The 281,936-nt window shown below is 42.7% G+C and overlaps 3 protein-coding genes, 1 long non-coding RNA gene and 1 other non-coding gene across 13 annotated transcripts; 2 read left to right on the top strand and 3 right to left on the bottom strand.

The window, feature by feature from the left end:
* The first annotated feature begins 60,101 nt into the window (after window positions 1–60,101).
* WIPF3 (WAS/WASL interacting protein family member 3) lies at window positions 60,102–169,602 on the top strand. 3 transcript variants are annotated; one of them, XM_045388959.3, is made up of 9 exons: window positions 60,102–60,284; window positions 88,710–88,851; window positions 130,357–130,489; window positions 133,535–133,666; window positions 138,461–139,213; window positions 142,671–142,820; window positions 143,889–143,990; window positions 156,481–156,557; window positions 167,033–169,602. In XM_045388959.3, the coding sequence occupies exons 2-9, from the start codon at window positions 88,762–88,764 to the stop codon at window positions 167,054–167,056; spliced, it is 1,461 nt and encodes a 486-aa protein (XP_045244894.2). In that variant the 5' UTR covers window positions 60,102–60,284; window positions 88,710–88,761; the 3' UTR covers window positions 167,057–169,602. The 3 variants fall into 3 exon arrangements, with proteins under 3 accessions (XP_045244894.2, XP_045244892.2, XP_073891399.1); XM_045388957.3 differs by having other exon boundaries at window positions 88,705–88,851; XM_074035298.1 differs by having other exon boundaries at window positions 60,102–60,602; window positions 88,705–88,851.
* Window positions 65,913–89,138, bottom strand: LOC102117574 (uncharacterized). 2 transcript variants are annotated; one of them, XR_012432568.1, is made up of 2 exons: window positions 88,950–89,138; window positions 65,913–66,112 (listed from the first exon to the last, which is right to left on the bottom strand). It is a non-coding gene; the product is annotated as an uncharacterized lncRNA (long non-coding RNA). The 2 variants fall into 2 exon arrangements; XR_012432567.1 differs by lacking the exon at window positions 88,950–89,138 and adding an exon at window positions 84,983–85,120.
* On the top strand, window positions 165,060–165,163 carry LOC123572665 (small nucleolar RNA U13). Its single transcript, XR_006697215.2, has one exon. It is a non-coding gene; the product is annotated as a small nucleolar RNA U13 (small nucleolar RNA).
* Window positions 169,603–172,805: 3,203 nt separating the features above from the next.
* On the bottom strand, window positions 172,806–245,026 carry SCRN1 (secernin 1). 4 transcript variants are annotated; one of them, XM_045388964.3, is made up of 10 exons: window positions 244,717–245,026; window positions 221,402–221,561; window positions 218,844–218,932; window positions 209,167–209,191; window positions 208,295–208,476; window positions 196,661–196,863; window positions 193,375–193,569; window positions 189,554–189,719; window positions 178,995–179,175; window positions 172,806–176,680 (listed from the first exon to the last, which is right to left on the bottom strand). In XM_045388964.3, exons 5-10 carry the CDS (start codon window positions 208,429–208,431, stop codon window positions 176,522–176,524), a joined length of 1,041 nt encoding a protein of 346 aa, XP_045244899.1. In that variant the 5' UTR covers window positions 208,432–208,476; window positions 209,167–209,191; window positions 218,844–218,932; window positions 221,402–221,561; window positions 244,717–245,026; the 3' UTR covers window positions 172,806–176,521. The 4 variants fall into 4 exon arrangements, with proteins under 4 accessions (XP_045244899.1, XP_073891400.1, XP_005549949.1 ...); XM_074035299.1 differs by lacking the exon at window positions 209,167–209,191; XM_005549892.5 differs by lacking the exons at window positions 209,167–209,191; window positions 218,844–218,932.
* A 23,023-nt stretch (window positions 245,027–268,049) lies between these two features.
* On the bottom strand, window positions 268,050–280,614 carry FKBP14 (FKBP prolyl isomerase 14). Of its 3 annotated transcripts, none has more exons than XR_012432565.1 (5): window positions 280,236–280,614; window positions 276,601–276,752; window positions 274,769–274,797; window positions 272,942–273,069; window positions 268,050–269,533 (listed from the first exon to the last, which is right to left on the bottom strand). XR_012432565.1 is itself a non-coding variant. In XM_005549894.5 (4 exons), exons 1-4 carry the CDS (start codon window positions 280,430–280,432, stop codon window positions 269,375–269,377), a joined length of 636 nt encoding a protein of 211 aa, XP_005549951.1. In that variant the 5' UTR covers window positions 280,433–280,614; the 3' UTR covers window positions 268,050–269,374. The 3 variants fall into 3 exon arrangements, 1 of the variants encoding a protein (XP_005549951.1); XR_012432566.1 differs by lacking the exon at window positions 274,769–274,797 and adding an exon at window positions 274,143–274,234; XM_005549894.5 differs by lacking the exon at window positions 274,769–274,797.
* Between the last annotated feature and the right edge of the window lie 1,322 nt (window positions 280,615–281,936).

The raw sequence follows: 281,936 nt of genomic DNA, 5'->3' as shown, positions 1-281,936 counted from the left end.
ACCAGAGTGTACCCACTCAAGCTCTTTGAACCACTTAGGGCAGAAGAATGCAAGTCCTGCCCAAGTGGACCCAGCGGCAAAGGTGAGGGACCCCAATTGCAGGAATATGTGTTGCTTGGGCTCCTGGGAGCCACAGTTGGAGCTGGCATCCCCGGGGACCAAATACACAGCATGCAGCAGAAGAGGCATCCCCAGAGCTGGGAAGGTCTGGATCGGGTGTATTCGTTTCTTAGGGCTACTGTAAGAAAGTACCACAAACTGGGTGGTTTAAAACAACAGAAACTTGTCTCACAGTTCTACAGACTCAAAGTTCAAAATCAAGGTATCAGCAGAGCCATGCTCCCTTTAAAGTCTCTAGGGAATAATCTTTCCTTGCTTCTAACTCCTTTGGTTGCCAACCTTGGCATTCCTTGGCTTATGCAAGCCCTGCCTCTGTCTTCACATGGCCTTATTTCACCTGTGTCTCCTCTGTGTTTTCAAATCTCTTTCCTTGTAAGGACACCAGTCATAGGATTTAGGGCCCATCGTAATCCAGTATGACCTCATTCGAGTGCAGTGGCACCATCTCGGCTCACTGCAACCTCCACCTCTCAGGTTGAAGCGATTCTCCTGCCTCAGCCTCCCGAGTAGCCGGGATTACAGGCTTGCACCATCACACCAGGTAATTTTTGAATTTTTAGTAGAGATGGAGTTTCACCATGTTTGTCTGGCTGGTCTCAAACTCCTGACCTCAAATGATCTGCCCACCTTGGCCTCCCAAAGTGATGAGATTACAGGTATGAGCCACAGCACCCAGTCTGACCTCATCTTAATTTGATTACATCTGCAAAGACCTCGTCTCTAAATAAAGGCACATTCACAGGTACTGGGGTTAGGAATTCAACATGTCTTTTGGGGCTGCGCACAGTGGCTCACGCCTATAATCCCAGCATTTGAGAGGCCAAGGCGGGTGGATCACCTGAGGTCAGGAGTTTCGAGACCAGCCTGGCCGACATGGTGAACCGCGTCTCTAATAAAAATACAAAAAATTATCCAGGCATGGTGGCGGGCGCCTGTAATTCCAGCTACTCAGGAGGCTGAGGCAGAACAATTGCTTGAACCTGGGAGACAGAAGCTGCAGTGAGCTGAGATCATGCTACTGCACTCCAGCCTGGGCGACAGAGCGAGACTCTCAAAAAAAAAAAAAAAAAAGTTTTTTGGGAGAACAAAACTGATCCATAACACAAGCAAAGTGACCAAACCCAGGAAAAGCCAGCTGTAAAACCAGCCAGGGTGGGAGCCCAAGACCACTCAGTAAATGAGAGCTGTCTAATGGTTTAATGCCCTCATGTCTACTCCGCCCTCTGGCCTTGGCCTTGGGAAGCAACGGTCAGCAAGAGAGAGGCGGTGGGGATGGGCCAGGAACAGGACAGATGGTCACACCTGTCTCCCCAAAAGAAGAACTGCACAGTGTAGTGGGAAAAAAAGAAGCCAAGAACTGCACGCTGTAATGGGAAAAAAATGTTCTATCCTTAAATAAGCACTAAATTGTTAATATCTTGGACTAAGCATTCTAAAAAAAACTTCTTATTTTGGAAATGTTTAAGCATACAAAAAGAGAGGAAACAGAATACCAAGTTCCCTGTGTACCCATTGCCCAGCTTCAACAATTATCAACTCATGGCCAATCATTTTTTTAATCTACACCCTCACCCACTCCTCCCTCTCATAGGCTTCTTTTCACGTAAATCTCAGATATATAATCTGGAGATACTTCATTCAGTTATTTCAACATGTCTCTGAAACATAGAAACTGTTTTAAAAATAAAACAACAGACACTGAGGCCTACCCAAAGCCTTTGGTAGGGAGGAGGGAGAGGAGCAGAAAAAAATAACTATTGAGTACTAGGTTAGTACCTGGGTGATAAAACAGTCTGTACAACAAACCTCCATAATATGAGTTTACCTGTGTAACAAACCTGCACATGTACCCATGAACCTAAAATAAAAGTTTAAAAAATAAAAATAAAAAAACCCCACGTTATTATAACCTCAAAATTAAAAACAATCCGTTAATATCAAATATCTACTGAATGTTCGAATATTCCTGTTTGATGTGTAAAACTTTTCATATGTTTTCTTCGTTCACCTGAAGATCCAAAAAGATCTCTTTACACATTGCAATTAGCAATTTAGTCGCTTTTAACCTGTAGGTTCCTCTCTCCTCCTCACCTTTTATTCTTACAACTTTTTGTAAAGAAACTGAGTGTTGCTAGGTGCGGTGGCTCAAACCTGTAATCCCAGCACTTTGGGAGGCAGAGGTGGGCGGATCACGAGGTCAGGAGATTGAGACCATGCTGGCTAACAAGGTGAAACCCAGTCTCTACTAAAAATGCAAAAAATTAGCCTGGCATGGTGGCGGGCACCTGTAGTCCCAGCTACTCTGGAGGCTGAGGCAGGAGAATGGCCTGAACCCAGGAGGCGGAGCTTGCAGTGAGCGAAGGTAGCGCCACTGCACTCCAGCCTGGGTGACAGAGCAGAGCGAGACTCTGTCTCAAAAAAAAAAAAAGAAAGGAAAGAAACTGCGTGTTTGTCCTATAGCGTGTTCCAGTGTGGCTATTGCTTATTGCACTCCATGCTGTTCTATCCTTTCCCCTGTATTTTCTATAAATTGGGTGTTAAATCCAGAGCAGTGATTCTCAAAGGTAGCTCACTACAATTATCTGGGGAGCTCTTAAAAACCCTGTAGCTGGCCAGGCACGGTGGCTCACACCTGTAATCCCAGCACTTCGGGAGGCCGAGGCTGGCGGATCACCTGAGGTCAGGAGTTTGAGACCAGCCTGGCCAACATGGTGAAACCCTGACTCTACTAAAAACACAAAAATTAGCCAGGTGTGTTGGTGGGTGCCTGTAGTCCCAGCTACTCAGGAGGATGAGTCAAGAGAATCATTTGAACTCGGAAGGCAGAGGTTGCAGTGAGCTGAGATCACGCCTCTGTACTCCAGCCTGGGCAACAGAGTGAGACTGGGTCTCAAAAAAATAAAATAAATAAATACATACATTAAAAATCCCTGAAGCCCAGGCAAATCCAAGAGCAATTACATCAGAGACTCGGGGGGGAAACTGAGACACAGGAATTTGTTAAACTACCTCAGATCATCCCAGTATGCAACCAACATTGAAAACCACTGATTGTTTTGATCATATTTAGGCTCAGTTTTTTCCCCTCTGGCACAGGACGGTTTGCTGTGTACCTTACACTGGATATTCAAAATTTCCAGATGGACCCTCTGTCTTACAAGGAAGAAAACGTGGAAGTGTCCATCACCTATGACTGGCCAGAGAGCCTCTAGAATGGCCCTATTGTTCATCTAGTGGCAAGAGATGATTACCCCCCACTCGACAAGTTCTGAAGAGATGATGGGAAGAAAAATAAAGCGTGTTTAATCATGCCGCAAATTGTCCTTGATCAATTAGCCAGTAACACATAAGTGGACAGAAAAATATGTAGAAGGGTCCGCACAAAATTAATATCATGACTACCTCTGGGAAGTGACTGCGTTTGGTGTGGCAGCGGTCATGTTTGTGTGTGTGTCCATGAGGGGTTTGAGCCTCACCTCTGGCTTGTAAGCTTTAGATTGAGAATACAATCGTGTATTAATTGTATAAGTTAGTGAAAAGAAAGAACAAATGATGGCTTTTTAACAACAAAATTTCATATTTTTTATTTAAAAACTATTTAAAAAGTACTCATTACAGAAAATTTGAAAAACAGGAAAAGAAAAAAAAGTAATCACCTATAAATTCCCCACTCAAAGATAACCATTGTCGTGGAATTGGAGTTTATTATGTTAAGTGAAATAAGCCAAGCACAGAAAGAAAAACTGTGTGTTCTCATTTTTTTGTGGGAGCTAAAAATTAAAACAACTGAACTCACAGAGACAGAGAGTAGAATGGTGGTTACCACAGGCTGGCAAGGGTAGTTGGGGATTGGGGGAAGTGGGTATGGTTAATGGGTACAAAAAATAGTGCCAGCTGCCGTGGCTCACACCTGTAATCCCAGCACTTTGGGAGGCCGAGGCAGGAGGATCACTTGAAGCCAGGAGTTCGAGACCAGCCTGACCAACGTGGTGAAACCCCGTCTCTACTAAAAATACAAAAATTAGCCGGGAATGCCGGCATGTGCCTGTAATCCCAGCTACTTGGGATACTAAGGCAGGATAATCATCTGAGCCCCAGAGGCGGAGGTTGCAGTGAACCGAGATCACACCATTGCACTCCAGCCTGGGTGAGAGAGTGAGGCTATCTCAAAAAAAAAAAAAAGTGATAATGAATAAGACCTAATATTTGATAGCACAACAGGGTGGCTATAGTAAAAAATAATTTAATTGTACATTTTAAAATAAAAGGGTATAATTGAACTGTTTGTAAGACAAAGGATAAACACTTTAGGTGATGGATGTCCTATTTACCTTGATGTGATTATTACACACTGCATGCCTGTATGAAAATATCTCATGTAGCCCATAAATATATTCACTTGTTATGTATCCACAAAAAATAAAAAGAAAAACTTAAAGCTGAAAATAAAACAAAAAAGCCAAAGATAACCATTGTTAGTATTTGATCTATTTATCTCCAGAGTTAACATTCTGTATTTTTAAACTTAACTTTAGGACAAAACTCCTTCCCTTGATTTTTTTAACCTTCCTTTCTCTGGCCTGGTGGCAGCCACTAGATATGTATATATTAATATTTGCCCTCTGTCCAGGGCCGGGCACAGTGGCTCACGCCTGTAACCCCAGCAATTTGGGAGGCCAAGGTGGGCAGATCACCTGAAGTCAGGAGCTCAAGACCAGCCTGGCCAACATGGTGAAACCCCATCCATACTAAAAATACAAAATCTCAGCTGGGTGTGGTGGCAGCCGCCTGTAATTCCAGCTACTTGGGAGGCCGAGGCAGGAGAATGGCTTGAACCTGGGAGGCGGAGGTTGCAGGGAGCTGAGATCACGCCATTGCACTATAGCCTGAGCAACAAGAGCGAAACTCTGTCTCAAAAAAATAAATAAATAAAATAAAATAAAACTTTAATAATATTCCATAATACCTATTTTATTACTATTTTATAACAATCGACATTTATTGCTATGTCATAATAACATTTATCATTTATCAGTTGCAATTCTCACAAAAGCTTGACGATGTGAGTTCTTTTATCATTCCCATTTTATAGATCAGGAAATAGGTTTGGAAACGATAAATATCTTGCCCAAAAATGTAGCATGTCCAATCTTCTTTCCCCAACTAGACGCTGGGATGAAGCTGGCCAAGGGAGTGTCTTCTCCCTGAAGTTGCAAGTATTTCAGAATCAAGAGCCCTGCAGAGTCCTGAGTTAAAAGAGAGCCAACAGTGATGTTTCAGAGAAAGGCAAGAGCTCAGAAGCTGATCCCAGAATCCACACAACAGACCCTGAGAATCTGTCAACTACGGAGATGAAAGCAGGGATGATGCATGGAAGGGAGGGAAGTTTCCAGGTTAACACCTGGGGTAGTGGTGTCACTCCTGTTTAGTATGCCCAGAGGGGCCAGGTGTGGGTGGGCAGTCCAGAGCTGGAACCAACCCATTTCAATGCACTGCTTAGTACAGAATGCCGAGTAAAGACTTCCCTTGTTTCTTTGAAACAGTGCTGCCAAGTAATTGTCATAGAACATTTATGGGTCTGTCCTTCCGCCCCTCCCTTCCTGCTTTCCCCTGGAATAGCAAGCAGAGCTGGTCGTAAAGGTCAGAACCTTTTCCTGGGTGCTCTGGAGTAAATAAAGCCATTTCCTCCTGCCTACAATGATGAGCTATTCCTGGTGGGGTAATCTTGACTCTGACCTATGGATTTGTGCACCTAGAAAGGATTGAGTTTATTTAGTTAAGAGTTTGGAAGAAATGCTTTCTGTGTACTGCATAAGTATCCAATTGTGTTTCTTAGTTATGTTTGCTTTACAGTTGCCATGGAGAGAATAAAACCAAATGGAAAAATGTAGCAACATGGCTGTCTACAAAACAGAAAAGAAATCTTAAAGATATTTTAAGAGGCAAAGATGCTACTTATTTATTTTTTGTTATGGACAGCAGCCAGAAGGCTAAGAACCTTTTAGGAGGTTTTCCTTGGTACGGCCAGGCAGAAGAGCTATTTTGAACAAGTGGCAGCAGAGGGCACTCTTCCTACAGGTTAGTTTCTATCCTCGCTTCTCCAAGGAAAACACTTGTTAAAATGCCTGTATATATATATGTTAACAAGTTTACGGCCGTTTCAAAAAATAGATGACAGATTAGATAGATGATTGATTGATTGATTGATAGATAGATGAGAGATGATACAGATAGATGATAGATATGATAGATGAGAGATGATAGATGATCGTTGACATAGATAGATAATTGATAGATAATAGATAATTAGATGATTGATATATGGATAGATATATAGATGACAGTTGATATAGATAGATAATTAATAGATGATAGATAATTAGATAATTAGATGGTTGATAGATGGATAGATGATAGTTGATATAGATAATTGATAGATGATAGATGATTGATAGATGGATAGATATATAGATGATAGTTGATACAGATAGATAATTGATAGATAATTGATGATTGATAGGTAGATATATTGATGATAGATAGTTGATATAGATAGGTAATTGATAGATGATAGAAGATTGATAGATGGATAGATACATAGATGATAGGCAGTTGATATAGATAGATAGATAGATAATTGATAGATGACAGGTTACTTTTATGGCTCCTCCCATGTCCATTAAAACTGAAATCGTGTGTGATTCTGTTTCCTTGAATCATTACCACTGTTTTCTCCTTAAGCATGTTAATGTCCTATTTCACCATAGAAACTTTCAACATTTTGCTCAGAAACTCAGGGCTTTTGGGTACTGCCCTCCCACTGTCTAGTTTTTGTGCTTTCTTTTGGGGTCCTCTCTGGAGGCCACAACCATCTTTGGAGCATGCCCAGGAGAGAAGGAGGTGGATCTAGTTCCTCCTGGAGTGACTTTGGTGATGTCCTTTGCTGCGGACAGATGACAATCAGCTCCAACATCCCTTCCTCCTTTCTTTTTCCTTTGCCTCCCCTCCTCTCCCACATCTCTATTCCTCCTAGCCTTTCTTCACTCCTCTGTACACCCATCATTTTCCTCCAACTCCAAGATCACAGGCATCACCATGTAAGCCTCCTATCCCAGATAACCAGCCTCCAAGATGACCTCATTATCCCCGCCTCCTTGTATGTACATCCTTGTGTAGGACCCTCCTGCATTGAGCAGGGCTGAACTGTGTTCGCACTGGGATATATGGGAATGACAAGGCGGCATGTGACTTCCAAAGTTAAGGTCACTTTGCTGTCTCGGATCATTAAGCCAGTTGTCATGTTGTGAGGAGGCTCAAGTTGTCCTGTGGTGGGTCCCTGTGGCAAGGAACTGAGCTCTCCTGCTGACAGCCAGCAGTGTCTTCCCAACCAGTAGAGTGAGTCACCTTAGAAGCACATTCTCCAGCTCCAGTGCATCCTTTAGATAACTGCCACTCTGGTCACCATCTTGTCTACAACCTCATGAGAAACCTCAGCCAGAACCACCCAGCCAAGTTGCCTCTGATTTCCTGAGCCACAGAAACTGGGAGATAATAAATGTTTACTATTTAAGACTCTAAATTTGGAGTAATTTGCTATTCAGCCATAGAAACAGACACTCATTTCATCGTGCCTGACACTGCTGTCTCCGTGGTTTCACGTCCCTGTGGTTAAAGCTCTCTAAGGGCTCATCACTAATTTCAGGATAAAATCCAAATCCCTTAACATAGCATAGGTCTTTTATGAAGTGCCTCCTGCGTGCCTCTCAGTCCCATCCGGCCCACTCTGCCTTTCCTCCTTGTGTCACTCCAGCTACTCTGAAACACACTGCACCTTCCTAAATGTGGACAGAGAAAATTGCCAGGCTTTTCATAGGATGCCCAGTGAAATTTGAATTTCAGATAAACAACGAATAATTTGTGTGGTTATATAATACTTGGGACATACTTATACTAAAAATATTGCATGACACATACTTATTCTTAAAAGTTATTCATTATTTTATCTGAAATTCACATTTAATAGGGCATCCTGTACTTTCCGTTGCTAAATCTGGCAGTCCTAGAGATGTGAGCTGCTCACTTTCAGCTCCTGCTCAGCCCCCAGCTGGATCGCTGCAGCTCCCCCTGATAGCTCCCTGCCCTGCAAGAGTCAGCCCAGACATCAGTGCCCCTAGAAAGCCTAAGCTAACTTCTCTGCACCATACACACCTAGGATGGGTCAGATGTGCCTGCTGCAGGCTCCTGCCCACCTATCACACCTCTCTTGCACCACACACTTTGCAAGTATTTGTTTACCTGTCTCCATTACTAGACTCTGAGCTTCTTGAGGTCAGGCACTGTCTTACTCACCACGACGTGGCTTCAGTGCCAAAAACATAGTATAATCATAGTTTACAATTACTGAAGATTTACTCTAAGCTAGTCACTGTTCTAAGATGTTCTGCATGTATCAACTCATTGAATTTTCATATCAAGCCAAAGGAGGTACTATTAATATCCAACTTTTACTGGGGAGGAATCTGAGACAGAAATAGGTTTTGCGACTTCTCCAGTGTCATTTGAAAATGGCAAGAAAGTTGGGGTTCAAAGCCAGGAGTCTGACTCCAGAGCCCATCCTCTAACCAGCTAGACACATTACGTCTTTACAGTGTATGTAAGTGCTTGCCAAATGCATGTAAGAATTGACTATCCAGCTAAGTTTCTCCAAACTAGATAACTGTCTTTAAGCAGGGACCTTGCTGCCTGTGCCCCTCCCAGCTCTCTCTCCAGTCACCACTACTGAGCACAATGCATGGTGCCTTCACAAGCAAATACTGAAGAATTATACTGGTCTGTTCTCCCCTCTTCAAATCCTGACTACAGATCCAGTGTAGTGCCATATACCACACCTCCCTAAAAAAGAATGGTTATAGGCAGAGCACGGTGGCTCACACCTGTAATTCCAGCACTTTGGGAGGCCAAGGCAGGCAGATCACCTAAGGTCAGGAGTTCCAGATCAGCCTGGGCAACATGGTGAAACCCCGTCTCTACTAAAAATACAAAAAATTATCCGGGCATGGTGGCATGTGTCTGTAATCCCAGCTACTCGGGAGGTTGAGGCAGAAGAATCCTTTGAATCTCTGAGGCAGAGGATGCAGTGAGCCAAGATCACCCCACTGCACTCCAGCCTGGGTGTCAGAGTGAGACCCCATCTCAAAAAAAAAAAAAAAAAAAATGGTTACAGCATGCACCTTAGAAATATAAGCCAAGAGAGGACTGTGGTTAATACTGTGAGTTCTAGAGTAAAATTCCCTCAGCTTAGATCCCAACTCTACTGCTTATCAGCTGTATGGTTTTGGATGAGGCCCTGAGACTTAGATTCTTCATCTGAGAAATGGAGACGTAGCATCTGGAACACAGCATCAGTAAATGTCAGCTGTCACCATTGTCATTGCCAATCCACTCAGCCCACAGGCAGGTATGTGTGGGCCTGGCACCCCCATGAATTTCTGTGACTTCCTCAGTTCCCTTCCCCTGTGCAAAATTTCCGACAGGGGTTAGAGAGGGCGACCTGCATCAGCTTTGGAGTTTCAAGGCTGAGCCTTAGAGACTGAAATTAAGAAAGTGAAACCAAGGGAGGAAGGCTGCCCTACAGCCCAGGGAGCAGCTAGAAAGAAACGTAAGTAGTCCCACTGGCCCTCGCTTCCTCAGCTCTACAGAGCTGCTTGGCTGGAACTGTGCCAGACTCCCAGGTCAGAAGCTACTGTGCTTTTGGGACTGCTACCCCAGGAAAAGCCTTCGTACCTATCAGGAAATGATGCACACTGACACTCAGGGTCTGCAGCCACAGAGTGCTGCACATCTCAGTGGTACCCGGTTAAACGAACACCCTTTACTTCGTAAGTGGCCAGAAACACATGAGAACCTCTGTGCCTTGTCAGGGAGTGGGTACCTAGCCTAACTTAATCCTGGGGTACCTGGGATGAAATTGAAGGCTAGCATTTTTTAACATGCTGGACACTGCACTAAGTGCTTCACACATGTCACTTCACTTAATCCCTACAACAATACTGTATGTTTTTGGGTTTTTTGTTCGTTTGTTTTTTGGGACAGCATCTCTGTAAGGTTTCTGGTTTTGGTTTTGTTTTGTTTAGTTTGTTGAGGCAGGGCCTCGCTCTGTCACTCAGGTTAGAATGGAGTGGCTCACTGCACCCTGTACCTTCGAAGCTCAAGTGATCCTCCCACATTAGCCTCCCAAGTAGCTGGGACTACAGACATGTGCCACCACACATGGCTAACTTTTTTATAGAGATGGGGTCTCACTATGTTTTCCAGGCAGTTCTCAAACTCATGGCCTCAAGCTGTCCTCCCACCTTGGCCTCCGAAAGTATTGGGATTATAGGCGTGATCCACCATGCCCAGCCAATACTGTTAGTTTTGGAAACATCATTATCCTTATTGTACAGAAAAGGAATCTAAGTAATTGGCTCAAGTCATACATCTAGTAAGAGAGGAATTAGATTTTTAATTCTATCCTATGATATGGAAGTAACTCTTCAGCTGCCCCGTCCCTATGGCTCCAGGCTTCTGCTATGGGCCTAGTTCAGAGCTTCCAGGGAATGTAGATGATGCAGTGTACTCACAGCACTGGTTCTCAACTCCATCTGGACATGAGATCATCACCTGGGGAGCTGATCCACCGGGTCCTCCCCAGATCACACGGATTCAATTTTCTGGAGGGTGGGACCAAAGCTTTGGATGTTTTGTAAGATTTCTTTGGATGACTCTACTGGGTGGCCAGAGTTGAGAACCACTCCCCTTAAAATAATTCTCAATAAATGTATGAAACTTTAAAAAGAAATTCCCAAGACCCTCATATCAAAAATCTCTTTGGAATAATGTCTGCTCCTCCCTCTCCAAGGGGCAATCTCTGAACAGGCAATGGAGGTAAGGATACTTCATGTACTTCATGGGGGATTTCCAAACCTTTTATTTGCTTATGACGCGTACATTGTAGGGTTGGCTCACTTTAATGCAGAGGTAAGTGCTTCTCTCGGGCCCTTAAGAAATAACTGCCCCTAAGTACCTCTTCCACTCTTGCAAGAATCCGAGAGTACCCACCTCCTTCAGTTTTGCACCCTAGACACCACCCTGACTCACCCTAATCCTGACCCTGGGAGAAGTTTTTCACATACTACCATTCTGCAAAATGTAGGACAATTAGGAAAAAATTCAGTGGTTCACACGAATGTATAATAATAATCATCTTCTACATTTGTATAGATATAACTTTAACCTGTTAGAGATCTTTGATTGCAAGCAACAGAAACAAACTCTGGCTGAGTTGAGGAAATAAAACTAATGAAAGCATATGGATTGGATCACAGAATTCAATGAAATGCAGTAGCCTCAGAAAAGATAAGAACCAAGGTGTCCATAAGAATCAAGGATGCAACAGCTTAAAGATGTTGCCTTACCCCACTTTGAGATCCTGCTCCCAAGATTCAAACCCATGGTAAGAGGCTCTACTTGGCTCCTATGACTGCCCCTCAGCACTATGATTGACCATTCCAACAACACTATATTCAAAAGGACAGCTCCCCAGAGCAAAACCGGGAGGTTTTAACAGAAGGAAGAAAAAACAAATGCTGGCCTGGCAAAACCAGTAGATATTTATTCTTCTCCTGTGCCACTTACATTTCTGTATGTTTTGCATACATAAATAACATCGTGTGAGGGACTGGGGGCAGGACATCTGCATTCCAGGTTAAGTCATGTCCCGATTGCCACTTTCCTAATGTTAGTGATAAGTACTTTGTAAATTTAAAAAGCACTACACATATATAGTTTAGTATTATAACCTTCTTCTTGAAAAATGTGGGCTTGCAAATCAGAGAGATTAGACCTATTTACCCTGCCTGCCACTAGACAGGCAGACACATAACTAGCTTACTGGTCCAGTTTTTTTCTTCTTTGTTTTTTCCCATGAAGATTCCTCTACTTTTGCTCAAGCACGTATATACAATTCTGTATTTTGTCCAGAGTTTCTGAGGTGTTTTGTGAAGATAATTTTCTTTTTAGGATGCTGGTTCACTGTGTTGCTGGAAAAAGGAGTCCCCAGACTACAATCCATATCTCACACTTAGATATTTGCATTGCATAGCAGCACATTGGGAGGTCCTGAAATCAACAAACCTGTAAAGTCATGTTTAAGACAGTATTTCTTGAACTTCTTTTACCTTGAAAGCGTTTCTTTAAATAATATCTATCTTTTTTGCGTGCGTGTGTGACAGAGTCTAGCTCTATTGCCCAGGCTGGAGTGCAGTGGCGCAATCTCAGCTTACTGCAACCTCTGCCTCCCAGGTTCAAGTGATTTTCCCGCCTCAGCCTCCCAAGTAGCTGGGACTACAGGCGCATGTGACCATGCCCAGCTACTTTTTGTAATTTTAGTAGAGACACGGTTTTGCCATATTAGTTCGGCTGCTCTCCATCTCCTGGCTTCAAATGATCTACCCGCTGTGACCTCCCAAAGTGTTGGGATTACAGGCGTGAGCCACTGTGCCTGGCCAGTAATACCTATCTTTAAGAGCTAGTAATTCCTGGAATGTCCTTTAGGAAACACCAGTCTAATGATTTAAATGGTGATAATAAGTAATAGAGTCTGGCTGCTAATAGAGGTCATTCTTGATAAATTTGGGGAAACGCCAAGGAAAACTTTGCAAACAAATTGTCTTTGCATTCCTGAGGGTTGTGGGGTTTTTTTGTTTTTGTTTTGGGGTTTTGTTGTTTATGGTGGTGGTGGTGGTGGTCCAATGTGGATTCCAGAAACACCCCATACATTTGCACACCTCTTGGCCAGCACACTGAGCTAATGTTATCTTTCTTCGCACAAGGAAGGAAATGAAGTACTTTCCATTCTTGCCCTTGTTTTCCAACCCCAAAGTTTCCATGGTTTTATTCTGGTTGCTGAGACTTTCCAAACCCAGTGTCATGCAGTAAATTTGGTGGAACAGTTGTATAAAATCTGTTCTGCCATTTTTGAAGAAGGAAACTTATTATATTTATTTTTAGACCATAAAACGTCTAATTTTCTGACAGCTCTGGAATAACCAGCATTGAAATAGAACTTAGAACTACTCCTGACTGAGGAACAGAAGTTAAGCCAGCTCTCTAAAAGTTGAACAAGTTTAAATGAGCTGCCTAAACAGAACATAATCCTACATGATATTCAATTGAGTCACAGTGAATTAATATGGACATGCCATAATTCTTTCACTCCGGGGCACAGATATTCCATGTGCTTTTGGAACAAGATTTTTCTGAATCGTAGAGTTGAATAGTTAGGGGAATTTATTATATGAATATTTTCAGGGACTGGGGAATACAGGGATTGGCACTAGAGGCTAAGGTGTTGCTGCTGCTATCAGGGCTTGGGTCATTGTCAAAGGTCATGTATAACTCCCAGGGAACAGGCAGTTTTAGGTCCAAGGAAAAAGCAAGGGAGGGCCTGCTTACCTCGCAGAAAAATCAGTCCTGGGGTCACATGGTGCCAGTCTGAGTCTGGTTTAAGGTGACTTTCTGTATCAAGTTGCCAGTGGCATCATCTGGGCAGAAGATAGGAATATGGTTGTATGGAACCAAGGGAAGTAGTTGTACCATTGCTAGACGACAGCTACTCCTGTACCATTGTCTAAGAGAGCAGAATATTAATAAAACCCCTCCAGTTTAAGTTAAGGGTGACTCTAAGTTCACATAACAGGCCATTGCCTGAGTCACCCAAAGAAAGCTGTTCTTTATTCTCTACCTATATCTGGAATGGAATGGAAGAAAGGTAATTCATACCTTCAGCTCCACCCACACCCAATACAACTCTGGGTTGATCCAGACCATCCCACCTTTTCCCTCAGCAAAAGCTATGTACAGAGAGGAAGTCATCATTCTACCACCAAAGGCCACCAGGCTACCTTCACAGATCAAGGAGGACCTACTATAGAGAAGAGGGAACCTGCTACATAGGCCTAATGCCACAACCACGTCCCCATCATAGAAGAACATGCAGGAAGCATAGAAAAGTCAACACACACACAAATGTCAGTCACCTACCTTGTGGCAATTACCATGAAATGACTTCACAGGGCAGAAATCATCCAAATTTATGTCCATGAAGTTGTTCCCAACCCAGGTTAACCTTCCCAGCCACCTACTGGAGTCAAGGTGGGGATGAAAAAAGAAGGAAAGTGGTTAGGGATAGAGACACAAGGGTCCTAACACACTCAATGGATTCTTCCTACAAGCCACCAGATGTGAACAGCCACTTGCTCATGAATTTTGCTCAGGACTTGAAAGCCAGATTTGGCCTGCAATTGGATGTACCATTTCCATTTCATAGGAGTTTTCTTGACATTTTCCCACCTCAAAGGTCTTTGGTTCAGAGAGAATGAGATGGGTTATCAGGTTAGAGTGTCACATTTTTTCTTTAGCGAGACAGTCTCTCCCTGTTAGAGCTCAGAAACAGGGTTGAAATATTTAGCAATGGAAGGAAGTCTCAAAGTGCAAAAACTTAAAGATAAAAAAATACTAGCAGAATCTCATTGCCAAAAATTTCAATAATCTATAAGATCAGTGCTATGGTTTAAATATGTTTTCCAAAAAGCATGTGTTGCAAACTTAACCCTTATGCAATATTTTTAGGAGTTGAAGCCTAATGAGGGGTTAGTAGGCCATGAGGGCTCTGCCCTCATGGATGGATTAATGCTGTTATCATGGAAGTGAGTTTGTTATTGAAGGACTAGGCTTGTTACAAAAGAAAGAGTTCAGTTCTCTTCTCTCTCTCGATCTCTTGACCCCTCTTGCCCTCTCACCTTCCTCTGTGTGATGATGCAGCAAGAAAGCCCTCACTAGATGTTAGCCCCTCAATCTTGGACTTTCCAACCTCCACAACTGTAAGCCAATACATTTCCTTTCTTTATAAATTACCCAGTCTTAAGTATTCTGTTGCAGCAGGACAGAATGAACCAAGGCAATCAGTCATGAACACATGTAACTTCTCAGGGTCTGAAGGGGATAAGGGTCTTAAGGCCAGAGATTGTGTTAATGCACCCTAGGCAGCTTTCAAGGCATTTTACTACAGGGTGGGGTGGAGGAGGTGTTTAAATCGGCCTGGTTGTCCAATGAAGTATCACAAGTGCTTTAATAAAATGTGTATGTGTGATTCACTGTATCCAAAGAGGCAAACTAGGCGTTAGGGCTCTTTCTTTGTAGCTTATAGCTATAAGGTTAGCAACGTGTCTTTGGCTGTTGTAAAGTAGCTCTTTGGACTGCTGCCCAAGTACCCTTCAAGAAAGACATTTGGGAAGTGGGGCTGTTGACTGTCTTCTGATTCAAGGTCCAGCTGACTGTGAATAGCATTTTCTGTATGCTATTCAGGACAGTAAAAGTCACTTTCTTAGTTGGAGCCATGATTAAGATGTCATAAATTTAATAAAATACTTGAATCTCAATGAGCTGTTCTCATTGTGCTAGGGATCAAGACCCTATTTCTAGTGAGCTCAAATATCCCTGCAACAGAATAATAGAGGTACTACATGTCATATTAAGTAAAAGCAAAGAGCTCTTTATCTACTTCTTAAAGAATAAGGAAGAAGAGGCAATAGCAGACCTAGAGTAACATACCAAGTGTAAATAGTAGCTTCAATCAGTACAGTAACTATTATACAACCACCTCTTTATTAGTCATTGTTATCCACAGTCAGGCATCAAGCCCAGTCCCTACCTCCAGCTTTTTTGACCAGCCAAACTGGACTGTTGAATTGGTAGATAATGGGCATTTAATCTCTGCCTACATTTAACCTCTCCTGGTATGTAATTCTACTTCAACAGAAAAATCTTTTCTAGCACAATAAAACCAGGTAACTCCTAGGAGTGTAACGTTATAGCTTTTGCAGTAGCAAAAAAAATCTGGGTGTTCATTTGGCATCTGTGCCCCTTCACTGGGCTGATATTTTACAATGTCCAGTCAGGCTCAGTGACTCACGCCTGTAATGTTGGCACTTTAGAAGGCTAAGGTGGGCAGATGGCTTGAGTTCAGGAGTTCAAGGCTAGCCTGGGCAACATGAAAAGATCCCATCTCTACAAAAAAATAATACAAAAATTAGCCAGACGTTATCGTATACACCTGTAGTCCCAGCTAATCTGGAGGCTGAGGTGGGCGCATCGCTTGAGTCCGGGAGGTTGAGGCTGTAGTGAGCCAAGACAGTGTTACTGCACTCCAGCCTGGGCAACAGAATGAGACCCTGTCTCAAAAAAAAAAAAAAAAAGTCCAATCCATGTAGTCTGACAAAGAAATCCACAATGTAGTCCAATCAAATAGGCAAACATCCGTACAAATTGTGACCCAGGGCTCTCAACTGAAAGTAATATTAGTCCTGAATCCTGACAGAGGGATTCATTTACCATGGCATAAGCCTAAAAAGCTTTTTGAGGCAGTTGGGAACCAGGCTCTAGCCCTAGTCCTCCTTAAGTTTGAATGAGACAAAATCTGTCTAGAGAGACACTTTGGAGCTTGAACTCGGCCCCAGAAGACAGCAACAAAGGCTGGTGCAGAATATATCTGGGATGGTTAATTGTGTGTGTTCATTTGACTGGGCTAGGGATGCCCAGATAGCTGGTAGAACATTTCTGGGCATATCTGTGAGGGTGTTTCCAGAAAAGACTGGCATTTGGATCTTTAGACTGAATAAAGAAGATCTCCCTTACCAACACAAGTGGGCATCATCCCATCCATTGAGGACCCAAGTATGACAGAAAGGTAACTTCGCTCTCTGCTCGAGCTGGGATATCCATCTTCTCCTGCTCTCGGACGTTGGTGCTCCTGGTTCTCAGGCCTTCAGACTTGAACCAAGATTTATACTATTTGCTCACCTGATCCTTATCCTTTCAGGTTTTGACTCAAACTACAAATGACACCACTGACTTTCTTGGGCCTCCAGTTTGTAGATGGCAGATTATTGGGCTTCATAGCCTCCATTATCTCAGGAGCCAATCTTTCATAACAATCGCGCGCTCTCTCTCTCTCTGAATAATGATATTTTGCATCTTCAAAACATACATTAAATGATCATAGAGTCCTTAAATTGGGAAAATTTAGTATACCATCCAGTGACAAATATTACTTTTCTCTAAATCTTTCTTCATAACATCAGGATCTGTTAATATTCTATATTTATAGTATATATATAGTATATAGTATATATATAGTGTATACTGTATATATAGTATATATATATAGCACACTATATATATAGTGTATATATATACTATATAGTGTGTGTGTGTGCGTGCGTGTGTGTGTGTGTGTATATATAGAGAGAGAGAGACAGAGAGAGAGAGGGGGGCTTCTGTTTCTCTGAAAAACCTTGACTAATACAAGCTCTTTATGTCTCTGTTTTTACTGTTATGGATTAAAAATAATATTAATAAAATAAAAAGATTGGGGCTGGGCACAGTGGCTCACGCCTATAATCTCAGCACTTTGGGAGGCCAAGGCGGGCAGATTGCTTGAGCCCAGGAGTTAGAAGTCAGTCTGGAGACCATGGCAAAATCTCATCTCTACAAAAAATACCAAAAAATTAGCTGGGCTTGGTGGCACATGCCTGTAGTTCCAGCTACTCAAAAGGCTGCGGTGGGAGGATCACCCAAGCCTGGGAGTTTGAGGCTGCAGTGAACCATGATTGTGCCACTGCACTCCAGCCTGGGTGACAGAGTGAGACCTTTCTCAAAAAGAAAAATAATTGGGTTATTTTGAGGCCTCTTGCTTCCACATTCCATGTTAAGTTGGAGCATATATTGCCTAAAAGTAGTATTGCACCCTTTAAGTATTCTCAGGTTGAAGGAGTAAAGATAAGGTCACCATACAGTGACTTCAATAAATATTTTGAATGAATGGATGCTCAACTACTCATAAGAGAAACCTCTACTGTAGATTTTTTGGGAAAAAAATTATTTGAAGATACTCTAACCAAATCAAAGATTAATGAAAGTTGGTATAGCAAGAAAGGGAAAATTGTAGTTCAAAATGATAAGATCTATTCTTACTCAGTTTGCACCCCAACTTCAGGAATCCCTTTTAATTATGTATTTCCAGATAGATCCTGAGGTCTCGGGACAAAGTTTGACCTTGTGTCATTTTAATTAACTAGTCATATTCCTTTCTCCCTTTCTCGGTATAAGGGTACATGTTTCTTGAACCAGTCTCCACCCAACAAATCAGATGGAATGTCTTGACTTGTTTGATGGCTGTTTAAAACAATAACTACTGTTGTTCTTCCAGGACTTGCTAACAATGGCTAAGTTTTCACTTGATTGGAACACTATGCCAGAAGAAATACTTAACAAAAAGTCTTTTTTTCCCTTTATAAAAGCAGAATTACACAGAACAACATAATGGACACTTTTATGGCTGAGCAATTTGAATAATGATATTTTGCATCTTCAAAACTTATTTTAAATCATCACAGAGTCTTTCAATTTGGAAAATTTAGTAAACTATCCAGGGACAAATATTACCTTTCACTAGATCTTTCTTCATAGCATCGGGATCTGTTAACACATGCAGTATGATCTCCACAATATGACCTTAAGTATGTAAAAATACATGAGAAAAAGACTACAAAGAAATATATCAAAATGTATGAAGCAATTATTTCTAGATATTGGAAATCTGGGAGATTTGAGGTTTTTTTCCCCCCACTTTTCTGTGTTTTCAAAAGACCATCTTTTATAATCATTAAAAATAAATGTTATTTATACAAAAACCAGAGAATACAATTTATATATGTCCATAATATTAACTAAGTGAAGAAGAAATGCATAAAGAGAAAAATAGATGGAAGGAAGAATACTAGAATTTAATGGTTCCTGAGTGATTTAATTTCTGCTTTCTGGCTTTTTGTATTTTCCAAATTTTCTGCGATTAGCAGAGCATATATTAATTTTTAATGTAAAAGAGCACTCTCTTTCGAAAAATAAATGTAAATGAGTAAGGCAGTAAATGACAAACAAAACAAAACAAAACAAAACAAAACAAAAAAACCACCCAGTTCCAATAAATAAGCAAGAATATTGGAAGGAAGTTCACTGTGGCCGAGCATTAGGAATGACTTTATGGGAGACAGAACTTTTGCTGGGCTTGAAGTAAGCAGGTGTAACTGGGCAAAGAGGAAGGAGTAGAGCACTCCTGCCCACAGGGTGGAGGTAGAACATTCTGACTGGAGCGGAAAGCTCATTCAGGGAAGTGAAGGAGGGAGGGTAAGCATAAAGTTTGGCTCCACTCAACTGGGGAGGGCTATGGGTCTCCAATGAGATACCTTGAGTTTATTCAGCAAACAAAGCATTGTCTGTTTATGCCATAAATGCTAAAGCATCCCAGGAGATTATTTGCAATTACGTTCAGGTAGTTTTTTCTATCCGCTATTGGCTTAGTTCCATAGTCAAGAAGACTTCAACTGGGACCATTCTGTTTCACTTTGTGACCTGTATCCCTCCTCCTGCTGCCTTCTCTTTAACATTCTTCCCCTCTGCATAAAGCCCTTTGACTTCTTGGCTCCATTCAGGACCCCCCACTCTCCCCCTAAGCGTGCAGTAAGTTCCTTACTCTACAAAATCATCCTGTTGTTCTTTCTGGCATCCACCCCCATCCAACATTATTGCTCTTCCCTTAATGTTGTTGATGGCAGATAGGAAATTACTTGGTTATAGTAATTCATAATAAAGGGTAACTTATTTCTAAGTTTAACAATTACCCTCGAGAGATATTCCCATTTTAAAAGAGGTGCTTGTCAACCCATTCTACTTAGTACAATGGAGGGAAGGAAGGAGGTAAATTTTTTGAGCTACATGCCTTATCCTCAAACTAATAAAGCCACCAGTTAAACCTCCCAGAGCCAACAACTTTGGAGAAGTTGTCAATCCCTTTAAATCCCCATAAATTCAAGAGTGAGAGCTGCGGGAGGTAGGATACAAGTGAGCCTCCAGGGCAGGTCAGTGCCAGGGAGGGCTGATGCCGACCCGTGATATTCTCCTCTACTGACACAGTTGGTCACAGCAGGTGAGTGAATTGCCTGCAGTCTCAGGGACCCAGGCAGAGCCAAGACTTCCTTTGACCCCTGGAGTAGGGACACATACTTTCCTGCTTACCCTACCACCCACCTGTTCAGTGTGTGCTTGACCTGACCCCATGCCTGGAGCAGGGAAAAAAGAGGAGGAAGACGAGATATGCGTGGGACAGCACTCTGTGAGCTGGAGGGGTGGCAGGGTGATATGCAGAACAGATGCAAGGGCTGGTTATTATTAGTGCCTTTGGTAAACAGGATAGCTGCTTACACAGGGATGAAATCAGCTGTTTTTGTACTGAGACGAGTTCCAACAATGACTGCCTCCACTCTCTTCCCAACTTAATCTGACTTCCTCTGAAACTTGGAAACTGTTAACCCTATTTCTACTTTCCCCACCTTCAGTCTACTTTCTGCAACCAGGTATACAATAATAATGATAATAACTGTTGGAATTAACCATTCCAGGAACAATTCTAAGACATCATATATGTAAACTTTATTTTCCTTACAATCAGCCTCCGATGGAGGTGCTATTGTTGTCACTGTTTCACAGATGAGGGCCCTAAAGTCCAAAGAGTTGAAATCACTTGCCTAAGATCAGCCAGCTGATAAGTGGCAGGACTGGGATTTAAACTTGTATACTATTCCTACACACTTTGATGTACACCTTAATTTTTAGACTCATTAAGCTTTGCTTTTATCATGTGTGTAAAGAATCCTGGATCCATAATTCACACTGAACAGGGTCCATACTTTTCAATCCAGAAGTAAAGTGCTTTTACACCCTGACCTCATTCTACCTATCTTACGTACACAAATTGATCTCGGATCCCTTTGACACAGGAAATCACACCCAGGCCAAATGATCTAGTCAATATCCTCTGAACTCCGAACTTGCATATACACTCAATATCCCTGCACATTCAGCCTTTGTCACCTACCCCTTTTCCTCCTCACCTCTGGCTCATTGGAATACCCGACTTTCCCATACTCTCTTCTGTCTGGGACAAAACTCAACAAAATACTTGCAAACTGAATCCAGCAGCACATCAAAAAGCCGATACACCACAATCAAGTAGGCTTTATCCCTGGGATGCAAGATTGGTTCATCATACTCAAATCAATAAATGTGATTCATCACGTAAACAGAACAAAAGACAAAAACCACATGATTATCTCAATAGATGCAGAAAAGACTTTTGATAACATTCAACATACCTTCATGCTAAAAACCCTCAATAAGCTAAGTATTGAAGGAATATACCTCAAAATAATATGAACTATCTATGACAGACCCACAGCCAACATCATACTGAACAGGCAAAAGCTGGAAGCCTTCTCCTTAAAACTGGTACAAGACAAGGATGCCCTCTTTCACCACTCCTATCCAACATAGTATTGGAAATCCTGACCAGAGCAATCAGGCAAGAGAAAGAAATAAAGGGCATCCAAATAGAGAGGAAGTCGAACTATCTCTGTGTTGCAGATGACATGATCCTGTATCTAGAAAACCTCATAATCTCAGCCAAAAAGCTCCTTCAGCTGACAAACAACTTCAGCAAAGTTTCAGGATACAAAATTAATGTACAAAATATTGCTAGCATTCCTATACACCAACAAAAGCCAAGCTGAGAGACAAATCAGGAATGGAATCTCATTCACAATTGCCACAAAAAGAATAAAATACCTAGGAATACAGCTAACCAGGGAGGTGAAATATCTCTACAATGAGAATTACAAAACACTCTTCAGAGAAATCAGACATGACACAAACAAATGGAAAAGCATTTCATGTTCATGGATAAGATGAATCAATATCATTAAAATGGCCATGCTGCCCAAAACAATTTACAGATTCATTGTGTTATTCCTATCAAACTACTAATAACATCCTTCATAGAACTAGAAAATACTATTTTAAAATTCATATGGAACCAAAGAAAAGCCCAAATGGCCAAGGCAATCCTCAGAACAAAAGCTGGAAGAACAAAAGAACAAAGCTGGAAGCATCACATTACCTGACTTCAAACTATACTACAGGGCTATAGTAACCAAAGCAGCATAATCCTGGTACAAAAATAGACACATAGACCAATGGAACAGAATAGAGAACTCAGAAATAAGGCCGCACACCTACAACCATCTGATCTTAGACAAAACTGACAAAAACAAGCAATGGGGAAAGGACTCCCTACTCAATAAATGGTACTGGGATAACTGGCTAGTCATATGCAGGAGATTGAAACTGGACCCCTTCCTTATACTATACACAAAAATCAACTCAAGATAGATTAAAGGCCGGGTTCGGTGGCTCACACCTGTAATCCCAGCACTTTGGTAGGCCCAGGCGGGCGGATCACCTGAGGTCAGGAGTTTGAGACCAGCCTGGCCAACATGGCGAAATCCCATCTCTATTAAAAATATGAAAAATTAGCTGAGAGTGTTGGCGGGCACCTATAATCCCAGCTACTTGGGAGGCTGAGACAGAAGAATTGCTTGATCCTGGGGGCAGAGGTTGCAGTGAGCTGAGATCACGCCATTGTACTCCAGCCTGTGCAAAAGACCAAGACTCTGTCTTTAAAAAAAAACAAAAAAAAAAAAAACAAAAAAAAACTATATTAAAGACTTAAATGTAAAACTCAAATTTATAAAAACCCTGGAAGATAACCTATGTAATATCATTCAAGACATAGGAACAGGCAAAAGTTTCAAGGTGAAGACTCAGCAATTGCAACAAAGTAAAAATTAACAAACTGGATCTAATTAAACTTAAGAGCTTCTGCACAGCAAAAGAAACTATCAACAGATTAAACAGATACCCTACAGAATGGGATCAAATATTTGCAAACCATGCATCTGACAAAGTTCTAATACCCAAAAGCTATAAGGAACTTAAACAAATTTACAAGAGACAAAAACAACTCCATTAAAAAGCGGGCAAAGGACATGAACAGTTTTCGAAAAAAGACATTCATGTGGTCAACAAACATGAAGAAAAAGCTCAACATCACCGATTACCAGAGAAATGTAAATCAAAACCATGATGAGATACCATTTACCACCAGTTAGGATGACTATTATTAAAAAGTCAAAAAATTACAGATGCTGGAGAGGTTGCAGAGAAAAGGGAATGCTTATACACTGTTGGTGGGAATGTAAATTAGCTCAGTCACTGTGGAAAGCAGTGTGGCGATTCCTCAAAGAGCTAAAAACAGAAGCACCATTCGACCCAGCAATCCCATTACTGTGTATTTACCCAAAGGAATATAAATAGTTCTACCATAAAGACACATGCACATGTATGTTCACTGCAGCAGGATTCATAGTAGCAAAGATATGGGCTTAACCTAAATTCCCATCAATGGTGGAATGGATAAAGAAAATGCGGTACTTGTCGGGGGCAGTGGCTCACACCTGTAATCCCAGCACTTTGGGAAGCCGAGGCAGGTGGATCACCTGAGGTCAGGAGTTCGAGACCAGCCTGGTCAACATGGTGAAACCTCGTCTCTACTAAAAATACAAAAAATTAGCCAGGCATGGTGGTGGGCGCCTGTAATTCCAGCTACTCGGGAGGCTGAGGCAAGAGAAGGAGAATTGCTTGAAACCAGGAGTCGGAGGTTGCAGTAAGCCAAGATCGCACCAATGCACTCCAGACTGGGCAACAAGAGTGAAATTCTATCTCAAAAAGAAAGAAAGAAAGAAGGAAAGAAAGAAAGAAAGAAAGAAAGAAAGAAAGAAAGAAAGAAAGAAAGAAAGAAAGAAAGAAAGAAAGAAAGAAAGAGAAAATGCGGCACATATACACCATTGATATGTATGGCACGGTCCCAAACCATGATCCTGGTACAAAAACAGACACATGAACCAATGGAATAGAATAGAGAGAGCTGAGAAATAAGGCTGCATGCCTGCAACCATCTGATCTTCCACAAAGCTGACAAAAACAAGCAATGGAGAAAGAACTCCTTGTTCAATAAATGATGCTGGGATAACCAGCTAGCCATAGGCAGAAGATTAAAATTAGACTCCTTCCTCACACCATACACAAAAATCAACTCAAGATAAAGACTTAAATATGAAACCCTTTACAGAGGTGAAATCTTTAAGATATTCTGGAAAATAGATTAATAAAACCTCCAGAGTTTGATGGAACCATTTCCACCCCCTACAAAAACCTTTATTTGCCTGTCAACAACATCTGTCCAATCATTTTGGTTTCTGGCTTCTTTCACTAATGTCTCACTGTAACCACCATTACCAGCCCCTCTGCCTGGGTGTCTGGGTGTCTCCTGGTTCAGTGAGTCTCAAACTTGAATATGCATGTGGATCACTTGGAGATTATGATTTAGGACTTCTGAGTTGGGCCCAAGTGTCTGCATTTCAAACAAGCGGCCAGGTGATGCCAATGCTGTTAGTTCATGGACCAAACTTTGAGCAAACTTAACATAATGTCTAACTTGGCATAACAGATGCCAGCTCTTTTTCCTTCTGCCAGGTGATACACAATTATGAGGCTTCCCCAAGACAGGTCCCCTCCTGATCACCCAATACACCTATGGAAACCCTCTCACTTGCAAAAAATCTATAATCCCAATTGCACTTCCTGCCTTCTCCTTCTGCTTGCTCACATCTTCCCCTCATGTCGTCTCCCTCCCTCCTTCTTCTCCCTCTCTCTCTGACCCATACCGGTTTCAGTGGAGTAATCTTCACTACAGTTCTTGTCATTGTGCTCCCTGTTAAATAACTGTAGCATGTGTTTCTTGCTACCCAGAGATTCTGTAATTACAATAATAATGTCTACACACAATTTCTAGCCAGTCTGAAGACTGCACACTGTTGTGGGATGTATATATCACAATAAGGGGAAACACGTGGGAACAGAATCAGAAAAAAGCTTGGAAGAACATTCTGTACTTTATGTTTTATTTACAAAGGCCCTTAATTATTTATTATGAGCATCATTATTCTTCCCTATAATCACAAGAGAAAAGAAAGCATATTACTGAAGTTGAGGGATGTTAGCAGAGCCCCAGGGAAGCCTCCAGGGGCCCCCACACAGCAGGAACAGGAGGAGTGTCTCACTGATGAAGACTGAGAGCTCAAGGCTGCATCCAATGTTCCCACCACCTTCAGGTGGGCTGCCCACGCCTGGCAGCCAGCAAGGCCACCTCAGGGTTTCTCCTTCATCACCATCCAGCTCTGTGACTCTGAAACTTTTCAATTTCATGGAATCTTTTGAAAATCTGAATCTGAGGAAAGGGAAGGTCCCTGTGCACACAATCACACAAGAAAACACAGACTCCTTAAAAGTTCAGGGTTCACAGTTTTCCCAAGGGCATGAAAAACGGATCCTAGACTTAAAACTATCCACACAATAGAAGCATGAAAGAGCCATGCTCAAGAAATTGTCTAGAAATGAGAGGTGCAGAGGACCTTTGGTGTAAAGTTAGAAGGTCTGGATTCACACCCCAGATCTGCCATTGCTAGGACATGAATTTGGGCACCTTGCTTAACCTCTCTGAAGTAGTGATACCTACCTTGTGGGCTTGCACCAAGGATTAAATGCAGTAAAGTACATGAAGGTACCTGCCAGGAAGCAGACATGCAATCGAGAGTAGGGGAATGTATCACTCTGATTTGGGATGCAGCAGGGACTTCTAAAAGTGGCAATTCTTACTGAGAATAAGAGATGTCTATGTGTTTTAATTCAAATTAAGAGGAGGCTTGTCCTCTTTGCCCATTTACTCAATGGCTACTGGCCACTTGACAGCAGGGTCACTGCCCCACTCAGCAAGGTCACTGCCTCCCTCAACAGGGTCTGGGTGAGCTGGGGCAGAGCAGTACACCTTCCACAATATGCCAGAAAAAAAAACACACTTGTGGTTACACTGGCCTCTGGAGCCTCAAAAAGCTGAAGAAGCCCAGAGAGATTTGCTTAAAAGCACTATTTGAAGTCCTTGGTAAAAAACGCAACCTAAGGACAATTGTATTTCTACATTGAAAGGCTTTTAAAAATACTTTAAATTGGAAGGTCAAAGCTTCAAAGAGCATAATGACTGGCTGTTTATCTCCATTACCCTCTGCTTCTGGTGCCGCTGTGAATATGTTCTGACCTCAAACTGTGAGTGGAAATGCAGGAAGGATGCTGTCTGTGCATTAGTGAGAGCCTTGAAACTTGCCTAGAGCACTTCTGAAACTCTGCCAAGATAAAAAAAATAGCATATAGCCTCCCTTCAAATCTCAACTTGAAAATTACACTGGCCAGGCGCAGTGGCTCACGCCTGTAATCCTAGCACTTTGGGAGGCCAAGGCAGGCGGATCTCGAGGTCAGGAGTTTCAGACCAGCCTGGTCAATATGGTGAAACCCTGTATCTACTAAAAATACAAAAAGTAGCCAGGCATGGTGATGCATGCCTGTAGTCCCAGCTACTCAGGAGGCTGAGGCAGGAGAATCGTTTGAATCCGGAAGGCAGAAGTTGCAGTGAGCCGAGATTGCGCCACTGCACTCCAGCCTGGCAACAGAGCGAGACTCCATCTCAAAAAAAAAAAAAAAAAAAAAGAAAGAAAGAAAAAAAAAAGTGACACTGTACATCTTTGAATTAAAAGATTTCAAAATATTTTAAAGCATTTGACAGGTTTTACTAGAAGGAGAAGTTGTGATGATTACATGAGAAAAAGTTATTTTCAGACATCATAGATCTAACTGTGAAAACAAAACTAATCAGGCTTCTGAAAGAATACAGAAGAGAGATTTTTATCACTATCTGAGTCTGTTTGTGCTGCTATAACAAAATGCCATGGACTGGGTAATTTGTAAGAACTGACATTTATTTCTCACAGTTTTAGAGGCTGAGAGTCCAAGATCAATGTACCAGTAGCTTTGATGTCAAGTAAGGGCCTAGTCTCTGCTCCCAAGTTGGGGCCCTGTTGCTGATCGAATGCAGGAGATAAATGCTGTATCCTCACATGGCAGAGGGACAGAAAGGCAAGAGGTGCAAACTCCCTCTGTCAAGTCCTTTTATAAGGACACCTAATCCCATTCATGAAGGCAGAGCCCTCATGACTCAATTGCCTCCAAAAGACCACACTTACTAATACTGTTGCATTAGGAATTAAGTTTCAACATGAATTTTGAAGGAACAAAAACCCTTCATTGCAATGGTCATTGCAAGGTCATAGCAATGACCTTGGGGTAAGCAAAATTTTCTTAACCAGACCATGAAAAAAGCTAACCGTAAAAGAAAAAAATTGATAAACATTTTTTTTTAGTATGAAGAACCTTCTGTCCATCAAAAGACACCATTAAGAGAGTTAAGGCTGGGTGCGGTGGTTCACGCCTCTAATCCCAGCACTCTGGGAGGCTGGGGCGGGTGGATCACTTGAGGTCAGGAGTTTGAGAACAGCCTGGCCAACATGGTGAAAACCCATCTCCACTAAAAATACGAAAATTTGCTGGACATGTTGGCATGCACCTGCAATCCCAGCTACCCGGGAGGCTGAGGCAGAAGAATCACTTGAACCCGGGAGGTGGAGTTTGCAGTGAGCCGAGATTGCATGACTGCACTCCAGCCTAGGTGACAGAGTGAGACTTTGTCTCAAAAAAGTAATTAATTAATTAATTTTAAAAAATAAATAAAGGCTAATCTCAATTTTTCCTAGATTTACTACATAGTACACTAAAGTTCATGTGGATTATTTTCCTGAGCAGAGCCTGACATTGAGACTCCTAAATACTTCCATGTATCTAATTCAAGCAATTGCAGGAAGGATAGATTTGTATGCAAGATCATTTCTAGGAAATATATCAGTAATTTTTAAATCTCCTAAACTCTGCTCATCTCCATCAACAGTTGGAACTTGCAGTGCCAAGTGGAAGTTTCCTGTTTTCCTTTGTTCTAACCAGAATTATATGGATGAGCTCTACCCTTGTGGCAGACACCATTTATCATTTTGGTATTCATTTCCCCCTACCACCACCCTATTCCGCCTCTGAATGCACCACCCTTTTTTTTTCTCCAGGGAATACCAGACAGTGCATCTCTGCCTGGCACAGCAATCTCACTCTCCCGGCCTGTGATGGGTCTAGGGATGGCATGTGCCCCAGTTCTGCCACTGAGATGTATGCAGAATCTGCCAGGTAGAGCCTCAGAGAAGTGGCTGCTTTCTTGATGGGAAGGGACAAGCCTGCTTGTCATGGCCCCTTGCTCTTTTACCTTTACTTTTCTCTTGTCCTCCTTCTTACTTTCTGGACCACAGATGTGATACTAGAGCTATAGTAATCACCATGTGCCCAAAAGGGAGCAATCAAGAGAAATGCAGAGACATCAGCCCTAATGTTGTTGAGCTGTTCAATCAGCAGGCAACATCCCATCTCTGGAGTTCTTAGGTGAGAAAAATTAACCTCTAATAGTTTAAGCCTCTCTACTTGGTTTTCTGTTACTTGCAGCAAAAAGCATTCCTAGCAGATGGCTCCATTATTATCATGAGGTCAAGGGAACCTAATATGTATTAAGCAGCTTCCATGTATCAAGGATTGAGCTGTTTTGCATATGCTAGCTCCTTGGCTCCTCAGACAGCCCTATGAAGTAGCTCTTAGCATCCCTGCTTATAGATTAGGGCACTGAGTTGAAAGAGATTAAGGAAAAGATAGACCAAGATGAAACTCAGGCCTATCTGACTCTACTACTCAAGTTCTTCCTATCCTACCATACTGTTGGGTAGGGCAGATGGCAGCTTGCCCTATTTTGGCTAAAATTTGAGCCTTTGGATAGTGAAGTAGGAGCATTTGGTTGTTTGCGGGTTTTTTATTATTATTATTTCAGACAATGATAAATACCATGAAAAAATTAAAAAGAATTACAGATAGTAACTAGAGAATGACCCTAGTGACTACGGATTGGAAGTCAGAAAAACTTCTTTGAGGAGGAAATAATTGAGCAAAGTCCTGAATAATAAGGATGAACCAACCACACAAAGATCTGACAGAGAGTGTTCCAGGCTGGGAACAGCATGTGCAAATGCCCTGAGATGCAAGCAAGTCTCAAGTACAGCAGTGAGTTGGGTATAATAAGCCAGGAAGTAAGACATAAAGTCAGAGAGGCAGGAATGTGTAGGGTCTTGTGAGCTGTGGAGGAAAGTTTGGAAGGCATTGGAGCGTTTTACTCAGGCAGGTGACTTGATCTGATTTACCTTTTAAAAAGATCACTTTGCATCTGTGTAAAGAATGGACTGTACAGAGGTTAAAAGTGGAGGCAGAGAGACCAGTTGGGAGGCTACTGCAGTAATCCAGGCAAAAGAAGATGGTGGCTCAGACCAGGGTGGTAAACAGCAGAAAAAGTGGTGAGATAGGGGTAAGTTGTGAAGACAGAACTAACAGGACTTGATTTTGATTCATTGTGGGGGTTAAGAGAAAGAGGAGTCAAAATCATTCCTGACCAGCTAGTGGGCTGGCAGCTCCATTTACTAGGATAGAGAGGACTAAAGTGGATCATTTGGGGGAGGGCCTGGTGGAAGGGGGTAGGACTTGGGAATTAAGAGTTCCCTTTAGAACCTGCTGTGTTTGAGATGCTTATGAAACATCTCATGGAGATGCTGAGTGGGCAGTTAAATGAGGTAACAACAATTCATTGGGCACCTGCTATACGCAAGGCTCCTCGTAAGTGTTACTGTGCTTCACACTCAGTTTTATGAAATAATTAGGTATTAGTACTGTCATCAACCCCAGAAATCCAGATAAGGAAAAAGTCAACTTACCCAATGGCTAAGTTACTTGCCTGAGATCCCATCTCAGGTAGATGGCAGCCAGGACATGGAACTCAGGGTTTGAGATTCCAAAACCTATGGTTTTCCCTAGTCCCACCCAGTAAAACAGTCCCCGGGAGAGCTTTCAAAATTCTTTCTGAGGATATTGTGGAAATTTGAGGCAGATGCAGAGCCTGTCTTGTGGGGATGGGGCTTCCTTAGGCCAGGACACTAAGCTTCTGTAGGGATCACTCCCTGGGCAACCTCAATCCCTTCTTAAAGAGAAGAGGAAGAGATTTTTTATGGACTAATGAGATTTTTACCTTCTGTTTAAGTTTATTAAATCTGAAAAGCTTTCAATTTTAGAGCAAAGATAGATTCTCTCTCATCACCTCTTCTAGGGATTTTTTTTTAAATTTGACATTTCCTGACCATATAGAAGATATTCTCAAATGCTCTTGTGAAGGGGAGAGAGAGAACTGTTCACTTTCTAGGCTGGAAAAAGAGCAGCTGCCAACACGAGTGCATTAAGGTGCCTGCCCATGGTTATTTAACCTGTGACAATTTCTTTAAAAACTCCTGGAAACGTGTGGTGAGAAATGGCGAAGGCTGTCATTACTCAAACTGAAAATGAACCATGATTCCATCTTCTGAGGGCTGCCAAACATCAATAGTAACAAAATAAAAATGGATGTCAGAGCTGGGAGCCTTGGCTAAGGTGTTCAGAGGGAGGAGAATAAGATACCAAGGAAGAAAGAGGAAAGTTAGACTTCTTGACTTACTGTTTCCTTACATATGATGGTGCCAGCAAGTACTTGTGATCTTAGGGACTCATAAAAGTATTCTAGAATACACTTTTTATTCCCAGATAGTGTAGTAGATGTCCCAGGAGAATTGGTAAATGTCAAATTGGGCAGCATTTGAAGCTCAGTCTCTAAGGAACATTTTCTTTTTCAAATTCATATGGGGACACAATGCAGATTTCCATCCTCTGCCTCTCTCTTTCTCCCAATTTTTCTCCCCAGTAATTCCAAGGAGAAAAATCCTTGATAGAATGCAATGAGTTAATGTTCTGAGCTTGAATAGTGCTTTGATTTGCTTTTCCCTCCCTCAGTCTTGTATTTAGAGTTATATAAAACCTGACATAATCATTTTTGTTCATCAAGCTTTAAATTAAGTGCAATTTATGGATAATTGCAATAATGTCTCTGATTCATTTGTGCTGACATCACCAGAGTGCTGCCCAGTGACCAATCCTGAAGACTTTGGATTGCTCCAAAGACCTTTTCTCCTGCCCTGTTTCCTTAAAAGGAGAGATAAAGAGAAATCCTGACTATTTACTGAATTCCATGCCATATCCTCTTACCCTCCTCAATGAATTCAAAACCCAGCAACAGTCTAGCAACTTTGCAAATTTTTACTTCCCACAGTTACCTCAACCAAGTAAAACTTGATACTGGAGGATGAGTGAGGAAGGAATAGAAAAGATCCTTGGATTAACTGAGTTCAACCTCCTAAAGCACCCAAGTTTACATGGTTTTTGAATTATTATTTGCAAATCTATACCCCACAAAGCAACCATAACTATATTATCAAGATGGAAGCCCAGCAGTTCCAATCCTAAGCAAGTACTTGTGTTTTTTTAAAAAAAGGAGAAGTGGATGATTTGTTTGGTTAATTAGCTGTGGCCTCCTCACCTGCTTAGAATTTTCTCATTGCACTAATTCAATTATCTAATTGACACTAAGATGATATGGTTCTGCAATGCATTTCCCTTATGTTTCACGCATATTCTCGCATTTCTTTATTGTAACTGTACAGAGGCTAGCTTTCTTATTATCCCTATTTTCTACATGAGAAAAACAAGGTTCATAGCAGTACCGCAAATTAAGACAGAGACCAAAGTTTAGGCTTTGACATTTAATTCTACATGTGACTCTCCATTGCATGGGCTCAGTCAGATAGGGTCTTCAGCTTGTTTGAAAATTCTTTAATGAGAGATGCTTTTAAGCCACTTTTAAAAATTTCAAGCTAGTATCTTGATAGTTGGCTTCATTCCTTAACAGGTAGAATGCGTGTCTGCAAACTACTAAATTTAAAGATGAAGAGAGAAGGAATACCGTGGGGTTTATCCCACCCAGAGACTAGCACAGTTCCCTGCACAAAGAGGGTGATCTATTGATATTTCACAAATGAATGAATTTCTGGGTAGTTATTATAAAGCATCGTTATTTTACTTTAAAACATAACTAAGATAAAATTATATCCCAATTTCAAAAATATAAATATTAGCATATGGATAACAAATCTAGAAAAACATACAATAGATTTTTAATATCTGACACGATTTAAAAAGAACAAAATGAATGAGAATAAAACACATTACAGAGTGCGCAGCGAGTGTAGACAAACATAATTTTCTTTTTTTTTTTTTTTTTTTTGAGACGGAGTCTCACGCTGTTGCCCAGGCTGGAGTGCAGTGGCGCGATCTCGGCTCACTGCAAGCTCCGCCTCCCGGGTTCCCGCCATTCTCCTGCCTCAGCCTCCTGAGTAGCTGGGACTACAGGCGCCCGCCACCTCACCCAGCTAATTTTTTTTTGTATTTTTAGTAGAGACGGGGTTTCACCGTGTTAGCCAGGATGGTCTCAATCTCCTGACCTCGTGATCCGCCCGCCTCGGCCTCCCAAAGCGCTGGGATTACAGGCGTGAGCCATCGCCACCGGCCCAGACTTTTTTTTAAATCCTGGATCTTCCACTGTCCACAGTATGGTTTTGAACAAGTTACTTAATCCCTTTGCACCTCATTTTTGTCACTTGACAAATGGGGATAATTATAATAGTGTGTACTTCATAGTATTGCTGTACTAATTAAATGAGTAATGGGTATACAGTATCAAGCAATTAGCTAGTCTTTTTTTTTTAGACAGAAGGTCTCTCTCTGTTGCCCAGACACAATCAGAGCTCACCGCATCCTTGAACTCCCAGGCTCAAGTAATCCTCCCGACCTAGCCTCCCAAGTAGCCAAGACTACAGGCACACAGCCACTACACCCAGCTAATTATTTTATTTTTTGTACAGACAGGTCTCACTAAGTTGCTCAGGCTGGTCTCGAACTCCTGGCCTCAAATGATCCTCTTGCCTTGGTCTCCCAAAGTGCTGAGATTACAGGCATGAACCACCATGCCTGGCCAGCTATTCTTACTATTGTCATCATGTCATTTCTCCCCAGTTTACATTTCTGTGACCTGAGTATCACTATACCATGACCTACTTTCATTGGCAAATATAATGGAAAGCTGACTACAATTGCAAACATCAGTAGCATTACACACATGAAATGTGAGAACTAGAACTTTGGTTTCTCCATCCTTCTCTCTTAACCCACAAAGGAAGCAGCAAGGGAATTGCTGAGCCTATAGTTATATGGAAGAAGAAAGAAGGCAACTGCCTGCAACCCATCTGGCATGTGCCAATGGCAGATGGAGAGATGGCACACATGCCTTTCGCTATGGGTCTTGGTCCCAATTTCTTTATTTCATGGCTTATTTATATCTTTGGGTGGGGAGAGAAAACCTGTCCACATTCTACCTACCAAGTGCACTCTAGAAATTTCATGTTAAATCATTGTTCACTTACTTCCAGAGCCAAGTCAAGAGAATGCAGTAAACAATATCCAATTTTGTTATTTTTTGCTTTTTAGTAACCAAGAAGTCAACCAGAGAAATTTTAGCATTGGGACAACAGGCCCCATGGAGGGGTGAGGAGAGAGTGAGGGACTGAAAATTGCAGGATTATAAATCTGCATACTGAACAGTAAGGCATCACTCTCCTAATCAGATCCCAGAATTTCCGTAATCAGGTTGACTATACTCCCATGGGAGGTTAGAAGATTCTTCTCTGGATAAACTCAATAGACTTAGAGAAAAACATCTTCAAATGTTGACATCAGGGGATTATGCAGTAAAGGACTGTCAACTTCCTGATCCCCGCTAGGAGCCTACCAATTAACAAGGCTCATCCAGGGACATGGAGCTTCCAACTGGAGAAGGGACTTTTTCAATCTAATTGGCAATGAAAGATTACCTGGTATTTGGGAAAAGCTTCTAACATGTAAAACACAGATAGAAGCAAATAACAAAAAGGCATTGGAGGCCAGAAACAATGCTGGAAATAGAAAACTTCTCCAAACGAAAAACAGTAGTAAGAGAAGATATTGCATCTATGAGATAAGAGCAATCACAAAACAAGAACGAACTCTGGAAAATTATAAAACTGAAAGCCAAACCAAAAAAGAAAATGTCGAGTAAGATTCCAAGAAAGTTCACCAAAAAGCAAATCAGAGAAAACAATATTAAAACTATTAATATTTTTATTTTTGAGACAAGGTCTCACTCTGTCACCTAAGCTGGAGTGCAGTAGCACAATCATGGCTCACTGCAGCCTCAACCTCCCAGGCTTTAGCAATCCTCTCACCTCAGCCTCCCAGGTAGCTGGGACTACAAGCATGTACCACCATGCCCAGCTAATTTTTTTTATTATTATTTGTAGAGATGAGGTCTCACTATGTTGCCCAGGCTGGTTTCAATCTCCTGGGCTCAAGTGATCCTCCCACCTCAAACTCCCAAAGTGCTGGGATTACAGGAATAAGCCACTGTGCTCAGCCAACAATATTAAAATTAGAGTACCAGTCTAGGAGGTCTGTGTCAGAAAGCTTAGGTTTGGGTACATATAACAGAAAACCAAAAGTAATAGTGGTTTAAATGCACAAGGATTTATTCTCTCTTAAATGGAGATAGGCAAGCTAAGGTTAATATGTCAGCTCCAGAGAGATTGCCTCTATCTTTTTATTCTGCCTTTTTCAGCATGTAGCTTCTATTCTCAAATTCACATCATAGTCTAAAGTATGCTGGAGCTCTGGCCATCGTGTCTGCATTCCAGTATCAGGAAAGAGGAAGCCAGGCAGGACAGAGGGACAACTGGCCAAGTCAGTGCCAAAAGCAATTTTCCAAGAAATCCTATACCAATACCTCCACTTATGTCCTATTAGCCAGAACAGTAATTTGGTTCCCTCTAGCTGCAAAGGAGTCTGGGAAATGTACTCTTTTATCTGGGTACTTTACCACAGCCAACTAATAAGTGTTTTCCTACTAAGGAAGAAAGGGGGGATATAAATATATTTAGGTAGGCAATAGAAGTCTTTATTATAGGGTCCCATTTCTGGTTAATAGGAAGTCTGTGGAGAGGGACTAGAGAAAAGGGATAGGAGGAAACTACTCAAAATTCATATAAGGAAAATATATTTCCAGATGGATGAACTGCCAAGGATCAAGCATAACGAATGAGAAAGGATCCCACCAAGGCCCATCCTTATAAGATTTCAGATTGTTGGACACAAAGAGAAGATCCAGGCTAAGTTCACAAACAGTGGATCAGGACTAAGGATGGCAAGGGATTCTCAACAGCACCCCTGGGAGCTAGAAGACAGTGGAACAGCACCGTTAAAGTTCTCAGGAACATGATTCTCATCCCAGAGTTCTACACCTGGAAAAATGAATAATCAAGTTTATAGAGAATCTCAACTGTTGAAAAACGTTCTCGGGAAGAAACTAAGAAAAAAAGAGAATGTGGAATTTAGGAAACAGGGGAGCCAACATGGGAGGAAGGATGAGGGAATTCCCAGTGATATGGGAGGGGGACAGGGAAGTGCTGGGTAGAGAAGGGTGGGGTCCCTAGCAAGGGCTCCACCCTTGGGCTTGTGCCCACGGACCTAAGTGAGAGCAGGCACTCCAGTTTTTGTGCCCAAATGTTGCATTTTCCAAGACCACTGTGACCCGCCATGCCCCCCCATCCTGTGTCTATAAAAACCCAAGACGATAACAGGCATAGACACAAGCACCTGGACATCCAGAGGAGCAGAGAAGCAGAAGAGCACACCAACAGGCACCAGCAGATACTTGGAGGCCATTGATGGCAGGCGACATGAAATTCAGTGGGGGGCAGTTGGAGAAGAGTGCGGCCGCTGGTCCACCCGATTCCAAGGAAGACCACCTTCCCACTCCATCCCCCTTTTGGCCTCCCCATCCACCTCACCAAGAGCTACTTCCACCAGTAAAGGACAATAAAACTCAATAAAACCTTGCACCCATTCTCCAAACCCATGTGTGATTCAATTTTTCCAGTACACTAGGACAAAAACCCAGGACACAGAAAGCCCTCTGTCCTTGCAATAAGGCAGAGGGTCTAATTGAGCTGATTAATACAAGCTGCCTATGGATGGCAAAACTGAAAGAGCACACAGTTAACACATGCCCACTGGGGCTTCGGAAGTTGTAAACACTCAACCCTAGACACTGCCGTGGAGTTGGAGCCCATGCTTCCCATTACCTCCTGTTTGCATGCTCCCCCTAGGGGTTTGAGCCGGGGGGCACCAAAGAAGAGAGCCACACCCTGTCATGTGTTCTGCCAGGGGGATTAGGAAATTTCCCATTCCACCAGGATAGCAGCTGTTTAGCAGGCCTACGGAGCACCCAGCCCAGTTTAGAGTAGGAAAAAATAATGGGTAGATTACTTGAAATTTACACTGTAAAACTAAGGGTTTAAGAAAATTTAACAATAGATCCAAATAAAACTAAGTCAATTTAAATAAATGAACCAATTACAAGCCAGGGAGCAGAGGCTCACACCTGTAATCCTAATGCTTTGAGGGGCCAGGGCAGGAGGCTCTCTTGAGCCCAGGAGTTTGAGACCAGCCTGGGCAAAATACTGAGACCCCATCTCTATAAAAAGTTAAAAAATTAGCCAGCTGGCCGGGCACAGTGGCTCACACCTGTAATCCCAGCACTTTGGGAGGCCAAGGTAGGCGGATCATGAGGTCAGGAGTTCAAGACCAGCCTGACCAATATGATGAAACCCATCTTACTAAAAATACAAAAATTAGCTGTGTGTGATCGTGTGCACCTGTAGTCCAAGCTACTCTGGAGGCTGAAGCAGGAGAATGGCTTGAACGCAGGAGATGGAGGTTGCAGTGAGCCAAGATCACACCACTGCACTCCAGCCTGGGCAACAGAGTGAGAATCCGTCTCAAAAAAAATAAATAAAAAAAAAAATAGCCAGCTGTCGTGGTGTGCACCCGTAGTCCTAACTACTTGGGAAGATGAAGTGGGAGGATCGCTTGAGCGCAGGAATTCAAGATTACGGTGAGGTATGATAACACCACTGCACTCCAACCTGGGTGACAGAGCAAGATCCTGTCTCAAAAAAAAAAAAAAAAAATTTTAAGCAATTACAAAAGCAAATCTTCATCTACCATGATACAAGTTAGATGATAACCTCTAAAACGTTTGAGAAATGATTGACAAATAGAAGTTTATGCATATTTATAAACACATAGATGCAGACAACAACAACAACAACAAAACAAAAATAGAGAGTGGTTGCCTCAGCAGAAGAGGAAGGGGGAAACCGAAGCAAGGAAATTCTGTTTTTCATATAAGAATTTTAGCACTATGGTTAAAATAGGTGCATTATCTTTGATATTTTAAAAATCAATTTTTAAATGGTGGCTCATGCCTTTAATCCCAATACTTTAGGAAGCCAAGGCTGGAGGATGGCTTGAGCCCAGGAGTTTTGAGACCAGACTGGGCTATGTAGTAAGACCTTGTCTCCACCAAAAAATTATTTTAAATTAGCCAGACATGGTGAGCATGTAGTCCCAGCTAACCGGAAAGCTGAAGTAGGAGGATTGCTTGAGCCCAGGAGGTCAAGGCTATAGTAAGCCATGATCTCACTACTGCACTCCAGCCCGGGTGACAGTGAGACTCTGTCTCAAAAATAAAAAATAAAAAATACATTTTTGAAACGTGAAAACAATCCTGTTGTTCCTTCACTAAATTATCCAAACTACTTGAGTGACATCTTCCATTGGAATTAGAGAAATAAAACAGTAGATGAAAAAAATTAATAGATTGATCTGGACTAATCTTATCTTTATCTATGATTCAATAAGTCTATCAACTAGTCCTGTGAATTCTAGAAATCAAGATTTCTGTGCTCAAGGTCTATCTTTCTCAATCTCAGCACCTACAAGAAATGACATTTTATCTTAGGAAGTCAGCAGGTACCACACACACACACACACACACACACACACACACAGTATTTCTGTCCATGTTTCACTGATTCAATTTGAAGCCTTTAGAACCAAAGATCCACTGGAACGGTTTACCAAGCACCAGACTGCTAAATTCCTGGGTCCTTAGAAATCCAGTTTAACTGTTGATTAAAAAAAAAAATTTTAACCCAAAATGCATTAATGAGATAAATTGTAGAGTGAAGGAATCTGTCAAACTGAATCAAGGAAGGAGACAGCTAACATAATATTTCTCCCAAGATAAGTATTATTTGAAAACTCCTTGTGTAAGTTTGTCACTAAGAAATCCAGCTACTCAAAAAAGCATTTTACTGGGCTGACAAAGACAGGACAGCATGTATGCACTGTTATTTTACATGTGTCAAAGTACCCAGGTGTTCCCTTTCATTCTTTCTCTGAAAGAGGAGTTGATTGAAGAGCCTCAATAAGCTTCCCTCTCCTTTAGATAGCAACTGAAAGGCAGTTAATGGGCCTTTAAAGTGTAGATAACAGAGGTGAGCAAAACAAGAGCTAAATCAAGCCTTCCTCCTACGTTCTGCTGCTCAGCTGCGTTCAGTGCTGTCCCTCAGTCAAGAGAAAGAGCAGGGCGAATTCAATTCTGCCATAACTGAGCTCCATGCCCATTCCCTCTTTGCTTCCTTGTGATTTGACCTCTAGTGAAATGTCATTTAATTTTACAGATGCAGACTTTCCATTCACAAGTGGGTGCTAGCCCTCAATCTCACAACAAATAAACACTAGATTTTGAAATCAAGGTGCCCTCAAAAGTAATGTCAGTCAAGAGAAAGAGCAGGGCAAATTCAATTCTGCCATAATTGAACTCCATGCCCCTCCCCACTTTGTCTGCTTGTGATTTGACGTCTAGTGAAATGTCATTTTATTTTACAGATGCAGACTTTCCATTCACAAATGGGTGCTAGTCCTCAATCTCACTAACAAATAAACGCTAGATTTTGAAATCAAGGTGCCCTCAAAAGTAATGTCACTCCCAGGTTGAACCATCAAAGGAGGAGTGAACCATACAACAAATCTTCAGCTTCCTGGGTCCCTTCACTCTTCCTGCTGAACTGTGTAATGACAAGGAAACTTACTCATGATATGATGTTAAGTGAAAAAAGCAGAACATGTGTGTATACATATGTCATATAGATGCGTCTGTGTTCATGTGTTTCAGAGAAATGCATTGAAGTATTATCTGTGGTTATTTGTGTTGTAGAAGAATTGTGAATGATTTGTACTTTTATTCTTGGTAATTTTCTGTATTTTCTAAATTATCTCGACAGGGAACCAAGGACCATATATTCCTTTAGCATTAAAAGCAAAATAAAAGAAACCTTGAATAAACCTTTTTTCTTTTTTCTATTTAAATCAAAAGGAAAGGGGGGTGTTAATGGAGTTGCCACAGTGCAATTGTTTGCCCACACCTGGAAGATCCCACCAAGTTCTGGTCTCAGAGATAGTGTGGGGTGGTAGCTGAGAGCAGAGGCCAGAAAGTAAGATTAATTGTTATTGTAAGAATGAAGTGAATTGACACAAGTAAAGTGCTTAGAGCAGTGCCTATGGGCACTGGTAAGCATAGGTAGAAAATGTTTAATAAATATTAGCTATTATTATTATTATTATTACTCTGAGATAGTAGCTTCCCCCTCTTACCAGAAAGAGGTCCCATCCAGACCCCAAGAGAGGGTTCTTGGATCTCAGGCAAGAAAGAAATTAGGGCAAGTCTACAGAGTAAAGTGAAATTGTTATGCCCAGACTGTTTGTTCCCCAAAGAAGACCACCAGAGTCCAGAGTCAAAGCCAAGCGGCAAGGATCTTTACTACAAGTTCGAACTTGGTCCCTCCTTTACACAGTATACAAGAGGGCCCCGAACAATGCGAGCGTTTGCTTTTTATAGCCCGAAAGTTGTAGGGGAACAAAGAAATTCCTGCGCTTTCAGTAACCTTGTACGGCTGTCTCCTTATCGGAGACTTTCCAGGTGGTGTTTGTACTGAGCTCAGGGAGTTTGAGAGATATATGGTGGTGGGATGGGAGGATGGGATGTGTTTGTGCTAGGCTCAGGGAGTTTTGAGCCCGGGGCTGAGGAATGTGCCCAGCTCCTTTCATTCCCCCCTTCTTTTCAGGTATCTTCAGAGCCAATCTTGGGTCTCATAAGTCTGATTCTGTTTCAGCGTTTACAGGTTGGTATTGGGCTCTGAGGACCATGAGTTGTATGGTGTCAAATCTCTCCCTAATAAATTGTAAAATTCTGTTAACAGCACAAGGTCCTACGGTAAGCAGAAATAGTAGACTTAGCAGGGGTCCAAGGAAGGGGGCTAACAGAGAAAACATAGAGGAATTCCACCATTGGTCTGCAGCTGAAGCAAACTGCCGTGTTTTTACTTCAGTGCTTAACTTGCGTAACTGTTGGACCCGGTCCTCTACAAGTCCTGATTCATTTATGTAGAAACAACAGTCTTCTTTTAGAAATATACATGTACCACCTTTTTCTGCAGTGAGTAGGTCTAGGGCCCTCCGGTTTTGCAAGGTTACCTGAGCTAGGGACGTGAGCTGCCGCTGAAGGGAGGCAAGGGACTCAGCCGACTCTTCCATAGCAACGGCAAATTGTTGGTATAACCTGTTACTTTCTATGAGGGTGTGACCTAGGGCTCCCCCCGCCAGTCCGGCCGCAATGAAGGATGCGGTGAGGGAGATTCCTGCAATGAGGGGGAGAAATATGGCTCGTGCAGGTCTTGGTCTAGGGTCTGGGTGAATAACAGCACTAGTCCAGTTACCGGTATACCCTAAGAACTCGCCAGCAGTTAGTAGAGTCAACCGGGGAACTAATGTGACAGGGAGACATAGTAGGTTATTAACAGAAGGACTAGGTAGGTTCTTAGATAAGGTTCCATTACACCAGAAGAATATGCCTGATGGAGCTCTTAAGGTAATATTAGGGGGCGTTGCAGTGATGCTGCAGAGGCTGGAATTGGTTCCTGAGAAACAGTAGGGAAACTTCTCCTGACTGGGGTTTAGGTATAGGGGCACGTTCAGGATAGGAGCATACGAGTGGTTTCGGAGGTTGTTAGCTTGGGCAAAGGTAGAGGGTCCCCATGGCAGAGGGACAGCTGTTAGCGGTGGACGCCCTAGAGTGGCGCACAGGAAGCAGCCAGACAGGCTATGAAGTCCTGTAAGGTTAGCAAGTTCTAGTCCTTCTTGTAATAACTTTAACCAGGAGAAAGGACGTAAGTCTTGTGTTAGTCTGTTTTCCTGTCGTTGGATATTCCCGTGGACCAGGGGCAGTACTTGCACTAGGCCTCGCCACAGATAGAGGTGACTGCTAGGCCATGTGGAGGAGGGGGAGTAGTATACAGCCCCATGTTGAGGTGTGGTCCAGCGGGAGTTCCAGGGGTCTCTAACTATCCATGTATATGGAAAGTCTTTATCCCGTCTACGATAGAAGGGCCATTTAGGGTCTAACTGTTTTCTCTCTCCCCAATAACGGGGCCTGTGGATGTTACAATAGTTATAAGGACAGCCAGCATTTTGGTGCCACCAATAGTGTTTACAATTGTATTTAGTCTGATCAAACTCAAAGCATATTATTGGTGTCATAGGTTTGGCTATTTGAAAACCGGTAAAATTTAGTAGAATTGGGCTGTTGCACCCTGAGGAAGGGCAATCAGCACTGGCCAATAATTTTCCGGGCTTATGAGGTTGCCCAGGGTGGGTTCGGTTTTCATAAAGCCAGAATCTCCAGACAAAGGGATTATGAGCTGGTTTTGTGATTTCTCCAGCGGCCACTAGGGCGACTAACATTAGGGTTAGACTATCTAACCGCATGTTTGCAGTGAGCTATGTTGTCGGCGCAGGGTGAGTTTTAAGGGGTTGTTCTTAGCTCTGTCCACAGTCCACGTGTCCGGTGCTTCAGCCGCCGCCGTGATTGGTCCCAGAAGATCAGAGGTTGGGTCCACTGGCTTGACGTGGGTGTAGTGGATCCACGATGCGATGCCTTCTATTTTCAGGGCGGTGGGTGTGGTTAGGAGTACCTGGAGTGGTCCTTTCCACCTGGGTTCTAGGGTCTCTTGTCGGTGTCGCTTGACCAGGACCCAGTCTCCCGGCTGGTACGGATGGGGTGTCGGCGGGGGACCGGTCTCATATAGTTCTTTCAGCTTGGGCCAGATTTCTTGATGAATTTTCTGCAAGGCTTGTAGGGAAAACAAGAGTTCAGAGACATTTTCTGTTTCGGACTTGAGCAGATCATCTTTTAGGCCGGGAACTAAGGGTGGGGGTCTGCCATACATAATTTCATAAGGAGTAAGGCCTAGTCTATAAGGGGTGTTACGGGCCCGGAACAGAGCGTAGGGGAGAAGGACCACCCAATTAGCGCCAGTCTCCATAGTCAATTTAGTTAAGGTCTCTTTTAAGGTCCGATTCATTCTCTCTACCTGTCCTGAACTCTGGGGCCTGTAAGCGCAATGTAGTTTCCAATTTGCCCCAAGGATGGAAGCCAAATCCTGACTTACCTTAGCGACGAAGGCCGGCCCATTATCTGACCCTATCTGGACGGGGAAGCCATACCTGGGGAGGATATCTTCCAGGATTTTCTTTGCTACAACCTGAGCAGTCTCTTTCTTGGTGGGGAATGCTTCAGTCCACCCTGAAAAAGTGTCTACAAAGACAAGTAAGTACCGATACCCGTATTTTCCTGGCTTTATCTCAGTAAAATCTACTTCCCAGTAGATACCGGGCCTGGTTCCCCTGAGCCTTGTTCCCGTTGCAGCCTGGGATTGGGGGTAGGCGTTGTTAAGCTGGCAGACTTTGCAACTTGTCACGATGTTGCTGGCCATCTCGGCTGTATGTCTGAATTTGAGCTTAGAGCGTCTGATCAGGTCTATCATCCGCCGAGCACCCAGGTGGGTGGTTCGGTGGATGTGTTCTAACACTTGTTGTCCTAATTTTTCTGGTAGGATGGTTTGGTCATTAGTATCAGTCCACCACCCATTCTGGATCTGTTTCAGGGGAAGCTTGTCAATCCACTGGAGATCTTGTTCTGAATAATCAGGGAAATATGGCAAGTCCCGGGGGCCCGGGTCAGGGAGCTGGAGTGCAAGGAGTTGGCTGGGAGCCTTCGCCACCTTTCTTGCAGTTTGGTCCGCTAGAAAGTTGCCTTGAGCAGTTGGAGTAGTTAGTTTCTGATGCCCTGGGCAATGCACAATGGCTAACTTTTCTGGCCTCCATAGGGCTGTTAGCAGGGCTAGGATTTCTTGCTTGTTTTTTATTTCTTTTCCTTCAGCCGTTAGTAACCCCCGCTCCCTGTAAATGGCCCCATGTATATGCGCTGTTGCAAAAGCATATCGGCTGTCTGTATATACCGTCAGCTTTTTCCCCGCCCCTAAGGTAAGAGCTTGGGTGAGCGCTATTAATTCGGCCTTCTGGGCCGATGTCCCCGGGGGCAGGGGTTCCGCCCAGATTACCTTAGTCTCTGAAGTCACTGCCGCTCCAGCGTACCTCTGGCCCTGATGCATGAAGCTGCTCCCATCAGTGAACCAGACGAGGTCGGCGTCAGGAAGTGGGCGATCCTGCAGGTCTTCTCGAACTCCGTGCACCTGAGCTAGTATCTCGGTGCAGTCATGGAGTGGGGCGTCCAGGTCCGGGTTGGGCAGCAGCGAGGCAGGGTTTAAGGTCGTTGGGGGCAGGAAAGTTATCCTGAGAGGATTTAGTAGTAATCCTTGGTAGTGGGTGAGTCGGGCGTTACTCATCCATCGATTGGGTGGCTGTTTGAGTACACCCTCGATGGCATGTGGGGTAACGACCCGCAATTCTTGCCCCATGACAAGCTTATCAGCATCCTGCACCATCAGAGCCGTGGCTGCAATCATTCGGAGACAAGGGGGCCACCCGGCAGCCACTGGGTCTAACTTCTTTGACAGGTAGGCAACTGGCCTCCGCCAGGGGCCTAAGTTTTGAGTTATTACTGCCTTAGCGATACCTTTATTTTCATCTATGTATAAGTGGAAGGGCTTGGTAACATCAGGTAGTCCCAGTGCAGGCGCGGAGAGTAGGGCAGTTTTAATCTGTTGGAAAGCCGACTCGGCTTCGTCTGTCCACTTAAATGGCTGCTGCCCCCGTGTTGCCTGATATAGGGGTTTAGCCAGTTCTGCGAACCCAAGTATCCATAGTCTGCAAAACCCCGCTGACCCCAGGAATTCCCTCACTTGTCGGGTGGATTGCGGCCTGGGGATCTGCAGAACAGTTTGTTTTCGGGCGTCTGTTAACCAGCGCTGCCCTTCTTTAAGCAGGTATCCTAGGTATGTTACCTCTGATTTACAGATTTGAGCTTTCTTTGCTGAGGCTCGGTATCCTAGATTTCCCAGAGCTTGTAAGAGACCTTTGGTCCCTTGGATGCAAGCTTCTTGGGTCTCAGCAGCAATCAGGAGGTCATCAACATACTGTAGTAAGGTTATTTCAGGGTGTTTGCGTCGGTACTCACCCAGGTCTTCATGGAGGGCCTCATCGAACAGGGTAGGAGAGTTTTTGAATCCTTGCGGCAGTCTGGTCCATGTCAGTTGGCCACTTATGCCTCTATCAGGGTCATTCCACTCGAAGGCGAAGAGCTTTTGGCTCTGAGGGGCTAAAGGCAAACTGAAGAAAGCATCTTTTAAATCTAAAACAGTGTACCATTGATGTTTAGGGTTTAGGGTGCTTAGGAGGGTATATGGGTTAGGCACAGTTGGATGTATGTCCACAACCCTCTTATTGATTTCTCTTAAGTCTTGTACAGGTCTGTATTCTCCACTATTAGGTTTTCGTACCGGCAACAATGGAGTATTCCAGGGTGAGTGACATGAGCAGAGGATTCCTTGGTCAAGGAGCCGGCGGATATGCGGGGCAATTCCTTTCTTGGCCTCTAGGGGCATCGGGTATTGGCGTACCCGCACGGGGTCTGCCCCAGGTTTAAGTTCAACAAATAAAGCAGGACGGTGTTTTGCTAGTCCTAAGCCCCCCGTTTCCGCCCAAGCTTCTGGATATTGCTGGAGCCAGGTTGCTATGTCCTGGTCAGGGGCCGGTTGCTCCTGGTGGAGCCGGTACTCATCTTCTAGGGTTATAGTTAGGACGGACACGGGTTGATTGTGGGAGTTGGTCACGATGGGCCCCTCAGGGAGGAAATGGATCTGTGCTCCCATTTTAGTTAGCAGGTCTCTCCCTAATAGGGGACAGGGGCTCTCAGGGATAACCAGGAAAGAATGGGTTACATTCTTGGCTCCGAGGTTTACTGTTCTTTGTGTTGTCCATGGGTATTTCTTAACTCCTGTGGCCCCTTGTACCCACGAGGACTTGGAGGATAATTTTCCATTAGTTTTAACTAAGACTGAGTGCTGTGCTCCCGTATCGACCAAGAACTGGACTGGGGACCCCTCCACTTGCAAAGTTACCCTAGGTTCGGGGAGGGGATCCGAACCCCGTCTTCCCTAGTCTTCATTTTGAGTGACTAGTACGGGTGTAGACCTAGGAGGTCCCTGTCCTCGTTGTTTCTTTTTGGGGCAGTCTCTTACCCAGTGGCCAGCCTCCTTGCAGTAGGCACATTGGTCTTTTTTCAGATTATCATGCCTGGGGGGCCGCCTGGGTTGGGTGTACTCTGGCTGTAGATGCTCTTTCTGTACTACTGCTGCCAGGACCTTGGTCATTTTTTCAGTGGCCTTAAATTGCCTTTCTTCTGGAGTATCTCTGTTATTGTAAACCCGCTGGGCTATCTGAAGGAGGTCCTGAATCCGCTTTCCTTCCAAGTCTTCTAATTTCTGGAGTTTTCTTTTAATATCTGGGGCTGCCTGATTTACGAATGACATTACAATAGCTGCCTGACTTCCTGGAGCCTCTGGATCTATGGGGGTGTACTGTCTAAAAGCTTCCATTAATCTTTCTAAGTAGGTGGCTGGGCTCTCTGTCTTTTCTTGCAGAATAGAATATACTTTAGCCAAATTAGTGGGCTTGCGAGCAGCTGCCCGGAGACCTGCCATTAGAGTCTGGCGATAAAGGCGTAGCCGTCCCCTACCTTCTGCCGTATTGTAGTCCCATGCCGGCCTGGTCAGAGGAAAGGTCGCGTTTATGAGGTCGGGGTTGGCAGTCGGTTGACCGTCGTCCCCCGGGACCAGCTTTCTAGCTTCTACCTGTATTCTCTCTCGCTCTTCCGTGGTAAACAAGATTCGGAGGAGCTGCTGACAATCGTCCCAAGTGGGCTGGTGGGTGAACATGACACTATCCAGTAAAGACAGTAAATCTTTGGGGTTGTCTGAAAACCGAGCACTCTGAGTCTTCCAGTTATACAGATCACTGGTGGAGAATGGCCAGTACTGGAGCCTGGGGATTCCTGTGTCATCTGGGGGTCCTATTTCCCGGAGGGGTAAAGCCACCGTGGAGTCAGGCGGCTGGGGGGGGCTAGTCCGCAAAGTGCGCCCTCGCGTCCGCCCCGCCGGCCCCTCAAAGTTACTTTCTCTTTCAGCAGGCCCGTGAGTGGCGGCCGCCTCCTCTCCGCCTGCTCTCTCCCGCGACTCAGCCCGAGGGGCCGGAACCTGGGGCCCGGAGGGGTACGGAGGGGGTTCTGTGAACAGTGGGTCCCCGCTATCAGGTAGAACAGGATGGGAGGGGGCAGTTGGTTGCTTGGTTTTTAGTGGTCGAGCAACCAGTGCCTTAGAGGGTTCAGAGGCTAATTGGAAAGGGGACAGCCAAGGAGGCGGGTTTTCAACAAGGTCCTGCCATATGAGGATGTATGGGATTTGGTCTAAGTGGCCCGCATGTCCAGGTAGGAAAATCTTGGATTTTACCCTAGTGATGACAGCAAGTCGGAAGGTCCCTTCGGGTGGCCACCCCACATCAAAGGCAGGCCACTCGGAGCGACACAGAGTAATTAGCTTTCCTTTCCTGATTTCCATACCAAGATCATGGCCCCTTGCTCTAACTTCTTTGAAATTATTTGTAAGGAGAGATAGAGGAGTACTCTGGGTATTGCCCATCCTGTAACGATTTGTAGTCCTTTCCTGTAAAGGAATGTGGGTTAGAATCCCAATAGAGGAAATCTGATCTGACTTATTACTGATAGCTAGCCGGGAGTGCGGCGCCGGAAGCCGGGAGCCGGGGGACCGGGGCCGGAAGTGTGGCGCCGGAAGCCGGGGAGCCCCGGGACCGGGGCCGGAAGTGTGGCACCGGAAGCCGGGAACCCGGGGTCCGGGGCCGGAAGTGTGGCACCGGAAGCCGGGGAGCCCCGGGACCGGGGCCGGAAGTGTGGCACCGGAAGCCGGGAGCCCGGGGACCGGGGCCGGAAGTGTGGCACCGGAAGCCGGGAACCCGAGGGACCGGGGCAGGGAGCGCGCGCCGGAAGCCGGGAGCCCGGGGACCGGGGCGCGAGCGTGCGCCGGAAGCCGGGAGCCCGGGGACCGGGGCCGCGAGCACGCCGGAAGCCGGGAACCCGGGGGACCGGGGCAGGGAGCGCGCGCCGGAAGCCGGGAGCCCGGGGACCGGGGCAATTCAGACGGCAGGCGCGCACCCGGGGACCGGGGCAATTCAGACGGCAGGCGCGCACCCGGGGACCGGGGCAATTCAGACGGCAGGCGCGCACCCGGGGACCGGGGCAATTCAGACGGCAGGCGCGCACCCGGGGACCGGGGCAATTCAGACTGTTGCCCGGATCGCGAACCCGCTCCGGCAACTCAGATCGCAATTTAAATCAGAAGAGAGCCAGGGGACGTCTCCCACCGGTCTCCACTGGCTGTCCTATAGCGCGTCCGCCAGGACTGTGCCAGCCTCAGTTTCAGACCTCGCGAGTCAGAGATTCAGATTCAGAACAGACACACAGACACAGACAGACAAACGGAGACGAGCCAGCTCACCTATCAGTAGATCGATCCTAGCAGATCCGTTGACCAGGGGTCTGGTGGGCTTGGGGAATCCCGGACGAGCCCCCAGATGTTATGCCCAGACTGTTTGTTCCCCAAAGAAGACCACCAGAGTCCAGAGTCAAAGCCAAGCGGCAAGGATCTTTACTACAAGTTCGAACTTGGTCCCTCCTTTACACAGTATACAAGAGGGCCCCGAACAATGCGAGCGTTTGCTTTTTATAGCCCGAAAGTTGTAGGGGAACAAAGAAATTCCTGCGCTTTCAGTAACCTTGTACGGCTGTCTCCTTATCGGAGACTTTCCAGGTGGTGTTTGTACTGAGCTCAGGGAGTTTGAGAGATATATGGTGGTGGGATGGGAGGATGGGATGTGTTTGTGCTAGGCTCAGGGAGTTTTGAGCCCGGGGCTGAGGAATGTGCCCAGCTCCTTTCATTATCAAGTTTATTAAGAAAGTAAAGGAATAAAGAATGGCTACTCCATAGACAGAGCAGCCCCAAGAGCTGCTGGTTGCCCATTTTTATGGTTATTTCTTGATTATATGCTAAACAGTGGGTGGATTACTCATGCCTCCCCTTTTTAGACCATAGGGCAATTTCCTGACATTGTCATGGCATTTGTAAACCGTCATGGCGCTGGTGGGAGTGTAGCCGTGAGGACGACAAGTATTTACTCTCATCGCCATCTTAGTTTTGGTGGGTTTTGGCCACCTTTATGGCCTGTATCTTGTGCCAACCTCCTATCTCATCCTGTGACTTAGAATGCCTAACTATCTGGGAATGCAGCCCAGTAGGTCTCACCTTATTTTAACCAACTCCTATTCAAGATGGAGTTGCTCTGGTTCAAACGCTTCTGACACCCCCACCCCTCCAGTTCCTTTCCTCTCCAAGACAATGAGCAATTCTTTATGGTCCTTAAGGAAGTTGCAAGTATATTTTCTGCCCATTTATGTCTTCTATATTATAATGCAGATTTTGGCTGTGTGGAGATATATGGGAGTTACACCCTAAAATTATATGCATTTTTTTTTTTTTTCTGAGCTGGATCACATGGCCTTTGGTAATCCTGCTGGTGTTTCATTCTTCAGCAAGCTTTTCCAGGCTCATTCCTTCCCCCATTTTCACTAAGTGCTTCCTGACTATTTCTCTTGAATAGCCAAGAAGGATTAATACGTTAAGCTGATTAAGGTGTACTTTGATTTATGATCATATCTTTTCAAGTGTTTTCAAGACCAAGTCTTTTATTCTTACTAAGCTATAGAAAACGGGTAGGCAATGCCATTAGACAAGCATGCTGTTCTTTTTTTTCTACATGACACAATGTCTTTCTTCAACCTTTCTTTGGTCAAGAAACACCAGCACTGAAAAACAAGAAGAAATAGTCTCTTTAATGACAGGGAAACACGGCTAATCTTGTATTTGAACTTGTTACCCACTGGATGTGTGTAGAAGACGAGTCTCTCTTTTTTGAGAATTGACTGAGCAAGGCCCGGCTATGTCACCTGGTTGACTAACCTTTCAGATACAGAAGTCATCACCGTTACTCGTTGCCAGTAAGTGGCAATTTATTACCATGTAACATGCCACCTCGTGTTATCCTAATGTGCAGAACTCCAAGACTTTTGAGAACAATCTATCCTTGATCATCCCTGTAAACAATGTGACTCTGTTTAGGGAGTACGAGCACAGATAGCCCAAACTGGCAAAAAATTTTAAAGCATGTCTATTTAACCTTGAACTACTTCTTGTTTTCATATTTGAAATGTGTGTGACGATTGTTCAGAAGTTTGCCCCATTATTTAATAAAAAAAAAAAAAAAGGAAAGCTACAAAGACAGCCAAATCAGGATTGCTCAAAAACTGTCTGCTTTTTTATTCTATCATTCTGTTCTAAAGGGCTCTGTGACTTCGCACCATGAGGTTGAAGCTACAGTCCTTTCTCACCAAGAGAGAAGTAAAGCTTCTACTTTTGTTGACTTATCGCCTCTAAGCTGTGGTCTTTCTGGTGCAGAATTTTTCCTGGACAGGCAAGAAAAAGAGGATTAGATACTCTTGTTAACTTATTCATCAATTCAAGATTTATTGAGTGCTGACTTATCATGTGACGCCTATTTTGTTTAGTGCTGATGGTACTGAGACAATGGCACCATTTCTGCCCTTAAGGATATAGACAAATAAAGAGACAGTTACAATGCCATGCTCTAAGTGCTTAAGAACAAAAGGGACGACGATGTTAAATATTGAGAAATGGAGCCCTGGTCTTCCTTGAGGGTTCAGGAAACTTTCTCAGAATAGGTGAGTGTCAATACTGAAGGATGAGATGTTCGCCAGGAAATAAGGAGGGAAAAGGTATTCCAGGACAAGAAATGGCTTTGGGGAAGGCAGAGTCAGGTGAATGTGAGGGGTTCCAAGCCCTCTGGGATAGCAGCAGCATAGTGTGGTTGTAGGGAGGCAGAATCAGAAGATGAGATGAAGCCAATGTTGGGGGTCTTTGTAGATGATACTAAGTTACTTAGGCTTTATCTTGAGCTCAAAAGAGAGTGGTTGAGGAATTCTAAGCAGATGAGTTAGATGATTAACATTTTGCTTTAGAAAGATGATTATGGCTGCAGGGTGGAGAAGAGTTAGGAGGAGGGAACATAACATTGGAGCCCATAACATCATGTTGGAGATGACAGCCATAGACCAGGCCTGAGCTAAAGCAGTGGCTTCAGGGGACAACAGGAAAAGGTGTCTGGGAGGCAGAAGGTCAATGTTTTGTGATAGATCAGATGGTGGTGGTAGAAATCAAGGAGAAGACTAGGACGACCCTGGTTCCTGGCTTGAGAGAATCAGTGAGTGTCAGTGCTATTACCACAAACAAGTAAGCCAGAAAGAGGACAGAATCCTCTTAAAAGAGCTTTCGTTAGGACAGGATAGCTCTTACCAGGATGGAGGGTGCAGGGGGCACGACTAAGCTGAACTGTTCATGAGTCATTTGTCCAGTCACACATTAAATGAAGGTGCCTTGCAACAAGCCCTGTGCTGGCAGTGAGATGACCATCTGTGGCATAGTGGCAAGACAGTAGGATCCATCTCCATTCACAGCTCTACTCCTCACCAGCCCTGGGACTGTTGCCAGCCCATTCACTTCTAAGCCTCCATTTCATCATCTCAAATAGAGTGACTAAGGCCTCCACTTGTGATGATGATCATTATGACAACAGAGGGGAAAGCTCTTAGAAAACTGTCAATCACTGTAAACCAAATGGCCACGTCCATCACGAAGCTGAGAACAGAGTTTGCCTTGTGGATAATGGAGCACATTGGCAAAGAAGAGACAAGAGAAGACAGGGGAAGAAAAGCAATCTTAGCAGTGCAACAGACTTGGAGAGAAGTGGGGAGCAGCCTCAGGAGGCGCATCACCCCTTGTTCCTACATAGCATTGACAGTCCTTTGTACTCACAGTGTGCAAAAAGGTGGCCCTTGTGTAGATAAAGGGAAGTACTCTGAAATAACAGGCTGGAGGTTGCAAGGTGAGAATAGTTGGCAGTTACAGTCCTTATTTTAAATAATAATTATTTTTCAGTAGGAGTTTTTGGAGTGCAGATTAATTAAGAATATGGTACAGTAAAAAAGGTAGTTTCTTTTATTTCTGTGGCCTTTCATAGTAAAATGCCATGTTTGCACTTTAAATAGTTTCATAGAATTCACCTCTAGATATTCTGATAATGACTTTGAGGCACAGCAGAAATGACTGCACCTGTTTTGCACCTCGAAAAACTAAGATTTGAGGATCTAACAAACTACTAAAAGAATGAAAATCACACAGCCAGTTGGCAATGTGGATGTAGACAAATCAGCTTGGATCTACGTCTTTTGTCTCCAAGATCCAGGCTTTCTATACTACTTTATGCTATTTACTTAGAAGGATCAAAGGTCTTGAAAACATTGTAAAGTATTCTTTAGCAAATCTCTTCTCAGTTTCTCAAAGAACAGGTTTAAGAAGGAATTTCAGAGAATTCCTTGCTCCATTTACAATTCTCTTGCTTTCCTAAATCTTGAAACTTTTTTCTCTCTTGGCTCTTTTTTCTTACCCTACAACATGTTAGGGTCTTGACTTTCTCTAGTTTCTTGCTCCTCTTCTAGACATGGCCCTGTCTCTCTGTTTCTCTTCTAGGTCAAGGTTTTTGAAAAATACACTCGAGGTGTAGTCTCTACTTCCTCAGGTACTTCCCATATCTCAGCCCAGTAAGACCAGCCTTCTGTGTGGCCTACTGCACTGACCTTGCAAATACCAAGGTCACTGATGACCTCCCATTGTCACGTGTTTTGGCCACTGAATGTGACTTCCGTGTAGCATGACACTACCAGCCATGTCTTCTCTCTCCTTGGTTTCTGTGTCCTCACTCTCCTGGGCTCTTTCCTCTTTCTCTTGCCCCTCTCTCCCACCTGCCCTGTGGATTGGTTCCTCTTTCTCTGCCTGTTCAGTAAAGCCCTGTATTCTCCACAGGCCTTGACTATCCTCTCTTCTCATCCCAAAAAATGAAGAAAGTAGATCTCAGCCTTTCTGAGTGTTGGCAACACATTTTGGAGCAGGAGAAATTTTGGAGGCAGCCTGATGGGATTAAATTGCATCCACAGATATACTGAACTATCGCCACCCTGGTTGCCTTTTGGCACAGTGTGGGTGTTTGAATAGAACTTCCTGCTCTCTTTTATGTACTGTACTTGTGAAGTCAAATTTCTCAACCCAGGAATCTGCACGGCCCTGGCCTGATGTTAAGTGATGGAGTGATGCCTCTTAACTTTTTCTCATGGCAAGATGGAGCTTCCTCTCTGCACAGAGACTTGCATAGAAGGCTCAGGGCCACATTCGGGCTGACAGACACCCTCAGTTGCAATGCATGAAGGAATAGCTTTTACAGAGGGTGGGAAACACTGCCCCAGCCTCTCACACCCCTCTAAAGCTTTATCTTTTAGAATTATTGTGGTAAAATATACATAACATAAAATTTATTTATTTATTTATTTTTAAGACAAGATCTTGCTCCGTCGCCCAGGCTGGAGTGCAGTGGTGTGATCTCAGCTCACTGCAACCTCCATTTTCCAGGCTCAAGCAATCCTCTCACCTCAGCCTTCAAAACAGTTGGGACTACAGGCCTGCCCCTATACACACTTGTACCACACTTGGCTAATTTAAAAAAAAAAATTGTGTAGAGACAAGGTCTCACTATATTGTCCAGGCTGGTCTCAAACTCCCAGGCTCAAGCAATCCTGCTGCCTTGGCCTCCCAAAGTGCTGGGATTAACAGGCGTGAACTGCCATGCCCAGCCTAATTATTATTTTTTGAGAGATGAAGTCTTGCTCTGTTGCCCCAGCTGGAGTACAGCTGCACCATAATAGCTTACTGCAGCCTCAAATGCCTCGGCTCAAACAATCCTCCCACCTCAGCCTCCTGAGTAGCTGGGACTGCAGGCACATGCCACTATGCCTGGCTAATTTTCTTTTGTAGAGAATGGGTCTCAATATGTTGCCCAGGCTGGCCTTGAACTCCTGGCCTCAAGCAATCTTCCTTCTTTGGCCTCCTCAAGTGCTTGGATTACAGACATGAGCCACAGCACCTGGTCTAAAATTTAATCTTTAAACCATGTTTAAGTGTACAGTTCAGTGGCATTACATACATTCACAACATTGTGCCACTATAACCATTATCTAGTTCCAGAGCCTTTTTATCCCCCTCAACAGAAATCCTGTAGCCATTAAGCAATCCCTCTCCACTTTTCTTCCCCCAACCCCTGGCAACCACCAAGCTGCTTTCTATCTCTATGAATTTGCTTATTCTGTATATTGCATATACACAGAATTACATAATATATGGTCTTTTTAGTCTGTTTCTTTCAGTTAGCATATTTTCAAGGTTCATCCATGCTGTGGCATGTATCAGTACTTCACTTTTTTTTTCATTGCTGAATAATATTCCATTGTATGGATATATCCCATTTTGTTTATCCAGTCACCTGTTGATGGAGATTTGGATTATGTTCATCTTTTGGCTATTACGAGTAGTGTTACTATGAACATTCATATACAAGTTTTTATTTAAATTCCTGTGTTCAAATCTTTTGGGTACATGCCTAGGAGTGGAATTTCTGGGTCCTATGGAAGCTCTATGTTTAACTTTTTGAGGAACTGCCAAACTATTTTCCACAGCAGCTGTACCACTTTATGTTCTCCCCAGTAATGTATGAGGATTCCAACTTCTCCACATCCTCGCCAACACTTTCAAAAATTATGGCCATCTTAGTGGGTGTGAAGTAGTATCTCAGTGTGGTTCTAAGGTTTTATCTTTGTTTTAAATGTTAATGATTCTTAAAACTATATTCCTAAGTATTTACCACGGATAAATAAAAGCATTTATCTGCAAAAGGACTCATCTACAATTATTCAAAGCAGCTTCATTTGTAATATCCAAAAAACTAGAAACAAACCAAATGTCCACCAAAAGGTAAATGGATTAAACAAATACTGGCATATCCATACAATGAAATACCAATCAACAGTAAAAAGGAATAAACTACATATAACACACAACTCATGGGTGAATCACATATGCTGAGTGAAAGAAGCCAGGACAAAATAGTTCTTCATGTATGATTCCAGTATACAAAGCTCCAGAAAAGACAAAACTAATCCACAGTAATAGCTCTGTGGTTGTGATACTGATAGGAGGTAGGGAGGTACTGGATAAAAGAGGGCAGTTCCCCAGCAAAGGCCCCACCTTCAAGCCTGGAAACCTGCGGCCCTAAATGGGAATAGACTTTCCTGGTTTTGTGCCCAAATGTTGCCTTTTGGCCTGCCACATCATTCTCTTCTGTACCCATATAAACCCCAAACCCCGGGCTCCATGAGCAAAAGAGCAGAGGAGCAAAAGAGCGACAGAGCAGAGCAGCAGAGGAGATAAGAGGAGGGTCTGACCATCGAGAGGAGTTCAGCTGGGGACGGTTGGAGAGGAGATCGGCTGCAGGACGGCCAAACTCCATGGCTGATCATCTGCCCACTCCATTCCCTTTCCAGCTCCATCCATCCCACCAAGAGCCACTTCCATCCAGCAATAAAATCTCCCACATTTACTGTCCCTCAATTTGTCCATGTGACATGATTCTTCCTGGATGCTGGGCAAAAACCTGGGTACCAAGAGGGTACTGAGCTGGTTAATACTTAGGCCATCTGCAGACAGAGCTAAAAGAGCACTGTAATATGCCCAGTGGGGCTTTAGGAGTCACAGGCACCCACCCCTAGATGCCACTATAGGGCCAGAGCCCAAAAGCACTTGCCCTGGCTCCTGTACCTGCCCATCTGCTCCCCATCGCATAACAGGTTTGAGCGTTCGGTGGCGAAACAAATGAGCCACACCCCTGCCTCACATCCCACAAGGGGGTCAGGGAGCTCTCTCATTTCAGATGCATGGGGCTGGGCATAGGGACTGACTGCAAAGGGGGATAAGATAACTTTCTTGGAGATGGAATAGTCTACACCTTGATAAAGGTGGTGGTTATATCAGAGTAAACATTTGTCAGCATTCATTAAACTGTACACTTTACAGTGTATTTTATTGTATGACATTATCCCTTAGTAAAGTTGATATAAACTTTTTTTGAGAAATGTTACAAACCCTCAAATATGTAGCTCCAGTCTCCAACCCTAATTTATTCATTTCTTTCAGAACTCAACTAATGTGTATTGAGTTCCTACTATGTGCTAGTCTCTGTGCTGTGAGATAAGGATACTAAGGTGACGGAGATGGTTCCTGAGGTCATGAATACCACAGTCTAGTCCGGAGGACAAATGTTACATCATTAAACAGATATTGTCATCATTACAACTGTAATAAATGCACAGAGGAAAGGTACATGAGGTTTTGAGAGCTTATAGAAGAGGGTGACCTAGTTGAGATTCAGATAAGTTGTGGCCAAGTTTAGTTGAGATCTGAAAGATGGAGAGGAGTAGATGCTTGGGGTCTTCTTCACAAAGAGGGAAGAGCACATTCAAAAAGCCTGTGACAAGAAGGAATATTGCTGTTGAAGGATCTGAAAGCAGGGCAACATGGCTGGAGGACAGAGATAGAGGGGAGGACTGAGAAAGGCACATTGGAGAGTGGGTCAGACCAGGCCATGAGGGCCTTCAGGCAAAGCTCGGGATCTTGGTCTTATCATCAGAGCAATGAGAATTCACTGAACTACAGATAATGGGAATTGATAAGATCAGCTTTGGGTTTCAAGACGCCCTCTCCGGCCACACTGGGGAGAATGGTTTAGAAGAGAGAAGTGGCATATGATTACAGAGGGAAAAGCTAAGAAGTTCCTGGGAAAGTCCTGGAGAGAGGTGATGATGGGCTCTGGTCTCAGGTGGTGATACAGATGGGCAAAATTGGACAGATTCAACAGGCTCAACCTCAAGGAGGGTTGATGGGGGGAAAGTAGCTTTACAAAATTTCTAGGTGGTCCAATTGGATGGCGGGGGGGAGGGGAGTGGGGGATGGGCAACATAGAGTGGGTCAGGTTTGGAAGGAAGACCTGACGTGTGATTCCAGACCTGTAGCATTTGAGGCTCTTGAACCACCAAGCTCTTTCAGACTTTCTTTTCCCTGAAATGCCCTCCCTTCTGCACTTTCTGACAGGAGAAACTCCATTCATTAATGGATGCCCAGCTCAGGTCTCACAGGCTCCCTCCTTTTCTACAGATAGTTCATCATTTCTTCTCCTGTATTAGCTCTCTCTCCAGGACAAGCTCCTCTCCCACCCAGAATTGCAATATTCTCTTTACAAGCTGTGTTCTCTACTAAGCTGTTGGCTCCCTGGGGGCAGGGCTGTGAATTCATCTTTGCACCCCTAGCACCAGTGCGGTATCACTATAAAATAGCTGATCGGTACATATTTGAGAGATTGAAGTGAGCACATGTGTACGAAACATTTAGTATTTCTGTAGTGCCTTTCTCCTGAAGAGCTCAAGAAGTTACAGAACAGATATAAATATATGTTTGCAAGCGGAAGGTGTGAAAGGTGAGCTATTGCAGGCATTTGGTGAGCGACGAGAAGAAAAGAGATTTTTGCTCTTTACCAGGTCATTGTATAAGTTAGGAATACATTTGGCTGCAGAATTAGAAAACTAATTCTCAGAGGCTAAACAAAACAAACATGGGTTATTTTTCTCATGTAGGATATAGTGCATCCAGAGGTGAACAGTTGCACACTCTGGCTCAAGTGGCAGCAATACCACACTGACTATTTTCCAGTATATTGTCCCAATTATATTGACCTGGTGGCAGTCTGGTTGTAGCATCACTAGGCATTTCATTTGCATTCAAAGCATAAAGAAAGTGGGAAATGGGCCAGGTGCGGTGGCTCACGCCTGTAGTCCCAACACTTTGAGAGGCCAAGGTGGGCACATCACCTGAGGTCAGGAGTTCGAGACCAGCCTGGCCAACATGGTGAAACCCCGTCTCTACTAAAAATACAAAAATTACCTGGGCCTGGTGGCAGGTGCCTGTAATCCCAGCTACTCAGGAGGCTGAGGCAGGAGAATCTCTTGAATTCGGTAGGCAGAGGTTGCAGCAAGCCAAGATGGTGCCACTGTACTCCAGCCTGGGCAACAAGAAAAAAACTCTGTTTCAAAAAAAAAAAAAAAAAAAAGAGGGAAAAGGAAAGACAGAACCAGAAAAAAAATTTTCAGAGTCTCCCCACCAGACCTTCTTTCAACTCATTGGCTAGAACTGGGTCAATGACTTCCTTAGCTGTAAGAAAGAATGGGACATCAGGAAGGGGATTGTCATGGTCATCCTGGATCAATCATAATCCTGGGTTCTGTCACTGGGGAAGAAGTGGAGAATAGGTTGGCAATTGGGAAGACAATTCACAGTGTCTACCACTGAATAAGTGTCATCTACCAGGAATAGCTAGTGCCTTCTTGAAGTCAATTTGTCCTAGTGGAGCTAGGTGGAAATGAATCTCTCTCTAATGTCCGTAGGAACAGGATGCTAATGGTATTGTTACTTCACATGGATAGAAAACACTGGGCACCTGAATGGAATGCCTCTTGAAGCTTTCAGTCCCAAATGTCCGAACTGATTCCTCACTCACCACCTCCCCATTCCTACAACCAGGCATTTTAAAAAACAAATTCTTTGATCCAATCCAGCATCTCTTAAGATAAATAACAGGCTTTCCATCCAACTGGCTCATGCTTGGGCTGCTCAGGAGATCTGATGGAAACTCTCAAGGCCCATGGCAACGTGTTCTCTAATAGTTTGACTTTTCTTCCTTTTTGAATTAGAACACTGGTGGTTATATATTTAGTGAGCTTGAGCACTGGCTGGGTCATGTTTTGCGGTTTGGTGTTTTGTTTTGTTTTTTAGTAACAATCACCCATATAAGAGGGCTTATGAATTTTATGTTGGAAAACTGTTCTTCAGGTTTCATACCTGTGGTCATCTATTATGATTCTAAAGGAGGAAAGGGCAAGAGGAACTCAAGACAAACAGGTGGAAAGCAAGTGCCTCATCAGCTTCCACTCACTACACATAGACACTTCTTCACCTGAATCAAAGGAGAAAACCATGTTCTTGACGACACTAGAGTGAAGGACATCAAAACTGTATTATTAAACCTTGCTATAAACATAAGCCAACACATTGCCCAGCTACAAACATGAGTAATTAAGAGATCAGCTAAGGGCTGCTTGGGGAACATACTTTGACAGCGGCCGCTACAGAACTTGAACCTGAAGACAGGCTGCAATCCAAGTGTGAGATCTTCCCTGCTAGCATTAACAGATCCCTCACCTGGGTCTCCAACATTTCACACAAGCCTCAGCACAGCGCTGAGCGCGGGTTTCTCCTCTGCTCCAGACCAGCAGCTCCTTTAGAGTTAGAGACCTTGCCCTGAGGCCCTGCGGAGTGTCTGGCTCATGGCAGATACTCAAACACCGAGGCTGAGTGAACAGTCCACGACTACTCGCTTAGCTTCCTCCACTAACAGGAATGCCCAGGACATGGGAAATACAGAATCCTCATCAAACGATCACGGCACCTACAGCAATGCATTCAGCCTCGGACACAAGCTTTCTGCATCCTCCAAGGGCCTGAACAAGAAGTGTGACAGAAGCAAGGTTTTTCGCTCTTCAGGCTTATTTCAGGTTTGTTGTAGTTTCTTTGTTTGGTTTGGTTTGGTTTGCTTTTCTGAGACAGGGTCTCACTCTATCGCCCAGGCTGGAGTGCAGTGGTTCACTGCAACTTTTGCCTCCTGGGCTCAAGCGATCCTTCCACCTCAGCCTCCCGAGTAGCTAGGACTACAGAGCGCCACCATGCCCGGCTAACTTTTGTATTTTTTGGTAGAGACAGAGCTTCACCATGTTGGCCGGGCTGGTAACTCCTGACCTCAAGTGATCCGCCCACCTCGGCCCTCCAAAGTGCTGGAATCCCAGGCGTGAGCCACCGCGCCCGCCATATTTCAGTTCTCAGTCTGCTTTCTCCTCCCTTCGGCTCCACCTGGGACATTAATCTACCTCCCCAAGCTACCCGGATAATTCTGGCATCACTCAGCTAATTCATACTCACTCTTCAGTTCTTGTAGTCGACGTCAGCTCCTCAAGAAGCCCTCCATGACCTACTCCCCACCCCAAGTCTGGATCAGGTGACCCCTCTGTGAGCCGGCTCAGGAGGCCTCTGACTGCCTCCTCTTAGTTGTGTTGTAATCGCCCATTGGTCGCTTTCTTTTCCTAGACTGTGAACTCCACGAGGGCAAGAGGTAATCTTGTTCTCTTGTCCCCATCGCTTATGACGCCGCTTGGAGCTTAGTAAGGGCTCAACATTTTGTAATAAATTCAAGGAGTGGCGTGTCCCCAGAGTAGCTGTGCTGGGCCGTGTGTCGCCCGCACAACAGCTCCTATCTGGGGAATTCCAGCCTTAGGCCTCAGTCTCTCCGCAGCTGAGACTTGGAACTCTGTACCCGGGAGGCGCGCCCGCCGACTTGGGACCCGCCTCCAGGGTCCCAGAGCGACCCCGCCCGCCCGGGCCGTGTCCCTACCGCGGGGCGGCGGCGGCTCCCAGGCAGGAGACTGCGAGCAGGTGGGGGCGGCGGCCCCGCCCCCGCGTCCCGGCAGCACCAGAGCTGGTGGCCGGGGAGCGAGCCGGGCGCACCGACCGCAGCACCCAGCGCAGCTCGGCCGTAGCGGCGCCGCTTGGAGCACGGGCGCTGCGGAACGGAGCCCGGAGCCAGAGGCGGCGGCGGCGAAGACGTCTGCCGGAGCTCGAGTCCAGTCCAGCCCCCGGCTCCGCCACCTGCAGGTAGCGGCTCCCCGCGCGGGTGCGGGTCGGTGCCCGAGGGTGGAAGGAACGGGCAGTGTAGAGGCGGCCGCCCTGGTCGGTCCCAGAGCAGAGTGGCCCGGCCCGGGACAGAGATCCTGCGCGCGTGGGAGGGCCGGGGAACCCCCGCCGGGCTGCAGCCCCGGGCCCGGGAGGTCGTCGATGTACAGCGCGGCGCTCACGCCCCCCACCCGCACCCTGCCACGCCGCCCCAGCCAGGCTGGGCCGGAACGACACCGCGGGGTGGGGAGCGAGGTTACCGCGGGGTTGCTTGGTGACTTCTCCGGACTGGACTCTCCGGTGAGCAGCCCCTGGCACCGAGGCCGCCTCGGCCTGGTCCTTCGCGATGCTCTGTCTTCTCCGCTTCACCCCCAGAACAAAAGGCTGGGGTCTGGCTGGGGAGGGGGCTGTCGCGGGAAGGGTTGGGGCGGAGTAAAAGAGACCTAGGAAATTGCAGAGCGGGAGGTGGCTTGGAGGATACAGAAGGAGCCCCCTAGTGAGGAAGCCAACTCCAGAGATGTGAAGTGACTTGTCCAAGGTCACACAGCTCATGGGGACAGAGCGCAGGTCTCTGGACGCCCCTCCCAGTGCTCATCTCCAAGCCCCTGACTTGGGGTCAGTAGTCAGACTGTGCTCCAGCAATGTACATTTGGCCACAAATGGGTTTAGGGTCCTTTGGAGGATTGGGGGTGGGTAGGTAGGCGGCAGAGCCGATTTCCCCCAGTCCCTGACACGCACTCTCTGAAGGTGGCGGGCAGGGCGGGCACCCGGCCGCCCTGGACCTGGAGGAGCGCGGCCCGGGCCCCTTGGCCAGGCAGGCACCGGCTCTCAGGAACTGCGCCTTTGTAGGGTGGCGTGCCAGTCGCGTGGGTGTGCCCGTGGCGGGCGCCGGGGCGGCGTGGGGACCGTGCGTGCGGTCTAGAAAGAAGTTCTGCAGGGAAAGGCCAGGAGAGCGATTACAGGCGCGCTGGGACAGTCTGGCCAATCCCTGACACTCAGGGTACATTGTAACTGGCTGCACTGGGGAGGAAAGTTACTCTGTAGCAGGAAGTTAGGCTGTCTCTTCGCCTCTGCGCCTCGGGTCCTTGGCTGTAAATGAGGGCCTTGTTTGGCATGACCTGTGTGATTTAGAAGGTTTGTGCCCCTCCGCCTCCTCCTTTCCAGAATCTTTTGTCACTTTGGAGAGAGGACTGGGAGTGCATTTCTTGTGGCCAGCATTAATAGTTATCACTGGGACTCCTGCCTCCCTTTAATTTTTTTTTAACTTTATCATTACGGAAGAGGTCAGAGGAGAGGTTGTTTTTGGGCCTTGCAAGAAGATAAACTCCAGGTCAATACCTGGACAGGACATGAAGGAGGCTTCTGGGACGCTAGAAATGCTTCTCACCTTGACCTAAGGAGTGGTCACACAGGTGTACACATACAAAAATTACTGAAGTTATACCCTTGAGACTTGTGCACTTATGTAAATTCTACCTCAATGAAAAAGTAAATAAAAATGTGATGCTAAAGTCTACTCATTGTGGTAGCACACAGATTGCTGCAGTTTTTCAGCTAATGCATTTCAAAGATACATTTAAAAACCACAAAAACCAAATCAGAAAAGAAGTGGCGGGCAGGGGCAAAAGAAAGTTAAGAAGTAACTGGAAATGAAACATACACTGCAGATGCCTTTATGTGCATCACCTCCTGTGATTCACAGCAGTTCTTTAATAGAGATATTGTTATTGTGCCTTTTTTACAGATGAGAAAATAAAAGGTCACAGAGGTTAAATTACTTACTCAGGGTAAAAGCCTGGGCACACAGACTTCAAATTCTAGACAGGCAACCTTCAACAGGCAATTTGTGGCCACCTGAATCGGGGCAGAGCGGTCAGGGTGACAGACACTTGTAGGCTGGCTTCCTGCTATTGCCCCCTTTTTGTTCCTTTTAGGAGTCTCTGTTTTCATGTAATTGTGAGTGTGACATTGCGTCACAGATTGCAGTTAGCCGGCAGCAGAAGGAATGGAGGAAGCGTGTGTGTGTGTGTGTCTAAGAACATACAGTTATAAGAACAGGGCAAAACCAGCTGGTCTAGCCTGGCAACGTTCTTTTTAGGAGACTTATTGTTCAGAAACCATATAGTACAGGTTGCGAGTTTGCAGTCACTCCAACACATACACAAAGAATAAAGAATATAACACAGGAAAGATCTGAGAAAACAAAATGTGATTAACAGTAGAGGGAAACATAGAATTTTCACCAGGGAGGCACAGTCAACTTTTTTACATTCTAGAATTTATAAATCTGTTTATTAATGTTGAAGTTTTTTAAAAAAGAAACCTACACAAATAACTCAGCAAAAGGAAGGAAATGTGCTTTCTAGCAAATGTGTTATAAATATTTAATATATATGAACTTTGGTGCAGAAATATTTGAAACATTAGGGTACAGTAGCCTCAAATCTACGGAGAAATCCTGAGAATTTTGTCCTAATGTGTAGTCTTCTAGTGATTTTATATTTCTGCCTAATATTCAGAACTTAAAGCGGTAGAAACGTGTGTGTTTTACCACCAGTTGCAAGTTGCAGAGTTGAATGTTTGTTTTAGGAAGTTTTGGTGTAAAGAACGTGGGTTAAGGGGAGCAATTTAGAAATATCTCTGGGCAAGTCCCCTCAGCCCAGTGCCATCGAGCATGGTTCTGCATCACAAAGTTATCTTTAGGCAAGTTTGCCTTGTCACAGTGGTGCTTCTGCCATCTGCCTGCTGGAATATTTAGAAAAGAATCATAATGTTTGACTGACTTTGCCTACAGCATGACAAAACAAACTTCGAGGGGGAACTATTAAATATGAGTTAGGGTTGGTGAGAAAGTGATTAATTGCTTTTTATTTAGCCACTGTACAAAACCGAAGAGACATGCCTTTCCCCAGCCGATGCTGGGCAGGGGCATCACACATGTTTTCTCACTGGCTTCAGCCAGTAGTGCACTTGAAACTCCCCCTTTTGCAATTCTAGCTGCGTCTTTCCTTAGACCTGTTCAAGAGGGAACCTGACCATTATGCAGCAGGGGAATTGTGTAGTGAACTGTGGTGTTCAAGTGCCAGGGAGATAAACTGAAGCAGAGTAAACGTGACAAAAATGCCCGGCGGGCATTTTGTGGGCCAGGCACTGTGGAGGAAGATTTTCAAGTGCATCTTGAAGGAATGTTCATCCTCCGTGGGTGGTGTTTTCCAGCTAACACCGCATCTAGGATGGTGGCATCCAGGAGAGAGTGCCAGGCCTGCCCATGGACTGTGAGAGTCAGCTCTTGGTTAGCTAGGAGGAGGCAGTAGCCAGTCTCAGCGCGTGAGTTTCTGAGGACGTGCGTCTGTGTGAGTGCACATGTATGTATGAGCAAGGTGCCCAGGTTGCCATCCACTGCTCTTTAAGAGCTAATGGCTAGCTAGCCCTGCCTGGGGCTAGGCTAAGAGCTTTATATGTAGGACATCACTACAACAGCCCTCTAGGGAGCTGATTCTTCATGCTTCTTTATGAAAGGGGAGACAGAGGCCGAAGGCTGACTTACTCTCAGAATGATCATGTCACACCCTGCTCTGGTCTTTTATCAGCCCACTCATAACCCTAAGGTGTCCCCGACCTACCTGACTCTCTCTTATTGCACCTGAGCTCCTGGAAGACAGGAACTGTGTTCATCTCCATTCCCAGCACAGCACCTGCCCCATGCCTGGCAAGTGATGGGTACTCCCTAAAGGTTGTTGGATGAATTAAAGGACTGTGTAAGTGGAGGAATGAGTAATTGTATGAGTGAGTGAATGAATGATTGAATATCTGGAAGTATGTTCCAAGATCAAAAGCCAGTTATTTGTTGTGTTTTATCTGTTGTTTTAACGTTCACTGTCTCATTCCCTTTTGTTAATATGGCTCATCAGGCATAACTGTATGAATGAGATTTACAATAGGTATCTCCTTTAGGGCTCAGCCTATAAAATCAGAAAGCCTCTGCTTCTTTAAGAAATTATTTATTCTTTTGTATAACTTACGTAAGTCAGAATCCCTAGACTATTCTGTATGAATCTTACACGCATCATTTATTTGCTGTATGATCTTAGACAAGTTACTTAACCTCTCCGTGGTTTGGTTTTCTCATCTACAAAATGAGGACAATAATAGTATTTATCTCATGTTTAAGGCTAATAAGATAGATTTATTCCATTTTTTTGTTTTGTTTTGTTTTGTTTGTTTTTGACAGAGTCTTTCTCTGTTGCCCAAGCTGGAGTGCAGTGGTTTGATCAAAGCTCACTACTGCCTCCAACTCCTAGGCTCAAGTGATCCTCCCACCTCAGACTCCTGAGGAATTGGAACTACAGGCACATGCCACTATGCCTGACTAATTTTTTTTTATTATTTTTTGTAGAGACAGGATCTCACTATACTGTCCAGGCTGGTCTCAAACTCCTTGATTTAAGCAGTCCTCCCTCCTCAGCCTCCCAAAGTGCTAGGATTACAGGTATGATCTGCCTTGCCCAGCCGTAAGATAGATTTGGTACTTAGGACAGTTCCTCATTCATAGCAATGTTCAGTCAGTTAGCCATTATTATTTTTATTATGATGATGATCTGATGCTTTTAAAAATTGTTTGCCTTAAATGTTCCGTGTTCCATAAAGTGTTCAAGGAGTTTACAAAAATAGATAGTAAACAACATAAAATTAATAGATAATGAAACTGAGGTAAAGGGAACACGTGGGTTAGAGAGTGAGATAAAATCAGAGGTAATTTACAGAACCAGAATAGATCATAAGTTGTGGATAGTTTCCAGAAATGGGAGTAAAAGTTTGCCAGAGCTTCCCAGCAGCCAAAACAAAAAAGAAAACATAAATAGTTACCTGATCCACAGTGACCATGAGATAAAAACAGATCAGTTACACAGCTTTTCCTGGTCCTGAAACCTGGGATAACTTTCTCCTGGCAGGTCTTCAATGCACTCACTGTTGCCATAGAGACCTAAGTCTTCAACATCATCCCTGCCATAAAGACAATGGAAGTGTTGTGGTAGAAGGCAAAAGTAAGTGTTTCCTAGAACTTTATTGACTGCAGTTCCGGAGGCATAATCCCACACAGCTCAGTAAAAGCTCTTTGCAGGGCCAAAACACTGTGGTTCAGGGACATTCTGTATTCTTAGCTATGCTTACTGAGTGCCTGGAAGAGCCAGAGTCTTCCTTCCAAAGATTGTAATTCTTGTGAGAGTCAGGTAGTGAACAATCTCATCTTTAAGAACTTTGGCTCTGGCTGAAGTCATTTAAATGAGCCAGGTCAGTTTACCTCATCCAGGAAAAGTCCAAAGGGTGTCATTGTGCACATGTACTCATTAACAGATGATTATGTATTCATGAATTTTCTTAATCCTGGCAGTCCATAATTTCTCTTTAGCTGCAAAATTTTATCACCTATTTGGAAAAAGAAAAATCCAGTGCTGGAAAGCATAAATATTTTATCTTTTAAACATTTTTTATTATTGAAATAATCGTGCTCATGTCTTTTTAGCTCCCCCACTCCCATATATATATCCAGATGTGAATTGTATCAGCTGCCAAAGTAAACAACGCCAAACCAGTGCACGCATCCGAATCTGGCTTAAACAGATTTGTTTATTTGTCTTGTGGAATTAGACTCCCAAGAAAGACAGTCTGGGGCCTGTGCAGGAGCTATCTGAGACCGGTGTCCATCCATCTTCCTGCTTCACCACACTTAGCCTATAGGACTTCATCCTAAATCTGGTTGCCTCATGATGATGATATGGCTGCGGTATCTCTAGGCTTCCATCTGCAGTCTAGGCAAGAAGACAAGGGAAGGTGCAAATAAATAAAAGAATTAACGTCCTTCTATTAGTGAGGTTATACCTTGTTATTCAGCAAGTGATGCACTCCCTAGGACTTCCACCTACATCTCATTGGCCAGAACAGTGTCACAGGGTTGTTCTAAATATATTAGAGTCTGAGAAATCAAATATTTTTAGCTGGGTAAATTGCAACTCCATCACTCAAACTAGGGATTCTGCTGTGAGGAAGAAGAGGGAATGGTTATTGAGTAGGCAGCTAGCAGTATCAGCCATCTGACTGACTTCCATTGTTAGCCATGTCTCTGATTTAATTAGAAATTACAGAAGGTGACTCAGTAATTTTAAATGTTGTACTTTTCTAGATCTTCATGGCATTAGTGTTAGAGAATGAAATGCACCCAACTGCCTGTGTAAAGATTCTTAAATCGCTATTGCCAGCCTTGCTGCTTCTCTCAATTTCAGATCTAAATTTCCATTTGCCAAAAGTACCTTAAACTCAAAATGTTTCGAATTAAAATCTATTATCTCTGCTCATTGATCACCACTTCCCACTCTCTCCTCCCTCTCCTTGTTTAACACTACATTGTCTTGACCACCAAGGAGCAAAAGGGTCACCCCAGGCTCTCTCTTGTTCCCCATCCCAGACATCCAATCTGATTTCCTCCTTGGCTTTATCCCATTGCCATTACTCTGATTTAAATAAATACCCATCCTTACTCATGTGGGTCCCCAAATTGATATACCTGTTTGCTCTTTCCTCTCCCTACAATTCAGTTTCCACATATAGCCCCACGGTGCTGTTTTTAGAACACAAATGTCTAACAACATCTTTCCTGTCTTTAAAAACCTACAAAATAAGGTCCAAAAGCCCAGCTCTTGACAGCCTGGCCTTGTGAGCTTCCTGCCACAACTCCCAAGCCACAGCGCCCATGCACTCACACAGGGCAGGACTCTGCTCATACCCTCCTCTGCTTCAGTCATGGAAGGCCTGGCTCAGACTTTCTGACACTTTTTACTTATCCATAACTTATGGCACAATTAAGTCAATTTTCATGTATGCTTCCAAACTATTTTGTATTTCTATTCATATTTTTTGCCCTGGATTCTTTTGTCCTGATATTAATGCTACAACAGTTTTTTTTCTTAAAAATCAGTTTTATTGAGCTATAATTCACATACCATAAGATTCAGCGTTTTAAAATACACAATTTCAGTGGCTTTTAGAATTTCCACAGTTGTGCACCCATCGCCATTATTTAATTCCAGACATTTTCATCACCCCAAGAAGAAACCTGTTAACAGTAGCTTCTCATCTCCCTCCCCTCAATCCTTGATAACCACTAATATATTTTTTATTTCTATAGACATTTCCTATAAATGGAATCTTATAATATGTGGACTTTTTGGTAAGAGAATTTTTTTTTTTTTCTTTTTTTGAGACGGGGTTTCGCTCTGTCACCCGGGCTGGAGTCCAATGGTACTATCCCAGCTCACTGCAGCCTCGACCACGCAGGCACAGGTGATCCTCCTGCCTTAGCCTCCCAGGTACCTGGGACTATGGGAACGTGCCATCACACCCAGCTAATTTTTGTATTTTTAGTAGAGATGGGGTTTTGCCATGTTTGCCAGGCTGGTTTCGAACTCCTAGGCAAGCGATCCGTCCACCTCCACCTCCCAAAATGAATTTAATAATCTGTTTACAGTTATTATGATTACTCATATACTGGAACTTATTTTGTGTTTTCTTGTATACCCTGTGCTTTATTATTCTTTTTTTCTCCCCCCTTCCTTTTCTGCCTTCTCCTACAAAAGTGCCTGGCACATAGTAACCCTCAGTAAGTGTTACAAGCTATCATTTGTGGGCAGGAACCATGTAGCTATGGATTTATTTATTCATCAAACATTTATTGATTACCTGCTGCTCGTGTTTATAGTTTCGCTGCATGGCTAGCTTAGTGCCTAACAGGTAGAAGAAGCTCAGTACGGTATTTGCTGCATTGCATGGACTGTGCAGAGACTGATGTGCTTGTTGAGGGCTGGAGAGTCATGGAAAACACACAGGCTTGGGACCAAATTCACTTGGGTTTGTTCTGATTTTGTCACATCGTAGCTATTTGATCTTGGGTGATTACGTTATGTCTTTGAGTCTTCATTTCCTCACCTGTGAAATGGGGATGATAACATCTGTTGTGAAGAGTTGTTTTAGGGGATGAGAGATAGTTGTGTAAGTGACAATCAGAATTGCTAGTGTAGGGAATATGCTCAGTACATGTGAACTATTGTTTTTCTTAGTGAACTGTTTAACAGAGCACCCTCCCAACCATGTACATCAGTATTGAAGCACCAACCATGACTGCCCAGGGAATTAAGTGGTAGTCAAAAATGAAACTGGCCCCTTTCCTATGTGGCTGATGTAAGTTATTACCACCCTATTAGAAGAAGGGACATTTTCCCCTCACATGGTAGAACCAAGGAAAAGAATCAGAAGTGTACTTTCTTCTTCCTTTTAACAACAGGAGTCAATTTTAAGTCTCTGGTGTCCCTTAAAGCTTCCGTTTATTCTAACACTCGTTTAAACGTTTCAATGAAACATTTTTGTTTCAGTCATGCTTCTCTCCAGTGATTCAGAGAAAAAATAAAGTAGCTTCAGAAATAGGTAAGACAACTACCTAGAAAAAGAGAAGCTTAGTGAGCTTGAAGACAGGCTATTTGGAAATACACAGTCAGAGGAGACAAAACAAAACAAAAACAAAACAAAACAAAACAAAAACAGTAAGACAAGACAAGTGAGCAACCATTTTTTCCTGAGTTTCAAATTCACTTTTCCCACATTTTAAAAGCTTTTGCTTCACTCTTTGTTGCTGTTGTCCTGGTTTTCACCCAAATGTGTATGTCTTGAGGTTAGAAATTTGACTGCAGATATAGAAGGAAGGCTAGAGTGGCCTGGGTTTATGCCTCTTGTCCTTCCTGGCATGCATGCATGCTCAGTGAGTTTTAAGGGATGGTGTTTGATCTGCAATTATTTTGACAGTATCTGTATGAACTACATATGTCTAAAAAAGACGGGCCAAGATACCTGTCCATAGGATCTATGGGTGCAGTATTTTGTGGCTGGGGGACTAGAGTCCCCACATGTTATTTCAGACATGTGCACCTTCTCGCCAGCATGCTTGTGTTCTCACAGGTAATGGATGACAAGGGTCAGTTACAGCTGGAACCAACTTACAAATGATCCATGCCTAATAGAGCATCATGTCTTAAAACCATTCCTTGTTGTGCATTAACCATGTGATAACAGAAGAATTAAACCGTAGGGGTTATGGCTGGTTTGGGGGGAATTATTTTATTCTGCTCTTGCCTATTTTCCTAGTGCACCTGGTCAGTCGCCTCTAACTTGTGGATGGCTGTAGTGGTGATTTCAGCTGTCCCAGGAAGTCTGTGTGCAAGGCCAGCACAGCAAATCCTACCCTCAGTGCTGAGTCCTACTCTCGATGGCTCCAGCAGCTGCTCATTTGGACCAAATCGTCAAGATCATTTTAATCTTCTTCTTTCTTTCTTTATATTTGCCTTTTAGGTGTAAAGAGATCTCCTAATTCAGATAGTTCAAAATACTTTTAAAAATACTTCTTCACAGTTGTCCCAAATAAAATGTTTCTCTGAGGTGGTAATCCTAAACTTTTGCTTATTAATTTTTTGAATAAGTAATAATGCACATGATACTTCAACAAGGGTAGAAAGGATATTCACTGTAAAATATTTCCTATACTCTATCCTCAGACCACCTAGTTATGCATTCTTCCAGAGAAAAGGCATACTCATTCTTTTATCATCATCATCATCATCATCATCATCATCATCATTTTTTTAGAGACAGAGTCTCTCTCTGTTGCCCATCATCATCATCATCATCATCATTTTTTTAGAGACAGAGTCTCTCTCTGTTGCCCAGCATCATCATCATCATCATCATCATCATTTTTTTAGAGACAGAGTCTCTCTCTGTTGCCCAGCATCATCATCATCATCATCATCATCATCATCATCATTTTTTTAGAGACAGAGTCTCTCTCTGTTGCCCAGCTGGAGTGCAGTGGCCTGCCTGATCATGGCTCACTGCAGCCTCCAACTCCTGAACTCAAGCCTCAGCCTCCTGAGTAGCTGAGACTACAGGTACACCAGCTAATTTTTTTTTTTTTTTTTTCTTTTTAGTAGAGATAGGGACCTGCTTTGTTGCCCAGGCTGGTCTTGAATGTTAGGCCTCAAGTAATCCTCCTGCCCCTGCTTTCCAAAGTGCTGAGATTACAGGCATGAGCTACCATGCCCAGCTGCAAACTCATTCTATATACATTTTCTGCTGCCTGCTTTTTTTCACGTAACACAACCTGGAGATCATTCCAGGTTCATACATATAGGGCTGCCATATTCTTTGTGACAGCTACCTAGTATGTCAGTATAATGTATGAACCATAATTTAATAATTAGTTCTCAGTTGACAGGTATATACACTATTTCCAGCCTTTTCCTATTAAAACAAATGCTGCAATTTTTGTCACTGTACAAATTATTTCTCACACGTGAGAAAGATCAGTAAGATAAATTCCTAGAATTGAAATGTGAATCTTTAAATGTTGCTACATTTGCCCATTACCCTTCACAGAAGTTGTACGAATTTATATTCCTACCAATAATTGTCGGATTCCCTGCACTCTCTCCAACAGATACGTATCAAACTTTTGATCTTTGCCAGTTTGACAGGTGAAAATGGTATCTGATTGTGGTTTTGACTTGCGTTTTCTCATGAGGAATAAGGTTGAGGGTCTTTGAATGTGTTTAATTGCCATTTATGTTTCCTTATCTGTGAACGGTTTAGGCCCATTTGTGTATTTTCTATTAGGTTATTGATTTTTATTGTAGGAACACCTTATACAGAAGATAAAACAGCCATTTTACTGTAATTTTTATTTTACTGTAATTTCCCCCAGTTTATAATATGACTTATTTTAATATAATTTCCCTCCAATTTGTAGTATGACTTTGGGCTTTATTTAATGTGGTTTTATGTATATAGATATGTATTTATTGCTTTGCAGAAACCTTTTCTTTTATACCTTTTAGAAAGGTCTTTCTGACCTGTCAATTTTAAAAATTCTGTCATATGTTTAGTATGATTATAATTTCCTTTTTTAGAAGTTAAAAATTTGATTCCTTGGAATTTAATATGAGGCATGAGATCCTTACATTGTTACCTAACTTTATTTTTTTTCCTGATTACTACCCAATTTACTCAATACTTTTTGTTGAATAACTCATCTTTTCCCCACTGATATCCAATGGGTTTTTTTTTTAAATAATAACCAAAATTTCCAAAAATACCTAGGTCAATTTCCAGGCTCTCAGGTCTATTACCATTACTGATTCTCCATATAGCAATACCAAATGGTTTTAATGAATGTGGCTTCATCATTTGTTTATTATCCAATGATTTTATTTTTCCATGTAAACTTTGAAGTCACCTTGAGTACTTATAAAAAGGAAACAAGTTAGTATTTTCATTATGATCACCCTACATTTATATATTGATATAGAGAAAATCAACTTTTGTATGATATTTAGTCTTCCTACCCAAGACTAAAATGTGTTTTTCCACGTCTTCACTGTTTCTCAGTAATGTTTTGAAGTTTTATTTCATGTCTGTGCATACTTTGTGAAGTTTACACTTAGGTATACTTTTTTAAAGTTGCTATTGTGAACACAATTATTTCCTCACAATATTTTCTGGCAGTTATTGTTTAAATACAGGGATACTTTTTGGAGTGTATTGGTTTTGAAGAGCTACCTTTTTAAATTATCTTATTAATAAAAATAATTTCCAGTCAGGCACAGTGGCTCAAGCCTGTAATCCCAACACTTTGGGAGGCCGAGGTGGGTGGATCACCTGAGGTCAGGAGTTCAAGACTGGTCAACATGGCGAAACCCCATCTCTAGTAAAAATACAAAATTTAGCTGGGTGTGGTGGTGCGTGCCTATAGTCCCAGTTACTTGGGAGCCTGAAGTAGGAGAATCGCTTGAACCTGGGAGGTGGAGTTTGCAGTGAGCTGAGATCACACCACTGCACTCCAACCTGGGAGACAGAGCAAGACTCTGTCTCAAAAAATTAAAAAATAATTAAAATAATTTTTCTACAGAGTCTCTTAGGTTTTCCATGTATATTCCCATATTACTTGGGGGGAAACATGATAACTGAGCCTCCTTCTTTTCAACTATTATACAATGTAGTTCTTTCTTTTATCTAATTGAATTGACTACTAGCTCTAGGATAATGATAACTAGTAGTGACAATAGTGGACATTCTTGTCTTGTTCCTGACTTTAATTGGAATTTGTTTAGTCTTTCTCCATTTGCCATAATGTATTTTAAGTTATGTTATAGCTATTTGGAGACAGCTATGGAGATGATTGTACAATTTTCTTGTTTCATGCCCCTAGTATAGTGAGTCATATCAATAGATTTTCTAGCATTAAAACATCTTTGCATTTAAACCCTACTTGGTTGGCATGTATTATTTTTAGTGTGTTGCCGAATTCTGTTTATTTATGCTTATTATTTTGTTCCTCCATATTCATAAATGAGATTGATCAGTAGTTTTCTTTTTTATTTGTTCTATTCTTTCTCAGGTTTGGATCTGACTGCTACGTGGTAATTAACTGCTTCTTAGAGATTGGGCAGAATTCAGTCATCTATCTTTCACACTTCTTTGTGGTGGATCTTTGACAACTTTCACTATTTCTTCTGTTTAGATGTTCTCTCTTGTCTTGGTCACTTGATAAACTCGTATTTTCATATTCAGCTCTTCATAATAGTTGTCTATTTCAATCCAAGCTTTCAGATTTCTTTACCTAGATTTCAGCAAAATCTTTTAGCGTCTTCTCTATCATTATTTTCCCTGTCTCTTGTTTTATTTTGTGTATCTGTGCTTTCTCTTTCTCCCTCCCCTCATTTAGTTAAGGTAAGATGATTACTTATTTTATTGTTTTTTGTTTTTCGGAGACTAAGCTTTTAGATATATTCATTTAAAAATTTATCTTTTTTTCTAATTCCTAAATATCTGGTTTTAAAAATTCGCAAATAAATGTGAATTCCTTCCCTTCTGCTTCCTTTAGATTTATATTATTGTTATTCATGCTTCTTGAGAGTTTTTATTCTTTGTTTTATAAATATAGTTACTTACAGCTATGACTTTTGCTCTGAATTTTTTGTTAGCTGCATTCCATAGGTTCTGATATGCAATGTTTTCATTATCCTTATTTTCTCAGTACACATTAAGTTTGGTTTTCATATCTTTTTGTTCCAAGAGCTGTTAAATAAAGTTTAAAAGTTTCTGGTTAATAGAGTTTTAAAGTTTTCTTTGTATTTTTGTCATTTGATAGGATTGTGAACAGAAAATATTGTCTGTTCTGTTTCTATGTTTTAGAATTTTTGAGATTTTCTTTGCACTATTTACAGCTAATATATAGTCCCTTCCATGGCTAGTTTAGGGACACTTTAATGTGTGTCTTCTGTATTTAGAATGTATAGTCACCTATGAGTGAGAACATGCGGTGTTTGGTTTTCTGTTCTTGTGGAACTGAACAATGAGATCACTTGGACTCGGGAAGGGGAACATCACACACCGGGGCCTATCATGGGGAGGGGGGAGGGGGGAGGGATTGCATTGGGAGTTATTCCTGATGTAAATGATGAGTTGATGGGTGCTGATGAGTTGATGGCTGCAGCACACCAACATGGCACAAGTATACATATGTAACAAACCTGCACATTATGCACATGTACCCTAGAACTCAAAGTATAATAAAAAAAAAAGAATGTATAGTCACATATTTCCCCCTACCTTGCAATTATTTTATTTATATATTTTAAAACCTTACTTTTTTGTAAATGTGATATGGACAGAGAGATATGTCCACTAAGTATGATATGGACAGAGAGATAGCCCATGAAAGTCTTGATCCAAATATAGTTTTGCCTGCTTTTCCTTGAATAATATCCTGTAGCTTTGCTTTATTAATTTTGTTACTGCTATTTGGAACATAGATATTCATGGCTGCTAACTCGAACTTTGTATATTATTCCCTTTGCCATTATAAAGAATCTTTCTTTGCCTTGTTTAATGGTTTTTATGCTGATTTTAATTTTCTGTGTTTGAAATTAAGTGTGTATATTTTATACAGTATATAGTTGAATTTGGTCCAGTTTGAGGGCTTTTTCTTTTAATATGTGAGCTCTACCTATTTATGTGTATTGATATGACAGATATGTTTGTTATCATTTTTGTTATGTATTCTGTTTTCTATTTTTTATTGCTTAATTTGCTTTTTTACATGTCACTTAATGATCTATTTTTTTCCTTACTTTGTGCCCATGTAATTCATTTGGGAGATGTGTCCTATCTTTAGTTCTTCTAGCAGTTCCCTTTATAATGATAATAATTCTCTGTTGTTGTTTCTTTTAATTTAGAGAGTACCCAGTGGTTCCCCAACAGAAGTCATACTGAATATCCACTTCTTCCCACCTCTCCTCTATCCCTTTCCAAACCTCCTTTTTAACATTCAATTCTAGTTGATATAATCACTTTTTTTTTAGTTTTTCCAAAACTAAACCTTTTAATATACTTGACTTATACTCCTGTGAGAAATATACACAATTTATTCTCTTTAAAGATATTTTGATTTATTAACTTTAAAGGTATTATGCTTCAGTATAATAGCTAAGTAATCAGCATGCATATATCTCCACTTTGTCTTCCTTTTTACCTGATAACTTTTGCAAGTTACATTTTTCCATTTTTCCTTGATTAATAGTAGTTCCCTTCCTTTCCGATAGCATATTTCCATAGCTGTTTCAGTCTTGATTCAGCCGTTAATTCAATACTCACTGCCATTTCTTTGTCCCACTTTCTCTCCTCAGCTCTTGATTGGCTGACATTTTTCCTGTAGTGGTAACTTCAATACAAATTCAAGAAACACACATTTTGCGTGTTTAAAAACATTTGCCACTTGCCTTCTTACTACAATGACAGTTTGGCTGGATATAAACTTTTACATCACACATTGTTACTCTGGGATATGATGGCATGGCTAATATGTCTCCAAAACTATATGATTTTCCTTTGGATATCATAGACCCTTTGTTTTATTTATTAATAAATTGATTTATTTGCTTTTGAGACAGGATCTCGCTCTGTCACCCAGGCTGGAGTGCTATGATTTGATCACAGCTCACTGCAGCTTTCACCTTCTGGCCTCAAGCAATCTTCCCATCTCAGCCTCCCAAGTATCTGGGACAAGACACATGCCACCATGCCCGCTAATTTTTTAATTTTTCTGTAGAGACAGGGTCTCCCTGTGTTTCCCAGGCTCATGAACTCCTGGTGCAAGTGATTCTCTCACCTTGGCCTCCCAAAGTGTGGTGATTACAGGCATGAGCCACTGTGCCTTGCCTTGTACCTTTAAATGTATAGAATTAAATCTTCGTTTTGAAAAGCTTTCTTAAATTATATGCTTGGTATTATGTGTTCGAATATTTATTCTCTTCCATTTGTTTATGTCTTTTACTCAGGAAAACCAGTTATCTTTTTCATTTGTCTTCCATATCTAGCAATTTCTCTCTAATCCTTTTAAATTCTTTGTCAATTTACATTTCATTCTGCTCATTTTTCTCAATCCTCCATGGTACTCAGTGTGTTTTCAACAATACCTGTTTTCTTTGGGCTTCTTCTAGTGTGTTCTTCATTTTTCTCTTTTACTTCTGCCATGATATTTTTCGTCCTCTATTATTTTGCTAGATATTCTCAGAGTCCTTATCTCTTTTCTTTGAGTCCTTGTTTCAAAGGGTTAATTATTTCATTCAATTCTTTGAGTTAATAATTGTATTTCCTGTCACAGCATTCATCTGCTTTACAGCAGTATTTTTTCTAGTAAATGTTCTTCACTTGTCATCATTCTTTTCCTATTCCTTTCCCTACTTTTTTCTTAGTTTCTTTTTTTGTGTGTAGATCTTATATTGATTCTCTTTTTCATTATTCATCTTGAAATGAGATGAACTCTTCTTGGACCAACTATTTTCCGATTTACTTGAGGAAATGACCATGGCAAGTTCCAGACCAGCAAGAATTCTTTTTGGCTTAGGGAGGAACTCCTTATGACAGAGAGAGAGCGAAGTATGTGTGTTCTAAGACTCATTGAAATGCACATTTGTATCTGTGCCTGCAAATAATTTTGGACCCTCCATTCCCCAGTCAATAGAGGTGGGTAGCTTTAAGGTTGCCCAAGACTCACTGTCTTCTTGGCCTACCTCATTCCTAGAATGCTCCTATAGAAATGCCTTGCCTTTGCCATCTTCCCTGCTCCCTGGTGGGTCTAGGGTCTAAGATCAGTCCTGCTGCCATCCTACACACCCTTTTCTGTTATTCTAAACAAGAGTTGATGGTTTTTCTTCTCCAAGGAGCTAATGCTTCCCACTTTGGAGAGCAGTGCTCTGCAGGCTTTGTCTGAGGCTTACAGCCACAAATGTATCCTCTACAGCATATCCACACCCTGTATTAGACCATCCTGGGCAATGAACCATCCTGTCTCATTCATTAAAGTGCAGAGTTATGGAGATACAGTTTTATCAAAGAAAATTTTCTTTTTATTATCTTGAGATGATTTCCAAGAAAGGGAAGAAACAGATATTTTTACCATCTTAAAACTGGAAGACCTTCTTGAACTTTATTTTGAAAAGTGGGTTTTTAAATCTAGAAATCTAAAAGCAAGCTGCCTCCTCTCTGCTGCCCTTTAGTAAGACCACTTCCATTTCCAAGAAGCCACCATATCCTTACTTAAAAAAATTACATTTGGAAGAACTTTGTTTTTTGGAGAGGATCATATGCAATTTTTAATTTCTTTAATATTTGTCTTAAAGCAGTACTCCTTTGCTCCTCATATTTATACAACTTAGGAAAGAATAAACACTCTACCTTTTTCTTGATGAAGAAATAGATGGGAATTAAAGCCAGAACTAGAGACCAGTTTTCCAACTATCAAATGATTTCTCTTTCATTGTCTTGCTTTCCATCATGCCAGCAAAGGCTTTTCTAGTGAGCACTGTAAGCTTTGAGAACCAAAGATTCCTTTTTTTTTTTTTAGATTGAGTCTTACTCTGTCACCCAGGCTGGAGTGTGGTGGCATGATTTTGGCTCACTGCAACCTCCATCTCCTGGGAGAACCCAACATTCAGAATATATGTTATTCCCATGCCGATATTGAGGTCTGCCATTGGACAGAAACTTTGACACTTCTCTTCCCTCTTTTAGTTTGTAATATTTTTCTTTAATAATCATTAGGATGATATCTCATTTCTAGATTCACATAGAACTTTCTTAATGTTCTGCTAACAAGGTTTGTCTCCATCTTTTGCGGGAGCCTGATTCCTGCCAATTATATGCCATTGGCTTGATAAAAAAAATCTCAGTACCAACTGATATGGTTTGGATTTTTGTATCCCTGTCCAAATCTCCTGTTTAATTGTAATCCCCAGTGTTGGAGGTGGGGCCTGGTGAGAGGTAATTGGATCGTGGGCGGTTTCTCATGAATGGTTTAGCGCCATCCCCTCATCATTGCTCTCATGATGGTGAGTTCTCACGAGATCTGGTTGTTTAAAAGTGTGTGGCACCCCCACCACAGTCCTGCTTCTGCCATGTAGACACTGCTCCCACTTTGCCTTCTGCCATGAGTAAATGTTCCCTGAGGCCTCCCCAGGAGCAGATGCCTTTTTGCTTCCTGTATAGCCTGCGGAACTGTGAGCCAGTTAAACCTCTTTTCTTTATAAATTCCTCAGTTTCAGGCATTTCTTTATAGCAACGCGAGAACAGACTAATACACCAAGGCAATGGTATTTGGCATTCAGCATTACTTTTGGCCTTGGCAATACCAATATCCCAAAGACATAGTCCCTATCTTTGAACCTTTGAGGAGCCCATGGTCCAGTGAAGGGGGACACAGAGACATATAAAAGGAAAATAGGGCCGGGCATGGTGGCCCATGCCTGTGATCCCAGCTATTCTGGAGGCTGAGGCATGAGAATTGCTTGGCCCTGGTGGGGCAGAGCTTGCAGTGTGCCGAGATCATGCCACTGCACTCCAGCTTGGGTGACAGAGCGAAACTCCGTCTCAAACAAAGCAAAACAAAAATGAAAAAGCAGAAGAAAATTGCCAGAGTGCCTAGTACCATAATAGAAGTATGACCAAAGTGCAAAGTGCTATAGGGGCAGTTAGCCCTCCCAAAGGGAGGAGAAAGTCAATGCAGAGAAGCTGGCACCTGAACACTGTTTTGCAGGTTAGTAGGTATTTTCCAGATGGTGAAGGCCCTGACCTGCAGCCTGAATACCATGGGCAAAGACTTAGAGATGTATTTTTCTTAAAAAAAAAAAAGGACATAAGAAAATGTCAACAGTGTGATGTGGGTAAAATGGAGAAGGCCCAGAACGCAGTGGAGGATGAGATGTGGAGTTTGACTTCATCGTAAGTAGTCTAGAGAGGAGTACGTGTTAAACCTGGGAGTGATGTCATGGACACTGAGAGGTGACACCTGCCAGTCGATTTGTGAGACTTGGCTGTCAGTGATGTACTGGCTGTCAGTGATGTACAGGAAGGAATCTGCCTGGTAGGTGAGGTGAGGGAGGCTCCTTGCTGCAGGCTGTTTGAGTTTTTAGCCTAACTTCAAACTGGACGAGGGAGCCAGGGCATCAGAATCTGCTTGTCCTGGAGCAGTAGGAATAAGGTTAAAGTACTTAAACTAATCTAAAGTCACACCCAAAACTTGGAAAGAAAGGATTTGTTTCTTCTTGTACGCCATATCACCTCCCATCTGCACATTATTTCCTCAATGATTTTTGGAATAATAGCATTTTTGGAGTACTTACAACGTGAAAAGTTACCACCCTAGCCTTAAGAAAGTAAAAAAACACCATTAGTATAAAATCTAGCATCATAACATAAAGAGGTGCTCATTTATTTTGTAAGATGGCTCATTATTTTATGATACTAATTGTAAGTTTCTGTTGAACAATAAACTCCCTTTAGCTAATGCATACTGGGCTTAATACCTAGATGATGGATTGATCAGTGCAGCAAACCACTATGGCATGTGTTTTCCTGTGTAACCTGCACACCGTGCACATGTACCCCAGAACTTAAAAGTTGAAGGAAAAAATATTAAGCTTCTTATTTATGCTTAAGGCTTACCTTGATTTTCCAAAACTTAGAGATAACCTATTTTAGAAGCATAACTGTTATATAAAATGAAGCTTACTCGTGAATGTGTGACTAATATTATGTATTTTTAATAAGCCCAGTTCTTATCTTAATTAATTCAAGGATGAAAGAAAAGAAAGACAGGAAATCAATATTTTCTCCTTTCACCCTTGGAAGCCACACTTATAACAATTTTTATGGAACTCAGCCCTAATTTAAATGCCTGAGTCAGTGATAAATATCATTAATATGTTCATTTTTCCTTTCACCAAATACTGTTCAAAAATTAGAATGAATTCAATGAATGATCTGGGAACAAATCTGCATTTCAATAAGAGTCCTATAAAAGAAAACCAATTTATGAGCTCTTCTTAGAATGTGCGACATACTAGGTTTCATATTAGATGTGGTTAAAGTATGTTTCCATTTTAGAATTCACATACACAAACCCACATTAATCTTTTCAACACTTCAGCAGATAATTAACTATAATACCCAGTTAGGGCTGAGCCAATTCAGATTCTGGAGCCAATGTCTGGGCTGGTGTTTCTCAGGTGTCAGAAGTCCTTCATATCGCCTGTGTGAGAGCGATGGTTTCCCTTTCACTTTGTATGTCATAATCAATTCCAAGTACAGTAGCTATTTGCATGGACCCAGCCTGCTGAAATTAAATGAATCTACATGAAAATGAGCCTTTTCAGTAGAGGCCACAACTTCTGACTCAATGGGAGACAGAATGCTTTCATCATCCTTGATGTTCTAGAGCAGGGTTCTTCAAACTTTAGCGAGCATAAAACCCCCCTGTAGATAAGATGCTCCCAGAGATTCTGCTCCCAGAGGTCTGTGCGGAGATGGTGCCTTTCTTACAGCCTTCCACATTGGAGAGCTGTTCAGCGTGGCCCCAGATGCACAGTGTTGGCCTTACCCAGAAGCTTGTTAGAAATGCAGAATCCCAGGCCCCAACTCAGACCTACTGAATCAGCTGAACCAGAATCTGCATTTTAACAAGATCTCCGGTGACTCACCCTCGACTGGAGTTTGGTAAATACCACCTAGATCACTGTTCCCCAAAGCCTGGTTTAGGTGTTGCTGGGGAAACTGGAGATGAGTTTAGAGAGTATATAAACATTTTTAAATAATGGCTGTGTTTATTCTTATTATTACTTTCTTTCTTTTTATTACCTTCCAAGTGTTTATTCTTCCTGAGATCCTGTATTTATTCTTATTATTACCTTCCATTTATTCTTATTATTACTTCCCATTATTACAAACCAAGTGGTATTGGTTTTCCATTTATGATAATAAAGTTTATTTTCCAAAATAAACTTATTTAACTGAAAGCATGACTTGATATATAGTAAATGTTGAATAAATATGAGTTTAGGTGGTATGCGGCTATTGCAAAAACCATGAAAGTCATTTGTATACAAGTGACCTTACTTAGTATGGTGCTTAAGAGCCTGGCCTCTGGAGCCTGACACTCTGGGTTTGAGTACCAACTCCTCCACTACTGAGACTGTGTGACCTTGGGCAAGTTCCTTGACCTCTCCTTCCTTCAATTGCCTCATCTGGAGAATGGAGATAATAATGGTATCTATTTCATTGGGGTGTCGTGGTGCCTAGAAAAGGGCTAATATATGAAATGCTCTAAGGACAGTGCCTGATACATAGTAAGGGCTGTGTCAGGGCTAATTTGCTTCACTGTTATCTACAGCACAAATACATGCTCAGTGATTTTTTTCATCAGATTTCCCCCAATCCTCTTCCTGGCTTCTCTGCTTACTCAGGCCAACCTGCCCCACCTTCCCACAAAAGCTAAATATTTACAGATTTTTTATATCATTGAGAAGAGTGAGAGCAGCAACTTCCATTTGGCCAAAAAGAGGACAGTCTTAACTGACAGAACTGGTAGGTGGGGCATGAGATCTCATAGGTTGGAAGTCCAAGGAGAGAGATGTGGCCAGAGAATTTGCTCATTAAGTGACAAGAAAGTGACAACAGAAAGTGACCATCATAAATCGTTCTCATCATCACCTGGAGAGAAGTTTAAAAAATAAAATTATTTTATTATTTTACTTACAGCTTTAGAAACTTTACTACATTTACGTTGAGAACCCCTTTATTTGTATCTCGTTTGCATGTGGGCTTGTGGGCTGCTATTTCCTGGCCACAAGGTACATTTAATAGATGAATGATGGACCCTTAGAGGTAGCAGGACCCTACTGAGATCATAATATGAGATATATATTGTGTCATGGGGTTTATTAGCCTTCATTCATTCAGAAGTGAGAAATCTTTATTCTTCTCCCTCTGCCCCATTTTATAACCAAAGAAACAAGGGATGTGTTTCTTTGAAAGAGGAACAGTGTCAAAACATACAAAGTTAGGATTGCACAGAGTACCTTGTTTGCAGATTCCTAGTCAAATGTGTTATTTTATTATTATTATTGTTTTGAGATGGGGCCTCACTCTGTCGCCCAGGCTGGACTGTAGTCGTACAATCACAGCTTACTGCAGCCTTGACTTCCCCAGGCTCAGGTGATCTTCCCATCTCAGCCTCCTGAGTAGCCGGGACTACAGGTGTGCACCACCACACTTGGCTAATTTTTTTGTATTTTTTGTAGAGATGGGGTTTTGCCATGTTGCCCAGGCTGATCTTGAACTCCTGGGCTCAAGCTGTCTACCCATCTCGGCCTCCCAAAGTCCTGGGATTACAGGTATGAGCCACTGCACCCAGCCCACATGCTTTTGTCAGGCGGTAGCAGTAATCTTTCTTGTTTATGTTTTAAAATGTAAGCACACTTTCTGTGTGTGAACAGCTGTACTCTCACAGGCTACTCTTGGGGGAAAAAAAGAGTTTGACGAGAGCAACTAGTGTGTAAAATTGCTTACCATGAGTTCTTTCTGTCTGAAATAACTCACAAAGTGTGGTTGGAACACAGACATATATAAATTTTTATTAAAAGAGAGGCAAGCTCAGTCCACATCACTTCTGAAGGGTACAGACAGGCTGATCATGTAGGGAAAGAAAGGGATCAAGTAGGGCGCCCGTACCCTCACCCTGGAATAGCTCCCGCTAAAAAGGTTGCCGTGCAGGTCCTCTGCGACCTGCAGATGTGCTCTGTGCTCTGTGGCCCACTGGCTTTTAAAAATGCTTTTTAAATTATATACCCAGATTTCAAAATTGAACTTTGTGCGAAAATCTAGATAGATATGGGGCTTTTGGAAGAGGGAAGTAGGGGGTTCTGGCCAATACTGGGCTCGTATTCCCATGGAATATCACCCAATCCATGCTGACAGGGGCTCCCACTGCAGACCCAGGCTCGCGTCCTGTAGCCATGTCCCATCCGTGCCCTTTCACCTGTTATCTAGCCCACCTCTGAGTGGGTGGTCACAGCCCGCTCCCTACTGGCAAGGGATGCTGGGGAAGGAGTTCCTGCTTCTGGCTGGAGGAGGTGAGACTCACAATGTGGAAAATTCCTCCAGCATAGGGTAAGTGTTCAAAAGACGGTGGGCAACCACAAGACAGATGAGCACCCCGGCCCAAGGAAGAAGACGCTTGCAGGATAGCCGAGTATCATTGAAGAGCCTCCATCATGGCAGCCTTTTCCTCTTCTCCCTGACACATGCAGAGCCTCCCAGGCTGCTTGTGTTCTCCCACTTCCGAATCTCTGAGTATTTGCTGCTCCTGCTTACTAGAACAGACTCCTCTATTCACCTCTCTGCCTGGTGAAAAATAAGATCACTTCTACCAAGTGTTTCTTTATTGTGCCTCCTCCTTAAGTTTGAATGGATGATGCTATCCCTTAGCACTCTCTACCCGTCCTGGGGCATTTATCTGACTCCCGCCTTTTTTATTTTTTATTTTTTTTGAGACAGAGTCTCGCTCTGTTGCCCAGGCTGGGGTGCAGTGGCGAAATCTAGGCTCACTGAAAATCTGCCTCCCCAATTCAAGCCACTCTCCCACCTCAGCCAGCCTCCCAAGTAGCTGGGATTACAGGAGCCTGCCACCACACCTTTTTTTTTGTTGTTAGTAGAGACGGGGTTTCACCATGTTGGCCAGGCTGGTTTGGAACTCCTGACCTCAAGTGATCCATCCGCCTCGGCCTCCCAAAGTGATAGGATTACAGTCATGAGCCACCGGGCCTAAACTGACTCCTGCTTTTAACGTAGTTATGATGATAAGTATCACTTCCATGTATGTGTCAGGACGTGTACTATGTCTTCATATACAGTGTTTGTTTTAATAGTGACAACAAAGAGAATTAAGCATTATAGCTCCTAATTTACAAATGAAGAAAAGGAGGCCCAGTAAGGTAAAGGGACCTGACCAAAACCACACAGCCAGGAAAAGGGAAAGGTGGAAGCAGAACCCAGGGCCGTCTGGTTCTGAGACCAGCTCCTGTATTTGGGCCTCCCATGGAAGTCGTTGTTAGTTCTGTTTCCCTCACCACCCTCTAATGGTGTTTGTATGTGCATTTCAATGCTGTTTTTCAGATAGTTCATGAATTGGGAGAAAGTATAAAAGCCTTTGAGAATCTGGCCTTTAAATCCTAAACATTTTAAATACATTTCAGAGCAAAACAACATTTTTAAGTGGGTCGAGAGAACACAAAGCCTTAAAGAGCTCTTGGGTGCAGCCCCTGACTTCCTGGAGCTCAGCATTCTCAACTGTCAGATTTTAACATATACTTCTTTAGATAATTGCTTAATTATTGTATCTGGAAAAAAAAAAAAAAAAGCCTTTCACAGCCGTCAAACACTACATATAAAACTATCCTCCAATCCTGGATTTTGAAAAATTCTTCCCTGTAACTTCAGCAAGGCGGCATCTGGGTGGCACCTAAGCATTCCCACATTCCTGAAGATAGAACTAGATAGAAACCAAGGCCGCTCAGGTGAGGGAGGAGCAAGCAGAAGAATTACAGTCACCTTTATGGGGTTTCTTTCACTTAATGGTCTCAAAAATATTTTTAAATCTTTGCAAAATGGAATCAGGGATGTAACTTGACCTGAATCATATCATGCTAATAAAGTAATGCAGTGCAGTAGAAATGAGGTTTTAATGGCAAAACTCCGTCTATACTAAAAATACAAAAATTAGCCAGGGGTGGCGGTGTGTACCTGTAGTCCTAGCTACTTGGGAGGCTGAGGTGGGAGGATCGCTTGAACCCAGGAGGTGGAGGTTGCAGTGAGCCGAGATGATGCTATTGCACTCCAGCCTGGGTGACAGAGTGAGACTCTGTCCCAAAAATAAAAGAAATGAGGTTTTAGATCAGAAAAACCAGGGTTTTAAACTCAGCTCTGCTGATCTTTCTGAAATTTAGTAGAAATTGCATACTTATCTGAGGCAAAGTTGGATTATTTGTTATATGGAAATATCAGCATCTACCACACAGTTGAGAGGATTACATAAAACGTCTTAGAAGTCCCCAGTGCAGTGCTGAGCACCTACTGGGTGGGAGAGTCAAAAAGGTATACAGCCAATCCTTATTACTTGCAGATTCTACATTTGCAAATTCACCTACGTGTACTCACTAAAGTGTATTTGCAACTCCAAAATCAGTACTCACGGTGCTTTTGTGGTCATTCCCAGGCATGTGAAAAGTGGTGAAAAACTGTAGACACTGACAAGCATGTTCCCAGCTGAGTTGAAATAACAGGACACTGCCTTCTTGTTTCAGCTCTCATCCTATAAACAAGTGTCCCTCTCGCAGTCTGTGTGATGCCACGGTTTTTCCAAATTTTTTATTTATTGTTGGTGGTTTTGCAGTTTAAAATGGCCCCCAGCGAAGTGCTTGAAGTGCTGCCTAGTATTCTTAAGCCCAAGAAGGCTGCGATGTGCCTTATGGAGAAAATACAAGTGTTAGATAAGATTTGTTCAGACATGACTCCTAGTGTCTTTGGCCATGGGTTGTCTTGTTCTATCCAGGCCCTCAATGGATTAGATGGCTCCCACCCACAATGGTGAGGGAGACCTTTACTCCATCTACAGATTCAAATGCTAACCCGCTTTGGAAACACCTTTACAGGTACACCCAGAAATTATGTTCTACCAGCCAGATGGGCAGCCCTTAGCCCAATTAAGTTGACACATAAAAGTAATCATCACACTCTGTGTTCATGACAACTTTCTAAACATAACTATAGTGAATAATGAGAATTGACTGTATTTTGTTTAGTTCCTATATTGGATAGGTTCAATATTAGTGGATAAAACAAATTAACTCAAAAATCTTCATGGCTTAACACAATGGGAGTTTATTTTTCACATTTGTAAAGTCTAATCAGGTGTTTGGCAGGTGGTCTTACAGGTGAGTCAGGGACCTGGACTCCTTGATCTTGTGACTCTGCCAACACATAGGACCTTTGCTACCAGTCGATGGGTGGAGAAAGAGAAAAGTCATGGGCAGAAGGTCTTTCTGAACCAGCCAGAAGTAATAGCACATCACTTCGACCTTCATTGCATTAAGCAGAACTCAGTCTCATGGTCACACCTAACTGCAAGGGAGACTGGGAGTTGTAATCTAGCCATGTGCTGAGGGATTAAAGGAATAGCTCTGCCGCAGTTCTCCTTAAAGTCTCTCTATACAGTTATTTTTTCTTAAGTAAATGAAAAAACCCTTAGGTAAGTGGTATTTCAGTTTTTAAAGGTTATTCTTCCCTACCCTTTCTGGTTTTTCGCCAGGGGAAGCATTTCTGTTTCCTGTCATGTGTCTTAGTTAAAAGATGAGATCCTTATATAATGAGACCTCTCTATATTCTCTTGTTCTGTTAATACTTCAACCAACTCTTTAATCCTTGCTATAAATTTTTGACTGAAAATATTTTGCCATTGAATAAAAGATCATAAAAAAATAGACCCAGTGCCTCCTGTAAAAGAAACTGTTAAAATACAAATATCTGATAATTTATGCTTGTTCCAACTAAATTGTGGGCCTGCATCCAAGTTGCCTTAGCATCAGCCTGTAAAATGCTAATTGTGTCTGACCCTATGTCATTGTGTGTATTAGCTTAGTACACCATTAGTTTAGTTTTAGTAATAAAATAACATAGATGTTACCTGAAAGAAACACGTACTACCCCATGAGATCTCTGCTCAATTTCACTACGGTTTTATGGTGTGGACTCCGATGAGTATTTTCTTTTTCTGTCTTTCCATTCTTGTTTTAATATCAAGGAATGAGGCAGTAACACAGTGATGATCAGGCTCCTTTTTTCAAGGAGCCTGAAATACTTCGTAAGAAAAGTGTAGTTGTGTACAACAATCAGCTTATGTACCTCCTTGGAACTCTTAGGAAAACTATGATGGACTCTTTCCCCAAAAAAGTTGTACTGACACACATATTTTATGCCATTTACAATTTTTATACAATTTTAGATTAACCCTGCTGGGAAAAAAAGATGGTACCATAAGATCCAGCAATTCCACTCTTGCATATACGCTGAAAAGAATGAAAAGCAAGGTCTTGAAGAGATATTTGTACACCAATGTTCATAGCAGCATTTCTCACAACACCCCAAAGGTGAAAGCAACCCAGGCACTCACCAATAGATGAATGGTTCAACTAAATGTGGTGTATATGTACAATGGAATAATTCAGAATGAATTTCTGATCCATGCTACAACATGAATGAAGGTTGAAAACATTATGCTAAATGAAATAAGCCAGACTCAAACAGACAAATATTGTATGGTTCCACATATATGAGGTACCTAGACTAGACAAATTCATAGAGACAGAAAGTAGAACAGAAGTTACTGGGGGCTGAGGGGAGGAGACAGTGGGGAGTTATTGTTTTATGGGTACAGAGTTTCTGTTTGGCATGATGAAAAAGTTCTGGAAATGGATAGTGGTGCTGGTTGCACAGCATTGTGAATGCACTTAATGCCACTGAATTGTGTACTTAAAAGGGGTTAAAATGATAAATCTGATATTCTTGGACTTTAGAACCTGTTAAGCCTTGGTTCCAATCCCAAGGCTTAGTTATAGTATAGGTGACTTTGAGCAAAAGAGTTAATGTCTCTGAACATCCTTTTCTTTACCTATAAAAAGGGGTATGCTAGGGCGTTGAAGCCCTGACCTTAGAAGATTATTATAGAAATAAGTGTGATTAGTGTGTCACATGATTGCCATTGATAAAAAGATAAAAACTAACATATTAGGTGAGCAAAATTCAGTGGACTATGCTAACAAGAAAACATCACATTACATAAATGCTTTTGGCCTCTGTGGAGACAAGAATATTAACATGAAAAAATATAAATGCCACAGGATTTTAAAGATGAAATAACAGAGGGACAGGCTTTGTTCTGGTCCTCCAGTGACTAAAGGGACAGCAGGAACACAAAATCACCCCTGCCCAAGTGTGAGATTTATTTCAGTTTCTGCTTTGATTGCTTTTAGGTTCTTATATAGGTTTTTCCAATTCTTGTAAACTAATGGGGTTTTTCTTTAATACAGATTTTAAGTCCTTGCAATGTGCCTTGCTATGGGTTCTAAGACACACACCCACATACACACACATGCATTCACACATACAGGCTCCACACATTTATCTGGAGATCAGACCTCCTATAATATTAACTATTTGAAACAGAATCATGTTTGTAGAATCATGCCAAAAAGCCCCCTGCATAGCAAATACCAGATAGAAAGTCTAGGCAGAGGAGAGGGGTGGCCCATCCTCATCCAGATGGCTGTGTAGAAATGATGACACAGGAATAGCAGGGAAAGTAAGAGCTGACAGAAGAGAAAGAGGCAGGAAAATGACTAACGCCCTAAGCCTTGCTCGAAGCTGGCGTCCTGAGTTCATGTGGAGCCTGTGACATTCAGAAAAGGTTACATTTCATTCTATTTGCTCTGCTTAGGAAAATGGGAGTCTATGCAGAATGATTGAAAATGATAAAACTAAAAATTTAATGCTAAAGAGGTAGGAGTCAGTTATCTGGAAAAATTATTATGGAATGAAGAATTGCTATATATATACATATATATATATATATATATTCTATTTGTGTTGCGACACAAATAGCTAAATTCTATCAGTTTTAACACCTAATTGTCTCTAGAATCTGGCTGCTTTTGTCAATCTCCAGCACTTAGCACAAGGCTTGCCTCACAGTGGGCACTTCGTGAATAAATTAATGAACAAGTGAATGAATGAATGAATGAATGAATGAACAGGTGAAAGAATCAAGCTGCCTATAATATGCATATATCTGCAAGATATGCATTTCCAGCATATAAGTAAAGAAATCCAAGTTTAAAGCCATCCTTTTTCTCTTTTTCAGAGCAGAAGCCACTCTCTTGGGACCATTCATAAGCAGGAGATATCAACACCGTGACACATGCCAGTGCCACCGCCGCCACCACCTCCTCTGCCTCCGCCTCCCCCACCTCTGGGGGCTCCTCCCCCTCCCCCACCATCAGCACCCCCGGTAAGACCTTTTTTTTCTGATTGATTTGCTGTGGAGCATAAACTGCTTGAATACACTTGAGCAGAAGGTTTTAAATGTTCAGAAGCAGCTCTGCCTACCTTCCCTGTGGCAGGTGGCATCTTAGGTAGCTGGATCTGGCAGTTTAGAGTCTGATTCCAAACCAGCCTGGCTCAGCCATTTCTCTCCCCATTCTTCAGCAGCTTCCACCTCCACCTCATTGGTCTACTGATGTCTACCTCATTTCCTTTCTCATGCCTGCTGCTTGGTACAGGCTCACGAGTCTGAGTGACTTTCTGTCTCACTGGAAACCTTACGTGAGGGGCCATGCCAAAGTGCACAGCCAATGAGGCATTGTGAAGTCAAGTTCCAGTGTGGAATCTGGATGGTGATGATGATAGCTTGAGCTTCCGTCCCCTTGTACTAGGCTCTAGTAAGCTAAGTGTAATAGGAAATGCCACAACGAAATATAAAATCCTTACATGAAGTTTCCCTATCTACACAAGATTGAATCAAGGCTATTTCAGTTTGTGTTGCTGAACGCTTTCTCTTGGTTTCATAGTTTGGTTTGGATCTAGAAGGGGGCCACTGAGGGTGGTCATTTTGTTTTGGAACAGGGATTCTCAGCCTTGGCACCACTGACATTTGGGGTCAGATTTTTTTTGTTGTTTGAGCTATCCTATGCATTGTAGGATATTTAGCAACATCCCTGGCCTCTACCCACTAGATGCCAGTAGCACCCCTCCACAATTTTGGCAGTAAAAAAAATGGCCCTATATATTGCCAGATGTCCCCTTGTGGGGCAAAAATCACCACCACACACACACAGTTTCAGAAAAATGCTAGTGCTTAATGCTTACAGCAAACTTTTCCTCTAAAGAAAACCAGGAGCACTTCTCACACTCATTCTCCATTCCTCACACCACTTCAGTGAGGGACGTCTCGCACCAGCTCCACAGCTTCTGTTTTCAGTGGAAAAATGAACGAGATGACGGTACGGCACGCAGAGACAGGGCTGTTTAGGGATGGTGTGAGCCAAGTCAGCAGAAGCCAGGAACAGAACCTCCCTGCCATCCTCCTCACCAGGTGCAGCCCTCCCTCAGATGCGCAGATGACATGGCCCTGAGGAGTGTTGGCTATGAAGGGAGAGCCTGCGGCCCCTGCTGCATGACCACAGGCCCTAGTGAGAGTGAGAGTATGCCTGAGATGTCACCCCATGTGACGTTAGTTTTGTATACCGACCCTATCTGAGGTGCCAAGGGCGTAGACCTGCCTGGACCTTGGCACTTGCCCTGCAAGAGAGTAAAAAGAAAGCACATAGTATAAATTACATTTGAGAGCTTTCTGACCAATATAAACAAAGAATAGGAATAAGTATTGAAGTTTCACTGCTGAATTTGACCCAAAATCAAATTCAAGGTCAGTGCCGCAAAGTGATGATTTGTAAGTAAACACACATGAAGCTATCATATGGATCTTGCAAGCACTGAAGAAGTACAACTTAGAATAACTGCAAATACATGATGTACCCATAAATTTAGCCAGAGTAAATAAGCTGAACAAAACCCATGCTATTGGAGGTTTGAGAAAATAATCCTTTTTAAACATTGCTGGTGACAGACAAATGTCTAGGACTCAGTAAAAGTTAAACAGGTCTTTCTGGAGTCTTCTCTAAGAAAACAGTAAATGTGTATGTATCATAGTTTTTCCCCTGATAATCAGGTAGTTTTATTTTTGAGACTGATTTAAGAATTTAACCCTAAAAATGCCAAAAAGAATTTATGCAAGGATATGTCAAGCAATGCTATTTACTCTAGTGAAAAAATACATCTTAAATGGCTTACAAGAAATAAATGAAATGTGTTATGTCATACTGTTAATTAAAAATTGCCTTATGCAGTGATGGTAATTAAAACTTACATCTGGCGGGGCACAGTGGCTGACGCCTGTTATCCCAGCACTTTGGGAAGCCAAGGTGGGCAGATCTCCTGAGGTCAGGAATTCAAGACCAGCCTGGCCAACATGGTGAAACCCCATCTCTACTAAAAAATACAAAAGTTAGCCGAGTGTGATGGCAGGCGCCTGTAATCCCAGCTACTCAGGAGGCTGTGGCAGGGAGAATTACTTGAACCTGGGAGGCGGAGTTTTCAGTAAGCCAAGATTGCACCACTGCACTCCAGCCTGGGCGACAGAGTGAGATACCTGTCAAAAAAAAAAAAACAATTTACATCTATGCTAATATGGAAAAGTAGGTATAAAATGATGGATTAGAAACAACACACATTTTGTCTGGGCGTGGTGGCTCACGCCTGTAATCCCAGCACTTTGGGAGGCCAAGGCGGGCACATCACGAGGTCAGGAGATCCAGCATCCTGACTAACATGGTGAAACCCCATCTCTACTAAAAATACAAAAAAATTAGCGGGGCATGGTGGCGGGCACCTGTAGTCCCAGCTACCCGGGAGGCTAAGGCAGGAGAATGGCGTGAACCCGGGAGGTGGAGCTTGCAGTGAGCCGAGATGGCGCCACTGCACTCCAGCCTGGGCGACAAAATGAGACTCCGTCTCAAAACAAACAAACCAACAAAAAACATATTTTGTGCATAATGAAATCAACTACTTAATATATGTGATAAATAACAAAGATCAGAAGAGAATTCGATAATGCCGACAAGAACATTTAATATTTCATTAGGGAATTCCTTCTTTAAAGATGCTTAAACGCGTAATAAAAAATAATTCTACCTTTGGTTAAATTTTTTGCATTCTCTCCTTCATTTCTCTCTCTTTCTGAAGAACAGGTCAATTTAGGAGTAAAATAATCACGTAAATTTTAATATTTTCTTAAAACATATTTTCTACATTTATGTAGAAAAATAACATGTATACTTACAATACATGTTAAAGGCAAATAATTAATATCTTTAGCATATAAAGAGCTCTTACAGATTACTATGGAAATGATGAATGCAAAGATGGGTACAGGATATGGTTAGATTGAAGAAATACAAATATATTAACCTCACTACAGTTTAATAAGAACAAATTAAAATAATGAAAAACCATTTTTATCTATCAGTTTAGTGCGATACTTTTTAAATGTTGGCTGGAGTATTAGGAACTAGGCACTTATAACTTTTGGTGGAAGCAAAACTTAGTGAAATGCCCTAAGATACAATTTGTCAGTAAAAAACGGACCTAGTTTCACTTCAAGTAATTTTCTTGACGTGGCTTCACTTCAGGTAATTTTTATTTAAGTAACTAATCATAGATATACAGAAATATATAGCTATAGAAGATTAATGAAAGTATTACTTGTAATAATAACCAAAAAGAAAGAAACAAAAAACAACCCATATTTTTTATGATAGGAGATTCAATAATGTATTATATATTCTCTCAATGGTATATGAAGCAGCCATTAAAATCATTCAGAATTATAAAGAAGAAAATGATAAATGTTGGCAAGGATGCAGAGTGATGGAAACTCTCATACACTGCTGGTGGGAGTGTAAATTGATATAAACCCTTTGGAAAACCATTTGACAGCACCTACCACAGTTAAACATGTGCATCTTAGGTAGATATCCAAGAGAAGTGTGTGCCTGCATGACCCAAAAGACATGTTAAGAACGTTTGTAGCAGCATGAATAGCACAAAACTGGAAACAACCCCCCGTGTCCATCAACGGCAGAATGGATTGATAAAATGTGTGTTATGGTCATGCTATAAAGTAATATACAGCAGTGAAAATGAATCAACAATACATGCAACAACATGGAGGAATAGCCACCTGACAAGAGAATACATGCTGTATGATCCCATGTATATAAAGCTCCAAAACAGAAAAAAAATAAACTACGGTGTTTAGGAATGCAAGACAAGCTGGTAGAATTATGAGGAAAACCAAGAAAGGGATCACCGTAAAATCAGGAGATGGCACCCTTTGGGAGGACAGTGGGGGACTCAGGATCAGAAAGGCCCTGGGTGCTTCTAGAGTGCTGGCAAGACTCTAATTCTTGACATAGGTGGCGATGACATACAGTATCACTTTATAGAAACATGTTAAACTACACAAAATTATTTTATGTGCTTTTCTATTTGTGGTACTGGACAATTTAAAAGGTTAAAAGAGAAAAAAAAATCATATCCAAATTGATTTGTAACTTCCAGTGTCATGATTGATTCAGACAAGGATCATCCATGAAAGCTAAAACCAGAGTGAAAGGTTGTGGGGGAAAAAGATGTTCTCAGGGTCAGAAGTATCACCCGTAGATGCTTCTTACTGCAAAGGGGAAAGCGTCTCTTTAAAATGCATCAAACTTACCGTCACGTGTAATGGAATGACCTCCTATCACAAGCCTCTGCTGGATACAAGGAGGCGCACAGAGCGTCACCCTGTGGTAATCTGCCCAGAATGAATGACCTCATGAGCAAGCAATCAGACACATGCAGAATATGGGACCTTCTGCAACAAAAGCTGGCAAACCAGGGACTCTGGGCCACAGCCAGCTCACCACCTGTTTTTTATCATCCTCCAGCTAAAACTGGTTTTTACATTTTCAAATGGCTGGAAAAAAAATTAAAAGGAAAGTAATACTTTGCGACACATGAAAAGTATATGAAATTCACATTGCAATCCATAAATAGTGTTATTGGAGCACAGCCACACTCATGCATTTTGTCTATGACTGTTTTTATGCTACAGCAGCGAACACCAATTAAGCAAAATGTTATTCCTCAAAGAATTCCATTCTTCTCACTAGTAGGCTTGAATTTTAAAAATTCTCCTCAATTATTATTATTATGTTCTGAGTTTTGTCAGTAAATATTTTGTGGAGGTTTGTTTTCTCTTTTGTTATATGAGTATATACATTGTATTCTAGATTTTTTGCCTTTTGGCCCACATGCCTAAAATATTTACAGGCTGGCCCCTTCCAAGAAAAGTTTACCAACACCTGTCCCGCAGTCAGCTGGGCTCATTCAGCCTCCCATTCCCACTACCCACCACCCACCCACCGCAGTAGCCAGAGATCTTGCACACGCACATCCTCTGCTTCTCCTCTCCGGAACTTCCTGGACCCTGCTGAGCTGTGGCCCACTCCATCCTGCATGGTCTGGCCCCTGCCTGTCTCTAAGACCTCCTCCTGTGCCTCTGTCCTGGAGTCTCCTACTTAAGTCTTCTGCGTAGTCATTGAGAGCCCAGAAAGGCTCTTCCCATTCATCCCAGCTCAGGTGTCCCTTCCTCATACACTGCTGGATTTTATATCTGCAAACCCCCTGCTTCAGAGCAGGTAGTAGTTTTTAACTTTTTTAAAAATTTGAGTGGGATCTATATTTCATGTTTTATGTCACTCATGCCTGGCTCGAAATAAGTACTCAACTCTCTGAATAAATGAATACATGAATGAATGAACAATTATTTGTGTAAATTGGGTTAAGAAATGGAGTTAAAACTTTTTATAATCAGTGTACAGAACTCTAAACATCTATGTTGTGAAAGAAAAAAGTATATTCAAAGGTAGAAAGCATGGTAAGAAAGACTTTGTTTAGGACCGTCATAACAGGTGGATAGGATTTTGCAGTAGGGGAGAGAGATTGGGCTCAACTCCGGATACAACATGGGCAAGAGGGAATATATAGCCCAGGAGCAGGGTGGGGTCAGTAAATATACTAAAAAGAAACATCAGGGCTAAAGGGGATTCTGGGTGAATGGAGCTAACAAGATTCTTACTGAAGACAAGCCTGGGTGATCAGACATACCCTGGGGGTTGGTTAGGGATGAGGCACCTGATTGGATATCAAGGGTGATCACATATCGAGATGGGGTGGTCCTTGCTAAACCGACTTAGCAGGGGGTTTTGTCAAAACTGGATTTTACAAGGGAGTGCACAGGTGGGCCTGGGAGAAGCTTTGGAAGCTTAATTAAATTTTGGTTAGGAGGTCAGGATTCTCTGGTCAAGAGAGCCTTTGTCAGTGTGCATAGACCAGCATGTCAGGTTTTATTATATGTAATCTTTGTAAGATGGGGATCATTTTGTGTGAATGTCTGATCCTCTGTAAGGAAATGCAAACTTCACGCCAGCTCTGGAAGACCTGGGGAGTAGGTTAGGGGGAAATTAGGCTAAACGTTTTTTAGTTTCAGCCTTCTACCTCTCCCCTCACCCCTTCCTGCTCCTCCCCATCTCCATCCCTGATGAGCATCTTTTCTTTTTTCAAGAGTGTGGAACGGAGAGAAGGGCTGATGGGGCCTGCTGAAGCTGTGAAGCAGGCTTAAAGCAAAGCCAGACGGCTCTCTTCGTCTCCTTTCCCTCATTTCTTGCTTCTGGTTCCCCAGTTTTTGAGCTCCTTTGTCTTATCTCTTTAAAATTCAATATTGTCTGGCACAGTGGCTCAAGCCTGTAATCCCAGCACTTTGGGAGGCCAAGGCAGGTAGATCACTTGAGGTCAGGAGTTCGAGACCAGCCTGGCTAACATGGTGAAACCCCATCTCTACTAAAAAATACAAAAATTAGCCAGGTATGGTGGCGAGTACCTGTAATCCCAGCTACTTAGGAGGCTGAGGCAGGAGAATCGCTTGAACCCAAGAGGCGGAGGTTGCAGTGAACCAAGATCACACCACTGCACTCCAGCCTGGCTCAAAAAAATAGTAATAAAAAATAAAATCCATTATCAGTGTCAAAATTGCCCACATGGTGTGTTGGTCCACTTAAATTTAAATTATTACTGTTGCTTTACTTATAAGATGTAACCTAAAAATATATCTAAAGGAAATAGAATGGATTTGATATTTGAAATGCGTCAGAATTTTACTGAACTTTTGATTTCAACTGTACTTTGACCCCTTGGTAGATTCCAAGATGAGCAAAGAAGCCCCTCGGGGGCCTGTGATTTCTGTTTTCTTGCCACGGTCCCTAACCATGAGTGGTGCACTCTCCCTACATGTCACCGACCAGCTGAGAAATTCTTTGCAGTTGGGTTGCCCAGGCAAAGCCTGACAGTAGGGTTTATGGCTACAGCATTTGTGTTTATTTATAAAGTAGAATGTGGATTTTTATACCGTTATTTTTTAATGTTGCCATTCAAGTTTCAATATCCTAAGGAAGAAACAGTTCACCTAGGGCAGGCCATGTCTTATTATTTAAATACAAAGAGGAAACTGGCTTGATAATCACTTTTTACCATGAAAAGCAACGCTCTAAGTAGGAAGACACTTAGGTGCCGTATATTTCTGCCTGCCCGTTCCAGGAGTGATGTTTCATAGGATGCTGAAGGGAGATTACAGTGAGAAGCTTATCGCACCCCTAGTTGTTTTCCTCCCTTGTTCCTGTTTGCCAGAGTCTTTGCTTTCAGGAAATTCGGTGGCATGATTTTTCTCCTTGTAGTCTAAGGATTGCATGATTCCTTGGCAAAGTAGGCTTTCCAGTAGGAAATATAAGCTGTGACATATATTGGAAGGTTTTCCCACCGTCTTTAGCATGCTGGGGTGCATGCGGTGTAGAAAAGCGTGCCAATCTGTGAAAGAAAATGGAGTGCTCTCTGAAGTCCCATGAGAGCTTTTTTTGGAATTTTGTGTTTGCTGTTGTTAAAAAAAAAAAAAAAAAAAAAAATGCAGGGGCGGAGGGTCGCTAGGTGGAAGAGTGCTTAGTAGAATTGCATATTATGCCATGTTCTGGAAAACGTAATTTGCATGTCTGCTGGCACATTTGGAATAATGAAAGGCTTAAAAATTCTTACACACTGTCACTCACTTAGGTTCCCCTGACACTCTGGTACTTTGATTAGTGTCACTAATGAGGGATTGGAGAAGCTTACCAGGAACTGATAGTGGCCACTGGAATAAGGAGAAGCCTTTTGCATCAGGCCAAGCTGTTAGGATAGTATTGACATTTGATTGCTGCTTAACAGTTTGCAAAATGATACCTCTGTCTTTAAGCAATTTTAAAAACTTGATTTTCCCTCTCTTCTTTGATGGTTAGCAACAGGAGCAGGAACATGGCTTTAGTGAAAAAGGAGCCAGTGTTGGCAGCAGGTTGCCTTGGTCTGGAAGAGAAAGAGGTGTGGCAGGACCTGCCACTCATACTTCCAAAGGGCCATTCAGGATGGTATTTAAATGTGTTTCTTTTTTCACAGCTGTGAGGTGGGAGGGGTGGCAGGAACAAAGAGGAGAGGGCTTGCAGTGGTGTGCAAGAGGCAGTGATTACAGACTCATAATGCCCAGGACTTGGCAAGAAAAGCCTGTGAGTGCTTGTTAAGGGCCTTTGTTGAGTTTCACAGGAGCCTGGAGCATAAGCCAAGCCGCTCGCAGGCGGCATCTGAGCTGAGGGTTACGGCAGGAAGGTGACACGGGGTACAGTGCCAAAGGGTGACCCTGGGGTTTGTCTGTGGAGCAATGATTCCTAACTGGAGCTTTCTGTTACACCCAAATCTTCTGGCTCTTTGCCTTGGAAATCTTTTAAGATTCCAGGGTAACTAGTGATGCCTAGAAAACTGCCAGTGAACCATTCCTCCCTCCACCAGGTTTGTCTTTTCATCTGTACACTGCTGTACTTGCGAAGGCCACCATCGATGGGAGGCTGGGATCTTTGGAGCCCCTTACTTCTTCCCCCAAACTGCTCTTTCCTTCTTTAACCTTTCTTGTCATAGAAGGGGAAAAAAAACTCCACCCACGTCAGGTTGTTGCTGGTGGTTAGATAACCAGCCCTGCCCGGGGTGGAAAAGCTGTCATAAGGTGGAGTGAGGAGGGGTGGCCCATGCTGAGCTCCACATCTGGTGGTGCTGGACTCTGCAACGTGACTTCCTGGCTGCCAAGCCAACACACCACATCTCTGCAGTGGAGGGCTGGCTTGGCAGCCAGGAAGTCATGTTTCCTAGATTGTTTAATAAAAGGACAGGTAACATGAAGTGAGAAAAACAGGATACATGTAGACAGTGTAGTTCCAATTATGTAAAACAAAACTGTGTGCACATGCTCGCCTATGCACTCACATAAAGGCTGTAAAGGACACGAATACATGTGTCATCACTGGGTATCTGGGGTGGAAAAGGGTTGGGTGATTTTTATTTTCTTTTTTGTATGAATCTGCATCTCCTCAGATGTTTACATGGAACATTTGCTTCTTTTATAATTAGAAGAAAAGGTTTTTAAAAAGGAATGAATTATCACTTACCCATTGGCTGAGTTGGATCCTGTAACAATAATGCTTCATATTAACAGGCATCTACTAAGTAGCTATTGTGCCCCAAGCATTGTGTTAAGCACTTAACATGGATTGTCTAAATTATCTAAATATGTACAACAATCCAATGAGGTAGGTACCAGTAGTGCCATTTTAAGGATGAGAGAACTGAGGCACAGAAAGTGTATTTATGTGCCTGTGTCACACAGCCAGTCGTGGGTGGAGGCTGAATTCCTCCCCTGCCTTTCTGGCCATTGAGCCTAACTGCTGTGTGCTCGACTGCCTCCAGCCGCATGAACAGGTTCAATAAGTGGTACTGATGACTAGGCAGTGAACACTTATGTAGCATTTACTATGACCTTTGCGTTGGCCTATGGGCTAGCACATAGTAATTGAGTTATTCTTCACAGTAACCCTTTGAGGCAGGTACTGTTGTTCTCATTTTAAGGATGAGCTAACTGAGGCACTGGGGGCAAGTCACTTACTGGGCAGGGCTATTGTTGGGACTCTGGCAGAACAGCTCCCGGCTGTGCTCTGAAACACTAAGCCAAAAGTCCTTCGATGCAGACCTTCTCAGGGATTACTTATACTTCTCTGAATCTAAAAGCCAGGAAGTCAATGGATTTGGCTCCCCATACCTTGGCCAGAGCTTCCACATTTCTTCTAAGCTGCCTCCTGAGATTGCTGTTTTCTTTCCTTTTTTTTTTTTTTTTTTTTCTCTGTGGTTCCATTGTTTTCCCCACTTGCTTTTTGGTTCTTCTGCCCTTTTAATAGAAAACAAAACAAAACAAAACAAAACATATTGCACATTGTCCTCAGAATAAAACTCATGGTTTAGAGAGATGCTGATAGAGAATCGGCATGAAGAAAGAAGATGCAGTGCAAAGGAACTCGGCTTTGTTTTGTCTTGGTTTACAGCCAATGGCAGATGAGCTCAGAAGGACAGGGTCTGCTGCTAGCAGTGCGGGCCACATAGTGGGGACGGTGGGTGCCCCTGTAGCTCAGTGACAGCAGACTGTGTTCTTAACCTTGATCAGGCTATCATGCAAATTTAACTGAGCTTTGGCCACACAAAATTACGAAGTGTCTGCCTCTGAAGAGTTTAGAACCTGAATCCAGAGAAACCAGGGCGTGACATTGGTCACTGCTTGGTCATGAAAAAGATGAGCATAGAATTGGCTTCTTATTCCTAGACTAAAACTTTGTACCATATGTTGCCTCTTCATTAAGTATTTCCTGAATATGGGATCCTGAAGTCTCATGTTTAAAGAGCCCTCTTGCCCTCTGAATTAGTCACCTTTCATCCCTAAGCTTGCTTCTCTGCATATCAGACATTAGATGTGCCTAGGTAATGTTGTGAGCTCTCTCCTAAACAGACCAGAGTCGGGTGAGGGATGAGGGAGGATCTTGGGGCCAATGTCACAAAGCAGCTAATGAGAGATCTGAAGACAGAGAGTCTGTGCCTAGCTCAGTCCGAAGGACGTAGTAGGGACTCAGTTCCTAGCCTTTCTTCCTGATCTAGTGAGTTTAGTGCAGACATTGTAACTCACCAGGCAAACCCGTTATGAGCTAACCAACCACGATTTTCCATTTGCTGTGAGATTAAGCTTTGAAAGCCAGAACGACATTCTGTGTTGTGTTGTATGAGAACACCATCAACATTGGACCTGGCTGTGATATGAAAGTTATTTTTTAAAGAAAAAATAAAATTATAAAAGAACACACTCAATGCATTCAAATTTTAGTAAGAATATTTTATAAAGCAAATGCAGTTATATCAGAAGTAACAAATATAGGAACAGCAAAATTTTAATACTTGGGTATTATTTTAAAAGCCATAAAGTATCTTTTGGCACAGCCTTTCTCATTCCAACTCATTGTTTTCAAAGAGAAGAGATCCTGTGCCTTTTTCTTTGCATGAAGATTTTTTTTAAATTCACAGAAAGGAATACAGTGTACCCACTTTGTACATGCTAGCAATAGATTTCCATTTTAATAAGGTCTGTTCACAATAGAGGACTTTGAATGTGTTTTCAGGTTGATTAAAGCAGGATTCCACCTGTACCACATAGAGTATTTAAAACAAAAAGGTAGCCAGGCACGTTGGCTCATGCCTGTAATCCCAACATTTTGGGAGGCCCAGGCAGGTGGATCACCTGAGGTCAGGAGTTTGAGACCAGCCTGGCCAGTATGGTGAAACCCCATCTCTACCAAAAATACAAGGATTTGTGGGGCATGGTGGCGCGCGCCTGCAATCCCAGCTACTCGGGAGGCTGAGGCAGGAGAATTGCACTAAGCTGTCATAGTAAGGATCATGTAATGTTGCAGCCTGGTGTGTTTAAAACAATACACGTGGATTTACAGTCATACACCTTGGAAGCGGAATTTTAGCTGTGCCCTTTCCTAGCCATAGGATGTCAAGCAAATTACTTAATAACTCTAAGCCTCGGTTTCCTCGTTTGTGAATGAGACTAATAATTGCCACTTCCTAGAGTACACTGCTCCTAGAATGGAAACTTCATAGAGGGATTATTTTCGTCTATTTTGCTCACAATGCATCTTTAATGCCCTGAGCAGGAGTATAGCAGGCATAGAGTTATTGTGAGGACCCCATAAGATAGCAGTAGCAGCTGTTGCTTGCCAAGAGCCTCCTTAGTAGATAGTACCTACTTTCATTTTGGGGACTGGAAAACAACTGGATAAATAACCAGATCTTGGACTGACACGTTCAGGTCAAAAGTCCTTGTGGTCTGTACAGGGCAGGAGGTCAGACACTAGAAGCCAAGATCAAAATTGAGAACCTGAGTTATCCATGTGGAAAGTCAGGCCAGCAGTCTGAAAAGAGCCCAAAAATAGGTGGTGTGAGACCAAGGGAAAGTTTTTCCTTTGCCCTCTGAAGGTTTGTTAAAAATCACTGAAAAGAGGTCAATTAACAGGAGAAAAGGCATATCAATTTTATTAATGTGTACCTGGGAGTCTTCGGAATAAAGACCCAATGATGTAGTGGAAATTATCTGTTTTTATGTTTAGGTTGAACAGCCTATTGACAGCTGTGTGGAGATATGGTTAGACAAAGAGGATAGCTCCAATGCTAACAGATTGAACAGGGGAAACCCAGCAAGGCGTGACTGTCTAGACTCTTTCGGCCTCCCTGAGCTGCGTTCCTTCCTTCTGGGTGTGGGACAAGACCCTCTCTGGAATGAGGTCTTATGACCTACAATCAAACAAAATAGGTCAGATAGTTTATTTATGGCCAGTTTTTACACTGAAGGTGGTGGAGAGTTAGAGTAGTATTTTTAGATTTATGGCTGGCTTTGGGGAAAAGGGGCTCTGGTTTCTATGACCCAACTTGGGGAAGAGGGGTTCTAGTTTCTGTGGTTAGCCTTGGGGGAGAGTGGGACTGAGCGACAAGAGGGCAGGTGAAGGTCAGAGGAAAACCTTTGCCTCAGAGGCTGCTTCTGAGGCTTTCATTTTGGGGGATTGTTTTGATTCCAAGCAGTGTGCAGATGTTACCATTTCTAGGTCATCTGGGGTTCCAAGTCCATGGGGCCAGTACTTGCTCCTGCAGCATGATTCTGAGGAGTGGAATGGTTTGTCTTCTCTCCTCTTTTGCTGAGTTGAGTGGACCTGGGCCCACGGGTGTAGCAGGAGGTACCTGGAAGCAGCCACAGATTAGACCTACATGAGTGCAGCTGTAGGACTGTGACTGCTAAAGCTAGCAACAAATACACAAAGATGCGGGGGCATCCTGAGCATCCACTCCAGTGAGATGGCAGTTCCATTCAAATATTTTAAACATTTGGAGGGGACTTTGTTTTCTCAGCTGCCATTTGGTTCATCATTTCACAAGCAGCTTCACCAATAGCAGACCAAGAGGGAAGGGAGGGACATGTGTTTCCCTAGAAGGTTTAATTGTGATGCTCGTGCAAGAATTCTGGATCACCTGGCCCCAACCCCCTCTCCAAAGCAGAGAAAGAAGTTCTTTAGGCCTTGTGGCAGCTTTGGGATGCTGAGATTCTAGTGCTGTGGATTGGTCTTTCTCTACCTGAGCCAAACGTTCATTTAAAACTCTACTGTCCAGGGAAATTTGAACACTGATGGGATATTGGTTTATATAAAGGAATTGTAGATAATTTTATAGCTAATTTTATTTAATAATATGCTTGTTATATTTCAAGAGCTCTTTTCTTCTATAGCTGTACACTTAAATATTTATGGGTGATTTCATACAATGTTGGATATGTTTTTAATAAACAGGGATTTGGAGGGGGAACGTGGGTTGTGGAAAGACATACCAAGATGGGCTGGAGTTGATAATTGTTGAAGTTGGATGATGAATCCTGGGGGCTCAACTGTACTACTCCCATCATGTATGCTAACAATTTTTCATAGTAAAAAACTTTAGTGGACATCAACAACCTCACATTTAGTGCAAAATATAAGTGATTTGGCAGGACCAAGGAAGGAGTTATGTAGCATGCTTTCACTAATTCAGGTGGGCATTTGAGATCAAATGTTATATGCTTTTTAATTTTAAAAAATAAAAGTTCATAAGTCATCTGCTTGAAATTCTATATGTCACTGTGATTTATTCCCCTTATCTTGACCCCAACCTAGCCCAATCTGGCTCCTGTTTTTCTAGGGATTAACATTAAGGTTTTATTGTTTTGTTTTGTTTTTAAGCTCTCCTGCCCTAATCATTGAGTTGACATATGCAATGGTTTGGGTCTTTTCTCCTAAAAACGGAAATGGATACAAACAACAGGAATGTCAGAGAAGCTGTGGGACTTGCCATCATAATCTTCCTTGCTACTTTTTATGTAAATAAACCACAGACCAAATGGGAACACCAGATATCAAACAATATTTTGTGAAACTGTTGCATTTACTGTTCTCTGCCCTGGTACAAGGACATCTATCACTAGCTGGTGTTTTCTCCTACAAAGCACAGAGGACATTGGGGCAATTATCGAATCAAAAGTTGCCAGTTGGCAACTCTTCTTGATGCCAAGGTCACCAGATATGGAAGAATTTTCACCTTCAGTGTTCTGTAGTCTGACTAAATGCCTCTCGTGACTGTATTGTTGAAGAATTTCAGAAGGTGGTGAGGGGGAAGGAGCCTTAAAGCCAACTCTAAGAGAAAAGCCTCTGGTCATAGAGACAGCATACGAAGTGTGTGTTGCGGCTTTAAAAAAACAAATTTGTGTGTGTATGTACACGCATGTGTGTGTATTTCTTTATATATACATATTTGTTAAAGACCATCATCTGAACTATTAAGAGACAAAGGGAAAAGCCGTCTTTGGTTGTGCTAAACCTTAGCATAGGTCAATGTGTGTTCTAGAACAGAAACATGTCAGATGATGGAGTTTTCTAGGAAATAAAATCTAAGACAGAGGTGGAATAATTATTTAAGGGCTTAGCATCATCAGAGCAATCGTTTGTATTTTCTTCTGAGTTGCTTTTGGGGGTTGATTTTTGTCAGAGGGAAGGGTATGTCTTTAGGGATAAAAGAATAATTGGAAATTTAAAATGTCTCAAGACTCGTTCATATGCCTTTTGGGTCATCAGAAACCATGTCTGTTTACTAATGCTTGCTCAGATAGTTACATTTAAAAGGAGCATGTTTTCCCATGAATGTGAAACTTCATTTCATGAAGAGGCACCATGCTTGTTCCCCATAACTTCATCTAGCTTTTATTCTAAAAAAGTACATTTTTATTAATAGGTAATTCCTAAAAGGAAAAACCAAATGCAATGGTTGATGTAAAATTAGAGAGACTGACTTTGGAGTATAAAGGATAATGGAAGAAAGTTCAGGAGCCATGACTTTGGAGTATGAAGGAAAACGGAAGAGGCAGTTTAGGAGTCTTGAATTAGGAGTTTGAAGGAGAATGGAAGAGAAGGTTTAGGAGCCAAACTCCAGGGCCTCTCCTGAGCTGGAAGAACACAGCAGGTCTGGTTCTTTGTGGTTATACAGGGCAGGGCAGCGCCCCATCAGTGATTCAAGATGCCACAGCATGGGTACCCGGGGACTTCTTCAGACCTCACAGGCCACCACAGAGATTCAGACTCACACAGGAGAACATGCCACCCCTGCTCACCCCATTGAGAACCGCTACAGAAAGTGAGGATTGAAATAGGGACAATGGAGACTCACCAATAAACATGATTCCAAGGGGCCAGAGAGCACCATGCCCTACCTGGCACACGCTCACCTTCCCCATGTGTTGGAGGGATGCCTGAGCTGGAAAGAAAAGGCCACAGGCCTGTGTGTCAGGTGGACCTGGCTCCCGAGTTTAGTCATCTCTGATATCTGGGCCAATTCCTTTGAACCTCACTTTCCTCATCTGTGAAATGGAAATAATAATACCTTTATGGGGTTGTAAAGGAATTCACTGCAATGATGCTTTAAAGCATCAGCGCAGATCCTGGAACATACTAAGTGTTCAGTTATATCAGTGGCAGTCCCCTCTCCCACAGTCCCCGACATCTTGGGATGGGGTTCAGTCTCACTGAGTTTCGCACTGTCCTCTCTGGAAATACAGCAAACCCTCCCGTGTCATATTATACTCCTGCCAGGCCAACCTTGTTGGCCATGTCACCTTCTCCTTCTGTGCCAGGAGAGACTGTCCTCAGGAGGGTACTGAAACTGGAGGTGGGGGATGGAGATTGAACCCCTCTTTTCCCAGGGCTCTGCAGAGCAGAATGTGAAGCTCACTTCCTGGGGTCTGCGATGTTCTCCTTGGCTCGGCCACAAGCAAAGTCACACATCAGCTTCTCTTTACATTATTGGGGTTGTCACTTTTTAGCCCACCTTCTCTTCTTTTTTTGACCAAATCTTTTCGATAGAATCATCAAATCCTGACCCTCATCTGGGAAAAACCCTGGCTGCTCCTCCTCACCAGGGTCATGCAAGACCACTCCCTCCTCACCATTGACTTACGTTCAAAGTAACAATATACTTTTGTGTTCCAGGCACACAAAATTTCCAAACAGGCTTGGCCTGTTTGGCTTAGATAAAAGCAATTGTCAAGCAGTGGACCTGGAAGGCTCGGTGGACTTTATGAAGTTCAATGTCGTTCCTTCCTGCTGCATGCTGGCACTGATGGTGAGGGCTATTGGCAAGACCAGCTGCAGGGCCGCATGCTGGTGCAGGCTGGGCTGACTGGACGGGTGCCCTGAGAGCTGAGCTTCTTTCACATCTGCCTCATCAATGCCCTCTGGGTAACCTTGGATTTCTGTGCCTTTCACCCTTCAGGCCCCACAGTGGGGAAAGTCCTATAGGGAGAGGTTTGAGCGTGCTATTGATTTTCTTTTTTGCTTCATGTTGCTTTTGTTTCATTTTAAGTGTTGCTAGGCAATGCCTGAAGAGAAATGCTCCTCTAAAACTTATTTTATTTTAATTTTTACTTGTTTTAATTTTTTAATTTTTAATTTTTGAGATGAGAGTCTTGCTCTGTTACCCAGGCTGCAGTACAGTGGTACAGTCATGGGTCACTGCAGCCTCCAACTACTGGACTCAAGCAGCCCTCCTGCCTCAGTCTCCCAAATAGCTGAGACTACAGGCATACAACACCTTGCCTAGCTAGTTTATTTTTTATTTATTTTTTATTTATTTTGTAGAGACAGGGTCTTGCTTTGTTGTCCAGGCTGGTCTCAAACTCCTGGCATCAAGCAATCCTCCTGCCTTGGCCTCCCAAAGTATAGGCGTGAACCACCATGCCCAGCCTAAAGCTTTAAACATGTTCTTCAAAGGCTGGGTTCTCAAGTGTAAAACAGGGAAAGGCTGGCCAAAAGTGGAAGGTGCCATGACCATACCACATCAGATTCCTGAGGAGGATAGGAGGAACAAAATGAGATTTCATAGGAAAACTCTTTAAAATACAAAATCGTGTACACCCTTGTTCGTAGGTGAAATGACCTGAAATATGGCAGCTATATTAGGACATATTATTCTTGCTTTAACAAGAGCCAGACACCAAGAGAATCAAGACCAACAAGAATCATCGTACCGTTCAATTCCCTGATTCACTGCTTTGACACCTGGAGCAGTAGCCCTAGGGCCACCCAACCCGCTGGAACTTCTTGCATGCTGTCCCCTTCCCAAGAAACAGGTTCATTTCGCTAAACTTCTTGTTCTCTTTGCTGCCAAATGTAGTTGCCCCCTACCTTGAACTCAGAATTTCTGACATAGACCCAGTGATGATGGCTGAGTTTCAGGTTGGGAGGACAAGTTTAGAAAAAAGAAGGAGTGTGTGTCCAAAGTCACTTATTGACAGGGAGACTTTTCCACAACAATTATAATCATACCTTCCTGTTCTTACTCATAATAGTAATCCTCTAACATTTTGTTGTCAGCAGTGTGACAAATTAAAGGACATCTCCCCATAGAATATCACTGGATCTTTCAACACCTTCATGAGATAGGTAAGGTCTAATATTGGGGTCCCCTAAAAGTAGATTCTGAGACAAGACTCTGGGGGCAAGTAGTTTGTTTGGGAGGTGATTCCTGGATGTCCTGATAAGAGAGTGAGGAAGTGAAACAGAAGAGGGAGGAAAACCAGTAATGGGTGTACGGGGAACTGGGGCTGCACCCCTGAGAGACTGCAGAGCCTGCCTCAAGTCATTCCACCAACTCTTGTGACTCTCAGGCACTTTCCCCATCTGTCCTGCAGGGGTGTGCATTCTCCTCTAGGAGTTCCCCTGGCGGAGTCCAGTGGCCAGCTAGCCCAGAGGGGAGCTGAAGTCATCCTCTGGAATAGGCTGAGCAGGTGTGCATGGGAGACCCACAGCATCTGCTATGGCTATGCTTCTCACAGGGACAGGTTCACAGGGGAAGAAACAGGCATAGTGAAGTCCAGTGCTTGCTCAGAGTCCACAGGACTCCATCCCCTGCCCTCTTTCCCCTCCACCACAGTGCATCCCCTAAAGCCCCAGGGCAGCCAGTATTAGGAAACTAGCAACAGGGCCAGTAGCAATGGCCTTCTCTGACAGTGTTTCTCACACAGGGGCCCTGCATGGCTGGTGTAGCCGCTTCTTTTAGAGGCTGTTTTAGAGCATGGTGATTAAGATTCCTGAGTCAGACCCCTGTGTTCCCATCCCAGAAGTTCTGTGGCCTTGGTTGAGCAAATTACTTAAATCTTCTGTGCCCTAGTTTCATTCTCTATTAAAATACTACCTATCTCATTATGGCTGATGTGAAGACTAATTTAATTAATACATATAAAGAGCTTAGTAGAGAATAAGGACCATCCAAGTGTTCACTGGTGGTGGTATGGTTGGGCATAGCGATGCTGTTTTTTCCTTTACTACTGTTTTCCTGGCTTTGGAATTAATGTGAACCGGTAAAACAAAAGCTCGCATTTCATTGCAGCGTTTATGTCTGATAGGGATCTCACGAAGTTTAAACACCATTACACTTCAGACGATTTATTTATCACCTGTCTTCACTGCACGCTGGTAAACTCCCTAAGGAAGGGGACTGCACTTGCCGTGCCCTTCCCGGCATCAGCAGCATGAATCAGTGAGGCACCCGGTCTTTGGAGCTGCTCAGGAAATACGCACTCAGTGAGAAGAGCACATCCTTTCATGGGTTCACCGGTGACACCAAAGCTCATGTTACACAGCCGAGCCACCTGCTGCTGCTGGCATTAATGTAAGAAGAATTTAAAAGGTTGCACAAAAGATGCACTTTTCCCAGAATTTTCTCTGTATTTATAGAATGCTATTATAAGGCCCTCAAAAGCATTTTCAGCTGTGGCTTGATTCTTTAATCCCAAGTAGGATGAAATTGAAAGCTAACATATGGAGTGTGGCATTTTGATATGCACTATTAGCATCCACCACTGATGATCAGTATTAATGTTTTATTATGGATAGCAGTATATGCCAGCAGGTGGACTACAGTTAACACTTGTTTGACTTTGACACACTCTTAAAATGGGTCAGAGCCAAATTGAGAAGTCCTATTTAACAGATGATGAACTCCCTTCCACTGAGTTGTACAGACTCCCCTGCAGCAGAAGTTACCTGGGTCAGGTCGCTTGTTCACAATTACCACATTTCTTTGATAAATGTCAGAGGCACCCCGTAGAGGGAGGTGGGTGATGGCTCCGCAGCCTGTGACTTGGTCGTAGACTCAGCTTCTTGTGGACTGAATTCTGTCTCTCTGGCCAAATTCCAGTGTTGAAATCCTAACCCCCAGTGCCTCAGAATGTATTTGGAGAGAGGACCTTTAAAAATTAAGATTTATTATTATTATTATTATTATTATTGTACTTTGAGTTCTAGGGTACATGTGCATAACGTGCAGGTTTGTTACATATGTATACTTGTGCCATGTTGGTGTGCTGCACTCATCAACTCGTCAGCACCCATCAACTCGTCATTTACATCAGGTATAACTCCCAATGCAATCCCTCCCCCCTCCCCCCTCCCCATGTTAGACCTCGGTGTGTGATGTTCCCCTTCCTGGTAATTAAGATAAAGTGAAGTCGTATTCACAATTAGCAAGGACATGGAATCAGTTCAAATGCCCATCAGTGATAGAGAGGATAAAGAAAATGTGGTACATATACACCATGAAATACTACACAGCCATAAAAAGAAATGAGATTATGTCTTTTGTAGGGACATGGATGGGGCCGGAAGCCATTATCCTCAGCAAACTAATGCAGAAACAGAAAACCAAAAACCTCATGTTCTTACTTATTAAGTGGGAGCTGAACAACGAGAATTATTAAGTGGGAGCTGAACAACAAGAACACATGGACACAGGGAGGGAAACACACACACTGGGGCCTGTCAGGGGTAGGTGGGAGGAGGGAGGGTATTAGGAAAAACAGCTAATGCATGCTGGGCTTAATACCTAGGTAATGAGTTGATAGGTGCAGCAAACCACCGTGGCACACATTTATGTATGTAACAAACCTACACATCCCGCACATGTACCCCAAAACTAAAAATAAAAAAACTTAGTTAATTAAATAAAAATAAAAAAAATAGAAGATAAAGTAAAGTCATATGGATGGGACCTAATCCAATACATCTGGTGTGCTTATAACAAGAGGGAAATAAGACAAAGACACACATACAGGAAAGACCATGTAAAGACACAGGGAAAAGACAGCTATCTTCTCAAGGGGAGAGGCTCTCAGAAGAAACCAGCCAGCCAACACCTTGATCTTGACCTTCTAACCTCCAGGACTCTGAAAAAATAAGTGTCTGTGGTTTAAGCCACTCAGTCTTTGTACTTTGTTCTGTCAGCCCTAACAAACTAATGCACAGTGTCTTTCTTAACAAGCGTGTGCAGAAACCACCTGAGGCTCCCTCAGCTCTATGAAGTCCCAGCTTCCGTCCTCTGAGATGCTGCCGTTAACCTGAGGAAAGGCTTTTAGGGGTAAACCTATTTCTCTTGAGGCAGAATTCAGCGTTCCTGGATAGAATCTGCACTTGGATCTTCACCCCATGCTCATACATGAATGTGAATGCACTTTCTTTCCCCCAAGTGTCTGTGCTGTTTTGGTTTGGTCGTACTTGCTTTGTTTTGTCTTGTTCTGTCTACTGTTTAGAAAAAATGCAGAATCTCTGATTAGAAGGAGCCTTTTAGGGCTTTGCTTCTAATGACATAAATTGCTGAGTGTGCTGCAGTAGCAACGCATTTAGAATCGATAGATAACTGCTATTTCTAGAAGCTTATATGGAGAATTGTGTCAATTCCTTGCAACCTTGGATGGTCTCGGCATTCATTATAGGACAGTCTTTCAGTAATCACAAAGGAAATTGTCCCTCTCGCATGCCATGCAGCAGCTGTTGGCTCCCTTTTGGGGGCCACTGTTGTTCTCATTGATTCGTACTGGAGTGATGGGGCTCAGTTATGGCTGGAGTGGACGAGCAGACCCAGTGTTAGCCTCAGGGGGTCTTAGTGTAGGCTGATAGTTGCAAATATGTACCAAAGAAACCACAAGAAGTGAATGTTAACCCACCTTTTACAAATCATTTCACTCCTGCCCTTTCTTTGTCTCCATTTTTTCTCAGTCTACTATCCCTTTATTACTTTGTTTCTGTTGCCAGAGTGAGCAAATCAAAGTACAGGACACCCTGTTAAACTTGAATTTCAATTAAACGACATATAATTGTTTCTGTATAAGTGTGTAGCAAACTCACACTAAGTCAGTTATTTGTTGTTTATCTGAAATTCAGATTTAACTGTGAATTCTGTATTTTATCTGGCAACTCTATGTCTCTCAACATGACTTTTGTGTGTTTCTTAGATATGTATGTATATACGTAGATAGGACCATAGACAGAGACATAGCTGTCTGCTTCACAGACTGCTATTCTCTCCTTTTCCATTGTAAACCTACCCCACCCTACATATCTCCCACCTTTATTCATATGTATAGGGGTTTTTATACATAGCTTTTCTTCTTCCTTTGTTCATGCCTTTGCATTCTGTTCCCTGTCGTATATCTCCCTAATCTATCCTTAAAAACTATGGTATTTCCTCCTAAATATTGGTCATATGTAGTAAGTACTTTAAGTTTCCTTCTTACTTTAAAATTCTGAGAAGTAAAAATCTTTAGGCCAGGCACAGTGTCTCACACCTGTAATCCCAGCACTTTGGGAAACCAAGGCTGGAGGATTGCTTGAGCCCAGGAGTTCGAGAATAGCATGAGCAACAAAATGAGATATAGTCTCTACAAAAATTTAAAATAAAAAAAAAAAATTAGCTGAGCATGGAGGCATGGTGTCTGTTGTCCCAGCTACACAGGAGTCTAAAGCAGGAGGATTGCTTGAGCCCAAGATTGCTTGAGCCTGCCGTAAGCTGTGATCTTGCCACTGCACACTAGCCTGGGCGACAGAATGAGACCCTGTCTCAAAAGAAAGACCAAAAAAAACTTTCCAGTTATCTCTTTAAAAACCGAACTTGCATTTTATTATCATTCTTATTTATTTGTTTTTATTGATTTTACCTTGTCAGATCAATGACTCTTCATCAAAAATGGGATGATACCCTTAGAGAGAAGGTTGGTGGGGTAGAATACATGTCATGTAAGAACCTTCTGGGCAACATGGAAACTTTAAGGAGTAAATATTTTTTCACTCTTGTCATATTTTATTAGCAAATCTCAAAATCCATCAGTCAATAGGCACAAGTTACTCTAATGTCTACTTTTTGCAAATCACTATGCTAAGCTGTGGGAGACCCAAATCAGTGGAGCCTTATTTGTCTCCGCCCTCAGATAAGACATATGAAGAGATAATAGGAAGTAATATATATTCACTGTAGCAAAGAATGTAGGCTTGGGGGAACTGGGTGATAAGAGACCTTGGTGATTAAGGGATCGGGTGAAAATGGCTGCCCTCCTCACCAGCGTGAAGCACAGAGCAGACAGTGCTGGGGCGCTCACTGGTCACTCACACACCTCCCTCACCTTGCACCCTAACCACCTCCCTCACCTCACCTTGTCCCCAACCTGCAATGTAGGGTAGTTAAACTTTGCTCCCCCATAATCTGGCATTTCAGAAGATAAACTAAGTCGTTTCTCTTAAAAAGAATCGTGGTAATATGTCCCTGATTCTTTTGGAAAATATAAATCGATGAATTTATTTTTCTTGATTTTTAGTAGATTATGCCCCAACTCATTCCACAAAAAGTTGAGACAGTGATTTTAAAAATTCTCCTGCAGAGTTTTCCTACACCCTTTCCATAGTACTTGGCTTCTACAGATTTTTTTTTTCTACAGATTTATTTTTTGACAAAATAAACCAGAAAGCTCAGTGCAGGTGTCCACCATTTCAAGGAAAAGACACACTTTTCAGAGCTCTGCTTCCTGTGGCCCAGGTGCTGTTGGACGTTGGTGTTACCTGGGGTTTCCACATTCTCCCACCTTCTACCCAGTGACTTCTCCCAGGGACGTTGGTGACTGTGGAGCTTTAATAGTATGATTTTCTGTAAACTATTCTGTGTAAATACTGAATATATCTCTGTGTGTATATGTGATTTAATTTTTAAATTGACTTTTTTAGAGCGTTTTAGGTTCATAGCAAAATTGAGCAAAAAGTACAGAGAGTTCCTGTACACCCACTGCCCCCACACATACACAGCCTCTCCCACTGTGCACATCAAGACTTACATTCTGTATTTTTTAAAGATTCATCGTCTTTAAAACTCTCCTTTTCATGGTTGTTGCAGCATGAACCTATTGTTACTCAAAATGAACAGAGTGAGTACCAGAGATTATTGGCATTTTAATGTGATTTCTTTACAATGTTTATGTATTAATTTTTATGGTGTCTTACAGTCATATTACATAGCCATATTTTCTCATATTACATAGCCATATTTTCTGCCAGTACAAGTATTTTTGGTTCTTAAAGTGAAATGGAATATACTAGAGATCAGAATAGTAGCTGACACATCAAAGGCAGTTGATGATGTTTGTTAAACTACATTGATATTCTATTCCAGAGAGTCTTATGACTTCCAGATGCTTCGTGATCTTTAAATGGCTTCTCCCCTCACCCCACCCTCAACAAGGCTGTAGCCTCTTCCATAGGGTGTGGGTTAACTTCACTGAAACACCAAGGAGGCAGAGACTCATCAGCACAAAAGAAGGACGGTATATAGGGATATATCTTAGGTTCAGAGCAATGGTTACATCAGCCCACACCACTCTCATTACATATAGCCTCAATCAGCAGGCCTAATTTTAGGAGGTGCAAGACAAAAATACAGTCGAGAGAAGTGAACTAAAAATATACCCCCCTTATTCTCTTACAATGTACTTCCTCCGATAGCTGGTCTGTTCCATTAAGCAAAATTCTCTGCCTGTCATAATTGCCATAAAGACTTTTCGATGATGATTAAGAACAATGAAAGCCTACATTTTTATTTTGATTCATTGCAGCTGTCATGACCTTCCACTTATTTCTGCTCCTTTTTAGAATTGCTGGCATTCACTTAAACAGATGCTACTGTATTTTTCAGGGAGAGTTTGAGGTGGCCCCATTTTATTAATATACAAAGAGTGTCATTAAGGAGGGTATATTGTATGAGTCACACTTCAATTATACCAGCGGGCCCCTTCTGTGATTCTCATGACAAAAATACTTGTTTTTATTTTCAGTTCCCACTGTATTTTTCACATTGAAGAACCTATTTTATTTTAATGAAGTTTTAAGAGTGCTTATTATGTTTAAGGCATTATGCTCAGTACTGGCAAGGTTGATTGAGACAAAATTCCTGCCTCAAGGAACTTACTTGGGGAAGACAGATACATGTCAAGATGTGAAACTAGGATGTCTGCAGCTGGCACTTCTTTGGGGAGCTGTCTTTGGGGAAATATCTTCATGAACTATGGGGGTAGGGCTGGAACTTGAGGGCAGGAACAAGGTAGTGGTAAGAATGGATAAAGCACACCACTTGAGACAAGGGGAAGAATTTGCTCCACGCATAAGAGGCTGGGCAGAGGGAGAAGATGGTTGAGCAGCGAGCTGAGAGAGAAGATCCAGAACACTGGTTTGAGGTTCAGGAGTAAAGGATCGCTGGACCAGGTGATGTTCCATGTTGGGAAGATCAAAGGCCATTTGAGGGCCAGGGATGCCCGGTGCCCAGTGTGAGGGTATTGATGAGGCTTGGGAGGGAGAGCCTTTGTGTTCTCTAACACATTTCCATAACATCTACTGTGCTTATCAGGAATGTTTTATGTGAGTGTTTTGGGGTTTCTTTGCTTTATTTGGGTGTGGGGACTATCCCAGAAGGTTCTGAGCTGCATTTCTGAGGCATGAGGAATACAGCAGAGACAGGATGTATGAAAGTGGGAACCTGGAAGCAAATATGACCCTGAGACACAAGCTCCCCTGAAACTGCAGAAGTCTTTGGCAGGCGTTGTACTTCCTGAGGGCGTCAAACAGGAGGTCTGAGCCAGTTTCCTCTCAGTCTCAAGGACTCGGGAAGCCCCAGCTGATATCTGCTTGTCTGGGTTAAACTGTTAAAATGCACGGCCGTTTTACATAAGTTTATAAGAGTGGAAATGCACAGAAGGGAATAGTTAATTCTGACTCAGATTAATTTAGGGCTCCCTGAGAGAGCCTTTGTAGCTGGGCCTTGGAAGCTGAGTGTGATTTCAATAAACAGAATTGGAGAAGGCTGTGTCAGGTAGAGGGAATGCCTGAGAATTGGCCTTGAGAAACCAACTGTGTGGACAGGACAGACACCAACTGTATAGGCCTGTGTGGTTGGCATCTATAGTGTGTAGGTGGGTAGAAACATGGACTGTGGTTGGATTCTGGAAGGCCTTCAACTCCATGCTTAGTGAATTTTGACCTAAGTCTGTGGATGTCTGATCTGTATCTAGAGAACCAAATTGGAGAAACAACATGAAAGTTTGTAAGGAAAAGTTTTGAAAGCAAGAGTCCCATTAGGAGACCATTTAAATCCATGACTGTCAAACCTCCCACTTATACACCTACTATAGTCTGGATACTTGTCTCCCCAAACCTCATTGTGAAATGTGATCCCCAGTGCTGGAGGTGGGGCCTAATGGATGGTGGTTGGGTTGGGTCATGGGGATAGCTCCCCATGAGTTTGTTCTTGCCGTATTAGTTCCCTCCAAAGCTGGTTGTTAAAAAGAACCTGGTGCCTCCCCCTGTCTCTCTTCTTTCCTCTCTTACCATGTGATCTGGACACACTGGCTCCACTTTGCCTTCTACCATAAGTGGAATCAGCCTGAAGCCCCTACCAGAAGCAGATGCTAGCACCGTGCTTCTTGCACAGCCTGCAGGACTGTAAGCCAAATAAACCTCTCTTTTCTTCATAAATTATCCAGGCTCAGGTATTCATTTATAGCAACACAGACAGACTAAGATAATCCCTGGAGGATGATCTACTCCCATGGCTAAGATTGGAGCCATGGTTTAAGTGGTATGGATGAGAAGTAAAGAGAGTGAACACAAGAAATTGTAGTAGAACTAGAAAGGATGGTAGGAATCAGAGATACATGAGAAGGCGGGGTTGACAGGTGGTAAAATTGACAAATTATTGATACAGGGAGTTGTTGCTTTTAGGTCTGATTGACTTGAAAGATATTATTGAGCTCCGCATCAGGAGAGGAGTAAGGGGTGCACAGGAGTGTGTTTGTGCATGGCGGGGAGGGGTGGGGATGGGGCAGCGATTATGAGTTTGGTTTTGGATGTGTTAAGATTGCGGTACTAGTGGGATATTTACATGGAGATGTTCAGCAGCCAGTTGGAAATGCAGGCCTGGGGCTGCACACTCAGCTTATTCTTAAATGACTTATCTATGTCGCATAAATGCCAGCAAAGCCCAGAGGTAGACTGAGTAGATTCTAGGTGTTTCAGCTCATTCCTGAGCGTCACCGTGGAAGTAATATATAGAAGTGTCTGGATTCCCCCTACTCTGTCCCTGCCCATAGGAGATTCTCAGTGAATGTTTGTTGTGTGAGTTGGAACAATACCCTCGGTTTGGTGATTCTGGGGGGAATGGAAGAGTTCATACTTTACTTGCAAATTGTGGTATGGAAGCACTCATTTACTATATTTGCTTATATTTGACCTTTTGTCCATGAACATATGGATGTAACAAATATTTTCTTAGGAAGAGAAATGTAACTTTACAAGAGAGATTTTTCTTAAATATACAGGGCAAAAGGGGTGGTGGCGGGGTACTGCACAGTCTTAGTCCTGCCTTCCTGCCTCCTTTCCTTTGTTTTCTCTTTGCTGTGACCTGTTAGCATAGTAGTTTATACTACTTTCTATTTGCCATTTATTTATTTAGTAATATATTGCCTGTTTATTGTTTCTTTATTATGGATATTTGTCCTCTAAAGAGCAGCAGCTTGAGTCTGTTTTTGTAGGGAACTTAGACTAGAAAGGTTGTGCTTCATAGAAGAAGAAAGTCAAACAAATACGGATTGAAAATGCCCGGCGTGCAGGGTCACTGAGCTTATGTGGTGAAAAATGAAGGAACTGACATTTACCCCTCAGGGTTGTTGGGAGACTCACATGTCATCATATCTAGCGACAGACTTATAAGCTGCAAATGTTTGCAATTATAGGACACTGATGTTGTTGTCATCGTTATTTGGGGAAAATCAGGTAAATGAAGAAAGATTCACCAGAGTTTTCAGAACATACTTCATGGAAAAGATATATTTGAGTTAGACAGAGTCATTGTCCATTCTTCCTCAGAAGAGGGACTGATGGTGTTTGGGGAAGATTTATCTGGAAGTGTTTTGCAGTAATTCAGCCATGCAGTGGCAGGAAGGTCTGGCGTGGTTGCTGACATGGGAGGGGAGGTCTTTCTGACACTCCATGGTGTCCATGGGTCCTCTGGGGCATATAATTCAGGGGTTATATTCTTCCCAGAACACATTCATTTAGCTTCCTTGCTGGCAGCACCTCCTGGCCCACTTACCTTATTCTGTGAAGGCCACACACACACACACACACACACACACACACTAGACCATTAGACAACTCAACTTGAGTTCAAGATGAGGCTGGGGGAGATGCTCCTTCTTTTTCCTAGGGAAAATGTCAGACATGGTTGTTTCCGGATGTCTAAACTTTCTCATATGATAAAAGATACTGTAGGGCCGAGAAATGATAAAAGGTCAATGAGACATGGGATAGTCGGCAAGGATAGTCACTTGGGTTGGTAAAGGCCTGGTCATTTGTTGGCCTGGGGATATATTATCAACTCTGTCCTGAAAATGAAAAGAAATTAGAACTGAGCAAGTGGCCCAGTGGGCATATCAAATTTTTATGTGTCCATGGTTTAAAAATGAGCTGTGCAAAGACGGTAGTGAAAGGAGCAACGTTGCAAGTGTAGTTTGTGTCTGTTAATGGGGCTCACTGTTTTGGCCAGGGAGTAGGAGAGATAATAAGCTTATTGCAGTGTGTTGAGTTTAAGTTGCAATCTCTAAACAATATGCCAACCCTGTTATTTCTTTATTTATCACACTGAGCCATCATCTGTTGACTCGCTACTATGAGTGATGAGGATTTAGCTTCCTTGAATCATCCTTCTTCTCTTCCTCCCCACCTTCCTCCTTATTTTTTTGTCCTTGTGGCACTATTTTTACTTCCTTTTGTGGTTACCTTTGTAACTTTAAATAACACACTGAAGCCTCGGTTGCTTTTGGTCAGCTTTTGACAGCATTCTTTCACCCTCTGTTTTGTGAAATGAGGTTGTGGTGTCTCTCCCCTTTGCTACATCTCTTTTCTATCTTCCATGTCCCAATTTTTCTCAACTGTATTTTTAATTTTGTTTGTTTTTATTTATTTATTTTGAAATTAACATATAGTAAGACTGACTTTTGCAGGGGAGGGTAACAACTATGTAAATTGCAACAAATGCATAGATTTATGTAACTACCACCACCATCAGGACACAGTGCAATTCCATCACCCCTAAAAACTCCATCGTGCCACCCATTTATAATCACACCTTCCTTCCACCCCTAATCCATGGCAGCCACTGCTCTTCCTTTATTATCATTATTATTCCATTGCTGGGTAGTAGTCCTCAGCTTATTAATCCATTCACCTCCTGAAGGATATTTTGGTTGTTTTCAGTTTTGAGCAATTATGAATAAAGTTGATCTAAACATTCATGCATAAGTTTTCATATGAACATACATTTCTATTTCTCTATCATGACCAGACCATACCATCTTGATTATTGTAGTTTATAGGAAGTCCTAAAATCAGGTATCAGTGAGTTATCCAACTTTACTCTTCTTTTGCAAAATCGTTTTGATGATTCTAGTTCCTTCGCCTTTCCATATAAATTTTAGACTTAGTATGTCTATATCTATTTTAAAATCTTACTAGGATTTTGATTGGAATTGCATTGAATTTACAGATTAACCTGGGAAGAACTGACGTCTTTCCTATGTTGAGTTATCCAATTCGTGAACATAGCATCTCTCTTCATTTATTTAGGTCTACTTTCTTTCATTAGCATTTTTTTGGTTTTAAGAATCCATATGCTGTGCATATTTTGTTAGATTTATACATAAGTATTTCCTTTGTACTTGGAGCTATTTTAAGATATTTTTAAAATTTTGATTTCCAGTTTTTTGCTGGTACAGAATATGGTTTTGTGTACTTACCTGGTATCTTATGACCTGGCTAAACTCACTTATCAGTTCTAGGAGTTTCCTACATAGAAAATAATGTTTTCTGAGAAGAGGTACAATTTTTATTTCCTCCTTCCCAATCTGTTATGCCATTTATTTATTTGCACTTGCTAGAATTTCCATTATGATGGTCAGTAAGAGTGGTGAGAGCGAACACCCCTGCTTTTTTCCTGATCTTGGGAGAAAATGTTTTACCGCTAAGTATAATGTTAGCTATAGTTTTTTTTTTTTTAAATCAGGTTGTTGAAGTTCCCTTTTATTCCTAGTTTGCTGAGAGTTTTTATCATGAATGGATGTTGAATTTTGTCAGATGCTTTTTCTGTATCAATTGATGTGATCATGTGATTTTTCTTCTTTAGACTATTAATATGGTGGATTTTATTGATTGATTTTGAACCAGATTTTATTATATTGTATTCCCAGAATAAGCCCCATTTAGTTGTAGTTTATTATTATTTCTACATATTGCTGGACTCTGTCAGTTCTTCATAGCTAAGCATAACGTTTGCCTTCAGTTGTGTAATCATATTCAGTGTTTCCTGCTTTGTCTCTACAAATGTCTCTAAAAGTTGAAAATCTCTGAAAGACAATACTTTTAGGATTATGAAGAACAAATACTGTCTGTAAGGAAACAAATAGAATTGTATGATTACATTTCTCTCTCTTTGTGACCGAAATACTCTCAACGTTTTAATGGGTTAAGATATGGTAACTCGTTTCTTACTCTATTAAGTTATTCAGAATCAATGTCTTTCTTGGACAATTTTCTCTTTTTCCCACATTTCAGATTCTCTTTATTTTTACTAGTGGTTGGGGAAAGGGAATCATATTCTTTCTTCCCTTGATGCCCAGTATCACCCAGCTTCTTAGATGTTCTCTTGCTCAGAATGTGTTCCATTCTTTTCTAATTTAAACTGACTGTTTTCTAGACCTGCTACACAGCTGTCATCGGGGATTTCTTTTTATTGGATCTCTGGCTTTATTCCAGGGAATGCAAGCTTTAAAACAGGAAAAGGTGGAGTCTGCTGAAAATTATTAGAGGGAACTGATATTAACAGCTAACATTTATTGAGTAATTACCAGGTGCAAAGCTCTGTTTTAAGCTCATTATAGGGATTACCTCCTTTAATCTGCACTACAACTTATGTGGTAGTTATTCCTGTCTCCCAAATTTTATAGATGAGGAAACTGAGGCTTCAAAAGTCAAGTAACCTGCCTAAGTTTTGCCACAATAAATGGTGGACCCAGAATCCCAGCCAAGGTGATGGGACTCTGGAGCCCTCATTTTTAACTGCAAAGAGGGACTGTCTCGGGTGTCTTTAGGGGTGACTTACTCCACCAAGCACACTTGGCCACTGGCAGACTGGACCCAGATGCTTCCTGAAATGCAGACAGCCAGAACAGAATAGTAAATTGAGGAACTGACCCCTGAACTCAGCTCTTTCCACTGTACCACACAGCCTTCTTAATAATGAGTGGATAAATATGCTTTGGCAGTGCAACTAGCAGGAAGAAGTGGCTCAGAGAAGAGCCAAGAGTGTTGAGCGCATGAATCACAGAGACACTAGGGGTATGGAGGATCACTGCAAACCAAAGAAGGACTTGTTGGGTGCAGACAGGAAAGGAAAGGCCTCTACTCTTCATTGACAGGGCCTAGAACTGGAGTGAGGCCCAGGGATGACACAGTTATAGAACACATACGCTCAGCAGCCCAGTCTGGTGACCTAGGGGCCCAACCCAGAGAGATTTGGAAGAAGGTTCTGGAATGGATAAGAATTCCATCAAATCCAGCAATGAGACCCTTTCAGTACTGTCCTTGGGCTAGCTGTGAGTCATTGTTTCTCTAGGATTCAATCCAAGTCTGGACCCAGAGGCATCTGGACTTTTCATGCAAAGGTCCTAGAAACTGACAGTAAGAAAAGGAAGTCTAGGCTGGGCGTGGTGGCTCACGACTGTAATCCTAGCACTTTGGGAGGCTGAGGCAGGCGGATCACCTGAGGTCAGGAGTTCAAGACCAGCCTGGCCAACATGGTGAAACCTCGTGTCTACTAAAAACACAAAAATTAGCCAGGCGTGATAGCACATGCCTGTAATCCCAGCTACTTGGGAGGCTGAGGCAGGAGAATTGCTTGAACCAGGGAGGTGGAGGTTGCAGTAAACCAAAGTCATGCCACTGCACTCTAGCCTGCGTAACAGAGCAAGACTCTGTCTCAAAAAAAAAGAAAAGGAAGCCTAGATTCACTTACCTTATCATCTATAACAGAGAATACTGTGGAAACATCTTGAACTTTCTAGAAATTTTGGAATTTTCCCTTGCTTAGTTATTTTTGTTACCTTTGTCTCCTTTCATATGTGAGTAGTGTTCATAACCACTATTATTTTAGAGTCGACAAAGGGAGGCCATATGCCAAAGACCCTGTTGCCCTGCAGTCAATAGGGAGACAAGCAAGGAGAGAAGAGGCCCAACACTCAGAAGAGAGAGGTGGATCAGCAGGGCTGCCCCATAAGAGTTTCTCTGTTACCTGACAAAGGAGTTTCAGGTACAGCTTATTTACAGTTGAGGGTATCAGCCACACAGCGTAGGGTTACTCTGTGCACTTTCCATTTTAAGTCCTCTCAGTCCCCCTGCCAAGGTGGCTGCTGGCATTTAATGCACTCACCAGGCTCGTCTCAGAGCCTGTCATTCAGCCTTGGCCGTCCTTTCTGGCTCTGGCAAAAGCCTAGCACTTAGCTCCTTTGACCCCAGCCTTCTTCGACACTCCACTCACTGTCTGTTTCAACCCATCCTCCCTTTTCCTTTTCTGATGCCCCTTTCCTGCCCACTCCTTCCTGCTCTGGCTCTCACACTGCTTGCAAGGCAGCATCTACCCTGTCCTTGAGCCAGAGAGCAGTGGGACCACTCCACCCTCCTCCCAGCTGCAGGCCTGTCTTGTATTTGCTGGGTATAAGAGGCTGTGTTGTGATGAAGAGAGTCACACTTGCCTGTACTCACTGCTCCGCTCTGTACTTGGTAGCAGTGGATGGTCTGCTTCACCCTCGTGCCTCATCTGTAGACTGGACATAATACTCATAACTAGGACCTACATTATAGGGTTGTTCAGGGCCTTTGAAATGAATTAATACATGCAAAGCGGTGGGGACAGTGCCTGGCACATACAAATGCCTTCCCATTTCTTTTATTTATTGCTATTGTCATTGTCACCCATTGCATGTTGCAGCCCTCTTGTTAATTCCCTTACCCAAATGCCAAAGTCACTGCTGTGTTCACTCTTAAGTAGAGAGAAGGAGCTGGGCCTCTGTAAAAGATTGATTATTTCAAATGAGAAAGAGAAGAAGGAGCCATAGGGACCTTTGAGGTTTCGAGCCTAGATGAATGGGGAGAAGCCCTTAACAGAGACCGAGGGCCAGCAGCACGACGAGTTGGAAATAACAACAATAATGTTATTTCATTAGTTTGGAGATTAATCTGCCGGGCGGGGGCATGTTTCTTTTTGATAGCACTTTTTGTCTAGAAGAAATAGAAGATATGAAACCTGACACTGTTACAACTATGTATTATTTATTAGTTATTCCTGGTGCCATGCCCTTGACTCCTTGCTCTAGCCCCCCATCTTTTTTTTTCTTTTGAGTTCATGAGATTGTTCTTTCTAGTTCCAACTTAGGTTTGAAGATCAAATTTTCTCATAATTTAAAATTTATTCTTAAAAGCCTGAGAATATTGGCATCATTGAAAAGGAGATAATGGTGCGGAATTGAATTCACATCTCTAGGGACACAATGGCCAAAGGATAAAAAGGGTGAAGACATTAGGAAGAATCAGGGCTGAAATGTGACCTCAAAAAACAATCACTTCTCTTCCCATACCTGCTTGCTTTGTGGGAGCAGATAAATGTTAGGGGAAGCAGAGTCAAAGATCCAGAGACTAAGGTTTCTATAGAGTTCATGTCAACAAATACTGATAGGTTGCTCCCACAGTTTTTTTTTTTTTAACTGGATTCACTAGTAGGAGAAAGTGGAGTGGCTTAGTTTTTGCACTCAAAAATAAGGAGCAAGACCAATATGTAGAAGCTATAATACTGGGCAAGATGAGAGCAGTGCTGCAGAGAATTAAAAACGATGTGCCTCGGCAGTGGAAAAGCAGATCACACAAGGAAAAGTTTAGTTGAGAAAGTTCAAAAAATACATTTTCTAACGTAAACTGTATTTGATGTCAGCAGCTTCACGGGGAGATGAAAGGTTTGGCAGATATGGCAGAGCCGGGTGTGGGGCATCCCCAGAAGAGGACGGGCTTGGAAGTGGGAAAGAAGAGACACAGGATAAACCCAGAGCAGCTGGAATGAGGCTCCAACTGGCCAAGGAAAGATATCTTGGGACAGTATGGCTGAATTCCTTGATTCGGTAGAGACTAGTGGGCCATTGAAGCATTTTGGGATAGAGGAGTCAATTAGCACTTTAAAAACGATCATTTGAAGGCTGTCTCAAAGAGAGATGAGAGTCCAGTTTTGGAGACCAGCTAGGAGGCTCTGGGTCTAGAAAATAAATAATGAGAAGTGTGTATATATATATATATATATGCACATACACAAATATATAAAATATATGTACATATATGTGTGTGTATATGCACATATATACAATGATATGTCGATGAACAAAGGGGATATGTTCTGAAGCATATACATTGTTAGGTGATTTTGTCATCGTGTGAACATCATAGAGTGCACTCACACAAACCTGGATGGTAGAGCCTACTGCACACCTAGGTTATGTGGTATGGCCTGTTGCTCTAGGCTACAAACCTGTATGGCATGTTACTGTACTGAATGAATCCTGTAGGCAACTGTAACGCAATGGTAAGTATTTGTGTATCTAACCATATCTAAACATAGGAAAGGTATGGTAACAATACGGTATTATACTGTTATAGGGCCACTGTCGTATGTGTGGTGCATTACTGACTGATAAGTCATTATGCGGGGTATGTGCACACATGCACACACATGTACATATACCCCTCCACCCCAAGCAAAACATCCTGGCAATCTTACCCATGCTGCATCACCACTCTTTTTTTTTTCTTTTTTTCTTTTTTTGAGACGGAGTTTCACTCTTGTTGCCCAGACTGGAGTGCAATGGCGCAGTCTCGGCTCACTGCATCCTCTGCCTCCCGGGTTCAAGAGATTCTCCTGCCTCCACCTCCCATGTAGCTGGCATTACAGGCATGCGCCACCACACCTGGCTAATTTTGTATTTTTAGTAGAGACAGGGTTTCTCCATGTTGGTCAGACTGGGCTTGAACTCCCAATCTCAGGTGATCCGCCCGCCTCGGCCTCCCAAAGTGCTGGGATTACAGGCGTGAGCCACTGTGCCCCACCTGTATCCCCACTCTTAACACCATGTGTAGCACAGAGTTAGCACTCAAATCTTAAATAATATTGGGTTACATTAATATTCAAGGGGTTCGCTTTACTGATTCCTATTTACCATCTTTTCAAGCCCCTTCTTTCCAGCAGTTTCTGTGAACTACTTTTATCAGTTAAAGTAATCATCATGTACATTTAAAGACATGTTTTTGTCTAGTGTCTGATCCACCATTTATATGTTTGATGTCCTTTTGAATTGATAGTTATGGGGTAGTTGACTCTCTAATCCCTGCCTCTGAAAACTGTCTGTATCTGCCCAATTTACACATGTCCCAAATCTCTCTTTCTCCATGTTTCTTCATTTCTACTCTTTCCATCCCTAACATTTATTCTTATATTTTTCTGATTATTCCCTACTAAAGAGACTTAGAATTAATACTGGAATCAAAATTCTCATTGTTGCTAAAAATTAGTACTACAATGTATTGTCAGATGTGCAGTTTGTAGTTAGGAAGGGATTGACACACAATAAAACTGCTTGATAACACTGGTTTGGGGAGGAAAAAGCTGGCATGTATACATAAACTCATGGTACCCCGTGGAAATCCGAGCAAGCTCAGCAAGCAATACTAATGAGGCCTCTGATTTTTTTCCACTGGGTGAGATGGAAAGTCATTGCAGATTTTGAGTGGAATAACATGATCTGGGTAGCAGATGCTCTGCTAAGGGTAAGCATGTTGCTCTAGGAACACAGATAGGGCTCTTCATCTGACCTTCCAAGATCAAGACGCCTCTTGAGAGACAGCCAAGAGACAAGTGTAAAAAGAGCAGAGATCAACTCAAGCCGAAGTTTGGAGGTGAGCACCAGTGTGGTAGAAGGCTCAAGGAATGGAAAGTCTGGGCTGGTCACTAAGGGCCTTATGCAACGTGAGGGGATTTGAATCCTCAGGATTCAATTCAAATGGATCCAGCAATGAATGACACAATTAATGATACATCTTTTATAAAGATTACTCTGACTGCTGTGTGGAGGAGGGCAAGGAGACGTGAAAACCATGAAGGGGAATCCAGAGGTGATGAATGCCTGCATTAAGACATCATGGCAGTGATGGAGAAGAGGTGACATATTTCTGAGAAATCAGGAAAAACAACAGGAGTTTGCAATGGACTAACTGTTAAGAATAAGGAAAAGGGATGAGTATGAGGTGACCTTTACATCCCTAAGCGAGGAGGTGACAGCCGCAGATAATAACCAAATCATGAAAGCGGATGAGATAACCTTGATGGGTAGGCTTGTTTTATGGATGTAAAGAAAAGGACCAGACTCATAACTCATAGCCCCAACAAAAGACCCCCTCGTTCTGCTTTACCTCCAAGGAAGCAAAGGGGCACAGGGTGAATCAGTTCTGTACTCTAGGTAACAGTCACAGGTCTGTACACAGTATCGTTTAAGATACCAGACCTTGGCCAACATGGCAAAACCCCATCTCTACTAACAATACAAAAATTAGCTGGGCATGGTGGCATGCACCTGCTGTAATCCCAGCTACTCTGGAGGCTGAGGCAGAAGAATTGCTTGAACCCGGGAGGGGGAGGTTGCAGTGAGCCAAGATCATGCCACTGCACTCCAACCTGGGCAACAGAGTGACACTCCATCTCAAAAAAAAAAAAAAAAAATCAGGCTTTAGAAAAGAAGGTTAGCAGGTACATTCTTTTTGAGCATGGATTGGAATTGGATATTTGGGTTTCTAAAAATGAGACTTGGAACTGTTAGATCTCAATGTACCTCATTCTAGAACAACTTGACTTGTGCACATATGGGGTGCAGGGAACACTGTGTCAGACCTGACAGGAGAAAGTTAGTTTTTTAAGCAAATATTTCATGTCTCTCTTTTGGATTCCAGGTTCTCTGTGTTCTCCTACATAAAGATGGCAACAGTAGAAGGGAGACATTGCCATTCTGGCTGTCCTTGGGATTCAGACTTGGTAACTAACTGCAAATACCCTGGCTGCTGATGTCTGTCTGCCCCCAAGTTTCAGGAGACGGGGTAGGCTGAGGGCTGGGGTGATGAGCAGGCTTGTATGCCTGGAAACCTGAACACTAATTTTAGGTTTAATGGCCACATTGGAGAAGCTACCTTTAGAAGACTGCAAAGCTGAAATTATATTAAAATGATAGGGTTTGGATCCTTGTTGAGAGAAATGACCTGCTAGATTAGAATCGACCAGCTAAGATTTTTATTAGCATTTTTCACAGTTATGAGTATTGGAAAGGTGAGGATGGCATATGGTGACAGGGTGACAAATAGCAGGAAATGTGTATGTCAAAGTTTTGATCTGGGCTGGACTGTCATCTCCCTTCCCCAAACTATGCCATAAGGCAGTTGACTCATTTGTTGGAATGACAAATGGACATGGGAAAGCTTTTATAATGTATCAAGGTGAGAGAAAAGGCCCCTCACTATTTTTTTATTCTATCCTTGGCTTTGTTAGGACTGTTGTTCAATTTTTGTATTTCTAATCTCACAGGCACACTTCAAGCTTTCATCCTTTATAACCAAGGGGATGAGCTAAGGTGCACGTCTATTCTATGATGGTTCATCTTTTGGGGATTCTGGGCTATCTCTTTTGAAGCTTGCTGTAGAATTGAGTCAACAAAAGCTTTGTGTGAAACCCAACAAATTGTCACTACTTAAGCACCATGTTAATGAGACAAAATAAGAGTGAACTTGGAAGTAATGTTTTGTTGGTTTCTTTTTTGTTTTGTTTTGTCTGTGTGTGTTTTAGGTTTTGGTGCATAGTTTTGCCATGGGAAAAGTGTCCAGGAATGGCTTTCTCTCCCTTGACTGTGTTTTTAGTGAAGTTGCCTATGATCAGGATTTGCGCAACATGAAATGTTCAGTGAATATTTGAAAATCCTTTCTTTCCTGTTTCTGCATCCTGTAACCACAGTAACAAGAATTCTTGGGGTGGCAGGAGGTTTCTTAAGACGGCAAATTATGGTTGAATTGTCAATAAATATTGCAGATGAAGTAGAAATGACTGGCTTTGTGTAATGTGGTCTTCAATATGCAAATGGATATGTCCTTTTGTGCAAAACCAATTAAGTCTAAATATACTGTATATGGTCACTTTTGCCACAGAATTGTTAATTCCTTCCTGCCACACAGGAGAGGAAAGGACTGGTGAACACCATATTAAGATCAGGTGAGGGCCGGGCGCGGTGGCTCAAGCCTGTAATCCCAGCACTTTGGGAGGCCGAGACGGGTGGATCACGACGTCAGGAGATCGAGACCATCCTGGCTAACACGGTGAAACCCCGTCTCTACTAAAAAATACAAAAAACTAGCCGGGCGAGGTGGCGGGCGCCTGTAGTCCCAGCTACTCGGGAGGCTGAGGCAGGAGAATGGCGTGAACCCGGGAGGCGGAGCTTGCAGTGAGCTGAGATCCGGCCACTGCACTGCAGCCTGGGTGACAGAGCGAGACTCCGTCTCAAAAAAAAAAAAAAAAAAAAAAAAAAAAAAAAAAAGATCAGGTGAGGCCGGGCGCAATGGCTCACGCCTGTAATCCCAGCACTTTGGGAGGCTGAGGTGGGCGGATCACAAGGTCAGGAGATCGAGACCATCCTGGCTCGATGAAACTCTGTCTCTACTAAAAAAATACAAAAAGTTAGCCAGGCATGGTGGCAGGCACCACGGTGGCTGAGGCAGGAGAATGGAGTGAACCCGGGAGGCGGAGCTTGCAGTGAGCCGAGATAGCGCCACTGCACTCCAGCCTGGGCGACTGAGAGAGACTCCGTCTCAAACAAACAAAAAAAGATCAGGTGAGAGAGCCCTCTAGTGGGAGATCATCAGGGCGTTCATCAGGGCTGATGCTGGAGCAGAAGACAGCCGAGAAGTCAGAGGGAATGTTAAATTTAGCCCACAGGGTTGAACTGCACCGTGTAAATAAACACACTGTGACTTGCCATGTCCTCCTGCTGACTTGGAAGATGTTTACTAACAAATCTGCCCTGTAGAATTGTCAAGAACTTATTGAGACATGTCCAAAGTTAAAATCTTCATCTTAAGGACATGCGACATTCTTCATAGCCCTCACCTGAAATGCCTGGCCTAGGCAAGGTCAAGGGGTGGGGGATACATTTTGGTAATAAACAGTCTAAATTGGATGACATGACCCTCCCCTCCAATCCCCAAGGGCTAGTGAGGGATGGATTTTCTCATCATTCCAGTTGCTTTTTTAAAACAAAGAACCCACCAATCTCACCCTTGCCTTCCCCAAGGCTGCTCTGAGTTGGGCCATGAATATTATTATAATTCAGTGGGTTATCTTATTATACCTAGAAGGAAAATTACAAAGCATGCTTTTTTCTCCAAAATCCCTGACCATAATGCATACCTGAAGTTGTAATGTCAAATTCACACAAAAATTTTCATACCCTCTTAGCTACAGTCGTGATATTCCTTTGGTCCCTTAATTTGTCATTCATTATTTATAAATAAAATGAGAGGAAACTTTAAAAATGTTAAAATTTTGCAGCTTAAAATGAACTCATGATATTAATGGTTTATATGGGGTTTTTAAAAGCATATTGTATGGGAAATGCCCTGCCTTTCTAAAATAAATAAATAAATAAAATCTCCAATGAATCAGGATTGAGGCTCCTTGCTCACCACTTTCTTGTTGACCATCGTTCATAAGTCCCTCTTAAGGGTTCAAAAGCTTGTTTCCAGGGGACAAGAATCAGACTTTGAAGCCTATGCCCTTCAAAGCCTGCATAAGGTTCATAACCCACGCAGTGGAGTTCACCAGTGAAAATGTGGACTCAGCACATTTTAGCCAAAACCACAACTGCCTCTGCTTCTAGTCTGTGACACAAGAGAGCCCATGAGTTTCTAGTCAGCCAACCTGGTTTGTCCTTTTTTAAACAGAAAATGGCAATAGCAAGGATTTATAAATACTATTTACACTCCAGGGACCCTCCAAGGTCTCATGTCTTCCTTGAAGCCTGCTCAGCCTGAAGAACATGGTCATTTCTGGACTCTTGGTGGCCTTCCTCTCTGGGGAACCAGCATGGCTGCCCAGTCCTGTGCTGCGCGTTGCACAGTGGCTTAACTCGCTATAGTTATGCCTCTGTGCCTGGTGCGTGCATATGCCTTTAAGAGCAAAGACAGCTCTGATACCCTGGGTTTAGTGCATTCATTCGCTCACTCAAGTCACTTATTCATTCATTCATACAGTAGTTATTGAGCCAGATCCAATTCTACTCTTTGGGGATATTTTTGTGAACAAAACAGACAGAATCTTTTTTCCTGATGTGGAGTCCTTGGGATGGATGAACATTCAACTCATAATCACAAATTGAAATTTTCCACAATGATAATATAAACTTATACCCTATGATAAATGTGACAGAGGAAAAAGGAATATGGTACACTCAGAGAAAACAGTGAATGGCCTTATTTAGATTTTGGGTCAGAAAAGGCCTCTGAAGTGGTGATATTTAAGCTGAAACCCAAAGATACATGGTATCCCCATACAGTAAGACTAACAAGTATTTCTTGCTTTGAGAAATGATCAGCCATTTTTAAGGTCACGTGGTTGGTATGAACCTTCTAACTGTGGAGAATCCTCCTGGCTGTGGCTTCCAGGGCAACCCCTTCCCACCTTTATTTGCCACCAACCTCCCCAATGTTCTTTCTGGTGTTCCCTGGCTCTAATAACCCGTGGAAACCTCCACCATGTCAGCTAAAGCTACAGCTGAAGTGAAGCAGTTGTATCTCAGGCCTACTTGCAGAATTAGGACAAAAGTTTTTCTTGCAAATATATTTATGAAGCATTTAGCAGTCCATTAGACACTTATCCTAATAAAAGACCACGTGTCCTTGGTAGTCACAGTGTTGCAAAGTGAAAAGCACATGGCCTTTGGGATTCAGCTCATCTGGGTTTGAACCCCAGCCCTGCACCCTCAAACAGATGATTTCTTAGTCTCGGTTTCCTCATCTGTAAGATGAGGCAAACTCACAAGGTTTTGTGAGGACTAATGTAACACACCCAGGCACAGAAGGTAGTCACCAGACATTCACTGTCATCTTCTGCATTCCCTTTCTCCACAACTTTCTGACCTCTATGGGTCCCAGTTTCCCCTGAGCTCCCCAGTTCTGCCATCTGCTCCATGATCACATGAAGGCCACCATCCCCCATTCAAAGCCAGCTCCTAGAGCATGAATCTGCTTCCCTTAAGAGGCACCATGGGCCCAGCATGAGCCATCTAGGACCCAATAGCAAGGAAGATGTGAGTTACTAAGGACTGAGCAAGACTTCAGTCCTGCTCTGGAGAACATCCAGGGGATGACGGGGCACAGGAGCAACTCCCATCGTCAAGTGGGGAATCATCCAAGGATTTGGTCCAGGAGGGGACCTGGGGCACCAAGCAGGATGATCATTCAAAACCTGAGAGCAGGGGCCAGGTACTCACGGACAGAAGCCCTGGGGTGGGGAGTGTAAGAGAGAGGAAGGAGGGGCTATGATTTGGGGCTCTCTAAGACCTCCAGGAGCTTGTGCACAAGATAGGCACTTGGGACTGGGTCATCTAAAATAAAGAGTCCCTTCTAGGTCACCAGTTAAAGAGGTGTGAGCAGGACCCAAAAGTGTCTCTCCGGTAGGTAACCCGAGATCAGCCTTGGGAATGGGACGGGGAAGACAGAGAACTGCAAGAGGAGAAACTGACAGCAGACGGGACATTTTGTTTATCTGAAAATGCTATTATAGTCAAATCCTTCTTACTCCCTTACAGGTAAGCACAGACACCTCCAGCTTGCGAAGGGCAGATCCGAAAGGCCGGAGTGCGCTGTTGGCTGATATCCAGCAAGGAACTCGCCTGCGCAAAGTCACGCAGATCAACGACCGCAGCGCCCCGCAGATCGAGAGTAAGTGAGCAGCCCAGCCAGGCCTCCTGTGAGCCAAGGACAGGACAGGCATGTGAGACACAGCCAGACACCCCTGGCTGGGGCCACAGCTGCTTCCCAGGACACATACAGAGCCATCTCAGACCTGCTCATTGGACAGGCCAAGTGGGCGAGAGAACGAGAGCTTTCCCTCCGAATCTGCAAATGGTTAAGAGCATATCGTCCATCCTTTTCAAATGCTAAAAAGAACTCCGCAATGGGACAACTTTTTAAAAATTATGATAAAATACACATAACATAAAATTTATCATTTTAACCATTTTAAAGTGTTCAATTGGTGCCAATTATTATATTCACAATGTTGTTGCAACAATCACCTCTATCTAGTTCCAGAATATTTACATCACCGCTAAAGGAAATCTCATACCCATTAGTAAGTCATTCCCCATTAGTCCCCAGCCCTTGCCAACCTAATCTACTTTCTGTCTCTCTGGATTTGCCTATTCTGATATTTCAAAGAAATGGAATCATACAATACATGGCCTTTCGTGGCTGGCTTCCTTCACTTAGCATAATGTTTTCAAGCTTCATAGATGTTGGAGCATGTATCAGTACTTCACTCCTTTTATCATTGAATATTTAATTGTATGGACACACCACATTTTGTGTATTCTTTGTAGGGTAACATTTAAAGATCACTCACCTTGTGTCAACATGGTCCTCAAACTCAGTGATAGAAAGTGAAGGGCTCAACATTTTTTAAAAATGCAAAATTTTTGCTTCACTTTTCACAAGGAGAAAGATGTGTTAAGAATTCTGTTTCAGAGGATATGACTGAAGCTCGCTGTCTGCTAGAATGTGACAGAGTAAATTGAGTCCTGTGCTCAGGTCAGATGACCCACATTGAGTTCTGGTTCTGCAACCAGACAAATAGGGAAGCCTCTTTGAGGCTGTTTGGTCATCTGTGAAATGGGGAGCCTCTTTGAGGCTGTTTGGTCATCTGTGAAATGGGGAGACAATACCTGGCTCCTTTTTTGTCTTGGTCAAGATTGTTGGAAGTTGAAATAATATATGCAGAACTTTTTAGTACAGGTCGAGCATCCCTAATCCAAAAATCCCAAATCTGAAACTTTTTGAATATCGACATGATGCCTCACATGGATGATGAAGATGACGTTGTTAACCCTGAAGAAAACGTGCCTCCAGGTGACATGGTGGAAATGTATGATGGGTTTATTGAAGGACAAGAGCGGCGTACATTCATAACAGAACAAGAAATCATGTCAGTTTACAAAATCAGAGAGAGGCTTCTGAGACAAAAACCATTTTTAATGAGGCAGATGACTCTGGAGGAAACATTTTTAAAAGACAGCTAGCAGAATGCTTCCTCAAATCTAGAGTACCTACTTCCTGGTCTCTCAGTGGTTTCTGATGTTTCTTCTCACCTAAAACAATGAGATCCAGTGTACAGTAACCTTTAATCAGAACACAGCATCGCAGGAGACTGAAAGCCTGCCTTTGTTTGTTGCTGCTGTTGTCTAACAGCTGATCTGGGTTTTCTGGTGATACTACTGTGTTGCTTAGTTACCTTGAATACACTATTTTTTTGCTATGTTAATGGTATGCCATATTTTTAACTGCTAAGTTCTTATGTGTGAAGAAGTGTAGGAAAATGATTGCTTATTGGTAGCATAGAAAGTCAGTGTCAGGAATGATAGTGATGGACAAACCACAGACTGACAACTTGGGAGGATGAGATGGTGACACCTTTGCTTTCTGATGGCTCCATGAATGCAAGCTTTGTTTTATGCACAAAATTATTTTAAAATATTGCATGAAATTACCTTCAGGCTATGTGTAAAGGTATATATGAAACAAATAAATTTCATGTTTAGACTTGGGTCCCATTCCCCAAGATATCGCATTATGAATATGTAAATATTTCAAAAAAAAAATCTGAAATACTTGGTCCCAAGCATTTTGGATAAGGGATACTCCCCCTGTAATGTAAGGTGTTGTTATGTCTTCCTATGTTCTGCTATGATATGCATGATGGTAATTCTTAAAGATAGTCCTAAAAATATAATTATATCTCCTATCTGCAATTATAAATGTCAACACACAGGATAGACAAATTTTTAAAGAAATATTTTCAACATGGAGTACATTAAAAATTAGTTTCTGGTTAAACCCATGATCGAATTGGTTAAGGCTAATTAACAGGTAAATCAATTTCATCAAAACACTCACTTCCTAATCATTCTCATGAGTAAGTAATGTATAATATTAACACTTAGAATAATCTGGCCACTTTCCTCCACCAGTGGGCACTGTGCCCTAATTTCTCTGTGCATATTAGCTTCAGGTTGTAAATATTTTCTGCCAGGAATTCTTGTCTTAGCTGAGTATCTTCTCATTTTCTGTAGTTAGCAACCACACATGTCTGGAAGGCTGGAGTTAGTGACACCTTTCCTCAGGGGCCCATGATCTTTCCGTTCCATAGATGAAAAGGTTCAGGGAGGCATGAGGGGCTGGGGGCGTGAGGGCTGGAGAGACAGGAAGGAAACTGCCAAGGCACAATCATTGCAGGCTTTACCTCTTGCTTGCTGCTCTGGTCAGCGCTCTGTGGACAAGAAGTTAAAATGACTGACTGAATTAAATCTGTGGGTTTTCTTTGTCTAGTCCTCCATAGCCAGGTTGAAAATAAGAGCAGCTCTACATCTACCACGTTTGGGTTTTCTAATTCAAAGGTGCTGCCAGTTGCTCTGTTAGCATCTACAAAATGGCAGTGTTCAGGTCCCTTTGTTTTGGTCACTTTTCAGGGGAGTTGGGCACAAATGGTTAGTTCTTTGGTAGGACTGGAGAGGGCAGGGCATGTGAGTCTACAGGGTATCAAGGCAGAGGGTGCCTGGAGAAGATGCTGAGTGAAAGGATGACATTGGAGGTGGGAGAATGGGAAGGTGGACAAGGGCAGTGGTAGACCAGTGTTAGACCATGGTCTGAAATGAGACCTGGCTGCTCAGCTCTGCTCTCAAGTCCTTGCCTATTTGTGTCTTCTCTCTAAAGGTTCTAAAGGAACCAACAAAGAAGGAGGAGGTTCTGCAAACACACGAGGTGCGAGCACACCTCCCACCCTGGGAGATCTGTTTGCTGGTGGCTTTCCTGTATTGCGACCAGCAGGCCAGCGGGATGTAGCAGGTAAGGAAGAATTCATTCTGGCTCCCTTGTGGTCTGTATCTCCCTAACTTGTGGAACCATCAGGGCAATCTACACATGCCAGTAAGCAACAATGGTTTTACTGAACAGTCACGATAGAGTAGAAGATCATGTTCTTGGGACCTTAAGCACTGGAAACTTCCAAAGTACAAAATGGCTCTTAAGAAATCTTTTACATCATCATCCTGTTTAAATTATTCCATTGTAATAGTTGAAAAATGACTTGTAATAATGTGTAATACTTAGTGATGGCGTGATGGTAGCCCAGACTGCAAAGTGTATATCGACAGGTCTAAATTGTAATAGAACCTCATAGTGACATCACTGTGGATGCACTAGCAATGCATGAGTTGTAATGATTCAGTTTTCATATCAGTTAGGTACTGCTGTGTAACAAAACACCCTAAAACTTAAAAGCTTTAAACAATCGTTTTTTAGCCTACAATTCTGTGGGTTAGCAGCTTAGAGTAGTCTCGGCTGGGCTCCCTCTTGCATCTATAAAGAACTGCAGGTCATGTAGGTAGCTTTGCTAATCTTATATTTCTGATATTTTTCCAACCTCTGGGGCCTCAGCTATAACCACTGGCCTGACTCACCTCTATCCACATGGTCTCTCAGTATCCAGCAGGCTGTCGGGGCCTCGTTTTCATGCCAGCAGCAGGGTTCCAAGAGAGAAGACAGAAGTATAAATAAAGCCTCTTGAGGCTTAGTCTTGGAAGTATTACTAGGATGTAACTTGGAAGTCTAAGAAGTATCACTTCCTATCACATTCTCTTAGCCAAAACAAGTCACAAGGATGGAGAAATAGACTTTGCCTCTTGATGTGAGGAACTGTAAAATCATATTTCAAAGATTATGGAATCAAGCATAAGTGGGTAATGAAGGTCGTGTCTGTAATCAGTCTACCTCTTTTTTTTTTTTCCAGTGTGCATCAGAGGTTTTTTGTTTGTTTGTTTGTTTGTTTTTTGTGACTTTTGTTTCAGTGGGCATCAGAAGTTTTGAAAGTATTGCATTAAAATTGAACAAATACAAATTTACTCTGATTAAACAAAAAACAAAAACACCTGTTTTTCCTATTCTTGTTCTCTTTAACCACCAAGCTGAATAAACTGCAGGAATACCATAAATACAGCAAATACAAAGGCCCAAACATTCCTGGTACTGGATGTTCCATTATGTGACTTTGCTAACTTTTTTAGTGGCCTCTGTGACTGTTTAATGTTATGGGATGCTTATGCTGCCTCACTCACCAATAAAAGTCCAGCAAAGAAAAAGATGCTAGGATATTTTGAGATCCAACTTGAACCTTCTCAAGGGCCATGTTCATTTCGTCATTTTTGCTGAGGGTTTAGCAGGAAAGGTAGAGCACAAGGTCTTCCTCAATGAAGACAGTGGATATTCTTCAGTGCCCTCTTCTTTTTCAAAATTTCTGAGTGCTATCAAACAAATATCCTTTGGAATAGAAGGCTTCCACCAGTTTCTCTTCAGAGAAGATGGGAGAAATAGGCCCCAGTCAGGTTTTCATAGGAAGCAGCCAAAAATAGACAGCAGGAGTCCTGCTGGTCTGCTTGTCTCCAGTAGGATATAAGTGTCAGATGTTTGAGCTGCTGTAATAGGGAAGACAAGAATTTATCTCTTTAGAGATGGAGGTCCATAAGGAAGTGACTAATGATGCCTGTTTCAGGATGGAAACTCAAGGAGAAAGCCACTAGATAAACATATGGACTGAGTACCATGTCAAGGCAAGGCAGGTCGTGGCTCCCTGCTCCCAGCACTTTCCCGGCAGCCCCCTTCTCATCAGAGGAAGGGACTTGAGCCTTTGCTCCCTCTCTGAGCTTCTGGCCTACCTTTCTTGGTGGTTCATGCTGTCCCCTCCACTCACGCTGTTCTCCTTGCTGCTCTTCACACACCAACATGTTGCTGCCACTGGGCGCTTGCACTGACTCTCTCTTGGCCTGAAAGGCTCATCTGCAGGTGTCCATGTGACTCAGTCTCTCCCTTCCTGCAGGTCTCTCCTCAGGTGGCAGCTGATCAAAGTGTCCATGAGGTCTTCACTTATCATCCCATATAAAGGTTCAGTTCCATCCTTTCATTCTATATCTCCTTTTCCTTAATTTACTTTTCTTTTATTACTTAGCATCATCTGACATATCATGTATTCACTGGCTTATCTGTTTATTGTCTGTCTTATCCATCTAAAGCTAAGCTCCATGAAGGCAGGGACTATGTTTTGTTCACTGCCATAGAAATGTCTGGCGCATGGCAGGTGCTCAGTAAATACTTGCTGACTAGCATATGTGAATGGTAGTGTGGTGGCTGACATTCAATAGGGACCATAGCACAGTGTCATGGGCTCATGGTACTTCTAGGGACTCATGAAAATATTTAAATTTCTTTTAAAATCAGAAGAAAATATATGACCTTTTAGGGTCAAAGAATGTATTTGTCTTTGTACCAATGCAGTCATGAATATAAATATATTTTTAATGGAGAAGAGGCCCACAAAGGCAAAAGTGCCTAGGGACCCTGGAGTCATAATGCAGCCCCAGCTTAGAGCTCCAAGGGAGTGAGAATTACATTAAGATATGATGAGTAAACATTATTTCTGGGTTGAATAGAATATGTAATGAGACGTCCAGGGTCTTCTGGAAAACATTCAGATTTGAGGAAGAAGAAATATTTCATCTTTTGATAAACCTGCAGGTTATAAAAGCTGAATCCTTTCCTATGGGCACAGCATCCCTGATGCCCTCAAGCTGGCCTTTCTGCCACCTCCTGGCCTCCTTTGTGTTTTCTTTGGATTTCTAGGGCTTGCATTTCCATTGTGAAGGACAGCCTCCTTCCCTTACTTCCCTCAACTCCCTCGGAGCTCTCTGTCAGCCCAGGTCTGCCTCCTTCACTTGCCTGCACTTACACCGTCAGCCCCTCTCTCCCCTGCAGTCTCACCTTTCTCCCTGAGGGGCATGAATAGAAGCTGGGCAGGGATTTGCCCGCCCTCGCTTCTGCTGTGCATGTTAGGATAAAAATGAGTATGCCCACATTTCTCATGTGGTTGGTGGCTTCATCAGCACAGGATCCCCTACTTTTAACTGACTCACTTTAAGGGTTTTTGAATCTTTGAGACATGGTGTCCTCAGTTACTTAAAAGGTTTAGATAGGCTATTTAAGGGTAGGCTTTGCTCTGTTTTGCAAACTTTTATTATCCCTTTCAATTTCATTGAGCCACTGGGCATGTAGGTAGGCTCTGCCTTGTTTAGGCAGCTGCCTAGGTTCTCCTCGTCATCTTTATGTATTATGTGGAAACAGGTTTGAGAACTTCTAGGCAGGAATGCCTGAGCTGACACCTGCAATCCCATCCTCACCCTACCTTAAGAACAGCCATTCCATAATGTGGTTGGAATATTATGGTCTAGGTGACTGTCACATTATAGCCAGAGGGGCTCATATTTGGAAAGCCAGATACCAAGGTCTTGCCTACTTAGCTTCCCCTGAGTCACCTCTGCTAGGCCGTGCTTTGATTGGCCTGGCTTTTGAAATCCAGTACTTTAAGTGTATGACTTAGCACCTGATTGAGGTAAACACACAGGAGACTCAAGTACTGCAAAGATCAGAACCCCCAACAGATGCTGGGGTTTCTAATCTGAAATGAAAGCTGCAGGTCCCATGCTGCAGCACCCAGGAAGTAGTGGGTGTGAGAAAACATCATTTTTCAAGTGTTGTCCACATGTTGTCATGGTGATTATAAAATATAGGGGAAAACATACTCCCCAGAATTCTTATAAAAAGAGCACTAAATCTGGAAGAAATATTTTAATCTGCTTCCTGAGTAGACAGTGATACTCCAAGGACATCTCTAAGCAGTAATTGCAGAACTTCAAGGCAGTAAACAGCGACAGGAACTTTTTCTTATTAGAGAGAGGCAGAACGAAAAAGGGTGAGAACTAGCAAAATGGTGCAAGATTGTGCAGAGTATAGAGGCCTCTCCTGGGGCATGCTCCACTAGAGTCTTCCATGAGAACCAAACGCAAATGCTTACAAGAGCAAATCGTTGTTGTTGAATTTAAAAGAGGAATTGAATTTCAAGCTGGGGCAGATGCAATGAAGGATCTATAGGCTGAGAAAGCCAAAACCCTTGGGAATTAGCGTAAGTCTTTCGGAAAGGAGGTTTTGAACTTTCAGAGGCCATAGAACTGCGAGGTTCAAGGTCATTGGACCCGGGTTGTCAAGGGCAAATGTCTCCCTCCAGTCTTATCTTATGTATTCAGGGAATCATGAATTTTCTGCTCTCAACACAGAAACGAAGAAAGTCATTGTTCACAGAATGCTGGGAGTGAAGAAAACCTGCCTAGCCAGGAGTGCTGGTTGGTACACCTGAGAGTCCAAATTAGCGCATAAGGGCTGATGGACCTAGCAGGTGTCAGTGAATGAGTGTGAGTGTGGCCTTGATTAGGAAGGGCAAAAGACACCCGGGCAGTCCTGGCCCTCGGCTTGGATACTAGGGGCCCAAGGCAGATGACAGCAGAGGTGGCATGGATAGGAGGGCGGGAGGCCTGACCTGGGCTTGTCATTAATGCTGGCAAGGACCTTGGAGCTGGTCCAGTTGGTCCTTCTGTGTGACAGCTGCGGTACCTGAGGCCTCTCAGTGGACACGTGCAGAAAAAGCGGTCTACAGTGTAGCTCACTGAGGGCAGGCTTGAGTGTCCTGAGTGCCGCCTACCTGCGGAGGCTTTCTCCTTCTTTATTGCCGAGCTAACCCAGAATCTGTTTCACTTCCAGGTGGCAAGACAGGGCAGGGCCCTGGCTCTCGCGCGCCCTCTCCCAGGCTTCCCAACAAAACCATCAGCGGCCCGCTTATCCCGCCTGCCTCTCCCAGGCTAGGCAATACCTCCGAGGCGCATGGCGCTGCCAGAACAGCCCCGCCTCGCCCCAACGTGCCTGCCCCGCCCCCTCCCAACCCACCCCCTCCGCCGCCACCCTTACCCCCGCCCCTTCCCTCTTCCTCCCCCATCAAAACTCCGCTTGTGTCCCCACCTGGCCCACTGACCAAAGGGAACCTCCCGGTGGTTGCACCCCCTGTCCCCTGTGCGCCACCACCTCCACCTCCGCCACCTCCCCCAACGCCACCCCCGCTGCCCCCGGCCTCGGTTCTTAGTGACAAGGCAGTGAAGCCTCAGCTAGCTCCCTTGCACCTCCCGCCCATCCCGCCCCCGCTCCCTCTCCTCCCACCTTTCGGGTATCCTGGGCTCAAAGCGGAGCCCGCCAGCCCTGCGCAAGATGTGCAGGAGCCTCCAGCCCCGCCACCCCCGCCGCCCCCGCTCCCCACTTATGCTTCGTGCTCCCCGAGGGCTTCTTTGCCCGCGCCCCCTTTGCCAGGAGCTAATAACAGCAGTGAAACCCCACCCCCGCTACCCCCCAAATCCCCCAGCTTCCAGGCCCCACCGCAGAAGGTCAGTGCGCAGGCCTTGCCCGCCCCGCCTGCCCCTCCGGGCTCCCAGACGTTCCTGCAGAAGAAGAGGCACGGCCGACCAGGTAAGGAGCGCTGCCTGGCCCATTGCACCTGGTGGAGCGCAATAAAATCGTGTCGTTGCACAGGACTTTATTGTTGGAGGTATTCATTTCAGAGATGGACACCAGGGGTGAGGGAGGCAGGGAGATTTGCCCAAAACCATGCTGCCTGTAAGCAAGGGATCCTGGCCTTGATTCCCTGCCCTTACTAGCTCTGTGGCCCTGGGCAACCATTTGGCCTCTCTGTTCTCCCTTTTCTTCATCTGTAAAATGGGGATAGATAGCAATAGTTGCTATCTCCTGGGCTTGTTATTAAGGATTAAGTGAGTTCTTAGGTTGGAGGTGCTTGGAACAGGGCCTGGCAACAGTGAGCTTGAGAGGGATTATTTATTCTTACTACCATCCTCCAACTCCAGATCTCCTCCCTGAGGTGGAGAGGGCGTGAGTGCGGCTTGTTTCCAGAAGCAGGCCTCCTTTTATATTTGCCGGCGTTTTCCAGAATCTTCACCGGCCCTCAGTAAACTGGATTCCCACTCTGCCTTAGTTTTCGCAGGTTCTCCAGCTGACTCAAGAAAACTGAGGGCCTGTATTTTGAGCCAAATATTAAAAATGTTTCCTTCACATATGCAGCACAGATTATTTGAATTGAGTGTGCATGCCCCATGGCTGATTTCCTTGGTCCCTCTAGTAGGAGGCTTCATTCAGTTTTAGTGCCCCTGTGAATGGGAAGTACCTCCACACGTCCACAGACACACCCACATCCATGCACGCAGACACACTCAAACATGTACACTCATAACACACACATCCACATGCACACAACACACATATTCCTGTGTCTTTTAGAAAATATTTCGATGCAGAAAGCTTCTTAAAAGTATTTTCTTGAATTAAAAATAATGCAAGCTTGTTGCAGAGCAAATAGAAGGAAATTGAAATTGACCAGGCACGGATGGCTCACACCCCTAATCCCACTGCTTTGGGAGGCCCGTGCATGAAGATGGCTTGAGGTCAGGAGTTATAGGCCAGCCTGGGTAACATAGCAAAACCCCATCTCTACAGAAAATAAAAATAAAAATTGGGTGGGCATGGTGGCAGACACCTATAGTACCAGCTACTTGGGAGGCTAAGGCAGGAGGATGGCTTGAATCTAGGTGTTCAAGGCTGTGGTGAGCTTTGACTGTGCCATTGTACTCCAACTTGGATAACAGAGCCAGATGCTGCTGTCTCTAAGTAAATTAAGTAATTAAATCACCCATAATAACATCACCCAGAGATGAAAACTGCCATTTGGATAGGTTTCTTTAATTCTTTTTTCTGACTATATGTACATGTTTACATGGTTAGTACCATTTTTCACATACAGTTTTGTGCTCTGTTTTTAATTTAATATTATATTAAAAACAATTTTATCAAATTGTTAAAATGTCTTTATAAGAATGACCATCAGTATATTCCATATTCCTCATGTTAGATATCTAAGTTGATTCCATTTTTTGTTATTATGCATAATATTGCAAGAAATACTTTCGTAGAAATTTTAGTCCACATTTTTGATATTTTTCTAAAAGTATTGGTTTCTTAGAGGGAATTCCTGGTGCAAAGAGCAAGGATATTTTTAAGCCTCTTGATTACAAGAGGTAAGATTTTAGTCATTCTCTTTTCAATTGACTGGTCACCATGAGGGCCAGCATTTGTACTCGTAAGCCCCTTTTGATATTTATTATTTCAAATGTTTATGATGTGATGAAAAAAAAAACAAAGCTTTTTTTTTTTTTTTTTTTTTTTTGAGACACAGTTTCACTCTGCCACCCAGGCTGGAGTGTAGTGGCAGGATCTCAGCTCACTGCAACCTTCACCTCCCAGGTTCAAGTGATTCTCATGCCTCAACCTTCCGAGCAGCTGGGGTTACAGGCGTGCACCACCACGCCTAGCTAGTTTTTGTATTTTTAGTAGAGACAGGGTTTCACCATGTTGGCCAGGCTGGTCTTGAACTCCTGACTTCAAGTGATCAGCCCACTTCGGCCTCCCAAGATGCTGGGATTACGTGTGAGCCACTGCGCCTGGCCAACAAAAACAAGGCTTTTGATTCAGAGGGCTATGAGTTCGAATCCTGGGTTCCCCACCCACTCCTGTGGAAACTCACACCGCTTGGGTTTGTGTTTTTTAATACTGAATTTTTTTTATTTGACAAATGGGCCTACTAATAACACCTTTCACATAGGATTATTAAGAATATGAAATGAGATATTTGCATAAAGGGCTTGCACGTAACTTCAGCTCCAGCAGCATTATTTCCTTACCACACAGTGGGGCAGCTGTTCACCCAGAAGAGGGGCTGCAGTCCTTTTATCCTGCATGTGGGAGCAAGTAAATTCCTCATAGATCCTTGTGCCCAGAAAGGGAAGACCAGAAAGGGAAAGGAAGGCAGTTGGGAGGGAGAAAGGAAGACGGGCAGATGAAGGGACATGAGACGCGAGAATGGCGGCTGGTGACTGAGAATGCCTGCTGCAGCTGGGGCCCCTTCATCTGCTCCAGAGTAGTGAGCCCCAGGCCAGGATGGAGATACATATCTGGCCTTCTTCTTTGCATCTTTGGATGTGAAACTTGGTTGGTCCATGTTCAAAATAAGGGCAATTTCTACTTTAGCCCAACTTGGGGGGAAAAGAGAGAGGTAGTAATTGTGAACATCTTAGCACAGATAGTGATAATGTTATTGTCATCATTTCAAGAAGCAAAGTGATGTGTGCAGTGCCACTGAAGAAATAAGCAGAAGTGGAACCCCTGCATTGATGTGCCAGGATAGCAGATTTTTTTGTTGCCAGATGAACTATACAGGAAAGTATTGGCAAAGGAGATAGTGAGCCTCTCTCAGGCATGATCAGAGAAGGCTGGAGGAAGTAGGTTGGATTCAAGTTAGGCCCTGGTGGGCACGTAAGATTTAGGTGGACCGGAAGGAGAAACGAGCATTTGCAGTGCTGGAGAACCAGTGCGAGCCGGGACACAGGGGCAAAACAAGCCCCTGACCGCTCCCTCTTCAAGCCTCCCTCTGGGCCTCTTCTACAGAGAGCCCTTCCTGTTCTTACCACTCTCCAGTGATTTCCCTGCTTTGGGCTGTACCCGATGATGAAGGTTATCACCATCATTAATATTATTGCAGCAGCTAACATTTATTGACGACTTACTACATGCCACTCAACTTAAATTCGACTCATTGAATCTTCTCAATAACCCTGGGAAGTGGGTGTACTATTACTACTCCCATCTTACAGATGAGGAAACTGAAACACAAAGAGGCTATGTTACTTATCCCAATGGGAGAATTGCAATTCGGTGCCAAACAGGTTGGCTCCAGAGGTTGCCCTTTTACTCACTATATCACATTACATCTGAAGATGGAAATGCCTAACATCTCACATAAAGTTATAGCATCCACCGTTCCCATCCGTGTGTCTGAATACACCATCATCTTCTCTGTAAGGGGCCGGTGGGGGAAAGCTAAATCCACCTCCAGCACCCCCTGCGAGATCACCCACCACAGAGCTTTCAAGCAAGAGCCAGCAGGTCACAGCCTGGACCCCGACGCAGCAGCCTGGAGGTCAGCTGCGAAATGGAAGCCTGCACATCATCGGTAAGTGGGGTGCACCCTCTGCCGGTTTGGCTGCCAGTAGGAATGTGATTCTCCCAACCTCTGGAGAGAGAGTTTGCTGGCCACAGTGCTGCCATCTCAGGGTGCATGCTTCTTTCATGAACACAGGCTCCCTCCAGCACCAGCCAGCCCACAGGTTCTGTTAAATAGGGTTCCTTTCAAGGCTTTCTGCATAGTTTCAAGGCCCACTCTCTAGCCTTCTAATTCAGATTAGAGAAAGGGAAGAGAAGCAACATTTAAACTGTGTGTGTGTGTGTGTGTGTGTGTGTGTGTGTCTGTGTGTCTGTGGAGAAATCAATGCATAAGCCTGAAAGAGTAGAATGATACGGATAAAGAGAAAGAATACATAGAAGGCCCACCAGGCAGAGGGACATTTCGAGTACAAGTATGGAGGTAGGAAGGAAAGTCACCTGTGGTCAGATGTGATCACAGCCATGGAATCTTTGGATCCCTTCTGTGTGCTGGGCTAGTGTCCGACAGAGGCCCAGATCACAAAGCAGGGGCTCAGCCCATGAAAGGGTCACAGGAGTCCTCCCCTCCTGCCAACAGATCTCAGAGCAGATGCTGTTTGCTTTGTGGAGCTCAGGTCCCACCCTAGACACAGGCCATGCTCGTCCATTCCCCAGTCATTCTGCCCAATTCTCCCTCCCCTCGAAACCCCAGGAGCTTCTCAGGTGACTGCTGGGGCTTTGCCAGTTCCTTGCTGGCACCAGGGTCCCCACCTCTGATTCTGGACCCTGGAGAGCTCCGTGCCACTTCCACCCCTTTAGCAGCCTCCTTAAGGTGTTATTGGTTGGAGTATGTTCGGGTGGGTGACAGGGAGTGACTGGATTTCCCTCTTCCTGCTTCCCTCCATCCCAACCAACCAGTAAAACTTGAGAGGTGAATAGATGTCTTAGGGAGAATGGCCCTATCGTTAAAATCCTTGCACTGAGCAGGCAAACAGAAAATGGTGGATGCAGTCAGAGTAATCTCTGTGCTCCTGGAAATGATCAAAGCTTGGGTCGTGACAGTAACCTGAGTAACTCTTTCCATTTCACATGTGTGCAGATGACTTTGAGTCTAAATTCACGTTCCATTCTGTGGAAGACTTTCCCCCTCCGGATGAATATAAACCATGCCAGAAGATTTACCCCAGCAAGATCCCCAGAAGTAAGTACCACCTGGATAAGACTCCTGGCATTTCCCGACCCTTCAAAATTAGGCGCCTGCTGTGCATCAGTTGGTCACAGACTGTCTAAAGGATGACATCATGATTTCACTGTACTGCTGCAAGGATGTAGTGCTGTGCATAGTTCTGGAACTTTCAGGACATTGATTTCTCCTGATACCTAAGTATTCATTTAGAGATTTTTACAGAACACCAAGGGTAACTGTTTGGCATCAGATTTGGATGCCTAAACTTACCACTCATCCCTCTTCTCTCTGGAGCTTTTGATAAGGGAAACTAACAAACCCAGACAACAGCAAAATAGGATATTTTGCATCAATCGCTGAGGAAGAACCTGAAAACCCCTAATACAGAACTCTGGCAAATCATGACATGGAGAATGTCCTTAGGTCAATGGTTCTCAACCTTGGCTATATATTAGAATGACCTAAGGAGCTTTTATAAATCCTGAAGGCCAGGCTACATCTAAACCATATAATCAGAATATCGAGGTGTCAGGATTTTTAAAAGCTGCCAGGTGATTCCAACATACAGCCAAGGTTGAGAATAATAGCCCAGTAAGGGCCTACCTCCTCCTGATTTCATTGTGTGGTCAGACTTTAAGAGAGGACATTTAACCCAGCTTAACTGTTTAACCTTAAGAGTAGAGAGATAAGCCAGGCATGGTCACTCATGTCTGTAACCCCAGCACTTTGGAAGGCTGAGGCAGGAGGATCACATGAGGCCAGGAGTTTAAGACTAGCCTTGTAAACATAGCAAGATTCCATTTCTACAAAATATTAGCCAGGTGTGGTAGTGCACACCTGTAGTCCCAGCTTCTTGGGAGTCTGAGGTGGGAAGATTGCTTGAGCCCAGGAGTTGGAGGCTGCAGTGAGCTGTGATCGTGCCACTACACTCCAGTGTTGGTGACAGAGTGAGACTCTGTATCCAAAAAAAAAGAGAGAGACAGAGAAAATGAGGTGATGAGGTGGAGGAGCCAATTCTTGTCTGGTACTGGGCCAAAGAGATTGGGAAGGAGCCAGAGTCAACATTATGGAGTGAGTGTCAAATGCATTCCCACCCCACATCCTAAGTAAACCCCTATTCCAGACCTCTGTGGCCCCAGATGGAAAATCAGTGTCCAGGGTTAGCCTGAGACCAGGAATCATGAGCCAGGCTCTTTGCCTATCTCCTTTAAGAGGGACCTTAGTGAAGTCCCTTCTGCAGAACTCAGCTTCCTGCAGAGCAGAGGGAATGCAGGCCTGCCCTGTGCTCAGGTGGAGGGAACCCAGGGCCCTGTGCTCAGGTGGAGGGGGTGCAGGCCTGCCCTGTGCTCAGGTGGAGGGAACCCAGGGCCCTGTGCTCAGGTGGAGGGGGCGCAGGCCTGCCCTGCGCTCAGGTGGGGGGAACACGGGCCGGCCCTGCGCTCAGGTGCGGGGAACACGGGCCGGCCCTGCGCTCAGGTGCGGGGAACACGGGCCGGCCCTGCGCTCAGGTGCGGGGAACACGGGCCGGCCCTGCGCTCAGGTGCGGGGAACACGGGCCGGCCCTGTGCTCTGGTCAGGGGAAAGTGGGCCTGCCCTGTGCTCGGGCGGGGGGAACACGGGCCTGCCTTGTGCTCATGTGGATGTTCATCTCTGGGTCCACTGGGGCATCTCTCTGCTGGCCTGTGTGGCTGTGCATTTAGAGATATAACCTTGTGTGCCCTTTGTAATAATATGTAAATACCAACTGCTCTGAGTTGAGAGAGAGAGAAAGGGAGCAGTGTGAAGGAGGATGGAGATAAATCCCACCCACCAAAGGTTAAATAGAACATGAAGAGCCAGCAATGGGGAAGACAAGTGCTGTGTCCATCTCCCATCCCTGCTCAGTTCAGCATGCTCACATGAACCTCCTGTCATACAGCAGGCACCCTACAGGCACCAGAGGCTGCAGAGTGTAAGAAACAAGGTCTCGGCCGGGCGCAGTGGCTCAAGCCTGTAATCCCAGCACTTTGGGAGGCCGAGACGGGCGGATCACGAGGTCAGGAGATCGAGACCATCCTGGGTAACACAGTGAAACCCCGTCTTTACTAAAAATACAAAAACTTAGCCAGGCGCCTGTAGTCCCAGCTACTCGGGAGGCTGAGGCAGGAGAATGGCGTGAACCCGGAAGGCGGAGCTTGCAGTGAGCTGAGATCCGGCCACTGCACTCCAGCCTGGGTGACAGAGCGAGACTCCGTCTCAAAAAAAAAAAAAAAAAAAAAAAAAAAGAAACAAGGTCTCCTCCACCACGCACCCACCACACACACTCCTGAGATAGATGAGAATTAGACCCCATAAGAGTGTCTTAATCAGTGATTGTTTAGAGTGCCAAGGGCACTTCAGTGGGCATGGGGGTGCAGGTGGATGCTGGGGGCTTGAAAGTCAGAGAGAGAGGGTCACAGTTCCATGTGGGTGGGAAGGCATCCAGGCTGAGGACAGGACAGACCCAGAAGAGAGCGTGATTGTGCTTGGTGCATGTACAAACCATATGTCCCACGTGGTATGTCAGGGCCCAAGGTGCCTGGCTGGGTAAGACCATACAGGCTGCCGGAGGTGCAAGGTCGGGAGTGTTGTGTATGTGTCCATATACAACACCGCTTTTCCCATCTTGTGAAATATGCACAGGAATCAGCTTGATAAAAACCTAAGTGTTCATGTTCTTATTGGAGGACATACCTTAGGTTCCCCAGCAGCAGACCTTCTAATACTGCACCCGGAATTAGGCTCCTTTACTCCCTCAGGCAGCAGGACTCACACATGAGGAAACTGAGCCTGGCCCCCTGTGGTCACAGAGTGTGCCTCACGGGACTTTCCACGTGGCAGGGAGAGCAGAGCCAAGGGACCCCCTTCATCAACAGGCAGCCAGATCTCAGAGTGGGCCAGAAGAAGCCAGGCTGCACGGGGCTGCCTGCACATGAACCTGCGAGGACAAGGAGATAAATGTGCCTTCTAATAGTCTGTGTCCCGCCTAAGGCATTGGAGCGTGAACCTGTAAGCAGGGAAGAACTGTCAGTGAAAACACTAGATGACAATTCCAGGGCCGTCATGGACCCTGCGGCGGATGCTGTGGATGTTTGTGCCTGGCACTGTTCTAGGTGCTTTGCATACCTTATCATTTGTCCTTAATGCAGAGAGTTTCCAGACAGGGAAAAGGCCAAGTGACTTGTCTAAAGCCTCACAGCAGATTAAAGCCAGAGCCAGGAATTTTGAACCCACATCTGTCTGAACCAGGGCCAGTTCCATTTGGCCGTGGTGAACTCTGAAAACAGACATGATGAGATGCAGGTTGAGACAGTTAACCAGTGGCTTGATCAGAGGAGGTAGAGACCAGGGTCAGGGAACCTGTTAGCCAGCCATTATAAGAGCCTGTGCTGGGAGGCCGAGGCGGGAGGATCACCTGAGGTCAGGAGTTCGAGACCAGCCTGGTCAACATGGTGAAACCCCATCTCTAAAAAAATACAAAGTTAGCCGGGTGTGGTGGTGCACACCTGTAATCCCAGCTACTCGGGAGGCTGAGGCAGGAGAATTGCTTGAACCTGAGAGGCAGAGGTTGTAGTGAGCCAAGATCGTGCCATTACACTCCAGCTTGGGCAACAAGAGCAAAATTCCATCTTAAAAAAAAAAAAAAAAAAGAGTTTGTGCGAGGGGAGGATGGATGGAGGAGGTCTTCAGAGTGATCAGGGTTTGGAGAACCAGGCCCAGATAGGATCAAGAAAGGTGGAGGAGCCGGGGTCCCAGGAGTGCCTGCCTTGGGCTGGATGGAGGATGTGACACCAAGAAGGAACTGGAGGTTTCAGGGGGAGGTGATGGGATTCCTATCATTCATGGTGAGGGGAGGTGGCTGGAGGGCTACAAGGGGGAAATGCCATGTGGCAGGTGGAGTGCAGGGTATACAGGTCTGGGACTGATGGGGTGGAGCAAGGGCAAGGACTTGATTTGCTGGCCATTAGTTTGGAGATGGAAATATAGAACAATGAAGGACATGGCCATGATGTCAGCCGGGGTGTGTGAAGTAGGTCTACTCTGTGTGACGGGAGGCTATAAGCTGCCAATGAACAGGGTCAACTCAGTACCTCCCAGACATCCAGGTCCACGCAAGCATTTAATAAACGGGATTTGACCTTGGTGACCTAGACAGACAGCTAAGGGGGGAAGTAAGGAATTCCTTTTATTATACTGTCACCAAGTTGTAAATCAAGAATGTATACTGTTTTTCTTAATTTAATCCATTATACTTATCGGCAGTCTTGAAATAACTGTGCACATGTACAGAATCCCAGCTACTGGCTCATTCAGGCTCTTTTCCTTCCCCTGAGGTAGGGTTTGCTGACTGGCCACATTCATGCCATAAGCCCCATAGCTTTCCCTTACACCCACTTGGCCCTGAGGGCTTTTTAATTGTAACCTATACCCTAAACCAGAGTCAGCAAACATTTGCTGTAAAGGACCAGAGAATACATATTTGAAGTAATGCAGGTCTCGATTATAACTACTCAATTCTGCTGATTATTAAATCAATCAGTAGCCACAAACAATACATAAATGAATGGGCATGGCTGTGTTCCAATAAAACTTTATTTACAAAAACAGGTGTGGGCTGGATTTGGTCTGCTGGTCATGTTTTGCTGATCTGCCCTAAAACATTCCAGAAAACAGATTCCTAAAAACCTCTTTCTGCTCTTCAGTCTTTCTCAGTAATGTGCTGTGGGGGCCCTCAACCTTCAGATTCAGTCAGTTCTAATCTACAGCTAGCTGCATTTTATGCCCATGGTGCTCACTGGCACCCTCAAGAAGAGAAGAAAAGCTACACCCCCTCACCGCACACAGCTTGCCAGGAGGGTGCAGTTGGCAGTCTGTGCACCAAAAATAATCTCCTGATGTTTACAAAGGAGCAGGTTTTTAAAAAGCCTATTAAATGAACTGACATTGCACAGACTTGAAAGGGCAAGTGCAATTTCAAAATTAAGATACTGTTTTAGATTGATACGGCATCAGTGGACACGAAGTACTCCACCAGCCTCCCAGCGAAATTAAATATGCATGTTCCTGTCATCCCTGTGAGCCCTAATGCAGAACCTTGATAATTATATTAGTGTGAATCAGATCTGGCGTATGCCTGTCTGATTACATTTCTCCTTACCAGTTTTCTTCTTGCTCACTGTTGACCTGGCTCCCCAAGATGAGTTCTTTGTGGTCTGGGACACAGTGTTGTTTCCATCAGATGAGTGTGTTCTCGCGCACTGTGGTCGCCTGTGTGCTCTCTGTCCCTGCCTGCTTGTTTGCTGTCTCTCTGACACACACACGTGAGCACATACGCTTAGCTCTTCCACTAGCCATCATCACTGTCTCCACTCTGCAAGTGTTTGCTGTTTTCTTCCATTGACTGAATGACTTTGTTTAGTTTTGTGTTTTGTGTGTGTGTGTGTTTTCTTTTGTTTTGTTTCATTTTTTTGAGACAGTCCTCACTCTGTCACCCAGGCTGGAGTGCAGTGGCGCAATCTTAGCTCACTGCAACCTCTGTCTCCTGGGCTCAAGTGACTCTCCTGCCTCAGTCTCCCAAGTAGCACATGCACTACCACACCCGGCTAATTGTTGTATTTTTAGTACAGACGGGGTTTCATCCTGTTGGCCAGGCTGGTCTTGAACTCCTGACCTCAAGTGATCCGCCTGCCTCGGCCTCCCAAAGTGTTGGGATTACAGGTGTAAGCCACTGCGCCCAGCCTAGTTTTGTTTTATTTTTCCTAATGTTTTTAAAATGCATTAGGTTCCTCAATAAGTGAAACATACAATTACCATTATGAGCCATCAGTTCCACTCCCGGGTATAGGCTACAAAGAATTTAAAACTAGTGTTCAAACAAGAACTTGTACACAAATATTCATAGCAGCACTATGCACAATAGCTAAAAGGTGGAAATAACTGATGAACACAGGAGCAAAATGTGGTGTGGCCATACAATATGATTCAACAAGAAATAGGATGGAAGCACTGATACATTGCTACAACATGGATGAACCTTGTGTGAGTTTGTTCTCACATTGTTATAAAGAAATACTTAAAACTGGGTAATTTATAAGAAAAGAGGTTTAATTGGCTCACAGTTCTGCAGGCTGTACAGAAAGCACAATGCCAGCATTTGCTTCTTGGGAAGCCTCCAGGAGCTTCCAGTCATGGTGGAAGGCGACCCATGAATGTGCTGTAATGTCTACAGAGTATCTCCCTGGACTTACTCTGGTCCCTGAACCATTTTTCTGCTCTTCTCTTAGCCAACACTGTCTCCACTTCCCCGCCCCCTGTTCTCTCTGGAGCCAAGTCCTCCCAGGCTTTCTCCCCTCTGCACCATGGTAAGCGCTCTTACCAAGGCCACCAGTGGATCTCCATGTTGCCAACTACAGTGTCAGAGGCTCTAGCCTCAGCCCGTCACCCCCTCTTTCTGAAACACTTCTTCATTTAGATTTTATGACAGCTGTCTCGTTTCTCCTTCCATTGCACACTGACTCCTTCTCAGTTTTTTGTTACACCACACACTTCAGAGTTGTCTTTGACTTCTCTCTTCTACTCCTGCATCCAACTTACCAGCGAACTCGGGTGTCTGTCCTTGAAATGCATCCAGAATCTGATCACTCTCACCTCCTCTGCCACTCCCATTCTGCCCTAAGCCACTGTTATTCCTCACCCGAATCGTTGCTGGAACCTGCTAACAGGCTCCACTGCTTCACACTGTAGCCCACGTGATTTGTCTACAGCCCAAGTCCAGTCACTACCCTCTGCTCAGAATCCTCCAGGGAATCCCCATCTCGCCTCAAGTCAATTGGAAATTCCTATCATAGCTCATAAGACCTACGTGAACTGCCTCCCTCCCCTTTCACCACTCTCCTCCTACCTCATTGTGCTCTAACAACACCTGCCAGAACATTCCAAGCACATTTTTGCTCCTGGGCTCTGCATTTGCTGTTCCTTCTGATATCTGATTCTGAGTGACGATAACCACTTTTGATACATTGGTGTACATATTTCTGGTCTTTTCTCTCTTTATTTGATCAACTTCTGTTCTACATAAATATACAAACTATTTTTTACAAAATTCAGATTTTATTTTATGTACTTTTTGGTATAGTTTCTCCAAATATCCACATGACTGTCTCCCTACTTTCTCTTGATCTTTGATCAAATGGTACCTGTCTTAGCTCAGGCTGCCATAACAAAATACTGTAGACTGGGTGGCACAAACAACAGAAATTTATTTTCTCATGGTTCTGGAGGCTGAGAAATCCAAGATCAAGGTGCATGTCAATTTAGTTTCTAGGGAGGGCTCTCCTCCTGGCTTGCAGAGGGCTACTTTCCCACTGTGTGCACACTTGGTGCCACACAAGCTTCCTGGTGTCCTATTTTATAAGGGCACTAATCCCATCATGATGGTCGCATCCTCATGACCTCACTTACACCTAATGACCTGCCAAAAGCCACACCTCCAAATACCATCACACTGGGGCTAGGGCTTCCACATATGAATTTTGGAGAAACACAATTCAATCCATGGCAGTAACTTATCAGAGAGGTCTCCCCTGACTACCCTGTATAAGATAGAAGCTCTTCCTGCCCTATCACTTTTTATTCTCTTTCTACTGTTTTTTAATTGTCTTCAAAGCATTTATCACCTCCAGACATTATTTACCTGTTACTTGTCTGCCTCCACAGTACAGTGTAAGGCCCTGAATGGCAGTGACTGCAGCAGTTTTTATTCACTGGCTTATTTCCAGCTCTCAGAATAAAGTGAGGCACACAGACACTCCTTACGTATTTGTTGAATTAATAAATTAAAACGTTCACTTATATATGCATTGGTGAACCATTTACATAATAAAAAACTTGGAAATAGCACACATCTCCAGTATTGGGGTTAAATAAATGCAGGCAGAGCCATACAATGGAACGCTATGTAACCATTAAAAAATGGTGCTATCAAATATTTAGTGACATGGGAAAATGTTTACCCTTTTACGTAAAAACACCTTGTTACATAAAAACAATACCAAAAAATGTATACAAAAAAGTATATAAAATAAAATCTACATTTTGTTAAAAATAAATAAATTTGTATATCTGTGTAGAAAGGGAGAAGATCAAATAGAAGAGAGAAGAGACTAGAAATAAGCACACCAAAATATTTTATTTATTTACTTATTCATTTATTTAGAGATTAGACCTCACTCTGTTGCCCTGGCTGGAGTACAATGGTGTGATCTTGTCTCAATGCAGCCTCTGCTTCCCAGGTTCAAGCAATTCTCCTGCCTCAGCCTCTTGAGTAGCTGGGACCTCTTGAGTAGCATGCACCACCATGCCCAGCTAACTTTTGTATTTTAGGGTTTCGCCACATGGTCAGGCTGGTTTCCAACTCCTGGCCTCAAGTGATCTGCCTGCCTTAGCCTCCCAAAGTGCTGGGATTACAGGTGTGAGCCACTGCGCCCAGCCTGTACACCAAAATATTAAAAGTGGTTAGCACTCAATGGTGAAATGTCGGGTGATTTCCATTTTCTTTACTAATTAGTTCAAGTTTTTATAATACATGTACATTGCTCTTAACGATCTTGAAATCTAATTTTTAAATTGCAAGTTGTCGGGAGAGAGAATATGATTAGCTCACCTCTGGCCCAAGCACCTGTGGACAGGAAGTGAGGTCTGCTGGTACGTAGGGTGACCTCTCTCAGAGACTGAGGGGGCTCAGTTCTCTATGAGGAGAGGAGGTTGAGGAAGGAGTGATGGAGGCTCTCATACCAGCCAGAACGATGATAGCAACAGTAGGGGATGAGAGGAAAGGCCAGATACGCGGTCTCTAAGGTGTAAACCTAGAAGATACTAGAATGATCATTTCCAATCACACTTGTCATTTCCTTCACTTAGAGATCATGAGAAGCCTCCAATGTAAGAACAAGAAAGGCCCTTTGAGGTCAGCCAGCCCAACTCCTTCCTGTATAGCTAGAGACGCCAAGGCAGAAGTAAAGTGGCCTGCCCCTGTTTACAGCTGGTGGCAAAGCTGGGGCTAGAGTCCAGGTTTTCTGCCTCGGGGTCCAGCACTCCTTGCACCACATTGCACTGCCTCTCCACTCTGATGCCAGGGCAGCCCAGAGCTTAGTCAGACGGTGTTGGCCCAGAGCTGACAGTTAGGTCTGCTTCAAAGCTCCTTCCCTGGCTTGCAGGAATTGCAGCCCAGGGCTGGTGGTTATTCTGGGTGGTTATGAATGGGAGGGAAGAGGAACCATCTGTGGACACGAGACAGAAGCAGTGTCCACTGAACCTGCTCTTAAGTGCAGTAGGTGCTTGAGATTGAGGAGAGAAGTAAACGATATTTCTCCTGATGAGTTACAGTATCCCAAGTGTGAAAACCCCTGATCTGGTGAATCTGCAAAGCCCTTCTGTGGGAAGGGAGCCCATGTGAAGGAGTACTTCAGCAGAATGACTCTGCTTTTGAATTCTGAGATTCTGGTGGCATCTCATAAGGGAAAATCCCTTTAAGGGAATATTTGGACTAAAAACACTCTGACAAACCCTGACTAAGTCCCAGTTACTCACTTCTAGCAGCAGTGATTTTTTTCTTTGTTTGTTTGTTTTTTACAAGATAGAGTTTGCCTTTCTGTTTTAGGGAGAAACTGATTCCCCTTTAACCCCTCTGATATTGTTTCTTGTCATATTTATGAAAACCAGTGGGAAGAGCCAGGTGCGATGGCTCATGCCTATAATCCCAACACTTTGGGAGGCTGAGGTGGGCGGATCGCTTGAGCTCAGGAGTTCAAGACCATCCTGGCCAACATGGCAAAACCCCATGTTTCTATTTACATGTTTCTATTTTTCTATTTGAAACCCCATGTTTTACTACCAAAAATATTAAAAATTAGCCAGGTGTGGTGGTGTGCACCTGTAGTCCCAGCTACTCAGGAGGCTGAGGTGACAGGGTTGCTTAAGCCTGGGAGGCAGAGGTTGCAGTAAGCTGAGATCATGCTACTGCACTCCCAAGCAAGACCCTGTCTCAAAAAAAAAAGAAAAGAAAGAAAACCAGTGGGAATTGCTAACCTATGTTGAAGCCTATTTTATGCCTAGTGGTTCCCAAACAGGGGAAATTTTGCCTCCCAGGAGACATTTGGCAATGTCTGGAGTCATTTTTGGGTTGTTACAAGTGGCCATGAGCAGGGGGCTAGGGTGTGCTACTGGTGTCTAGTGCGTAGAGACTGGGGATGCTGTTAAACATCCTACAATACATAGGACCACCCCCACAACAGAGAATTATATAGCCCAAATGTCAATAAAGCCAAGATTGCAGACCCCTGGCCTAGAAGGTCTTTCTGTAGTGGACAGGAATTTCTTAAATCTAAGAACAATCATTTCCAAGTCTACTCTCTCTTATGGAATTAGACAAAGGGCTGTATATTAGTGTTTTCTTCTTTTTTTATTTTTATTTTTTTACTTTTTGTTCAGTTAATAAACTAGCTAAAAATCTAGCAGTTACTATATATTTTACTCTAAAATATCTTTATTCTAGAACAAGTGCACTCATTAATTTAAAAAGTTTTAATGAAAATTACAGTGCCCATTTGATTAATGTGTTACAAGTTTTAGAGACCCTTCATCATGATAGTCCAATTTAAAAAATTGTACCTTACCTTAAAAGGTTTTTATAATGACTTATATATTATATATGTTGTAGAAAAGTTGAAAAAATGTTTCTTAAGAGAGTTTTTTGACCAGGCATGGTGGTTCATGCCTATAATCCCAGCACTTTGGGAGGCCAAGGTGGGAGGATCACTTGAGCCCAGTACGAGACAAGCCTGGCAAGCATGGTGAAACTTTGTCTCTACTAAAAATATAAAAAAAAAATTAGCCAGGCATGGTGGCAAGCGCCTGTAGTCCTAGCTACTCAGGAGGCTGAGGAATCAGAATTGCTTGAACCTGGGAGGCGGAGGTTGCAGTGAGTTGAGATAGCACCACTGCACTCCAGGCTTTGGCAAGACTGTCTCAAAAAAAAAAAAAAAAAAAAAGAGAGAGAGAGGTTTTTTTTTTTTTAAATGGTGATTCTACCACTTAGAAGGAAACATTTCAGAATATTATTGTGTATTTCTCAATGGATTTTAAAAATAGTTACCATTCTATTTACACAAATTCATTTCTCCAAAATGAGTCTTTGTAAATATTCAGTTTCCTGCAGGGTGCAGTAGCTCGTGCCTGTAATCCCAGAACTTTAGGAGGCAAAAGCGGGAGGATCACTCGAGTCCAGAAGTTTGAGACCAGCCTGGGAAACATAGTGAGACCTTGTCTCTACAAAAAATTTTAAAAGTTAGCTGAGTGTGGTGATGCACACCTGTGATCCCAACTACACAGGAGGCTGAGGTGGAAGGATCACTTGAGTCCGGAAGGTTGAGGCTGCAGTGAGTCATGATCATATCACTGCATTCCATCCTGGGAGACAGAGGGAGACCTTGTCTCAAAAATAAAATAAAATGAAAAATAAAATAATAAAAAAACAGGTGCTTAGTACTCCATCGTGTAATACTGAACCCTACATTACCTAAAATCCTGTGTTGAACACAGGTCATTAATTGTTCACTAATATTATAAATAATCTATAATGAACATTCATGCTTTTCAGGTTGCTTTTTAAGTAGCACAGCAATCTGGATTGTCCTGGAGACTTTGGGACATGATTATTTAATGCCTAGTTCATGACAGAAACAGAATAGATAGGTGTCCTACCAGTGCAGCAGAGGAAACACCATTTGGAGTAACCAATTGAAGGGAGAGTTCTGGAACACCTAGGAATGGGGATTTAAACTTGGGTAGACCAACCAAAACATGTATCTGTATATATACAGATGTATGTATGGAAATACCAAAAAGAAACAAAAATTGAAGAGATAAGCACCAAGATTTTAGCCATGGTGACTCTGGGATAGAAAATTGGGACTGGGGGAGGAACAAGAAGAGAAGAGGAACTTTGGGGGGTTTTTTCCATTATCTTCTTTACTATTTGAATTCTTAACTATAAGAATATATTCATATGTAACTTGTGTAATACTTAAGCACAATACACTTGAGAGAATGATTTGAATCTTCATGGATGGGAGGCCTGATTTTATGTCAGCAGTTACTCACCTTTTACTTTTTTATCCAGCCCTAGTATTGCTGGGCACATTGTGGATAATGGATGAGCATCCCTGGAGATGGTATATTTTGGTAAAGAAGTTCTAACATGCATTTAGACGATGGGCCTTAATAATTTGTTCTCTTCTCAGTGTATTAGACATGACTCTTCTGCATCCATCGTCTTTGACGTAGAAGATGGTAGTGGTGGAAACAGTCTAGGGCCAGGATCCTGAAGGTTTCATTGCTTTAGGTGCTGGTTTAGAGAAAGTTTCTCTGTGAAGCATGCACACCCAGTCCCTGGGCCAATAGATAATGAGATTGTTCTTTTTTCCTTCAGGCCGGACACCTGGTCCCTGGCTCCAAGCAGAGGCAGTTGGGCAGAGCTCTGATGACATCAAAGGCAGAAATTCTCAGGTAACAGAAGACTCATGTCTCTGAATGTAAAACCAGGAATTATCCTTAGGGGGCACAGAAATGGTAAGGGTATGCTTTCTCCTTAACAGTTTTATATTTTTCCTCAGACTCCTTTTCCTCAGGGAAAGCCATTTGGTGGACCTTTGTTCCAAGCTAGAATGAAACACTCACCATTTCAAAGTCTGAAGTGTGACAAAAGGCAGGGCTTCCCTGGAATCACCACTACATACAGAAGCAAGTTTAGCAACTCTGACATTCTGCAACAATCATGCCAATCACTTCTCATTCTTCCTCGGTTATGATGGCCTGTGAGAAAAACTGAATAACATGTATAAAATATAGTTCAGCATTCTCTCTCATCTATGGAATACATGGTTTCTTTTAGCACACTTGGAGTTTTTTTTCCCCCACCAATGTTATAATTGATTTTGGCCAAATTTAGTCACAATTCAAGTACTAGTACCTACAAGAAATGAACAGAACTAGAAGGGAAGCCAGACAGCTGCTTTTGTGATAAGACAGTCCTTGAAGAAACACCTTTAGTCTCACCCAGGGCATCTTAAACAGAAATATTTCCTAACCTGGACACGACGTCTCCCTGCACATCTTTAAAAGTCCTTTGTTTCTTTGAAAACATGTATTCAGTCGAACAATAGTCTCCCCATTTCTGAATCATATGTGACAGACTACAGAGTCACTTGCAGTTAAACCAGGCAATTCTGCAGCTGTGTGGAACATCAAGGAAAGTGACCTGAGAAGGAAGAGGCTAGGTTCCTGGAAGCTAGGATGAGTTCCTCAGAGGAAAAAGTACATCCTCTAGCAGATAAGTATTACCCTTTTCTAACCACAGATGATGTAAGAATTGCAGTAACGATTCTCAGATAATCACAGGTTCAAAACTGTGCATATGATTGTAGTTAAGGAAGAAGTATATATACATAGGAAAAAAGACAGGAAGAATATACACAATATTGTTAACAGGTAGGGAGCATTCTGAGAAGATGGCAGAGGAGAAAGCACCAGGAATCTGTGGACAACAATTGCACTGGCAGAATCTGTCTGATGTAATTTGTCTCATGTATTTTGGAACTCTAGGATTCATTAAAGGCTTGCAACTTCCAGGTGAAAGCTTGGACAGTAAATTGTGCTCTTAGTACCTAATAGTAACTACTCATCCTCCACCCCCCAGCCCATGGCAGGCAACGGGGCACGTGTTCCTGGAGCCGCTTGCACACAGCTTGCGGAGCCAAGGTGGGCACAAAAAAAAAACCCTGTCCTCCAGATACTGGGGAGTCTGTTCTCTGATTGCTTATTGCTGCTTCTGATCACAGAGGTACAAATAAAGAGATGGGCAGCCATTGTTGCACCTCCTCTTATTGTTGTACCTCCTCTTATTGTTGTAAATCCCTTTCCCTCTGGCTGAAGTGGCCTCCTGGGGATTTCAAGGGCTGGTGACCATTTTGTTCCTCCTGTCCTTTCTCTTTTTTTTCCCATTTGGGAGCCAAACATTAAAGATGAACATTCAAAGGCTACTACATATATGATGAAAATTAGAAAGTGACCACATATGCCCAAGGAAAGGCACGAGCTCAGAAAAGACCAAGAAGACCTTAAGATTACACCTCAGGCTGATTCTTAGCACAGAGACAGCCTACAACAATCAAAAAAATAAAACGAACAAAAACAATAAGAAAAACCAGCAAACCCTGGGGGAGAGAGAGAATTGATATCTAGAGTTACTACATTATTAGATTAAAATGTAGAGTTTTCAACAACAACAAAAATCACATCATACAAAGAAACAGGAGAGTATGGCCCATTCAAAGGAAAAAAAAATACATCAATAGAGACTGCTCTTAAAAAAGACCTGAGGGGAGATCTACTAGACAAAGACTTTAAAACAACTGTCTTAAAGATGCTCAAAGAACTAAAGGAAAATGTGGAGAAAGTAAAGAAAATGATGTATGAACAAAATGGAAGTATCAATAAAGAGGAAAAAAACATTCTAGAGCTGAAAAATACAACAAATGAAATGAAAAGTTTACTAGAGGGAGTAAAAGGCAGACTTGAGCAGGCAGATGAAAGAATCAACAAACTTGAAGATAGGACAACTGAAATTATTGAGTCAGAAGAACATAAAGGAAAAAGAATTAAACGTGAACAAAGCCTAAGAGACCTGCAGGAGACCATCAAGCAGACTAACACGCTTATTGTGGGAGTTCTAGAAGGAGAAAGGAAAGTGAAAGGGTAAAAAAGACTCTCTGAAGAAATAATAGATCAAAACTCCCCAAATCTCTTGAAAGGCATGAATATAAACATCCAAGATGCTCAGTAAAGTAAGATGAACTAAAAAGCCACACCAAAGAAACACCATAATCAAATTTTCAAAAGGCAAAGAGAAAATCTTGAAAGCAGCAAGAGAGAAGTGACTCCTCACATACAAGGGATCCTCAGTAAGACTGTCAGTAAATTTATCATCTGAACTTTGAAGGCCAGAAAGTAGTGAGCCCATATAGTCCAAATGCTAAAAGAAAAAAACTGTCAAGCAATAATTTTGTATCTGGCAAAACCATTCTTAAAAAGTGAGGGAGAAATTAAGATATTCACAGATAAACAAAAGCTGAGGGAGTTTGTTACCACTAGACCTGCCTTGCAAATACACAAGGGAGTCCTAAAGGCTCAAATGAAAGGACATGAGACAGTAACTTGAAGCTGTAGGAAGAAACAATGACCTCACTAAAGATAACTACATGGCCAAGTATAAAAGCTAATATTATTGTAACAACAGTTTGTAACTATACTTTTTTGTTTTCTACATGATTTAAAGATAAAACATTTTTAAATTTTTTAGTTTAAAAGCTAGTGTTATTGTAACTTTGGTTTGTAACTATATATTTAGGGTTATACATAATTTAAGAGACTAGTGTATTTAAAAGACTTATTAATTTATGTTTTGGGGCACACAATATATAAAGATGTAATTTGTTCACATCAACAACTAAAAGGAGTGGTGACGGAGCTGTAAAGAAGCAGATATTTTGTATGTTATTGAATCTAAGCTACTATAAAATCAAATTATAGTGTTATAACTTTAGGATGTTAAGTGTAATTCCTATGGGCTATGGCCTGAAAGTTTGTGTCCCTCAAAATTCATATGCTAAAACCTAAACCCTAATGTGACAGTATTAAAAGGTTGGGCCTTTGGGGAGATGATAAATAATCAGGGCAGAGCCCTCATGAATGAGATTAGTGCCCTTATAAAATAGGCTTAAGGGAGCTTGTTCATCCCTTTCACCATGTGAAGTTGTAGTTTGAAGGCACCATGTATGAAGCAGACAGCGAGCCCTCACAAGACACCATATCTGCTGGTGCCTTGATCTTGGACTTCCCAGCCTCTACAAATTTAAGAAATAAATTTCTGCTGTTTTCATAAATTACTCAGTGTTATAGCAGCCTGAAAAGACTTAAGACACCATGGTAACAACACAGAAAATAGCTATAGAATATATACAAGAGGAAATGAGAAACAAATTTAAACATTTCAGGCCGGGCGCGGTGGCTCAAGCCTGTAATCCCAGCACTTTGGGAGGCCGAGACGGGCGGATCACGAGGTCAGGAGATCGAGACCATCCTGGTTAACACGGTGAAACCCCGTCTCTACTAAAAAATACAAAAAACTAGCCGGCCGAGGTGGCGGACGCCTGTAGTCCCAGCTACTCGGGAGGCGGAGGCAGGAGAATGGCGTGAACCCGGGAGGCGGAGCTTGCAGTGAGCTGAGATCCGGCCACTGCACTCCAGCCTGGGTGACAGCGCGAGACTCCGTCTCAAAAAAAAAAAAAAAAAAAAAAAACATTTCACTACAAAAAAAGTCAACTAAACAGAAAAGAAAGAGTATGAGGTACAAAAAAACTATATAGAAAACAAGTAGCAAAATGACAGAGTAAATCCCTCCTTGTCAGTAATTGCTTCAAATGTAAATGGATTAAACTTTCCAATCAAAAGATAGAGATTGGCAGAATGCATTTTTAAAAATCTGATCTAGCAGTATGCTGTTTACAAGAGACTCAGTTTAGCTATAAAACACATAGGTTGAAAGTGAAAGGATGGAAAGATATATTCCTACTGTGATCAAAAGAGAGCAGGGGTGGATCTACTAACATCAGGCAAAATAGATATTAAATGAAAAAGTTTACAAGAAACAGAAAGGACATTATATGTTAATACAAGGTTCAACAGAGCAAGAAGACATAACAATTACAGATATTAGTTCACCTAATAACAGACCATCAAAATGCATGAAACAAAACTGACAGAAATAAAGTGAGAAATAGACCTATAATAATAGTTGAGGAATCAAATATTCTACTCCCAATAATGGGTGAAACAACCAGAGAAGAGATAAGGAAAGAAATAGAGAACACAAAAAAGCTGTATATAACAGACATATACAGTACACTCTACCCAACACAGCAGTGTATACATTCTTCTTAAATGCACCTGAGACATTTGCCAGGAGAGATCATTTGTTAGGTCACAAATTAAGTGTCTTAAATGATTTTAAAAGATAGATATCAGGCCAGGCACGGTGGCTCATGCCTGTAATCCCAGCACTTTGAGAGGCCTAGCGGGGTGGATCACCTGAGGTCAGGAGTACCAGATCAGCCTGGCCAACATGGTGAAACCCTGTCTCTACTAAAATACAAAAAATACCCGGGCATGGTGGCGGGCACCTGTAGTCCCAGCTACTTGGGAGGCTGAGGCAGGAGAATTGCTTGAACCCAGGAGGCAGAGGTTGCAGTGAGCTGAGACTGTGCCATTGCACTCTAGCCTGGGCAACAAGAGTGAAACTCCATCTTAAAAAACAAAAACAAAAGATAGATATCAGACAAAATATCTTTCCTAACACAGTGGAATAAAATTATAAATCTAGAACACAAGTAAAACTGGAAAATACAGAAATTTGTAGAAATTAAACACTACACTCTTAAACAACCAATGGAACAAGGAATAAATCAGAAAGGAAACTATAAAACACCTGGAGATTAATTAAAATGAACATACAACACACCAAAATTTATGGAACACTGAAAGCAGCGCTAAGAGGGAGATTTATAGCTATAAATTGTTACATTAAAAAACAAGACAGTTATCAAATCAGCAACCTAATTTTACAATGTAAAGAACTAGAAAAAGAAGAACAAACCAAACCTAAAGTTGGCAAGAAGGAAGGAAATGAAGAAAATTAGAACAGAGATCAGTGAAATAGAGAATAGAAAAAAATACAGAAAATCAACAAAGCCAAAAGTTGGTTATTGAAAAGATTAACAAAACTGACAAACCTTTAGTTAGATAGACTAAGGAAAAAATAGAGAAGACTCAAATTGCTAAAATCAGAAATGAAAGTGGATATATTACTACTAATCCAACTGAAATAAAAAGGATTATAAGACAGTATTATACATAATTTTATGCCAAAAAGTTGGATAACCTAGATATAATGGACACATTTCTAAAAATACAAAACCTACCAAGACCAAATCTCAATGAAATAGAAAGTCTGGCTGGGCATGGTGGCTCACACATGTAATCACAGCACTTTGGGAGGTTAAGGTGGGAGAATTGCTTGAGGCCAGGAGTCTGAGCCAGCCTAGACAACATAGTGAACCCTGTCTCTACAAAAAAAAAAAAAAATTTAATTAGCCAGACATGGTGGTGCGTGGCTGTAGTCTAGCTACTTGGGAGACTGAGGAGAGAAGATTACTTTAGCCCAGGAGTTTGAGGCTGCAGTGAGCTATGGATTGCACCATTGCACTACAGCCCAGGTGACAGAGTGAGACCCTGTCTCAAAAAAGAAAGAAAGAAAAAGAAAAGAAAAGAAAAAGAAGATAGAGAGTAGAAGGATGGTTACAAACTAGTGGGGGAGTAGAGTTGGGGATGGTTAATTGGTATAAAAAAATAGAAAGAATAAATAAGACCTACTATTTGATAGCACAACAGGTGACTATAGTCAATAATAATTTAACGGTGCAGTTTAAAATAACTCAAAGAGTATAATTGGATTGTCTGTAACACAAAGGATAAATGCTTAAGGGGATATATACCCCATTTTCCATGATGTGATGATTACTCATTGCATACCTGTATCAAAACATCTCATGTACCCCATAAATATATACACCTACTATGTGCCCACCAAAAAAAAGAAATAGAAAATCTGAATAGACTTATAACTAGTAAGGACATTTAACCATTAATCAAATGTCTCCCAAAAAAGAAAAGCTCTGGACTTCATGGCTTCATTGGTGAATTCTACCAAACGTTCAAGAAACTAACCCAATCCCTCTAAAATAGTTCCAAAAAATTGAAGAGGAGGGAACATTTTTTATCTATTCTATGAGACCAGCATTATCCTAATACCAAAGCCAGACAAAGACACTACAAGAAAACTACAGACCAATATCCCTTATAAACATTGATGCAGAAATTCTCAACAAAATACTAACAAATCAAATCCAGTAGTATATTAAAAGGATTATATACCATGACCAAGTTGGATTTATTCCTGCATGGCAAAGATTATTCAATATATAAAAATCAGTTAATGCAATATATGGCATTAATAGGATGAAGGGAAAAAACACATGGTCATCTCAATCGATGCAGAAAAAGCATTTGACAAAATTGAAGACCTTTTCATGATTAAAAACATTCTCAATAAACTAGGAATAGAAGGAAACTCCCTTAGCATAATAAAAGCCATATATGAAGAATCTACAGTGAACATGCTCAATGGTGAAAGACTGAAAGCTTTTGCTTTAAGATCAGGAACAAGGCAAGGATGCCTGCTTTCATCACTTCTATTCAGCAAAGTACTGGAAGTCTATCCAGAGCAGTTGGGCAACAAAAAAAAAATAAAAGGCATCCAAATTGGAAAGCAAGAAGTAAAATTATCTCTGTTTGCAGATGATATGTTGTTATATGTAGAAAACCCTAAAGATTTCACCAGAAAAAAAGCTGTTAGAAATACTCAGCAAAGTAGCAGGATATGAAGTCAATATACAAAAATACAGTTGTATTTCTACATACTAACAATGAGCAATCTGAAAAGAAAATTACAGGAACAATTCCATTTATAATAGCATAGAAAAGAATGAAATACTTAGCAGTTAACCAAAGAGGTGAAAGACTTGTATAATGAAAACTATAAAACACGGCTGAAATAAATTAAATAAGACATAAATAAATGCAAACACATCCCATGTTCATGGGTTAGAAGACTTAATATTGTTAAGATGTCAATATTACCCAAAGCAATCTACAGATTCAGTATAAACCCTACCAAAATCTCAATGACAGTGTCTTCAGAAATAGAAAAACCCAGAATCCTAAAAGAAGAATCCTAAAATTCATATGGAATCTCAAGGAACTCCTTGAGATAGCCACAACAATCTTGAAAAAGAAGAAGAATCTAGGGGACTCATACTTCCTATTTCAAAACTATAATAATTGAAACAGTGTGGTACTGGTGTAAAGACAGACATATAGACCAATGGGATAGAATAAAAAGCAATAAATAAATAGAATAAAAAGAAATAAACCCTTAAAATCATGGTCAAATGATTTTAACAAGCACGCCAAGACCATTCAATAGGAAAAGGGTAGTATTTTCAACAAATGATGCTAGGAACACTGGACATCCCCATGTAGAAGAATGAAGTTGGACCCCTACTAATACCATATGCAAAAATTTACTCAAAATGAATCAAAGACCTAAATGTAGGACACGAAACTGTAAAACTCTTAGGAGAAAACACAGGGCAAAAGCTTCATGACATTAGATTTGACAGTGATTTCTTGGATATGACACTAAAGGCATAGGCAACAGAAGAAAAAATAAGCAAACTGGACTTCGTGAAAATCTTTAAAATTTGCATATCAAAGACAATATAAAAAAGAAAAGGCAACCCACAGAATGGGAGGAGATATTTGCATATCATATATCTGATAAGAGATTAATATCCATAATATGTAGAGAACTTATGAAACTCAACAACAAGAAAACAAATAACCTAATTTAAAAATGAGCAATGGACTTGAATAGACATTTCTCCAAAGAAGATAAACAAATGGCCAATGAGCATAGGAAAAGTTGCTCAGCATCACTAATCATTAGAGAAATACAAATCAAAATTACAATGAGACAACACCTCATACACATCAAGATGTCTGCTATCAAAACAAAACAAAATTACAAGTGGTGGCAAAGATGTGGAGAAAATGGAACCCTTATGCACTGTTGGTGAGAATGTGAAATGGTACAGCTGCTGTGGAAAACAGTATGGCAGTTCCTCAAAAAATAAAAAACAGAATTACCATATGATCTGGCACTTCCACTTCTGGGTATATACCCAAAAGAATCTAAAGCAGAGCCTGGAAGAGGTATTTGTACACCCATGTTCATAGCAGCATTATTTACAGTAGCTAAAATGTAGAAGCAGCTTGATCCTTTTGTAGTTCATGAGCGCGATGATTGGGTATTCATGTGCATATGTGAGATGTGCCACCTCTGAACCTTGTTACAACCTTGGCACATTACCCATCTGACCTGAACTTGGAAAAGTAAAATAAAATAAATAAAATATAGAAGCAACTCAAGTATCATAGATAAATGAATGGATAAACAAAATGTGATATACACATGTACGGTGGAATATTATCCAGCTTAAAAAGTAGGAAGTTCTAAAATATGCTTCAATATGGATGAACTTTGAGAACATTATTCTAAGTGAAATAAGCCACTCACAAAAGACAAACACTATATGCTTCCATTTACATAAGTACTTACGGTAGTACAGACAGAAAGTAGACTGGTGCTTGCCAGAGATTAGAGGGAAAAAGAAAATTGAGAGGTATTGTTTAATGGGTACAGAGTCGCAGTTTTACAAGATGAAAAGAGTTAAACAAAAGTGGGTACTGATGATTGGTTGCGCAACATTATGAATGTATTTAATACTCCTAAATTAGACACTTAAAAATGATTACTAGTCAGCTGGGTGTGGTGGCTCATGCTTGTAATCCTAGCACTTTGGGAGGCCAAGGCAGTTGGATCACCTGAGATTGGGAGTTCGAGACCAGCCTGACCAACATGGAGAAACCCCATCTCTACTAAAAATACAAAATTAGCCAGGCATGGTGGCACATGCCTGTAATATCAGCTACCTGGGAGGCTGAGGCAGGAGAATTGCTTGAACCCATGGGCAGAGGTTGCAGTGAGCCGAGATCATACCATTGCATTCCAGCCTGGGCAACAAGAGTGAAACTCTGTCCCCCCCCCCCCAAAAAAAAGTTACTAGTGTAAATTTTATGTTATTTATATTTTACCACAATAAAAATGGAGAAAAAACGTTAATAGGCATTCACTCTGGAAGACTATGGCTGATTTCTACTTTCTTCTTTTTGTATTTGTGCAATTTCCAAGTTTTCTACAATGATTATACTATTCCCGTCATCAGGAAAATATAGTAATAATCATAATCATGTTCCTTCATATTTGTATGGCTCTTTACATTTTTCAGTTAGCTTGCATAAGTTATATCATCTAGTCCTTTAAATAACCCTGTGATGCAAGCTGGAGAGATACCTTTAATGCCATTTTTATAGAAAACTGCTCTAGAAATTTGAACTTGCCCATGTCACAATGCCCAGACCTTCTGACCTCTTGTCCAGTGCTTCTTCCATAAGGCCTCACTGCTTTTCCTGGCATGTTAGAATCTCCAGGGACAAGAATCCTCCTCACTACCAATGTGTCAGACATTGTGCAGGATCTGGTTCCCAGCTTCATGGCAGGCGTGCACCCAGATCACCTGAGTCTGGTGGTTTTGATCTCCGCCTGCCAGTCTAGTCAAGGTGGATTGTAATGTCTCCTTTGGGCGTTCCACAGTCAAAAAGATCCTTATATCTCACTGGATACCATCTTAATTCATTTTCATTGCAGTGAGACACAAAACAATCACCCAGAGAAATCACTGGGTTCTAGACATTGCAAACAATACCCCAGGGACTGCTCTTTTGCATGGATAGAGTGGTCAGTGCATGGGTGGGAGCCCTGGGCTGGAAGTCTGAATGCCTAAATCTGTTTCTTGCTTTTCCACTGCCTTGACTTGGGATCTTCAGCACGTTTTTTTATTTCCCTGAGCTTTCTGTCAAGTGAATTGCTGATGATCGGTTCTATAAATGCTTATAAGACAGTATTAGGTCCTCACATACCATCAACTACATATCCCATTTCATCACATTTCCACCCACAGCCCCTTGGGTAAAAAGCAGCTCTTTGCATAAGCATCTCCCCAAACTTGACAGCCTTGCATGAATGAGAAGCTGCGGTGCCCAGCCTGTTTGGGGGAGGTGGAGGAGGAGGGCTTTCATGTGCAAGAGTCTTCTAACTCCACCTGGTAATGTTCTGTATGTTTCCACAGTTATCTCTGAAGACTCTTCGGTGAGAAGACAGATGAAGCCAAGGTCCTGGGGTTCCAGGTTGCAGAACATGTCAGACCCCGCCCACTCCATGCTCAAGCTGTAATTCAGTTGGCATACAGGCTTGGAATTGAGAATTTATTTATTGTAAATATGTGGTTTGCACGGGCTTTAAAGCAGTATTTTAATGGACTTTTATTTCAGTAATATTTTTTAAAACACCCCTCATTTTTCCGTTTTTTACACTGCATCTTGGCATTTGTCTGTCAGCTCAGATAGAGCCCTGTCCCTCCACCTAGTGCCCACTCCATGACTGTGAATACGCTTGCAGGCTGGCCCTTCCTAGATTCTGAACCGTTTGTAGAGAGTCCTTCGTTTGCAGGTAGCCCCAAAGTTATAAATATCCACAACGGCTTCTTATTGGCATGATTTTATATTCTCATCACACTAACTGCAAAATCAAACCAAACAATGCCTTATCAATGACGCAGCTCAGAGGAAATAGTGTGTTCCCCACACCCAGACAGTGCCGCGCAGCCTCCAGGGAACGAGATGCCATGTCTCGCTTTCATTTTGCAGTACAGGGATTTTTTTTTTTTTCTGCTTAATGTAAATATATCACAAAGTAAAGGCAAGAGTGGGCTTGGCCCCTCAGATGCCGACCACAGGGCCCCTTTTGTAACTGAATAATCCTCCAAGTAGCCAGTGCTCATACTGTTTACAGTGTCCCTAGTGCCCAAGTCTCCGTCACTTTCCTTCTGTTCCCTCCAAGTTCCCAGTCCCATCCCGGTAGCCAGCTTTACGAGATTTTGCTATTTCTTCCCTGCAGATTAAAAACATACACAACTCATCATTATGCTAAACTACCCATTGTATCTCAGGGGTCTCCCCTTCTGCCCTGGCTTCAAGTGTGGACTTCATGGAAAATATGACATGAAAAAGTGTAGAATGAAACATCGTGTGAAATACCTGCCACAAATACCTGGTGCCTCACCGCCCCCTTCTTAGGACCCTTGGAGCCACCCATCGGGCAAAACCTAGCTCCCTTCTGAGCTAAAGGAGAACCCTGCCTGACAACTCCACATTCATCCCCTTGTGGTGAGCACCTGTCCGTGGGGAGATGTGTGCAAGCTCAGCCACTCTGAATATAGAAAAGGGCAGGCCGGGCTGGGCCTGCTCTTCACTCCCTCTTCTTGATCCTGCAGGGAGGGGAAGTGTGTTTTTGCTTGCTGCCTGATCCCTGATGTTCCCCATCCTTGGTTGGGGAAGACTGTGACAGAGGAAGGAGAAAAAATAGAAGGAAACAGACTGATCCCTGGGCTGTGCTCAAAATAGCTGCCCTTTAAAGGAAATCAGGCAGGGAGGGGAGGGAAGCCAGTGAAAAAGAAATTTGCTTTGCAACACCCCACACACACATTCACCCCCGAAGGATATCGTGTCCAGACCAAGCCATCCAGAAAGGCAGCTGGTCAGGAGGGTGTGGGCAAACATGACTGCACCTGCCTCACTGTTGTCTGGAGTAAAGACCCGGGTGGTGTCCTGCCGCAGTGCTGTGCTTTCTCATTCCAGATGGAAGCAAGTGAGCCAGGGTCAAATTCCCGTCTCTGGGGGAATGAATCAAGCCAAAACTGTAACAGCTAAATCAATAGAAAAGAAGTTTTTGCAGGTCATCAGCTCTGGGCATAACTAATTTGTTTTATTGGTTCTGGAAGATTTCCAAAAAGCCAGAATGTATTATTATAACATTGTCCACTCCACCGCCCTCACAGTTGTATAAAATAATTATAAAAGTTTTAATGATCCCGATTAAGAAGACCCTAAACAAAGGCAATTCCACCTTCAGAGTAGACTGCCTGCCCTAATGAGGTGTTTAGGCATTCGTGTCCCCTGTGGCTGGGATGGAAATTAAAATAACACTATTTAAGGACAGAGGGGGCCGGGAGCAGCGGCTCATGCATGTAATCCCAGCACTTTGGGAGGCCGAGGTGGGTGGATTACTTGAGGTCAGGAGTTCAAGGCCAGCCTGGCCAACATGGTGAAACCCTGTCTCTACTCAAATACAAAAAATTAGCTGGGCGTGGTGGCTCACACCTGTAATCCCAGCAATTTGGGAGGCTCAGGCACAAGAATCACTTGAACCCTGGAGGCGGAGGTTGCAGTGAGCTGAGATGGTGCTACTGCACTCCAGCCTGGGCAACAGAGCGAGACCCTAATTCAAAAAAAAAAAAAAAAAAAGGACAGAGGGGAGGAAGGAACAGAAACCAAAAATGGCAATTAGGGAGAAATCTCAGGAATGTGGCATCCCATCTCCCCTTGAGACCTATCACTGAATTCACAACCCTTGGAGCTCATGCTGGTGCACTGAGTTCCTTTGGCGGTGTAAAGGTTTAACCCCTTGACTGTAAACTCATACTTAGAGACATCTGAGTCACACAGTCCCCGCCATTGTCATATATTCTCACTGACACTGCAGTCTGTGACTCCTCCAATGTTGCACCTGTATTTTATTTTTATTGATGTCTCCTTCTGCAGATTAATTTCTTTGTACTTAATAAACTTTAGTAAGTGGAAATGCTTCCAGTCGTTTCCTTGTTAAAGCCCATCAGTGTTCACCAATATTAATCTAAACCAGACATTTTTAAGGACCAGGAGAAGTTGAAGTTCTAAGGATGACAGGAAAAAAATAGATATTTATATGGATATAGTGCCTGCTGTAACATACTGTGTTAGATAACAGGGCCTGCCTTTCTTTCTTGAGCTAACTAGCCTAACTGGTATTTGGAAAAACCAAGCAAGAAAAAAAAAATTTCTCAGGTGCATTTTTTAAAAAGTAGGTAACACTATATTCAGTTTGATTAACATAGAATGGGCGGAGTATTGCTTATAAATTCTGCTAAATTGTGTTGAAATAGAACAACCTTCACCCTAGGTGCACTTAGCCCCACTCCCACCTCAGCAAACCCCTCAAAAAAGCCTCCTGTAGGAACAGAATTGTCTTGAATCCCCCCATAGCATTTTAAGGTGGACCTTTGGGAACAGGGTTCAGGGGAGGTGAGATTTATCTGCTAGGCAAGCTATCTCAGAGATAGTGCTTGGAGGGCAAACCAGGATATGAATCTCCGTTTTGCCTCTTACATGTTGCCTCTTACAGTCTGTGCCTCAGCTTCCTCTTTTGTCAAAAGGGAACATAAATATGTATCCGAGTGTATACTGGTGAAGATTCAATGATGTAATACACATGGGCAAGCCCAGCCCTTGGATCACAACGGAGCCAGTGACTGCACACCCTGCACCCCGGGGAGCAGTCAGTTTGCTGATTCCGTGCTTGGGCACAAACAGGGCTCTGCTGGCTGCATCCCAGGCACTCCATTCAGTATTTGCTGAGCTGCTCAGACCACACTTCACTAACTCTGCTGCTGGATAACAATGAGAGAGCAGTCATTAAAATTCATAGATGTTCCTGAAATAAATCTCATCTAGAAACTAATTTCAAAGCTGGTTACTACACACTTTGCATCAGAATTAGTTAAGGGGCCGTTTTATTGCTCTTATTGGTGGAGGTACAGATTAGCTCTTTCGTGGCCAAAAGGGCCGGTCTAAGTGGGGAAGAAAAAGTAAGGGCCGAAGACAATCTACAAAGTGGATGATGAACTTCAAAGTCACATTGAGTGTGGCAGTGGTGAAGTAGCTAGAAGTATAAGCGCCTTTTATGGAGTTAAGTGTGGGAGACATGGTTCCTAGAGAGGGAGCAAGTTAATGGGAAGGGCTGTGGACTCCAGAAGCAAGTTCCAAATTCTCAGACGGTGCCCCGGGAGGCTTCAGCATCCTCCATCCACCCATTCTGTTATGGGTTGAATTGTGTCCCCACAAAATCAATATGTTGAAGTCCTAAGCCCCAGTACCTCAGAATGTGACCTTATTTAGAAATAGGCCCACTGCAGATTCCGTTAGTTAAGATGAGGTCATACTGGATCAGCGTGGGCCCCTGATGCAATATGACTGGTGTCCTTATAAAATGAAGAAATTGGACACAGACATAGACACAGGGAGAACGCCACATGAAGATGAAGGCAGAGATAATCAGGATGCTGCTTCTATGGGCCCCAAAATGCTGAAGATTGCCAGCAAGCCACCAGAAGGTGGCAAGAGACATGAAACACATTCTCTCTCACGGCCCTCAAAAGGAACCAACCCTGCAGACGCCTTATTCCTGGGACGTCTGCGCTCCAGAACTGGGAACCAGGAAATTTCTCCTGGTTATGCTGCCCAGTTTGTGGTACTTTGTGACGGCAGCCCCGGCAAAAGAATACAGGCTCTGTCACCCAGAGCTGTGCAGGAGGGTACAATGTTTATGAAAAGAGAACTGGGAATAAAATTTCAGAATTAGCAGTGCCTTGTCATGTAAACAGAGCAGTCATCTACCCTGACCTTGAAACAGGTCACTCACTACAGGTGACTAAGTCCTATCTTCACGAGCAAGACAGTCAGTTGCGTTTTGCCTGTCACAGTGGAGAGAGAGTCATGGAAAGCAAGCTGGCATTTCTGGGTCACAGGAGTGGAGAGAGCTGGCTTTTTCCCTAAGTGGCATCCTCTCCTGTTGTGGCATTGCTAACGCCTTGGAATCAAGATGCCTGGTACAGAGAGTACCAGCCACTCTGATGATCTAGACTTCCATTCTAGTAACTATGGTAAAATACACATAAAGTCTACCATCCTTACCATGTTTAGTGTTTAATTTATTCGTGTTGTGTACATTCATATTGTTGTACAACCGTCACCACCATCCCTCTCCATAACTCATCTTGCGAAACTTTCTGAAACACTATACTCATTAAACAGTAACTCCCAATTTCTCCCCCACACCAGCCCGAGCAACCACCCTTCTAATTTCTGTCCCTATGATTTTGACTGCTCTAGGTACCTCATCGAAATGAAACCATATAATATTCATGACTGGTTGATTTCACAGAGCATAACATCCTTAAGGTTCATCCATGTTGTAGCATGTCAGAATCTGCTTCCATTTTTTTAAAGGATGAATAATATTCCATTGTATGGATATAACACATTTTGTTTCTCCATTCTTCCATCTGTGGATACTTGAGTTGCTTCCAGATTTTCGCACTGTGAATAGTGCTACTATGAACATAGGTGTGCAATCCTCTCTTCCAGACCCTACTTTCAGCTCTGTTGTGTATACCCAGAAGTGGGATTGCCCGATTACAGGGTAGTTCTATTTTTAGTTTTTTGAGCAACTCCATACTGTTTCCCACGATGGATGCACTGTTTTACATTCCCACCAACAGTGCATAAGGGTTCCAATTTCTCCACATCCTCACCCACATTTGTTATTTTCTGGTTGTGTTTTGTTGTTGTTGTTGTTGTTGTTGTTGTTTTTGATAGTAGCTATCCTGATGGGTGTGAGGTGATACTTTGTTGTGGTTTTATATTTAAAGACTGAATTTACCCACAGAACATTCCATAATGCAAGAAACTGCTGAACTGACTGTTTACTGAATATTCCAGCCAGAAAAATATATCTCTTCTCATACATCTTCTATGTTGTGACTGAGGCCCACATTTATTTATGAGACACAAAACAGAAGAGGCCACTCCACTGGATGTTAATTTCAGTTTTTTTTTATTGTATGCTTGATGCATTTAGAGACAATTCCAAGGGCAAGCACTGGATAGGGATATTATCTGCTTTGTAGATATTTGTACAAAAGACTGTTAAGACTACATGGGCAGTTCCTACTGCAGGAAACAGAATGATTTTTTCTTTTTTCTTTTTTTTTTTTATTATTCCCTGCCAATAGCATTTTCCGTCTAACACATTTAAATTCTCACAACATAATTGCAAACATGTACATATTGGTTCCCACGAGAAATCTGCAGGTGACATTTGGGCATGTTTGGAGTCAATCAGATAAAGCACATTATGACAGAAACCATAAGAGGGGAGCTGGGACCTGGGACCTGGGACTGTGCAGAATGAAAAGCCACGGCTACGGGAAGCATAAGCTTGTGCTGCAACAGCACATGCACATGACCTGCCACTCCTGGCCCTCCACGGAGCATGCCCAGCGAGGGCGCCTCCTCCCTCCCTCCTCCACGTGCTTCCTTCCTAAGGCTGAGAGCTCAACTGAAGACCTTCCTCAATAAACGACAGAGGGCTCTTCAGTCAGCAATGCAGTTAGTGGTTTCATGACAGACACACTGGTCCCACCCGGCTTCCCTGCAGAACCAGCCAGAGCTGTATAACACCTGTACCAATGTGGGATGACATCAGCTAGGAAGCAAAGTAATTTGCCTGGTTGATGATTACTTTTTATACCTAATGATTCACCCAGTAGTAAGGATCCCCACAGCTAAGATCTAATGGGCAAATACCTGCTCTGTTAGTTTATAAGAAAGACTCGTTCTAATAACACCGGGTCTTATGTTATTGGGCACCAAGGAATCTCCATAATTTCGATTATATCTTTATTCTACCTAAAGTTTCAAAGCACCTCCAAGAATAAAAGGGTACTATTTCTGCTTTGCTAATTTACTCCTGCCAGAGCTTCTGTCCTTGAATATGAGGGCTATTTTCACCTATAGTCAATCCCATCTATTAGACAAGACTAGCTAGCTTATGTTTGGTTATAGGGCAAGGGAGTGGGGGAGAGATTCTGTCCTTTCTGGACATGGCTTCTTTCTGCACAAGCATGCTCAGCCCCCACCCCAGTCTGAAAAGATACACAAAGGGTCTCCTAGGAAGCTACTTATACACTGTGACCCTTGAACATAATTTTTGCATTTCATCTTGAATATTCATGTCCCCCATACTGCCTTCAGAAAAACAATCCCTGGTCAACAAATTATTCATGTAACAAGCATTTTTCCGAAGCAAAATCTGTTGGGAACATTTAAAAATGAACATTCCTCACCATAACAGCCTGCTCGAAACCCAACAACCTATTTCCAGTTGTTACTATAAGTACATAAAATCCCTAAAAGTAAGCGCAGCCACATCAGCAGATTCTCTGCTCTCTTCTTCTCTTTCTCCACCCATTCCAATGCACAACTGTCCACCGCACTTAGAGACCCCTTCCAGACCCGATGGGAGCTGCCACGCCCCTTTTTACTTTTGCCAGGCTGTGCCATGCCCTCTAGTGGTAGGACTAGGACATCACAATTGTGGTGTAGAGTATTAGCATTAGCCAAGACAGCCCTCAATTAGGGCTGCCTTCTTTAAGAAGCTTGACCAAGGTCCATTCCCCTAACAGAAGTAGCCATTGTGTTTCCCAATGGGTAATGACACAAAGCGGGTAGGGTTATCCATGGCCTTTGGCCCATAGAAATGAAACGAGGCTTCTATGTAATTAATTCTCACTAGACTTCTTTCGGTCAAATTCTGAATCACCTTGGTTATCTCAGACATATGAAACTGATGAGACATTTCATAGTAGGCGAAGGTGAAATCACGCAGTGAAATTTAGAGTGGCTTTCTGCATCATCTTGCTTTACACAGCCACTTGGAACATGGACTTGGGAGGGGAGAGGTACCTACGTCACCCTTGAACCTCACTTCCCCCCCCTTAACAGTGATAGAAAGACACTTTTAGAATAGCCACCCCACCTAAAAGGACAGTCTAAATTCACCAACAGTGAAAGCCCAGGCCAAACCTGCGTGAAGCTCTTAGCAGCTACAGGCCACCATTATTGGTTGCCGTTAACTCTGTCAGCTGAAATCATCTTCCCATCGCCCACAATGTGTGGTTAATGATTTTACATACAGAGTTTACAAAACTGCTGAGCAAAAAGCTCATGGCACTCCTATACTCATGCTCTTGGAGAGGTGGTAGAAAAAAAGAATGTGTTCTGATGAAACCTCTGAGCCTCACTGTTCACATCCATGTAACGGGGCTGGGTCCCCTCAAAATCTCATGATACAGCTTCTGGGAAGGAGTTATTAACCCTGTCACTTCCCAGATTGCTGATACTCACAATGTTTCCATTTGCAGATTCCTGCCAAGAATGAGGCGGCAGGATTAGGCCCCACTGGTGCTCTCCCACTAGCTGCTGTATTTATGTACACTTCTGTTCATCATCTCTGCCCATTTCAGGAGTGGCTGAGAGCTTGAATAGGTGGCGGTAAGCTCCCCACCACCACCCCGCGCCCAGTGCAGCTACCCGCCTGAATGAAGGCAGCTCCTGGGACATGTGAGGTGTGAGGAGTCGGGGGAAGATCCAGGGAAGTCAGCTGCTTTGTATTTGGATTTGTGGGATGTAATGCACTTGGCAGGAAGGGTGGGGCCTGAACTGGTATCCTACAGAGAAATGCTTCTATATCCATCTGTCACCTCCTTGCCCTCTGTCTTCCCAGTGCTAAGCCCATCTGGTCTTCCTTGCATGCTTTTCTATGCTCTGGTGGTAAGTCAAATCCTTTAAGTGAACCCGACATTGGAAACAAATCAGTTTAATTAAAGTCTCTCTGCTGAGATAATGTAGTGACTGCTAGGATTCCAGCTATTTAACTAGAATCTAAATAGTCAAGAGTCCCTCCTTTTCTTTCCCTCGTGAGCAGAGAGATTCACCGCTCTGTGGGTGGAACTGTGCCATAAGGCCATTCAATCACTCCTAGACTAGCTGTTGGTAACTAGACTGGGAATCATTTCTACACAAGGAATCCTGCGGTGGCTGTGCTGCTGTGTAGGGAGAGCTGCCTCCTGGGACATCCATGCAGGGATTCAGAAGGCCACCAGCATGGCTACCTCTGAATCTCAGAAGTGAATAGGTTCCAGCTAATAAATGATCAGCTGTCCTGTACGTGGAAGCAGCTCTGCAGTCCACCACACGTAAGCACAGTGCACGGAAAATGGGAAGACAGCTTCTTCAGAAGCCCAGGATGTAGGAAGGAGCCAGGACTGGAGAGGGGTCCCTTTCTTCCTTCCCACTGGTCCTGTCCCCCGGAAGACACCTGTGGAGACACTGTGCACCAAAGGCATGCACTCACAGGAGGCAGGGAGGTTCCCTTGGACAACACACACGAGAGCCTTGTGTGTGTGCACAAATGCCTCTTGTTAACCTGAAAGAAATCGCTACTGAGGGAAAGACTAAGACTTCAAAAGAATTTGCTTTTCCCGCCAACTCGGCACTGTGGAGCCTGCCTTTCAAGGCTTGATGAACTCTAGTCCTCTTGTAAAAGGCTAATGTGTCCATTGCCACTGAAATACAATAATAGCAGCTTAAAATCCACAATTAGTCACACAACCGAACAACAGGCAACGGGATACATGTTACACTGCACGGGAAGGAGACCTACATTGCAGAAGGGGACACTGTGAGATTCAAGGCGGAACACAAGGTAACAGTTTGATCTGGCTTCGGAAAAGGAGGCCACATCTTAACTTTCTCATTTTACTCAAACAGGAGAGTGGTTTGTTTTGCTGGTAATTTAGTAAGGTGGGAAGTCTTAAATAAGAAGGGGAAAGGGAGCGCTTACTTCACTTAAAGAACTTAATCTCTGTGTCAACACAGTCATAGAAAAGGTCCCCCACTTCTGCAGGGTCCAGGGGCCCGGAGCTGGTCAGGATTTCTTCCATGGCTTCCAGGCCTTGCTTCTCCAGCTCCAGCATGGTGCTCCTCAGCTTGCGACCTTGCTCCTGAGGAAGGACACGACGGCTTTAGGTGTCAGCAAAACAGCGGGGGGCATTGCAGCAGACACTGAAAGCCTCTAGGGGGCCAGCTGGCTTCCTGCTCAAGGTCCTGTCCTCCTCACACTCCGTTTCTCACACGACTGCCGCAGGGATTGTTCTAGAATGCCAGTGTGGTTATGTCACTGCCTGACTTAGAACACTTGCACAGCTTCCTGCTGCCTTTAGGACAAAGCTCAGATCCCAGAGTGACACTGAGGGAATGCTTCCCCTGCATCTCCCTACTCCTCAGCTGGACTGAATTCACTGCAGCCCTCTGGCCTCTGATGCTGTCTCGCCCCTGCACAGGTGGCCCTGCCCTCTGGAGGGCCGTCCCCTTCCTCAGCGCTTGGTCGACGTGCACCCATCTTCAGTCTCCTTGCAAAGCCTTTCCTCTTCCCTGCACAGTGCCACACCATTCCCCCTGCCATGGACGCTGTCTCCCACCTTGTGCTGGCTTGCCTCTGCAGCTGTGGCCCCTTGGATGGGAACCGGGCTCATTTCCATCCTCCAGTGACTGGGAGGGCACTCTCAAAAAATGTTCATCGAATGAAAAAAAACATGGATCAATGAATAAACAGGTGCCATGTCTCTCCCCTGTTCACTCTTTTTCTGAGATGGTGAGTTCACTTCTTCCATGGGACTCACTCATTTACGGCAAATGATAGTGAAAGCTTCCATTTGCCCCACGAGTCCCAGAACTGAGAAGCTGCTCTCACCACCCGCCCACCACTGCGCCATGCAGCGTCCCGTGACTCCACCTGAGAGTCGTTTCTAAATTTCAAAACCCACCAGCCTCAGCAGTCTCATCTCTTTGAACACACAGTCCTTTCTACCTCTTCATTCTAATTAACCAAATATCCACCACACAGCGACAGTTTTCATCTACGTGGGACTTACGGCCATCCACCAAGAACATAAGCACCGTCAGGAGCTACTGTGGACAGCCCTGGAGAAAGCGCAGTTGAATGCAGTGGCAGCATGCATGCTTGCCATCTTCTGCCAGGCTTTGCAGGCTGGTGGGGAGAAGAGATGTAAAATACCTGGGCGACCTTTACGTGTTTAATGGTCTCTTCTGTGGAAGAGCAGGCCAAGCTCTCAGAAAAGTGAGACAGCCCTTCTCAGAGATGCTGTCTGCATTCACCTGGATGGACTGCTTGGGTTTCCCTCTTGATACCCTTTTTCTATAGTCCACCATGTCAAATGCAAGAGGCTCACCCCATCCACAGCACCAATTTATACAAAAGGTCCTCCTTTCTGGCCCTTCAGGCCAATTTGGACCTACCTATTAAAAGCGGTTACATAAATAGTTGGGGAAAACTGATGAGTGTCTAACAAACACATTCCTTCTTCCTCTCTTCAGCAAAATACAGGCTTGAATTTTATATCAAGTCCATCGGGGTGGCTGCTGTGGACACACTGGGTGCTGTGGAACGTGCTGTGGGGGGTTTTCTTGTTTGAATTGATGACTTATCACTTTATTAACCAAAGGTATGGGACTGGGGAGAGCTGCACTTTGAAGGATTACTACTTCTTTTTTAAAACTAGGAATATGAGGCCGGGCGTAGAGGCTCATGCTTGTAATCCCAGCACTTTGGGAGGCAGAAGCAGGCGGATCGCTTGACCTCAGGAGTTCAAGACCAGCCTGGCCAACATGGTGAAACCCTGTCCCTACTAAAAATACAAAAAAAACCCCCAAAAAACCAAAACCCTAGGAATACGAGAATATTTTCTAAAACTATGTTTGTACTATGGTAAAACATATGTATTATAACATAAAATTTACCATTTAAAAACTTTAAAACATACAGTTCAGTGCATTAAACTCATTCACAATGTTGTACGACCAGCACCACCAGCCATCTCCAGAACTTTTTTGAAACAACATATCATTGTATCTTTAAATAAAATGTTGCCAGCAAATACAACTTTTTACCCCTGAAAGTACATAAATAATTTTACACAGTATGTAACAGTTATCCCTACTGTACTGCATATTCCTATTATTCCTATGTAAACAGTAAATGTAGGTAAGATACTCAGCCTGCTGAGTTCCAGAATAACATGAGAAGGAGAAGCTTTGTCTTATTTGGTTTCAAGAGGCTGGGCAGGAAAATGAACACCAGCTTTCTAGGAAAGGCCCCAGGAACCTGGCCTCTGGGAGGAGTCTGGCCACACTGGATGGGTGGGGGGGGGGGGTCTCGCTTGTCATCTGCTTCCCTGCCTCCTTCCTCGCTGACCTGGCCCGCCCGCCTCCGCCTCCGTGGCCCTCATGCAAGCTCACCTGATCACTTTCGAGGATGGCACGTGCCCACTCGTGGGCTTTGTACAGCTCATGCCGGCGGTCTGGCTTCTCCTGGAACCGAGGCTCCTTTTTGGCAGGGTCGTCATCCCCAAAACAGGGAGACTGTGTCTTGGGGACAAGTTTTACGTCATCCACAAAGATGAAAGGCTTGAATATGGATCTGGAGAGGAAGGAGAGACACTTCAGCCAGGAAGAGGTTGGGGCCCAGGAACACCCAGAGACTATCCTTTTATTCAGCAAACATTGCCCAAGCCAACTTGTGGGAGGTGGTGGGTAGTGGGTGTGGGTGATGGGTGGGAGGTGGTGGGTGGTGGGTGTGGGTGATGGCTGGGTGGGTGGTGGGTGGTGGGTGTGGGTGATGGGTGGGTGGGTGGTGGGTGGTGGGTGTGGGTGATGGGTGGGTGGTGGGTGGTGGGTGTGGGTGATGAGTGGGTGGGTGGTGGGTGGTGGGTGTGGGTGATGAGTGGGTGGGTGGTGGGTGGTGGGTGTGGGTGATGGGTGGGTGGGAGGTGGTGGGTGGTGGGTGTGGGTGATGGGTGGGTGGGAGGTGGTGGGTGGTGGGTGTGGGTGATGGGTGGGTGGGTGGTGGGTGGTGGGTGTGGGTGATGGGTGGGTGGGTGGTGGGTGGTGGGTGTGGGTGATGGCTGGGTGGGTGGTGGGTGGTGGGTGTGGGTGATGGGTGGGTGGGTGGTGGGTGGTGGGTGTGGGTGATGAGTGGGTGGGTGGGTGCCAGGAGAGACATAACTGCATGTTTTAGTCGCTATTTTAGTAAAACTAGCAGTCATTTACAAGCTGCAAATTCCTCTACTTACAGTAAAGAGACATCAAAACAGACTTCCTTTGTTCTGAACCATTTGAGAGGACTCTTTTAGCAATAAAAAGTGAGGCAAACAGTGTTCTGAGAAACGGTGCAAGAAGCCATCTAGCTGAGCAAGAGGTTTGCCTTTTTTTTTTTTTTTTTTTAAACTGTGGTCTGAGAAGGAGCCTCCAAGAAAGGAAGGGTCTTTTGGTTTGGATTTGTTTTTAGTTTCTTCTGAGGTTCTACCTTACTGAAAAATCTATGGACTATCTCTGATAGACCCAAGGAGGGCACAGAGTAAGAAAGATGACAGAGGAGGCCTTGGAGGGTGCGCACCACACAGAAGTCCGGTTGTGTGAGAGAGCTAGCACAGGGCACAGCAGGTAGCTAATGCCCTCCGGCTCTCTTCAATTCAGTTCTCAGGCAGGATGGATGTTATCTTCAGGAAAATGGCTGTGCGCATGCCTGCATGTGTGTGTACTTGTGCAAGTCTAGGACACATCACCACACACACACACACACACACACGAGAGCCACGCATATAAACAGCTGTGGCCTGGGATCCCAGGCCAACCGGGTGAGGGGCCAATACAGCTGACTGTAACACCGGGGAGACAGACTTATCCCACCCTCCCTACACCCAGAGGAAACACTGCTGGATGACAGGGCTGCTCCCGGCAGGCATGGGCACCTCTGGGTCCCAAGGATTGCCTGTTTTCAGCTGTACCATGCGGCAGCACCTGCAATAACAGCAGGAGAGAAGGAACTCCCCATACGTGCCCCATATGCACAGGCTAGATTTGTCAGATTTGGACATTTTTTTCTCCTCTCAACAGGTGCACTGTGGCTCATCCCGGGTACCTCAAGTGGGCTAGAGGTGAGCTAAGATGTTGATTCCCTCAGCTCTGGGGCATCTGGGGCTCGAGGAAGCCAGGGCAGCCTTGCCAGTGTGCCACACAGGTATTAATATTTTCAGGTACGGGCCAGGTGTGGTAGCTCACACCTGTAATCCCAGCGTTTTGGGAGGCTGGGGAAGGCAGATCACTTGAGGTCAGGAGTTCGAGACCAGCCTGGCCAACATGGTAAAACCCCGTTTCTATTAAAAATTTTTAAAAAATTAGCCAGATGTGGTGGAGTGCTCTTGTAATCCCAGCTACTCAGGAGGTTGAGATGGGAGAATCGCTGGAACCTGGGAGGCAGAGGCTACAGTGAGCCGAGATCATGCCATTGCACTCCAGCCTGGGTGACTGAGCGAGACTCTGTCTCAAAAACAAACAAAACAAACAAAACTATATTCAGGTATGCCATGACCTGAAAAGGGACTGGGAGCCAGTAACCCTTGCTACCCAATTTTGTTCTTGGACTTGCAGCAACAGTATTGGCTACAGAACCTCAGGCCCCACCCTGTCCTGCTGAATCAGAATCTGCATTTTTAACAAGATCCCTGTGGATTCATGACATATCCAAGTCTGAAGAGCACTACTAAAAACACAACAGTAATGAGATGTACTCTCTTAGGTTAGCTTCCTGATGTTGCCATGGGACAGGAGTCTCAAGTGAGAAAAGAAAGACACTGATCACAATATGCAAAATTGGGGCCCAGACTAATTTAATTTCAGTATTAAAAGCAGTAAGACCTTCGTACCCCAAGCTGGTGAACTGAGTGGCACTAGTTGAGGACTAGTGTCAAGTACTCTGTTGTTCTCTATAGGTGACGTAAATATAATTGGAGACTGGGCCCATCCTCCGATCCACTGGGAAGCACAAGGCATGCCAGGCTGCACCCACCTGCTCAAAGTCAAGCCCTGCCAAGAACCTTCCCTCCCCAGCCATCATCAAAAGAAGTCCCCCCTAAAGACACAGGGGAACTACCCTTGCACAGAAGGAACACACACTTCCACTTCCTACAGCCCTTGAAAATAAATGATTGCTCTACCCCTCCACTGAGTGTTGAATGAATGGCTGTTGAATATGAAAAAGGAATTATTGCAAAACATAAAACTGTTTAAACCAATTTTGACTACATGAAATTGAATTCTCTAATTGGTGAGTCAGTTGATTCTGCAAAAGGGCTGCAGATGGAGCGCTCACTGAAAGAGGGCAATGGAGCAGTGGGGAGGAGGAGGGCCAGGAGAGAGCACGCCTAGTCATCCACAACCAGCTGCCTCCAGGCTACCTCTGGGCTCTGACAGCAGGACTGCCTCACAACAGGCAGGCATCCTACCCTTCAGGACCAGACAGCACTAGGGGTTTCCTGGGAAGTCAGTGCACGTCACATCAGCAGCATCAGCCTCCTTAGCTGGCACAGAGACCCTTCAGTGGTGGACAGGCCCGCGGCTCCCGCCCAGCAGCCCAGTCAGCTCGGTTCTCATCTTCTCAGCTCCAGGGCCCCGCGCTGGGCAGAACTGGGCAGAGCCAAGACTCCCACCTGGGCTGGTAGGCTTCACAGTGGGACTGGTGCAGGCTCAACACCTGGCAGCCAAGGGAACTGCGACCACACCCTCCAGCGGAGCCCACTGAGCAGGCACCAGGCAATGCTACTTCATTCAATCCCCATGCCACTCCAAAGCCCACTCCAAACCCAATGGGAGCGGTATCTTCATCAGGAAACCTGCCATTTCACCCCTAAAACCTCAGTGCTTCCCTTACTGCGCATCTCAGGTCTCTTCTGACACAGAACTCCTTGGGAAAGCCATGCCAAGAAGTAAGGGAAGGGGACAGCCTGGCAGCACCGCTGGGCGGAGCTACCTCCCGCAAAGCAGGGCAGGTAACTGGGCTGGGACTTGGAACGGGGGTGTGAGTCCCTGCTCTGCCTCTGACCCACCGTAGGCCCATGGTTTTCCCTCTCTGGCTCTCGTCTGACTACAGTGATCTCAACAGTCCCTCCCAACTTCTACAACTAGTTTATTTCTATTTCTGTCATGAAGCTTGTAAACTGGTGATGCCAGCTTCAGTAAGCTCATGCTAACCACAGTCATGGTCTTCTGTATCCAACAGAGGATAAACGCATAGTAAAAACTCAGAATGCCCTATGTGATGTAACTTTAAAACCCACCCCAAGCTAACTGGAATGGAGAGGTTAAACAATGAGGGTGTCTGGTGGCTTTTCTAAGAGAAGAGATACCATAAGTTTGTCCCTCTTATCTAGCCATTTTAGTTTAAAAAGAATACATAATAAATATGAGGAGGTTCCCAAAATATTCTAAAGCAGCCAAAGCTCTCCAAAGATTTTTTTCAAAGTTTAATATATTCAACTAATAAAAAATATAAAGCCTAAGTGTATTGAGGTGGTTAAAAGCTTGAGATTGAATAAATTATATAACTAATAAATAAGGATATCTAAAAAATAACTACATAAAATATTAACAAAAATTATAGATGATAATAATTGCAATATTAATATTTGTTTAAACCAGGATGTGGAAATTATCTATAATTCAGGTTTCATCATTTGTGTCTATGTACCCAGAAAAGGGGAACGGGGGTAACTCAGTGGTTCCCAAATGTTTTGATTTCTTGCCAATCTTTACAGAAAATCACACTTAGAATTCCAAATAGATAAGGAGATACTCTGACATTTTCCCACAGGTGAGCCACAGATGGTAGCTTCTTAAATGCTACTTGAATTAATAAAAGCCCATTAACAGATACACCCACTGTCTCCACCACATACAATTAGCAGACACACCCAACCGTGTCCAGCCCACCTGACCAGGATGGGGCCCACTGCATCACATGCATGGGATGCCCCTGAGTGTCCCGTGGACGGCTTGGATGCGGAACACAACTGAAAAGGCTCCAGAAGGCTGATTGCGCCTCTGTCCTCAGGGCTGACTCTCAGACCGACCTTCGGAAAAGTCACCAAACCCTGGGTTGGGAATTTGCCCCAGTCACTCAGCCTTCTGTGGTGTGGTGTGACAGGAATACAAGCTGATGGGCCCAAAGGACAAAGTGCTTCCAATGGCGAGGCGCAGCCCAGCAGCCAGTTCATGAGGAGGTTCAGAGCTGGCTGAGCTACTTTAAAGGGACCTTGTGAGGGGCAGTTAAACTAATGAGACCACGAGCAACACTAAAGGAAGCCTCCCTTCAGCCTTCAGCTCTCACGAAGACGAATCTAAGGGCTGAGGCACACAGTCCCATGACATGATGCGCAGAGTGGCCATGTAAGCTCCGCTGCAGAGATCTGCAGAATTTTAGCCTTGAGTGACAATGTGAGGCACAGCCAAGAAACATACTCCACTGGACACATCGTTCCCTCATCTGTCCCTTTTTCCCTCTAAAGCCTTGTGAGGGAGGCAGCATGCCAATGCAAAAAAACTATTTTCCAATCATTTGTTTTCTCATTTTGGAAGAACAGCAACATTATCATGAAAATCTCTAACATTTTATAGCACAGCATAATTCTCAAAGCATCTGCATTCAATTCTCATGGTACTCTTATTCATTCATTCATTCATTCAGCAAATATGTGTTGAGTCCTGGCGGAGTACCAGATGCTGTTCTAGGTACTAGGGATACAGCAGTGAACAAAGAAGGGCAAACATTTCTGTCCCATTATACATATGAGATGACTGAGGCTCACAGAAGCTAAGTGCTTTGTCCAAAATCACATTCCTACTAAGTGGCAGATCTAGAAGTAAATTCAGATCTAAATGCAAGGTCAGTTTTCCCCACTACCTCTCACTCTTATATTCTTCTGTTAGTTTTTCCATACACCTTGCACTACTGCAGAAAAATAAAATGCTTCTTGTGCTTTAGAATTTATAATTTAATATCAGTGGCTAGCCAACAGTGTTGTCCTCAAACATGGCTCTGCTCTTACTGAAGATGCAGAAATTCTCTAAACAACAAACCAGGCTGATCCTGTGACCTGGAGTTCCTGGCAAATCTACCAAGCAGAGTTAGCACAGAAAGAACAACACATAAACCCCTGTTTAGAGGAAGCTGCCCACATTTGAACCAATCTCAAATAAACCTGCAATACCAAGTTTCTCACAAAAACGCAGGTGCCCCTCAGAGTGGTTCATCTATGTTTATTCCAGCTTCACTGTGAGCGACTTTAATCATAGAGTCAAAGTCACACCTGGGTCCCATAAACATACACACTTTCTATGTGCCCACAAAAATTAAAATAAACCAAAAAAAAAAAAAGTTTAAAGTCACACCTGGCTGAAAGCAGAACTAATCCATGAAGGGAGTTTCCATTTTAAAGGGAAAGAGAACCAGTACTTTTGAAGCACTGAACAGCCTTAAGGATAGTGGGCTGGATTCAGAGGCTCTGGGAAGTTTTGAAAAGTCAAACGTGTAGGACAGAGAGAGGAGACAACTGGTGTTGGAAGAATTCAGAATGGAATTGGAGGGGTAGGCACCACGTAGCCTAGGGCCTTCGGCTCTGTGTCTATCCGTGCAGGCTGTGCCCCACGTGGCTCCAAAGGCTGCATGAGTCATGCTGACCAAGGCTCATAATGTTTGCTCCAGTAACAAAAAGCTGTTTCTGACATTTGAATTATCTAGATGGTAATGTCTTGGCCATTTTAACTTCTCAATTTAACTTCTCAAGATTAGTACAGTGGCCCAGCACTTGGGGAGGCAGAGGCAGGTGGATCACCTGAGGTTAGGACTTCGAGACCAGCCTGGCCAACATGGTGAAACCCCATCTCTACTAAAAATAAAAAATTAGCCGGGTGTGGTAGTGGGTGCCTATAGTCCCAGCTACTCAGGAGGCTGAAGCAGGAGAATTGTTTGAACCCAGGAGGCGGAGGTTGCAGTGAGCCAAGATCGCGCCACTGCACTCCAGCCTAGGTAACAGAGTGAGACTCCATCTCAAAAAAGAGAAAAAAAGATGAGTACACTGAGAGGAGAAGAGGAAGAAACAAAGAAAACGCACACATAAGTAAGGAGGTGGGGTGGAGGGGAATGTCCTGGCATCTCTCCAGCACCCTGCCACTAGTTAAAGTGGCTCAGACACGCTATTTTCTTAGAACTTCTACGTTCTCCCCGCCTTCTGGTTTACCCATCCTGTATCTTGAATATTTATTTTATTTTATTTTAGAGACAGAGTCTCACTTTGTCACCCAGGCTGGAGTGCAGTGGCTCAATCTCAGCTCACTGCACCATTTGCCTCCCAGGTTCAAGTGATTGTCCTGCCTCAGCCTCCAGAGTAGCTGGAATTACAGGCGCGCGCCACCACGCCTGGCTAATTTTTGTATTTTTTTTTAGTAGAGACAGGGTTTCACCATGTTGGCCAGGCTGGTCTGGAATTCCTGACCTCAAGCGATCCACCCACCTTGGCCTCCCAAAGTGCTGGGATTACAGGCGTGAGCGGCCACACCTGGCCTGTATCTTGAGTATTCATTTGTGTATTTTCCTGCATGTGGGGGCCTCTCAGTGGTTTACTGGTCTAACAACTACATCTCTGAAAAAATTAGCTCAGATTCATGGCATTTGCCAATTTCTGTAGTGTAAACACCCCCACTGTGGCCCATTTCAAGGGGCCAATGACATCACCACATGTGGAGTTGGGAAGAGAGGCTCTCTTCACAATCAGCTCTCCGTGGTTCCAGCACACTGTAAGACTCCGAATTTACATTGTCTCACAATGCTAAGGTACTTCTCTACTCCTCCCCCCTCCAATTCTTCACATCAAAGAAGCTTTAACAAGTGCTGGCTTCCTAGGAAATGGTTTCCAAAGGTCAGAACCAGTACACTAAAGCCAATCGGTGTCACTCTTTGAATGACTGTGGCACACACTGACTCCGCACAGTGTTGATGTGATGGAATTTGCCTTCTCAATATTATTAAGTGAAGAACTTCTGCATCTCCCTCAAGCATTCAAACTCTGCCTTCAGCATCTCCTTCCACCTCTCAACCTTACATAGTACCTAGCACATATTAGGAGGGAGGGAAGGAGGGAGGGAGGGGAGGGTAAAAGAGGATGTGAGCGCAAATCATTTCAAGGAAAAGCTCTATAATTAATACAGTGAGAAAAGGACAGAGAAGTGTCCAGGCAGGCAGACTACAGGAAGATCATGTTTTTTGGTTTTAACATTAACTGGGAAGGGTAAAGACTAAAGTGTGGTTCTTTTCCAAGTCCGCTACTATGAAGTGATTTCTAACATTTTTAGCATTAACAGAAGCCAAAATCTCCCTAATTTTCTTGCCTAAAAATCTAAGAAAAGGTAATTATGTTTCTTGCTGACAAAATACAATAAGTCGAGCATGCTCAATTACAGAGAAACACTGAAATGTTGAATAGAAAGAATAACAACGTATGACAGTTCTACAGTCACGGTGGGAAATGCAGCTCTTTTACCATGGAAGATAATAATGAATGTCTTCCAGAAAGGTCTTAATCTTCTATAACACAAGGTCTTTGAAATTAATTTAACCATGAATAATTTTCTTTTAAAAGCACTTAAAATTTTTCATTTTAACTATCAGAAGGCTATTGCCCAGCCATTTTTACAACTGGATTAGGCTGTGTCCTTCAGCCTAGGAAGTGGAGTTCCTTTGTATCGGTATCCTGGGCTCACAAGGCCCTGTCTCCTGAGCACAGTTAGAGCTGGTATCTGAGACATCAGGAACAACAGGAGTTGGTTCAGCTCAACCCACTCTTTGAAAGGCTCCTGTTCCCTAAAAAGCCATGCCCAAACACTTTCGCAGAGCATTCCAGACACCTGAAAATAGAACTCCAAATGTCGGTATGTACCCTTGTCACCCAGCAGGGTCCTCACAAGGGGCTACTGAGCCACTAGCATTAGGGGAGCAAACTAGGTCACAGTTCAGGAGGAGGGAGACCCAGACACAAGGGGAAGACGGAGCCCCAAATCCGCTGGGCCAAAAAGTGGGTAGAAGGTACAGCCATGGAGCCCAAGGATTCAGAACTGGGAGACAAAATCAAGGGAATAGCAACTGGACTCACACAGGAGAAGCCTCCTGAGAGGCTGCCAGGAGCAGCGTCGAGCAGTTGAGGCTCACTGATAAAGGCTGACAGGGGTGCCACGGGAGGGTGCTGGGTTTGTTTCACAGAGGGGCTGGGGGTAGAGGAGCAATGGGCACCTAGTGACCAGCACCATCTCTGGGAGGATGCACGGCTCTAGCCCGTGGTCATGTGGTTTCATGCCTCTCTGCCTTTGCACGTGCCGTCCTCTCCACCCAGACTGCTGTTCCTGCTTTCTACCTAACGAACCCCTACTCTTCCCACAACGCCCAGTGCTCAAGAGCTCTGTCCTCTGTGAAGCTTTCCCCTTCATCATCTCATTTGTGCCACCATTTTCCTTGTACACACTTCATCCATGGTATACAACAAACATAATATTTGGTACACAGTAGGTGCTTAGCGTTTGTTGAATGAACGAGTGAATGAAAAACTAAGAACAGCTAATACTGAGTTCCCCAGTCAGGTCTGGTTAGAAAGATCTATTGACATTGGCAGTAGTTTAAAAATGAGGCCAAAGAGTCACAAGAGGCGCTTCACTTTTCCCCTGAGGCATCTAAGAATCAGTCCCTAGCAAGATGCAATCATTGTCTTATATTCCTGAAACAGTAAAAGGAGAATAAATATTTTCAGCTGCAAAATGAATGAAATGTAATACCAGCAAATACCCTGGAAGCAGATTCAAAGGTTTAACAAGCTGACTTTCAGACAGTGATAATGATGATCAGCCAATGGAACACCCAAAAAAACACCAGAGAACCTACTGGAATAGGCAGCCTTCTAGAGCCTTCCAGGCTGAGGATCCAGACTTACCTGACAGATTCCTAGGTCCACCTCAAAGATTCTCATACAATAGGTTTCAGTCAAGGAACCTGTATTTTTTGAAAACTCCTCCAAGTGATTCTAGCAATGAACAGATCTAGAAACCACTGGACAGCTGGTTCTAAGCTACTGACGACGTGATTCCTGATATACATGACAGAATGTTCCTGGGGAGAGGCGCTGCTGTCTGCCTAGGAGATCAGAGATCGTCTTCATAAATAATCGTAAAATCTACTATGTATTGACTTGGATTATCTCATTTAATCCTCCCAACAAGCATGTAAAGGTAGGAGCTGGTATTATCCCCATTGTACAAATACAGAAACTGAAGCTTAGAGAGGTGAAATAACTTATTCAGCTACTATGGGGCAGAGGTCGGATTCAAAATCCTGGCAGGCCATTCTAGAGGCTGCGTTCTTTATCCCTGTGTAATGCTGCCTTTTTGTTGAAGCACAAGGGCAGAAAGCAACCCCCTAAACCACAATGTCTTAAAGAGGGGCCAGTACACGTGAAGTTACTTCCATCTGTATTGCCTCTGAACTGTTTTATTCTCTAACTCACAGGAACTGGTTGTTCTGATAAATCATGAGCATTCCCACATCTCTCTGTCTCGCTGTGTTTTGTTCATTTCTGTATCCCTCATGTACCACACAATGCTTGGCCCATGATATATACTCAGTAAATATTTGATATTAGGTTGGTGCAAAAGTAATGGTAAGGACCACAATTACTTTTGCACCAACCTAATAAATTTAAAAGAACTACTAGATTCCTTGACTGTCATAAATACTATGTGACTAAAACCAAGGAATTCACTTAATCAAAGCCCTTGGTGCTACACTGCCCACAATGAGGCTGACTGAAAAATGTGACTTTGTTATCCAAGGGGAGGACATGGTCAGGCACTTACTACGTACTTGCTGAATGAGCTTTCAAGGGAAGCACTCATGTTCTCCCTACGTGACCAGGCCTCGGACAAACCTGGAAGGATCGGGGGTCCCAGTGAAGTAGTGAATGCACGGAGCGCTTCTATTCTGCGGCAGGACAGACACTCCACTGGCTGTGGTGAGGAAAGACTCGGAGTCTATGCACACTCCACTGGCTTTGTCCCGTAAGGTGTTCATCATAGTCTGCACTGTGATGCTTTCTGCAAAAACACGAAAGACAGACAAATGGAAAGAGTAGATACAACACAAAACTGTGGCGGGCCACTAACTAAAATCCATTCACTCTGTTCTCTTTTTAGTAATAAAAACTCTGAAATTATATCTGGGACTGTAATTACCAAACTACAGAGTCTATTTCCCCACTTCCCTTGTGACTATATGTGGCCGTGTGATAAATGTTGATCAATAGGAGGCAAGCAGAAACAATGTGTGCAATTCCTCATCACACCTAAAAACAAGGTATGTTTGCCTTTTGTTTGTATTTTCTCCCTTCCTGCCAACTAGGAGATGCAAACAAGTGGACCACGAATGGAATTCCTGTGTTGAGTCACAGTAACCAGCCATGGACTGGTCATATATACCTGAACTGTAAAATGGGAGAGAAATAACCTACTATTTTCTTTAAGCCACGTTAATGTGGGGTGTCTTTGTTACAGCATTTAGCTGTACCTCAATCAGTACAATAACTCAATAGACATCCACAAGAAAGTATGCACAATCTATTACGCACAGTCCACCAAGCTCGCTCCCATAAACTCTTGCTGGTCAGAGTCAATACTCTATTTGGAGAATGTCCTCTCTGCAGTGGGAAATATATGCACAGAGAGGCATTTAGAATATTCAGAGCCATTAGGACTGTTGGCTGTGACCACAGATAAACAGATAAACAAATCCTTGATTACATGAGATCCCATTTCTACAACTTCCCCTGGGTTATAATTTGTTAAAACACTATTTCAGTCTGTGTTCACCATGATGGAATTGAAGCATCACATGGAGAGAAGGTTTGTTGGCACATTCACATCCTCTTTATAAATCTCTACTTACATGTCATACCTAGAAATATTAACAACAAATCCTTGATTGCTTCAACTGTCCAGTGTTCAGATTTCCTCATTGTCTTATAAATGAGCCTATTGATTTGAATTGGAATCAATCAGAATTGGAAACGTCTGCCTCTTGTTTTTTCCCCTTGCATCTTTTTTTTTTTGAGACGGAGTCTGGCTCTGTCCCCCCAGCTGGAGTGCAATGGTGCAATCTCGGCTCACCGTAACCTCCACCTCCCAGGTTCAAGTGATTCGCCCACCTCAGCCTCCCCAGTAGCTGGGACTATAGGCATGCACCACCACGCCTGGCTAATTTTTGTATTTTTTTGGTAGAGATGAGGTTTCACTATGTTGGCCAGGCTGCTCTTGAACTCCTGGCCTCAAGTGATCCACCCTCCATGGGCCTCCCAAAGTGCTTGGAGCCACCACTGCACCCACTCAGGCATGAGCCACCACTGCACCCACTCAGCTTGCATCTTAGTTGTCAGAGTCATCTCTCCTGTAGCTGCGCACAGTGTAAGCTTTGCAGATGGCATCCTCATGGCATTATTTGTTGGGAACAGGCCCCCTGAAATCTAGCCATAAACTGGCCCCAAAACTGGCCATAAACAAAATCTCTGTAGCACTGTGACATGTTCGTGATGGCCATGGCGCCCACGCTGTAAGGTTGTGGGTTTACGGGAATCAGGGCAAGGAACACCTGGGCCACCCTGGGCGGAAAACCGCTTAAAGGCATTCTTAAACCACAAGCAATAGCATGAGCGATCTGTGCCTTAAGGACATGCTCCTGCTGCAGATAACTAGCCGGACCCATCCCTTTATTTCGGCCCATCCCTTTTGTTTCCCGTAAGGAATACTTTTAGTTAATCTAATACTTTTAGTTTATCTATAATCTATAGAAACAATGCTTATCACTGGCTTGCTGTCAATAAATTCATGGGTAAATCTCTGTTCAAAGCTCTGAAGGCTGTGAGACCCCTGATTTCCCACTCCACATTTCTATATTTCTGTGTGTGTGTGTCTTTAATTCTTCTGGCGCCATTGGGTTAGGCTCTCCCCAACCGAGCTGGTCTTGGCAATTATTATATTAAATAGCGTATTTGTTCCTCTATCCTCTGTATTTCCTGTAAATTAGTAGCCAGACCTAAAGGCTTTATCAGATTTACAGCTGATGTTTTGGCAACATTATTTAATATCTTTCATCCAGCTAGATTTTTTTAATTAAAACAATTTTGATTTTTTTAAAGCTCCCATTTAAAAGTGAATATTTTCTTACCTTCCTACCCAGAATATATTACATAAGTACTATAGCAAAAGTCCTAAAGTGTTCTAGATTAAGAGCCAGGAAACATTTTCCTTCCTTTTTGTTTTTTTTTTTTTAAAGAGACAGGGTCTTACTCTGTCACCCAGACTGGAGTGAGGTGGTGCAATCACAGCCCGCTGCAGCCTTGAACCCCTTGGCTTAAAAAATCTTCCTACCGCAGCCCCCTGAGGAGCTGGAACTATAGACACGCATCATCATGTCTGGCTAATTTTGTTCATTTCTTTGGAGAGATGAGGTCTTGCTGAGTTACCCAGGTTGGTCTTAAACTGAACTCCTAACCTCAAGTGATCCTCTGCCTCAGCCTCCCAAAGTACTGTGATTACAAGCATGCACCTGGCCTGACAGTAAATATTTCAGGTTTATGGGCCACACAATTTCCTTTGAAACTTTCCTGTTGCACCTGCTCAACTCTGCCATTATAGTGAGAAAGCCGCCCCAAACAATATATAAATAAATGGGTGTGGCTACAGTCCAATAAAATTTTATTTTCAAAACAGGCAGCTGCCAACAGGTCATAGTTTGCTGACCCCTGTTCTAAATGATCCAGAACTTTGGCTTATAAAATACATGCATCACCAACAAATATAGAATGACTGTTGCGGGTTTTTTGGAAGGATTTCCGTATAGACACAAAAGAAAGAAGCTATCTAGTCACCATACATATACCTAAATATGGATTCTGATTAAGTTAATAACTAGGGGCTGGGTGTGGTGGCTTAGGCCTGTAATCTCAGCACTTTGGGAGGCCAAGGCGGGCAAATCCCTGGAGCCCAGGAGTGTCAGACCAGCCTGGGCAACAACGTGAGACCCTGTCTCTACAAAAAAAAAAAAAATTAGCCAGAAATGGTGGCACATGCTTGTAGTCCCAGCTACTGGGATGGCAGCAGGGGTGCAGCTGAGGGAGGATCATGTGAGTTCAGGAGGTGGAGGCTGCAGTGAGTCGAGATTGTGCCAACACACTTGAGCTTAGGCAACAGAGTGACACCCTGTCTCAATAAATAAATAAATAAATAAATAAAGTTAGTAACTAGTTGGCAGATGGAGTGGCAACAATTCAACTCATCAAGTGTCCATGGAACAAAAAACTATACAGGGGGCCCTTAGATGAGTAAGAGACAACACCTCTGCCCTTAAGACCCAGCAGGCTAGTGCAGCAGGGAAAGATGAGTCAAATATATAACTAGTGATGTAAGAGGATGGCTGCAATAAGTACTACAAAAGGCAACACGATGACATCAGAGATTAAAGGAGAACAACATGGGTAGGAGCAGGAAACCTCCAGGGATGAGGAAGCACCATGTAAAAATAAATACAAGTTGTTTTCTTGCCTGCACATCAGGGACTTTTAGCACAAGCTGGTCTTTACATACAAGGGCTATTCTGTATTCCTCTTTGTTCACCCTTCTAAGCTCAGACAAGTTCTCAGAAACAGCTGCAAGAGAAAGGGTTATGAGAAGGAGAATCGTGAGGGAGAGACTAACTCACCTTCTTGTTTTTCTAAGCTGTCTTTGCCAGCACCGCAGTCTAGATGATCCTCAACTGGAGAAAAGACTTCGGAAAAATTGAACTCGCCCTCTCCTGTCCACCAACCTTGGCTCTGAGCGTAACTCCTGAGTTCCGGATGCTCTGCATCCATCTTAGTGGTGAGCGAAAGCCGATTGCAAATGCACCTCACTCCCTCTGCAGAGAGTGCAAAGCCCCATTAGTTAAAAATATACTTATAAAGACTTAATCAAGAAATGGAAATTTATAGGGAATCCTTTCCCTGAAACACTGAGTTTAACCACAGGGAGGAATCCATTTAATTTTTGAAGAGAGAACAGACAATCATTGAGCCTCTTTCTAGGAGACCTCCTAAAAGGTCTGACCAGTCTTGACCAGGCATTATCACATTTTAAATGAGCAACGTCACTTTACCCATCTTAAAAGCATAATCAAGAGGAAATATGTAAGGCTCTTCATTTTGGCTAAATAAGCCCCAAGCATTCATTAGTTACACACAAAAAAAGGGACAGGTGCTTTGAAAGAGGTACTGAGCTAACAAGACTTAGCCATCCATAAGAGTGTCCTCTATAATAGAGAGGCTGTTCCTCTACAGCAATGCTCTATCGCATCTATCGAAAGCCCTCTCCCTGAAAAAACACTTCACATCCCCACTTCTTGCCCAAATATATATGGTTTTTTTAAAAAAAATACAAATCAAATACTTCATTCAACTTTTTTTTCAGGTCTCAACATTTAGAAAACCACATGGCAATGATAACGAATCTTTTTAAAATAACTGAATATATTCATGAATATATGTATGTCTGGGTACATGTGTGTGCGCACGTGTGTGTGTGTGATATAAAGTGTGTGTGTGCGTGTGTGTATGTGTTTGAAAAATCTATGGGAAATTTTTTCTTATAAAAATAGAATTGTGACTAAATAAGTCTAGAATCACAAATGCCTGCATTCTGAGTATATTCCACTTTGATGAATGAGGGCTTAGACCAGAAACTCTCCATACCAGCTGGCCAGCTTGCTATGTCTTCTTCGAAGCCTGAGCTGCAAATGCACACAGGACAACTCAGCCTTCCAGCTTCAAGATGCTGTCTAGGGCACAAACACTAGGAAGTTATCAGCGTGAGCTTAAAAGGGCCATTCCTGTTTGCTGCTTCCAGGGAGCATGCTGATTTTCCAAATTCTTGGAGAATGAAGGGAGATAAAGAACCTAAACTACAAGCTACAGGAAAGCCATCACTGCCTGAAAACCAGTTCCTAGAGGCAGGATCAGTGCTGGACTAAGTTCTTTCAGTATGTTTTGCTTCACTGATTTACACTTCCAAAATAAGCATTCCTGGCTGGTGGGCATTGGTCCTTTGTCATTTATCTTTTCAGAGAGGACCATACAAGTACAATTATAAACAATTAAAAATAAAAACCAGTTTTGGCCTAAACAAGTGATTTTGACATCATTCATACTAAGCTATTAAAAAAATACTCCTGAAAGTGACTCTACAGATATTAGTTTCCCAGTGGGCAGATTTATAGCAGCCATTTGCTTTCAAGAATGTTAGCCTTTGGGAGACGGAGTGCATTAAATCTTACTGCAATCCATCACACCGCTGCTGGGATCAGACGACATGAAGTCAATGAGTCCAAGAAACGGCTGGGGTTCTTCTTTATTTAAATATTTAGTTAACTAACGGCAGAATTCATTGTGTGTAATTTTTTAAGCTACAGTGTGAAGAGACGCTCGGCTTTTGAAATGTAGTCATAGATCAAAAAGTGTTAGGTTCAACTTAAAAGCAATATGACTGCTTTGAAGCATGGATTACTAGCACTCTTGATGGAACCATTCAATAGTAAGACTTCATTTCAGGAGGGATTTTTATCAAGGAGTTTTAAGTTCCTGCATTGCAGGAGAGTTGGAGACCTGGTGGGCTGCACTGGCTGCCTTAGTTCTAGAAATACTTTAAGAGCTGGGCGAGTAGGTACACACCCTGGTGGGTGGGTACATGCTGGGCATATGAGGTGGAGAAACTCTCCATGATTGCTGACGGACACCACTAGCCCATTCTGCACCCTTGTGAGATAGAAAGAGGCCACCCCCACCTCCAGACAGACACAGCCTTCGTACAGCTTGGCCAGGAAGCCACAGTCTAGATTCACTGCCTCACTGGGGCAATTTTGTATAGAGTACAATGTACCCATCATCCAGAGAAGCCCTGAACACTGAACTAACTTTGTGCACAGAAAACAGGCTTAATTCCCATCTACTGTGATGGATCTTCTGCTTCTAACTCAGGTCAAATTTGGTTCAATTCACCCCTAAGATAGGGATGGCACACAAGTTTCATCCCCAACATCATTTTGGATTACTTGGAAGAGACTTCCTGGTAAATTTAGTTAAGAAAAATACAAAGGCCAAGAATAGGTTCAACGAAAGAAGAGTGTTGTAACCTACTCCTCCACCACCAGCATAGGAGGGAAGAATGGCAGTGCACACGCCATGTGGTCACTACCCAGTCCCAAGAAGCTGCTTGGGCCAATTCCCTCTTAGGACTACTTAGTCCTCTTGGAAGCCCTTTAACCCATTCTGGGATCTCATCCTGTCCAGAAAATGAGGATGCTGAGGTGGGGATACAAAACTACCGCTCCCACCCCTAACACTTCCTTCCCCAGGGCTGTGTTAGAAGCAAGATGCTGCAAGGGCCGCAGAGCAGCAATTTTACAGGCACTAAATCCTTCTGGGTGGACCATCTAGTCCTCTGCTCTTCTAGAAACACTGTCTCACTGTGAGAGAGATGAACTTCACTCACAGAGAAATCCCAGAGTGGCACACACCGGTCCTCACACAGATCTAAACTCCTATTTTAGAGAACCAGGGCAAGCACAAAGATCTACAGGGTTGGGGATGACAAGGGGTTACTGTTCAGGGAAGGGACTTGTTGGCCTATTACACAAGAAGAGTCACCATTCTCTTGGCCAATTAATAGAGTAGTGGTTTAAGTCATGGAATTCCTGGTAGTCAAAAGCAGGCTCTTCCCAGAAAGCAAATAGAAAATACGAAATGTTGGAAGACTGCTTCACTCCAGGTTCAGGAGACTCCAGGTTCTCTTCTTGGAGGTGCCCAGAAATGAGAGGCATGCCAAAGCATGACAGTCTCACACAGAGAGGACCGGCAACAGCACGTCTTTCCTCCAGGTCTGACACTGTACATGCAGGCCACCCCCATCTCTGTGGCCTTCCCTGTCCTCAGAACTCTCCACCATCCACACCTGCTCACCTGTGACTTTCTCGGCAGCCCAGTACTTCCCTACGGTCTCGAGCACCCAGGCTTCATCACGATCCACAATCAGATATGCACTTTGGAAGCTGTGGCAGGAGTTTGCATCTTCATAGTAATTCCCACCTTGTCCGTGTTCTTCCAATAAGGAGACAATGACATCTAAGGCTTCTTTAGCTGTTTCCCCTCTTTCTAAACCAAGCCTGCAGGAAGGAAACCAGAACTATACTTCAGTCATTTCATACCACAGGATTGTTACTAGAGTAACCAAAGACTGGGCAAGGCCGAGTTATGAAGCATGCCAACACGTGTAAACATGTTAAGTCTGCAGAACAATAAGCAAACTGATTAACTGCACTGTATCTCAGAATACGCTTCTCACATATTTGCTTAAAAAACCATATGGGATAGCCAGGTGCAGTGGTTCATGCCTATAATCCTAGCAGTTTGGGAGTGGCAGGAGGATTGCTTGAGCTCAGGAGTTCAAGATCAGCCTGGGCAACATAGTGAGACCTCTTCCTCAAAAAAAAAAAAAAAAAATTTTTTTTTTAATTAGCCAGGCATGGCGGGACACACTGGCAGTCTCAGCTACTTGAAAGGCTGAGGTGGTACAATTGCTTAAGCCAAGCAGGTCGAGGCTGCGGTGAGCCATGATCATGCCACCGCACTCTAGTCTGGGCATCAGAGTGAGACCCTGTCTCAAAAAAACAAAAAAAGAAAGAAAGAAAGAAAGAAAAAATCATAGGGGTGTTTTCTGTCTTTCGTCATTTCCCTTCCACACAGACAAATCAGGAACCCCAGTGGCTTCTCCCTCTTGGAAGGCCCCTGTCTGTCTTCCCCTCTTCTGACTGTGTCTCCCACAGAGCTGGCCGGCTCAGCTCTAGCCCTTACACAACCACCTCTCTGTGGCATGTACTCCCTCCTGACTCTAACCTGGGCAAAAGGAAATCAAGGCCAAGTCTGGCCTTGATCTCTATTATTCTACACCAGGGATTTTGCTTACTTATTAAAAGTGTTCAAATGCCAGACATTATCCTGTGTCCAGAGAGGACATTGTCCTCTGTCTCTGTCTCAGAGACCTTACTAGGAACGGGCAACTGGTTGAGACATAATCAGTCTTTTCTACATATATCTCCTCCTACCTATCAGCCTACGTCTATTGGTATGGCTTACAGCTTCAGTCATCAAAAGAATATGTATTCCCTTTGAAGTGAGACATCCATCTCCCTCCAGCCTTTCCAATTAATAAACCCTTTAAAGAGGGCACTGATATGGTTTGGCTGTGTCCCCACCCAAATCTCAACTTGAATTATATCTCCCAGATTTCTCACTTACTGTGGGAGGGACCCAAAAGGAATTGGGGGGCCGGTCTTTCCCATGCTATTCTCGTGATAGTGAATAAGTCTCACAAGATCTGATGGGTTTATCAGGGGTTCCCGCTTTTGCTTCTTCCTCATTTTCTCTTGCACAGTACTTCCCTCTGTGTGACCTTGGGCAGGTTATATATTTTGAACTTCAGTTTTATGTCATCTATAAAATGAATGCCCACATCATTTAGTTGCTATAAGAGTAGGTTTATGAGATAACATCCATGAAAATATGCAGTGCTAGTGCCTGTGACCAGGAAAGTGATCAGTAAATTTCTGGAGGTAGAACACTGTGGCAGAGAAACATGACTCAGAAATAAATGGACCCAGCTTCTAGTTCTGGCTCTGCTACTCACTGGCATTATGATCTTCAGTAATGTGACCTTTCCAAACCTTGATTTTTCTCATCTGCAGATTGAAAACAATACCACCTCCCTCTATGGCTGCTATGAAAGAGGATGGTACATGCCATGTACTCAGGAAGTGTCCATTTATTCATCTGTTCATTCGAATTATAATTCAGGTGGCAGGAACACAGGAGTCTTAGAACCCGGGCAATGGCACTACTACAATGGTGGTACAAGCCAGTTCTTGGTGAATTTTCAACTTGAAAAGTAACAACTATTCAAATTTATCTAATTTGATGCTTCCTAAAGGGATATTTCACTATGCTGCCAGGGAGAAGAAAAGCTAATACAACGAATCTATAGGCTGATTATTATAACAGGCTTGTGTTTGTAGTCAAATAATTACATGACAATTCATTTGACATTTCTCATTTTAAGCTTATGTAGCAAGACTCGGTTACAAGGCAGTGATTTACAAAGCTGAACCCTAAAACCTTAGGAGAGGGATAAAAGAATAAACCCATTAGAAGATTGAATTCAGCTGACTTTTCCTTTGGTCAATGTCATCTCCTCCAAAGAGAAGGAACAGAAGCAGGCACTCATCTTGAGGCTCTGGAACAAACAAAGGTGCTGTGAGTGCCTCTTGGAAGCCCAAGCTGTGCACACTCAAAGGCCTCCTTCCTCCTTTCCACAGGTCCCTGGTAGCCCCCTGGTCACAATGCCTCATGCAGACATTCCAGGCAGAATCCTGTTCCCAGGGCCTTTGCAGGGCCCCAACTTGCCCGTGCAAACATGTGCTAGGAGCATGTGAATACACAGTCAGCTGTAACAGCCCCGTCTTCGGAGCTTGTGACTTATCTTTTTTGATTTCTAGTGCACTCTTCTGATGTTCTGCCTGTGTGCATTCCACACTGAGGCCCTAGCACGTGCACTTGCCCTCCCATGCTGACTTTGATGTCCTCTGGCAGAGTTGGCAACAGGACCTCAGCACTATCCACAGACCTAATTCTGATTTCACCCTCCTATCCCTTGTGCCAGGACCGTGGGTCAGAGATACCCCTTTGTCCCACCTGATTATTCCCACCTGTTCTTCCTACCGTGTGATGAGGACAGAGCTACTGCTCCATAGGACAAGGGCCGTGAATAACACCAGGGTTACACCATCGCCCTCTGCAACTGAGAAATGCAGATGAATCCCATGGCACTGGGTGCAGAAGAGATGCCAGAGAGACCTGGGGCCGCAAGTCACTCGGCATCCAGAGGCCTATGTTAAAGCCATTCCCAACAGTCTCACCTCCTACATGGGGCAGATTCATGTGATTCCCAGAAGAGGGCAGTGCTCTCTGGCCCCATGCCTAATTTCACTTTGGCTGCTACCCCTCCGCATGGGCAGGACCAGGACAAGGAAGGGGAAGAAACTCAACGGGCCAAGGTTAGAGTCCCACTGTAACATCTATCTTCTGTGCAGTTCAAATCCTTCCAAAGTGTGTGCTTTGTCCAGCTTGTTCTGGGCCTGGGAATTAGATGCTCCTGAATTCAATTCCTAGTTTTATGGGACAATCTTTCCTTGGGAGCCCATGACCTTCTCACAGGTATGTCAAGCTCACCCTGCCCGTTCCTGAAAAGTTAACACATCTCACTGAGAAGGATGGGTCACACCTGTACTTCCCCTGCTTAAAGCCCCTTTGTTTAGAAACTCTGCTTATCTTTTCAACATCTGTGCCTCCATGGATTAGGAGACCCCGTCCCTTTCTATCTCAAATCAGGTAAAACTAGATTTGCCATGGACATATAATCACTGACTTGGGAAAAGTAATAAAAAGAGGCAACACTGCCCCCTTGGAGAGACGGGCCTGGTATTCTTGCCGGACTCAGGTGCAAATAATCTTCCTCCACCCCACAATCAAGCAGTCTGCCAGGCCCTTCTGGGGTCACGACCTTTTGGAAATTGGAAATTCCCAGCCTTCAGCCAGAGGGCTGGAAGCAGGAAGGCAATGCTGTGAAGTGATTGCTTGTCCCCCTGGTTTCCCCAAAAAATTCATTATGTTAAGCCTAATCCCCAGTGGGATGGTATGGTAGGCGGGGCCTTTGGGAGGTGATGAGGTCATGAGGGGTGGAGGCACCATGATGGGATTAGTGCCCTTAAAAGAAGGGCCACCAGAACACATCCTCTTTCTCTGTTCTCTGCCATGTGAGGATACAGGGGAAGATGGCCGTCTGCAAAACAGCAAGCAGACTCTCCCCAGGCAATGGGTCTGCCGGTGCCTTGATCTCAGATTTCCCAGTCTCTAGGAATGTGAAAAATAAATTTGTGTAGTTTAAACCCCTTAGGCTATGGTATGTTTGTTGTAGCAGCCCAAATGGACTAAGACGAGTAATAACACAAGTGATGGATGTGAAGGTGATCTAGGGAAAGAGCGTGTGAAACTTTTTGACTTATCTCCATCTCTCAGTGTCCTGAAATTCCTGTGTCATTGACAGTTGAAGTAAAATGTGTTCCACCACATAGAGGAGTGGCCTCTCTCAGGTTAGCAGGCCCTGGGATCCCTGGCTTAGCCGCCTTCTAGCTCTGGGGCCTTGGGCAACTCCTTTAATCCTCCTAAGCTCCAGTGTCCTCACCTCTCAAAGGGAGGAGCCCTACTTCACTGGGTGACTGTGAAAGTTAAATGAAATAATACGTGCAAAGCATGTCTTACCATAGTGTTCAGGAAATAGTAACTCTGGTTACACAGCTTCCTCCTGCCTACAAATGGTGACTGAGCCTCCTTTTAAATCACCTGAGTCCTCACATTCACCAACAACCTAAAGACAAATTACAGACCTTTCCAAATTTTCACACTGGCCTTTTGTCAAGGACTTTTGTGATTTTTAACATGCTGAAGGTCTGATGGAATGTGTCCAGAATTATAAGATGTTCTGAAATATTGGAATTGACTAGGTGTTAGTGCCATTGTTAAACACAAATGGGAGGCCGGGCGCGGTGGCTCAAGCCTGTAATCCCAGCACTTTGGGAGGCCGAGATGGGCGGATCACGAGGTCAGGAGATCGAGACCATCCTGGCTAACACAGTGAAACCCCATCTCTACTAAAAATACAAAAACTTAGCCGGGCGAGGTGGCAGGCGCCTGTAGTCCCAGCTACTCGGGAGGCTGAGGCAGGAGAATGGCGTGAACCCGGGAGGCGGAGCTTGCAGTGAGCTGAGATCCGGCCACTGCACTCCAGCCTGGGTGACAGAGCGAGACTCCGTCTCAAAAAAAACAAACAAACAAACAAAAACACAAATAGGAGTAGCAAAAGTCAGTGTGCAGGAAAAAAAAGAATAAAGTAGTTATGCAAAGGGAAGAAAGGGCAAGAAACACTGAAAGAAGGCAGCAATCTGCTGGAGCCAGTTGCTACCAGCTTGGAGAGCAGATGGTTAAATTTTAGAGATTTTGAGGCAGTTGTGAAACTGTTGGTAGCTTGAAACCCATTACGGTGGGAGTACTTACACTAAGGAAATTGAAAAAGGACTCAAACAGTGCTGCCCCTTCCCTCCACCAGGCTGGTTATTAAACATTTACCAGCATACTTCTGACAAAGAGGTTCCAAATGCTTCCTAGTTCTCATCCATGTTGAGGCCCAGACCTATCATGTCTGACAGACCTTGGATTATAAGTGGCACCCTAGGCTGGGCGTGGTGGTTCACGCCTGTAATCCCAGCACTTTGGGAGGCCGAGGCAGGCGGATCAAGAGGTCAAGAGATCGACACCATCCTGGCTAACACGGTGAAACCCTGCCTCTACTAAAAATACAAAACATTAGCTGGGTGTGGTGGTTAGTCCCAGCTACTCGGGAGGCTGAGGCAGGAGAATGGCGTGAACCCAGGAGACAGAGGTTGCACTGAGCCGAGATGGTGCCACTGTACTCCAGCCTGGGTGACAGAGCAAGAGTCCGTCAAAAAAAAAAAAAAAAAAAAAGAAAAGAAAAAATGCACCCTAACATCCAGAAAATAAATTCCCCTTTCTTTCCTTCCCTTTTTTTCTTTTCTTTTTTTTTTTTTTTTTTTTTTGGAGATAGAGTCTTGTCCTGTGACCCAGGCTGGAGTGCAGTGGCATGATCTCAGCTCACTGCAACCTCCCCACCTGGGTTCAAGCAAACCTCCCACCTCAGTCTCCCAAGTAGCTGGGACCACAGGCATGGGCCACCATACTGGGTTAATTTTGTATATTTTGTAGACAGAGGATTTTACCATGTTGCTGAGGCTGGTCTTGAACTCCTGGGCTCAAGCAATCCTCCTGCTTCGGCCTCCCAGAGTGCTAAGATTACAGGGCATAAGCCACCATGTCAGGCCCTTTTTTTCCTTCTTTTAGACAGGGTCTCAACCTGTCACCCAGGCTGGAGTACAGTAGTGCAATCCTAGTTCACTGCAGCCCTGACCTCATGGACTCAGCAATCCTCCCGCCTCATCCTCTCAAGTAGTTGGGACTACAAGCATGCAACAGTGCAACCAGCTACATTTTGCATTTGTTTTGTAGAAACAGGCTTTTGCCATGTTGCCCAGGCTGGTGTTGAACTCCTGGGCTCAAGTGATCCTCATGACTCGCCTCCTACACTGCTGGTGATAGCAGTGGTGGCCCATCTGGAGGAGCCACTGTGAAGATGCCAGCTGCAATGGGGAGGCGGGGCCTGGGTTGCGTGCTTTGTGAGGCTGGTGGGAGTCCCGACCCCTACCGAGTTGGCAGGGTGGGAGCCCCATGCTCCCAGGCACAGCTGCAGCTGCTCTGGACCTGGGCATCCCTGTGCTGTCAGGAGCCCAGGAAGCCCTTGCCCCTATAGGCTTGGAAGTACCTGCTTCCTGCTCCCTGACCTCTTCCTGCTCCCAGCGCCTGCTCCAGTGCACAGCACAGTTGTGGCTGAGCCCAGGTGCTATCGCAACCTGGCTGGGTGTGCACATGCTCAGGTGGTGCTGATATGCCAGCCCCCTGCTGCCCTGGGCTTCTCCAGACTTTGGGCACCAATAAGCACGGGAGGGAGGTTGGGAGGGCTGAGGGCAGCTCAGTGTGAGCCTGCCAGTGCCCCCCAGGATGAAAAACCTAGGCACTATGGATGGCATGTTAATGGCAGGAGGCAGACAGGTTCCTGGGAAAAGAGCAGGTCTCCAGTGAAACCCCACCCTCAAGCCAGGAACGGCCTGAAGCCTGGACTGCCAGTTCCGGGTGGAGTACGCAGCTCAGAGTGAGAACTTACGGTGCTTTTTCCGGGCCTGCCCATGACCCGATCAGCAAGCACTTCCTCCTTTCTGAGCCCATAAAAACCCCAGACTCAGCCAGACTCACACAGACACTGGGACTACCAGCTGTAGGAAGGAGCTACCAACTTTGGGCCTCCTTGACTCGCTGGGATGACCTGCCTGTGGAAGGGAGCTACCCACTACAGGTCTCCTCTCTGCTGAGAGCTGGATACTCGTCAGGATGACCTGCCTGCAGAATGGAGCTATCCACTTTGGGTCTCCTGAGAGCTGTTCTGTCACTCAATGAAACTCCTCACCACCTTGCTCACTCTCCAGCTGTCCATGTATCTCATTCTTCCTGAACATGGGACAAGAACTTGGGATCTGCCAAATGGTGGAACTGAAAGAGCTATAATACAAACAGTGCTGAAGCATGCTCCCATCCCCCACCATTTGCCACATTGCAGGTGATGACAAGGAGAGAAGAGCTGCAGTCTTTTGGGGAGTCCAGACCTAGGGGCTCCCCGAGCCAGGGCTGTGACACCCTCTTTGGGGCTCTGCAGTTCCTGGCATTTCCAAGCTGCCAGGCACCACCATGTTCCTTGGTGACTGCAGTGGAAGCCATTTGCAGTATGCCTGGTCCAGCTGCAGCCTCGCACAGAGCTAGCGCCTGTGCCAGCGCCTGTGCCGACGCCTAGAACTGCCCATCCTGCTGTAGCTGGCACACCTGGCTGTGTGCAGTGGCTGGACCCCATGCTTGCTCACATACCCCTTATCCCTCTGTGCCTGGCTTGCCCTTGGAAGGCATCAGATCCAGGCCAGTAGCGTGAGCTGAGTACAGCGTGCCGGGTCAAGTGGTAGAAAAAACCCAGCAGCCTGACCAAAACTCAGGCAAAGGTGCCACCAGCCACAGAGGTTTCTGGCTGGAAAAGCAACACCCTAAGGATCATGTGACACTGAGATTACAGGCACAAGCCAGTGTACCTGGCCAAATTCCCACTTTTATGTTAGCTTCTACTGGCTACTCATTACTTGGAACCAACTTCATGAAACATGCAAAAATGTGTACGTGTCTTTACGTGCCTCTTCCTCAGGAGAAAGGGACTAGTGGTCAGAGAACAGTGAATCAAAAATAACAGATGAAGCTTAGCTTTCAGATAAATGTCACTGAAAACACATTATAAAAACAGTATTGCCTAACGCTTACATTCCCATAAGCCTCTAGGAAACATACACAAATTATACCTTTATCTAAAAATCACTGCCTATTACATTACTACTGTCATTCCCTTATGTCTCTTTGAGCTGAGGTTGGATTTCACATGCTGCTGGAAAGTACAAAGTACCAGGATAAGTATAGGGGTAAGTGCTGTATTCATTGAATAATTAACCACAGTCTAGCAGGCCCTTGAAAGAGCACGTGAAATGGATATAGCCTGCTCTCATAGGAGCTGTCCAGGGAGGAATTGGCACTAGGCACAGAGTGCAAGCAAGGCCAGAGAAAGTAGTGGTTCCTTATACAGCAATACCTAGGGAGGCACTGAGCCCCAAATTAAGAGAATGCAACCAACTGACAGAAAGTTTCCCCTGGAGCAGTGGTTCTCACCATAACCATGCATCAGCACCAGCTGAAGAACTTGTTAAAACAGGTTGTTGGCCCCTCAGTGTGAAGTAGGGACCCAGAATTTACATTTCTAGCAAGTTCCCAGGCGATGCTTGTTCACCAGCCACACTTTGAGAACCACTATCCTAGAACTTGCCATTCAAACTGTGGTTTTTCGACCTGCAGTATCAATATCATCTGGAGTTTCTTAAAAATTAATACAGGAATTAAATCATTAAAAAAGAAATCTGGGGCTGGATGTGATGGTCCATGCCTGTAATCCCAGCACTCTGGGAGGCTGAGGCAGGCGGATCATGTGAGGTCAGAAGTTCGAGACCAGCCTGGTCAACACGGTGAAATTCTGTCCCTACTAAAAATACAAAAATTAGCTGGGTGTGGTGGCATACAGCTGTAATCCCATCTACTCAGGAGGCTGAGGCAGGAGAATCGCTTGAACCTGGGAGGCAGAGGTTGCAGTCAGCCGAGATCATACCACTGCACTCCTGGGAAACAGAGCAAGACTTGTCTAAAAAAGAGACAGAGAGAATGCTGGGTAATGAGCATGAGTTACTTTTAAGATTTTGTTGGTATGAAATGACCCTTCAAAATCTGGCTATGCTTGGCTGAACTGATCATAGCTGCTTTAAAGATGAAACCAGACCCTGAACTCAAAGATCCACTTAAGGTGCAGAATGGAGCTACCCACTTTGGGTCTCCTGAGAGCTGTTCTGTCATTCAATGAAGCTCTTCACCACCTTGCTCACTCTCCAGTTGTCCATCCCCACCCTGAAGAATCTACCAGTGACAGGTCCTCTTCACACCCTTTTTATTGCAATAGCTGGACATGGCTAGCCCAAGATGGAGTTAAAGTTATATGGTGAAGGTTAAACTCTCATCCTGTCATCTACTCCGGACCTTGCTAATTATCACAATGCCAAGTCTGTGACAAACTATCTTCTCTGTCTAACTCCCTCAGCCTTGTAGCTTCAGGTCAAATGAACCTCCCCCTCAAAGCATTCACAAATATGACCAGTCTGTGATAATCTGTGAACATCCTGCAGTGTTTGCTGAAGGCCACACCATGGAATTCTGTGCCATTCACGTGGCATCAAATCTCAGATTACTTTGAGTTACCTCTCTCCCACTATCTTCTTATATTACTCTTACAATTTCCATTGTTCAATTTTCTTCTTCCTGCAACCAGACTAAAATCCCTTTGAAGCTTTGAGCTGCTTCATGTGCCCACAGAGTCTAGCACAAAGTAGAATTCAGTAAACTCCTGTTGCTTTATTGGTTGATAATCTTAAAAAGATACATCAGGGGCTCTGAAGAAAGTCAAAAAATCCTCTTCCACTGTCCCTTAGAAATCAACTATTAAAATGGTAATTTTGCCTGTTCTATAAGTCCCATACTGCAAATACAATAAAAAATACTGGAGAGCTGTCAAAACATAAGCTCAAAACTTCTTGGTATTCTATACATTTCATTTTGCGAATCAAGAGAAGACTAGCTATAAATAACTGATTTTTAAAAACTGGCTTTTTCTGCCTTTTCCCCAGCTCAGGGAAGCTGCTCTTGCTGAGTTTATAAGAATGAGGAATGGTAAGGAAAGGTAAGAAAGGCAGGAAGTCACTGTGCTACCAAAAGGGTGTCCCTGGCAGACCTCTCCATCAGGTGGCAGAGGAGTGAGTTTCCGAGGCCGCTGTCTAAATGTGCCATTTCCCCTGCAAAACCAAAGTCCAACCCCATTCCTTTTTCTAGGATGTTAGCTTTGGGAATTCTTCGGAAGTCATCCAGTCTAGACCTCATATTGAAAAAATGAGGAAACTGTGGCCCAGAGAGGTGATGTAACTCGGTACATCCACACTAAAAGCCAAGAACTCCAGCTCCCAGCCCAATCTTCTTTCAACTATGTCATGATTTTATTTCAATTCACTATTTCAGGGACAAAACAAGGCATTTCAGAATGTTGCTTTGTTCCAGCCTACCTTCTACTTTAGTCATTCATTCAAAATTCAGTTATTGATCACTCATTACAGGCCAGGCACACAGTTCTCAGTGCTTATAACACAGGAGTGTACAGACAAAGATTCCTGCCCTATCCAGCTCGCACAGCAGGTTCCTTCTGCTGTATAGCGGCTGGGAGAGGAGAAAAAGGAGGAAAAAACAACTGAGACATAGAGAGGAAAGGAGGGAAGTGATCTCTGTTCAATTTTTCTTTTCTGGTTTACGGTTTTTCATATTTATATATATATTATATATTTCAAGTACTATAAAATCCATCCATTTAAACTATACAGTTCAGTGGTTTTTAGTATACTCACAAAGTTGTGCAGCCATCACCACAATCTAAGGTTTAGAACACTTTCAATACCCACAAAAGAAAGCTCATGCCCATTAGGAATCACTCCCCATTCTCTCACCCACATCCAAACCCCAGGCAACCACTAATCTAACTTCCTGCCTCTATGGATTTGCCTATTCTGTATATTTCATATAAATAGAATCATATAATATGGGACCTTTTGTGTCTGGCTTCTCTCTCGGTATAATGTTTTCATGATCATTATGCTTTAGTGTGTATCTATACTTGATTCTTTTTTTTTTTTGATGGAGTCTTGCTGTTGTTGCCTAGGCTGGAGTGCAATGACGTGATCTCGGCTCACTGCAACCTCCATCTTCCGGGTTCCAGCAATTCTCCTGCCACAGCCTCCTGAGTAGCTGGGATATTGGCGCCCAGCACCACACTCGGTTAATTTTTGTATTTTTCATAGAGACGGAGTTTCACCATGTTGGCCAGGCTGGTCTCAAACTCCTGACCTCAGGTGATCCGTCTGCTTTGGCCTTCCAAAGTGCTGGGATTACAGGCATGAGCCACCATGCCCAGCCACTTGATTATTTTTTATTGTTAAATAACATTCCAACATTCCATGTATTGAATCCATTGTAATCCATTCATTTACCCCATCATCTTAAAGTTTCTATCAAAAGGCACACACCATCTTTGGAAGGATTATGTTAAAAAATGCAAAGTTTAGGAAGAAATACATCCTGTCCCCATTTCCAACCTTTTCTGGGAAGTTGTTTCAAAGAATCACCGTGCAGTACCTGACCAGATCCATCCCCAGCAAGGCTTCTATCTCAGCAGCTGGCTCTCTGGTGTTGACGGCTTCATTGGCTATGCACACTCCATGTTCATTGGCTCCCATTTCTGCCCCCCAGAGCCAGGCAGGTCTGCTTATCATTATGGCATGGGTCCTCGGAACTTGGTCGATTGAAATGTAAGTGCACTGAAAAACAACCACAGGAAAGAAAACGGCATCACCTGTCAGGTACTACCTCATTTCCACCTGGGTACTTATACTGTACCATCGTATCAGTTACAAACAGAGCCAAAAAATAAAAGGCCTTGGGAATACCCTGATTCTTAAATCTTCACAACGCAGCTCAAAAGTCTCCATGGTGAGTTTCAGTCTGTGTGGCTCATGCCAATCTATTCCTGGTGCTCACGTAATAGGGCAATCATCTTGAACCAGCTATTCAGCCAGTCATCATCCTGAACATCCTAAGCCTGCCCATTTCAACAGGCACAGGCGGCTGCCAGCATTCACCAATATTGAACACAGCTATTTACGAGCCCTACCTTCAAAAGAAACTTTATCTAGAAGCCTAAGATAGAAAGCAGATAAAAGGGAAGATCTTTGTCTAAAGAAAGCAGAACCCTGAGTCCCCCTGCAAGGACCATTGGGGTTTCCTGTAACACAGTTTGATAACTTACATGGTTGCTCTAGTGGTGGAAAACAGAAAAGGATCATAACATTTGCATTTAACTACTGCATTACACTGTGGGCTTTCCTGTCTGTCCCATTTGATCCTCACACTAAGACAAAGAGGTGGACACAGAAGGAAACAGTCCCACGGAGGTGCATCTCCAGCTGCTCTCAGAACTGCAGAACATGCAACTTAGTGGGGCATCTTACCTTCTCCAGGCTGCGGTGGCTTTACCTGGAAAATGAGGGAGCTAATTTGAGTCAAACTATTTCTTCCCAAGTATTTTTAACCTCAGAACACTTTCTTCATACAAACTCTTACACAGAATCATAAGCACAATAAAATCAGGCCAAGTATGTCCAGGCAAAGGGAGGAAGAGGCCTGGGACCAGGGTGTGGGTAACCCTCAGAGTCTCGCCCTCCTGTGCTTCCCTTTTCCCTCCCCACATTGTGACCCATGGCAGAGGAACCTGCAACTAACTTCCCCATGGGGGCCTCCTGACTCTGACATTCTATGTGCCTATGACACACTCTTTGTGTGGTGGATGCTGTATTGAATTCAAGTCTCTAAGTTACACAGTGCTCTGGAGCTCTCAAGGGAGAATTTTATCAGCTGCAGGAGTCATTTACGTTTTAAACTGGGCAGCTGAAAGCAACAGCAGTCTTAGATCTTTTTTTAACTCAAGACCCAGCTATATCGACTGAATGCAGCCCACAAAGCTATTCTGTATTGACTTCCCATAATTGCTAAACCTCATGTAAGAGCTGAAACCCGTGTGGCACACACGTTGGTCAGGTGACTTTGGCTCTGCACAATTCATGTTAGGTGTTGCTCTGCACTGGGATAATGTCATTTAACTCGATAAATATTTGCAAACTGAAAGCTAATTATATCCAGAGGTTTTCAAGAGACTCTTGAATTTTTCATGGCAAATGACAATAAAATATACTCACGATTTGTCCCCTACGCCGTTCCCAAAAGTAAGTTATTCAAAAAAATAATAATGATTCTTGTAGAGCACAAAGTTGGCCACAGCAGTAATCAAACTGCTCCTCTGTGCTCTTCTGAAATGGAATTGACGTTTACATCTTAACATTGCACTCTATGTCAAAAAGTAGTCCAGGCATTGACCAACACTTTCCAAAACCCCTGTGCCAGTGACAACTTTTGTCTTGAAAGCAACAAGTAAATAGGAAACTAATCTCAGTTTCTTAAGCACAGATTTATTATACAGGTTTTTAAAAGGGCAGGAAAAGAAGTAAAAATTAGGAAATGGTTTATTTTTCCTCAAATTCATTTTTACACACTCATTTCTATTTTCTCAATTATTTACAGAGCACCAACTACACGCAAAGCATTTTGCGCTAAATGTTGCAAGCAGAAATCAGTGAGGAGGCCCAGGCCCTGTCCTTTTGGTTGGGGAGGAAGGCAAAAGCATGCACACAAATTCCTATGAGCCCAGGCCAGCTTCAGGGTCTCCAAGGCCTGCCTGCTTCCTTCCTGCAGCATCTTGCCACTGCCTCCTGCTTTGCCCTTCTGATCCACCCAACCCTGCTCTGCTTTTCCTCTTTCCTGTTCCATTACATTTATCCCCTTCTGAAATACTATAGAATTGATGGACTTATTGCATGTACTGTTTATGTATGCTATCTCCCCCAGCTAGAGTGTAAGCCCCAAGAGGGAAAGGGGATATCTTTGTTATTTAATTCACTGACATACCCCAAGTCTGATACATATCTGACATCAATAAGCCTTTTTTTGGATGGGTGGCTGAGTGGATGGATGGAGAAACTACAAAGATCTAAGGGAGCATAGAAGGTAAAAGTTCAAAGAAATGAGGAACACATCCGCATGGTCCTCTAGAGGCTGGATCAAGTGGGAGAAATCTGAGTTGACTTTAAAAAACGGGCCAGCCATCAAGGTGGCTAAGGACTTAAGAGAGGAAGGGGCATGTCAAGGGTCTCCATAGTCCAGAGAGGTGTCTGCTGTGCCACGTGGGGGAGCTGCCATGATGTCATTAAGGCACAGAACTGCAAGGGCTTAATACGGACTGCCTGATTAAAAAAATGTTGACAACTGAATCAAAAAGACCAGATGGTCTTCGTAGGAGTTCAAAATATATGCAGCTAACTTGCTTTTCAGGCCAAACTCAGAATGGTGAGGAAGGAAGGGGATCCCCAAGTAGCCAGATGGGCCCAATCAGCCCTCCTAAGCACCAGACCGAAAGCCAGGCAGCCAGGCAGCCAGGCCCCGAGCCTGGAACACATGCCCCGTGCTGCATCTTTGTCACAGGCCACAGAGCATGGGCCTCATAAGGGCTCTTCTATGACAGCCATTCACACCTGCTCTATTATGTTTTAAATCTGGCTAATCACAACCAGGTGAGCTGGGGGAGGGGTAAACACACTTGTCTCATGTAGATAGACTGGCTACTTAAAATCCCACTTTGGGAGCAAATCTCACAAAATCAGGAACACTTACACAAAATTTAATTAGCTAAACTCGGTAAAGTCAGCCATCTAGAACATGAACTCCACAGCCATTTTTAAATATAAAATCCACCCACCTTTACAACTGCCACATTATTAATGAGCCAGAGAAGTCAGATTTGAGGAAGCAAAAGAGGTTTCTCCAGGTACAAATAGCCAAAAAGCACCTGACATCTTCTTTCTGTGTGGCAAAAACAATTTAGTTCCCCAAGTCAAAATTCCTAGCTTAATTTCTATTAGAAAAGAAAAAGAAAAAAGGAAAGTGTTCACCACTTAAAAGATGGATCTTTACAGAGATGGTTCTGGTCTCAGCTTTGGTTATTAAAGTGAACTGTGGAAAGAGATGAGCAATTGGTCTTTCTGCCCCACGGCCACTCCCACCCAGCCTTTCATAAAACAAATCTGTCAGTTAGTGTGACCTCTGGGTGCCCAAGTCACATAACAATATAAGAATGCCCAGAGCAGGAGTGTGCAGAAGCATACTTCTAAATGTCAGCATGCCCAGTGCTAATCAGGGGGTTCCCAAGGATCCGCCTGTCCTGAGCTTGCCACTCTCTCAGGGACCACCCGCCAGGTTAGGTTGGAGGATAGAAAACATGAGCCTCGAAAAGACCCTAGAGCCAAAGACAAAAATAATTCTGCAGAGCAAGCCCTTCACTATTTTGTGTGATTACGTCGGAAATGAAAAAGCAAGATCAGCTTTATGCCGTCACTTCACCCCATCCACATTCCAACACACACTATTTCTGGATACCACCCAGTGAAAGGGGAAACAGAGACACTCACACAATAGACGTTTCAATTAATGAAACACAACCATTGTGCCTTTCGTACTGTACTCAGATGGTGAACACAACCCTGGCACCACCAGCAAAAACCATTGTGAGATGAGGTGATGAGTCAGCCAAACTTCTCAGGGTGGGGGAAGATGGCAAGGAAAATGGGATGCTTTGGAGAGATGTTTTTAGCTTTCACAAATTTGTAGCTCTAAAGGAACATTGATAATTATCACTGAGGGTTTTTAATTTATTTTTAATTACATATGTGAGTGTGTGTGTGTATTTTTTGTTTGTTTTGGAGATGAACTCTTACTATGTTGCCCAGGCTGTCCTCCCAACACCTGGGCTCAAGCGATCCTCCCCTCTAAGCCTCTCAAGTAGCTGGGACAAGAGGTGTGTGCCACCATGCCCTGCGTGTTTGTTTTTATTTTATTTTTTTGCCCCAGTGTCTTGCCTGCTGTTTGACTGGTTTTAGGAAATGTATTCTTAAGGTTCATATACGTTTAAATAAAGACAAAAGAAGGTGCTGAGATCAGAGGACAACATCCTCAACCATACTTTAGAAGAACTGTTTTTTATTTCACTGAAGCATAAGATCTTTGGGGAGGAACAATGCAAAGGTCTGAGATCAGAAATGCATTTGGGAAAGGGGACATTATGGAAGGAAGTCCTCTGCTAAGCCATGCTCTCTTGGAAGTGAGGGAGACACTTCTGACTCCATATAAGACTGGGGACTCCAGATTCTGGAGCTGGCTAGAAGAAAACAAAAAAAGAAAGAAAGGAAGGAAGAAAGAAAGAAAGGTGGCGGGGAGAGGGAGGGAAGGAGGGAGGGAGTAGGGAGGGAGGCAGGGGGGACAGAGGGAGGGAGGCAGGAGGGACAGAGGGAGGGAGGGAGGGAGGGAGGGAGGGAGGAAGGAAGGAAGGAAGGAAGGAAGGAAGGAAGGAAGGAAGGAAGGAAGGAAGGAAGGAAGGAAGGAATAGTGCAAATCTGTCCAGTGAAGGAAGGAAGGAAGGAAAGAAGGAAGGAAGGAAGGAAGGAAGGAAGGAAGGAAGGAAGGAAGGAAGGAAGGAAGGAAGGAAGGAAGGAAGGGAGGAATAGTGCAAATCTGTCCAGTGAAGGAAGGAAGGAAGGAAGGAAGGAAGGAAGGAAGGAAGGAAGGAAGGAAAGAATAGTGCAAATCTGTCCAGTGGTCATGAAGCTTTGCTCAGCTCTCCCTGACTCCAGACTGACTTGTACTTTCCTATTGTAAGAAATAATTTTCAGAATTAAAATTCAGCTCCCCCCACCCCCGCAACATACACACACCCCACACACCACAAACACAGCCTCCATCTGGACAATTTTACTAACAATGCTACCAGCCATCATTAACTGGTAATTTTCTATTCTTCTTGTAAATATTTTCAATGATAAAGGGGAAATGATCTACCAAAAGCCTTCCCCAAATCATGAAAGTTATATAAACTCATTGATGACACTGAATCCATACAGTATTTCATGTAGTGGAAAACAGACAAAAATTTAAGCTAATTTGAAAAAAAATGAGGAAATGATAAAGACTTTAAAAAGGAAATAATGAAGACAATATTTATTAACAAAGAAAGACTCTTTTAAAAAATATTATGTGTCAAATCTAACTTTGTTATAAAGAATTCTGTCTCCATAAATTCTGGTATAATTAGCCTCTTGGACACCAAGTATAAGTAATGTAAACCTTAGCCAAAATCCCACTGTTTTTCTGGAAAAGAAGTCTAATGTTGGATCCATTTTTTTTTCCTAAATAGAAGGTTCAACCATGTAAGAATGGACCTGTATCATCCATTAGCATGCATGCATACACAGGCACACACAAACACATACACACACACACACACACACACACACACACACACCTGCACACCATAATCCAGGAAGTTATTCCTCTGCTTCTTCAACACGTCTACCTAGAGGGAGGGCAGGACTTGGGGTCAAGTTGAGATGAGTTCTCTGATGCATCCTCAGAGAGGACAGAGGCGCTTTCAAATATTGATACTTATTTACCCATCCTACCCCGCAACCAAAAGAGATGTTATTAAAAGCCCAGAATACACAAGGGAAAGACTAAAGAATATAAAATTAGGATGTTCCAATCTGCAAACTGCAGCTGAAAAAAAATATCCAGTGTAATTTCGGAAACTGAGGAACTCTGTGCTGGAGGATCTTATTTCTTACTCTTCTAGTCTTAAGTACAGTGAATTTAATATATGGAGATGATGGCTGGATGGGACTGACTGACAGGGGGATAGAGGGTGGCTAAGTGGACAAGTTGAAGGGAGAGCCGCCTGGAAAGGAGGATCAGTTGGCACATGGGTGAGTGGAAGAATGAGGAGTCCACAAGATTTTTTGCATGATTTTTGCATGTGTCCAGAGGTTTCCCCAGAAACGTCATACTTGAGAGTGTCGACGTCCCAGGAAATCATTTTCTGAAAATATAACCATCTATTATATAATTAGTTTCATATAATTATTAAACAATATAATTATTAAATAATATAATTATGTATATATAATTATTAAATAATTTATATAATTAAATTATTACATACTAAATTATATAATAGAGGGTTATATTCTCAGAAAATGATTTCCTGGGACCTCAACACTCGAGTATGAGGTTTCTAGGGAAACCTCAGGATATGTGTTTAAAATGTCATGAACTGGACTGGGCGTGGAGGCTCACGCCTGTAACCCCAACGCTTTGGGAGGCTGAGGTGGGTGGATCACTTGAGCTCAGGAGTTTGAGACCAGCCTGGCCAACATGATGAAACCCTGTCTCTATCAAAAATACAAAAAACATCTGGCTATGGTGGTGCATGCCTGTAATCTCAGCTACTTGGGAGGCTGAGGCATGAGAATCGCTTGAACCCAGGAGGCAGAGGTTGCAGTGAACTGAGATTGTGCCACTGCACTCCAGCCTGGGTGACAGAGTGAGACTCTGTCTCAAACATAAAATAAAATAAATAAAATAAAATAAAATAAAATGTCATGAAATGGCTGAGGAATAGATGGGTTTTTACGAAAAGTTCTTACTCTTCATAGTTTAAAAGTCTGTATTTTAATAGTTGCTTGTATAAAAGTTATGTGATAGTAATTGTGGCTCCTAGACCTAAATATGGAAAGAACCCATCATTCTGTACTTGGGACAAGTATAGGAGATGGAGACAGAAGTAACTGTGAGGGAACTAAAGGGGTAAGAGTAAGTTTGAAAAGCAGATTCAGCAGTATGTGATGTGCCAAAGATAGTTTTGGAACTGAGACCTGGAGTCACAGCAATTCTCAACATTAGTTCATTCTTTAAAAAAAAAAAAATCCTTCTTCCCAATGTTCTCCTTAAAGCTTTACAAAGTGCTTTCATGCATCAGCTCACGTGTGTCTCACTAAAGCCTGTAATGCAGGCAGAGGGGAGTACTATGATCTCTATCTGGCAAATAAGGAAACTGAGTTTCAGAGATGCTCGAAGGCCCAAGACCCTATCAAGGGAGAGGCAAAACACAAACCTAGGACCCCTCTCTCCTGGGCCAGAACTCATCCTCCTAGTTTCAGGTGGTTGTAAATTTCAACTGACATGCATAGTGGAGTGTCAGGTTAAAGGGAGAAGCGGATATTGGTGTTGAGGCCTGGAAGGATAAACAGAAGTCTACGAAGTAAATGAGAGGAGGGAAGAAGAAGGATCTTCTCAGCAAAGGACAGAAAGAGCAAAAGCACAGAAAAATGGCAAGTGTGTTATTTGTTCAAGAAATGGCAAGCAGTTCAGTGTAGCTGGGGCCTAGAGTACAAGCTGAGAGGGCTCAGCTAAGAATGAGAATAGAAAAGTAAGCAGGAAATCATACAACACTTATGGAGGTCAATTCTTATAAAAGCTTTACCCTATGACCCAATGATGCTACATTTGGAAGTACATCCAATGGCTATCTCTACACATGCACAAAATGACTTATGTACAAGGTTCTTCACAGCTGCACTTGCTGGACTAGCAAAACACTGGAAAGAACCCAAGCATCCACCAATAGAGCGCTAATTAAATAAACTACGGTATATCTCCACAATGGATTACTATGTACCTGTAAGAAAAAATAAGGACAACCTCTAGATATAGAAAAATCTTTAGAAAATGTTATTAAGTGAAACTAGGAAAGTGCAGATCTTTTCTGTAAGTTCAAAGTTACATATTAAATAATCATGTTTAATAGTAGTGTACATAAGGTGTTGCATTCACACACAAAAATAGAATATAAGGCCAGATATTCAGTTTTTTGTGTGTTTGCATAAAATACTGGAAGGATATGCATGAAATTAATAAAAAGAGTTATACAGGATGGAGACAAGGGAGGAAGACTTCTTACTGTGAACCTTTTAAATATCATTCAATCTTTGAACCACATAAACATATGATTACCTATTCAAAATGAAAAACTGCATTTTAAAATGTCTTTAGCCAAATGAGTTAAAAACTTATGTCTACACAAAAGACTGCACACAAATATTTATAGTACCTATGTTCATAATTGCCAAACTTTAGAATGAACTAAGATGTCCTTCAATGGGTGAATGGAAAAATAACCTGGTATATCCAGACAATGGAATATTGTTCAGTGATAAAAAGAAATGTGTCATCAAGCTTGGAAAAGACAGGAAGAAACCTTAAATGCACATTACTAAGTTAAAAAAGCCAATCGGAAAAGGCTACGCACTGAATGATTCCAACTATGTGACATTTTAGGAAAGGCAAAAGCATGGACACAGTAAGATCAGTGATTTCTGGGGGCTAGGGTAGGTGGGTGAATTGGTGGAGCGCAGAACCTCTAGGTAGCAAAAGTATTCTCTATGATTCTACAATGGCTTGTCATTACACATATAGGTACACCCACAGGATATACAACACAAAGAGTATAAACTATGAACTTTAATTAATAATACTGTATCAGGCCGGGCTCGGTGGCTCACACCCAGAATCCCAGCACTTTGGGAGGCCAAGGCGGGTGGATCACTTGAGGTCAGGAGTTCAAGACAGCCTGGCCAACATGGTGAAATCCCGTTTCTACTAAAAATACAAAAATTAGCCAGGCATGATGGTGGGCACCTGTAATCCCAGCTACTTGGAAGGCTGAAGCAAGAGCATCGCTTGAACCCGGGAGCTGGAGGTTGCAGTGAGCCGAGATCATGCCACTGCATTCTAGCCTGGGTGACAAAGCTAGATTCTGTCTCAAAAAACAAAATATATATATATACTGTGTCAATACTGGCCCATCAATTGTAGCAAATGTACCACACTGATGCCAGACGTTACTAGCAGTGGAAACTGGGGGCAGGGTAAGGGGTTGTTTGGGAACTCTGTGCCTTCCGTTCATTTTTCTGTAAACATAAAACTGCTCTAAAAATAGTCTATTAATTTAAAATAGAAAAGAAAGAAAGAGAATAAAAGAAAGGAAAAGAGAGCAGGGTGCCAGTTGGGAAGAGTTCTGAATGGCATACAAATCAGCTTGGACTCTCATCCTTTAAACAATACGAAATACTTTTCAGCAAGGGAGTGATGGAGCTATGTTCTGGGAAGAAAATTTTGGTAACCCTGTACGGAGAAGAAACAGGAGAAAGAGACCCAGGGACGAATAAGAAGATTGTAGCAGAAGAGAGATGGACTCAGTCTGAACGAGTCAGGGGCAGCGGGGAGGAGATGGACACACAAGAGAGGGGGCAGCGGGACTCAGTGACAGATGTCCCTGTGCACTGGGGATGGGGACAGGGGGAAGTGAGGGTCAATGTTTCCTGTGGGCTTCTAGCATAAACGTGGCCGACAATGGTGCTGTTAGAGCAACAGGGATATATGAGCTGGGGGAAATGAATTTGCTTTCTTACCTGTGAGGTTATTTCACCTGCAGAATATGCAAGTGGGAATGCAAAGAGGAAGCTCAAAACACAGGTATGGAACTCAGAAGAGAGGTCAGAGCTGCCTTAGAGGCTAATTATGGTATATATCACACTGTACTTATGGAAGGGGATAGAATTTAACCTAAACATATCTGAGTAATCATATACTATTGGTTAACTAGCAAAAGAAATCTAGCCTCGCCCTTAAAATAATTGTAACCATGAGAGTAAAATAAGAGTTATGTAGCCTATCCTCCAAAAAAGAAAACAAAATGTTTTGAAATATTCATTTCAGACATGTTTATAAATTGCTTTGTGTGATTTTTGAAGTTACTACGGCTACTTAACAAATTACCCCAAACTTTAGTGGTATAAAACAACTTTTTTAATGCTCATGGATTTGAACAGCAAATAGCAAGGATAATGCGTCTCCACTCCAGTGTCTGGGGCCTGGAATCATCTGAGAGACTGAGGAACGATAGAGAGAGGAGCGAGAGAGAGAGAGAGAGGAATGAGAGAGTGAGAGAGAGAGAGAGAGAGTGAGAGACTGAGAGAGAGAGAGAGAGAGAGAGAGAGAGAGAGAGAGAGAGAGGCTGTATCCTTTTATGGCCCAGCCCTGGAAGTCACAGAGCATCACTTCCACCATGCTCCACTGGTCAGAGCAATCACAAGCCCTCAAAGATTCACAGTGAGAGTGAAGGGCGTAGACTCACCTTTCCCTCTTCATGGGAGGAGTGCCCTTTGCACTGGAAGAAGGGCACGTGGGATGGGATTTGGTGCAGCCACCTTTGGGAACTTAAATCTGCCCATGTAAAAATCAAAGATTATTTTAGTTTGTATGTCTCTCAGGAAAAAAAGGGTAGAAATGTTCAGGAAGGACAGACAGGGAAGGTCAGTAACAACTCAAACCAGCAAACTTTATCCACACAGAGTCCACTCTATTCCAGGAAAAGAGAGAAACATTTGAACCCAAATAACGTGAACATTCACTCACTGATGAATACCCATTTAAAACCTAACATGCTTACCAGGGAACCTAGCACTCTTCTTCAACTGTAGGAGAGGAAAGTTCCACTAAAGTTTCAGGGGTTTTTATTAAGTTAGTGGCTCAGTAAGAGAGGAAAGTGGGTCTGGTGAAAGCCCAGTAGGAGACAGTCTGCCACCGGATCATCCAGACAGCCCATGTGAAGTCCTGCCCACTTGTCTGTTCATTTCAGTGCCTTTGTTAAATTCATGTAAAATAAGCAGCCCCTCATAGAGTTCTGTTCCTCTTTGGTGCTAATTACTGCTTTTAAAGAACTGAAACAGAGCCAGTGATTTAAGATTTAGATAAGAAAATAAAATACACATTGGACATAATGGAAGAGTTTAAGAAAAAAAAAGAAAATACAAATTGATGAGTGCCTATTTGAAACCAAGCACAAACATCAGAAAAATCAGTTTATTTTGTGAAGCACAGAGCACCAAAGAAGAGAGGTTATGCAGTGAAAAGAGCTTCTTCATTTACTAGCCCTAATTTATTTTCTGCAGATTTTCATTTCAAATTACCATCTAAACACACACACACAGAGAAACACACACAGGTAAATATACTTATAAATAAAACATAACCAAGAAGGTCATGCCTTGAATGCAAAGATGGTTCAATTTGTCACATAAATATAAAGAAAAAAATAAGTGATTATCTCCATAAGTACTGAAAAGATACCTAACAAAATTTAATATCTATTCCTGAGTTGTTATTTTTAGAAATACTCAAAATAGAAATTCATGTATACTTTTTTTTTTTTTAAAGAGATGGGGTCTCACCATGTTGTCCAGGCTACTCTCAACTTCCTGGGCTCAAGTGATCCTCCCACCTCAGCCTCCAGGGTATCTGGGACGACAGGCATGTGTCACTGTACCCGGCTTACGTATACTTTTTAACATAAGCCAGGTGCAATGGCACACAAAACTACATAAATCTCAATCCCAAAATCACCAGCTTACTTAATAGGGAAGCACTAGAGACAGCCCCACTCAGGTCAGGTGCAGAGCCAAGGACAACCACTATTTCTACTACTACTTAACATAAAACCCGAGATATTAAGCCAAAGCAATAAAACAAGAAAACAATTAAAGACAGAAGAACAACTAAACAGTCTCTATGTGAGGGTGATATAACAATATACCTGGAAACCCCAAGAGAATCAATGATAAAAGCTGACACAACCAATAAAAGAATTTAGTAAAATGGCAGAAAGTACAATTAACATAAAATAGCCATTGTGAAAGTTTGACAACACATTCTGGGAATACGAAGAAACAGGCATTGTCATACAGTGCTGATGCGAATGCAAAATGGTACACCACCTATGGAAGGAAATTTGATAATATTTAATAAAACTACATTTTTATTTACCTGTGACCCAGCAATTTCATTTCTAGGCATGTATCCCAAAGAAATACTGACAAAAATAGTATTTTTAAAAGACTCAAAATAAGAATTAATGGATAATGTTTTATCATGATAAAAATATATAAACTGAGGCCAGACATTATGACAGATGCATAAGGCTGTTATCCACTTCAGTGTTGTTTGTAATAGCAGTAGCCTGAAAACAACCCAAATGTCCAGCAGCAATATGGGGCTGGTTAACTATGATAACATCCATAGAATGAAACACCACACAGTTCTAAATGAGGAATTATGACCTGCATGTACTGTAGGGAGTGATCTCCAGAATATGTTTTGAGTTGAAAAATACAAAGTAGAGATTCAACCTTAGCAAGCTGATTGAAGAAAATAAAATAGTAAAATAAAAATGAAACAAAATGCAAAGTAGAGAAAAGTATACATGGCATGCTGCTGTTAATCAAAGAAAGGAGGAAAGGGACCAGGATGAATACACACATGTGTATGTGATTTATTACATATATATGTGTAATTTTGCAAATGGAAGGATAAACCAAGATCTTCCAAAACTTGATTACCTATAGGGCAAAAGATCATGGAGTAAAGGGGACAAGGATAGAAGTCAGACTTCTGTGAATAAATCTTGTTTTTTAGATTTCACTTTAGAACTATGTACATATTTTACTTAATTACAAAACAACGGCCATAGGAGTGAGCATAGAGCTCTCCCATGACCTAGTTTTCAAGGCTATGAGCAAACCTGCATGGAAACAGGAATCAGCAGAACTGACATGACAGCTCTGACTTGTGAGCAAGCTTCCAAGAAAAGAGAAAAGAGAGTAAGTGTGACTCACGAGACCGCAATGCACGACGTACCTCAACCTTGCTCTCCTGTTCGTGATCAGCAGCCGAGAAATACACAACCTCTTGCACTTCATCTCTGGGTCGGGCTGAATTTTTCCCAAATACCACCAGACCATCCTTAGCACGTGGAGGGAAGGCCACAAAACAGTAACTTGGAGGAGCTGCAGCCATCCTGAAAAGAGAATGCCAGCGAGAGTGGAAGCAGGCCTCACATGGAACATTGCAACAGTGAGTTCTTCAAACATATTTCACCAGCTAAAAGGGTTTTACTATTCAACTGTGCACAGCTAGCTCATTAAAAGATCCCAGCTGCCAAATGAAGGTGGGGCGCCTGCAGTGGAATGACAGAGCCACCAAGACCAGATATTGTTTAATACTCTGTGGGATTAAATGAGCTCAGATTTGCAACAAACCACGGCGGCAGCCAAAAGTGCAGTGACGTGGGAGAAAGGAAAGGAGGTTATTGTTCTAGGCAGAAGACACAGACACACACCACACATACACACACTGCAATCTGTTCACAGTAATAAAATAATAAATAAACATACCTTAATACTAACTACACAAGTGCCTCAGATCCAGAGATGCATAGCCACCACATAACAGATTTGGGGTGTGATGTGGAAATGGGTCTAGAGGTCAATTGAAAGATACCCTGCTTTGTTGTTTTTAGTAGTTTTATTCCACCTCGATGACATAACACTCAAACACCTTTTGGTTTTCTGTCCACCTCCCCAGCTGCTCCTGGACTGGCTTGTTCTACCTGGCCAGTGCACATTCTCACTGCTTCATCCTTCTTTCCTCATTTAATGCTCTTTTCTAGCTGGGAAAATGCATCCATGCTCAGAGCTTCCCTTGTCAGTTACACGCTGATGACTTACACATTTAATTGCAGCCGGGTTCTCATCTTAAGCCTCTGACCTACAGACCCAACTGCCTGCCTGATATCTGAGGCTGATTTCGTCTTCTTCCCTTTTCAAGGTTCTTTATCTTGGTAGCCAAGGTAACCATCCTTGCCATTTGCTTCTCCATTATCTAATATGTCACCAAGTCCTGTACATTCTGTCTCCTAAATCTCTATGGAAACCTCCCACTCCTCTCCACCTCCACTGCCACCACCCTGCACCAAGCCACCATCATCTCCAGCCTGGACCACTATGGTAACCTCCTGAGGGGTTGCTTCAAAACCTCTATTACTCCCCACTCCAAAACATTCTCCACACTGCAGCCAAAGTGATCCTTTTAGAAGGAAGATTTGATCACGTCATTCCTGCTTAAAATACTTCAGCAGTTTCCCAAGGCTCTCGGAATAAAGACCAAAATATGATCAAGTTTGTTCCCCCTTCCCAGCCCCATCTTCTACCACTCACCCCTCCACTCTCACAATGCCGCCACACATGCCTTTTTCTAGTTCTTCCAGTGCCCGCCAGACCTCTGCACATGTTCCACCCTTTGTCCTAACCATTCCCTTCCCTGCTTCCTGTACCAAAACTATCTGCCTGGTTAACTCCTGCTCTTTCTCGTACCAGCTCAAATATCACTCTAGTACTCTCATTTGTGTTGCTGTACTATACACTCTCATAGAATCCTGTCCTTTTCCTTCAAAGTAATTATCATAATCTGAAGTGCTTATTTTATTACCAACAATCAATATTTAGCCTCTCCCAGCAAAATCAAAGCAATATGAAAGCAAGGACCTTTCTCTTTTGCACACCGCTGGAACCGCAGCTCTACACTATGTCTTGTGCAGAGTAGATTTTAAATAAGTGATAAACAAGTGTTCTTTTCTTGTTTATTAATAGTCCACCATACTGAAGCTGACTCTCTAACATCTCTCTTTTCTCCCGCCATGCCTCTGCACCTGGTTTGAATGCCCTTCCCTTAGTCTTTGTACATATCCTTCAGGATCTGATTCAAACCCCTTTCTCTCATAAAGACTTCTATAAAGGACTCTCATTTATTCAGCATCCACAAGCACTAATACATCCATTTTGTTCTAAAAATAATGTACATTTGTTGCTTGTATATTTCTTCACCTGTTTCAAAGAAAGCTCCCTGAAGGCAGGACTCGTGCCATCCAACCATAGTAGCCCTTTCCCCAACCTCTGGCATTACAGGTACTCAAGAAACATTATCTAGTGTACCAGCTATTGTATTTGTATCATCAATTATCCAACTTCCATGTGTTTTGGAAGTCTGAAATATAAGTGAGAAGTAAAGCAATGTTTTCAGAGAAGCACTAGAATGGGATTCAAAACTCAGCTCCACCACCCACTAGCTGTGTGACCTGCTTAAGTTACTTTACCTCTCTGAGCCTAAGTTTCCCTTTTGCAAATGTTTTGCTCCAGCCCACAGGTTTATCATGAGTATCAAACAAAATGATGCTTGAGAAGATATTTTGCAAACTGTGGAGGCCGCATAAGTATAGGATACTTTATTTGCTGGCTGGGTGTGGTGGCTCATGCCGGTAATCCCAGCACTTTGGGAGGCCAAAGCAGACAGATCACTTGGGCCTAGAAGTTTGAGACCAGCCTGGGCAACATGGAGAGACCCTGTATCTATAAAAAATACAAAAATTAGCCGGGTGTGGTGACGTGCACCTGTAGTCCCAGCTACTTGGGAGGCTGAGGTGGGAGGATCATTTGAGCCTGGAGAGGTTGAGGCTGAGGCTGCAGTGAGTGGAGATCATACCCCTGTACTCCAGCCTGGGCACAGAGTGAGACCCTGTCTCAAAAAAAAAAAAACACAAAACTTCATTTTGGGTTTGACTGTTAAAATAGAACTGTATCTAAAATTTTCTGTTAAGCAAACCAATCAAAATCTACTTGCCTCATTCCTAATTAGAGCAATTATCAAATTGCAGAGTCATCAATATTCTATGTTTAGAAACCTCTTTGTACGGGACTGTATTGCTGTTTCTATATCCAGTCTACTTCAGGTTAATGTCTACATGCACACTCAAGAGTTCTTCCCTGCATTGTTTATGGTAGGCCCCTCCCCAGAGTGCAGAGAAATAGGGGACCCCTCACAATTCTGAAAATAATTCCCTCCTAGCTCAGTAAAATATCACCCCTTCCCTCTGGGAAAGAAAAGCCAGAAAGATAAAGAGGCTCCAGTTCTTTCTCCCTTTAACCTTTCCCATTTTCACAAAAACGGCTTTATCTTCAGACTGGAGGAGTAGAGAGAGATAAACAAAGAATGTGTATGCACAAGAAAGACCTAGAATAATTATGAAATCAAATGCCTTTATAGAGTGCTACTAGAATCTGGGCATTGGGGGAATTGCTGGTGGAGACAAATAAAGTGAAGCAGACCCAGAGGAAGATAAGATGGGGAAAGGATGCATTTTCTCTTGTGTGATGCCTCGAGTATCTTATATGCTACCTCTCTCCCCATCATTGGGCCATTTCAAAAGAGCTGGTGTTTTGCCTAGGAGCAGAACCTTACTTTATTTGATCCTTAAAAATGGTAGAAATCCACCAAGTTTGCATTTATGAGATTTATCTATAGAATATAAATAAAACCCATGGGGTTTTGGGCAAGCACCTATTATTCGGCCAAGGCACCCGCTTAGTCAGCAAGTCATCTGGGTCGTATGATCATGAGGAGGATATAGGCAACAGAAGCCTAGGGGTATGTGGGCCAAGGGAGGCCAGCTTTTCCACTGAATTTTGTGAACGACTGGGAATGCCAGCAGGGAGCAGAATTTCAACGTCTGTTTTAAAAATTAAAAAGCTAGATGAACCAGCAAACTGTACATCACATCTAGGAGCAAACTAGCCCAGGCTAACTGTCCATTAATTTTTCCTGAATCACCACGTGCGCACTGAGTAGCTTCAGAGATGACTTTTCTTTTTTTTTTTTTTTTTTTTTTTTGAGACGGAGTCTCGCTCTGTCGCCCAGGCTGGAGTGCAGTGGCGCCATCTCGGCTCACTGCAAGCTCCGCCTCCTGGGTTCGCGCCATTCTCCTGCCTCAGCCTCCCAAGTAGTTGGGACTACAGGCGCCCGCCACCTCGCCCGGCTAGTTTTTTGTATTTTTTAGTAGAGACGGGGTTTCACTGTGTTAGCCAGGATGGTCTCTATCTCCTGACCTCGTGATCCGCCCGTCTCGGCCTCCCAAAGTGCTGGGATTACAGGCTTGAGCCACCGCGCCGGCCAGAGATGACTTTTCTGAAAAGAAAATTTTCTGTAGAAAATTCCAAAAGAATTTTCAATGTGGTGACCACTAGCCTCCGGCAGCTAGGAAGTGTAGTTAGAACGATGAAGGAGCAGAGTTTTCCATTTTATTCAAAACTTTAACTAATTTTCATTTAAATAGCCACATGTAACTAGTGGAAACTCCATTGGACAGAACAGTGATACAGTGTCCCAAAGAAACCCAGAAATGAAGATTTTCATATTAAGCCTTCCAGTGATCTCAGAAATACTTATTTGTGAAGTCCTCTTATTCTAAGGATAAAATGTGCTATCATCCACGTAAATTGAATTAGCAAAGAGGAGGTGGGACACTTCCGGAAGACTGAAGAAAACAAACATTAGGAAGCAGCTACGGAACTCACCAGGCTGACTTAGATTGTGTGAGTTAAAGGTGATCATAGTTCTAGATGCCAATTACACTTCTCTTGGTGTGAATCTCATATCCTGACTCTGAAAACACCATGAGAGTGGCCCTGATTACTGTCTGGGAATCCTTTGTGTATTTGTCTGGCCAATTCCTCTATTTCCTAAATGAATTTTTGACACCTTCACTTTTCTTCAAATCTCCACCCACCTCCTCTAAGCAGAAGTCTCACTATCTATTCCACAAAAGACAGGTGAATGGAGGGAGAATGCTTCAGAGAGAGGATACGTAGGCCTGAAGGCCCTGCAACTAGGGAAAAGGTACAGAGCCAAGAAATTAAAAAGCTGATGCAACTGAGTCCAGAGAAAGGAGGGAAGAGGCCTAGAGAGGCGAGTAGATGGGCAGGTCCACACTGAGCCTCGAAGGTCACATCAAGGACTTTGGTGTCTATTTCACAACACACAGTAAAGCACTGAAGGCTTTTAAGCCAGGTTTTAGATTGACAATTGCATACAGACAATGTCTGTATATTTCCTTCCTGTGATAGGAAGGAAACCACAAAGCAGATGGAAATGATGAAAATAGAATAAGTAATTTCATTTCTATGTACTTACCCTAAGGAAACGATCAGGAATATGGGCAAGGGGTATGCGTAAGTGTTCACATAGTGGTATTCATACAGGTGAAAACCTGAAACTTACTTGTCCAGCATCAGAGAACTGGCTGAAAATGTCTGCTACATCTATCGGGTAGAATACTATAAACCCATGAAATATATGTTTGTGAAGAGTTTTTAATTGCATGAAGAAATGATTTGAGGGGACAAGATAAAGTATCTTAATTATTTAAAATATACGTAGAAAAAGACTATGCCCAAATACTTGCCCAGGAAATGTACTCAAAATATTAACAGTGGGAGCCCAGCAATGAAATATTCTTTGCTTTTTCATCTTTTCCTCTAATTTCCAACTTTCCTATAAGTATTTTTATTGATATAATCCCAGAAATGATTTTTAAAGTAAACCCAGGAAAGAAAAGCAATTTAGGAATTTTATTTTAAAGAAAAATTTTAGTTCTGCTTCTATGTCCTAATACAACTGAAATTTCAAAAGGGGCAAATTCTTATATGAGTTATAGCTAGGATGAATTATTTTATTTGGCATTGTTCTCTGATACTTTATTTTACCTTTTTTACACCCTGCCCAACTCAGAGTTGCTCAGAGAGCACACAAAGTTTCATTACTATGTTTCACACAAAAAGTGAGTTGGCCTCCTACAGTTGTCCATGTGGGAAAAGAAAAACTGGCCAATCTGGAAGCCAGAGCTCTCATGAACCTGAGATGAAACCCTTCTGAAAGTGGTTCAAAGGAACTCAATTATCTTCCTATTATTTGTCAAAATGTTGGGTAACATACCAGATATTCACACTAAAAAGAAAAAAAAATCTGACAAGTTACATCATTTATATATTACATAAAACATGCATTTTTAAATATTTGTTTACATGATTCTTTTTTTTTTTTTTTTTTTTTTTTGAGACAGAGTTTTGCTCTGTCACCCAGGCTGGAGTGCAGTGGTGTGATCTAGGCTTACTGCAACCTCCACCTCCTGGGTTCAAGCAATTCTCCTGCCTCAGCCTCCTGAGTAGCTGGGATTACAGGTGCACACCACCATGCCCAGCTAATTTTTGTATTTTTAGTAGAGACGGGGTTTCACCATGTTGGCCAGGCTGGTTTCAAACTCTTGACACCATGATCCGTCTGCCTTGGCCTCCCAAAGTACTGGGATTACAGGCGTGAGCCACCGTACCCAGCCTACATGATTCTTAAAAACTGTTAAATTATTAATGTATGACACAGAAACTGGCTTTAAGATTTTTCTCCTTTTCCTTTATAACCTCATACAATGTTATGAAATGTATATTCTCCTTCACAAAGAAAAAAAAAAGAGTCTAAAATTCAATTAACTCCCAATCACATACACAAATACAAAAACTTAGAACATGAGAAAACTTATTTATATTCAGCTTTGAAAAGTAGAATATAAGCATTTGATATGGGGTTTTCCATCATAACTACATTCTACTTAAATCGGTGTTAAAATCAGTGAACAGTTTGTCCAGAAATAAAGCCATAATTGATGGCTTCTTAAAAAACTTACTTGTTTTGAGGCATAATTCTGAAGCTGCTTTCTGAGCCATGGGGACCCAGAAATGGGAGTGGGGTTTCAGTGTTACGCTATAGGCCTGAAACTGGATGCGGGTGTGTCCAAAGCAGTATTTTCCTAACTGTATGTTGTGGCCTTTTTGTGGTTTACGAAATCAATTTAGCGGATAGGAGCAAGTTTTTTTAGAAAAGCATTTTTAGAAAGAATTTATGCATCTCACACAGTAAGGGTAAGTACTGATGCAAGAAACTGTAATTTCAAGTTTGGGTACATACACATGCACATATAAGTGTCTATAGGTATTAAGTTGAGATGTAACATTTCTTACTGTGAGTCTTAAGGAAAAAACTTAAAAGCAACAGGCTAAAAGGGCAGGTCTGCTGAATAAGGCTTCTTTGTGGCAAATACCCATTAGGATTCTTGCCAGGTTAGCAATACACTGACAGTTCTAATTAATGAAACACTCCAATTTAACTCCCATAGATGGGTAGGCTGACAGGCATTTCCTAAGAAGCCTTTGTTAAGAGTATTTTAAAGTGCATTTGTCTGTAGTTTGTACTATACATTTATGTTCTGTGTGTTTGCCAACTGATTAATGTTGCATGCTATGGGAGGAGAGGAGATATTAAAGACTGAGGTTTAGGATAAGGATGGAAGTTGTAAATGTAAAGGTATCATGTAGCTGGTATCATTTTTGTGGTAGAGAAAAGAAGTCAGATTATTTACGTTGGCAGAGCATGAAAAAATATCTGTCACTTTTTCTCCTTAGTCCCTCCTCCAATCGGTTCTCAGTGCGAGCCACCAGCTTTCCTTCAGACCAACGCTGTCCGGGAGAATTTTCTGAGATGATGGAAATAGTGTCTATCTGCACCGTCCAATACAGTAGCCACCAGCCAGATGGGCTATCTGGTACTTGAAATGTGGCTAGTGCAATGAAGGAACCAAATTTTTAATTAATTTCAAATTAAACAGCCAATATTAGGCTAAGTGAGATAAGCCAGTCATGAAAAAACTTACGTAAGGCACCTAGAATAGTAAAACTCATAGAAATGGAAAGTAGAATGGTGGTTGCCAAGGGCTGGGCAGAAGGGAATGCGTTGTTTACAATCTGGGTACAGATTTCAGTTTTGCAAGATGAAAAAGCTCTGGAGATCAGTTGTGCAACAATATGGATGTCTTTAACACTTCTGAACTGTACAGTTAAAAAATGATTAAGATGGTAAATTTTATGCTATGTGCATTTCACCACAATTAGAAATAAAAATTAGAAAATTAAAGAGCCACATGTGGCCAGAGGCTACCATATTAGACCATCCAGCTTTAGCTACTGTGCTATTGGCTATGGTAAAGCATCCCTAAGCTTACTTTCTAACCACCATTGTCCTTAACAAACTTCTTTCAGGATTCATGACTTCCTCTTGGGAACAAGATAGTAGTGCTTCCCTGGAGCTTACTGCAAAGGAGCTGCGTGTACCAACATTCATCCTCTGACTGGTGGCAGGAGGCCCAAGTTCAGGCTTGAGGGACTGGAGTACTGTACTCCCGTAACTAGGAGACCGCATACAGAATGTCTAGCTGAGGAGGGAGGAAGCTGTGTGGGAGAAAAGGTCTTTGTCCTCAAGTTCAGTGAGTAGTTATTGAAGGCGCGAATGCTCTGAGCCAAGGCAAGGGTTCTTTTGCATGACTGCCAGCCCGCCCTGCCCCTTTATCTCAATGATGCACACAGTATCCCTCATCAGTTACCTTACCCATTAAAAAGGAAGCCTTGAGCTGCCTAAGAAAAAGAAAACAACTGTCTATATAAGCTATTGGTTTATTACGCGTCTTGTAAGTACCGATGACAAACTGCCTTTACTTATGTAAAGAATGAAACTCAAATATCCAGCTAGGCTTCCCTATTCTCCACACTGCCAGCTTTACTGAGCAGACTGAATACATTTAAATTCAATGTCTGTGAATTACCACCTTCCAGAAAAGCAAAGGAGAAATTATTTTATTATACTCTTCATTAATAAATTCGTTTTTAAATGATTGTCATTCCTGCTGAACTGAAAATAGGACAAATGATACTCATTTATAAATTGATTTTTCTGTTGTAAACCTTCTATTGAAATAGGAATAAATGAAGTGTTTGGGAAAGGAATTATCTAATTAAAAATTGGGATGTAAATGCCAACTGATGAAAGTCATCTATATAAATTACCTCAGACTCATGAAGCTCTGGCCAAAAGAAAGAAAGATTTTTACTAAGTGTTTCACTGAAAGCTCATGAGAGTAGAGCATAAAGCTTTGGGACTCCACAGTCAGGGAATTCCAGCTCCTAATATTCAATGCCTTGAATGAGGAACCATGTAATGGAAGAATAACTGTATGGGCTATTGAGTAAGCAGGCTTTGAAGCCCACCTGGGTTCAAATCTCAGCCCTGTCACTTCTCCAAGCTTTTATAAAACAGGGATAATGATAGGTAGTTCATTCTTCCCAGGGTTGCAGTGAGATTTAAATGAGATAATGCTTGTACCTACTTACAAAGTGCTCAGAATACCATTTGGGACACAGCAAGGATTCAATCACTGTGAGAACAAGAGAAGGATACGTGATGAAAGCGGTCCTTTTGTCACACTCTCTGTTCAGACTTCAGACACTTTCCTTGAAGTGTCTAAATGCTCCTTCACCTTTTGAAGATTTGCTTCATTGTCATTTCACGTCTTTTAAGAGCTGCTTAACATTCTCTTTCTCCAATTTCAAGGGCAATATCTACTTCTGACAGTTAACTCTGTGGTCTTCAGTGCCAGCCTGCAGCTGACATACTTCCCAGCAGCGTGGTGTTGAACAGGGGTGACAGACTGCAGATTTGGTCGGTTTGGCCCAGAGTGCTGCATTAGATTGTGTTTTTAGAAATCTGAATTAGCAGCTAATATTTTAAGATCTAGAGATTTCCTATAGACACTCAGATATGTGGCTTCTGCTAAAAACTCAAAGATCTGGCAACACGGAATCCATATTCCCGCATGACGCCAAGACGGGAGTTCGGTAGTGGCTCCTCTATCCAGGGCCTGTATTTCCTATTGTCCCCTCCACTCTCTGACACAGAGGCCAATGAAAGGGCCACCTCTCATCACCTTTGTGTAATTGCACTCACTGATACTGCCTGCTTAGTCCTGCAGCCCCATGTGTATAGGTACAAGAGGATGACACACTTTAGAAATACCAGGCCCTAGTACCCATCCTGACTCCTCTAACTCTGAACCAGAGTTTCCTCATATAGAAATGGAATTAACCCCCCATACACAACATGGCACTTGGATTTATATGAAGCATGCAGAAAGCACCTAGTAGTGTGGCTTTATACAGCGGGCACTCAGTGTTCACTCTCCTCCCTGCTACTACTCACTCATGATGCATTTGCCAGGTTTGCAACAATCCTTACTATGCTCCTTCAACCTCTCACCAACGGTTTTCACCTGGCATAGAAGACACACTCATGTCCCAAAGTGTAACTAAAATGTACTTAACAGGGCAAATCTCTAGATCTAACCATCGATTTATAACAAATACAAATGACACCATGGGAATATGATCAGCAAAATCCAGACTACGGACAACTCTATAGGACAAAACTGATTTCTTCAACAACAACAACAGCAAACATACACACAAGAAAAAAAGATTAAGAGATGGAGTTACCTAAGAGATGTATCAACCAATTGCAATGAACATAACTTATTTGGATCCTGATTTCATAAACTATACAGACATTTTATAACACAATGGGGTAATATGAACACTGATGCCACATTTGATGATACTTAAAGAATGATTGTTAATGTCTTAGATATGATCCTGGTGGTGCTGTGGTTATGTCTATAAAAAGAGTCCATTTCTTTTAGAGATTTAGGCTCAGATATTTCCATGTGAAATAATGGAATAGAAGTAACGCAGAGTGGGGCAATAGGGTGAGAGCTCAGATGAAACAAGACAGCTATGAAGTAAAAATTGTTAAAACTGGGTGATGAGTACATAGGGTTTGCTTTGCTGTTCTCTTTTGTAGATGCTTTGAATTTTCTATAATAAATAACTTGTGAAAAGCAAAGCACACAAGGTGTTTAAAGTTCTTTAAGGTTAGAAATAGCACTAGACTGATACAACAAATGTTTCCTTGGAGTTTCTACATGTAACTTGAGGGCTCAGTTACCTCCCTGAGGAAGGAATCCTGGGGTACGAAGAATGGGGAGGGAATTTAGTTTGGCATGGTACGTTCAGGCACTAGGGGAAGAGAAGAGTCCAGTTCCCTTTACCTTTGCTTCATTTCTTTTCCTCAAGTTTTAAAACATCAGTCTCTTCTCATAGGACTTCCAGCCTCATGAGGGCAAGGATTCAAGTATATCCTTATTTCCCTGGCACTAACACAGAGACTGGCACATAATAAGATCTCAATAGATGTATGCTGAGCAGCTGAAGGGAAAGGGGATATGCATATTTTGTCTTCAATGAGGGAAAAAAATCAGCAAAATCTCCTTTCAACAAGGTCCTCCCACGCTGTGGTTCAATCCATGCTATTTGGCCAAGCATCACAGTGGTCTGGGGAGCTTGTGAAAATGGCAGATTTGGCTAGACACCCCCTCCTCAGAGATTCTGATTCAGTAGGTCCAACCTGAGATCACAGGAAGGATATTTTTTAACAAACGCCCAGGTGATTCTGATCCAGTCAGTTCAGACTGGTGTATCATATCCACTGAGTATTTCTAATTCACTAAAACTGGTAAGAACTGTCCTTTGAATACTTTTTTCTTAATGGCGGAAATTATCACAAACTAGTTTGGTATTCTGTCCCCAAAACACTGCAATTTAGGTGATTAGAGGTAGGAAAATGAAAACAGCCTCTACTTAAAAATTGAAAAACCAAAATTCTAGGAAATTAATGACTACTCAACTTGACCATAACTTGATAAATTAATGGACTACTTAACGGTACACTCCCTTTCCCCCACCGACACACCAAAGAGAGCCATTTAGATGACCGTAAGAATAAAAAAAAAAAACCAACACATATTTATAATATGCAATTGGCTACCTATATATATCATGGAAAGCTGAGAAATACATAAATACATAGAGAAAAGCTGATGAAATGAAAAGAGGTCACACAAATGTATACATGGTATCATTGAAATTGTGCACATTATCTAGATAAATTGCAAAAAGATTTTAAATAAATGCAGGCCAGGTTTAGTGGCTCATGCCTGTAATCTCAGCACTTTGAGAAGCCAAGGCAGGAGGATCGCCTGAGCCTAGGAGTTCAAGACTAGCGTGGGCAATATAGGGAGACCCCATCTCTACAAAAGAAAAAAAAATTAATTAGCTGAGCATGGTGGCACACACCTGTAGTCCCAGCTACTCAAGAGGTTGAGGTGGGAGGATCACTTGAGCCTGGGAAGCAGAGGTTGCAGTGAGCTGAGATCACACCACTGCACTCCAGCGTGGGGCGACACAGTGAGACCTCAAAAATAAGTAAGATTTTTTAAACAAAAAGTGCAATTAAAATTTTAAGAATAATAATATCTCTGGATTACAGAATTCTGGGCAATTTCTTTTTTTTTTTTTTTTTTTTTTTTTGAGACAGAGTCTCGCTCTGTCACCCAGGCTGGAGTGCAGTGCTGCGATCTTGGCTCACTGCAAGCTCCATCTCCCAGGTTCACGCCATTCTCCTGTCTAAGCCTCCCGAGTAGCTGGGACCACAGGCACCCACCACCACATCCGGCTAATTTTTTTTTGTATTTTTACTAGAGAAGGGGTTTCACCGTGTTAACCAGGTTGGTCTCGATCTCCTGATCTCATGATCCACCTGCCTCGGCCTCCTAAAGTGCTGGGATTACAGGTGTGAGTCACTGTGCCTCCCCGGCAATTTCTTAATCTCTATGTATTCAGACATTTTCAAATTTTCCACATGAAAATGTAGAATTTGTAATGAAAATATTTTTTTTTAAAAAAAAGAAAGAGTTGCATGAAAATAATCTGTTATCCAATTAATTGCAGCTAAAAAGTATGGCCCTGCAATAGGGCAGAGACTCTGGGAGAACCTCATAGCTCAGCCATGGCAAACAAACTAATTGTACCTTTTGGCCACATTTGATTTTGCCTCATTTGCAAGATACAGTCATAATGAGAAATATGAATTAAAGCAAAATGTCGAATTTACTGTCGTGATTCATATGGCAGATTAGTAACTGGGGAAATATAGAGTTAAATGGAATGTTGTGCTTCAAAATCTACATTTATTCATAGGTAACTAATTATTTTACAAAAGTATTCAAGTCACTTCAGAATTTACCTATAATGCAAAATATTTTTATATGATGTTTCCCAATTTTTTTTTTTTTTTTTTGAGACGGAGTCTTGCTCTGTCCCCCAGGCTGGAGTGCAGTGGCGCGATCTCGGCTCACCGCAAGCTCCGCCTCCTGGGTTCACGCCATTCTCCTGCCTCAGCCTCCCGAGTAGCTGAGACTACAGGAGCCCGCCACCACACTTGGCTAATTTTTTTTTGTATTTTTAGTAGAGATGGGGTTTCACCATGTTAGCCAGGATGGTCTCGATCTCCTGACCTCGTGATCCGCCTGCCTCGGCCTCCCAAAGTGCTGGGATTACAGGCGTGAGCCACCGCACCTGGCCCCCAATTTTTTAACGTCAAAAATTTTCAGCCGGGTGCGGTGGCTCACGCCTGTAATCCCAGCACTTTGGGAGGCCAAGGCAGGTGGGTCACGAGGTCAGGAGTTTGAGGCCAGCCTGACCAACATGGTGAAACCCTGTCTCTACTAAAAATACAAAAAATTAGCCAGGCATGGTAGTGGGCACCTGTAGTCCCAGCTACTCGGGAGGCTGAGGCAGGAGAATGGCTTGAATCCAGGAGGCGGAGGTTGTGGTGAGCGGAGATCACGCCACTGCACTCCAGCCTGGGTGACAGAGCAGGATTCCATCTCAAAAAAAAAAAAAAAGAAAAAAAAAATTCATGAACATTTCCACATAAAGTCATTGTAATTTGCTGGGGAAAATACATGATGAATATATGTTATGAATTTAGTAACACTTTTAATGAATCTGTATGTATGCAATGACAGGAGTCCTTATATAGTTGAAAAATAATAGTGTAGATACATGCCTCATTATACTGTGCACATTCAATGCTGGGACACACTCGAATTCAAGGACCACCTACAAGAACTCCACCATACCCAGCGATTCTCTACCCACCCCTGTGTGCATTTAAAATATGATCCCACTTTTTAAAAATGCAGTCTTCGGCCGGGCGCGGTGGCTCAAGCCTGTAATCCCAGCACTTTGGGAGGCCGAGACGGGCGGATCACGAGGTCAGGAGATCGAGACCACCCTGGCTAACACGGTGAAACCCCGTCTCTACTAAAAAATACAAAAAACTAGCCGGGCGAGGTGGCGGGCGCCTGTAGTCCCAGCTACTCGGGAGGCTGATGCAGGAGAATGGCGTAAACCCGGGAGGCGGAGCTTGCAGTGAGCTGAGATCCGGCCACTGCACTCCAGCCTGGGCGACAGAGCGAGACTCCGTCACACACACACACACAAAAATGCAGTCTTCATGCACATCTGTCATGTAAGAACTCTTTTATGGATTTTGTAAGTGAAGGAAAGAGGAGAGATTAATTGAATGGCATCCATTCTTGGATACTTTTTTTTTAAAATGCATTAAGGAACAGATAACTTACGTAGGATTCATTTTTACTCAAGCTAACCAAATTAGAAAAATATAGTTAGATCAAGTTCACTGTAAGAAAGATGTTTTCCTATACATGGCAGGTTGGAAAACAATTTTCCTTCTTTCATAGAAAAATAAAGAAAGGAAGAAAATGATTTGCATAAGATTATCCCTACAGGCTAGACCTATGCAGTCAGGATAATCACTCTAAGAGGTTATATTATGGCTTTTTTAAAAAGTCAGATAGACCCAGATTCCAGGGTTACTCCTCTACTTACTAAGCTCCTTATCTGTACAATGGTGCCATGTCAACCATGTACAGTTATGAGGATTACATGAGATAATATATGCAGAGTGTCTGGAATAGAGATAAATTCAAGAAAGGTTTGTTCCTTTAACTTGATCATAAAGAACAGGGTTCTAGGACTGTAATGATGATGGACACAAAGGATGAAGGATGTGTTTGAAATAGGCAGGCTGTGGTTAGTTGCCAAAAGCATTCTCTGTGGGAAATAGGGAGGTACTGAGCAAGCCACATCTCGGGTCCTTTCATTTCCTTCTGTTCTTATTTTTGACATTGCTGCCATTGTGTCCACTAATTTGGCAAGGTTGCTTTGAATTATGACCTTCCTATTCCCACCATCTGTCTTCCTCTCCCATCAAAACAGTGCATTGTCTATTCTGATCTTTTCCCATTAATGTGATTTGATATGTACTTTGTTAACTCTGTAAACTGGGATTTAAAAAAAAAAAAATTCCCAGTCATCCTTAAAATGGTCGTTAGCCATTTAACTCTCCATCACTAAAAAATTAGCCAAACATTCATTTCCTACAGAAGAAATAAGGAATAAGATGTAAATTTTCCTGGTCCAAAAACAAAGGGTTACTTTATGTCTAGCAAAGTGGAATTTAAAACTACTTTGTAAAAGTCCATTAATAATGTCCATTAATTCTAGAGCTACTTGTTGTGTTTTATCATTATCAAATGTAAACCATTTTATTATCAAAAAGGAATCTATATATATATGAATACATGATTATGTATATAGCTATATATGCGTGCATATACATTTATGTAAATATAAGTATAGGTAGGTAGATAGAAAGATAGGCATATAGATGGATGGATAGATTTTAAAAGACCCAGAAGGATTAATATCTAACTGAGAATTGAGAGTGAGAGTAAAGATGGGGATAAGGAGATAGAAACTTTAAATTTTACTTTATCTAGTTATATAGTTTTAAAATTCTTTACAGCAACTCATATTGCTTTATTGGTCTTTTAATTATTTTCTAAAATCTGATCATTTCGGTGCTTAAGAAGAAAACTTTAAGACATTTCACTAATTCTTCCAGGTCACTAGGGCACTGCTAAGTGCAATAAAAAAAAAATACACTAAAGCTTTCCCTTAAGAAAGAGGTGAAAAAGACACTCAGAAAAGCTTTTGATCACTACATAATTTTAGTTAGGATTTTTAAGCCAGATGAGTTACTAACATATATTTTGAGTCCCTAACCACCTACAAGCACTATATTCAACTGCAGGGAAAATGGAGCTAAGATGTCTCAAGGTTTTTATCTTTTGGATGAAGAGTTGTCTATGTACACAACCAAGAGAGAAAGGTAGTAACCCAACTTAGGATACTGATCCGAAATGCTTCTGAGAGCTTTCAAAGATGCCTAGCTGACAGGGGAGTAAATTAAGCACTGGGAGATTTAGGTTAAATACATAATCATTAAGACCAGAAGAAGGGATCATGAACCATCTCAAGCCCTTTCTCCCAGCTTCAGTTGAAGTTCCAGTTGGGAGGCCCCAGGCTCCCTACCCACTAGACTGACTGAGTGAACTGACATTCCACCCAGTTCCCTTCAGCCCCATACAAGATTGGGTGAGGGCCCTCATGACACTGGGAGCTTCTGAGGAAAGGAAGACAGGTAGATGTGACTAACACATACATTGCTTCTTACCTTCTTGGACATAAAGAACCTCGCCTATCACAAAAAACATTCATGAGAGTATGTGGTCTTTGCCATCCCTTCCACCTATGAGAGCTTCATAACCGTGCCTAAGAGATGTTGAGTAGAACATTCCATAGGAGGCTCAGATTGCGGGTAGGTATGGGAGTGAGGGTAGAAAGGAGGCAAAGAATGGCGGGAAAGGACATGCCTGTCACTAGTACAGGCTAGGCACAAAGTCTTGGAGGCCTGTGGCTGATATGCTCTGATACAAAGCAGGCAATACTCTAGCTCACCCCCACTGACTCTTTTCCACACTTATGGGCTCTTCCATTGGTTTGTTTCCCAAATCAAACTTTTAAAATATTGACAAAGTGTTTCCAGTGTTCCTCTGGGTCTATGATTGGAATTATACTGAATTTATAGATTCATTTGACAGGGGTGGCTAAAATAATCACCATCATAACATCTAAAATTTTATGTTAGAACATTAAGCATTCACTATGTGCTTAATAACATGCTAAGTCATATATATACATATGTGTGTGTGTGTAATCACTTAATCCTCACAATAACCCATCACACAGATATTATCTCCATTTTACAGCTGAGAAAATAGAAGCTACAAATGGTGAAGTGGCCAGGTGCTACAGCCCATGCCTGTAATCACAGTAGTTTGGGAGGCTGAGGCAGCAGGATCAGTTGGGTCCAGGAGTTCAAGACCATTCTGGGCAACCCAGGGAGACCCTATCTCTACAAAAAAAATAAAAATAAATTAGTCAGGTTTAGTGGTGCACACTTGTGGTTCCAGCTACTCGGAAGGCTGAGGTGAGAGGACAGACTGAGCTCAGGCGGTAGTGATCCATGAATATGCCAATGCACTCCAGCCTGGACAACAGAGCGAAACCCTGTCTCAAAAAAAAAAAAAAAAGAAAAAGAAAAATGGTGACATGGTGAAGTACTTTGCTCAGGGTTGTATAACAAATAAGCAGTAATAAGTAGTGGAGTGAAAATTCAGACTCCAAAATGCTCTTAAACACCAGGCTGCCCTGACTCTATCTTCCCGATCAAGAGCAAGAAGTGTCGAAGTGTCTCTTCTTCTTCTTTTTTTTTTTTTTTTTTTTGAGACGGAGTCTCATCCTGTTGCCCAGGCTGGAGTGCAATGGCAATCTCGGCTCACCACAATCTCCACCTCCCAGGTTCAAGCAATTCTCCTGCCTCAGCCTCCCAAGTAGCTCGGATTACAGGCATGCACCTCCAGGCCCAGCTAATTTTTGTATTTTCAGTAGAGACGGGGTTTCACCATGTTGGCCAGCTGGTCTCGAACTCCTGACCTCACGATCCGCCCACCTCAGCCTCCCAAAGTGCTGGGATTACAGGTGTGAGCCACCGCGCCCTGCAGTGTCTCTTCTTTGGTGTGAAGTTTTTTATAAGTTCATCATTAGAGTTCTATAGTTTTCTTTATAGGGATTCTACCATTTTATGTCAGTTTACTAGACAGAGATGCACAAATCCTCAATGAAGAAAACTCTTAAGACTTTATGGTGACATGGCAGAAGATTTAAAGTACAGAGAATGTTCCTGTTCTTTGCTAGAACAATTCAGTGTTATGTAAAAGAGTCAGCCCTCCCTAAATTAATCTGTGGAGTCAATATGACAGCTATCAACATATAAATAGGGCTTTTGGAGAAAATCTGACAAAAATGATCTTGAGGTCCATCTGCAAAGGATATGTGGGATTAGCCAAGTTTCAGAAATGAAAATTAACGAGGAATTACTAGACTTGCATGGAATTAAACTATATTATAAAGTTTCAGTATTAAGACAGTTTGTTACTGATAGAATCAGAAGTAGAAAGTCCTGAAATATAGTCATATAATGTAGGAAATTAGCATATGATGAAGACTGAATTTGAAACTGAGATGAATAAGTGTTGCCAGAATAACTGACTATAACAGGATGGGGAAAGGAAGAATGAAATCTGTTGAGATGGGCCAGGCGCAGTGGACTACTACTCACGCCTGTAGTCCCAGCACTTTGGGAGTCCGAGGTGGGTGGGTTGCTTGAGGCCAGAAGTTTAAAAGCAGCCTGGCCAACATGGCATAACCTTATCTCTATTAAAAATACAAAAATCAGTCAGAAATCAAAAATCAAAAATCAGATTACAGGTGGCGCACACCTGTAATCCAAGCTACTCGGGAAGGTGAGACACAAGAATCGCTCGAACCCAGGAGGCGGAGATTGCAGTGAGCTGAGATCGCACCACTGCACTTCAGCCTGGGCGACAGAATGAGACTGTCTCTAAAAAAAAAAAAAAAAGAAAGAAATCTGTTGAGATCCCCAATTCACTCCTAAGCCAAAATAAATTATTATAGTTTAGAATTTTAAATTTTTACAATTAAAACCACAAAAATACAAATCATATGGATAAATTTTTAAAATAACATTAGCAAGCAAAAACATAAACTCAATTCACCAAGGAAAATATAGACTTAATTATAAAATAACTTAAAATTTCTTGTGGGATAAAATTTTTTTAATGAGAAACTGGGAAATACATCTGCATTATACATGAAAAAGAGATAATTTCCCTTAATATATATAGAGCTCTTACATATCAATAAGAAAAAGATGACCACCCCAAAGGAAAAATATGCAAAATATATAAGCACCAGTTAAAAGAATAATAAATATAAACAGCCAAAATATTTACTAGAAATATTTCTCTCACTCACAATTAAAGAATTACAAATTAAAGGGCCGGGCGGGGGGGCTCACACCTGTAATCCCAGCACTTTGGGAGGCTGAGGTCTTGAGGTTGGGCGTGGTGGCAGACGCCTGTAATCCCAGAGGTTGGGACAGGAGAATTGCTTGAACCTGGGGCGGAGATTACAGTGAGCCAAGATAGCACCACTGTACTCCAGCCTGGGCAACAGAGCTAGACTCTGTCTCGAAAAAAAAAAAAAAAGGAATTACAAATTAAAATAAGGTGCCATTTAAATACATAAGGTGAACAAAGATTTAAAAATTTGATAATATCTAGTCTTGACTTGTGTGGGGAAAGTAGCTTTGGGTAATTTGGCTAAATCTAACAAATTAAACGTGACCAGTGAAGTTGGTAGACAGCTCTTGTTCATCTCATTTTAAAAGGAAGGAGACCAGGCTGGGCGCGGTGGCTCATGCCTATAATCCCAGGACTTTGGGAGGCTGAGGCAGGCAGATCACAAGGTCAGGAGCTCGAGACGAGCCTGACCAACATGGTGAAACCCCGTTTCTACTAAAATGTACAAAAATTAGCTGGGCATGGTGGTGCACGCCTGTAATCCCAGCTACTCAGGAGACTGAAGCAGAAGAAATCACTTGAACTGGGGGAACAGAGGTTACAGTGAACTGAGATCAGGCCACTGCACTCCAGCCTGGGCAACAGAGTGAGACTCTGTCTCAAAAAAATAAATAAATAAAAATAAAAATAAAATAAAATAAAAGGAAGGAGACTGATAAGTGGTGTGCTCAAGGCCAAACTCCTAATTACAGGTAGGACAAGAGTTAGGTCCCAGGGCCCTCTCTCTGTACTGGGATGCATTCATCTCATTTGGATATGTGAACACAGACATGTTAGAATGGGGAAGTTACTTTCCAATGCACTGTGCAGTTATGTCAGCTACTCAGGAGTCTAAGGCAAGAGAATCGCTTGAACCTGGGAGACGGAGGTTGCAGTGAGCCGAGATTGTGCCACTGTACTGTAGCCTGGGTGATGGAGGGAGGCCCTGTCTCAAACGAAAGAAAGAGAAAGAAAGAGAAAGAGACAGAGAAAGAAAGAAAGAGCAAGACAGATGCGAACCATATTTGCAATTTTATATATTCTAGTAGCCACATTTTTAAAAGTAAAGAGAAACTGGTGGAATTATTTTTAGTAATGTATTTTACCCAATATATCCAACATACTACTTCAATATAAAATCAATATAAAATTATGAGATATTTTAAATCCTTTCTTCATATTAAATTTTTGAAATTGTGTGTGTATTTCACACTCAGCGTATCTCAATACAAAGTAGCTGCATTTCAAGTGCTCAACAGCCACATGAGGCTGGTGGCTACCAGATGAAACAGCACAGATCTAGACTCTCTAATGAAAATGGATTCAAAAAAATAACTTTTGTTTATCTGTTTCTTATTATTCTTCAACAGACACAAATTGCATGCATTTCTGTATTTTTACAAATTGTTATTTTAAATATCTTTGGCATATCTTCACATTCATCCTCTAATTCAAATTATTTTTCTAAATGGCACATGTCGCATCAGCATCTGTCTTCACTTCTACATATATATTCATACCTAGCTCCTATCTGCTCCACTGCCTCAAGACATTCTCCCTGTTCCCTGCCTCTTGCCACCTTCTCCCTCTGCACATCACTGGCTGTGAAGGTTCAGATGCCCAGAAGAAACATTTTCCATACCTTCACCACCTCTTCACACTAACCCATGCACAATTTCTAGCTCTGCTTTAGTAGATCTAAGGTCACTGACTCATGACTCAGAAAAGTCAAACGCAAATCACAGGAAAAGCCTGTCTTCACTGCTTCGAAGTTATGTTTAAAATAGGCTTGTTATTTACTTTTACTTAAAATTAGAAACAGTCAAAAAAAAATGAAATGCATGGCCCACTTTGGTTCCTTTTCAAAATAAACTGGTCTAATGGTTCTCCACAAACACAAGCAACTAAATTTTTAATCAAAAAATGTACTTCTCGCCTCGAAGACTTTACTAAAATAATGTTTTTGGCTCTTAACTATAGAAACAGTTTCACCACTAGAAAATGTGAACATGAGGCAGGTAGAGCTTAAGAAGTTAAAAGTCTTGAATTAAGAAATTAAGGTGTTGTCATTCACTTTAAACACCTATAGACTTTGTAATTCATATTATAGTTTGGTTTCCCATTGCTCGAAGAGTTTGCCTTCCTAATAATGACATACTTGCTCTTCTCCCCCAGGCTCTAAAAGGTAGCATGTGGAACCCTGGGGAGTTATGAGACCTGGATTTGGGTCCTCACTGCCAGTTGCCAGCCAGCTATATGACCTTGGCGTCCATTCGCCCTGCTGGCCTCAGCCTTCCTGCTGTAAAAAGGGGGTTGACAGCATGTTCCTTCAGGCTGCCTCCAGCTCTGCCCCCTGACCTTAGCTCATCCTCCTCTTTTCCATTATCCCTGAAGCATTTGCCTCCTCATGCATCTCCTCCTACCAAAAGACAAGATGGCTGGCAGCACGGAAGTGAAAAGGGAAAGAAAGGCTGTTTAAAAAAAAAAAAAATTCTAAAATGAGTCACCTCTCAAGAATTTCCCATTTCCTCATGCCTGGGTGCTTGCTCGTGTCACTAAATCAGTTCTTCCAATGAAACACGCTCTAAGAACCTGGTATTTGTTATGTGCACTGCTCTTGGATGATGTTTATAATATGCACCCATCTCTTTTAAGAGCTTGTAGGTATCAAACAACCTCCAGGTTGTGCATCAAAAAGACATCAGCAGCCACAGAGTCAACTTTAGTTGAGCCTGGAGACAATCAGACCAAAACCGTAGAGTTTTAACTAGGTTTTGTATCAGCTTTTGATAAGTTAGGAAAAATAATTACAGCTATCCAAACTTCCCACTTAACATCTCCCAGGACCCTGCAGCACCTTAAAATCTAGCCAGCTCCAAGAATCACGCCCTACTCTTGTACCCAGATGAGCCTTGACTCACACTAATTCCCTCCCGGAGGCTTAAATCAGGGGGCGGCTGATGGCTGTGGTCTGTGCTGCTTCCGTCTGGCCTGATTTTTCATGCTGCCATTTTGAATTAGCATAGGTCTCCTCTGCAACTGATGCATCTTCTAACCAGGCTGGGAACACCACACGCACACACACACGCACGCACGCACCCCACCGGGCTGCAGGACGCGAGCGTAAGTCAAGGCACTTGCAAGCTAGAATCAGACAGAAAATCCAGAAAAACCACGTTATTTAACAGAACCCTACAAGGTCAGCTTTGAGTCAAGGCAGATAACAGTTTCCTTCGATGTTTTCATGGACATTTTTATTCCCAAATCCGAGTTCTCCTCAATTCTCTAAAGTTCAGGCGCCCCTCCTGCTTTGCAGACCACATTCCTCTCGGCCCTCACGAGTGAGGTCGCCAAATACTCGACGCCTCAAGAGCGAGCCGAGGAGGCAGAGGCCCACCAAGCCGGACAATCCCTATCCCGGGAACACGCGCCGACCTCTCGGCAGCCCCGCCCGGCGCTCCGCGGAGAAAACGCCCGGGTGCGGCTCGAGGGAAGTTGTGTCAAGTCCCGCGCTCGGCCCGCGAAGAACCCAGCTGCGGCCCGCGCGCGTCGGCCTAGCCGGGAGGGCTGTCCCGGGACACCGTGCAGCGGCCGCGGGCCAGCTGGACGCGCGGGCAGAGCCGGGCCGAAGGCGACGGGCGTCTCCTGGCAGCCATGTTCGCGGCGCCGGCCCGCGCAGCAGGTACGGCACCTCGGGGAAGGTGCCTGGCTCGCCCCGGACCCCAGGGTGGCGAGGCCAGGGGCGCACGGGCACATCCCAGCGGGCAGCAGGTTGGCTGCCAGGAAAAGGAAACCCAGGAAGAGCAGCGCGGGGAACCCGGCTGCGGTGCGGGAGCCCGGGGCGGGCATCCCTCCCCTGCACCCCCGCAGTCTCCGAGCCGAGTCACCCCGGCTTCAGGCCGAGGCCACCTCTCCTCTGACCACCCGCCCAGGCTCCCAGCCCGCCCGGGCCAGCACCGAGAATTGGCCTGGGTTAACGCTACCCGCGGGTTCGGAGGGACGGCGGGAGGAGATGAGGCGCGGGAGGTGGCGATGGCGGGTGGGGGTGAAACCGCTGGGGAAGCAGCGCTGCAAATGCCCTGCGCTCCGAGACGCGGCTCACCTGGGGCGGCGAGATCCGGGCTCCGGGCTCCGCTCTTTGCTCTGCGGTGCTGAGGCTGCGGCCGCCGAGGGTGCGGGTGCTGCCGGGGCCAGATTATTGCGGCGACATCGGGGGCTGCAGCTGCAGTGGCGGAGGCGGCCGCCGGGCGCTTCCCCCTACCCAGACTCCAGGCGCTGGGGCCCGCCGCCCCCCGCAGCAGCTGGCCCGACTCACGTGACCGCGGGGCCCACCCTCCACCTCCCCCACCCCGGCCCCCGGGGCCCCACCGCACCCCGCGCGTCTGGCTGCAGGGGCCGCGGCGCTGCTCTCCGCGGAGTAGGGAGGGGGCCTGGGAGCGGGAGGAGCGGCCGAGAGGGCGGATCTCGCCGCAGAAAGTGGCCCCCTCTTTGCTAGATTTTTATTTCTTGGTTGTGGCTCTCAAAAGGGAGAACCTGGGCTTTAAGGAGCCAGGCCCAGCATCCTTTCGGCGCCTCTTCCCGACGTTTGGTTGCTACGTCCGGGCCTCGGCGCCCAAGCGAGATTTCCCAGGGGAGCAATGTGTCCCGTACCTTGTTGACTCGCACGTCCAAGTCAAGTCCCTGGTTTAAAAAGTGCCGTCCTGTACCATGTTGGTAAGCCAGACCCTGTCCTAGGTACCTGGACATTGTGGCCTAGAGAGGTTAAGTAACTTGTCCAAGGTCACACAGCACGTAGCAAAGCCAAGATTCCATATCTGGGTTCATTTATCTACAGGGACGTGTGTGTGTGTGTGTGTGTGTGTGTGTGTGTGTGTGTGTGTGTCTCTGTGTGTGTGTTGATGCCAGCGTCAACTCCATCTTTTATAAGTAAATAAGAAAAGACTGTCTCAAAAGATATGAAGACATGGTTCACAGGAAAATAAATGCAATTCTACCCTGGCACATGAAAAGATATTCAGGCTCACTTAACTGCAAATCAAACATGTGGGGTAGCATCTTCCACCAGCCAGATTAACAAAAATCAAAACATTTTGAGTCTTGCTCTGTCGCCCAGGCTGGAATGCAGTGGCAAGATCTCGGCTCACTGCAACCTCCACCTCCTGCCTCCCGTCTCCCGGGTGCAAGTGATTCTCGTACCTCAGCCTCCCAAAGTAGCTGAGACTACAGACCCGCGCCACCAGCCTCGCTAATTTTTATGATTTTTAGTAAAGATGGGGTTTCACCATGTTGCCCAGGCCGGTCTCAAACTCCTGAGCTCAGGCAATCCGCCTGCCTCTACTATCCAGCTTCCTTTAAAAAAGGAGAATGATCTTTATGTGCTAATACAAAACTATTTCCAACCTATACTAACTAAAGAAAAATAAGCTAGGTGCAGAGCGTTGTGTGTGTTATTTGTGGGAAAAAATATATATATAGTCTGTACTTATTTTTGTAAATGCATAGAATATCTTTGGAAGAGTACGTAAGAAACTGTAATAGTAGATGCCACCAGGGAGCAGAACAGGGAGTCTGGGTGCTGGGGAGACTTTTTTAAACCACGCCCTTTATATGCTGAGCCTGTACTTACAGTCTGACATATGAGTGAACGGATAGCGGGAAAGGGCTGAGGAAGCTGGTGTAGGTACTGCAGAATAGAGTACTGGTTCATAGACTCTTGGAGCACAAAGGTACTTTATTGTTCATTTAGTTTAGCCAAGAAAACTGTAGCCAATGAGTCTAAATAATTAATATTAGAAATTTCTAGCGGGCTTATTCCTGGGTTCCAGCCCAAATCTATGGAATTCAGAGTCTTTGGGGCTGGAGCCAGGGAACCCGCATTTTGTCAAGCTCTTTAGTTGTTTCTCTTGCACATTAAAGTCTGAAAGTCCGTGGGGGTGTGGGTAGGGAGAGCATTAGGAAAAATAGCTAATGTATGCTGGACTTAATACCTAAGTGATGGGTTGATAGGTGCAGCAAACCACCGTGACACATGTTTACCCATATAACAAATATGCGCATCCTGCACATATACCCCAGAACTTAAAATAAAAATAATTTTTTTAAAAAAAAATCTGAGAGTCGCTGTTTTATTTTTTGTTTGTTTTGAGATGGGATCTTGCTCTGTCACCCAGCCTCAAGGGAAGTGGCTCACTGCAGCCTCTACCTCCTAGGCTCAAGTGATCCTCCTACCTCAGCCTCCTGAGTAGATGGTACTACAGGCATGCGCCACCATGCCTAGTTACTTTTAAAAATATTTTTGTAGAAATGGGGTCTCACTATGTTGCCCAGGCTGGTTTCAAGCTCCTGGACTCAAATGATCCTCTTGCCTCAGCCTTCTAAAGTGTTAAGATTATAGACGTGAGCCACTGTGCCCAGCCAGAGTCACTGTTTTAAATGTCTAGTTTAAGAGTACACCACTACTAGAAAGGCAAATGCAATCCTATGCCTTCCTGTAGCCAGTATATGTCATTTGTGGTGTAAAGGATGGCACTTGCACCCCACGGTGCTCCCTTGGAGGTAGCCATATGCTCAATACACAGATAGGGGATACTGCCAACCTGCCTGCCTGGCCTGAAATCTTTGAAGCCTGTTGGTTTGTCCCTACACAGCCACAGGAGCTGTGAGGCCAGGAGCCCAGGAACACATTGAGATTGAAAGACACCTGCTTTCCCCAGGGTCTGCATGGAGAACCTTATTATATGGCACTATGAACGCTTATTAAACAGTAACGATGACTGGACCTGGTGGCTCACGCCTGTAATCCCAGCACTTTGGGAGACCGAGGTGGGTGGATCACGAGGTCAGAAGATCAAGACCATCCTGGCCAACATGATGAAACCCCAGCTCTACTGAAAATGCAAATATTAGCTGTGTGTGGTGGTGCGTGCCTGTAATCCCAGCTACTCGGGAGGCTGAGGCAGGAGAATAGCTTGAACCAGGGAGTCGGAGGTTTCAGTCAGCCAAGATCGTGCCATTGCACTCCAGCCTGGGTGAGAACTCCGTCTAAAAAAAGAAAAACCAGCAGCAATACATTTATTTTGTCTCTGCTTTGTATCCAAGAGACAGTCCCTACTATTATTTGAGCTGCATAAATAGAGATAAGAGAATAGAACCGTCCAACAAATGCAGGGAACACCACGAAATATCAATAAGGGCTTTAATCATTGGCCTCTATCAATTATGTGAGGTTTAACTTTGAGTAAATTATAAGATTTCCATGAGCTAGCTTGCAAGGAAGAAAAAATGTCTTAAATGACTTGCAACTGTTACACAGTCATTTATATTCCATCTAGTCATATTCGGAGACTTAAGAGCTAAGAAATAAGAGTATATAGTCATATTCAGAGACTTAAGAGCTAAGAAATAAGAGTATAACAGATTTCCTTTTTTCTCTTCTGCCCTGAGTAGGACATGCTCTCTACAGAGGTTACTCTGCAGCTGAGGCAGAAGGAGATTATAGCTAGAGGCTGTCTGCTGAACAGGTCTGGAGGGTACAATCAGTGATGACCACAGATACTAATAGTGTTTTCAGTTTGGAACAATTATGAATAAAGCTGCTAATAATATTTGTCTACAAGTTTTATGTAAGTGTAGGTTTTCATTTCTCTAGGGTAAACATTAGGTTGGTGCAAAAGTAATTGCAGTTTTTGCCATTACTGTTTTTAAAATGGCAAAAACCCCAATTACTTTTGCACCAACCAACCTAATACTTAAGAGTGAAGTGGGTGAGTCATATGTCAGGTGTATAGTTAAATTTATAAAAAGTTGCCAAACTGTATTCCAAAGTGGTTTTTTACCATTTTACATTATCTCAGAAATATATGAGAGTTCCAGTTGCTCCACATCCTTATCAACAGTTGCTATTGTCAGTCGTCTAAATTTTATCCATTCTCACAAATGTGTATTGGCATCTCCTGGTGGTTTTCATTTATATTGCCTTTTTTTTTCTTTCTTTCATTCTTTTTTTTTTTTTTTTTTTTTTTTGAGACACAGTCTCACTGTGTCTCCAGGCTGGAGTGCAGTGGTGCAATCTTGGCTCACTGCAACCTCTGCCTCCTGGGTTCAAGCAATTCTCCTGCCTCAGCCTCCTGAGTAGCTGGGACTATAGGTACACACCACCATGCATAGCTAATTTTTGTATCTTTAGTAGAGATGGGGTTTCACCATGTTGGCCAGGATAATCTTGATCTCTTGACCTCATGAGCCACCTGCCTCAGCCTCTCAAAGTGCTGGGATTACAGGCATGAACCACCATGTCCAGCCTATATTTCTTTGCTGATTAATGATGGTGAGCAACTTTTCCTATACTTCTTAGCCATTAATATATGTTCTTTTGGAAAGTGTTTAAGTGTCTTGCCTGTTTAAAAAGTTTTGTATTTTTAATTAGTATTATTATTACATTTTAAGAATTCCTTATATCTGGATACAAGTTCTTTATCATATTTATGTATTACAAATATATTCTTTCAGCATATGGCTCACCATTTCATTTTATTAGTGGTGTCTTTTGAAGAGAAGATTTTAATTTTGTTATGCTCAATTTATCAATATTTTTTCTTTTATAGTTAATACTTTTTATGTCCTATCTAAGAAATTTTGCCTACTCCAAGGTTGCAAAGATTTTCTTCTATGTTTACATCCAGAGATGTATAGATTTTTAGCTCTTATGTTAAGACCATGGTCCATTTCAAGTAAATTTTTGAATAAAGAGAGGTAAAATTCCAAGTTTATTTATGTGATTATTCAATCATTCCAGCACCATTTGTTCTCTCCCAGGATTTACCTTGCTATTGACAAAAGTCAATTGGCCATATAAATGTAGGTATATTTCTCAACTGTCTCTTCCATTCTATTGGTCTATATAATTATTCTTTTTTTTTTTTTTTTTTGAGCCAGAGTTTCACTCTTGTTACCCAGGCTGCAGTGCAATGGCATAATCTTGGCTCACTGCAACCTCCACCCTCTGGGTTCAAGTGATTCTCCTGCCTCAGCCTCCCAAGTAGCTGGGATTACAGGCATGTGCCACCACACCTAGTTAATTTTGTATTTTTAGTGGAGAAGGGGTTTCTCCATGTTGGTCAGGCTGGTCTCGAACTCCTGACCTCAGGCGATCTGCCCACCTCGGCCTCCGAAAGTGCTGGGATTACAGGCGTGAGCCACCGTGCCTGGCTATGTATTTATTCTTACACCAGTACTACACTCTCTTGATTACTGTAGATTTATATTAAGTCTTTAAGTCAGGCAGCTTAAGTCTTCCAACTTTGTTCTTTTTCAGAACTGTTTTGGCTATTCTAGGTACTCTGCACTTGGTCATAAATTTTAGAATCAGCTTGCCAATTCCTATACAAAATGCTGACTGGAATCACATTCAATCTATAGACCAATTTGAGAATTTACATCTTAAGAATATTGAGTCTTCCAATCTATGAACATGATATATTTCTCCATTTTTTTAGGTTGTCTGTAAGTTTTCTCAGCAAATATTTAGAGTTTTCAGCATACAGGTCTTGGACATATTTTATTTAATAGTTATTTCATGTTTTGGGGTGTTATTGTAACTAATCATTTTAAATTTTATTTGTCAATTGTTCATTGCTAGAATATAAAAATACAATTGGTTTTTGTATATGGATCTTATATCCTACAACTTTACTAAATATGCTTACGAATTCTATTAACTTTTTCATCATTCATTAGAATTTTCTCTGTACTCAATCATGTTGACTAAAAATACATTTTTAGTTATTCCTTTTCAATCTATTTGCCTTTTAATTCTTTTCCATATCTTATCGCATTTGCTAGGACCTACTTAATGCTAAAGAGGAACAGTGAGAACAAACAAGTTCAGTGATTCACCACTAAGTATGATATTATTTGTAGAGTTTTTTTATAGATACCATTTATCATGTTGAGGAAGTTTCCTTATTTTCCTACTTTGCTGAGAGTTTTGTTTTTTCGTTTGTTTTTAATGATGAATCAGTGTTGAATTTTGTCAGCTGCTTTTTCTGCATCTACTAAGATGATCAAATGCTTTTTATCCTCTATCCTGTAAATATGGTAAAATACATTAATCGATTTTTAAATGTTTAACTGCATTTGGGGGATAAATCTCAATTTGGTTATGCTGCATTATCTTTCTTATATATTTCTAGGTTGAATATGCTAATATTTTGCAAAACATTTTTGTACCTATTTTTATGAGAGATATTGGCATATAGATTGATATGTAGTATTCTTTTTTGGTTATGGTATATAGGTGATACTGACTTCATAATATAAGCTGGTAAGTGTGCCCATCTCTTCTGTTTTCTGAGTATTTGTAGGACTGGTATTTTTCCTTCCTTGAGTATTTGATAGAATTTGCCAATGACTTCATCAACCTGGAATGCAGTTTTGATTGTGAAAATATCTTAAATTATGAATAAATTTCTTAATTGATATATGGTTATTCAGGTTTTTCCTTTGTCCTCAAGTCAATTTCAATAAATTATGTCTTTCAAAGAAATTGTCCATTACATGTGAGTTGGTGAATTTATTGGAAAAATAATTTATAGTATTTCTTTATTATCCCTTTATTATTCATAGCATCTGTAGCAGTGTCTCCTCCTCTGCATTTCTCCAGGTAATTTGTGTCTTTTTCTTTTTAAGGATTAGTCCAGTAGAGATTTATTGATTCCTTTGATCTTTTTGAGGAACCAATTTTCAGTTTCATTGATTTTCTCTATTGTTTAAACTTTCTTTTATTTACTTTGAGTTTAATTTGCTTTTCTTTTTCTAGCTTCTTTGAACTTAGATTATTGATCTTAGATTCTTTGTCTTTTCAAAGTATATGTAGGAAAAAACCTTTGCCTTTAAAAATAAACTTTATATAAGTATATAAAGGTATAAATTCCCCTCTAAGCACTGCTTTAGCATCATCCTCCAAATTTGATATGTTATGTATCAGTTTCTTCTGGTTGCTGTAACAAATTACCACAAACTTGGTGGCTTAAAACAACACAAACATTTCCTCACAGTTCTGGAAGTCAGATGTCTGAAATCAGTGTTACTGGGATGGACTCAATGTATTGACAGGATCTGGCACCATCCAGAGGCTCTAGGGGAGAATCTGTTCCTTGCTTCTGTCAGCATTTGGTGGCTGCCAGCATTCCTTGGCTTGTAGCCACATCACTGCAATCTTCTAGGCCAGCATCTTCTAATCTCTCTTTCTGTTCTGTCTTCACATAGCTTTCAAAACTCTCTGTGATCAAATCTTCCTGTGCCTCCCTCATAAGGATACCTATGATTGCATTTAGGGACTGGCTGCTAATCTAGGATAATCTTCCCATCTCAAGATCGTTAACTTAATCATATCCATAAAGTCCTTTTTATTGCCATATAAGATAACATCACAAATTTCAGAAATTAGGATGTAGATATCTTTTAGGAAGCCATTTTCCTCATATCACATGTTGTATTTTCATTTTCATTCATTTTATTTCACTTCATTTTCATATTTTCTAAGTTCTCATATTTCTTTTCCCCGTGGGTATTTTTGTTTTATGGCCCAGCTATAGACCATCTTGGTGAATTTTCCATGTGTGTGTGAAAAACCTGTGTATTCTGCTGTTGTTGAGGGTACTGTTTTATAAAAATCAATTAGATCAAGTTTGTTGATAGCATTGTTCAAGTCTTCTATTCCTTATAGATTTTTTTTTTCCCATATTTGTTCTATCAGTTACTAAGAGAGGATTGCTGTAGCCTTGAACTGTATTTGTGGATCTTTCTATTTCTTTTAGTTCTGTCAGTTTTTGCATCTTGTATTTTGAGGGTGTGTTATGAAGTATATACATACTTAGAATTGCTATGAATTATTTTAAAATGTCTCTTTTTTCTCTCTGATAATATTTATTGTCCTGAAGTCTACTTAGTCTAATACTAACAAAGTCACCCTCCTGATTAGTGGTTGCATAGTACATTTTTTCATCCTTTTACTTTTAAACTATGTTTGTCTTTATAGTGGGATTTTGTAGATAGAATATAATTGGATCTTGCTTTTCATTCAATATGACTTTTAAAAAATTTTAATTGGAGTGTTTTAATCAGTGTTTCTCAAATAGGGGCAATTTTGTACCCAGGGGACATTTGGCAATGTCTGGAGACATTTTTGGTTGTCACAATGGCAGAGGCCGAGGAAGTCTCTACTAGCATCTAGTTTATAAAGACCAGGAATGCTGTTGAACATTCTACAGTGCAAAGGATAGCCTCCTATAAGCAACAATTTTTTGTTTTTGAGACTGGGTTTCACTCCGTTTCCCGGGTGGAGTACAGTGGCACATTCATGGTTCACTGCAGCCTGGGCCTCCCAGGTTCAAGTGATCCTCCCACCTCACCCTCCCTAGTAGCTGGGACTACAGGCCTGTGCCACCATGCCTGGCTAAGTTTTCTATATTTTGTAGAAATGGGGTTTGCCATGTTGTCCAGGCTGGTCTTAAACTCCTGTGCTCAAGCAATCCACCCCCCTCAGACTTCCAAAATGCTGGGATTACAGGTGTGAACCACTGTGCACAACCCCTACCACATTTTCTTGATCCATTAATCTGTTGATGGACACTTAAGGTGATTCTACATCTTGGCTATTGTGAACAGTGCTGCAATAAACTTGGGGGTGCAGATATCTCTTTGAGACACTGATTTAATCCTTTGGATATACATCCAGTAGTGAGATTGCTGGATCATATGGTGATTCTTTTTTAGTTTTTTTGAGAAACCCCTGTACTCTTCTCCATAATGGCTGTACTAATTTACATTCCCATTAACAGTATAGAAGAGTTCCCTTTTCTCTGCATTTCTGCCTGTATTTGTTATTTTTTTGTCTTTTTGATACCAGCCATTCTAACTGGGGTGAGATGATACCTCATTGTGATTTTGATTTGCATTTCCCTGATGATTAGAGATGTTGAGCATATTTTCATATACTTATTGGCCATCTGTATGTCTTCTTTTTAAAAATATCTATTCAGATTATTTGCTCATTTTTAAATTGGATTATTTGTTTGTTTATTTGTTTTGCTGTTGAGATATTTGAATTCCTTGTATATTCTGAGTATTAATCCCTTGTCAGGTGGATAATTTGGAAATATTTTCTCCCATTCTGTGGGTTGTCTTCTCACCTCACTGATTCATTTCTAGTTTTGAAAGATATTTTTGCTGAGTATGTAATTTTTTGGTTGAGAACATTTTTCTTTCAGCACTTTAAAGGAACCATTCAGTTTTCATAAGACATTGCCATAAGGCTTGCATAATTTCTGAAGAAAAGTTTGTATTTGATTACTTTTCTTCCCCTGCTTATATCTTTTTTCCTATGGCTACTTTTAAGATTTTTCTCTTTATTTCAGGCTTTGAGGAGTATGATTATGATGTATCTTGGTATGTTCTTTTCTGTGTTTATCCCACCTAGGCTTTATTGAGTTTCTAGGATCTGTAGGTTTATCATTCCCCTTAAATTTTGGGCCATTATTTCTTCAAATATTTTATCCAGTGTATCCTTCCCCTCACAAATTCAGGAACTCTGATTACACATATGTTAGGCCACTTCATATTGTTCCATACATCACTGAGAGTCTGCTCTTCTGCTTTTAGTCTCTGCTCTCTGTGCTTTATTTTGAATAATTTTGCTTGGTATTTGTTCAAATTTAGTTATATTTTCTCCTGTAGCCTCTAATCTGCTATCATCTGTGAAATTTTTATAGCAGTAATGTATTTTTCCTTTTTGAAGCTCAGTTTGGTTTTTTTTTTTTTTTTTTTTTTTTTTTTAAGGTGGAGTCTTGCTCTGTCACCCAGGCTGCAGTGCAGTGGCATGATCTCGGTTCACTGCAAGCTCTGCCTCCTGGGTTCACGCCATTATCCTGTCTCAGCCTCCCCAGTAGCTGGGACTACAGGCGCCCACCACCATGCCCAGCTAATTTTTTGTATTTTTTTTTAGTAGAGATGGGGTTTCACTGTGTTAGCCAGGATGGTCTTGATCTCCTGACCTCGTGATCCACTCGCCTCGGCCTCCCAAAGTGCTGGGATTACAGGCGTGAGCCACCGTGCCTGGCCGCCAGTTTGGTTCTTTTTATATTACACATTCCTTTCATATGTATTTTTCTTTAAATCCCTGATCATATTTATAATATTTTAATAGCTGTTTTAAAGACCATGTATGCTAACTTCATAATTTCTGTCCATTTTTAGTCTGTTGTTGATGATTGATTGATCTCCTGTTTCTGTGCCAGTCTTACAATTCAGATGTCAGGCTTTGTGAATTTTATGTTGTTGAGTGATTAACTTATTTTTTGTGTTGCTTTAAAGAGTGTTGGTGTTGGGCCTTGTTCTAGTGCTCAACACGATGTGGAAGCTGCCAAAGCCAGGGCTTCCACCCTCTGAAGCCACAGCCCGAGCTGTACATTGGCCCCTTTCAGCCACAGCTGCAGTGGCTGGGACACACGGTACCAAGTTCCTAGGCTGCACACAACATGGGGACCCTGGACCCGACCCACAAAATCACTTTTTCCTCCTGGGCCTCCTGGCCTGGGATGGGAGGGGCTGCCGTGAAGGTCTCTGGCATGGCCAGGAGACATTTTCCCCATGGTCTGGGGGATTAACATTAGGCTCCTTGCTACTTATGCAAATTTCTGCAGCAGGCTTGAATTTCTCCTCAGAAAATGGATTTTTCTTTTCTACTGCATTGTCAGGCTGCAAATTTTCTGAACTTTATGCTGTTTCCCTTTTAAAACAGAATGCTTTTAACAGCACCCAAGTCACATTTTGAATGCTTTGCTGCTTAGAAATTTCTTCTGCCAGATACCCTAAATCATCTCTCTCAAGTTCAAAGTTCCACAGATCTCTAGGGCAGGGGCAAAATGCTGCCAGTCTCTTTGCTAAAACATAACAAGAGTCACCTTTGCTCCAGTTCCCAACAAGTTCCTCATCTCCATCTGAGACCACCTCAGCCTGGACCTTATTGTTCATATCACTATCAGCATTTTGTCAAAGCCATTCAACAAGTCTCTAGGAAGTTCCAAACTTTCCCACATTTTCCTATCTTCTTCTGAACCCTCCAAACTGTTCCAACCTCTGCTTGTTACCCAGTTCCAAAGTTACTTCCACATTTTCAGGTATATTTTCAGCAACGCCCCACTCTATAGGTACCAATTTACTTTATTAGTTCATTTTCATGCTGCTGATAAAGATATGCCTGAAATTGGGAAGAAAAAGAGGTTTAATTGGACTTACAGTTCACATGGCTGGGGAGGCCACAGATGGGAGGTGAAAGGTGGGAGGTGAAAGGCACTTCTTACCTGGTGGCGGCAAGAGAAAAATGAGGAGGAAGCAAAAGCAGAAACCTCTGATAAACCCATCAGATCTCATGAGGCTTATTCACTATAATGAGAATAGCAAGGGAAAGACTGGCCCCCATGATTCAATTACCTCCCCCTGTGTCCCTCCCACAACAGGTGGGAATTCTGGGAGATACAATTCAAGTTGAGATTTGAGTGGAGACACAGCCAAACCATATCACTGTCCCTTCTCTTTGCCTCCAAGCAGAAAGATGGGTGGTTGTTTGTCTCATTTGTTTCCCATCTCTTGAGGATCACAAGAGAAAGGAAACAAATGCTCTGCCTGTTGTCCAATGTCTGACAATTGTTTCGTGCATTTTGCTCCATTTTCTAGTTGTTCACAATAGAACAGCAAGTCCTATAGCAGTTTTTCCTTCATAGGCAGATGTGAAAGTCTAGGAGCACAAATCTTATTGCCTCCAAGGAACCAAATGTCCTGGTGTAGACTCAACTAGACCCATTATTTAGGAAATACAAATGCACAGTCTATTTGTAGAACCTCTTCAACATACCAGTAAGAAACATTTATCTGACACATGTACCAAAAATTGCACTCTTGCTACAAGAATAAAAAAGGGGGCCGGGCGCGGTGGCTCACGCCTGTAATCCCAGCACTTTGGGAGGCTGAGGTGGGTGGATGACGAGGTCAGGAGTTCAAGACCAGCCTGGCCAACATGGTGAAACCCCATCTCTACTAAAAATGCAAAAATTAGCCGGGCGTGGTGGCATGTTCCTGTAATCCCAGTTACTTGGGATGCTGAGGCAGGAGAATCGCTTCAACCCAGGAGGCGGAGTTTGCAGTGAGCCGAGACCATGCCACTGCACTCCAGCCTGGCAACAGAGCATGACTCCGTCTCAAAAAAATAAAAAATAAAAGGAACATCATAGCCTCTCCTCTCAAGATGTCGGAAACAAGCAAGGAAATAAAGTATAGAGGTAATATAAGTAGACATTGATTATATGTTGCTGTCAGGGTAACCAAAGGTTATACAAAAAAATACACGGATCTGACATATTAGGAAATGTAAGCAAGTTTAAAAGATGGCCATCTCTCTCAAAACTTCCTTTTATTAAAAATATTTTCTTAAATAGTCATAAATGAGGGTTACCCAAACCTAAACCATTAAAAAATTATATATGACAATTTTGCCTTGTCTTCTAAACAGTGTTATTGATTGACTAAAGAACCCTATGCATAGATTTTGAGGAGCTTAAAGTGCCGTAGGTGTAATTGCGAAATGCCTTTAACACATTGCATATAGAGGTATTTTCCACTTAGTACTTCTTTCAGTGTATAATAATGGGAGGAGGAAAAAAGACCTGTCACTGGGCAAACCTCAAGGGAATGAACCACAGACAGTGCTGTGTGAATGAGGCACTTATGTATGGGTAAGAAAGCCTGCATAATTGCTTTATGTATAATCTTATGAGAACCAAACGAAGCTGACAGAGAAGCCACGGAAAGATGAGAAAGAAAAGCACTAGTCAAGATTAGTCAGCCACCTGCCTTAATCCTGTGACAACTGTGTTTAGGAGGTTAGTTTTCTGAATTTGGTTACCATAGTAATAGACCTTTAGAATGTCCTTAAATCAATTTACAGAATTACTGTTCATATTAAGCAACACAAATAGGTTTTAGGTTGTTAACATCTATTTTTAAATTATTTTTAGAAATGAAATGATCCATCAAGCCCTTTAAATATATAATTTAGAGAACCATAAATTGTATTTTGGCAAAGAGAAGTTGTAAGGTCCTATTCATTATTATTGGGTGATGGGTTTATAAGTTCAATAATTCAAATATGTCATCTTAATGAATGACTCCTAATACATTTTAAATAAGATAGAGTTCATGAATGTTTTAGACCTAGCTTTAAAACCAAATATGTATGCTTCACACTCATTCCTACACTTCTAGGAGTCATCTGTGGGTTTAGCCAATTATATGGATAATTTAAAGGGGAATTGCTGAGACCTGGTCTAGTTATCATCCAAGAGCCGCCTAGAGGAGTCAGACTTGGGAATTTCAACCGAACTCTTCCTTTTTTTTTTTTTTTTTCTAGTTTATATGTGTGGAAAAGGCCCACTTCATTTTATGCAGTTTTTAAATTGGGCTTTTTAATATTCTAGTGACATCTGAAGCTACTTTTTAACAGTTGAAGGCTTATCCAGAATTGTAAAAGTTGATTCTCTTGTATCTGCAATTGCAAGACCACTGCTCACTTAAAATATTAATAATATAAAACTTTAAACAAAAGTTGCAATTTTCTAATTCTTCAGAGAACTAAACAAAGTCTGCTTAAATTGCTGTAGATTGGCGTTCAGTTAAAGGAAGTCTTCGTTCATGCTATGAGTGATTAAAGGATTCCTGGCCAGGTATGGTAGCTCACAACTGTTATTTCAGCACTTTGGAAAGCAAGGTGGGAGGACCTTTTGAGGTCAGGAATTTGAGATCAGCATGGGTAACATAGCCAGACCCCCGTCTCTACAAAAAATTTTAAAAGTAACCCGGCGTGGTGGCGCGTGCCTGCAGATTATTTGAGCCCAGAAGTTGGAATGGAGGTATAACTGCACTATTGCACTCCAGCCTGGGAGACAGAGTTTGTTTTGTTAGTTTCAAACAAAACAAAAATCCCCAGTGATTCCATGTATGAAATTTCTCTGACTCTAGAGAAAGAATATTTTGTTTGAGGCATCCTTGTATTTTCCATGAACCATGGAAAAACTAGTATTAGTTTATTTCATGTCAGATGAATCGCCTGACTTTAAGAGAATTGGGAATAATCTAGATACATGAAAATATTTTAGTATTTAAATTCCTGATTATTTTTCACTTTCCTTTTCATGGACTTTCTACCCTTAATCATAAACCTAGCCCTGGGTTTTTACTATTTTTATTATATCCCTTGTACTGCTGGTTCTAGATCCTGTAGAGCTGCAATCAGTGTCTTGTTCACCTTTGAATTTCAAAAAGCACCTATCATATTAAAATAAAAATTAAAGGTGGAAATTATCTTACCATCAAATGAATTTATCAAATAATCTGTTTAGCCTTACCCTGTATACAAAGAAGGGACTGAGTTTTAAGAAGTACTAGACAGGCCGGGCGCGGTGGCTCATGCCTATAATCCCAGCACTTTTGGAGACCGAGAGGGGCAGATCACGAGGTCAGGAGATCAAGACTATCCTGGCCAACACGGTGAAACCCCGTCTCTACTAAAAATACAAAAAATTAGCCGGCCTGGTGGCGGGTGCCTGTAGTCCCAGCTACTCGGGAGGCTGAGGCAGGAGAATGGCGTGAACCAGGGAGGCGGAGCTTGCAGTGAGACGAGATCACGCCATTGCACTCCAGCCTGGGTGACAGAGCGGACTCCGTCTCAAAAAAAAAAAAAAAAAAAAAAGAAGTACTAGACAATGTCCAGACTAGGCAAATCCATAGAGAAAGTAGACTGGTGATTGCTTAGGGCTGGGGAAGTAAGGGAAGGTGAGGAGTAACTGCTAATGGGCACGGGCATGTCTTTTTGAGGTGATGAAATGTTCTAACAATAATTGTGTTGATGGTTGCACAACTCTGAATATACCAAAATTTATTGAACTGTAAAAAAAAATGTACTACATATTAACTTTAAAAAAATAAAATAACCCCACCCCCTAAAAAAGAAATATTAGATAACCATTGATCACTCACTAGCTGAGGAAAACAGGTAAGAAGTAAAGAGTTAACAGTTTTGAAGATATTATTGCCATAGCAATAAAGCATTAGGAAAAAAAATCCAAGGAGTGAGTTGATTTACTGCACAGTCTTAATGTAAGAATCAATTAACTTTAGTAGGCTGCTTAGTTTTCTTTAAAGATTATGATACAAAACCAAAAACCTTGACTATTATTGTATGTGGCAAGGAAAGTACATGGCATTTTGTAAAAGATTATATACCTTATAAAACTTAGCCAAAATAATATAAGGAAAAACTTAATTGAATATTCTCAGGGAACTATTGATATAAAGACACCAGGAGAGAACAATTATAATCTGGGGAAATTTGACAACTCCAAATGGGAATTTCATTGCAAGACGTTTTTTAAATTTTTCCCTATTTTCCTATAAGTACAATGCTGTTTCTTATTTAAAGGCACATCACCTTGTATTTGTACTACTATTCCTTTCGGTTAGTCTATTAAGTCTAATTAAATTTAACTACTAAAGAACCACTTTAAAAATCTGGAATGTCTTAATATATTTTGCAAAAAAATAGCTACATAACAATTTCAGCAGATAGGACTGTAATAGAAGAGGATCACCAATATGTGGTTGAATGTTATAATATCCTAGTCTCTTCATGAGAGGTAAAAATTAAATTGAGTTATATTAACATAAAATACATTTTGGCAGAATAAGTCCAACAAATGAATGAGAAAATGCTACATGAAATTGGAACTAAGCCCCAGTGGGTCTCCTCATCCTTATTTCATTCTTTATAATAGTGAAAACTGTTTCTCAATACCTCAATTTACTTTGTGCATGGAATTGTTTTTACTACAATTGTTTACTAGAGAGGAAATTGTCCTACTGCAGTGCGGAATTTTGAATTAATTAAATAACTTATAAATTCCCAGAAATCCCCAAGTGGGATATAATTTAACTGTTACTAGACAAGGGGATCCACTTTACTGTGGATTTTTAGAGTAAAATCTCAGCAAATATCTCATGTCATTTGTTTTTAGATGATCATAAAACAAAATTGATGTTAATCTAGCTCACAGGCACTTAGACTGGTTTTATAGATTATGGGCTGACTCATACTCACTATAGCCATCCATTTTATACCAGCGGCTTCATTAGCACTTCAGGAGGACAGATGACTGGGAAACAAAGGAATCCACAGTATGCTACATGGTGCACATTTCCCAGAGTCTTCCAACTGTTTTTATCCTTTTACTTAAGTATGTCAAAATGAGCTATTTTATTCCCACGTTGAAGGGAGGAAAAGATTATCCCTAGTTTTAAATGGAGAAGTGTTAGGAAATTTTACTTAAATTATGAGTGAAACACAGAAACATGGGCAAAGTACAGAATGACAGACACCAAATGCACAAAAAGAAATTTAACTGCATGGCAAAGACAAGTTTTCACAGAGGGGTACCATGTACTAGAGAGAACATTTCAATTACTATCTTTGGTACAAAATTACACAGTGTATATACACAGTATCTACTATATATATGACATACACATACTATATGGACATACACACATATATATACATATATATTTAGGATAGTCTTTTTTTTTTTTTTTTTTTTTTTTAAGATCGGGGTCTCCCTGTTACCCAGGCTGAAGTGCAATGCTGTGATCATAGCTCACTTCAGCCTCAAACTCCTGGGCTCAAGCAATCTTCCCGTCTCAGTCTCCTGAGTAGCTGGGACTACACACATACTCCATGATGCCTGACTAATTTTTTAAATAATTTTTTGTAAAGATGGGATCTCACTATGTTGCCCAGGCTGGTCTCAAACTCCTGAGCTCAAGTGATTCTCCTGCCTCGGCCTCCCAAAGTGTTGGGATTACAGGCGTGAGCCACCATGGCTGGCTAGAAGAGTCATTTATTTTTTTCCTAAATCTGCTTGTACATTCTTCTACAGGGGTATATTGCAGATAATTCTGAAAAAAATATATATAGAAGAGTAATTTTAGGGAAGTTCAGTGCTCTTTTCCTTCTTCCGGTAGGGAAGATGTTCACAAAAATGTATTTATTGACCATTAACTTTTTGCCGTAATAATTCAATCATAAAAAAAATAGGGTTTTTTTTTGTTGTTGTTGTTTTTGAGACAGAGTCTCAGTCTGTCATCAGGCTGGAGTGCAGTGGTGCGATCTCGGCTCACTGCAATCTCTGCCTCCTGAATTCAAGCAATTCTCCTCCCTCAGTCTCCCAAGTAGCTGGGACTACAGGCACGCACCACCACACCCAGCTTATTTTTGTATTTGTAGTAGAGACCGGGTTTCACCATGTTGGCCAGATGGTCTCGATCTCTTGACCTCGTGGTCTGCCTGCCTCGGCCTCCCAAAGTGCTGGGATTACAGGTGTGAGCCACTGCACCCAGCCCATAAAAGAATTCTAACCCTGGGGAGGATGGTATCTCTACACAACTTATCTTTTGGCCTTTATACTCATTTTGAGGCACAATTAGTTGCCCCAATGCACAATGCTTTCTGGAATACATAAAAGAATGTTCATAGAAAATACAAATATAGGAGACTGTATTTACAAGGGCAGGGAACTAGTGAAGTTATCTGTCCCTCAAATTCAGGTTTTTGGACCACCTGCGTCAGGGTCATCAGCAAGCATGTTAAAATGCAGATTCAGGCCCAGCGTGATGGCTCACACCTGTAATCCCAGGACTTTGGGAGGCTGAGGTGGGTGGGGGAATCACTTGAGGTCAAGAGTTTGAGACCAGTCTGGCCAACATGGTGAAACCTGGACTCTACTAAAAATACAAAAATTAGCCAGGCAGGCTGGCATGCACCTTTAGTCCCAGCTACTTGGGAGGCTGAGGCAGGAGAATCACTTGAACCTGGGAGGCATATGTTGCAGTGAGCTGAGATCGTGCCACTGCACTCTAGCCTGGGTGACAAAGCAGGACTCTGTCTCAACAACAACAAAAACTGCAGATTCACAGACCCAATCCAATAATTAATGAGAATCTCTGGGGATTCAGGAGTCTGCACTTTTAATACATCCCATGTGATTCTGCCGTGCACTAAAATGTGAATCACTGCTACTTTTCTGCAACCTTTAAGAAGAACTAAGGTGTGCGTCTCATTTTACTTGTGGACGGAGCCCTGACAGCAATGTTTGCTACGGCCTCCTTCTGCAGTTAGCCTAAAGCAAGGAGCTGGAGGTAGACGAGGCAAAGGTAAAGGAGACCAAAACAGCATTTTAAAGAAAAAATCATTTATCTTCAAACAGGCTCCAAACCCAAGGTAAGAATGTATGGATTTCATTGTACTAAAGGGAATACACAAACCCTACTAAAAAGAATGCTGGCCAGGCACAGTGGCTCACGCCTATAATCCCAGCACTTTGGGAGGCTGAGGTGGGCAGATCATCTGAGTTCAGGTGTTCGAGACCAACCTGACCAACATGGTGAAACCCCATCTCTACTAAAAATACAAAAATTAGCTGGGTGTGTTGGCATGTGTCTGTAGTCCCAGCTACTCAGGAGACTGAGGTGGGAAGATCACTTGAACCTGGGAGGTTGCAGTGAGCTGAGATTAAAAAAAAAAAAAAAAAAGAAAGAAAAAGAAAGAATACTGAGGATATTAAGAGACAGAAGTACTGGCTGGGCGCGGTGGCTCACGCCTGTAATCCCAGCACTTTGGGAGGCCGAGGCTGGCAGATCACGAGGTCAGGAGATCAACACCATGCTGGCTAACATGGTGAAACCCCGTCTCTACTAAAAATACAAAAAATTAGCCGGGCATGGTGGTGGGCACCTGTAGTCCCAGCTGCTTGGGAGGCTGAGGCGGGAGAATGGTGTGAACCCAGGAGGCGGAGCTTGCAGTGAGCCAAGATCGCGCCATTGCACTCCAGCCTGGGCGACAGAGTGAGACTCTGTCTCAAAAAAAAAAATAAAAAAAAAGAATGCTAAGGATATTAAGAGACAGAAGTACTAGAAGTACTATAATAGTAATGCATAGTAATGCTTTTAAATGAGCATATAAGTTTATAATCATTTAGATATCTTAGATTTCAATTTAAGGTAAAATGGGCAAGAAACAAAAAACAAAAATTCTTATGTCCAAGTGCTCTGCATCTCTGGGAAAGAAGTTCTTTTTTATTTTCCTAGGGTTATTATTATAATGCTAATTTACTTTTTTCGTTTTTTGTTTCTCCCTGCATCTGATAGTGCTCTTTTTTTTTTTTTTTTTTTTTTTTTTGAGATGGAGTCTTGCTCTGCTACCCATGCTGGAATGAAGTAGCACAATTTTGGCTCACTGCAACCTCCACCTCCCAGGTTCAAATGATTCTCCTGCCTCAGCCTCCCTAGTAGCTGGGATTACATTTGTGTACCATCATGCCTGGCTAATTTTTGCATTTTTAATACAGATGAGGTTTCACCATGTTGACCAGGTCGGTCTCGAACACCTGACCTCAAGTGATCCCCCACTTCAGCGTCCCAAAGTGCTGGGAGTACAGGCATGAGCCACCACACTCAGCCTATAATTTACCTTTTTAATAAAAAGGTAACAGAATATATTTTCCCATAACATGCCACCAAATTCCTTTTTCTCCTTTTGCAATTTCCAAACAACACTGAGAAATCACCTATATATACACAGTTCAACGGGGGGAGATAGCATGCTGACCTCCACATAGCATCAGAAATATAAGCGATAGGCTGGGCACGGTGGCTTACACCTGTAATCCCAGCACTTTGGGAGGCTGAGGCAGGTGGATTACCTGAGGTCGGGAGTTCAAGACCAGCCTGACCAACATGGAGAAACCCTGTCTGTACTTAAAAAAAAAAAAAAAAAAAAAAATTAGCTGGGCATGGTGGTGCATGCCTGTAATCCCAGCTACTCTGGAGGCTGAGGCAGGAGAATCTCTTGAACCTGGGAGGCGGAGGTTGTGGTCAGCCGAGATCGCGCCACTGGACTCCAGCCTAGGCAACAAGAGTGAAACTCTGTCTCAACAACAACAACAAAAGAAAAAAGAAAAAGAAAGAAATATAAGCAATATCCCGCACATCATTAACAATATAAAAACTACAAATTCATTTCCACAAGGACATATCCAAATGGCTAGATTCTTCATCTGAATCAAAAATCACTGTTTCTTGTTATTTTCATGGCAACCCCGCATTTCGTTTAATCACAGAGGGTATTTTATAGCACTGATTTACGCAGTAGGCATAAATCATTGTGTCCACCTGCTACACACGATAAAACCCTAAACCAAAACAACAGTGACAATAACCATAACCCTCCCTCCTCCCCCTCAAGAAACCAAAAACACTTTCTTCAGTGCTAAGAATTAACTATTAACTATCATGCTAAAGGTCAAGACTTAATGCATATTTCAAAGCAACTTAAATCAAACCACAGCTTTTCTTACAAATATACCTATACAGAGCAGATAATCAGAGGCACGTTCAAAGTGTCGCTGTACCCCTCTCCTTCCACTACCTGTCCATCTTCCTCACTTTTGGTATAAAATTTAGAATAATAGGTAAGAAAATCAATACAACTACTGAGGAAATTGGTGTTGAAGAATTTTTCACAAAATCAGTTATTTCCCAAATAAATTTTATTTTGAAAAGAATATCACAATATAGTCATGTAAATTTAAATATGGCACATTGAGCAGTATTGACGCAAATTATACAGTCATGGCACAACACGTTTTGGTCAACGTACCATATATATATGATGTTGGCCCCACAGATTATAATGGAGTTGAAAAATTCCTGTCACCTGCTAGGGACGTCTTGATCCTGACCCTGCATAGACCTAGGCTAGTGTGTTTGTCTTGGTTTTTGACCAAAAAGTTTAAAAATTCAAAATTTAAATATATAAAAGCTTATATAATAAGGATATAAAGAAAATATTCTTGTACAGCTGTACAATGTGTTTTAAGCTACGTTATTACTAGAAGAGTCCAAAAATTGTTTTTAAATAAAAGTTTCTAAACTAGAAAATTTACAGTAAGCTTAGTTTTTTATTATTTCTATAAAAATTGTAGAAAAAAAAATTTTTTTTTGAGACAGTCTTGCTCCTCTGTTGCCCAGGTTAGAGTTGCACTGTTTTGATCTTGGCTCACTACAACCTCTGCCTACTGGATTCAAGCATTTCTCTTGCCTCAGCCTCTCAATTAGCTGGGACTACATGCATGTACCACCACACCTGGCTAATTATTATATTTTTAATAGAGATGGGGTTTAGCCATGCTGGCCTCGCTGGTCCCAAACTCATGACCTCAAGTGATCCACCCACCTCGGCCTCCCATAATGCTGGGATTATAGGCATGAGGCACCACCACCAATCAGAAGAAAAACATTTTTTATAAATTTAGTGTCGCCTAAGTGTACAGTGTTTATAAAGTCTACAGTAGTGTACAGTAATGTCCTAGGCCTTTACATTCACTCACCACTGATTCATCCAGAGCAACTTCCAGTCAGCTCCATTAGTAAGTGCCCTATACAGGTATACTATATATATATATATATATATATATATATTTTTTTTTTTTTTTTTTTTTTTTGAGATGGGTTGTCACTCTGTCACCCAGGCTGGAGCGCAGTGGTATGATCATGGCTCACTGCAGCTTTGACCTCCCCAGGCTCAGGTGATCCTCCAACCTCAGTTTTTGTACTTTTAGTAGAGACGGTGTTTCGCCATGTTGCCCAGGCTGGTTTTGAGCTTCTGGGATCAAGCAATCCACCTGCCTCAGCCTCCCAAAGTGCTAGGATTACAGGCATGAACGACTGCACCTGACCAGATTTTTTACAAAATCTTTTATACCATATTGTTATAGTATCTTTTCTATGATTAGATATGTTTGGATAAGCAGACACTTGCCATTGTGTTATAATTGCCTACAAGATTCAGAACAGCAACATGCTGTAGCCTAGGAGAATTGGCTATATACATATTCTACATGTGTAGCAGGCTGCACTATCTAGGTTTGTGTAAGTATACTCTATGATGTTCCCACAACAATGAAATAACCTAATTAGACATTTCTCAGAGTGCGTCTCCATCGTTAAGCGAGGTATGACTATACATGTGAAGTCACAGTTCATGTCTGATCATTCCCACTAACAGAAGGTGCAAAGGTACAGTGAAACCAAAAAAAACAGGTAACTTAAAAACCAAAACTTGTGCATATGTTTTCATTTTATACTTGTGTCCAAATGTTTAGATGAGAACTGATACAAATTCACGGGTTTTTAAAAATGCTGCCTGAATAATCAAAACTCTTTTTACTTTTCTTGCCCTACTATAGATAGCATCAGTAATGTTTTTGCAGAGTAGCACCGTAGGACAAACTACTCTCTCTCCTCCCGTCATAGAGTATAAGGCTGTCTGTATTATGGCTTAAAACATTAGCAATGACTTAATAGTTTTTAACACACAGCTGATTTTGTTGGAGAAAAGTGTTACAGTATAGTCTTGTTAAGAACTTTATGTTTTACTGAGGAAAACATCAATATATAATCAGTGAAAGTGGTCTACATATGATGTAATAATCGTTCATAATTCTTTTTAAACAACAAATGGGGGTAAATAGGAATGAAAGAAGTAAAACACATCTGGAACTTCGTGTTGTTCAGGGTTTTTGAGGCAATTCAGAGCTAACTGCAAGATTATGCTATGAATCTGGAGCCATTTCGATATAGTGAGAATTCTAATGTACCAGAAACAGGCAGAAAGCCATCTTCAGAGAATGAAGACTCAAAGATAAACAACGGAACAGCAAACTAAAGAGAGAATTAGGCACAAGGAAAAATTTCACTTTTTCATTAGTAGAGGGCAGTAGAAGACACTGAACTTGGGGACTGAATACTGATTACCACAGGTTAGTGCTAACCCTGGGCATAACAATCAATCTTTTTGAATGACAATTTCCTCATCTATAAATTAGGTATAGTGAGATCCACCAGCTTATTTTATGACTCAGAGCCATGAAAATCAAAGATAATAATGCACTTAATATCATTTTGTACACTATAAAGGGCTATTCTTAGAAAATGAAGATTTGATGACTTAAAAAAAAATTAAAGATAAAAGCCAATTTAAAATAGAATTATTATTATTTTTTTTATTTTTTTAAGTCCAGGATAGGTATTTATTCAATAGTAGCTGCTGTAGGTCTGCTTAATTTTTCTTTTTTTTTTTTTTTTGAGATGGAGTCTTGCTCTGTCACCCGGGCTGGAGTACAGTGGCACAATCTTGGCTCACCGCAACCTCCACCTCCCGGGTTCAAGCAAATCTCTTGTCTCAGCCTCCCAAGTAGCTGGGACTACAGGTGTGACTAATTTTTGTATTTTTACTAGAGACGGGGTTTCACCATGTTGGCCAGGCTGGTCTTAAACTCCTGACCTCAAGAGATCCACCCTCCTTGGCCTCCCAAAGTGCTGGGAGCCACCACCCCCAGCCCACTTCAGTTTTTGATAAGACAGAAATGGGAAAATGTAGACTGGTTTACTACTTTATCTTACGATACAATGTTATTGTAGTATAATATACTATAGACTTAAATATACCATTAAAGAACCAGGAAGGATATTCCGCTAGCCTTAAGAAGTAAACATTGAATATAAATATAACTTTCTACCTCATCTATAACATATTGATAAATTTTATTACAAAGAAACTAACACATAAATGATTTGTCCTATTTATCATAATAGGACACCAATTACTAGGAGCCAAGCTTCATCAGCTTAAGTCCTAGGTAGCATGTCTCAATGCATACATATTTATATGTTATTAACCATGTTTTCTTTTTTTTTTTTTTGAGACAGAGTGTCCAGGCTGGAGTGCAATGGCATGATCTCGTCTCACCGCAACCTCCGCCTCCAGGTTCACGTCATTCTGCTGCCTCAGCCTTCCTGAGTAGCTGGGATTACAGGCACGCATCACCATGCCTGGCTAATTTTGTATTTTCAGTAGAGACGGGGTTTCTCCATGTTGGTCAGGCTGTTCTCGAAATCCCGACCTTGGGTGATCCACCCGCCTCAGCCTCCCAAAGTGTTGGGATTACAGGCGTGAGCCATTGCGCCTGGCTATTAACCTTGTTTCTAACTTCAGCATTGCACATCTCCTTAGTAAAGCAGTAGCCATTAACAAGTCAAGTCCAACCACCATTTTCCTCTGGTCCTCAAGCAGAGACTCAGAACCAGTTACAGATAAACTATTTCATTATAACATGAAAATAGCAAGCCTTGGGCTATTGCAAAAGGCTTTTCAAATGTTGACCTCTAACTTGGAGAAAATAGAGGGAAGCAGAAATATAGGGTGCTAATTTGTGCTATAACCTGGTCTCATGTCGTGGTATGTTCCCAGTTGCAACATTTTAAATTTACAAGTAAGAAAGTAAAACAAAGCTTCATATCTGTGAAAGTGAAAAATTGTCCAGAAGTCTTCTATTCAAAGACAAATTAGCTTTTTCTTCCCAATAACTTACCAGAAAGAAATAGGTACTTAGAAACCCTAAGGGGTTCTTTAAATAGGGGTCAGAAAAAATATATAAAAATAAAAAGCAAAGCAAGAAAGAACGTTGTTTAAAAATAAAATGTTCTTTAAAGATGACTGCCCTCTCTTGAAAGATGAGTGCTATATTAAATGGGTAGATGTATCTCTATAACTCATCGTGTTTATATGTAAATTCTCTGGCAGATATAAATCCATCTTTGTCTTCATCTTCTTTATCAAAAATATCCTCCACCAAAGCATCATGATGACTTTCATTCACCACCGCACCATGTTTTTCAAACTCCTTCTTTAAATATGCTTTAACCTACAAAATAACAGATCCCATTAATAACTTGGATTCATAAGATACCCACATTAAGCCAGTCAATATCACAGACATGGACTGTTATTATATTTAGTTAACTGAACTAAATATAATAACTTATTATAATAGTTAACTAAATATAATAACTTCTAAACAGCCATTTTATGACATAGTTCTAATGATAGTTAAAAAATTATAAGAAACTTTTTCCCTTAAAAAAACTGTTGCTAAACTGCTACAGTGGAGACACAAAATACTGCTCAAAGGCAGGGCCAGGTGTGGTGGCTCACGCCTGTTATCCCAGCACTTTGGGAGGCCCAAGTGGGAAGATCACTTGAGGTCAGGAGTTGGAGATCAGCCTGGCCAACATAATGAAACCCCATCTTCACTAAAAACACACAAAAATGGTTAGCCAGGTGTGGTTGCATGCATCTGTAATCCCAGTGGCACCATCTTGGCTCACTGCAACCTCTGCCTCCCAGGCTCAAGCAATCCTCCTACCTCAGCCTCACAGGTATCTGGGACTATAGGCATGCGCTACCACATCTGGTTAACTTTTATATTTTTTGTAGAGATGGGGTTTCACCATGTTGCCTAGGCTGGTCTTGAACTCCTGGGCTGAAGCAATTGACCTGCCTCAGCCTCCCAAAGTGCTGGGATTAGAAGCATGAGCCACTACACCCCATGGACACTTCTCTTAAAACTAAATAGTGGCATCTTTGACTTGAATAAATGTCTGCAAGTAGTGGGTCTTCTGGGTTTGGTTATGATCATGCCACACTGATTAAGTCTAATCACAACCTTCCAATCTCAGAAAGTCAGGCCTGATAAGTGCCTAGACTACAATTTTCCATTTTCATTTTTTTTTTCTTTTTTTTTGAAGTGGAGTCTCGCTCTGTCACGCAGGCTGGAGTACAGTGGCGCGATCTCGGCCCACTGCAACCTCCAACTCCCAGGTTCAAGCGATTCACCTGCCTCAGCCTCCCTAGTAGCTGGGATTACAGGCACCTGCCACCATGCCTGGCTAATTTTTGTATTTTTAGTAGAGACAGGGTTTCACCATGTTGGCCAGGCTGGTCTCGAACTCCTGACCTCAGAAGATCTGCTTGCCTCGGCCTCCCAAAGTTCTGGGATTACAGGTGTGAGCCACCATGCCCGGTATCCATTTTCATTTCATTCAGATATTTAAAAATATAAATATTGTTTTCAATTTCCCACAAGATTCACCACAATGCAAATCAGCCTACATTTTCAGTTTTAATCACATCGCCTCTCTTCCTTCTGTTTAGACCAGCAATTTCAAATCCTCTCTCCCCCAGCTTTCAAGAAGTACACATATAGTATATATTTATTTTTAAGTTAAAGTGATTTAATGCAGTTTTTTAAAAAAGGGGTGGGGGAGAGATGAAACTCTATGGATTAATGTAGAATGTATTTCTAGGATATATTGTGTGAATAAAGCAAAATGACAAAACAGTATGTATAGTTTGCTACCTTTTGTATAAGAAAGGGGGAAATAAGAGTATATTTGGATTTGCAGAAAGAAACATTGGAAGGATATATTAGAAACTAATAAAACTGAGCCGGATGCAGTGGTACATGCCTGTACATAGCAACACTTCATCTCTACCAAAAAAAAAAAAAAAAAAAAAAACAGAAAGAAAGAAAAAAGTAATTAATAAAACTGGATGTGGGAACAATAGAATAGAAGAGGATGTGGGTAGGAGAAAGACTTTTAAAAATATGTAAATAATAGGCCGGGTGCGCTAGCTCACGCCTGTAATCCCAGCACTTTGGGAGGCCGAGGCAGGCAGATCACAAGGTCAGGAGCTCGAAACCATTGTGGCCAACATGGTGAAACCCCATCTCTACTAAAAATACAACAATTAGCTGGTTGTGGTGGCATGCACCTGTATTCCCAGCTACCTGGGAGGCTGAGGCAGAAGAATCGCTTGAACCTGGGAGGTGGAGGTTGCAGTGAGCTGAGATCACACCACTGCAATCCAGCCTGGTAACACAGCGAGACTGTCTAAAAAAAAAATGTAAATAATAGAAACAAAGTCTTCCTATGTTGGCCAGGTTGGTCTTGAAGTCTTGGCCTCAAGCAATCTTCCTGCCTCAGCCTTCCAAAGTGCTAGGATTACAAGTGTGAGCCACCTCGCCCAGCCAAGACTTTTAAATAAATGTCTTTCTGCTGGGCACGGTGGTTCACATCTGTAATCCCAGCACTTTGGAAGGCCAAGGTGGGGGGATCACGAGGTCAGGAGTTCGAGACCAGCCTAGCCAACACGGTGAAACCCCCATCTCTACTAAAAATACAAAAATTAGCTGGGCATGGTGGTGCAGCTACTTGGGAGGCTGAGGCAGGAGAATTGCTTGAACCTGGGAGGCGGAGGTTGCAGTGAGCTGAGATTTGGCCACTGCACTCTAGCCTGGGCAACAGAGCAAGACTCCATCTCAGGAAATACATAAATATCTTTTTGTTTTGAACCATCTGACTTGTTATATATTCAAAATTATTTAATGAAAGGGAATTAAAATTTATCTTGGATGGAAGAAAAAGTCATATGACTGGTAACACTATGAGGTGTTATAAATTTAGTGGCTGTGGATCATGAACCCCTGGTTCGTAACAATTTGGCTTATTCAAGACTTAATCATTTCCTGGCCATTAGAATGAATTTGATCAAAGCATAGAAAGGGACTTGATATCTGACCAGTCAGGACAGAATGGAATATGAGTAGATAAAAAACAGGGATAAATATCTCCCTCCACTTCTTTCCCTACAGCAGCCAGACTAAGACAGGTATGTGTAACAATGGCCGAATTATAAGGAGAAGCCTCTTTTTCCTTTCTCTTTACCCAAAGGCTCAGACTTTGATGGGGCTGGAGCCCTGCTGTGTAAAACCCAGGCTGGGGTCTCCTTTATCTGGGGCAACCTGAACAAAACTGAGCAGGTAAGTTGCTTGCTGTTAATTGCTAGGAAAACACTACAAGATGTATTTAACAGCCAGTCTACAGTTTTAACAGAAACTGTCCACATGAGATATTTCTCAGGACAGCTAGCTTCTTATACAGTAACTCCAGATGGAAACAGTCTTGGCAAAATGGTTTTTTCAAAGACCGAAGGGTAAGGATAAGATACAGTGAACCCTAAGCACTGGGAAGAAAAAAAAGCAAACGATTGAACGGTGCTTTTTAAGTCTTAATATATTTCTCTCCAAAACAATGATTTATTATGAAAAAGTCCACTTTCAAAGCATCAGTATTTTAAGAAAACTTATAAATAAATGTTATCTAAATAAAAGTAAATTTTAAATATACACATATTTAAAAAGTGAGTTACAGAAACAAAACAAAACAACCAAAGAAGAGCAGAAAGAGGAGTAGGAAGAAGGGAAGGTCACCTCATCTTTAGAGAGTTTCCAGTCATCATTAAGATCCATTTCTTGGAATGATTCATGGGATCTTGGTCCATTTCGAATCTCCAGGAGATCAATATTAAATATCAGTGTACTTTCTGGGGGAATTTTACCTGACATGAGGAGAGAAGGCAGAAAGTTTTAAAAGAGCCAAAAGTTTTAATAATAGAAAATTTATGGTAATGAACAAAGTATTTTTTTTAACTGAATTAAAGAGCCTTCCTAAGATTGTCATATATGATGAAAATTATGTATATTATATTTTACTCAAATAGAATAGAGTAAAAGAAGAAATAATATAAACTAGCAAAGCAAAAGCATTCTATCTTTGGCTTAGCAATTAAAATGTAAATACACACACAATGCATATATATATACACACACAGAGATGTATCTAATGGCTTGGGTATTAAATTTCTAATATAATTAATATATATTGTATGTGAAGAAGGACTTAAAGGGTTTTAGATAATTCGGAGTTAAGTATATTATAAGTAATAAACTAACTTTTTGGTCAGAAAGTCCTGACCTAGAAATACATATAGTATTGCCATTTCTACCACTGGAAGGCATTTCTACCTATATAATTGAGTGAGCTCTGGTGTCACACTGTCTGAGACTGAAGTTTACATTTGCCCATCTCTAAGCCTCAATTTCTTCATCTATAAAATGCAGATAATAAATTTCCTACCTCAAGAGTCTGTTGGGAGGATAAAGGGAGAAAAATCCATGCAAAATACTTAGCATTAAGCTTGACAAATAGTAAACTCTCAATACATGTTACTGAGGTATAATTTTCTCACAGGCTTTAAAAATAATGCAGGAAGGTTTAACAATTTCAGAAAGTTAGGAAACACTACCTCAGACATAGAACATTATATATATGTTGAAGACATTTCATGGGATGGGAGAAATTAAAATGAATTTCTGAGAAGGGAGACTAAAAATCTTTAAAAGTGAAAAGAGCTTTGTTAAAATCCCAGGAACCTAAAACAAACGAACACCCATCTGTGGAGTATGGACAATTGTTTTCCTCAAACTTGTTTCCTTATAACTATATTTAACATACAGGTCTGAGTAAACATGTTAAATATTTCTTAGTCGTCCTCCCCCCATCCCACATATTTCCATGAAAGGGCATTCATAAATTCCAAAGAGAAGACTTATAAAGTGTCCTGAAGCTTACCATTTCAGATCTAGACAGAGATGCGACACGCGCTAGGTTGCTGATAAAACTGGTATCTTTCCAAAAGAGGCATGCAAGCATGTACTAAAAGACTACAAAATTAGTGTTAAATACAGATTAGAAAAATTAGTTTCATGGCATTCAGTTTGAAGGAAATGACTCAAATTTAGATCTCTACCTATTGTGAAGTAAACTTGAGTTAAATATAGTATGAGAAAGAGTAATGGACGAAAACAACATACAGTAGTCCCCCCTTGGGTATGTCCCAAGAACCGCATTGGATGCCTGAAACCGTGGATAGTACCAAACCCTATATATACAATGCTTTTTCCTATACATGCATATCTGTGATAAAGTTTAATTTATAAAATAGTCACAGTAACAGATTAAAAATAATAAAATAGAACAATTACAACAACATATCACAAGAAAAGTTATGTGAATGTGATCTGTCTCTCATTCTCAAAATACCTTAATATTTTCAGACTGCAGTTGACCACAGGTAACTAAAACTGTAGAAAGTGAAACCACAGGTAAAGGGGGACTACTGTATATAAATAGTAAAGGTGAGATAATAAAGATAAAATGAAAAAAATTCTCAGTATCAGAAAAAATTTTCTACATACTTGGTTTTCTTCTCTAAAGAGGATTATAACTAAAAGAAGAATTGAAATTGGTTAGTAAATCTTATCCTATGAACAAGATTTATATAGATTTGTATATTTTAGAATACATAATGCTTCCCATATGGCATCTATTTTCCTTCTCAGGAAATGGGCTGGGAATCCTGACTCCTCACTTTGTCAGTGGTTAACCTTAGACTTCAGGATGCTATGAAGTCTGTATTTATACTGTATCAGAGTGGTTGTCTGGTTCTGATGACTACTTAAACTTTTTTTTCTTCATTACGTAAGTAATACATGCTCCTTGTAGAGCATGTACTTGGATGATAAAACCAGAAATAAATATGATTCCCAGTATCACAGTCCATTCTTAACATTCTTATTTCCTTGTGATTAACTATGTATATGTACTTTTTCCTATATTTACTATCACATTATATATACTATAGCTTTATTTTCTACTTTTATATATAACACTGTATCTCACACATTTCAGATATAATTTTTAAACTCTTTGGAAATGGCATTTTAAATAACTGGGCCATATTTTATTTAGCTAAATTCTTATCAATATACCACTTAGGACGGTTCCAATTTTTTGCTTAGAAACAATGCAATGATGGATATCCCTGTTCACAAATTTTTTCCTGATATCTAATTATTCCCTTAGGTTTGAAGGAATTATAGAATAAATGCATATAGACATCTTCAGACCTCTTTTTTTTTTTTTTTTTTTGAGACAGAGTCTCACTCTATCCCCCAGGCTGGAGTACAGTGGCATGTTCTTGGCTCATTGCAACCTCTGTCTCCTATGTTCAAGCAATTCTTCTGCCTCAGGCTCCTAAGTAACTGGGATTATAGGCGCACGCCACCATGTTCAGCTAATTTTGTATTTTTACTAGAGACAGGGTTTCACCATGTTGGCCAGGTTGGTCTTGAACTCCTGACCTCAAGTGATCCATCCTCCTTGGCCTCCCAAAGTGTTGGGATTACAGGCGTGAGCCACCATGCCTGGCCCAGGCCTCTTGATATATATCACAAAGCAGCTCTTTGGAAAGTTGCAGGGGTTCTCACTTGAATACCAGTATATATGTCTGCCCTGAAAAACTAGCACAAAAGCTATCCGGACCAGTTAGCCAGCTTGCTTCTGCTTTGTGACACAGGGAGAATTAAATTCATTTCATGTCGCTCTATGATTTTTAAAAAAATACATTATTAAAAGCTTTATAAATAAATTTTAAAATGGCAATTAAAAGAACTCCCAGTTTGCTGTGAGAGACTTAATATTTGTGAAGTACAACCCATATACAACCCACATCTAAAATGTATTCAATACTTTAATAATCTATATAATAAAAATAACCTATTTCACAGGTTCAACTCATCCAAACACTTATGTTAAGGGATCTTTCTTTCTGCATTGTTACAGTAAATTGGTGAGTTTCAGTTTGGGAAGATGAGAACGTTCTGAAGATGGATAATGGTGATGGTTCCACGATAATGTGAATATATTTAATGCCACTGAACTGTGTACTTAAAAATGGTTCAAATGAAAAATTTTATGTATATTTTATCACAATTAAAACCTACCATATTGGTGAACAGTATTAATAGAGCTCAATATTCTTTTTTTATTGTTAGTATAGTTGCCCATTTAGACATTAAACAAACTGGCCATTTCAATTGATAATCAAGACATAATACAGTTGCTAAAGGAATACATGCCCCTATTAACTTCTAGGGGAAAAAAAAAAAGTTGTAGTGACTCTAACTTATGTCTCCTAATCCAGAGACCAACTCTAGTGCTATAGTAAGAAATACAGAAATACTATTACCTTTTCCTTCTTTTCCATAGCCCAGAGCAGGAGGAATGATGAGCTTTCTCTTCTCTCCTACACACATTCCTTTCAAGCCCTGGTCCCAACCTTTGAGAGCCTCCAGGATGCCCAGGGTAAACCAAATGGGTTGACCATTGTTATGTTTGTGACTATGATAGAAAGAAAACACATTACAACTCCTTACTAATTCTAAAAATATTTCTTTAGTGCATTTTCCCACCAGTAAGTGGTTAAGTTTATTAGTTTAAAATTTAATAAATACAGCTATTCTGTATTTGCACACATACACACACCTCCAAGTCAAGTTTATAGGAATTCAATTCACTGCGCATCTTTCTTGATGCAAATTTCACATACTTGACTGGGCTTAAGAAAGACAGAGGAAATAAAAACAATTAACAACCATTTGAACATTTGTCGTATACCAGGAATTATTCTAAATTTTATTTTATGTTTTGCCTCTGAACCCTTACAATAAGCTTATAATGTAAGAACCATTACTACCCCATTGTACAGATAAGGAAACACAGGTTAAGTGTTCCAGTCTTTAAACCTAACTCCGAAGTTCAAGGTCTTAACCACAAAGTTATGTTGTCCCAGGAAGGCCACTAGGTTGTAGAACAGGGAGAAAATAATGGAAAAGTGGCTGAGTTTGGGAAGGAGATTGAAAGGCTAAGGAGAATTTACTGCCAACATATGTGGGTCCATATGCACACAAATATGGAGAGTGAGAAGCACAGTGTCTTACATACTGCTACAAACTTTCCTTAGCTGCGGCCTGCTGATGGCTCTGATGAGCAGAAAAGGCTGCTTTTCATCCCTAAATCCCCACTCAGACCCTAGCCCGGTTTCCTCCTCAGGGGTCTATAGTGGGGCTATATAGGAAAGTCTGGAAGAGTAGCCCCTCAAGGACTGGTGTATTAGTCCATTTTCCTACTGCTATGAAAAAATATTCAAGACTGGGTAATTTATAAAGTAAAGGAGGTTTAATGGACTTGCAGTTCCACATGGCTGGGGAGGTCTCACAATCATGGCGGAAGGCAAAGGAGGAGCAAAGGCATGTCTTATATGGTAGCAGGCAAGAATGAGTTTGCAGAGGAACTGCCTTTTATAAAACCATCAGATCTCGTGAGACTTACTATCACAAGGAGGACAGAATGGGAAAAACCTGCCCTCATGATTCAGTTACTTCCCATCAGGTCCCTCCCACAACATGTGGGGATTACGAGAGCTACAATTTAAGATGAGAATTGGGTGGGGACACAGTCGAACCACATCAACTGGGGAGGAGGGAAATAGGATGTCCTGGATCATAAGCTGAAGAGAGTCTAGCCTAGGAAAACCAACCTGCCGAACTAAATACAGGGGTGCTTGAGGGCTGAGTAATGCCTGATCCCTACTTAGCTCCCTTTCAGCGCAATAAGGAAAATATTCTATTCAAGGATATCTTGTAGGTAAGAAAAAGAAGTCACTGTACTAGGCTTCATGATTACTAAATCTCGGTAACGCCATTTTTTCCTGTAATTTTGCCCAATGATCAAAGAACAAAATGCCAACTGTAGAAAATTAGGGAAGGCTAGAAATGAAAAAAGCAGGCATTCTACTACTCATTACTGACTACAATTTTAGCACAGTTCTTGTTAGGGCTAAGCAATTTACCCCATAGGTTATGGTTCTAGAGATGGCAAACGTGCTTACAAACTGATCATTTGATGGTATTTCTTTTTCTTCAGAGCAGAGTCTCGCTCTGTTGCTCAGGCTGGAGTGCAGTGGTGCATTCTCGGCTCACTGCAGCCTCCACCTCCCAGGTTCAAGTGATTCTCCTGCCTCAGCCTCCTGAGTAGCTGGGACTACATGTGTGTGCCACCACATCCAGCTAATTTTTGTATTTTTGGTAGAGAAGGGGTTTCACCATGTTGGCCAGGATGGTCTTGAACTCCTGACCTCACGATCCGCCCACCTTGGCCTCCCAAAGTGCTGGGATTACAGGCGTGAGCCACTGCGCCCGGCCCATTTGATGGTATTTCTTCATGATGTTTACAGTTAGCAGCTTCTGACCATTTACATGGAGGCTGCATGATAACAGTCCCCTCATCAGGTATTAGAACTTAGTAGCAAACTACTAAATAATATTCCATGGCTACCACCAAAGTCAGCCCAGGTTTTTGGTTCAGAGATCTGAAAGAAGTCAGGCTGAGTCTAAAAGAGATCAGACTAAAAATAACAATGTAACTGAATATTCAAAATGCAAATCACATCATTTAATGTTGGCTGTGGCATTCACCTAGTTGACAAGAATAAAGGGCCGTTGAGAATTCTAAGGCAAGCCATGTTTCTGGAACTTTTTCCCAGGGCTAACAGTTCAGAGAAGAGCCCCATTCATTTCCCCAACCCTCAAGACAGACCAGATCTGAATGCCCAGTAAAGGCAGTTTATTAGAAAACTAGGCCGAGGATGGGCTATGAAGATTCACTGTTTTAATTCATGTTATTCCCTCTACGTACAACATCCTTCCTTCCCCACTTTCCCCCTGGAAACCTCCACTCATCTCCCAAGGCTCACTTCAATTACGGTCTCTGGGAATTTTTTCCCTTTCCCCACCCCCATGGAGCATAACTACTTCCAGGTGCCGTTACGCTTTGCTGGCACTTTGAATATTCTGTACCCTGTATCACTTGCATTATTTACTTGTCTTCCTCCCACCTGTAGATGGTATACTGTTAGAGGACAAGAACCTGCTTCTAGCCATCTTTGCGTCTCCAGGACCAGACTTGTGACCATTCAATAAGAGTTTGATAGATGGACAGATTAATGAATAGATGAAGATGATTAGAAGCCAAAATTTCTGAATCTCCCTAGCACCCAGAACATGGCTTAACATCAAGGAAATGCTCACTAAATACTTTCATAATGGAATGAATGGAACCGATGCCTAATTGAAAATCATTAGGCTGTAAACCATTTCCATGTTCCAATTTCTTCATTTATAGAACAGAAATGATAGTGTAACCACCTGAAAATCCTTCACCTAAACTTCCAAAACCACACCCACCTCATGAATGAAGTGGGACTCTCTAGAAAGAAGCAATTGACTGAAATCATGGTCCTGTGCCTTGACCAAAATATCATCCATCAGAACAAAAGTTAAGTAGGTCAGTGAAACGGCATTAGTATATCCTTCAACAGGCAAATAAGTGATTGTGTAGTTTGCTTTTGAAGTCGCTGTGAAGTTTTAGGTGAACATCACCTACACCACATTAAAAATGGAATCAAGTCATTTTCTCTAAGAAATGGAGTTTGAGATATGAGCATTCTTTAGGGCTTTTTCTACTTATTGCCCAATTATACACCCAGATATATTTCTGCAATATTTCAAAGATTCTAGTTCTAATTTTTATCATAAAAAAAACTGACAGCCTTTTCCAGACCACACGTTTCCAGTAAGACCTTCAAAGGCCTCGCTCGCTACATAAAACTGGCTTTAAACAATTTCCTTTCCCAAAGAAGGAAATAAGATATTTCGGTTTTGTAAAAGAGGTAAAACCAGGTACAAGCCACCTTTCTTGCTGGAGAGCTGGCATAAGTGAGTGAATTCTTAATTATTATTTTACCTGCGGGGCATAATTACTTACGTGGAGTGAAATAAGGAGCCGTCCTTTTCTAAGTAGCCTTCATAGTGGACCAACATCAAATCCCCTCCTTTGGTCTTGCGATGGCAGATGAATGGCTTCTGGAGAACTTCAATTTTCACTTCTGGTTCAGGGATCAGAGCCCCAATCAAAGAAGTGACGAACAGCATCAAGACTGCGTTGCACAAGAAAAGTCTCATGTTGCTGAAGCAGGGAAGAAGTCCCTACAAAAACAGCGAAAGGGCCCTCAACTTCATAGATTTAAGAACGTAGTTCAAGGCTTAGGGACCACGGCTTCAGGCAAGTTTAGGACTCCCCCCTTCTTAGAAGACGTGGCACATTTACTACCAACTACTTTCTCAGGGGGCGCGAACCCACCTTTAAAGAGTTAAGCCCAAATGAGGGCCTGATTGGCTCTTCTGACGTGGCCGCCTGGGAATAGCGGCTTTCCATTGGCTGTTGATGCTGTCCTTCAGGAAGCTCTCAAGCCAATGACGCTGCAACGATGGAATTTACAGCCCGGTTGAGCCGGGCGGCTGCCAAGCGGCGGATCATCCAGTGTGGTCCTAGAGCCCGGGGGTTTTCAGAATTCAACCCACGTGGATTTTGGGAGAGTGGTGGGGCGCAGACATAACCGGAAACTCCTCCGGCTGATTTATCTCTTTGAAGAGCCCCGCTGAGAGACGTAGGAAGAGTCCCGGGGCCTTATGAAACAGTCGGGGTTCCAGGAAAGTCTCGTTTACTCTCGCCGTTGGAGAGCGGTCCTCCAAGATGCCACGATCCTAGGATTTTGCTATTGCTCGTAAACTGTAAAGACTGACATAGTGCTTTAGGAATCACAAAGCGCGTTCCTGTTGCATGAACCTCGCTACAACCAGTAAGGCAGGTTCTTTTTTTCCCATTAAAAAGAGAAGTAAATTTAGACCAGGAGAGATTAACTGTCCTGCTTAAGGTTATTTGGCCCAGAAGCAGATGAGCTCTGCCTTCAAACCAGGTCTGATTCATTCCACAGCACCACGTCATGTTATGGCTGCTGATAATTTATTCCTTAAGTTACCTTAGAGGGTAAATAATGAGTTACGACTTGCAGACTTCCGCTTTAAAGAAGAAATGGTAATCATGGCTACGAATTACACAGTCTCATCTTAGTTTACATTTTCTAGTTTTCTATTTTTCGCCTAAGTTCAAAAGCAATGCATGTTCATTGTAGTCAATTTGGAAGAAATTGGAAAGCACTAAAGTAGGATTTCCAGATAAAATTGGGGAGTCGAATTAAATTGGAATTTCAGATACATAACGAATAATTGTTTTGCATTTTTATTTACTAAATCAGGCAACTTTACACTAAAGAAAAAGAAAGCTCGTCGGTACCACCACCAGCCGCAAATAATCCTCTTAATATTTTGGTGCATGCTTCTGTAACATATACCTAAAGCGATTTAAATCGTATTGTACTCTTTTCTCACCTTCTCTTTCCACTTAATCTGTAGTTAACATTTTTTTCTGGTCAAATATCCTTAGCACAGTGCATTTCCGCACTCTATGTGCATAGGAATCCTCCTGGAGATCTTGTTTAAAATGCAGATTTTGATTCTGGAGGTCTGGGGTGGGTGCAAGATTCTGCATTTCTAACAAGCTCTTTCTTAGGTGATGTCAATGCTCCGAGTCAGTGGACCAACACTTCCAGTAGCAAGACCTTAGAGT

This window comes from Macaca fascicularis, chromosome 3 (assembly GCF_037993035.2).
Source record: "Macaca fascicularis isolate 582-1 chromosome 3, T2T-MFA8v1.1".
NCBI lineage: Eukaryota > Metazoa > Chordata > Mammalia > Primates > Cercopithecidae > Macaca > Macaca fascicularis.
This window is presented reverse-complemented; position numbering and strand designations above follow the sequence as displayed.

Excerpts from the sequence above, each read along its gene's own strand:
- FKBP14 (XM_005549894.5), bottom strand. The coding sequence starts at position 280,432 with ATGAGACTTTTCTTGTGCAACGCAGTCTTGATGCTGTTCGTCACTTCT. Across the intron at positions 276,753-280,235 it reads GGCTCCTTATTTCACTCCAC|TCACAAACATAACAATGGTC; the intron begins GTAAGTAATTAT and ends TTTCTATCATAG. Across the intron at positions 269,534-272,941 it reads GGAAACTCTCTAAAGATGAG|GTTAAAGCATATTTAAAGAA; the intron begins GTGACCTTCCCT and ends GTTATTTTGTAG.
- SCRN1 (XM_005549892.5), bottom strand. The coding sequence starts at position 221,560 with ATGGCTGCAGCTCCTCCAAGTTACTGTTTTGTGGCCTTCCCTCCACGT. Across the intron at positions 208,477-221,401 it reads AACAGGAGAGCAAGGTTGAG|TGCACTTACATTTCAATCGA; the intron begins GTACGTCGTGCA and ends GTTGTTTTTCAG. Across the intron at positions 179,176-189,553 it reads GGGACCCCCGATCCTTCCAG|ATCCATATTCAAGCCTTTCA; the intron begins GTTTGTCCGAGG and ends CTTCCTCTCCAG.
- WIPF3 (XM_045388959.3), top strand. The coding sequence starts at position 88,762 with ATGCCAGTGCCACCGCCGCCACCACCTCCTCTGCCTCCGCCTCCCCCA. Across the intron at positions 133,667-138,460 it reads AGGCCAGCGGGATGTAGCAG|GTGGCAAGACAGGGCAGGGC; the intron begins GTAAGGAAGAAT and ends TTTCACTTCCAG. Across the intron at positions 156,558-167,032 it reads TCAAAGGCAGAAATTCTCAG|TTATCTCTGAAGACTCTTCG; the intron begins GTAACAGAAGAC and ends ATGTTTCCACAG.